The sequence below is a fragment of the Simochromis diagramma genome, unplaced genomic scaffold (genome assembly GCF_900408965.1).
Source record: "Simochromis diagramma unplaced genomic scaffold, fSimDia1.1 OVJJ01000091.1, whole genome shotgun sequence".
In the NCBI taxonomy this organism is placed as follows: domain Eukaryota; kingdom Metazoa; phylum Chordata; class Actinopteri; order Cichliformes; family Cichlidae; genus Simochromis; species Simochromis diagramma.
Window position 1 is genome coordinate 1,726,503 of NW_024386901.1, and position 235,498 is coordinate 1,962,000.

At 39.7% G+C, this 235,498-nt stretch overlaps 6 protein-coding genes and 2 long non-coding RNA genes across 24 annotated transcripts; 2 read left to right on the top strand and 6 right to left on the bottom strand.

The window, feature by feature from the left end:
• The first annotated feature begins 19,149 nt into the window (after positions 1-19,149).
• Positions 19,150-61,169, top strand: LOC120735391 (radixin). 4 transcript variants are annotated; one of them, XM_040034736.1, is made up of 15 exons: positions 19,150-19,266; positions 31,597-31,694; positions 46,521-46,604; positions 50,856-50,951; positions 51,274-51,396; positions 53,023-53,174; positions 53,386-53,469; positions 53,586-53,732; positions 54,603-54,699; positions 54,802-54,965; positions 55,767-55,897; positions 57,737-57,897; positions 58,138-58,230; positions 58,310-58,519; positions 60,498-61,169. In XM_040034736.1, the coding sequence occupies exons 2-15, from the start codon at positions 31,683-31,685 to the stop codon at positions 60,660-60,662; spliced, it is 1,719 nt and encodes a 572-aa protein (XP_039890670.1). In that variant the 5' UTR covers positions 19,150-19,266; positions 31,597-31,682; the 3' UTR covers positions 60,663-61,169. The 4 variants fall into 4 exon arrangements, with proteins under 4 accessions (XP_039890670.1, XP_039890672.1, XP_039890669.1 ...); XM_040034738.1 differs by having other exon boundaries at positions 19,157-19,261; XM_040034735.1 differs by lacking the exon at positions 19,150-19,266 and adding an exon at positions 19,273-19,491.
• A 1,319-nt stretch (positions 61,170-62,488) lies between these two features.
• Positions 62,489-88,723, bottom strand: LOC120735390 (probable ribonuclease ZC3H12C). 2 transcript variants are annotated; one of them, XM_040034732.1, is made up of 6 exons: positions 88,436-88,723; positions 70,598-71,423; positions 69,514-69,653; positions 69,126-69,360; positions 68,805-68,911; positions 62,489-68,644 (listed from the first exon to the last, which is right to left on the bottom strand). In XM_040034732.1, the coding sequence occupies exons 2-6, from the start codon at positions 71,308-71,310 to the stop codon at positions 67,125-67,127; spliced, it is 2,715 nt and encodes a 904-aa protein (XP_039890666.1). In that variant the 5' UTR covers positions 71,311-71,423; positions 88,436-88,723; the 3' UTR covers positions 62,489-67,124. The 2 variants fall into 2 exon arrangements, with proteins under 2 accessions (XP_039890666.1, XP_039890668.1); XM_040034734.1 differs by lacking the exon at positions 88,436-88,723 and adding an exon at positions 78,683-88,425.
• A 13,726-nt stretch (positions 88,724-102,449) lies between these two features.
• LOC120735396 lies at positions 102,450-107,911 on the bottom strand. The gene is made up of 2 exons (XR_005696241.1): positions 107,675-107,911; positions 102,450-102,530 (listed from the first exon to the last, which is right to left on the bottom strand). It is a non-coding gene; the product is annotated as an uncharacterized LOC120735396 (long non-coding RNA).
• Positions 107,912-109,665: 1,754 nt separating this feature from the next.
• il1rl1 (interleukin 1 receptor-like 1) lies at positions 109,666-128,705 on the bottom strand. 3 transcript variants are annotated; one of them, XM_040034747.1, is made up of 13 exons: positions 128,607-128,671; positions 127,868-127,997; positions 118,963-119,029; positions 118,318-118,567; positions 117,976-118,165; positions 116,152-116,302; positions 115,834-115,902; positions 114,769-114,895; positions 114,322-114,470; positions 114,076-114,213; positions 112,679-112,840; positions 112,318-112,463; positions 109,666-110,029 (listed from the first exon to the last, which is right to left on the bottom strand). In XM_040034747.1, exons 3-13 carry the CDS (start codon positions 119,024-119,026, stop codon positions 109,781-109,783), a joined length of 1,695 nt encoding a protein of 564 aa, XP_039890681.1. In that variant the 5' UTR covers positions 119,027-119,029; positions 127,868-127,997; positions 128,607-128,671; the 3' UTR covers positions 109,666-109,780. The 3 variants fall into 3 exon arrangements, with proteins under 3 accessions (XP_039890681.1, XP_039890680.1, XP_039890679.1); XM_040034746.1 differs by lacking the exon at positions 127,868-127,997 and having other exon boundaries at positions 128,607-128,705; XM_040034745.1 differs by having other exon boundaries at positions 127,868-128,700.
• Positions 128,706-129,466: 761 nt separating this feature from the next.
• On the top strand, positions 129,467-136,058 carry LOC120735395. 2 transcript variants are annotated; one of them, XR_005696240.1, is made up of 4 exons: positions 129,492-130,025; positions 130,462-130,497; positions 130,862-131,014; positions 132,081-136,058. It is a non-coding gene; the product is annotated as an uncharacterized LOC120735395 (long non-coding RNA). The 2 variants fall into 2 exon arrangements; XR_005696239.1 differs by lacking the exon at positions 132,081-136,058 and having other exon boundaries at positions 129,467-130,025; positions 130,862-131,096.
• On the bottom strand, positions 135,502-154,151 carry LOC120735394 (interleukin-1 receptor type 1). 3 transcript variants are annotated; one of them, XM_040034749.1, is made up of 12 exons: positions 153,741-154,151; positions 152,528-152,603; positions 147,270-147,483; positions 144,702-144,876; positions 143,135-143,309; positions 142,182-142,253; positions 141,698-141,824; positions 141,301-141,440; positions 141,051-141,197; positions 140,727-140,891; positions 136,018-136,206; positions 135,502-135,717 (listed from the first exon to the last, which is right to left on the bottom strand). In XM_040034749.1, the coding sequence occupies exons 2-12, from the start codon at positions 152,592-152,594 to the stop codon at positions 135,524-135,526; spliced, it is 1,665 nt and encodes a 554-aa protein (XP_039890683.1). In that variant the 5' UTR covers positions 152,595-152,603; positions 153,741-154,151; the 3' UTR covers positions 135,502-135,523. The 3 variants fall into 3 exon arrangements, with proteins under 3 accessions (XP_039890683.1, XP_039890684.1, XP_039890682.1); XM_040034750.1 differs by lacking the exon at positions 153,741-154,151 and having other exon boundaries at positions 140,727-140,885; positions 152,528-153,589; XM_040034748.1 differs by lacking the exon at positions 153,741-154,151 and having other exon boundaries at positions 152,528-153,588.
• A 1,543-nt stretch (positions 154,152-155,694) lies between these two features.
• Positions 155,695-185,621, bottom strand: LOC120735392 (interleukin-1 receptor-like 2). Of its 5 annotated transcripts, none has more exons than XM_040034741.1 (13): positions 185,280-185,620; positions 179,655-179,801; positions 169,370-169,447; positions 168,679-168,931; positions 167,969-168,161; positions 167,394-167,562; positions 165,680-165,742; positions 165,370-165,502; positions 165,069-165,223; positions 163,836-163,976; positions 162,652-162,819; positions 161,563-161,843; positions 155,695-156,758 (listed from the first exon to the last, which is right to left on the bottom strand). In XM_040034741.1, exons 3-13 carry the CDS (start codon positions 169,443-169,445, stop codon positions 156,471-156,473), a joined length of 1,920 nt encoding a protein of 639 aa, XP_039890675.1. In that variant the 5' UTR covers positions 169,446-169,447; positions 179,655-179,801; positions 185,280-185,620; the 3' UTR covers positions 155,695-156,470. The 5 variants fall into 5 exon arrangements, with proteins under 5 accessions (XP_039890675.1, XP_039890674.1, XP_039890673.1 ...); XM_040034740.1 differs by having other exon boundaries at positions 179,565-179,801; XM_040034739.1 differs by lacking the exon at positions 179,655-179,801 and having other exon boundaries at positions 185,280-185,619.
• Positions 185,622-209,001: 23,380 nt separating this feature from the next.
• Positions 209,002-230,322, bottom strand: LOC120735400 (interleukin-1 receptor type 2-like). 4 transcript variants are annotated; one of them, XM_040034766.1, is made up of 10 exons: positions 230,042-230,322; positions 224,468-224,614; positions 214,190-214,267; positions 213,553-213,805; positions 212,844-213,036; positions 212,269-212,437; positions 211,629-211,691; positions 211,226-211,358; positions 210,968-211,122; positions 209,002-210,019 (listed from the first exon to the last, which is right to left on the bottom strand). In XM_040034766.1, the coding sequence occupies exons 3-10, from the start codon at positions 214,263-214,265 to the stop codon at positions 209,988-209,990; spliced, it is 1,074 nt and encodes a 357-aa protein (XP_039890700.1). In that variant the 5' UTR covers positions 214,266-214,267; positions 224,468-224,614; positions 230,042-230,322; the 3' UTR covers positions 209,002-209,987. The 4 variants fall into 4 exon arrangements, with proteins under 4 accessions (XP_039890700.1, XP_039890699.1, XP_039890698.1 ...); XM_040034765.1 differs by having other exon boundaries at positions 224,378-224,614; positions 230,042-230,320; XM_040034764.1 differs by lacking the exon at positions 224,468-224,614 and having other exon boundaries at positions 230,042-230,318.
• Between the last annotated feature and the right edge of the window lie 5,176 nt (positions 230,323-235,498).

Sequence of the window (235,498 nt, forward strand, 5' to 3'; positions counted from 1 at the left end):
GTCCTGTAGGTCTACCACATTAACCCTGCGCTCCGTTTGGCTGTGCACATTCTTTTCCAAATATGTATTTTGAGACCAAAAAAGAATCTTGTTACAAAGTTATATTTAATTATATAATTGTAAAGTTTTGTAAATTTAAAGTCTTAATGCAATTTGCAGTTGATAACAGCAATGACAGCTACACAAACCTGAAGGCTTATCACTAAAGCACACAAAAAGAGTCACCATTCACCCCCTTTGACAGGTTTCTTTTGACATGGCTGCTTTTTCACTTGTTTTTAATCTAATCATAGTACCTATGAATGACTCAAGCAGAAAAAAGGTGCCAAACTCAAAGCATGAACCAGTGAGTTGCTAAAGCACATCATGTGTTTCCATTTCTTTTGCTGAAATGAAAAATGCCAAAGATAACACAATTTGACATAAAAGAGTATTTCTGCAACAACAAGATCATTCCCAAGGTGCTATTAGCTAAAAACCTGGCATGTCTCAGTGTGCTTTTCATGTGTGTCCTTAAAAATTGTGAGGAAAGTGGACATGTGCAGGATAAAAGAAGAAGCAGACCTTAAATAATATCTACAGTAGATTAAGAGTGACTGAAAGTCATGTCCTTAAGAAATAGGGAATAGTCCAGTAAAGACCTGATGCAAGAACTGAGAAATGCATCTGGTGCTTCAGTTGATCCATCTACTGTTCGCCAAAGCCTCATCAGTCTCAGTCTCAGTGGATGGGTGGCTTTCAGAAAGCCATAGTTCAGAAAGAGAAAGGGGGAGAAAAGGCTGGGGTGTGTTAAATTGCACAAGAACTGGACTGAAACTCAGTGGCAACAGGTCTGATGGAGTGGATGAAACAAAATTAGGAGTTTTTCATTCAAAACATTGTCAATATGGGATGACCACAGTTCAGGGGGATGGGAAGCTCATCTTGTAACCGGAAGGTTGCCGGTTCGATCCCCAGCCATGTCTGTCTTGGTCGTTGTGTTCTTGGGCAAGACACTTCACCTTCCGCCTACTGGTGATGGCCAGAGGGGGCGATGCCACGATATGGCAGCCTCGCTTCTGTCACTCTGCCCCAGGGCAGCTGTGGCTAGAACTGTAGCTTGCCTCCACTAGTGTGTGAATGTGAGAGTGAATGAATAATGGCGTTGTAAAGTGTTATATAAATGCAATCCATTATCATTATTATCAATATGTATGAAGAAGGTCAGGGGAGAGGTACAACAATGAGTGTTTTCAGCCATCTGTAAAACACAGCAGAGGCTCTGTTAAATCAGTCTTGCCTGAGGCGTGTGCTTAAAAGACAATAGCAATGCAACATGAGCGTGCTGTTCTTCTCCTTCAAACATGCAGTGTGCAAGAATATAAAAAGCAAACAGACAAACAGACAAGTGAGGGCACTTCTGCTATCTGTTGTAAGCCCCTCCCAACAAACCTCTCCTATGTACTACAACCATGCTGATTTCTCACAAAGACACATCTATCCCAGGTGAAAGTCCTCAGCAGACTGTGCAAAAGTCCTATGTGGACTGCTTTTTCTACCATTTTAGTCTCGTTGACCTGATCTGTGATTGCCCCCCCCTGTGACTGGCTGATTTTCTAAAGCCTTAAAAAACAAGCTCACTGGAAAGCTTGAAGTACAAGTCTGCTGATATGTGACTGTGGGCTTTTTTCCTGAACTGGATAGGTGAACATGATGGATGGATGGATGAATGCATGGATGGATGGATGGGTACAGCTGATGCCTTGAGGCAATTTGCACACAGTAATCAATATGAACAAATAAAAGGCAGAAGTAAAAAAAAAAGAGACAGTTTAATTTGAGGCAAATTATCCCTTCAGATCTATTGATGTGTGTATTCTCTAATATCTTTTATTAGAATGTCAGTCATATTAAAGTCTTATTTGACATGAGAATTACTTTTTCTCCCAAAATGAAACTTAAAGCAGTCAGTAGAGACAATGAAGATATGAATATTGTGCTTTGGCAGTGATGCTCTGTAGATTCCTCGATTTTGAGGATTTGGACATAAGTGAAGATCGACTGATTGTAGATATTTTTGCGCTTAATGAGAGGATTTAGTGGAGGCATCGCATGACAAGTTGTTTCCTAGTCTTGCAGCAGCCAGACACTTTGATAGGTCAGTGGCAAATATAAATATTTGATCCAGTTATGCAAATCATCTTGACCCAGGACCAGAATGCAGCTCACATGACTTGTTTTATATCCAGCACACGGAAGGAGCCAAATGAGGCCCCATTCAACTGCAACCATCGCTGCTGAACATCTGCCATCTTGGATCTAATAGAAGCACAGGCCGCATGCATCACCTCCCACTTCTCTCTCTTGACAAAAAATTGGATGCCGCGTTGTAAAAATGGAAAATAAGACAGAGCAGGTCAAGGCGAAAAAACAATTTCAGCGTTCTGTGAAATACATTCCTGATTAATCGGAGCACCTGTTGTGTTTGAGGAGAAGTCAGAATGGTAACTGAGGATAATTTCAAAGTAAGCAACACAAAATCAGAGCTAGAAGAGAAAGAGCAAGTGGAAAAGGGAAATCTGAGGTGTAAATGAAGACATAGAGCCAAAGAGCTGCCAAGATCAGAAAGTTCTACATTTACTTTGTTAAGAGCGTGATGAATTTGAGTCCTTTCATTGAGGTCTTAGGGTGAAATCACATCTTTGGACTGAAGTTAGAATTCTTTTTCCTTCTGGGGCAAAGTATCATCCTCCACTCTGAAAGTTATCCTCTCATAACACAACCACATTAAAATGAGAACATCATTATGGACTTCAGATGAAGATTCCTTTTCAAACTAGTGTTTTGATGTCAGCTCCTCAGCTGAAAGCGCTTCGTAATGAAGTGAAGGGGGAAGACAAAGGCAAACAGAGGGAACAGAGTAAACACTGTAACAGGCTTAATCGTGATCCTGATTAGATTCTGTTTTAAGAACAGAGCCAGAGAGGGAATCAAACCATCTGAAAGCAAATGTTGTTTTTGGCAGACGGAACAATGGTTATAGGTTTCCAAAGAGCGGTGAGAGAGGGGACTGTTTATTTCACACAACTTAAAGGAAAAAAGCTCAGATTTTTGTTGTATAGAACCTGGAAAACTTCAGCATTTGTGTTTGCATTTTTGTGCAAAGTGTGGTTCTTACTCTTGTAATATTTTGCAGTTATGCTTCATATATTTGCCCACATCATATTTCTGTTTTATGTGTTTTCATTGTGTAATGTTGCATGACTCAAAAGTGAAATATAAAGCAGAAACAACAAAGAAGCATCTGCTCCACTACCCCTGCTTTAAAGCACATGTCATGGTCTCTGAGTCTTGAGCCACTTGTTTACAGTTTCTGTTAGTGTTTCTTTTTGTTTAGTATGTTTGTGAAGTGAATAATGTTCATGTTTTGTTCCTTTTTCCATCCTTCTTGAAACGTAGTATTATATTTAACTCCTCCGAGGTTTTGTTTTTGGTAGCGCTTGTGTCATTCTGTTTGCAAACACGATAGCTCGGAAAATTTTGAATTAATTCTGATAAAACTTTTTAGGGGGTTAGAGTGGCGTCGTGTTGACAATCCATTCGAACTTGGTTCATGTCCACCAAGGTCAGCTTAGTGATTTATTGGTCAAAAACTGAAACTATGGTTCTTACAAGTGTGTTGTGACATTTATTATATTAATTTAACCTTTATTTAACCAGGTTAGTTCCACTGAGATCAAAGATCTCTTTGAAACATATGGGAAGTAGCATATAAAGATTTAAAATATCATGTCACCTCTGTGACCTCTGACCTCACCTTCAAGGGCAATAGATTGATCTAAAGGTCAAATTGATAATAATGCTATATAGAACTATTTAAAACTATGTTTTTTACTACCATTGTTTGTACTGATGACATGATAGGGACTAATATATGGGGATTCAAAATATCACCTTACTTTGTGCTCCTGACCTCTTGTTCAAAGTCAAATGAGTTCAAACTCTCATAAAATGTCTTTTATCTTTAAAACTTTGCTTAAAATTCTGCTGCCTTTGTTTTTATCGGTAGCATTTAGTACATGATACTGGTATATGGGGACTATATAAGAGTCACAATATAGTTTGCATCCAAATATCACTTTTACATTTCACAGGTGTTGTCCCCAAAGTTGACCCCAAAATGCATTATTTTTACTGCACTACAGACGTCCTAAAGTAGGTTTAAATAGATCAAAGAAAAGAAAACGAATATATACAAAAATAACGCTTTGTTCCCTTAAAAGTAAATACTGCCCTGAGATTGAGCTGGCTTGGCCGAGGTTTGTGCTCATCATCTTTCCTGGTATTGTTCATTATTACCTTCCCAGTGGCCTGTTTGTATTTTGGCTTACTTAAAGTCCGTCATTTTAGCTTTTCCTTGGATTGAGTTTCCATATTTCTTGGTTAGCTGATGTTTAGTATTAAGTTTCTGTTGCTAATCCACTCTGTATTTACAAGTTCTTTTTATATCATATTTTGCATTTGGTTCTCAATGGCTAAATTCCTAGTATTATTTGTCTTATTTTCTTTGTTTTGTTACTCTCAGATCATCCTTTAGTTGGTCCCTTTTGAGTTTCCATTCAGTTCCTCCATCTGTTCCATCTTTGTATTTCTGTGTCCCTGTCTTGTGCTCCTCTCTTTCCTATGTGTCACATTAATTCTGTTTCCCCTCATTCTGCTGTTTCGCGCTTCCTGTTTTATTTTGGTAAGGGTTGTGCTCTGTTTAATTTTTTGTGCCTAATATTTCCAGTCACGCGTCCCACCTGTTATCCCCTCATTATCTTATGAGTGCATTCATTGTCTCTGCGTTTGTTATTGCATCATCCTCCATAACTGCATGAACCCCAGCTCTTGATTCTGTATTTCCTGGCGATTTCTTATGTTTTGGTTTCCCTAGCTCCATTCCTGTATTTTGATCTAATCACCAAACCCTGTTTTGTGTTGGATTTCTGCCTCGTGTGCCCTGCATATGAGTCCGCAATAAACAGGTCACACAGCCCACTTATGACAGCAGAAGTGGAGTTATTCATGAGGAACTCATAAAAACTCCAACAGAACCAAAAAGCAACACACTCTGTCATCCAAGTCTCTGTTAGCAATGATTTGGCAACTGATTTAATCTGCCTCATCATCCATCCATCATCACTTTAAGCCTTTAGACATTTTGATTCATATAATGCTTGGGTTATGACCTAAAATATATATTGTGAAGTCACAGAATGCTGGAACATTAAGATTTAACCACCTAGATTTAATAAGGTCATTTCAGGTTCAAGTGAATGTCTTTTGAAGAAAAACCTCAAGGCGTCCCTAATATATCACAGTCACAAGATCATAACGCCTCTACTTGTTGCTGCTGCAAGCATGGAGGCATAAAAAAGCCCTCTGTAAAGCTGGATCCACATATTATTCATCAGAGTTAGTGGAAACTGGGAACAACCCCAGATTTCTTTTTAACATTGTAGCCAGGCTGACAATGACTCAGAGCTCTGCTCAGCTTTTTATTCCCTACTAGCGATGACTTAATAACCTTTTCTACAAATAAACTTTAAGAGAAGACAAGTTTTGAGATGAGAGGCTGGCAGCATGTGTTTACTTGATCAACATGTCTTTTAGATTGGAGTGCTCAGTGTTGTTTTAACCTGGATAACCACTTTCACATTAAATCTGATTGATCACTTTCATTAACAGTGAAACAGTTATCTTGATGCCTGCTCCCAGTAAGAAAATCACTTCCAATTCTCCCACTGAAAATGCTACGTCCACATGAACAGAGTCAACTTTTTGAGAGTCCTCTGATTAACCTCTGATTCAAAATCTGCAGCACGTCCTCGTGCTTCAGCCTGGTGCCTGACTCTATTTGTAAAATGCATGACAATGCTGTTGCAAACCAGCTGAGTTTGCTTTGTGATTTGTTTGAAAGGTTTCAGAGCAGAACATAGGCCAGAATCAGCCCTGCTTTAAGTCACCAGAGGTCTTTTGAAGGCCTCGCACAATTTGTCTCTTTATTTGTTCTGCTAGATCTCAGTGTTTCATTTGACAACATTTTATTACAGCAACTGGAGGTTATAATCAGGTTGAAAGGAATGACACTACGCTGCTCGAAGACTAGAGTAGAAGCACAATCATATACACCTTCCTTAAATTAACCCAGCCTAAGCAAAGTTACTGGCTCACAGCAATAGTGAAAACATGGAGGTGAGTTAAGTGCCTAAACCTAACAGGCGCAGATAGATTCCCTCCTGGTTCTCTATCATGGCTTAAAATTGGATTGCATGGGTTTTTGTTGTTTTTTTTTGCTTAAATGGAAAAATGACACAAAGTCTTTTTAAGGTAAATTGAGTGTTCATGATCATCATGTGTTCTTCCACAGCATGTCTTTATCCTGTCTTCCTTCTCTCACCCCAACCGGTCGCAGCAGATGGCCCCGCCCCTCCCTGAGCCTGGTTCTGCTGGAGGTTACTTCCTGTTAAAAGGGAGTTTTTCCTAATACAATAATACATACAGAGGAAAAACCCAACAATCATATATGATTGTTGGGTTTTTCCTCTGTATGTATTATTGTAGGGTCAACCTTAAAATATAAAGTGCCTTGAGGTGACTGTTGTGATTTGGCGCTATATAAATAAAATTGAATTGAATTGAATAGTTTAGATACTTCTGTTTAACCAAACAGCCAATCACAGGGCTCCAACTTAATGTATTAAGCCTTGTAGATACAGTGAAGAAAAACCTGATGGGGTTCCAACTGAGCACAAAACATGGATGAAGAAAAGTGAATACAGTAACTTTGAATGGCACGGTTGAGAGAGTGATCTAAGTGTTTCAGAAGCTACTACCTGGATTTCCCAACACAACTGGGGTTTACTGTGAATTATCCCAAAATATCATCACTGAACAACTGAACAACCCAGCGAGCAACAGCTCTCTGGGGGAAAATGCCTTGTTGATGTCAAAGGTCAGAGGAAAGTGGCCAGACTACGTGACAGCGAGTTCACTGTGCTCAGATGTTCTCCACAGTCAGCAGATCTCAGTTCCAGAGAGCACCTTTGGAATGCGGTGGGACGTGAGGTTCACCTGACGGATGTGCAGCTGACAAACTGGATGATGTTGTCATGATATTTATTAAAAATCTCTTAAAAAATATTTCCAGCATCTTGAATCCATGCCATGAAGGATTAAGCCAGCTCTGAAGATGAAAGGTCTACCAAGAAACTCCCATGGTCTAACTAATGACGAGTTTATCCCTGATTAATCATGGAACCTGCTGGATTTGAGGGAGAAGACAAACAACAACTGAGGAAAATTTCAAACAAAGTAAGCACAACAAAATCTGAGGAGGACGAATGACCGAGAGGAAAAAGAGGAAAAGAAAAAGGCACATGATGAATGGATGAAAGGAAAACTTATGCTCAACTCTGGCTCCTATAATTACTGTGGCAGCGACTGATGGTTTTAAATCACTGGAATTAAAATCAGGTTCTCTTTTTTTAGATCTATTTTTTTTAGTAGCGAATAGCTTTGGAAAAATACAAACAATGGCATGAAATCTGACCAGACTTTAGCAATCTCCACTCACAAATGCTCCCACAAAAAAATGCTATTTTAAAGCAACTCTAAACAAAAATACTGCTGTTTACATCTGCAGTCACAATTCTGAGGAGGTTTACCGGCAGTCTGAGCTCACAATCAAAGTGTTAAAGCGTGTGTTTACAAGAGTGAAATATCATCTTTCAAGCTGTGTATGGCTGTTTACATCTTAATACTGTGAGCATGAATATCCCTGTTCACAAAAGTCAACAAACACAATAATCGAATCAAAACGGGGGCACAACAGAGCTAAAACACGCTCATCGCCACTGACAACAGCATCATATCTACTCAGTTAAAATTTCCCTAGACAGCCACTAGTAATTTAACACATGATGTTATATATTTAACTTTAATAATTCCACATAGATGTTAAGAAGGTGAAAATTTTGCATTTGTCAGTTAGCACTGGGTAAGAGACTGTATTCTAGACACTTTACTGACCTACATCAGGGCAGTATGACGACATGTTTCTGCCTCTATCTAATATGCATATACAAAAACCCATTCACACTCATGGTTCAAGCAAAGTGCTGACTTTACTGGGAAACACACACACACAGCCCCAACTCGTCTGAAGATTCCCAGAAGAGAAGACGCTAACACTGCAATACCAAAATAGGTCAGAGATTCGGGGCAGCGGGGATGAGTAAAGTGTGAGAGCATGACAAGCTGTCAAAAATCAAAAATGGGGACGTGTTTCATCTGGACTTTTTTCTTAGTTACAGGTCATTCTGGGAAAATTATATTTTGACTGTGACTGTAAAACAAACTGAACTCACTGTCGGGTCTTCAGAGGGTAACTTCAGACAGCCTGGGTGCTATTAGTAATGCACTAATGTTACACTAACCATAGACTGTATATAAAAGATAGACGCAGCCAATTGGGGTGTCCGACACTGGTCAGTGAACTCTTGTATTGATACCTCGGGCAGAGAGTGAAGATTTTGGTGTTTGGAAGTGAGTGACTGAGCACTGCATACTGACAAAGCAGCAGCTAATCAGTTACAATGCATACTCTTCTTTGTTGTCCTGCTTTGACAGGATAACAAAGTAAATAATATGGACAAATATTATGATCATCTGAGGCCATGGACCCATTAGGAACGTGTTTCGTGGGATAGCAGATCAATGGAGATGAAGGACTGTTTTCTCGCAGGCTTCTATACAGTTCTTTTTGTAATTGGAGGGGTCGCCCCCTAGTGGCCATTGGAAGAAATGTTTAGGGTACTTCCAGAACGTTACAACCTAGGAGGCCATGCATCTTTTGTATATGTTTCAGGATACCTACTGAGTGCATTCCTTAGGCCTGCAATGGTTACACTCTTACCAAGATAAACAGCAAAGCAGAAACTTCCAGGTTAGCCAAATTAAAAAGAAAGAGAAAACTGAGGCCACATGCAAAAATAAAATATTGCCTGTAACTGTTTTCCTTTTTTAAAATTTTTTGTTACAGCGATCAAAGTTTGCTTGGTGATACATATGGGTATTACTGTTATCTACTGAAAGACAGGGTTTCCTCTCAAGCTTCTTCCTTAGTAGGGAAACTCTGAGTTACACCTCTCAAAAAGAGTCGTGTTGAATTATTTCTCCTCTTCTTTACTTGCTTATCTCCGTGTCTATCTCACTCCGCTGCTATGTGTTTCTCTTCTCTCCTGCTTCTTGTCACTGTGAGTTTTTATTTTATCCTCACTTTATCTTCAGTCTCACAGCCCACTACTCAGCCCCCTCACTCCTCTTCCCAGTTTCTGGCATGCACTCTTTGATGTTCTCATTCCTCCATATAAAGCAATGGAAACACTGAGGGTCTCGGGCTGATGATGACACATGCCACTTGTCACTGTGACTGGCTGCATGGGAAAGTGCTCCTCCGGAGAAAACTGAGACACTAACGTTGCTATACCAATATGTTGGCTCCATAGTGTAGCTCACAAAGTATACACTAGTAGTTTAAAACGTATGATGTTATCATTCTGCTGCAGAAACAGATCCACAATCCTGACAGCCTGCTGTAAAACAATGCCTTCATGGTTGGATTGCACTAATTTCATTCAGTTTGCAACATGCTGACTGCTGAGAAATACAGACCAAATATTTACTAAGTGAGTTTATGTCCTTATTGCACATTATAATCTGCATCTGTATGGGACAGTACTGGAGAGCAGCCACGTCAACGAGAACCAGCTCAGCACCTTTTGCTGCATTCAAAAAAATAAAAGCTCTCATTAGTTTTCAGATATGGATCAGATCTCACAGTCCTGATTAAGAGAAGATGCTAAATTCACTCATTAGATACACCGGTTCAACTGCCTGTTAATGCAAATATCTAATCAGCCATTCACATATTAGCTACTCAATGATCTGCTGGGATTTTCCTGCACAGCCGAGGGCAGCATTTCTCTGGATGTAGATGCCATCTTCACGCTTTTAACTGATAGGAAGGCAACAGAACTCAAACAACCCCCCAGCTACATGTAATGTTCAACATGTCGAACCTTGAAGCAGAAGCATCAGAAGCAGGAAAAACAGGAAAGATTAGACACTAGAACATCGGAAAAGTGTTGAGTCTGATGAGTCTGAATTTCTGCTTTAATAGTTGGATCACAGGGCCAGAGTTAGTAAACATGAAATCATGCATCTATCCTGCCTTTTGTCAGTGCAGATGTAATGGTGTGGGGGGCATTTTCTTGGCACACTTTGGCCCCATTAGCACCAACTGAGCATTGTTTAAACCTAGTTTTGAGCCTAATCTTAAAAGTAGAGAGGGTGTCTTTCCAGACTGAGAGCTGGTACCACAGAAGAGCGTCCTGAAAGCTGAAGGCGCTGTCTCCCATTCTACTAAAGATTGATCGATCTAATAATCAATAGTATTAAAGGTGTAACATTTGTTCAGTTTAGCCTATTTTTTTAGTGAAACTATAACATCTATTTTACAACTTTTCACAACGTTTAATGCAGGTTAAGAAGCTGAAAGAAGGTATGTGAGACATCTGTGTAGCAAATTTTTAAAAACCACTCTGTCTACAGGAAGGGCAGGGTCTGCTTTAATACACTTCATTTCAGCCTTATTTACCTATTTATAATAATTTCTTATATTATTGCTCATTTTTCTGTTTATAGTATAAATAGGTGCTGGTGGAAACTATGCTACTGTTGGGCACAGGAGAGGAAAAAGGTGTTTTCACAGGCAGAAAGGGAGAAAGAAAGTAGCAAAGCGTATGCAAGATTGAAGAAAAGAGGAAGACCACATGTAAAGAAGATGAAGAACATGCAGAGGGTTGGTGTGACAGAAGATGATGCAAGGGATAAGATGAGATGGAGGCAGGTGGTCGACCTCATGGTCTTATTATCTTTTGCTGTCAGTGTTCCAACAGTGGGTTTGTTTCCCTGAAGAGACACAACTGTCTCCCTCTCTTTTGCCTTTCTCTTTGAGTTTTACTATGTTGCCAATTAAGGCAGTTAACCCACACTGACTGCTCTGTCATTTTTCGTAGTCCCGGTGTTTCAACTCAACGGTAAATTTGCTGTTACTAGGCGATTCAGTTTAGAAAACTACAGTAATTATTCTTATTGCAGTTAAGCCCACAATTTGATTAATCCACCACTTTTCCAGCCAGAATCCCATTATTCCACCTGCATAATATTGCTTTTGGCATTCATCTTTACACTGCTGAAAACACTGAGTCACCTTGCTGGCAAAGTCAAACTCTGTGTTTAGTATCCAAGTCTATGTCGCCCGAGCTCGACACCCCAACTAACTTGAAGGTTGTGTATATCTGATGAGAGTGGAGGAAAAGTAAGAAAATACATTTATTTTCGTGGCCAGAACTTGAGTTATGTTTGAATCACAAATCGGGCTTCTTCTCGCAAATGCAAATTGGTCCTGTTGTGTTACTTAAATAAATCTACGGTAGTTAAATTGGTCAATTTTGTAAGATTAACATATTCTAATTCTTTGTCATAACTTCTTGAAGGCATGAATACTTCAGTGCAATTTTTGGCGGTAGGGCAGTGCTCCAACATGGTATCTCACCAGATGAGGAAATAAAAAACATTGGGTTTGGGAGGGGTTTCAGTGGCTAACTACCAGAACTCTTAGCTAGAGGTTTGCTTTTGTTGTGGGGCGTTTATTTACTTTCTCTTTTTGAAATTCTATTTTTTACTTTGTGATTGCTTAGATTTAAGATAAGAGGAGTGTAGGTTAAAATGCACCCTTTCACGACATTAAGCACATGTTGCAAAGTTATCTTGTTCCAATATTTAACAAACTTTTTCACTAGTGGTTTGTTATGGACACAATACCAAGTAAATACAGGGCCAGTACTGCTGATGCTGATACTTTTAACCTATAAAGGCAGCTGTAGGGAAGAGCAATGTGTCATGCTTTATGAGATGAAGCATCATCAATTTGCAGATTTTTATGACCACTAATTGACTTTTTACTTTCCACAATGCTGAGTTAGCATAATAAAAAGACACCTTTCAGTTTTTTTATGTATTTTGAAACCAGGAATTTAAACCTCCCTGTCTGTAAAGCACGATAACACGAATGTGTTATCGAGTATAAATAAAACAGATGTGACGGTGAACACAAAAGGCTCAGACTTTTTTCATGTTGTGCGTTTCAGGTGTATTTTGTCATTTTCAAAAAAATTAATTATTGCACACAGTTCAGTGGGCTACAAACTGAACTTAGAGGAACAAAGTACTGATGCTATGGCACTATATAGATCCAATATCAATTCCAGTGTTCATATTGATATTATTGATATTTAGATCGATCCGCACACATTTTCATTTATTTCCCACAGTCTACTTTTTTGCCACTAAGATAAGTCCTGCAAAAGTGATGACAACAGCTGAGTGCATTTGTTTAGGGTCCTGATGCTGCCGAACTCAGATACTGCTACTGTCCATCGGACAACTCTTAAAGTCAAACAATAAAACAAGCATGACACCCAGCTCGTTCACTGGGACACTATGGCCCTGAACGAGTTGTGCTATTTGGAGAGTCCTGGCAAAGTAGCCACATGTTTCAAGGCAACAGTGTTCAAACATGAGTGCATTTTAAATTATTGTATTTTGTTTTGTGTATTTATTCAGTTTTCACTTTCTATATTCAACATTTCTTCACTCATAATTGGTTACTTCTGCACACAAATTTAAATTAAATTCATATACATGAGATAAATTCCAATTTGTTCAGGTAAAAAAATCAGTCTTTCATGTACATACTGTAAAAACATTAATAATGGAGTTCCACAGGGCTCTGCACTAGTACCTATATACTTTTTACTTTAAACATGCATTCCCTGGGAGATATTATTAGGAAAAGAGCATAAATAATAAAAGATTCAAAAATACTTTGATTTTAGGTGGTAAACTGTAAGAAATGAGAAACATAAATGCCTGTATGATTAGAAATGTTCTACTCCTCAGTCCCCAGTAAAGAGAAAAATGGAAAATTAACATGAATTAGCCCTATAAACACTTTAGAAACACATTATATAATTTATTCATGGTGTTTTCGGTTTCTGTAAACTTTACCTGCTGCATAAATGCCAGAAAAATAAATCATGGTGAGAGAGCATTCAGTCCCATCAACTTACGAGGGCAAACCACCTCCATGTGTAAACACACTGGTTTGTTATACTGTACTCTTAGGTAACATAATGAGGACATGATGGAACTGTATGCTGTGTTGACTCTCATATCAAACAAGTCAAACCTGTGTTTGCTTTAAACTTCAAGGAATCAATAGTAAAGGAATGCCAAACGCAAACATAAAAAGTAAACTGCTCAGCACCATTTGTTTGATATTTCATAGGGCAAAAGGAGCCACACTAATACTGTATGTGACATCAGATGGTGATATGCTGCTCCCAAGTGGTCATGGGAAAATTCACTGGGCAGATTTCAAACCAGTGTTTCCTTCTGAAATGACTGAAAGAAGAATGTTTTAATGCAAAAGCACCTTATAGTGCTGTGAAAAAATATTCCTTATTTCTTGCTTTTTTACATCTATCATGCCATATGTGACAAATCTGAACTTGTTTAATGATCTAAAATTTTGCCTTTACTCAGGTATCTTTGCCTAATGTTAAAATTTGTTTGATGACCTGAAACAAATATGCAAAAGACTAAGAAATCAAGAAAGGACAAAGACTTTTTCACAGCACTGTGTGTAGTCCACTTTTACCGAAGTAATACATTTAATTTTCCAGCAAAATTAATATCCCAATAACTCTGGCCTGTGTTTAGTTCAAGAGTTTAAAATTAGGTCTCATTTGATAAGTCAGCTGTTGGAGACATTTGCCCTGACATTATTTTTTGTAATTTCTTTCATTTAGTATGTCAAACTCTATGAATATGCAAATTATCCACCTTCTCTCTTCTGATAATTGCTTTTGATTGCCACAAAAGTTACCGTGCTTCATTAAGGGTCAATGTCAATCCACAGCCTTGAAGGAAACAACGGCAGGAGAGGAAGGGTTCATAGTTTGAAAACCACAAAATACAGAACATAGAGTGAAAATAGAGTTTGAAGAGAGGAGGCTCCAGCCTGCAAAATGCACAGTCACACAGTTGTGGTGCCAACAAAGCTTGCCCTTTAGTGAACATTTCACATAGACTGTATCGCTCAGAGGGACATTGGGAATGACACCAGCTAACTAATCTTCCCACAGATCAGTCAATGTGGGGATTTATGTTGTTAAAAAAGGGGTGCCCAAAAGCTGGAATGAGTGAGATGCAAATCAAGAAATTCCTAACTTGTATGAGTTACAGCAGGTAGGAATTTGAAGCAATTCAACACATGTGCTAGCTGGATAATTTGGATTAATGATGAGAATACTCATCTCCACTATGTCTCCAGTACTAACGAGGACGAGAGTTGGTTATCAAATCAAGAGGATGCATGCATGCTAAGCTTGAGCTGCCTAAAGATAAAAGGGGTTAATCAACTAGCACTCCCTGCACTGCTCATAAGCTGTGTCTTTTGGCTGAATGGGACATAACTAAATTCCTATGTTCACCACAATGTATGCACCTACTAGCACTCGTTCCTAGCAGAGTTTTGGTGGGGAAAAGTGCATTGAGCACACCGGAAATTTGCACCAGTTCTTTCAGGAGTTAGAGAATGGTGAATGGACTGGTTCTTATATAAGGCCTTTCTGCTCTACCTGAGCACTCAAAGCACACGCCCATTCATACAAGCACTTTGTGATACAGTTAAGTGCTTTCTATTTAACATTCATGCTAATGGTGGTGTCAGAGACCATGGCATGCAGACTGGACTGAACCACCAACCTTTTGATCAGCTGATAACCTGCTCTACCTCCTGAGCCGCAACTGTTCCTGTACAGAAGAACTGCAAGAAATGGGCAAAGAATATAGGTAAGGACAGTGGCCGAAGTTTGTTTTAAGTCGACACTCTTCAGTAGTTTTTAAATGGGTTAGCTGTGAGAGGCTCCAATAGTTTAGGCTCATGTTCTTTCCTTACAAAGTCAGCAGTAAAGGTTCTGACCATGATGGAATATTCCAATACACTATAGAAGGCTTTGCCTAAAGAAATGAGCAGCTTAGCTTGCTTTGAGTGGGATGGTCAGACACTTTCACACCTAGAAAAGCAGTAAAAGATGATAAGTGTCCTCGGCTGTTGCCCAGGAAAAAGTTTTGCTCCAACAAGAATTAAGGTAAAATGTTTTGGCTTGGTCTGAAGCATTATAGTCACTGATCAAGCAGTAGGGAATGCTGAGTGGTAAGTTTCTGGATCATGGGAATTGCATGTGGAGATAGCAGAGGAGCAGGCACTGACTGAGTGAGGAAACATGCTTAGTTTGGGTACGGACCCTCTGCGCTGTGACTCTCTGAATCCTTGCAATTAGAGTCTTTTCAAAACACAATAATACTTGGGGGAAAAAATTAAATATTTGAAAGACACAGCTGATATTTTCGCCCTCATTGGGGTATTAAATGAACCAACAAAGACTGCTGGTGAGTGTGTAATCAGTGAAAGGCCTGTTCTAAAGTACACTGTACTTCAAACTTTGAAGCACATTTAACTTGTCTCTGAAGTGCTGATATGAATGATTGTGTTCTGTATGCGCAATCTTGTCTGTGTGATTGCATTTGTAAGATCCTGCTATATTCTATAGTCTTCCAGCCTTGTTAATCAGTCATGCTTTAAAAAGCCTTTCATAATCTCAGCGAGAGTTAAATATTTGAGCAGAAGTTTTACTTTGTTCTTTTAGATTAACCTTATTGAGCAGAGAGGCTCATGAATGGATCGGCACCTATGGATCTTACTGGGGGTTTTTTTCCCCCTGCAGGTAAATTTCCTGCACATTCTGCAGTAATCCTCACAAAGGAAAATTAGGCCCTTGAGTGAACCTCGTCTTGTAGGCTTAGTAATAAAAGTAAGAGGTTAATGCAGAAATGTAACACCACAGTTTTAACTCAGGATTTAAACGGGGTTACTAAGGAGGGAATTTATTAATTCATTTGATATTTTTGGGATTTTTTAGAGTTCGAGAGCGAAGAACACTTGGGTACATGAGGACAGGATTTTTGAAATTCCTGTCATTATATATTGTTCTGTGTTTGCAAACACCTAAACATTTGTATTAATAAGAATGCAGTAAGTTCTTCACTGCAAATAATATAATGTATACTAACCAAGGTCTGCTTTCCATGTGTGAATTCAATGCACATTTTTCATTTATTACTAATTATTTTTTCTTGTCTTTGTTTTTCCACAAGTGAGGCCAGTGTCCTTTTCTCCACTACCCCCCACCCCACACACACCCCACACACAAACACACACATGAATCTACAACTGACCTCTGAACTTCATGGTTAAGGTCATGGTTAAGGAAAGTGCCCACCTACACCCTCTAGTGGTTGCATCTTTACAGATTTTTTGCAAAAAATATGGGAAATTGTAGAACCTACAGGTTTACTCAAATTGTTTAATTAATTAATTTTTTTTTTTCTCTTGGTCTACTGATGCAACTAGATTGTGGCTCTCCATCTGAGCTTTATAAACAATCTTTATTTCTCTTCCACCTTTAAATGGAGATCCAGATTATATACATATAAACAAAGGTTTATGCTATATTAGCCTTCATCTGTTACCAAACACAGCAACAGGAGCACCCTTTAAAACAGATGTTTCCCTGGAGACTAACAACTTGTGCTCATAAACGTACGCAACCATCGGGTGTCAGTGTTGTACAATAAAAAAAATCTCAGTAGTCCCTTAAACTCTTGTCTCTTTAACAATTAAAACAAGAAAAGGACACCTAAATAACGATTGCACAATCAATGTGTTACATAAATGACATTTTAAATAATCAGTCAGGTAAATTATGTTTCCTTAAGTTGTGCGATTTATGTTAAATGCAGGCTGGGTGCTATATATGCATTAAATTTAAAACAAAAAAAAAGCAAAAAAGTAAAGGATTTCAAATTCTGAGTTAAAAACTGAACCATTCAGCCAACAAACTTTTAAACATGGCTAACAAAGAGATGAATCATAGACTGATTTTGAATAGAATAGAGCTGCATGTCAGATATTTATGAGAAGCCTATTGCAGTTTTGGATCGAAAGGTTTGATTATCTGTGTTCCAGACTCATTAGTTCAGTTTGCAGAAGACCTTAATTCACATGTTACTGGAAGAGAATCACACTGTGTCATGGAGCGCACTCATGAGATTACTGTAATCCCATTTAATGTACTACATTACTTCCTAAAACTGCCGAGTGAACAAAACAAAACCGTGGTGAGTGAAAGCGAGAGGACACGGCCTTGAAGAGGTGAGAACAAAAAAGAGGAACCATATGTGGGAGGAATGTGAGCGCCATCACAATGTTAAAAGTATTGAACCTCTAATGCAGAAGAACCAAAGACCATTTGTTCTTCTGTTCTCCCTTTATGACCACCCGTTTTTGACAGAGATGCTGAAATAGGCCAAAGATGCAAACTGATGAATCAGCCCCCCTAGAGATATGCAATTATAATCTGGCCTCCATATTCAAGCAGATTCTTTCACTTTCTCCTTGAGGCTGACATCTGACACAGCCGTGATAGCACACATACCTTTCAGTTACCCTGCATGCTGTATGCTGATATTTGACACCTGGACAAACTTACACATACTTAATGGGTGGATTATTCCCAAACGTTGCGTGAGTAAAATGTTTGGAAGATAAATTATAAACTTAATGAGCAAATCCGTCAGATCAGAGGCTCCTAATAGCAAAAATGTACACCAGTTCCAGAAAGCCATTAGTCAGGCTCTAATTGGATGTAAACAGCAATTGATATCTGCTGATATTATCCTTGTGTGGGTTTTTTTCTTTTCCTTATTACAACTTCAAGTTTAGGCAACCGAGAATGCCAGTGACTCACAGCTCAAAGATGACACATCTCTCCTCTTCATAACCACATGGACTGTTTCACAACACGGCTATTTTCATAAAGCTTTCATTTCCAGGCGGGGATGGATGAATGGTGAGCTTTTTCAGGAGATGCAGATGGGCGCTACCGCCTGCTGAGGTAGAAGGAAAACTCGACAGACAAGTGTCGACGATATTGTTCTACTTTCACTGAAGGCACGTATCTGTGAGGTCAAATGTTTCACGAGTGTCTGTGACACCACTGCAGCTCTGGAGTGAATCTGCTACTTCATATGGGTAATATAGGGACTAAACAACTAAGGAGGCATATGTGTTGTAAAGCAGTCCCACCGCCTGCCTTGTGCCTTCAGTCTTACTCCAACACATTCAGCATGAATCCAGCACTTATTTTTGACACTAAGGTCCGCCAGCAGTGTCCTGTTTCGTGTTTGATGTAAATTAATGCGTGCCCCTTGGTCATCCTCAACAGACTCCTTTCATGACCACACCTTAAAAATACCGCCTTAAAAACCAACCTATTAGACTGATTTATGTAGAAGATTTACATGAAAATGTAAAATTGCTGATCATTGGCCAACTGATGTGCCTTAAAGTGAGTTTTTCATCACTTTAGCTCACCAGCAAGGGTCAGCAGGGCACGCTGCAAAAATAAATAAATAAAAACCCAGGTGATGTAAGGAACCAGAACCACTATGTGCTGAATGCATGATACACTAGCCATTTCACTTTGCCATTACTCTGCCACTGTCTCAATGTGAAGCTGATTTCTAATGGATCTGGAGCACTGTGAAGGAGTTAGAGCTGCATGCTCTTCTTCTTTTCATGTTTCTAATTTAATGGCCATGCCTGCAAGATTTACACAAACACTGAGGGTTCCCAGTGCAAACTGTTAGCACATTTAAAAAAATAAATAAATAAAAAACGAGTCTACATTCGTTAAAGCTTTGACTGCTTTGGTGCTTTTAGCTGAATGTCTATACAAACACTTTTACAGTCACACACTTGCCACATTACATAGCAGCAGGGGGGCACTTCTCAAAATAAAATGTGACCCAACACATTTACCAGAAGGGTCTGTGAGGTAATAAAACGTCTCCTTTTTTGGAGGGTGGGGTGATAAGCTCCTGAACCCCAGTCCTACACCCCACAGCTGGGCTGCTCTGCAGAGTTTCAGTCGCACGGTGTGAGGAGGAGGGGTGGGTGAATCTGCAGGACTCTGCTCACCACGCCTCGGTACGGTGAGTTTGTCAGCCATATTGACTACCTCTTCTCCGGTCGTGGGAGACTGGCGGAGGAGTCTCCCTCCAATGAAGCCTGTATCACTATAGCTACACTCTCAGTACGCACCGTGTCCGGGAACGTGAAACGGTCTATTTTTAATCGCTGTGGATATATAAAGTACTGCTGCCTGCTGGAGGGGGTGACAGTTGGGACACATCCTCGAGCGCAGCTAGGCGTTAGAGGTGAGTTTGACCGTCTTCATCTCTGCCTGTCGTCCTTCTTTTCCTTTAAGCCGTCCAAATGAGAAGGGATTTATTTTCTTCTCTGGGCTGCAGAGCGGCAGCTGTGTCTTTATTTGAACACTCTGGGCCGCTGACGAGCGGCACAACTTATTTTCTAGCGCACTTTGACTGGCAGGTTAAAGGCGGCGTGCCCCCGGTTTGGCTTCACCTCAGTTTCTAACCGGCTTCGTGCACGTTTTAGGACGGGAGGACGGGTGAGTAAGCCCGTGTCGCTTTCCTCTGAAGGGCTCAGTGTCAGTCGGTGTTAGGCAACAGAAGAGGGTAGTCATGGCAATTAGTTGTCATGTCTACTTCGAGATTCAAGCGGAATATATATGTGAGCTTTCACGAGCTCCTGTGAGCGCTTCGATAATGATTTCAACAGCTACCCGGGAGAGCTTGAACGTGCCCGCCTTTGCTGTTGAAATTCAGGCGAGGTCCTGTTCATGTGCTGGAAGGGACTGATGCTCTGGTGGGGAAGAGAAAAAAAAAAGCTCGCAGCGGAAACAATGTTTCTTGCGCCGTTTGCAACTTTTGTGGTGCTGACAACGCGCCTTTCTTTCTGTAACAATGTCGAAAACAGCCGCTGCTGAAACACGATTAGCACATCGTTCACACTGAACTGTTAGCAGGTGCAGATACGGCATTCGGGGACTCGTGTCACCGCACTTTGAGATACTTGCGGTCGATTTAAATTCCGCTGTTTTAGCGCTGCCTCCAAGATTATACAGGCGATACTGTAACGTAAAAACAAATAACAACTTCGATTTAAGTCTGACTTTTTTTGTTTATCAGCAAGATGAGGATATGTTAACGTTGGCAACCTTGGCCTTAGTTTATCATTTTCAAGTTTAGGCGCTAAGCTTGAAGCACGCGGACCAGTATGGCTTTTGCACATAAATAACGGTTTTCAATTCAGTCACGGTAGCGCGCGCGCACACACACACACACATGCAGGACGCTAGCGGTCCATCTGGCACAAACAGATGCTCTGTCGGCGTCAGGCAAATTACGAGCTGCTGATAGGCACAGCGAGTGAATTTATTGGCCATTATTCCCATCGCTCAAATTCTCCTGTTGCTCTCGAGCCCGCCCACTCGTGGGACCGAATTACAACTCATTTGAGAAGGAGGCTCTCCGCACCATGACATCAGATACCCTTGACTGCTGGTTTTAGATTTCTCTCGGCTGCGCTATTTTTTTTTTTTGTAACCTATTGAATAATCCCACGGCACAAGGCCACAAAAAGAGAATGCTAATGCTTGTCCTGACCACACGTCCATATAGCTGTTAATTCCTGAGAAATGTTGCTGTAAGACCACTTAAATGCAGAAGAAGAAAGCTTTACAGCAGAAGTTATTAATGAAGGCTTGAAAGTACATGCTTACTCATTGGCTAATTAAAGAGACTTGTCATTACGATTAAACTTCGTATTTGTAAATAAACCCTCACTGTATCAAAAATGGTAACCGTGAGATAAATGTAAAGACACTAAAATAGCAATAACAGCAGTATCCCTCTGCTATTTTAAGAAAGAGAATAGGCCCTGGTTTTCTTTATTCTTAAAAAATTTAAACCAACTTGCACCAACCAAAAGAATGTTCATAATAAGACAATTTGCCAGCTGGAAGAATTTAGACAGAGTATTCACACACCAGCTGTCAATGTGAAACTCCTTTACTATGTTATGGCTATGGCTGTGTTCGTACTGAGTGCAGTTTTCCCTTATCAGCCTTGTTAATGAAAATTTAGACTTTTATGGTGTTTTGTTGCTATTTCCATTCTATCGTAGTCTATGTAAGCATTTTAAAAGTTTAGAGACAGTATTTACATTGTCTGTTTACATTTCTTCTGTTAATTATAGATGCCTGTCAAGTCTAGTTACATCTAAAACAAAGGAGAAATGTGCCAGAAACATCTATTATTGTCATTCGGTGCATTGTGAAGGTGCATTCATGCATGGGTAACAAGTTCAAATGGTCAGAGTTGAACCAGGAACATGCTTTGCATTGCAGCTGGAATTTAAGTTTAACACTAAGCAACAAAAGTAATGGTGAATCTTTAACTGTTCAAGTGGAAAAAGAGATCAAAAATATAAAACGCAGTGAGTTATTACTGTTGTTCTACTTTTTTCACAAACATAAAGCTGACAGCTTGCAACATCTTAAGTAATATGCCAGAAATATGCCTTTCTGTCTCATGTATGTTGGTGTAATTTGTCACATCAGTTGTTACGTTGGAGCATATGTAGTAGTATCAGCTGGGAACAGGGAGCCAATACTTTAGCTTCAGAGGCCTGTCGCAGACTGATGCTATCTAGTTTCTCTCATTTCTCCCTTATTTATTGTGCCTCAATATCATGTCCTCTCTTTCACTTTCTTTGCCTTTATCTGCTCTGTTTCCTGCACACTTTAAAGCTGGTTTAAGTAACTCAGTGCGTGAAGAATTCTGACACAGAGGTTACGGTTTTGGAGGGACAACAAATGCAAACGTCCTTCATGCACCTCTGTAAATAAAACGGGCTGGTTTCAAATTCAGCCATAGTCATTACACATGCATCTGGAGCTAGTCTTTGTTTTTGGCTGATTAGCGTGATCTTCTGCGGTTGGCTGTCGAGATTCAGCGTTATACTCCATCCCGTCCCCCAATCCTACCCATTCTCTGCCTCCCATTTCCTCCAACTGAGAGAGGGGAAAAAAAGTCAGCATGTAAGTTTGGAGCGCTTGGAGGTGATTCCAAAAAAGCTGCTGTTTGTGCCATAAATTTTATTATATTTGAGAAACTCATGAAAATTCACACCTTTTCAGTGGCTTGAAAGGAGTTTGTGTTAGCTCAGTTAGTTTCAGAGGTCACACCTGGGACAAGCCATTTGCGTTTTATCACAAAGTCTCCCCTCCTGACATTCACAGAGGGGTCAATTGGCTCTTTGGTGGTTTAAGTAAAGCTTTGTTTTCTAAGCAGTTGGTGCCGATTCCTGCTGTTGTAACAGCTGCTCAAAGTTATGAGTGTGTCAGCCCTGGCACTTAACAGTAGGACATTTTGTGGCTTCTGCAAACACACATGTAATGACAGAGATTTACCGTTGCAAGTATTTCACAGCAACAGTCGCCCTTTGTTTTTTTTATGTTTAAGCTATCACTATGTAAATTAACAGAATAAAGGAAACCGGTGATGTTGTCAAGAACTGTTGAAAATAATTGAACGAGATCCAGCTCCACATTTCTGAATGGGGTTTCATTACCTCCCCCCTCCCCCCACCACCACTTATTTTATTTTATTGCCATTTTTAAATGGCAAAGAAAGTCAGAACAGTACACCTCAACAATATGAACCACAGCCCAACTTAACATGATTAAATGGCAAAGGAGGGACAAGTAACAGAGGTCTGTAAAGGCGACTGGAAAATCTATAAAAGTCTGTAAAATTTTTTTGATATTAAGTTAGGGCTGTGCGATCTGACCAAAATCTCATATCCCGATATAAGAAGTCTATCGTCCCATAACGATATAAATCACAAAAATGTAACATTTTCTGTAAATTATGTGAATCTCAGGCAGCTCGACTTGCGGGAAGTGTTTCCAGCTGGAGTCGAGTGTTTTATCCGATGCATGAAACTATACATTTTTAGACATAAGTTGTAACGGCCGCCGTTTTCTTTGTTACACGGCGTGCTGCAGGGAAAAGCCTGTTCTAACGTTTGAGTCTAAGGTTTATTTTTTAGCACCTGGCGGCTCTTTTTTACTTCTCATCCGTAAATAATCTGCTCTTTCACGTGATTCATGTGAAAAATCTCAACAGGATCTTGAGCTTTATTGTGAAAGGTTTATGTGGAACATAAACAAGCAGACACGCGATGCTGTTACTGTCGTTGCTGCTAACGACAACGCATAAAAACAGGCGCTTGTCCGTCCCTAGTGTGGTTATATTAAATATAAGAGAAAGAGAGAACTTTAAGAAATTAATAACTACAGTGACCATCAAAACCATGAAAAAAATATTGCCGTAAACAGTTTATTTTGCGACACCACGAAACAAACGATAGCATAAAATGAAACGATAATGTTTTTATATCGTCATCCGATATATATCGTTATATCAAACAGCCCTATTAACAGTGTTGATATCAACTGGGAAAACGAGAGAGATGAAAGAAAGCAATGTTCATGTTGAGAGAGGTTTCTTTTTGCATGAATGGGGACCTGAAAGCTATATCTTTTTTTAAGTGACCCTGTGGTTTCACTAAATATATTACATCACTTTTTTCTAAACCTGTCTACACAGTGCAGACCTGTGTGTGCTATGGGTTTTTTCTTTTTTCGAACGACTGGCTTTATACTGTTTCACAGAACACAGACGTAAAACCACTTCAACTCTCTTAGCATTCAGTGTCTTCACCTATCTGCTGGCTGCAGGTATATGGGTCAAGTGAAGCTTTGAATTCTTACCGACTTTCTCTCTCTTTTTTTTTTTTTTTTTTTTTTCTTCCATCAATTCACTGTTGTAGTCCTTCCTCACTGTCTCTCACCCTCGATGTGAAATAGAAAGACACAGAGCAAGCAGAAGGTGTTACAGGGTTGGAAGAAAATTGCACAAGGTGACTCTGCTGATAAACTCATCCCAGGCTTTAGATTTTGCAGTCTACCTGCTTTAAATTTAAGTTTTCCAGCCAAGGGACTTGTGCTGATAATGGTTCAGTTTCTTCTGGTTCAGTCTAGCTGTTATTAAATTGTGGATGAAGTTATTTTAGATCTATGAGACACTTTCTCATCTTTCCTACCTACAGCTGAAAATAGTTTCAACAATGAATTTGTTGCATTGATTGTAATAGGGTTTCCAGTGAAAAAGCTGTTAAGGCCAGCAGGAGCGATGGAACTGTCTGAGTTATTTATGCATTTGTGGTGCTGATACTGATATCTGTTTTTAGGGTGCTTAAAAAAAATCCAACATCAATACAAATTGGTCAGTATTTATATATCAGTGCTTCCCACAAGTAGAGCTCGGTTGGATCTGGTTTGCACTGTATGTTAACAGCTGCCCGAGTTTGTTTGGTAGATAATTAATCTCACTGTTATTTAGAAAGTTCAGTTGCTGCTAGCCTGCTATCACCTGTACTTTCTATCTTGTGATTTCCATAGCTCTCTAGTTAAGTGGCTGTTCTGGTGTTAGTTTGTGCATATACACTACTTGCATATAGATAATTCATAGGTCCAATAAATATATAATTTCAGCATATCTGGTATGCTTAAGAACCAATATTGGAAGTAAGTAACATTTATTAAGAGCTTTACACAAAAAAAGTAAAATTAAAAACATTAAGTGCCATAATAGCCAAAAAAAAAGATAAAATAAGACACAATTAAGAAAAAGATTTCTAAAAGACAAACAAATTAATAATAATAATAACGATGATGATGATGATGATGATGATAATAATAATAATAATAATAATAATAATAATAATAATAATAATAATAATAATCCAATAAAATCAACACAAAGCCTGTTTTATTAAAAGTTTTTACTGCTTTTTAAAAGCACCCACAGAGTCAACTAGACGTAGTTGTGGCGGTAGACTCTTCCATTGCCTCGGTCCCACAGACTTAAAGGCTCATTCTCCCCAGTCTTTAGTTGTGTACAGCAAACAACTAACAGATTCTGAACCCGTGAACATGGTGAGGAGCAGTGTATATAATCTGGACCTTGACCGTGTCTTATTTCGTATGTTATTACAAGGATTTTAAAATGAATCGTAAACCTGTTGGGAGCCAGTGTAAAGAGTATGAATGCTAGTGATGTGGACTTGCTTTCTAGAAGATGTTACTAGCCTGGCCGCAGCATTTTGTATTGCTTGGAAGTGTGAAAGTAAAACTTTGTCCAAGCTGGTAAGCAGGCCATTACAGTAATCTAAATGAAAAAACAAAAACGATAAACATTATTTTCCATTTCAACTAAGGAGAACATAAGTCACAGTTTAGAAATGTTCTTTAAATGAAAGAAACAGGAATCGAGACAAAGATTTTATATGCAAGTCGAACCCCAAAGAAGAATCAAATATTACACTAAGATTCTGAATGCTGGACTTAGCCGTTGAACAAAAAACGTACGAGTCTGACTCATTTTAGGTTATAGTTCACAAGGAGCTATAATTATGGTCTCAGCATTGTTGGTGTTCAAAGCAAGGTAATTGCTAGCGAGCTTATACTAATCTGGGTTAAATAAGATGGACTAGGGTGGATAAAGCTGAATGTCATTGGCATCGAAATGATACGAAACGTAATTAAAAGATTTTAGATTTCCACATAATGACTGCGAGCTACACTAGAGTTTCCTCTGACTCCACCCTGCCTAACCATAGTTCACCATCTTTCAGTTCCTATCCCAAAAGTGGTAGAGATATATCCCTGGACAGGCAAGTGTACTCAGTTACATGTCCTACAGATAGTGCAGTATTGTAGATAATTATGAAATGACACAATTTCTTAATTACAAAAGATTTTTATTGGCACAAACTGGAAACCCTGATGTGTCTTTGATGGGCAAATATCAGCTGATATCAGGAAACCAATGTACACTACCAGTCAAAAGTTTGGACACACCTTCTTATATAATGATTTTCCTTTATTTTATTTACATTGTAGATTCTCACTGAAGGCATCAAAACTATGAATGAACACGTACGGAATTATGTAGTAAACAAAAAAAGAGTGAAACAACTCAAAACATGTTTTATATTTTAGATTATTCAAAATAGCCACCCTTTGCTTTGATCACTGCTTTGCACATTTTTGGCATTCTCTTGATGACCTTCATGAGGTCGTCACCTGAAATAGTTTTCAACACTCTTGAAGGAGTTCGCAGGGATGCTGAGCACTGGTTGGACCTTTTGCCTTCACTCTGCGGTCCATCTCATCCCAAACCATCTTGACTGGGTTTAGGTCAGGTGACTGTGGAGGTCAGGATATCTGGTGCAGAAATCCATCACTCTCCTTCTTGATCAAATAACCCTTGCACAGCCTGGAGGTGTGTTTGACATCTTTGTCCTGTTGAAAAATAAATGTTGGTCCAACTAAATGCAAACTGGATGGGATTGCATGTCGCTGCTGGATGCTGGGGTAGCCATGCTGGTTCCATGTGATATCAATTGTGAATAAATCCCCAACAGTGTCACCAGTAATGCACCCTCACCATTACACCTCCCCCTCCATGCTTCACGGTGACTATCTAAAAGACACGGTGGGTCGAACCAAAAATCTCAAATTTAGACTCATCAGACCAAAGATTTTCATCAGATGTCCATTCCTTGGGTCTTTTGGTCCAAACAAACTCTTCTGATTGTTGCTTTTCCTTAGTAGTGGTTTCTTAGCAGCTATCTGACCATACAGTAAAGGTCTGATTCACACCAGTCTCCTCTGAACAGTTGATGTAGAGATGCTACTGGAACTCTGTGTGACATTTATCTGGGCTCTACTCTGAGGTGCTGGGAACTTGTGTTTTCTGAGTCTGGTGACTCGGATGGATTTATCCTCAGCAGCAGAGGTGACTCTTGGTCGTCCTTTCTTGGGGCGATCCTCATGTGAGCCAGTTTCGCCATAGTATTTGATGGTTTTTGCGACTGCACTTGGGGACACATTCAACGTTTTTAGCAATTGTCTGGACTGACTGACCTTCAGTTCTTAAAGTCATGATGGACTGTTGTGTCTCTTTACTTATGAAATCTAAAATTTGTCAAACAGGGTTGTCAGCTGTGTACAAACCTGACTTCTGCACAATGCAATTGATGACCCCAACCCCATTAAGAAGGCAAGAAATTCCGCAAATAAACTCTGACATGGCACACCTGTGAAGTGAAACCATTTCAGGCGACTACACCATGAAGCTCACTGAGAGCACATTCAGAGTTTACAGTGCTGTCATCATGGCAAAGGGTGGCTACTTTCAGGAATCTAAAATATAAGACAGAGTGATTTATCAGTTTTTTTCTTTGCTGCATAATTCCATATATCTTTCTTCATATATTTGATGTCTTCGGTATGTATCTACAATGTAGAAAGTAGTAAAAATAAAGAAAAACCATTAAATGGGAAGGTGTGTCCAAACGTTTGAGTGGCAGTGTATCTGTGAGCCTCAGTTAGCCACACAGTCTTAGTGACTGACCAGCAAACCCACACATTGACCTCCTGTGACTAAAGATAAAATGTATATTTCCTGACCAGCTGGCGATTGATTGAATTTTATTTTATTTTAATGTTTTCAATGTTGAAATCTGTTGCAAAGATGGTGTCACTAGCAGACTTGTGCGGTCACTCCGTTTGTATCGATGACACCAACTTACAACTTACATGCAGACCATATCATCATCATTTGCTCTCTGACCTTTAATGAAACTTGAAAATGTGCAACGCAAACTGGAAATGGAAAGTAAAGTTGCAGTGGTAAGGCGCAACTTTTACTTTAAAGCTGGTAAGCAGATACAATTACCAGCTAGTTTCCATTTGGGATTTTGTGATACCGGGGGTCACCGACCTGTCTCTAGGCCTGTGTAATTGGGGTTTTAGGAGTCAATGTCAATGCTATCAATCACTTGCCAAACGTGGAATACTGAATTTTTCCTCAGGACTGAAAATGCCAGATTTTCACTTGGTGGCTTCTAGCATTGTGACTGAGCCTTTGTACTGGATGCTCTTTCAGTCTATTTACCTGCTAGAAGATGACCTCACTCAGCAGCATTGTGTGATAGAAACCTGAAACTGGTCCTGTCGGAATAGAGCTTTTTTTGTGATATGAAACTTTGGCTTGGGGGTGCGTTCAGTTGCTGTCACAACTGTCAGTAATAGTATTGTCCTAGTTGATGTGGTCAAACTACAGCTGCTGCTACTGCTGACAGTACAATCAATCTTTAGTAGTCTTAAATATGTTCCTGCCCTCTGAAGGTGCCAGTGTTTCAAACAGTAATATTAGTTTTGCTCACTCTTCTTCTAGAATAATGATTTAAAACATGATTCTGTCCTACATCTTCCTATTTTAACAAGTACTATTTCAAGCGGTAGTCTAGAGGTCACTCGTATTACAATCTTGGCTTAGTTGAGATGCTTCTGCACCTGAAGAAAGAAGCTCATCTGGCTTATAAAGCTCTCTTTGAACGAAAATGTATTCCGAGCCAGGTAGACCTTTAGGATTTGGGCCTCATAAGACGCTGATGTGATTATGGAAGGCTTGACTGAGACTGAGCAGTGCATTGATTTGCAGGTCATGTTGTACAGTTTTCTGACACATCAAAGGGACTTTTTAAAAGTGAGAATTTGTAAATTTACAATGCTCTCAGATGTGACTATAAAATTTTCAGTTTGCCTCAAGACTATTCAAATATGTAGAAATCCTTCTGCCAGCCTTCTAATAGGATGGAAATATGTAGGGCAGTTATTGACCACATTAAATGGATCTGCAGTGACTTCTGTAAAGTATTTAACTGAGGTTAGTTAGCAGTTCAATGTAGTTGTCCAAGTTAATTATTCTTTAAATAATTTTTACTGTTTTCTGTTCAATAGCCTAATCCTTTAAATGTGATTATTGTAAAGAATGTTTTATGCAGAGACATGTAAATTCTTGGCTGAAGTCCTCAAAATAATTTTCTTTTAGTCTTGGAGGCGTAGGTTTGTTTAAATTCACTCACTAATAGTTAGACAAACAAAGCATAGCAGAGGCTGACTGCACTGATAAGTCAATTTGAGAACACACACTTTGAAACCAATTTCTTTTAGATCTAAACACCATCTTTATGACATACTGAATGTTTTATTTGTCCCAGTTTACAAACCAAACCTAGTTTCCATCATTATTTCAAAAATAAAATGAAGAATTCTTCCATAATTCTTCTTGGATGGCTTCTTGTGGTCATATTAATGAGTGTAAACCTTTCCAGTAACTCTGAGATATTTAGAGAACCAAAATCTTTCACTTTGTTTTTCTTGTCAGACCGAGCCTAAGCCTGTGTCTGAGCCTGGTTTAATGCTATGTGCTGACACTTGTGGAAGGTCTATTTCTAGCCCCACACATCACAAAGATCTGGCACCTACGGGACACCTACTAACTGCTCTCCTTACATTCTAATCATTTTAGGTAACAAGATGTACTAGATAAACCCACACTGTCCAGAGAACATAACATTTCTCAGTAAGCAAGTTATGATTTGTCATAGAGATCATGCAAAGGGCTTTGTAAACCCCCACCACCACCACCCGTTTTGTCCCCACTTACTGGTTTGTTTCTGTTTCTTCTTTCTTTCCCTGATTTTCTCTATAACTAACCACTGTCCTCTACCTACTCTATGGTTCTCATTTGTTTTTTATGCTGAGTTTAGGACTGCTCCTCTGTTACAGCTTCATCTGAACACTGAGGAATTCTGCTGTAGTCAAAGGATCTCAGTAACATCTGTGTGTGTACAGTATGGTTGTTTGCTAAGTGTCGCTAGTTTAGTTTGTCCCTTTTTCATAACGTACTTGCAGTAAAACATGAAGTTAATAGTGGTTCAGTGATTTTTGTGATGTAATCTTATATCAAATGGCCAGTTTGTCCTGTTTTGACAGTGTGACCATGTCAGCAGTGTTCTGTTTGGAAAGGTTTGCATTTCCCCTTATTCCTTATTAACCTGCAGCAACTGATAAATCTGTTTTGTCAGGGCTATTTTCAGTCAGCGCACACATGGTTTAGAAAGAGATGTACGTAAAGGATTATTGAAGAGGCCTAATCCCACCTTTACAGGTAATATAACAGTTCAGTCACACAGTTATATTGTGTGACTGACTGCTTGTGTAATGAAACATCACATAGTCGGACACACAAAGTAAATATGTTACAATAAAGAATTGTAACATCAGATTAAACAGTAACAGATTGTTTGATAGACTGTTAGACAGCTATGTGCTATATAGTTGTCCAGATAACAGTTCAAATCAATATATAGGTCGTTAGGAAACTCCAGTGAAGACTGATCTGTACACAAGGTCTAAGTTTTAAAGTGGGGAAAAATAAATATGTGCAGTAGTGCATGCAGCACCGTAGCAGCAGAGATGGTAGTGAACTGACTACAGCTCGTTCGTCTGCAATGAAGTTTCCTAACCAGTAGGAATTCAGAGGAACACGGCGGTGTGGAAGGTAGCACTGATGCCTTACAGCAAGAAGGTTCTGGGTTTGAATCCAGAATCCAGTCTGGGCCTTTCTGTTGATACAGCCGTGCAGCACGTTACACTTAACTGATGACAGGATTTCTCATTCGGCAGCTTCCTCATAGCTCTCACACATCCTTGCTAAGAGGAGTTTACATGCCTGAGCATAATGAAAAGCACCTTGCGTACATCCAGGAAACTCACTTCAGTTGCTGACTTTTAGAGAGCAAAAAAATTCTTGAGTTGGAGAAAACCCCGTAGGAACAGGGAGCACATGCACACCCCACACAGAAAGGCCACCCTCAGAAGCCTGGGTATCTGAACCCAGAACTCTGTTGCTGCAAGGTGTATTGGTCGGGCTCTAGCATTGAGTGTGTGTCAGCAGTGTTTTTGTAGCCGCAGTATTAAAAATGACTAGGTATGTACATTTATAGTGAGGAGATGTGAATTCAGTTAGTTTATGTATGCACAGTGTGACTAAAATGTGGGAGGTTTATCTGTTACAGCAGATGCTGTGAAATCATCCATCCATCCGTTTATCCATCGTCTTCCACCTATCTAATTCAGGGTCGTGGGGGAGCTGGAGTGTATCCCAGCTCTCACAGGGCTGTGAAGTGTATATTAGAAAAATTACCACGTAAGGAAGTGGTTGGTATAGTGAAAGGAAACGCAGTGCAAACTGTTGTCAGCATGAACCCAATCAGCAGATCCTTTGTTTTTTATCTTTCTGTTTTCTAATCATAGCACTGTTCTGTCTTCAGCACAAATGTATAATTGTACTATAAGAGAACCAAGAAATATAGAAGAAACACACTACAGCAGAGCCCTGGGGCTACGTCTACCTTATGATGTTTTTTTTCTCTTATTTGTTGACATTTGCTTTCATTGTTGCTTTGTGTCTCAGGCGCTGGTGCCCCGGAGTGAGGCAGGAAGACGGAGGACGACTTCTTTCTGTTTCATCAGCAGCAGGGGACAGGAGAGCGGAGAAAGATGCCCAAACCGGTTAGTACCTACATCAGGAATGAATGGTTCACTTACTAGAGTCATGTCATAGTTACTCCCTGTATTGCTATTCTTAAGTCCTGCAAGGTTTTCCCAATCATCAGATTGCAGGGTTTTGGGGGAGTTGTTGCATCGATTTAGGTTTGTATCTTTTTTTTTTTTTTTTTAATTCTGTGCTATGGGCAAAGCAAGGATCTAATTGCTCATGTCAGCAGCATGTAAGGTTCCTGAAGGTTTGGATTTGCATTTTGCAAATGATTATAAAAGAAATGAATGACTTGAGGATGTTAGAAGATGGCAGCCCATTCAGTTAGCTCTAAATTTGCCCAGCTAATGCATTTGCTGGACAGTGGGTTTGTCTGGGTTGTTTCACACTTATGCACACTTCTGATTTCTGGGGCTAGGATAAAGACAATGCAAAATTTAGGTTTCCTGTATATGTGAACAACCTTGAAGTTTCAGGGGCTTTCACATATAAACACCAATTAGTTTGTTTGTTTTTATCACAGTGAGTCAATTTGTCTCTTACAAATATAACATTCAAGAAGATATTAACCACACAACCTGAGGATCATCATTTTATGTACAGTATCTGCTGAGCTCTTGGTTTTTCCTCCATTGAATACTCAGGCTAAAGCTTCTGTCAGAGAAAAATGGTTGGCTGTAAGCTCAGGATGGGTTTTGGGTTCTGGTTGGAAAACCGAAACCATTGTTCTTTTCCTTTTCCTCAAGTGTAGCTGGAGGCAGTAGTACTGGTGACATGAATTACATGAGTCTAGACTTTCTTTTCAGCTCTACTAGTCAGAAGTAATGCTTTGTAGGACAACACAGAGTTTTGGGATAACACACATGCATGCACAGAGGCACAACAGTCGTCCACTTTGTGGGATTGTCCTGTCTGTTGAGGGGGAAAAAACCCACAAAGAGGGCTTTCTCTGCTCTATTTTTAAACTGAAGGACACTGGGAGCTTTCATTTTGTTGTGACACAAACGTGTAGAGGCTGAGATTGCACTGCCGCTTAAATAACAGGATTATATTTTGATGGCTGTGATGTATTTTCTGTCTATTACTTTAATATTACTTTAGAAACGCAATGTAAACTCCTCAGCATGATATAAACAAAATTAAAGGCGGTGATTATGAAGAAATATAGAATTTTATTCCAGATTTAAATACTAACCAAGATCTAACAGAACCAGATGTTTAGTAAAAGTCAATTGTGGTTTTCCAGCCTTAGTTTGGTGAACCAGCTCAATGCATCGCTATAAACCTCAAGCAAATAATAATAATGGGTTCAAAGCAGATTACAGATGGAGCAGATAGTGATCATTAAAAACTAAAGCAAGGGCAGGAAGCTGGACGTTACGGGGCTTTTATGATCCTGCTGCACATACACGCTGGCTGCTTACACGGTTTTCTTGAGCCAGAGAGCGACAGGACTGAACCTTTGGCCCATCAATCTCGGTAATGGGGAATTAGGCCAGACACAATTCCTGGAAAGAGGAGATTGTGGGGGAGAAGCAGCAAGAGGATGGGAGGTGAAGCATGAGACACAAGGTAATAGAATAGAAAGATGAAGAGATGCAAAATGATGAAACGGCTCATAAGAAAAAGGATAAAAATGACAGAAGAGCAGAAGACGATAAAATGTTCCTGTCCATAAAGATGCCTTCGGAGGGTTTGTGATATGAAATAATTTGGGGTAGTGTTACAGGCTTTTACAACAAATTTGAATACTTACGTAAAGAGGTTAGCTCTGCGAAACAATCAGAGATGGTGCTGAGCCAGATCAGATGGGAATTGCTGGAGAAATTGTGTGGTGGGAGGATGGAGACAGCGCTATGGACAGATAGATGGGGGGAGGGGTGCAGGAGTGAAGGAGAAATTTGTAATGAAAGTGCAGATTATTGAAATTGACCATCGGGAGTGAAAACAAAGGGATAAAAGAGGATTTGGGAGAGGACTGAGTGATGGGCACTTTGTTCACCTCCAGTCTAGAAAAACGACACCCAAGCTACCCTTGAGGGGAACTCCCACTCTGGTTACATTACAATGCACTTTGACATTAAGCCTAGCGGTTGAATAGTAAACACATCAGCCCTTTCACTGCTTCATTTATGCATTCTGGTTTTCTGAAAATGCTTAAATGTCACTTTGGATTACAAGCTAAAGCTGAGTTCCCCCTGAAGGCATACCTATAACCATTGAGCACATAAGCTAGCCTGACTCCTTCAGCTCCAAGCTAATAAGCAACAAAAGAAGAAACTGTAGACAGGAAAAACGCATCAACAATTGAGGTGACCCGAAAGGTCTGCAAAGCATTTGTCTTGTTGGGGCACAAAGAAAGACCCTCAAAAGGCAAGACAGGCTATAAGCTAGCTAGCCCCAGGAAAGCCATTAAAAAGTGAGTTTGCACTAGATCGTAATCCTCCCTTAAGCAGTGTTTTAATGGCAAGTACACACCCCTAACCCAACATGGACGACCCCTGCTACTGACTGCTTCCTTCCTTCTTCTTTCATGTAGGTCAGAGGGGGTTGTACAAAACGAGTCTGTGTTAGGAAGCAGCCCAGAAATTGATTGCTGTAAAAACAGAGGGTGAATTCTTCAAAAACAGTGAAATGAAATTGAAATGAAATTCTTTTTTCTTTCCTCACATTTTCACATGTTGTACTGTGACTGAGAATTTTATATTCCCTCATCAGATAACCTTGATAATGAAACACAATACCACACCCTACCTTCACAATAATCTTGAGCTTGGATTTGGTTGGATCTTGACTATAAGGACACTTGAACTAAAGTAGGGCTGCCACAAATGATTATTTTGATAGGTGACTAGTCACCGATTATTTTTTCAATTGGTCGACTAATCAGATCATGCATCCATTGAACGTCAAACGTACAGCTTATTGCACCAGCATGCATCTGCTCTTATATAACTATCATTAGCTTACAGCGTTAAGTGTTTAAGGTATGTGCTAACTAAAAATAAAGACAAGATGATAGTTTATTAAATTTTAATGAAATTTGCAGATTGTTTCGGTGAAGTTTAATAAACTCCTTGCTATCTAAAATATAACAGGACACCGGAGTATATTCTCGAGCATCTCACACTTCTGATAATCAGCTGTCTGCTTGACGTTTATTCAGCTGTGTAAAAACTTTAACTTTGATCTCAGCCAAACCGATTTACTCAGGAACAAATAAAATACTGAAAAAAGCCAAACAATAACATTTGTAAGTTATCTAAGTGACTTATATATATTTAACCTGAGTAGCGAAAGACGGCGGTGGGTTCAAAAACGATTTGCCGGGAGTCCGGTGTTCTCACGGGCTCTAGTGAGCCTTGAACCCCGGCTAGCTATCGAGCTAGTGGGTAACAGACGTCTCCGAAAACGTCGGAGCGCTTTTGAAAATATGTGGTGTCTTGATAAACTAAGCAGATATTTGAGGTTTACACAGTTACATTCTCACCTGAAAATATGTTAAATGTTTATTTTGTGACCCAGAAAGAATAATAAGAGTAATATTAAAACTAACTAGCTGCCGCCATTGTTGGAAACTGAGCTGGGCCACGCTGTGAATTCTGGATAGGTTGGACCGGACACTGCTTCTTCTTCTTCGGGGTTTAACGGCAGCTGGCATCCTTGTACATGCAGTGCTGCCATCTTCTGTTTTAGTCCGTTATTACACTCTTAAATCCTACTACTTATTCCTGCGTCTTTTGGGATTTTACAAAGCTTCAAACGATGCGTCGACTACTAAATTAGCTGTCGACGATTTTGATAGTCGACGTAATTGTGACTAGTCGACTAATCGTGGCAGCCCTAGACTAAAGCAACATCTGAGATCAAGCTGAATGTGACCTTGCATAATGTAAGTTATTACTGTTCAAATCCCAAGAACTTTTATGCAGCTTTTAACAGAAATTGACAAACTTCTTATGTTCTGCAAAATCACTTTTCTGGTGATTGCCTAATGCTAAAACTGTTCTACATTTAGAGACATTAATCTTTGGCCGCCAATGCCAACTTCTATTTCTTGCAGTACATATAACCATCAGGAGTCTAGACAATGATGTAAGCTTGATTTGTTGGTGGTAGGGCTGTTCGATATAACGATATATATATCAGATGACGATATAAAAACGTCTATCATTTCATTTTACGCTATCGTTTGTTTCGTGGTGTCGCAAAATAAACTGTTTACGGCAATATTTTTTTCATGGTTTTGATGGTCACTGTAGTTTTTATTAATTTCTTAAAGTTCTCTTTCTCTTATATTTAATATAACCACACTAGGGACGGACAAGCGCCTGTTTTAATGCGTTGTCGTTAGCAACAATGACGGTAACAGCATCGCGTCCGCTTGTTTATGTTCCACATAAACCTTTCACAATAAAGCTCAAGATCCTGTTGAGATTTTTCACATGAATCACGTGAAAGAGCAGATTATTTAAAAAAAAAATAAAAAAAAGAGCCGCCAGGTGCTAAAAAATAAACCTTAGACTCAAACGTTAGAATAGGCTTTTCCCCGCAGCACACCGTGTAATAAATACTCACAAAGAAAACGGCGGCCGTTACAACTTATGTCTAAAAATGTATCGTTTCATGCATCTGTTAAAACATTCGACTCCAGCTACATGACACGCAGCTGGAAACACTTCACGCAAGTCGAGCTACCCGAGATTCACAGAATTTACAGAGATTGGAGATTGTTACATTTTTGTGATTTATATCGTTATCGGACGATAGAATTCCTTTATCGGGATATGAGATTTTGGTCATATCGCACAGCCCTAGTTGGTGGAGGCTTGCAGTCCCATGGCAGTAAATCAGTTAAAAAATGTCTACCCTTTGTTTTAATATACTGTGTGCATGTGTCATTATTTATGACACATGTTTGATTGTGTGCTGCCCACTTAAAATTAAAAAATGAATTAAAGGGAAAAGACTCCCTTTCGAGGTTGCCGGGTTTAGGTCTTGATCAGTTAGACTGTAGCCACTTTGACATTTCAGATGTTGGGAGCCTGGCTTGACTGTGATGTGCGTATCGTGTATCATTACAGTCGACATGTTTGTTTTACCCATCCTCATCTGCCGGGTCGAAGCCAAAAGTTTAGCTGCTCACAGAGGCCACACGCAAAGCCAGCGTTTGTAGAGAGACCCACTTCTCTCTACTCATTTCACTTGATGATCATTGTAATGAAAATATTTGAAGTTTCAGCGACATGTCTGCCTGGGTGAATGCAGAATGTGTTGTTTACTTGTTTGCTGTGTGTGTGTGTTTGTAGGAATGAGCAGGCATCAGGCCTTTTAATCTAGGGTGTGAGATGCAGCGGGGGATCGTACATTATTGATTTATTGCGGCGTTTTGCACATGTTGCCCCTCCTGGCGTTGGTGTCCCTGAGGGCCAGGGGCTTGTAGAGAGGGGGCAGTGAGCCCTCGCTGGAGGCTATAAATATTTTACACAGCCATTTTCATTTATATAATGGGAATTATCAAGTCACTAAATCTAATTAGAGGGAGGGTGTGAAGATCAGCACTACTTCCACCTCCTCTCCCCACCCTACATTCAGTCACTGCTTCAGTGCATTTACCAGCTATATTTTCAAAATTTGTAGATAAAACATTAACATTTTAATTGTAAACTTTTATTCATTGTGATCTACAACTTAGTGATTTGGAGAAATAATCGTATGATGTGATTTTAACCATCCAAACGATTCAGTTATATTTCAATGGAAGCTTGGTGTGGTGTAAAAACTGCAAGGTTCCATTCAGCAGTTTTATGTATGGACCTCTCTAATGTTGCTGGGACTGAATGGGAGGAAATCTCTGCAACCAGTTTCCAGAATCTGGAAAATCATTCGACAAAGCTGGATGCCATCATACTGATGGTCATCATTAGTGATGGACTGATATACAGTATCTGTATCGGCCAATACTGACGATGTTGACTGACACCAGTGGCAGGTAGTTTGTGTCACATTTATTGTGAGCTGGCAAAAAGTAAAAAAAAATAAATCTCAAAATTGATGCATCTAATGGTTTCAAATAACTTTCAGCTCATCCACAGACTGATGAGCTAACACTGTGGCGAGATGTATATCTGTCTATTTGCAATTCACAAGAATTACTACTACAATAGTAATACAATAATACTACTATAGTATTGATCAGAAATCCATCAAACTTACTTTACAGTAAATTCTCACTGCCTCTCCACTGATTAGTACTCAGATCTAACACTTTCGAAAACACATTCTCAATATTGATACATTTATTTATACATAAAATAATAAAGAACTTCATGATATAAGTGAAATACATTAGCTGGGGCCTTCCAATCCCCATTATGTTACCATTAGTAATATAGTTAACGCTCACTTTCACATGGTTTTGAACAATGTTAATTTGTCCCAGCTGTGACTGTTAGTGAGCCTCCTTCTCAGGGGTTAGTTTGTGCCGCACAGCCAACCAAATGAAGTTTACTGTAGGGCCAACCAATCAGGTTTTACAAAGAAACCAGTAAGAGGCGGGCAGTATAGCCTCAACATTTGACAGACTACATTTTAAGAAAATTTGCAGTTATATTTCTGACAGTGTAGGGAAAAAAATACTGAATGCTTTTATTGGCACTCAGCTTTCAGGCAGCAGCATTTATAAGTAAATGAAGGATTACTTTTCCATCCTTATTACTGATGGCATACTGCCTCATATAAAGTGTAAATCTAATGAAACAAGGTGCCTGCAGCTTTATTTTATTATAGTGATATAATGCTCTGTCAGTAGTATTGCAAGTGACACAGCACAAGTCAAATATAAGCACAAACTGTTAACTGGAAGGTTTTAAGTAGAAGCACAAAATAGCTGCTGAACACTGTTATATACTGCCTAAATTCATACTGGTTATCACAGAAGGTATGATATGGGATGACCCTATAAAGGATATATGTGATGGAAAAAATTGTATGTTGTGGCTCCACCACAAATTTTGTTTGTATTGGTAACCAATGGTAACCAAAGTATAATAATAATTTGAGGGAAAAGGAAGAAAAATCCACCTTTTTATTTTCTCGCTGTTTCCTGAGCTGGAGGAAAGTATTAGATTTGTGCTGCCCTTCACTTTTTATTCTTGCTTGGATGTATTGTTTTTTTTCTCTGCATAACTGCAGGCAAAGCGAGATCTTCCATGCTATCCTCTCCCACTTAAGACCACATCAGCCCTCATTACTGTGTAATTTCCCTGCGCTGATGTATGGATTTTTACTGTGAATCCATAATACCTGACTTTGAGAGCGAAAATACAAACAGCCATTTGAACAAACCCGAAGCAAAACACACTAGTCATTAATGTGCTGAATAAAAAGAGGTGTGGAAGAACAATGGGTCTAGGAAAGCAAAACGATGAATGGAAAACGGGTGAGGCAGAGGTGAGGAGATGAAGCTTGACAGAGGGCAGGTGTTAGATGAGATAAATGGAAAGATCATGCATGATGATGAAGCGCTGAAGGTGGCAGCATAGCCCCCGGTTGCCTTTTAAAGCCTCTGTTAACCAGCTTAGCTACCAACAGCTTTTAATTATGGCTGTCTGAGAGTGTTCCTCCCTCACACACACTAACAGTCAACAGGTGGGCTGTATTGCGTGGGCAGCCTGAGCCTGTACACACTAGCCTACTATTTAGCTGTCACTACTTGTTATGAATAACATGCAGGGACTGGAGGATGCTGGTAAACACTGGAGCTACAGGCACACAGGATCCATTTCTCCAGAGTCTCCTTAGATGGAATCTTATTACAAAAACTGATATAGTATATAGTGTTTCAGCTCATCTGCAGTGCAAATAAATATTTCTGCTCTCTGTAGCTCCACTCAACTTTATGGATCTTTCTCTTCATGGCTGTTTTCACACATGCCCTGCAGACCTTTACTTTTCTATATAGTACCTGACAGAGATGCCCCTGAGAAGACAGATGCCCCGTGTATCCAGATTGGACAATAAACTGTCTTTAACCTTCTTTAAAAAGCCACATGAACCCCATAGTTTTCTGTTCTTGCTCAACTCCTAAAGCTAGGAGATATACATTTTTTCGATAATATGATTTTTTTCAAGTGTTGTAACAGATTGCCGCTGTTACCTTATGCAGTTTTCTGTGTTCTTCTTTTCTTTTTTTCTTTTTTTTTGTTTGATGTTGTCTTTACTAAAGTATGTCCAAATAACAGGCACACAATTTTTATTTGGTACAAGCTAGTAGAGCTCAGTATTTGACTTTTCCTCCATGATGTTTGCATGTTAAAGCCTGGAGCCGTGTGACGACACACACATGCTTGTGTGCTTTGAAGCAGACAGTACATAGTGAGGAAGTATTAACAGAAGTTAAAACAAACAAAAACAAAAAAAAAAAAAGCAGAAATAACAAACATGGGAACAATTAGTTCGATTAGAGGATCTGAGTGTTGGTTTTGATTCAAGCCCTAGTGCAGGTAATTCTAAATTCGCAGCTGAATACCAAACAGACTATTTCTAGTAGTATCATGTGGACTCTATACTGGTCTGTGCTACATTAGAGAATTTCCATGTTTGGTCAATGTCACAACCTGATTCTCCAGGCAAAGTCCAGTGTTCATTTGTGGTAATGGTGTCTGGTCCCATATTAATGCCTGTCAGTCAAGATATCATAAAAAGCTGTCCCCAGAGACATGCTGATCATGTGGATGGAAGTCATAAGGTTAATATTGTTAACAGTCTACGTTAACATAAACAAATCCATGAGGTGTCATGTTGCAGTCAGGCATGATTTTCTACAAACAGCTACTTTTGTTGTCGACCAAGTGAAAGCAAAGGGATCTTCCTGTGCCATCACTCAAAGCGGTGCTTGTGAAATTTACTCATGAATTTTGTAAAGTTTACATTAATAATGTATTTATTTATCATAGCTATTTAACTTTAAACATGTTTGTGTCGTAACAAGTTCAAGCTGTGTTTCAACATGTTGTCTGACTACAACAAGCTATGTGACTGTTAGCGCACACACTTGTGTGTACTTAACGGGAGTCCTGTTTAGAATAGACTATAATGAGTTTATGACATAGACAGTAGAAAAACTGACACGCTGATTTAGGGCTGGGCGATATGACCCAAAATTCATATCTCGATATTTTTTAGCTGGATGGCGATATAAGATATATATCTCGATTTTTTTTTTTTTTTTTTTTTTTTTTTTAAAAGCCATAAGTTAAGAACAAAAAGAGTTCTTAGTCACACTGTGTCCCAGATGTCATACGGGCACTTTTATTTACATACAGCGTAGATGTACATGAAGAAATTACTCAAAAATAAATTATCAGCATTTATTAAATAATCATGGTCCATAAATAAAAGAAAACAATGTTGTTTTTGTGCATAACAAAAAGCTCACAATTGTGCAGTCAAAATGTAAACTAATAGACGCTGAGCATAATAACAAAGAGACAGATTTCTCAGCTGCACCACGTCTCTGAACAGGTGCCATTTGTGGTCCTTATACACACACAGTACGTATCACTCCGCGAGGCTCCTCCTCGGTAGCCGTAATCCTCCGACAATCCATCAAGCGGTGCAGCTCCGTAGCTTTTGAACACTTTGGAGTTCCATAAGCAAAGTCATATTAAAACATTTTTTGACAGATTGCTGAGCGCTGTGTACCACATAAAATCGGTTCGCGGTCAGTAAGCACAACCAGAATTCATACATAAGGCGCACTGTCGATTTTTGAGAAAATGAAAGGATTTTAGGCCGTGCAGCCCCTCCGGGCTGCATGTCGTTAGCGCGGTTAGCTCGCTAACACGTTGACGCCGTCCAGCCCCACGCACGGTAACTCGCTAACGGAGATTTTCCGCTTTCATCTTGTCATTGCCTGCAGGTGAAGCTATGGGGGAGGGGGAGTTGTGTTCAGTGAAGGAGAGGCGAGGCCGAGTAACGTTGTGTAGAGACAAAAGTGGACGAAAGAGAGGCAAACCTGCGGCTCCACAAGTATAATTATAACATAGACTATATCGATATAAACGATATTGTCACATCTTATATCTCGTATGAAAATATATCGATATTTTTAAAAAACTCGATATATCGCCCAGCTCTACGCTGATTGCATAAATCAAATTTTGATGCCATGACCTGAGCGTTGTTGTTGCTGCGTGTATGTGGAACAAAAAGATATTATGTGTTTCTCTAAGTTTTATCAGCTGGAGTGAGTCAACAGTAACAGAATAGACTGTGGTCAGTAAACGGCTGAGACCGCCTGCTTTTATCTGTTAACAGCTATCAGCAAGAAGACATGGCATGGTTCTTCATCAGTTTGTCCCACTCTCTCTCTGTCACACACAGACACACACAAATACAAATGTTAAAACAGCTCTTGCTCACATGCATACACACAAATCTACAGCTGGAGTCTCATGTACAATATAGTGAACACTTTATATAAAGAATTGTTTCAGGTATTTTTTTTTTTTTTTTTTTTTTTTTTTTGCAACTAAAAATGGCAAAACATACATCGTAGAGATTTCTCTACAAGTCAGCCTGTTAGAATGTGGTGGTGTTGGACTGTTTGTTGTTGTTTTGTTTTTTACTGTAACTTCATGTCTTTGGACTACTGGTCAGACACAACTTTAAAAAACAAACAAACATATTAGTCAGTGATAACTTGAAGTCGATATCTGCACAATGCATTTTCTGAACTAAAACATGTGGGAGAAATAACACAAACAATCATTTTAGCCTCGCTTGTTTAACGTCTGTTTAGCGTTTTCCTCTTTTACTGTTGCCTGTCTGTTGAACCGATGAGCTTTTCTTTCATCTCAAGAGAGGACGATCCTTTCTAGGCCACCCTGTCAAGTGTTAAAATCCCTCATTAGGACGCCCACATGGCTTTTTAGAAAATTACATTAAAATGTGCCACTGGGATGTTGCTGTGAGGTATTATCATGTGGAATACATGGTGTACAGTGTGTGCACGTCATATGCCCCATATGGCTGCACTCTCATACATACGCACAGATGTCAGTCTTGTTGTTAAACGCATGCACACACACACATATACACACCACCATATGGTAGTGTTCCCATGCTTTCCCCGCATCTACTGCACAAACACTGTTCCCTCTTCAGACTTCAAACACACTTCATTTTTCACAAGCACATTATCAATACATTAACATGAGTAATTATATTTAAAGTAACAGCTACACAGTAACGGTGTGAAAAGCTATTTGGGTCTGAATTCCTGTTTATCCAGTTTAATGACAGAAACTTGATCAAAAATGATTGTGGTGATCAATAATAGTTGAGTAAGGGTTTGGTGTTAAAACTGAGGCCCAGTCAGTGTAGCAAACATCCACAATCTTGTGCTGCGGTCAGCCCGACAAAAATGAGGTAGCTGGTTATGTGTTGCAGCTGTGTGCGTAGGAACAGCCCCCTAGGAGCTGTTGGGTAACGAGTCTCGTAAGATCAACCTTGGATGCAATGTCAGGCCAAGAACATTAAATGATGCCCTCATTTTCAAAATTACTTGAATTGGGACCTTTTTTTTTTTTTATTTCTTTCTGCATGTGATAGGAAATTCATTGACATTAAGAGTCAGTAACCCACGCCAAGTCTTTGTGTGTACTGCTTTCAAACTGGCACTTTCACAGTTTCTGATCCATCAGCAGTGTGGTTGGGACATAGTTCTGGCATGTGGACAAGGCTTACGGGAGTGTTAGCTGCTGTGACTGTGCAACATGCTGATGCAAAGGATTCTCCTGGTTTTGGTGGGAGTGTTGCCATCGACAAGAAAAGTAATTCAGTTGTTCAGATGCCAGAAGTGCACAGAGGCTATTGGGTTATTTATCATGCTTGTAGCTGAGACATTGTAGAGTCAGAAATGGAGTGTGTAAATAGTGAGTAATTAAATAAAAAAAATAAAAAAATAAATCCATACAGTGAAGCAGCTGCTCATTCTGTCCTACCTCCGTATGTTATGAGTATAGTCCGTACTGTCTTAGAGGAGTCGCCTAAAAAGTGTGGACTGCAGCTGAGTGGTATGTAGTTTAGCACAGTGTGGGGTTTTTTGTTTTTTACAAGAGAGGACCTCACTTTGGTGTGGAACTTATTGGGAATTTATTAGTATCTTTGCAGACAAAAAGATGCAACACATTACAGGACGAGAGGGAAAATATAGAGTATAATATACACACTTTATTGTGTGTGTGTGTGTGTGTGTGTGATAGAGGTTGGGTAGAGTGCTTTTGGTTTTATCTGCAGAACAATTTTGTGTGTGTGTGTGTGTGCCCACTGTCTGTCGTATATTTTTCAGGTCAGTAGAGCTGTCTGTGATTTCTTATGATTGATGCACTCAGTTCACCGTAGGCATCATCTCTTTGTCTTTGTGTGTCTCTAAATATTACACACACACACACACACACACACACACACACACACACACACACACACACACACACACACACACACCTTACTAGTTCCTTATGCAGCAATTTTGTACTTGAAGTGCATTTTATTGCTTTCGTTGTATTCATTTATACTTCAGAGCTGATGCAGGATTGACAGAACTATGACAATAAGAAAAACTCCATATGTCCACACTGGCAGATTACAGTAGGAGTTATTGGATAGCATAGTGAGCAAGCTAGATACAGTTACATTCTATTACATGTAGTTTCACAGGGGTTACTGCAAAGCAGACAGTTGTTAAGGTGGCTGCAGTGTTTGCATTTCTGGGAAGGTATAAGTTAAGCGATTGCATAGATTTCTTATAGTAGTATAAAACGGCATAAGACTGGTAGTTTTTACTGTATCATTGTTATTTCTCATCTCCTCTGTGCCTCTCTCACTCCCCTCTCACTTTCTGCCAGGGTTACTTGAGGACAGTGCCAGTTGGTGGTTGGTTTCACTGCAGAGAGGGTTTCATACTGCGGCACAGGGCATTATAATGTATTGCACCTCGAGTGGGAAGAGAGGAATAGATGCACACCAAGAGAAATGTGCGATTGCATATTTATGTACTGCATATGAGTATGAGTTCATTACTATTAAAAGTGTCTGGAAAGGATTACTGTAGGGCAGTGGTGTGGTTTTGAAGGCTGATCTGATCTCTGGATTTCTTAGTCTTTTAAAACATGTTACTGTGTTAAAATTTAAAATGAGGTGAAATTTCCTAAAATTCACGCAGAGACGGCGTGTTTTCCTGAGATATCTGTCTGGGCTTTTCTTATGAATAGCACTACATCATAACTCCTTGAGGAAGTGACGCATTCTCCAAATTATTATGGTTGTTTCTTGTGCAAACTTCCACTCTTCTATGCTGAAGCACAGATGTCCAGTGAACCCCAAAGATCCAGGAGAAATGGTTCTTATTTTAGTTTGAGTCATTGTAGTTTTCACTGAGTACCCCCCTTTTTTATTTTTATTTACATTACAGTTAAATCGGAAACCTAGTGACAGGTCTTGGTAAAAGTGGAGTGAAAACTTCCTCTATTCAGTTTACGGGAAGAAGGATAAGCAGCGTAAACAGGCTGCACCTAATATGGAAGCTGGCTGTGACTCTCTGTGTGTGTGTGTGTGTGTGTGTGTGTGTGTGTGTGTGTGTGTGTGTGTGTGTGTGTGTGGTCACTATGTGTTGGGAATATTTATAGAAGTCTGACAGGGACTCGCACACAGCTGCACAGGCAGTCCCACCGGCAGACTGTGGAGCCTCAGATCAGTCCAGTTTACTTTTTTCCAAGCTGCTTATATTTGCTTTCTTTCAATACAGTCTTTAGATTTTCACACGTTGTTAGGAACTTTCACATCCTGTTTTTAGCAGTTCTGCTTCCTCCACACATTTATTTATATATATATATATAGTTATTTTTTTTCATTTACACTTAGGGTTCCCTTTTTTCTAAATGTAATATATTAATTCCTATTACATTTCATTTAACCTGTTAAATGTGTTGCAGCTTCCTGTACACGCTTCCTTCTCCTTCCCAGTTATATAGCACTTGTGTTGGTTATTTAAAATCACAGATTCTGTAGAGTGACCTCTCGACAGTTTCTAGATCTCCTTTGCCACCTCTTATTTCAACTCAGTGATCTCAAATTAGAATTTACTGAAGGGGTTTTCCAACACTCTGCATTGCTGTCAGTGTCACAATGGTTACAAGGTGTGGATCATCTTTGACCAAATACAGTGGCCATCACTGCCTTTATGCTGCATCATGGTCGTCTGTGGGAAACATTCAAACCACATAAATCAGGTTTTACATTTTCTGCAGTATAAGTCTTCAGCTGACACTCGCAGAGCATGCTGGCAAGCTGCACAGCTATAGAAACCCAAATGAAGCTTCTGGTGCACGTTTTTTCTGCTGATGTTAATGCCAGAAGAGTTTTGGACCATTGCAGTTAAGTGTGCTTTTCTGCAATACACACTTCAGCACTTGGCAATGTCACTATGCAACTTCACGTGGTCTACCGCGTCATATCTGAGTTATTGTGGTTCCTAAACACTTCCACTTTGCAATAACACCACTTACAGTGGAATATCTGAAAGGGAGGAAATTTCACAAACTGACTTGCTGCAATGCTAGCGTCCTATTACAGTACCACACTCGAGCTCTGTGAGCTTCTAAAAACGACCCAATCTTTCAAAAATGTTCGTAAAGGCTGACTGCATGGCTAGATGCTCGAAAACTATATCCCTGAGGGTAACATCCCACTGAGTATGTCTGTCTTTTATGTATCGTCCGTGTTCAACAAGTAGAATTAAGTAAACCATTTACTGATCCATTACTTGTGTTTCACAGATCAATGTGCGCGTCACCACCATGGACGCTGAGCTGGAGTTTGCCATCCAGCCCAACACAACAGGCAAACAGCTCTTCGATCAGGTAAGAGTCGCATACTGTAAACACAAAGATGTAAGTGTCTTATTTTTAATTTATTCCGTTTTGATCTCAGATTGTGAGGACCAAATCTTCTTCTGCAGCTAGAAGGGTTCAAAATGACTTCTACTGTTAGAATAGACACTACAGGTATTTTAGACTATGTGACCGACTGAAAGACTCGTGGATTACTAATGAAATGCAACACTGAAACTAAGTGCTGGTGCGTGTACCAGGGCGTGCTTGGCTGGGTTCGGGTTGGTACTGGTTCTGTACAAAGAAAACATATAAAGCACTCTTTGTTCAAAAGAGGAGCTTTCAGGAGTCAGCAGATGGGTGGAAGTATTGTGTGGATGGTGTGCATAACTGTGTACGTGTGTACGCTGTCTGGGAAGTAAAAGGGCAGCTTTCAGTGTCGTTTCATGTCAGACTACAAAGGGTTGTTGGGGTTGTGGTGGAATACTGTGAAGACAAAATGCGAGAGAGACACATTTGTTTTCTGCTTTTGTTGTCGCTTTTGTTTTCATGTTCTGTACAGCATGAGGGGAGTAAGGCTGTGTGTTTGTAATAGATCTGTTTTAACAGCAGAAATCAGGACTTGTTGCAGTCTACAGCTGCAGATCATATCTGTAGTATTTGTGCAATATACACACCCAGTGAAACTGTGGTTTTGTTTTTGTATTTGTGTGTTCTGCTTCCTGCTGTGGATAGCTGAGCAACCACGTTCTGTTTCAGAGCTGTCTATGAACGTGCCTTTGACCTTTGGGTACCAGGATCCATAGAGAAATCAGACTCACTTAATGACTTGCTTCTGTGACTCGTAAACGGATTTTCCTAACATTTGTTATACAGTTATTTTTTTCTCATTCATATTCTGACACTGATCAGCTCATCTGATTGTTTGAAAGGATGATGACAGTTGGTGGTTGTAGCTGACTCGTGGAAACCACTGAGAAAGATGCCAGCTTCTGTTGACACTAAACATTTTAATCTTGCAGGAAATGCAGGTGTAAAACTGCGTGACGCTGGAATATTAACACATTAGTTAATTTTGTAGTTAACATGAATTGGCTCTTTTTTTTTTTTTTTGGTGACTTCACAAAGTCTCTGCATCCATTACTCTCTAATATCGCTTTTCTTTCTATGAAACGCACAGACGCACCAAATCTGAACGTTTCAGCTGCCTGTGCCTATGCATCGCCATAGCAACCAACTGTCAAATGCCCAGTGATTTGTGTGTGTGCGTGCACTTGTGCTGCATAGTACCGAATCTGCCAAAGGATGCTTGTTTACAGTCAGCGTACAGTGATATGTGTGTTCAGTGTGTTTGTGTTATATTCACGCTCATAAAAAGAATACCAAATATTCATTTGTTTGAGATTATTTTGGTTTTAAAAGCGACCGAAAGTAAGCAATAGACGGGATGCCTTGCAGCTTATAAATGAACAAGCCAGTGGGGATAAAGTATTGAATGATGAGATCTTGTAGCATGTGAGTGGCTTATATAGCATTGGTGTGGGATATTTTGGCAGGTTTCAGACATGTGAATGAAGACACTGATTCTTTGTTCTACAGGACTCAACAGAGACCAAACAATGACAGGTCTCCACAGGGCTACATTCAGTAGCCATACAGATGAGCTCCTTGTTGTCTGTGTGCCTTTCAACTCTAAAAAAGGAGGTAGCACCACCTTGTGGTGATTTTGAGCATTTCACTAGAGCTACTTGAGAAGGCTTCGAACCAACATCGGCTAATTCTTATTAGTACACACTTAAAAAAGCTTTAAAAATCAGTTATTTACCTGACCCGAATTCTTAATATCAGTGAAAATTCTACCCTTCACACATTATAGCACTTATTCAGCTAGAAATAGATACGATGGTGGATATTTGGAGAAATTATTGTGATTATGTTACATGAAAATACAAATCTTAATTGTTCCAAAATGAAGATAGCTCTTGTCTTTTCTCTTTGTTTTCCTCCCTTTATTATTTCAAGGCTTGTTATCGCCGTGTTGTCTGTTCTGGTAATTCCCATCATTAAGGGCAAAGCTGTTACGCAGGCAGCCAAGGTATTACAGGTGTATGGATTTAGCCAATGTGCAGTCAGAATTCCTAGAAAGAATTCTGCTAGTTTGATAAAATAGGTTTGTTCAGTCCAGAGATGCCCAACTTCTGCTGTAACTTTGCTATATGTAGGAAACTACCTTAATCTTTATTTGATGGATTTGTTTTGGTTATATTTCTAAACTTTTTTTTGTTTTGTTAATAAGAAGAAATATCCCAAAAGTTTGAAAATTACAGTGTTACAGTAACCAAAGTGTGGAAAAACAACTTTGCACAATAAAAAGAAAACCAAACCTCAACTGGTACTAAAAATGTTTTTTATTATTATTATTATTATTATTATTATTTTTTTTTTATTTATTTTTTATTTTTTTAAACTATTAAAAATGAGCCTTTTTGTGATCTTCAAAAAAAAAAAAAAAACAGGTTTAAAGTGGAAAATACTTTGTATCTGTTGCTGTGGCAGCAGAGCTGAAATGAATGTTAGACAAAGTGTTCAGCTGCTTGTTGTAAATGGTGCAGAGCGTGGTCTGGATCCACTAAATATCCACAGCCACAGTCATTCCACAGAGGAATCCAAACAGTGTGATGATTCAGACTGGATTGGACCCATAATGACGGCAAATTCCCTCATGAGGATATGAATGCATTCCAACATCTAAAAGGACATTACTTCATGTTAGACCACCTCTCAATTACAGCTAGTACAGTCCCTCCACATTTCAAATTAACATCCACAGGAAGTCCTGAAGCCACACTGTGGTCCAGGAGTGTGGCAACATCTCACTACAGTGCTCCATGAAGCACACCAGTCTACACACTGTAGTACTGTGCAGTATTATAGTCCTCGCTGCAGGCAGCAGAACTGTCAGAGGTGATCAGCTGATAAGGATTGTCTGTACCAACCTCGGTCATGGAGATGCTGACATGGTTGTCTTTTTGTAGGACTCAGATGTAGTTCTTTTTAAACCGTCCGTCATATAAAGTGTGATTGATATGCATAGCAACAACTGACGTGCTTCAGGAGCTATATTTCTTCTGCATCCTTTATAATCCTGTGATCCCTTAAATGCAGCGTGGCTATGTTACTTACAGTACAGGAAGTCACATGTCCAGAAGGCAAACGGAGGCAAAGGCAAATGACATGCAGCACAGTTTTTCCCTGTGCTGCATGTCCTGATTCATTCGCAGTGGTCCAGATTCGCATGAATGAAGTGAGGGCTTCATTGATAAAGAGGCTGCAGAGCTCACTATAAATGGCTCACTCAAACACACACACAGGATGATAAAAGGCCACAGCATGATGGAAAAGCTTTTCAGACAAACTAACCCAAACATGTAAGCCTGTGATGGGTGATGATCACACTCGCTTGTAAAACTGCCCGTGTGAGCAAATGTTTTTATCTAGCCTGAAAGTATGAGAGTCCTGCTCAGAGGTCCAGGCAGCTTGATCGCCTTTCCCCGTCTCTGCTACACTCATCATTCCTCCCCTCTCATCCTGAAGTCTCTTATCCACATAGCTGTCTCCTCGTACCGCAGTCCCACTGGAGGCCCGCTCTGTGTAGGCGTATGTGTGTGTGTTAGCAAATGTAATTGATTGTACCGTTACCATCGCAACGGTGTGGGTTTTTTTGTTTGTTTTTGTTTTTTTTGGATGGGCGTTTGTGGGGGCTTTCGCAGTTGTGCGTGCATGCGACATGGGTATTTAGCTTGTTTATGTCAGCATCTCTATTATTCTCTGTGCGTGAGAAAGAGTTAATTACATGGTAGAAGTGGCGTGGTATTGACTGTGTAAATCACCTTAACATCTGAGAGAGTGTCTACAATCCCCTCTGGGATCATCTGTGTCTCTTTCTCACGCTTCCTCTCTGTGTGTGTATGTGAGACAATAGTTTGTGAATGACAAACAGAGAACTGTGTTTGAGAACAGGGAGGAAAGACGAGGGAAAATATTCAGTTTCACTTTTTAATGATGCATCGATTTGGTAAGATTGCCGTCAGTACATGATACCAGTGAGATGACAGAGCACTTTTACTTTATCTGACGCAGTGCGTACAATTTGTGGTCTCAAATCCTGAAAGAACTGAAACTGCAAGTACAGACAACAGTCATACTGACTACAGGTGTCGGGGAAATTTTGAGACTTTTTGAAGAGGAAGTGGAAAACATAAGATATATTTGTGGTTTCAGGTGGTGAAAACTGTCGGTCTGAGGGAGGTCTGGTTCTTCGGCCTGCAGTACACAGACAGCAAAGGCTACGTGACGTGGCTCAAGCTCAATAAGAAGGTGAGAGGCCCTAAGAGAGGCTGCTCAAAACACAGGAAGAAATCCATCCCTCAGCGTAGCTTAAGCATGCTTATGTTTATATTCTTTGTAACAACTGAATTTATTCTCACATTAAGAAAACATTTTAATCTTATGACTCCTTGTAAATGGTAAACATTCATCATCCTGTTGTTAATACTTTATAAAACGACGTAGAGGATGGACCATGAACACTGAGATCTGTTTTTAATGTATTTTCAGTTTAGTTTTCTCAGGACTTTCATGTCACATGCACTTTGTAAAGGGCAGATGATGAAGGCTTGTGTTCGGGTGTTCCTTCCAGGTGACCCAGCAGGATGTCAAGAAGGAGAATCCGCTGCAGTTCAAGTTCAGAGCAAAGTTCTTCCCTGAGGATGTTTCTGAGGAGCTCATCCAGGAGATCACACAGAAACTTTTCTTCCTGCAGGTACTGTGAACTGCTCAGGCTGCCACGCTCATGTACGGGGTAAACCTGCATGAAAACTGAGCTGGATTTACAGCTGTAAAGAGCCTTTCTTATCTAAGACAATAATTACACCTTTTTTGAGCTGGTGTCATATAATGTGGCTATTGTGGTTAGTATAGCTCATGCTTACCGGTATATTTGCTTTCTACATCAATTATTGGCAGTAGATGGATCAACATATCAGCAAATAAGAGTATGTATGGTTGCCGCTGGCTTACATTTATTAAATATAACATTGAAAGGTGGTTTGATGACGAGCTGAAATACTTGGAATGTTTCAGATATGATTTCTTTGTTTTCCTGGAGTTTTAAATCATTATTTATTTCTCTATCTGCATTGCCAATGTCTGTCAGCTAAATGGGGGGTTTTGTTTTTGTTTTAATAACCATGTTTAATGTGCATCCCCCGCTGCTGAATAATATTGACAGAAACACTATTCTCTGAGTCCTGCTGTTTAGTGAAAATCCCTGTAATTCCTCTACATTCATTTAACTATAGCCCACCCACTGACTGTTGTCACCTCCAGTTTTCTGATATATGAGTAAAAGGCCTCAATTATACTCTGTTGTGGGCGCGGACAGCTGGAGACACCACGGGTGAGCAGTGATTCCCGTTATGCTTCTTTGAAGCGTCCTTGTAGTCCGCCACTTGAGGTGCACTTGCCTGCCAGTTTTTCGAGACTACACTTTACAATGCAACAAATGTTCATGCAGCCTAGGCAGTGTGCTTCCATCCAGGTGAAACAGGAATGATTACTCAGCTGTGATGTTTCCGTGTCCGCAACAGAGTCCTGTGTTCCATTTGCATCGTAAGTTGGAAGGCGGAACTGGGAAGTGACATTACTCCCAAGTTCAGCACATTCATTAGGAATGTCAGAAAAGCAACAATAAACAAGGTTTGTTTCAGTGCTTAGCAAAGGTAAAGGTAGAGCCATTAATGAGGCACATGCATGGATAGAACCTGGTCAGTGTTCTGCATATGGCTTATTTAATTTATTTATTTATTTTGGCTTATGTCTCAAACACACATATGTAGTAGTGCAGGTTACAAGTCACAAATGTTTTGGACTGTTAAGTTAGGGTTGGTGGGGGATCACCTAACTCAGAAACTCCTTCTTTGGACTTAAGATGGAATGCTTTGCATTGGCTTACATCTGCCAAAGATGATTTGGCTTGTAGCACCAAAACACAACAGCAGTCTGCTCAAGGCGCTTTATGTTGTAGGTTACAAACCCTACGAGACACCCTAACAATCAGATGACCCCATATGAACAAGCCCTTGGCAACAGCGGGAAGGAAAAACTCCCCTTTAACAGGACAAAACCTCCAGCAGAACCAGGCTCAGGGAGGCGTAGCCATCTGTTGGGGTTAAACAGAGAGGGACAAGACAGATGGGAGAAAGCCAGAGTGTGAAAGGAATTACTAATTAATGATATAAATGTATTTTAAAACAGCTTTGGACTGCATTACTATTTTAGTTCAACTCAGTTCTGCTGGAAAAACATAATTTTCTTTTTTACCCATGAATCATGGAGTCAGAAGATCTTGACGTTTGTGTGTTTTTGCTTATATGTGTCCTCTGAGCAGGTAAAGGAGGCCATTCTGAATGATGAGAACTACTGTCCTCCAGAGACAGCCGTGCTGCTGGCCTCGTATGCCGTTCAGGCCAAATACGGAGACTATAACAACGATATTCACAAGCCTGGCTACCTGGCATCTGACCGGCTACTGCCACAGAGGTAAAATCAGTAGACATAATATGCTACTCCACGTGGGTCTAATGAAGACCCACATTGAAATATCTGATTCCAGAGTCTCTCTTTGTTAAGAGTAAAAATGTGTACATTTTAGCATGATTAAAAGCCCAGGAGTGCTTGTTGTGTTATTGTTTTCACTGTTAACTCTTGCGTTGTGTCTCTTGTGTCCTTTTCTCCTCGGCGTGTCCTGTAGAGTTCTGGAGCAGCACAAGTTGACAAAGGAGCAGTGGGAGGACAGAATACAGACGTGGCACGAGGAGCACAGAAGCATGCTGAGGTGAGTGTATTGTGAAAGTTTCATGGTTATGGTTTCATATTATTTTGCATGGAAGGTTTCATTCACTGGCTCCTGCATGTTTCTCTGCTAACTGTTTTCTCCTATTGTGTGTGCAGGGAGGACGCGATGATGGAGTATCTGAAGATCGCCCAGGACTTGGAGATGTATGGCGTCAACTACTTTGAAATTAAAAACAAGAAGGGCACAGAGCTGTGGCTCGGGGTCGACGCCCTGGGACTCAACATCTACGAGCATGAAGACAAGTAATAAATCTACACATTTGCATGGATGTATACTTGTTGTGTTATTCGTGGATATCATCATTGTTTCTTGTGATCAGGGACTCAGCTCAGTATTTGTTTGACGAAATCATTCATGTAGCGGATGAAAACCAATACGTCATTTTAACCAAAGAAGGAGCTAAATGGAACAAAAAGAGACGTTTTGTTAGACAGCTGCTCTGTTTCATTTGGGGAAAAAGTGGAACAGAGATTGATGGCTGGCATACATACACTAATGCAGTTTAGAACAGCGGTCGCCAACCCCCGGGCCTCGGACCGGCACCGGTCCGTGAGTCGTTTGGTACCGGGCCGCGAGAGTTGAGGCTCAGGTGTGAAATGTATGATTTTCAGGGTTTTTATCGGTTTTCAGCGTTATTTTGTTATCGTTAACTCAGTTTTCCTGGGTCTTTTCACGTGTGTTATGAATAAATCTTCTTTTTTTTTCAGTACCGGTACTAGTTTTATTTTGTTGTATTTATCCGCGACACCTTAAAGGCCGGTCCGTGAAAATATTGTCGGGCATAAACCGGTCCGTGGCGCAAAAAAGGTTGGGGACCGCTGGTTTAGAACTTAATTACACAAGAAAACGTAATTCAGTCATTTGTTTAAATCGTTAAATCCACCTTCTAACACTTTTTTGATATTTAGTCCGAGTATGTAAATGAGGCCTGGGATGCACTGACATTATTTCCCTCTAATGGTTGTGAACAGTGGTACACAACTGATTGTTGAATCAAAACCAGGATTTTAATGGGCACCCATCGTCTGAAAGCCACTGTTGTTTTGAAGTTTTATGTTTACCAGCTCGTGCGTTTATCTTAAGTGGAGTAAAATCTCTCTCTGCTGCCTCAGGTTGTCACCAAAGATCGGTTTCCCCTGGAGCGAGATCAGAAACATTTCCTTCAATGACAAGAAGTTTGTCATCAAGCCCATTGACAAGAAGGCTCCAGTAAGTGCTGATGAATTCATACACGGTTTAATGTTTTGTTTCCCCCCCCACAGAAGAATAACATTTTTACTTACTAACCTTTCTTATGCCGGCTTCCTCCAGGACTTTGTGTTCTACGCCCCACGGTTGAGGATCAACAAGCGTATCCTGGCGTTGTGTATGGGAAACCACGAGCTGTACATGAGGAGGAGGAAGCCTGATACTATTGAGGTGCAGCAGATGAAGGCTCAGGCCAGGGAGGAGAAGCACCACAAGCAGATGGAGAGGTACGGCACAAAAAGACCTATTAATGGATTTAGTGCATGAAGTTTTATATTTAAATACATACCAGCAGTTTTAAATGGTAGTCATTTCCCACCAGTCTATCCTGTATTTCTCCTAGTACTGCACACTTTGTATGACAACTACATAAGTGACAGTACGCTAGTAACCCTTTCTGACCACTAGGGGGCAGTGCTGCTTTGAAGAAAAACATAAGGCTGAACTTTACTTTTTTCTGTTAACTGTAAATTTCCACATATTTCTATTTGGTAGCAGGTGATGTGGCAATTTTTATAAATGCCATCAATGTGTCCAGCATTGGTTTCACTTTGTGCTGAATTTTTGTGTGTGTAGGTAGATTTAATTTTACTTAACAAATTGGTAAAAGTGTCTTTTATTGACTACATAAGGGTTTTTTTGTTTTTTTTTGTTTTTTTGTTTTTTGTAAGTGATTCTAAAACATATTGTTTTATCATCTTCAGTCTGTGTGTGCCAATATTATGTGGTTGTTATGGATAAACAGGTAAATTTGGCATAATATTGCAAGAATGATGTAAGCTGAGTAGTCAGTTGATCTGAGTGTGCACGCAGTGCCTGAAAAAACATGTTTTTTTGTGTGTGTCAGCGGGTTCACATGAACAAAGGAACCACAGCTTTCTGTGGGAAACTGGGTTAAATGGTTAATTGATATGAAGCTGGAGACACGGCAGCAGGGAGCCAGACTCAACACAAACCTTTAAAACCTTCCTCTTGAGTTTTGTCGGTACACAATCATGTGACGTTTGCTTTCTTTGTGGTCTGGACAGGGCACAGCTGGAGAATGAGAAGAAAAAGCGAGAGCTTGCAGAGAAAGAGAAGGAGCGAATAGAGCGAGAGAAGGAAGAGCTGATCGAGAGGCTGAGGCAGATCGAAGAGCAAACTCAGAGAGCTCAGAAAGGTATGTCTCCACCCACTTCACTAGTGTGTGCGTGCGCGCGTGTGACAGTGGGGTGTACTACAAACGAAGCTCAAGGAAGTATTACGGCTGGGCTTTGTTTGCTTTAGCTGGCTCAGCAAAACCTAAGCCCCACTCGGAGATAACGGCTGTCATGGTGATGGTTATCAGCTTTCTCTGTTTAGCTCTCTGTCTCAGGCTCTGTGCACGCTCGCATTAAAGGGGGGCCTTTCACCTCCTACACTGATCACAGATGAAGATGGTAAAATGGTGATTAAAAAACTTTAGAGAACAGAAAACACTAAAATTCCAGACTGCTGCAGATCAGACAAAAGATCTGGTGATTTAGATCACAGAGAACTTAGATAACATAACGTAAAAAAGTGTATGCATTTAAACTATAAAGCTTGCTGACCCACAGTCAGAGGAGAGTTTGTTGGCACATCAAAGTGAAATTAATTTGATTGATTTAACAGGTACTCTTGGTGACAGTCTGATCAACTTTCTAAGCTGTGGTCTAGCAGCTGCAGTTCCAGCTGTGTAAAAGACACATAGTAGCAGATTAGAGTCGAGTATAATTATATTTGGACATTTCCTTAGTATTACGTCACAACAATGTGATTGGTCACTTGCAATGTTGAACCTGGAACAATATTTATTATGATGATGTGGGAACAACACCAACTCGACGATATCAGATCATCTGATGTAGCCAGGTAAAAACAAACCGACCGGTCACTCTCACTTCGTTCTGCACGTCCTCTGTTCGTCAGCCTGTGAGACGTAGATATTTCCTTTAGTCCTGGGAGTCATTACATGTTTGTAGCCACAAGTCTTTTATAGTGACATAATTTATATTTATTTATGTCATTTCACACATAACTTTAATTGTGGTTTCAGTACTGAACTGATAAGAGACATTTGGTAATAATGTTTTAATCGCTGAACAGGGAGCTGTTTTTCATTCCCTGGAGGTCAAATGCAGTTTCCCATCCTGAAGTGAGGGTTATTGTGAAGTGTATCTAATCTGATAATCTGCACACCTACCCACAAGTTTGCGTTACTTGGCTGATGTTTAACATTTGGGAACTGCTATCTAAGACGGATCAGCATCTGTGGTTCATCATCTTATTACTAATTTTCTGAATTTGCATAACATAGAAGCTGCAGTGCAGACCGCAGGCAGCAGCAGGCTGTACTGGCGCTGATCCCAGAAGATTAAGAACAATTCACACCTGGAGTGTTTTTAATCTAAGAAATGCTTGAAGCGTTGGATTCACCACTCTGTATCTGGACTGTACAGGTACAAATGTGGAAGTTTAAAAAATGAAAAATAAACATATTTTAAAGAACTCGTGACGTGACGTTTGAAAATATTGGTCTGCTGCAGTTCTTTAACTTGGATTTTTTTTTTTTTTACTGGGTAAACATAAAATGTTTTCGGTTCATCATTAAAAATACATGTTATTTAAAAAACTTTATATTTGTTGACGACTTTACATCCAGGGTTGCAAGTAAAGCTTAAAAGTAGATGTGAGAAACATTTTAGTTAACTCATGTTGACTTCAGTTTTTTTTTTTTTTTAAATAAATGGATTTCTGTATTAAGACTTTAGATGCCTGCATAAGCTGAGAGGTGACTCCATTTAAAACACTAAAACTAACCCTGGACCACATAAAAACGAAATAATCTGAGAGCAAAAAGGGGCTAAACTGACACGATCAAATCCACTCTGGAAACTGAACTGAATAGAAAACAAAAACTCTAAAAAAACAAATCTGAAACTGTGGTCACTGCATGTTAGCGATGCATATTGAGACGCTGATATGCGTGTGCTTGCAGAGCTGGAGGAGCAGACCCGCAGAGCGCTAGAGTTGGAGCAGGAGAGGAAGCGGGCGAAGGAAGAAGCAGAGCGGCTGGAGAGGGAGAGGCAGGTGGCGGAGGAGGCCAAGACAGCGCTGGCTCAGCAGGCCGCTGACCAGATGAAGACCCAGGAACAACTGGTACCTGCACACGCACGTGGATATTCATTCATTTATACTGGTGCTGTGGTGCAGGTGTAGATGCCACCAGATCTGTGAAAAACCACATAACAGTTTTTTGTTATAGATTCATGTTTGACCAGTTCAGTGATTATTCATCATTTTCCTCTTTTATTCACATTTAGAATTTTTTTTTTTTTTTTTTTTATAAATAAATACATAATGTAAAAAAAATTGTAACCATGTTATTATTTTCCACAGGCTGCTGAGTTAGCAGAATTCACTGCCAAAATTGCTCTGCTTGAGGACGCAAAGAGAAAAAAAGAAGAGGAAGCAACAGAATGGCAACACAAAGTAATGCCTGTGTTTGTGTGTCTGTGTGTTTGTGTGGTTGTCATTACTCTTTCTAAGTATGCATGTATCTTCTTTCCAGGCTCTGTCAGCACAAGAGGACCTGGAGAAGACCAGGGAAGAACTTAAGACGGCCATGACATCTCCACCGGCGCCAGAAAACGACGAGCAGGATGAAACGAACGCCGAGGCCAGTGCCGAGCTTCTCAGCGACGGCGTCACCAGCCACCGCAGCGAGGAGGAACGAATCACTGAGGCGCAGAAGAACGAACGTGTTAAGAAACAGCTACAGGTAGAAATGAGCCTGAGTTTCTGGGGGAGGGATTCTTCCAAAGGTACACACTCACTGGTTACCTTGTTAGGTCCCACTTGCTGGGCAACTGCTTTAATCCTGCACGGCAAAGATTAAACAAAGACCTCGAAAAATGCTCAGAGATTTCTGTCCATATCGACGAGACAGCATCACACAGTTGCCGCATGCATTAATGATGTGCGTCTCCTGTTCCACAACGTCCCAAAGGTGCCCAGTTGGATTGAGAGCAGCTGGTGACCATTTGATCTCAGATATCTTCTTGTCGTGGTCATTGTTAGTTTCCTGATCTTAGCTGACAGGAGTGTCACCCGGTGTGGTGTAGCCCATCTGCTTCAAGGTGTGAGTTGGCTGTGTTCAGAGATGCTCTTGTGCATACCTTGATTGTAACAAGAGGTTGTTTGAGTTACTGTTGCCTTTCTAGCAGTTTCCAGCAGCAGGCCATTGTCTGCAGGCATCAACAAGCTGTTTTCACCCAGAGAAAATGCCGCTCACTTGATATTTTCTTTTTTGCTTTTAAGAAGAGAAAATATTTTTCTGTAAACCCTAGAGATGGGTGTGTGGGGAAAATCCCAGTAGATCAGCAGTTTCTGAAAGGCAGACAGCCCACCAACAACCGTTTAATGTTCAAAGTCACTCAAAGTCCCTTTTCTCTCCCATTCTGATGCTCAGCTTAAATTTAGGCAGGTCATCTTGATCATGCCTAAATGCACTGAGTTGCTGAGATGTGGTTAGCTGATTAGCTATTTGCACGTAGTAGTTGAGTAGATGTACCTAATAAAGTGTCCATTGAGCTGTTTTAGATGCACACAACAAAAACTGTATGTGTGTGTGTTTTCTCTGCATTAATGAGAACTCCTTTCATCAAAAGCTGGCAGACACGTACACACTTGCTGCCAGTTTGCTACAACAGAAACACCACCTGAGAAAATGGGTTTCTGCAAGACTGGCACAGTCGAGTTTGTCTGTCAGTGTAAATGCAAAGCCTCTAATCCCACTTTTCAACGCAATCTGTGTATCTGGCATCATTTGCAACTTCAGGACTGTCACAAAGCTGAAAGGACTAAATAAATAATGCTTCTTTCAGTTTATTAGACAAAAGCCAAGAATCGTACAATTTGATGGTTTTTTTTTGTTGTTATTAATAAATTTCTGCAAAACTTTGAATGGACTTCTTTATTCAGTGTGGTGAACAAAGCGAGGAAGTACTGTGTATCAGTCGGTCGAGTCTTTGATGTTTCTCAACACATGCAATCATTGGAAAAACAAAGATTGCACTAATTTTCTGTCCTCATTGGCACTATCGTACAATCTGTACATCTTAAGGTGAAGCGTTGGTGGAAGGACTGCATCCTTTCTGAAACCACTGCTGCGTAGACACTGTGGCAAAGTTATTTTCCGGTAAAGCTGCTAAAAAGATCTGGGTCTGAATTTTGTAGTTTAATCCGCAGAAAGTAGCCTGTGCAGTGAAAAGCTCGTAAGTTTTCCTGCTGCACATTAGAATATACGACAGATTTGATTGCAGCTTCGGTTACAGCGGCGGTTTGTCTGAATCCAGAGCAGCTGTGAAAATACATTAACACTGCCTTTTATCTGCAAATCAGGTGGCGCATAAGCCAGCCTGGCAGGTTGTTTTCTTTTATCACTCAGATGTACCGATGTCCTGTTGAACGGCAGCTGTTAAAAGCTTTTCATCCTTATTATGATATGGGAGCAACCACAAGCTGCCGGCTGTCAGAATTCAGCATTTCTTGGCCGTTTGTTGATCTTTACAATAATGTGTCTTTGTGTTTCTGGTCTTTAAAACTTGACTGAATAAACAAAAGCCAAAATTCCCTGTATATATCAACTCCCTGTAGGAGTTGATATAAATTTAAGCAAATATTTCATTCGAGCAACGATGGAGTCGATCTTAAGTGAATTGTGTCTCACCACCTCCCTCCCTTTGTCTTCCGTCCAGGCTTTGAGTTCGGAGTTGGCGGAGGCTCGGGACGACACCAAGAAAACGCAGAACGACATGCTACATGCCGAGAACGTCAAAGCGGGCAGAGACAAGTACAAAACCCTACGGCAGATCCGCCAGGGCAACACCAAGCAGCGTATAGATGAGTTTGAGTCCATGTGAGCCAGAAACGTGGATGGACACGACACTGAAAAGAGACCGTTTGGTCTCATTGCCATGTCAACGCCTCACTCTCCTTGTAAAGCCCAAAACCTGCTGCCACTGCAGGATAGCTTACCTTTTCTCTACCCCGGAGAAAGATGGGATAGCGGGCTTCGTAGCTTCAACCTCGCCAAAGCTCTGCCTAGCAGCGGCTGGCCAGCCACATACTCAGCTTTCTGCTTTTTAGAGCTCTGCCCTCGCCTCGATGAAGCACACGTCTTTTAATCAATCTGGACAAATAGCAAGCAATGTGTCGTCTCCCTCTACATTACTAGCAATTTAAATGCTTGCATGTTTGATAATTAAACAATATCGCAACCTTTAGACAAAACGTGACTGTTCCGAAATGGTTTCTTTTATTCAACAAAATAAAATGATCATTTGTAGCTATAGCTTATTGATGTTGGGAGTTCGCTTTAATCTGTACCTTTATTTTGTCTTCAGCAGAACAATTTAAATTTTTTTTTTAAACTGCTTTACTCGTGTCATTTCTTTCCCTTTCACTGCTGTCATTTTGTTTTGGTACAGTTACGCTGTCGTCCACATTCAGCGGTTAACTTGTTCTTTAACAGCTTGCGTGCTCACAGAGAGCCGTTAGCAGGCAGATAAGCAAACTAGATTTGCTTGGCGTTCTCTTTCCATTGAGGCAGTTGTTTCAATATATATTTTGTCTCACAATAAAGAATGAATTTATATTTCCAATAATACACCTATGGTATGATCTTGGTCCTGACTCTTCCGTCAAACAGAATGAGTCTCAGATTTGCACCTTCAGTTGTTTAGGGTAATACTCAAGAACATTTAAATTTGCTGCTTAAAGCCGCTGTGTCATGTATGCCACTGAATTCAAAGGAACATGGCATCATACCGTCATGTGGAAAACTTATTAATTGGTGATCAGCAGGATGTGGCCTGAGCACCTCTATAGAAGCAGAAGTGTTGGGATTTCGCTGCTGTGGTGCATTTAACTGTGGTTTAACACAGTACCATAATTTTCCCATGAGTGGATGTCCCAGCAAAGTGAAAACCAAATATAGTTCATATTATATCACCATAAACACCTCATGCCAGCTGTCAAGCATGGTGGTGGAGGTGTCATGATTTGGGTTTGCTTTGCAGCTACAGGAGCTGAACACCTCGCAGGCATAGAGTCAGTCATGAATCATGAAGTCAAACTAGGTCATCAAGACAATGATCCAAAGCACACCAGCAAATCTGTAACAGAATGGCAAAAATATGAGTAAACTAATGCCTGCAAACCTCAATGGACTGAAGCTGTAAAGAAATCCTCCACAATATGACAGAAATTTATACAGAAAACAGATCAGTTATTGCTACTACAGGTGGTTTTACAGCTACTGAATCATGGAATTTACTTAATTTTTTCACGGGGTCGCAAAGTGGAAAGTTTCATTTTCATAACTTAATGGAAACATTTCACAGCACTTTTCATTGTTTCCTGCCACAGCTGATAGATCGTCAAAAAACAGGAAGAGTGATGCAAGTAAACACAACTGCAGTAGAGCAGTGATGTCACTTCTCTTGCTGTGTCCAAAATACCCAAAAGAAAAACTCTCTTCTAAAATCGGTGTGATAAGGTCCATCCAAAAGCGATCATGCAGGTTTCTGTGGCATCTGTGGTTCAGTGTAGGCACATTACATTTAATACAAATAAAAATGTTCATGAAGGAAAATTAAAAGACTCTTATTTCAAATCACACTATACCAAAATACAGCATGTACACAGACCAGGCAGGACGTGAAAGCTTTAAGTGAGGCTTTTATTGGTCACTTTTACATCACTCACAAGAACAGTCAACATGTCTCATTCAGCCACATTTTCCCTGATCCTGTAGGTATGTCACATTTGTTTTATGTGCTCTTGTTTTGGGTTTCAATCTCTAAAGCTTAATCGAGCACAACAAATGTTTGGTGAAACAGACTCTGGAATGGTGGTTTTATAGAATAAAAAGTTAAACTCATACAGGGGCGAAAAAGTGAAAGTACTGTACATTAAACCAAAAATCAAAAAAGTTGTTGTGAAGCACAATTTTAATCACCTTAATCAATATAGTGATGAGTGACAACATACAGCACTGGTCCACCAAATACAAACAAAACAGCTTCAATGTCAATTTTCCACGTCTCTGACACTCATCTGGAAGGATAGTTTCATTCTTCTATCAGATATTCCCGCATTTAGTGTTTTGATGATGGTGGTGGGAAGCATTGTTTAACATGCAGGTGGGGTTGGAATCAGGTGATCAGCTCATCAATGCCATCTGAACTGAAATGTTTTGTCACAGGATAAATATGACGCCCCAGAACAACTGACGCTTCCCTCCAAGGGGACAAATGCAACCCAGAAATTCCCTCCTCTCCTCCTTTTAGGTTTTCCTTTTAATTTGTTAACTCTATGTATGAATCAATACTGTGATTTACCACCATAATCCTGGATCACATTATAGAAAGAACCACTTTATTCCCTAGCAGAATATACAGTGAAACAGCAGCAATGGTCTAACACTTTTTTCCTTTTTAATTTTGGTTTAATAAAAGCACCACTAGCCCGAGAGATGAGCAACAAACAGCCTTTTCCTTGGCTGTGGTCCCTGAAGAGATGGCACTTACTTATTTCTGTAGCAGAAATGAAGCTGTATTAAAGCACACTAAAAATAAACATGTGAATAAACTGTGCTAAACAGGGACTGTCGGCATTTTACATTTTTTCTATTGATAAAACACCTAATAAAATACAAACACACATCATGATTTTAGTCAAATGAGCAACAAATGACAAGTTGCTCGTCATCAGTTAATACAAACCCCACATGCAAATTCAAAATGCAAATAAAGCGCATTCAGACTGAACAGGAGGCAAATCTGAGTTCACTACACACATACAAATCTCCTATTATTGCTTTGGTTGTCAGCCAATTGCTACTATCGTCTGTAGTTTGCAGGGAAAATGCTAACTACCACCTATGGCATAGAAAAACTGCAACCGAAGTTGGTGTGTTCCATGCTTACTGCTACCAACCTGCTACCAACCAAAGCAGTCGCAAGGAGGTTTTTGCCAGCCGGTGGTGGAATATTTATTATGCCCTGGCTTTAGCAATCCATTTGCATCCTCCTTCAGAAGCTACTTGCCAACTGGTCAAAGACTACTCATTGCTCCCACACAACCAGAAGTTGCAGACCAGTTCCAAGGACTGTGTGACCGTCCCTAGAGAGCCAAAATTGGGACTAATCATGGCTATAATTGATGGTAAAATTGTCTCCATGATTGTCATATATAGATGACCCTTTCAGAAATAACAGGGCAGCTTAAAGTACTTTATTACAGTAATGATAATCCAGGATATGCTAGTTGTCGAGTCCAGATTCAAAACACTAAGATGGTGCAAGAAAACGCTTGTGCTTTTCAATGGGGTTTTGCTACTCAATGCCTGACGTCACGGTGGCTAGGTCCATCTCTGATACTGTCTATCATTTCAGATCTTTTCCCCATGAACTGATATGAACCATCTTAGTTGTTGCAGAATTCTCCAACATAATTAAATCCAGGATTCTTGAGAGCCAGGTTCTTCTTTTTGATCACTGCTAGCTAAAGAGACAGAATATTAAATGGACATATGCATAAGACGGAAAAAAGAAGAGATTTAGCTGTAGTCATTCCAAATGTGGCCTGTATGTTGCTAGCTAAATTAGCACATTAGCTATTCTTAAATTTAAGTATATAATTCAAGACAGAAATTTGCTTCATGTTCAGTCGGAATTCACTTTTTCAAGCAACAGCTATGAAGAAATCCATTCACAGCATGATGTCAGGACATTATTTAACACACACTTACTAGGGATTTTTTTTTTTTTTTTGAGAAAAAAAAAATACACACATTTAGAAAAATACCTTTTTAAAAAGTTTGTAATAATAGAAAAATATGTATTTGTACACTGAATAAAGTTGTTAATATTTATCAGAATGTAAACACAATAACTTTAGAAGTTTGTTAAATTATACTGTAGGGTGTCTTAACCCATTTAGCAAACACTAGCACATAGTGCCAGACTAGCAGGGTTACCACAGACTTAGCCTTTAGCATCATAGCGGATAACAATGTAATGATAAGAGAAAAAATGTGTAAAAAAAACAACAAAAACCTGACAGACTGTTACTCACATTTGTTCATGCCTTGCATACAACTCTCCAGGGTTTGAGAATAAAGTTTTTTGATGTTAGAAAGCTCCACAGAAATAAAGAAATACATTTTCTGGAAAGTGTTTAAGAAACATTTGGAACATTCAAGCTAGCTACAGCGTTTGCTGCTCCCATGGAGTGTGATGCCAGGAAACTTTAATAACAGCCAATCACATCACAAAACAACTTTAACAAGCTCTTTCTGTTATAAAACTTTTAACCCTGATCACTTTTACTGTTTTATGAGCGTGTGCCAACTTAGCCTCTAGCTAACCAGTGTTAGAGGTTTCACCATTTCTGAGCTAGACTCCACCTTGCTTTCCGTTCACCAACAATACACACAACTATATCCAAAAAGTGCACTTGAGACTTTACTGCACCCGGAAACAGGGAACAAGAATCCCCCTTACATAAAAGCCGAACTATCACGGGCGACATATTTTGCCACATAAAAATATTCAACTGAAAATTTGTTCTCACATTTTCATATAAACAATGTTTATTTTAACCATATAGGATACAATTTGTATCAACTAAGAGAGGTGTCATCGGGCTACTTGAAATTAAGCTAACCAGGCGAGAGAGTTAGCTTTCCAAACAGTTCCTCAGGTAATAAAAATAACCTCACTGGCAGAGATAGTAAAAATAAATTATCATAATTTCATTCAAAAACACACAGCTCCAAGCAAGCTGCATTAAGAAGACACAACTTAAAAATAATTTTAAAACACTAAAAATATATTTTAAATCTCCCCCGCCCCTCGATTTTTGGGAGAAAACAGGCAATTCACAGAAGTCACCTTGGGCACTGCAAAATTATTATGAGTATAAATATATAAATAAAAAAAATATGGTTAAAAAACTAAGGATAACTGGAAACCTATACGAGCCCTGCTGGCATTTAAGGAGGTCTGTGATGGTCAGGATCAGTTGAAGTTATTAAAAACTATTTTTATTGTCTTTTTTTAACAGAACCACAGACTTTGAAACCAAACATGAATATCTCCTGAGAAAAAACCCTGCAAAGTAAAAAACTACCACGGTCCACCATGTAGTTCAGTGGTGATGTAGTGATTTTAAGGTTATGATTCTCACCCGGTGCCTGTTTTGTTTTTTTATTCAATGTCCCATAAACTAAAAAAACAAAAAACTGTGGATCTGTGCAGTTAACACAACTGTATGCAAAGCATTAGAGGCAGATAAACCCTCCACCACTGATAAACGAGACCCCGTGTCTCACATTCACACACATTAAGTATAATAAATTAACACATAATTTAAATTAAAACAATACCAACAATCTGTTCCCCATAAACATTTCCAGTTGCCACACTTTGAACCTGATTTAGCACACTGATATTGTTTAGCGATGGAAAGGAACAGCGCGTGATGAACCGTGAAGTCAGCTGACAGGGCTATCCTAACAGAGGAAATAACTCTCATTCAAAAGTGAACAACAGCTTGGGGTTTTCAAGTGGAGTTTTTGCTATCTTCTTTTGTGGGTGCTGGTTAAGTTTCACTTCCTTGTTGGGGGAAATCCACAAAATCTCGCAACAACTGATCTGCCACCTGTCAGCACAGAAAGAAAGCCGTTTGTTGGGCTTACTTGAGCGTCAACTATGGTCGGGCTGTATTTGCAATGTGGCAAATACGTGCGTGCCACGTTAATGCTGAAAATGTTAGAGCTACATACCCGATGTTGTCATCTCAGTGACTAAAAAAAATTAGAAACAGAGAAACAGCGCAAACGGCTATAATTATACCCTGATATGATTGCCAAAAGAAATGATCTCAAGAAAGCAAAAAAAAAAAAAAAAAAAGTGCAATAAAACTAAAATAATTTTAAAATTATATAAATAACTTAAATGTAACCAATAAATAAGTTTAAAATCAACAATACTGCCACCCTTGAAACACCTTAAAAGCTTCCCTAAATACAGTGCTGTTTTGACTCATAACCAAAAAAGATGAAACATGCAGATGCACCCCTACCTTTTCCTATGTTACGTTCAGAAGTAGCAGGCATATTTCTAGAAAAAAAGTATGGCAATTTTGGTATTTCTCTGTCTAATAATAATATTAAAAAGGCAGCGTGTTAACAGCTGAAGGAGTCTCGTATCTTGTGATTTTGGTTTCTGTATGCCCAACCTGACTTTTTTTATTAAGCTTAAAGAGGATATCTCCGCAAATACGAGTTTAGTTAAGATGAAAACTTCACTGTTTATTCAAGAGCTGTGCTGTGACTTCTCCATTAAAATGGCAGCTGCAAGCTCCTGAGCATCCGTCACATGTGGGTTCCTGGTCATTACCATCCTCACCAAATCTGGAGGGAAGATGCCGCACAAGTTAACAAACACCCTCTGCCTAAGGTCCTGGTATCGACCCAAGGCAGTTGGCTTTGCGTGCTGGGTTGCTGAGGGCATGTGGCTCTTGTGGGTAGGGACAGATGGAAGAGACTGCTGTGAAAGCGATGGAAGACCTGGTATTAAAAGGCCATGTGGTGATGAATGAACTTGCTGGCCCCAAGGAGAGTGTCCATGGACTTGTGGAAAACTCTTATAGGAAAACAGATCATAGTAAGGCTTAGGGGGTGGCTCATAATTAGGGTCCCAGTTCTGCTGGTGCTGAGGTTGTTGGGTTCGCACAGAGTAGTTTCTTCTAGAATGAACTGGTGAGCCTTCACACACTCTGTCCTGAAGCCCATGTTCCGGCCAAAGGGAGCCCACCATATTGTGGCCTCGAGGGAAGCTCTGAGACCGGGCGTGAGTAGTGGGTGTTTGGGGTGGATGTTGTGGATGAGGTGGTTCCCCTGGAAAATTGGTGAGCAGCTGAAGCTGTTGCTGGGGTTGGATGTAGACGGAAGCGGTGTTGACGTGATGTGGCGAAATGCGAGAGGCGACAGATGCTGGAGTATCTTCTATGCCAAAATCACGTTGTCGCCAAAGTCCTTGAGGATGGACATAGCCACGAGGAGAATGCTGGCTCAGACTAGGAGAAACACGGCTTGCCTGGTGGGGGTACTGGCCAGAGTAGTGATGATGATGGTGGTGGTGGTGGGGATGATGATGATGGCACTTGGGGCTATCATCTAACACGGGGTCAGGAGAGAAAGAATCTGAGCTGACACTGCTTTCACTGCTACAATCTGAAGCCAGTGAACTTGTGCCGAGCTCACCTGGAAAGAAGCATTCAGGAGTCTGTGGCACTACAAGACTGAGTCCCGAATAAGCCTTTACCACAGAGTTGTAGCCCACCACTGGAGAATTGCATCTGTAATAAGATTCAGCTTTGTTTGGTCCTGAAGCCCCGGCAATACCGGAGCTGCATCCAGTACTTCCAGCAGGGTGTTCCCATCTTTCCAGATGTCCCGATGAAGGCGGTCCCCCTGGAGCAGGATGTGCTACAATGTTATTGCTACAGCTGCCACTAAGACTGCTGTTTCTCCTCTGTTCCTCCACTTTGGAACTGACCTGAGTTTTGTCCTCTGAGAGCTCACTGAAGGAGCTCTGAAGGCTCCGATTTGGCTGTTTCTTTCCGGTATCCCGAATCAGCGGGGCCTCAGCCATTCCTTCTGATTGACCATTTTTTTGGCTCTTCGCCATCAGGGCATGTTCCAGCAGGCCTCTTGAAGCTACTGATGAAATTTTGGCACTGGCACGGAGTTCATCTGCCACAGCTCGCTGGGGCTGACTACCCCTTTCAGGGTGATAAAACTTGCACTTGTGGCCATATGTGCACTTTTTTCCTAATGGAAGAAAGAATATGAAGTTTTTTTGTCATTGTACTGGAATAAAAAGCATTTATTCTCGTACAATTTTTTTATCTAATTCCACTATGCAAGAGCAGACATCTTCTGAAGCATAGCTGATAAGCATTCATTTGATAAGAAACATTTTTTTTATTACCATAAGGACATGGCTGCTTTCTATGTTCAGGAATAACAGGCCTCTTTCTCAAGAAATTCTCAAGACTAGGTCCATGGCGTCCCAGCGGGTCATCAGGTGGCATGAATCTAAATATACAGTTAACAGACTGAAATTAGATGCAAATATTGAGTTCTTTCAAACACAGACATAAGTTGAAATTCTCCCTTTTTTTTTAACAACAAATTGGTTAGAGTAACACAAAGACAGCATGTTATTTAGTATGTTCAAAGGTGCAGGGAAACAATGACGTTAAAAGGAAATCCAACAGATTTGCTTCTTGTGCTGGTGCGATATGCTTACTTGTCATTTACAAACGAGTACATCAGCAGGCGCTCATCTATAAATTTCTTCCACTCTGGCTTCTCATTCGCTAAGTCACGGTAGTTGTCGTTTGAAACAATTATACCATCTGACTCGTAGGCCAGTTTGACGATGAATCTGTCATCGTAGCAAACCACACGACGTCCCTGAACGCGTCGCGATGGAGTGAAAACCAAGATCTTTTCTTTCTCCAGACGCCGCAGGATCTCTTGGTCTGAACAAGGAGAGGTGCAATAGTTAAATATAGAGAGAAAGACTAGAGTTAATGGATAATAGGAAATGCTTCCAAGAGCAGGATATTAAATCACATCCTTCACACTGTTGTTATTCTGGGACTTTCAACTGTGACAACGACTGCAATTTTTACCTGTGATAAGAGCATCAGGTCGCGACTGCTCCTTTCTCCAAGCAGGGACAAACACTGTGATGTCACGGTGGCCTCGCTCCAAGAACCAATCAACTGCTAGCTTGATACCTTGGCAGGAAAAAACTTCCTTGTTCCCATGACTACACAAACAGAAGGCAAGCATCAGCCACACAGCTAAGATTAAACTTTGCCTGTTTGCTTGTCATAGTCATACTGTCAGTACGGCAGGTTTTTCATGTTTTTTGAATTATAATCAAGTAACACAAAAAAAGCTTAGAAGTCAAACTCTTGAATTAGGCATCTGAATGTAGAGTATCCTCAGGTTGATATTGTTGATAAAGATGTGTTTTTGCATTTTACTAATGATTGTAACCATCTGAGGTTTAAGGTTGTAAATCCAACCCTCAGAGAAAGAACTGTTTTTTTAAATAGTTGTCTTCCCTGACTGCTAAGACTTTGAAAAACAATTTAGCAAAAACAAAAATTACATAATCGTATTACATCTTCCCACAATGAACAATTGTTTCACTTTGTGTCACTAATTACAAACCAGTGATACAAACTACAAAGGCATAGCATTAGTTCACACAGGCCACAATCTCAAGCTCAGCTAGAATTAGCTGATACCCTTCTATGCATCGAATTGGCAATATAAAGCACTGCAAGCCACTTTGCAACCCATCTGTATTCCAACTCGTTTCTTAGTAAATCTGATTAAATCAATCTTACACCTGTTTTCACCGATGTCTCCTCTATTGCATGCCGGAGTCTTGCTGCTTGTCTCAGTATGTATAGTATGTAACATGTAACTAACATTAATAGTTTTAAACTGATATCTTATTAAATGGTTTTGGTAAAAACTGGATTTACAAAAATTCAGAAAACTAAACAATGCATGTTTTCAACAAATAAGCATTTCTCTAAATGTGTGTTATATGGCTTTCAGCTTAGCTATATATGTTAGGCTCTTAAGCCAGATAATAGCTAATATAAAGTAATAAAGCTACACTCTTTGTGAGGTAAAGAGGTAGATACATGAAAGCAGAACAAAACCCTAGCATATTCCAAAGCTTCTCCTCCTCACCTCATGGCTACATTGCTTCCATCCACAACAACAGGTCGCAGGTTTTCTTTGTCTTCTAGCAGGTGGGACCGGCACAGTAGCCGAGAAGAATCCAGAGAGGAGTTGGAGGTGGAGGACAAAGAGGACGAGGGAGACTGTGAGACAGCTTGACCTCCTTGCTGATCCATCTCTATTTTGGTTCCCAGTTTAACCAGCTCTCCCAGTATATCATTGATAAGTGCGTCAGGGCCTAGTTTCCTCAGGACCAGCAACACTAGCTCTTCGGGGTAGCCTAGTTTGAGAGCGAACTCCACCTTCGTGCGGCAGTGTGTGATGGGGTCAGTCAGAGATGTTTCCGGGGGGTCTCCAGGAGATGTATTTGGTGCCAGGTCCAGCCTGACTGGCTGAAAGACTGAGGACTCCTCCCTTTGGTGTAGGTGAAGCTGATCGTGGTGCGGTGTTTTAGAGTCAGAACCAGACCCGGTCTGGAGCCTTTCATCTTCACTGTCAGAGATAGCACTCTCTTCAGAAAAGTTACTGCAACTGCTACTGCTGCTTGAATGAATGATAGAGCTAATGCCTCTGCTACCAGCAGTATTGCTGCTTTTAACAGTGACACCCGCTCCTAAATTCCCAGCCTGCCGTTCAGCACCTTCCACGTGTAGGTAGTCCAGATCCAGCCCTGGGCTGAGGATGTGGCCTGTCCCATCCTCCAGATGGTCCTTCAGGCCCATGAATCCTTCTCATACATCCAGCTCCACTACCTCCGTGACCTCCCAAACACCTGACTGACCCCACTGTTACTACTGATACTTAACTCACTTACTAACTAGTCCTGTGAGGGTACCTGGGAATTAAAACATAAAAAGGAACTGGTTAAATTGTCAGTATATACTCACTTGTCATGTGATACCATCACATGAGGACACAGGGCACTACACTGCATTTATGTTCAAATACAGAAACACTTGTGGTCAGTACTCCATTAACTTCTACATAAAAAACAATTGAAATGTCATAAACATTAAAAACCAAAAAATCTGTTTATCTAAAGTATGGCCCAATGATAATAAAAATTCTCCTCAGCAGCTGTAAGGGTATTTCATTCTGCTTCTTCCTCCCATCTCAAGCACACCTCTTCTTCATCAAAAGGGAAAAAAAAAAAAACGCAGGGCCCAAAGCAGCAACACCTCCTCTGCCCTGGGATGCGTCTTGACAGAGTCTGTCTGCTCCAATAGCTAATTTGCATATTAAGTTCTGACTGCAAGATTCAAATGAGAAGCTGCTGATGGTACACGCTTTATGATGCATAAAACATGCAGGCTGAAAACTATCTTTACCAACTTCTACTGATTTGCAATTTAACAGTAATGAGCTGTGTTGTCAAACAAATAACAGCTCTGGGACAAAACGCTAAACACCCGAGTACAGAGCAAGTGAGGGGAAGCCAGCACAGACGTAATAACTGTGCAGCACGGGCAATTTTCATCTGCTAAAGAACAGCAGCACTGTCAGAAACACTGTTGAATCATATCCAGCCCTGTACTTAAGGCATTTTTAATTCTTCAGTTTGATACTTTACGATTTAAAGCACCTCATTTTATATGTACAGAGTACAAAACTTGACTCTGTCATATGCAGGCATTCTTATTCTTATTGACATATGCATTTTATTTTGTGAAATACATTACTTTACATTTTGAAACAACAGCTCAGTGAGAAATAGGCCAATGATCTTGCCATATGAAACACTTCATTGCTGCTTCACATCAGTAATATAAATAAAATAAAATAAAATAAAAGCCTTTTTGAAGCTTTTTTGGCCAACAGGCAGATTCTCCGCTTACCTAATCAATGCATGCACTAGCTGTAACTTCTAAAATGGGATTGACATTGTTTGTCTCCTCATATTGTGGTGACTTCATACTCAAACATAGAAAAGCGCTTCTTCTTGATACATCATTTCAAAACAAATATGAGCAAAATTCATTCATATGCGTTTAGTGATTGCATTCACTAAAGAAAACCGAAATGAACGTGACGACGTGACGTTACAGTAATTACAAAGATCTGCAAAGTTTGTGGCAAGTCATCGGACACGTTTTGTGTGATAACTCAACAGAGTGCGTTAACTTTCTGTCTCACTGAGTAAGTGAGAAAACCCACTACAAACATGATTTTATTGCTAGCAGCCCTGTTTGGCACATCTGTGTCCTCAGAGTAAATGTAAGAATAAGCTGTCATACAGAATCAAACGCATTTTTAACTGCTTGGCACATTTTGCACATTCAAAATCTAAACGTGCAGCAAGAAAAGGTACAGCCAAAATTTACAAACATGAGCAGCCAACAGGAGATTAACTATAATTAAGAATAATTTATGAAAAAAGCCATGGATATATGTATGATAAATTAAATCCATTTTGACTGGACAAAGCTAATGTTAAGAGGCAGGAGGTGCTGGCCGTGACAGGAGTCAAAAAACACAACATTTTCCACTTATTTCAAATCTCCGGCCACTATCTAGGTGGGGCGTCCTATCAAAATCATACAAAGAGGGCTCTTTCTGACACAAACAAACGTTACTGTTACAGCTGTGTGAGCTACCATGACAAAGAAAAATTACAAACTGCCCATTAACACAAACACAGTACATGTTTTATGTTTTCCAGTTAGTTTACCGATCACCGAAAGCCCAGAAGAAATCCTCACAGTTGGACACAAACTACATTACATAAAGCTGTACTTCTATTTAAATCCACAAAATAAAATCTTAAGTAACGTTTATGAAATTCAGTCAGTGATACACCAGCTAACACTGCAGTCAGTGTTTGTGTTTATGTGGCCTTCCTGAATGTTTCTCAGTTCCATCTGTGGTAGCAAATGAGAGAAACCCCTAATGCTGCTCAGAGCCTCTGAGTGTGGCCTGCTGGTTGTGTGGGGGTGCACAGACTGGCTGAAACAAAGAGTGATCTGTAAATTGTTCAGTGACCACTTTAAAAAAAGAAATTAAATGTCTTTGTTTACTTCCAGTGTATTCACACAAAACATCCACTAAATTACCGATGCTTTTGGTTGCTATAACCTCATTTTGAGTTGACTTTAAATGTTGCTCATTTCCTCAGAAATATTATGTGTCTTTTTTTGTTTTGCCTGTCCCGTTTGGTTCCTTTGCCATCAGAATGATTGTCTAAAGGCAAAGAAAGATGCCCAACGGATTTACTTTACCAAATTGACCATCCCAGCCTTGCCATAATGGTCTATTTGATTCACCTTTTATTGTTTATTTTATTTATTTTTTATTTTCACTTGCTAGATATGGGACAGACTTGAATGAGGAAAAGAAAGGGGAGAAAGGAAGAGGGGGAAAAAACAGCAGAGAAGAGGGACGGGGATAAAGGGCAAAAAAACAAAAACCAACTAAATAAGCAGACAAAAAAATACATATATCAATCACCTGGATCACCTGTTGAGAAAGAAAAAAGAAAACAAGCAGAAGAAAACGAAAGCAATACAATAAACAACATCACGATGATATATGGGAATATAACAGTAAATACTAAATATTAAACATTATTGTGCAGCACATAAGATCGACAGCACACAGTGTGCTTTGAGGTAGGAGCCAAAAAGGGTGTAGTTTGTGTGTGTGAGCACCCGTGTGTACACCTGTGAGCATGGACGCGCTTGTTTTTAAAAGGTTCCTTCATGTAATGATCTGCTAGAGGGTGTGGGGAGAAATACTATATGTCTGGTTCCATATTTTTATTTAGCATACTAAATAAGCCTGGCATATTTTAAAGTTCAAAATAGTACCTTTATTTGATAGTGCTGGATATTTAATATTCTTAAATCACACTTACATCACCCTCACACAGCTAAACATGAACATTTGGAAAAAAAAAAGAAGAAATAAAGCTGTCCAGCGCTCAGAGCAAGCCACCAGCTAGCTGCTAGCAGCCTCGGTATGAGCAACGGAGGCAAGGGAAACATTATGGAGATGAGTGAAAAAGAGAAAAGTTATAAATATATAAAGATACTGAAAAATAGTGTAAGCACCTGACATTAGTTTTCTTAAGTAAATCTGCTGCACCAGCTTTTGTTTGGTAAGGTAAAATATGTTGGATAAAGGTGGTTTAAAGCAACTCTTTCATTTTTGCACATAGCATGTAGTTTTTAGATATTTAAGCAAGAAAAATATCCTCTAACTTACTCAAGTTATATCCAGTGAAGTTTAATATTTTACATTAAAAAATGCTGTTTGTTTGTTTGTATCAGCAGATCACAAAAATTGTACAACTGAACCAGCCAAGAAAAATAAAATCAACTATTTACGCTCGGCCTAGTTCCTGCCCTTCATAAACAGCAGGTTTGTACACCAGGTGGGTAGGGCTTCTTCAGCCCAAGCTGCATGCCAGAGATGACTATTTCATATAATATCCACTCTCACTGACATACAGATCCAAGAGTAGATAAAAATTCTGTGAATCAGAGCGTGAAGCCTCATGTTTGGTTCATATTGAACATGAACATCCACTGTTCTAGTAGAATATATATGAAGGAAAGCAAGAAAAAGCATTGTATACAAATTACCCGTTAACCTAGTTTAGTCTTGTTGGCTTCATGCATAAAAAAACAGACAGAGCCAAGATCCTTCTTTGAGGGTACCTCAAAGGTACAAAAAATTTATCTTCAAACAGAGGCATAGAAAAAGGAAGTGACAGTTGAAAACCAGTCATATGATGACTTGCCTCAACACCCCACCTGTAACTGGTATGATGTGGACAGAGTGGGCCTGCTTCAGTTTTTAGTGACAACGGTTCACATCACAAACAAATACCAACAACTGTGTGTTTGCATGTAAGGTTGTTTATCTGTGGAAATACCCACGGAGGGTACTTCCAGTGCATGAAACTGCCCTGAGATCTGTGAGAAGTGAACGGGAATGTTATTTACAAGTTTGGTGCATCTTCTTCAAATGTTGTTCTTCAAAGTACGATGTCAAAAAAAAAAAAAAAAAAAGATTTCTGTGAAAGAAAAATACTCTGTTATGCTGCTCTGGACAAATAATGCTGATTTTTTTTTTATGTGCTGACACAAGGTGAACAAATACTGTCTGGTAGCATTGGAAGACTTCAGTTCACTTCATGAAGCTGCTCCTCATACAAGACTGAACATTTATTTCAAAAGATACATTTTTTCACCAGTTGTTTGCAAATCACTTCAAAAGAGCTACTTCTGCACTCTGTATGCGCTCCTATTTATGGTTATAGTTTAAAGAAGAATTTCTCAGATCGCACGCTAAAGCACCGGAAAGCAGGGGCCTCTTAATGTCCCGACCCCCGACGTCTAAGCTGCACCGCCGCTGTTTTTCATCCTGAATGCCACAAGAGAGCCGGAATAATTTAGTCCAGCAAAAAAAAAAAAAAAAAAAAAAAAAAAACAGAAAAAAAACCAAAAGAGGCACAAAGGGGAAGAGAGCGAGAGTGAGTTTGTGTGTGTGTCGGGGGGGAAGAAGTGTGTCTGGCGTGCCGTCCTTCAACAATGCAGCTGCCACACAATCTGTCCTCCTGTGATGGGAGTATTGTTCTCTCGGCCCGAGCAGCATGCACAGACGGAGGCTGGGGCTTTTTCTTTTTTTTAAACCCATTCACCCCCCACACCAACACATCAACATGCAAAGCATGCCTGCTTATGCATCAGCCGCGCGGACTTCAGTCGCAGGATGCCAGACGGAATCTGAGGAGTCAGCAGAAATGTGAGAGTGACACAGCAAGTGTGAAAACCCACTCATAAGGCAGTCCGGTGACATGTGGTGTGATCTCTGCACTATATACGTGTGCCGTATGAAGGAGTGTGAATACACAAATGTATTTGCATGGAAGTTTTTGGGAAAACCAAGAGGAAAAAAAAAAACTCCAATAACTCACGAGGAATGCCATTAGCTGTTCCTTGTAGTATTTCTTATAATATTTCAGTTCCATTTTAATGTTACTTAATACTACACAAAGACCTGGATGACAATTAACCTATTATAGTTTGTGTTTCAAACATACTAAATACATAAATAAATATTATCGCTGGTGGATTTGTACAATATCTGAAAATGTCCAGTTAAACTTTGAAGCACTGAACAGCAGCATCAATTGCTTCATTTAGTTTTATAAGTGTTGATGCTGTGGGTGTGGATCATAAACCAAGAATGCAGTTCAAGAGTCCTGTACAGCAGCAAGAAGTGCTACAAAGGAGACTTGAGTACGTTGGAAGGTGTTTGTATATCTGTCAGTCTTTGGTAACATGACAGCGTCACCACAATGCAAGATGCAGTCGCGATAATTCACAGGTGTGCAGCCGACATGAAAATAAGAGTGGGTGTCTTCCAACAGCTTAGTGGTTTCAGAGCTGGCGTGATCCCTACACATGCTAAACTTTAGTTTTGAATGAACTTTCTGTTCACTGCTGTCTATCCGGAATAGCCCATCTTGAAGTACAGAAAACAAGCAATTGTCTCCTGGTTAAACGTGGACTTGGTTGCAGGGAGGAAACTCAGCCTATCAGATGACTGTATAGTGTTAATATACACGGAGAGAGTTTACATAGTTTTTATATTTAGTTACAGGGTGAGTTTTTTAGCTTCTGCCACCACACAGTGTCAAATCACCAACCTTTTTGTTCTTTTCAGTATGAAATATCAGAGACGGGTGAAAAAAAAAATGCAATTCCTGGTGAATACTGTTTTTGTTGAGCAGCCATATATTACAAGATGAGCTGCAGTGACAGATTAGCTTAAACCATTTAGCTGAGCATGCATAGCCGTTGATTAGTCTCCTAAAAAACTTAATTACATGCATCAAAATCTTGAAGAACTGTAACGATCCTTTAAGTCCCTTTGGATAAAATAAAGAAAGAAAGAGTCTCACAAACCGTCAGCTACCGTGAGTTTTAATTTTGAGTGTGTATTTTATTGGAAAGAATAACTTGTCTACCAAACTTCGGTGAGTCAGTGTTTCATCGAGGGGAAGCTGAGAGTCTTTTCATACTGAGCAGATGCTGCAGTCTGCACTTCGTTGACCTACCCTGCCCATCCTGACAGTGGTCTGTGCGTATCATTATATGTGTTGTGATCCCGGGTTAGCCCCCTTGGGTGTGGGGTGGAAGGATGAGCTCCCCTGAGGAAAGACCCCGACCAGTCCCTCAGGGCCACCGCATGGCTGCCATTTGCCGGCTGAGTACAGCAGTGACCCAGTCTGCCACGCCAGCGACCGGCTGGGAGGGGGACAAAGAGGGTGCGGAGAGTGGGGGTGGGGGTGCATATAGGATTGGGGGGAGTGGTGGTGGGGACAACAGATGCCTGCTGAAGCCACAGGGGACCTCCCTGAAAGCATCCTGTTCCTACACCCTCCCTGACTGCAACTGGTGGTGTCCAGATTCATCCTCATTGATACATATCACCACTGTCTGTCATGTGGCTTTTTCTGGTAGCGGGCAGCACTCGGTTTCACCTCTAAGCTGTGCAGAGTCTGATTCTGCCTCCCTCGCTGCTCAACTAAAGGCCATCATACGGAGACATTTAGTGGTCCAGACCCTGCTAACGTTCGTCAGCACATATGATAATCTATAATTTGTTTACATTAATTTAATTGAAGTGAAACCTAACCAATGACCCGTCGAGGGGGAAACCCAAGGAATCCCCCAAAGAGCCCTGATTTAAAACCACAAACGGCCTTGTCTTAATTTCACTTGTGAGCTCAGACTGCGATGCTTATGTATACGACAACCTTCCAGAGTGAACTGCGCTGTCCTAAAAATCACACTCAGTAACTAACAGGTATTATTAGTCTATAAATGTCCCCGTTTGAGCGTTACAGCAACAAAGACTGTGCAGCTTTAACTGTTGTAGTATTACAGCACGTCTGTTCACTGGTCACATATGTTTATCATTAGGTTATATGGTTACAGAGATTTCATGATAAAAAAAAGAGTGAAAAAAACCCATCAAAATACTGCAGATAATCCAGGATGAAGTATGACAGCAGTGTTATCAGCGTCTTTAACGGGCCAACGCGAATCCAAGCTAAACACACAAAAGTAAATTAGTAAGACTTACCGAACAGTTCCACGAGAAACGGCAAGGCAGTAAAGCACAGAAGAACCAAGAACTCCTACAAAGTGTCTCCTGACATGCTACTCTGGATCATATCAGCAACAAAGCACAAAGTGGGAAAGATTTTAAAAAAGAAAATGACCCAGTAAAGTGGTGAGGACTAAGCCCAGGAGTATGGCCCGATTTCCTTTTAATGGAAAAAAAGGAAGTTAAATGTCTTGTATCCACTAGAGAACTGGAGAAAGCTGCCAGTCCAAGTGGGGCTGAGCAAAAAATGAGTTTCCTGGTCGAGTCTGGCAGCAGTCTTAAGTGATCAACCATGAAGTTCTCCTTTTTTTTTTTCTTTTTGTTGTTGCAAAGCAGAGTGATGTGTCCTGAAGCTGCAGGGCTAGCAGTGTTACTGACAGCAGATGGAGTTTAAGGCACCTACCGTCCCCTCCTCACTGTGAGTCTGCCCACCAATACGAGCACAGAAATCTCCTCGCACAGCTCACTTTCCTCTCTTCACCAAATCTCCTTCTGTACACACGCCAATCACCCCCCTCTCCACCAATAAAAAAGGGACTGTGAGATGTAGTAGGGTAACTCCACCCCTTCCCAACCCCTCCCAAACCTCACAGACACACGCACACATCCCCAGACCATCCGCCGACCATCAGCCATGAATGGACGAGAAGGCATGAGTTGACAATAGAGGGGAGGGGGACACAAAGGAGGGCCCTCAGTGGGCAGCTGCACACGGACACACCATCCTTAGAGCTATTACACCCAGACACACACGCACATGCACTCACAAACACACACACACAAAAACAGATACACAACAAGAAAGAATGAGTAAAAAAAAAAAAGAAAGAAAGAAAAAACAGCACCCAGAATGGAGCCCTGCGTAACACCTGGCTCGGTGGAGACGGCTGTTGCCTTCTACATCTTTGTTTCATGGTGGGAGGACTGGCTTGACTCAGACAATGACACAATTATGTTAAAAGTAGTGTGTGCTTCCCAAAATGGGTGTCAGGAGTGTGATCGCCTACGAGTGCGTATGCATCTCTCTTATGGAAAGTTAGCAGGTGGGGAAGGAAGCTGCAGTGAGCAAAAGACACCAAACTAACGCAGTAAAAAAACAAAAACAAAAAACCCCCAGCCATTACAATCAGGAGGAATTTTTCCGTCTCAAAGGAGGTCGGGCTGGACTTGAACAGCTCAAGTTAACCAGTCATTTCAAATTTAGATAGAAAAAAATTTATGATTTTATTTTTCCAGAGAATAATAAAAACATATTTTAAAACATCCCGTGAACAAACGTAATCTTTAACAATTTCTGTGTGAGGTTTGCAAACACCTAAGGGGAAGATTGTGCTCCACGTTCCTGAGCAGATTAAATTCCTTTAATCTAAATGTAGATGTCAGCGAGGGAATGTTGATTGACATATAAATGACAGACTATATACTAGAGTCAAAATCTGAAAAGTTAAGCCAACCGGAGGTATCCTTAATGACCAGCAGGGGGCGACTGCTTTAGTTGCAAAAAGACTTCCAATTGCGTAGAAGTCTAGGTTAGAAAAAAGACCCCTCAGCTCCTTTCATCAGCGACCATGGTTCAAACATTCCTGATCATTTTATGGGCTCAAGTGCTATTTTCACATCACACTTTTTACACATGCACATCATCTATACACATCTGGCTAGCAAAAAGCAAAAGATCTCAGTTAGGTCCTGGGAGTAGACAGGATTTCATCCGATATAAAAACCTCTGCCAAATCAAACATGGTGGAGCTACCTGCTGTGGCAAGCCCTTGTAAATAAGGGAGCAGCTGAAAGTAGCTTTGTTGTTGAGATTTGAGACGTTTCATAATCGAATTTCTGAAATTCTTTGATAAAAAAATCTCAATACCAAATCTCAGGTCTTTAAATTCAAATTGAACCTCACGTAGTGGAGCTTTGACCTTTAATGGCTCTTTGATCAAATCTGTCTTGTCTCGTGTAGAGTCATATGTGGCATGTTTCCATTTGAAATGCAGTCAATATTGCCAGCGGACGACAGTCAGGAAGATGTTCCAGCTAAGCCCACACAGTCTCAGTGGAAAGTCATTTATGTGGCGTGCCACTCATAAAGCTACACTAACAAGACACTCTGTTAGGTGCATACTACTAGTCCCAGGTTTGATCGTATTTTGCTTTGAGAACTTCATAAATTTTTCATGACTCTGCAAATTGAATTCTTGTCAAATGTGTGTGGGAATGTGGGAAATATAGAAGTGCGCTACTGAATTGCAATCTGATGTGTACGTCTGTGTTCTTAGTTGTTGTTTTTGTCTGATCGGGGACTAAAAATGAAAAGTAGCCCTTTGGCTAATTTTGTGGATGCGCAGCAGCCACCTGCTGTTCAAACCGTCTGTTTTTGTGGGGCAGCCAATTAGAAGAAAGCTGGCTCAAAGGGTGGGGCGTTAATACTGAAGGGCTTCAACCTCTACACCGGGAATGTCAAATTTCATATTAGGGGTCAAATACAGTCCACCTTGATCTTCAAGGCGCTGGACCACTGAACTTCCCACTTCTATCAGTGTGAAGAAGTTTAACCACATATTAAATCTTTGACACAGCTTAATATAAGAAAAGGAAGTGCAACTCCAACAGTATGTCCTAGATTTTCCACATAATATAAGAAATTTTCAATATGACGTTTTTAAGAGATGTGAAAAATTACAGAAAAAATTACAGTAGCTCATTGCGCAGATTGTCCCGTAACTATAAAACAGAAAGTTTCCATTAATTCACAGAAAATGTTGTTATTTGGAGACCCATTGTGAAAAAATTGTCTATAGTCAACAGTGAAAAAACTGGAACTTTTCTGTTATTTAATTTTTTGTCTTGCTTAATTACTGTGGTGCAATATGAATGATCATGTCTCTGTAAGCAGAAAATGCTGAAAAATGTAACTAAAATATGTTAAAAAAGTCCAAAACTTTATGCCCTCCTTCACATTTTCCAAAGTGTCCAATGCAACAGATTCAAGTCTTTGCCTGGCCAACACCAATTCTGGACCCCGGACCTTATGTTCGACACCCACGCTCCACCAATACAAGATAAATAAAGATTACATTGAACTTTACTTTATTAGAGCCCAAAAGTAAAAATGAATAAGTCTCCTTTCATTTTCTTAATTCTCTTAATAAATAAAATAACGACAATTATTACAAAGACAATGCTTTCCCGTAGCTGTTTCTAGTTCGTCTGTCTTCCCCCATCTCACATACTTCTTCCCAACACCATCCACAACGTGCATCCCCCTCATTCTTTGTCTCAACTTCTCCAAGTGACCCTTATTTTTTGTTTTACTTTTCGGTTGGCCAGTTAATCTTCTGTCTTTTGTCTTCCAAAAACAAAAAGAGAAAAAATATATAAGGCCCCCTTTGCTTGCTTAGGAAAAACCCATGGTAAACAACTTTACATGTGGTAAACACGGTTCTTAATCCAGGAAAATTACTTTAAATTACTTAACATGAAAAGCAGCCAAACCTGGCTCACCTGGAAAGTCCAGGCCATGCAAAACTGTTGGCCTGCTCCCATTGTTGTCTAAAGCCTCAGAATTTATCCCTCAGGGTTGAGCACTCGCTATGTTTTTACAGTAGGCATCACTGGTTCTTTAAATGCAAATCTGACCACATCAAGCAGTAATACCTGTTCTGTGTACGCCCATGACAAACACAGGCAGCATAATGGTGTCACTCCCTCTACAGGGAAGACTTTAAAAAGATGTAGGTGCAGAGTTTATGAAAGTTTCAAACAAAGAACCCTCTGAGTCATCACAGGCGTTAACTCTGAATCTGTCCCTTAAATAATTTTTTTTAATTTTATTTTTTAAATGTGTGTCAGTTAGACTGATTTTTTTTCTTTGACTGATTTGAGTTGGAGTCATCACCGATGATGACTGAAACCTCAGATGGATAAAGGTGTGTTATGTGCTGGCATCTACATATCTGGTAGTTATAGTGTGAAATGTGGACTTCTTCTGCTAAAGAAATGCTTCATTGTATTATCCATTGTCTACGCCGTTGGTTCCCTTATGGTGTGAATTGTTACTGTTACTGTCTACTGTGTACACGCTTTGAACACACTCATTTCCTCAAAAAACAAAAAAACTCTGTCAAAGAGAGCCCCAGTCCCTTTGCATGGTTCCTGGATGATGGGAAATTCAAAGGCCCTGAATGACAGCAAGGATCGTATGCGGCGTTAGCCATCATGATTCACCAGCACAGATGATTGGCGATGACCTTTAGAAGAGAGAAAAAGTATCACAAAGGCAACTTGTCTTAAAGTACAGCTAGTCTGGGGATGTCAACAGCCCCTACGCCGAGAAATCTCTGCGTTATTGTAACTTTAAGCGCCTTGGAGTCAACTGTTGTTGTGATTTGGAGCTATAAAATAAAACTAAATTGAAATCTGAGATTTATCCTCCCACATCTTTAAGGGAAAATAATAATTCAACCAATCCAGAGGCTACTGATATGTGCCGCCCTCCAAAAGAACATTCCCTGACAGGATTAACTTTATGCCTAAACTGGATCATAGCTTAGGCGCTTGCAAACATCCTAGATGTTTGCAAGGGGGAAAAGAGGCCAAGCATACGTAAAGAAAGAAACCTCCACAGATGACAATGGTTTAATTGTTTTAAACAAGGTTTCACTTCAGCAAAGTTTTTTGTCTGTTATTGCTTCTGTGTTCCCTGCAACAAGTGCCAAGCTTAAAAACCAAGAGCAGAGGAGACCGGCTGTTCCACCCATTTCTGAAACAAGTGACAGTTCACACAGCTACAGCATGTAGGTGTGGCTCTGCAAAGCTCTGTTTAGACACTTGGGGACAGTTGGCGAACTCTAACCTTCACAGAAAACTAAAGAAGCATTTTTAAAAAACACAACAAACATCCCTTCAGATAAAAAGATGCTGCATCTGAACAAAAGGCAACACAACTTTGACCTGGATTATGTGAAACTGTTTGAGAAGGGAATTTAAGTCTGATATGCGCCAGCAAAAACAACCGACTCAAACGGGCTAAGAGAAAAGCAATCAAAAGCAGAACTTTGTGTGACTATTTACTGCAGATATGAATACACCGTGACTACACATTTTGGTTTTTCCCTTTTAAACCTTTGCACACAAAATGTTTGAAAGTGACTGCACAGATTTACTTAAAAGGATGCATCTTTTCAATATGGCACACTTTTCTCACATAAGTCTTTGCAATTCACCATAAAGAAAAACGTCCGATTAAATTATCTGAAACTTTTTTTACTTGGAAAAACAAACTGCTTAGTTTCAAGTGACAAAAGCATAGCTAAGTATACCATATATCTGTGTATGCTGATTGGATGACTCACATGTCGGGGGGTTAGTAATTAGTAAAGTAAAGAAGGGCTCCTAACTTAACCAGCAGTATCATGTCTTTTAATTCCACAGTCTGATTTGTTCAATTATCACGTCACAGTTATTTGATTATCAGACTGATTTTCCTCTCTCTCTCTATCATCCACCCCCACTCCCCGCTCCCCTATGACTTGCAGTGACTCCTTAATTGGGGCTCAGCTGACAGTTTTTCCCCTCGGGGGAGCAGGCGCCATGTGGACCATCTGCTTCAAGTCGCAGGATGAACAGGTGTCCTGCTCCCGGCCGCCTGCCTGCACCTTACCAACCCTGTCGAAGTGTAGCACGGCACAACACTGTGCCGTGCTACACTGCCATGTAGTAGCCGCCGCTGTGTACACAAGATAAATCCGAGTAGTTTTGTTTGACCTGAGCAGCATTTCTGCCTCAGACAAAGGAGGAAGCATATGGAAGCGCTACCTAATCTGACATAAAGATCACAGCCATGACAGTAAAGCCTGTTACTGCACGTCTGAGTCAGAGTTGTTTGGTTGATGCATCTGTTCTTAAAAGCATTTTGAAAATTGGGGTTTTGTGTTTTAATAAGCGATTTCTATATTGTGTCCATAATCCAGAAAATCCATATTTTTATGTTGTTCGTCTATATTCTACCGAGCTTTGGAACAGGATCTCACTCATGTGTGATAGTGGGTCACTACAAAGTGGTTCCTCTACAAAGGATTTCTATGGTTAGTTTGCACTGAGTCTTGTTGAGTTTAAAATTCAGATAAGGAAATACAGACAAGAAGAGAACATATCAACTCTACACTGAAAACCACCATGTAAAACAGCGCAACTGGATGATATAACTATGGGTTAATACATGTCCCAACCTATATCTGGATGAATAACAACAACCGGTGATTGAATCAATATCAAAAGTGGCCTGCATTTCACAGGTACACATTTCCGATCTAATTCACCTAATTCTGTACCATCATATCCCACACCTTTACTATTTAAAACTACTTTTTTGTAAGACTAGGACTGTATTAAAACACATTTTACTCCTTTTTTTTTTTTTTAGCATTCTGCAGTATCGAATGAGTTCCAACAGGAAAATTAAAACTTCAACCTGGGTAAATTTAAACTTGAAACTTTTAGAGTTGTCTGTTATAATCTTTGATGCTGCACCAAACATGCTGGTCTGTGTCGTGTGCGTTTCACTTCAGAGTTCTGGAGCTCTGATTGCAGATTACTTTAAATAACCTTTAACCTGTCTACACCACCCTGAGTACCTCCATTAAAAGATTATTTTAATGTCCTTGAACAGTGAATATCCAGTTGAGTCCTTTTTACTCTAAAATCAATGATCTAAGTAATCAAAACAAATAAGGACAGAGCAAAAAGGATAGAAATAAGTGTGGGTGTAAAGGTAATCCATGCTGAGGGCTGAGTAAGTGCCAGGAGCAGGGTCTGCAGCAGATCTTCAAACAGTACACTGGATAAACACTGATCCAGGCTGCAAGGATTACTCCAGCCCTTTAACAAGGCCTGAGGGGTGGAAACAGGCAGTGGAAGAGGTAGTCCAGCTGGTATCAATGACACACACGCGCGCACACACACACAATACTATGCTAACAGGCTCTACACATGCTGCTACCTATGAAGAGGGAAGTCAAACAAACCAGTGTGTGTCGGGTGTGTGTGTCGGGTTTGTGTGTGTGTGTGTGGTGGTGGTGGTGGTGGTGGTGGTGGGGGGGGGGGGTATGGGATGGGGTCACTCAGGACTTTGAAAGAACAATAGGTCGGCCTTCAGGCCAGTGCCCTCTGGGTCACTTAAGGAGGCAGCATGAAAACATGTTAGTGCGCACACACACCACCTGCTGTTTCCTGCAGGCTTGTATTTGGTGTAATGGAGATGGAGTGATTCTGCAGCCACACATTACTGAGATTTACCACATAGCTGAGGCCAATAAAACCTCCATGGCAACTTGGCTAGCATCTTTGGAATTGTAGTTTTAAAAAGCACATTAGGGCCGTAACTGAGGATAATTTTCACTGTTGGTTTGTCAGAAAGCGGTTAAAGACTGAAACATACACTGGCAATATATTACTGCATCAGATTGAACTGTTTGCTGGGAAATTACAAACCAAATTATAATGGCACACAACACACGACTTGGCTACCAGCAAAGCTCGCCAGGACTCGACAGAGAAATATCAGCAACTGACACTGATACAGGTCCTTTTTGCCTGCAGGATAATATCAGTCAAACAGTCGACAGCGGTGACCTGTCAGTGCACCCCTGTTTCTAAAGAACTGAAAAGCGATAAGAGTGCTACAACATCCATATTTCTGTATTGCCAATTACCTGTGGCAATTTTCAAGCTGCTACCTGCAAACCTACTTCAGTGTTCCAAGTCTTTTGATGTTTATGGTAATGCTAGCGGGATTTTGAGGAGTTCTTTTTCACTTTTTTCGAGCACTCTGTGAGAATTAGAAGAAAAAATATGGGAATGATCTGAAGCAAAACAAATTTCTTAATGCTACATAAAGTGAATCAGGCACATGTACACGGTGTTTCACACATAAATTCACAGCTCTGTGATTAAGTCATGATGGATCGTCCCCACAGGGCCTGGCCTATTGAGCACCGTTGTATGTGTATGTGTCTACAGGGCGCTTTAGCAAATAATCAAATTTACATATATGCCTGCACATCCTTGCATGTGTGTGTGTGTATGCGGGGTCATGTGTCTGACTATGTGCAGGTGTGCGAAAGTGTGTGTGTGTGTTTGACATCAGGGCGAGTGCCGGGTCAGAAGGGTCACAGAGAAACAAAAGCATGGAGCAGCTCCAGCAGCTGCCGGGCCAAACGTCATCCACAGAGACCTCTGGCCTTACCATCACCCTTTCTTTTCAATGGGAGCGTGCCGTGGTCCTACTTCTGCTAACACATGCATATTTACACACACACAGACACACACATGCTCTGCCTGGCGGGCCACAGTCATGTCTGGAGCTCAGTGCAGCAGGCGAAGGAGGTAAAAGGTCATTTGGGGACATATGCAGAGGATGTATGGGTGCAAATCAAGTGTAAATCTCTGTGGCTGGAAAAAGTGAAGACATCACTGAAGTGCAAAAAAAATGACGTTTCTCTAAAAGTCACACGAGTCTGCCTCCAAAAATTAGCCAGTCTTCATAATTCAGCATCAGCTATGCTTAACGGTTTGATGTAAAACTCTCTATAGTCTATTCCCCCCTTCATAAAATCATCTCATGCACAGTAATTATATTTTTTTAAAAACTACAACACAAGCAGCTTATTCAAATCACTGAGCTACATCTCTTTACTTGTGGTGTTGGTGCCTTCTGGAGCATTTTTAACTGCAATACTTGAAAAAGTTATGGTCTGCTGTGTGGTACATCCCACTCATGAAGTTTGTGCTTCAGTTGCAGTTTATGGCTGACATTATTAGCTGATAATGTCTAAAGATGGCCATTTGTCGCAAAACACAGCACTCACCAGAACCTAATAATTCAGGCTTCCTTCCTTCCTTCCTTCATTCGTTTATTAACGTTTGCTGTGCCCATCTGCAGTGTATGGTGCAAATGCCCAACATGATTATACCTCAAATCAACAACTACAAGACTCTTAAAATTATGTCACAAATTGTGTAGAAAATCCATGACCTCTTCACAACCATTTGCCTTTGTGCCACTGTGTCACAGATCAGTTTTTCCTGTTCCTGCTCAATTCATCAAGCTCCCAGCTTAGATGACATGTTTGAGCACAAAGGGCTTAGTGAGAAAGTGAGTGGCAGTGTGTTTGTATGTGTTCACGAACAAGGAAACTGAATATACTTAATGAGGAATTATTTTAGTAAGTAAATTTTATCCCAACATTAGCTAATTATATTGTATACTGCACTTATGTCTGCAGACTATAAGCTGCACTGAGCATGAGTTCATTCAGCACTATCACTTTAAAGAAATATTTATTTGTTTTTTAAAGAAAAACCCAACATAGAATAACTATACACCTGTCCCATATATCTATTAACGATCTTTGGACATGTCTGTGATGCTACACCGACTTCATATTGATTTTACTAAAGTTAAAATATTTCCTGTGCATACTGTATTCTTGGTTCCAGTTTTTATAATGTTTTACTTTACTGATATCTTCTCTTTTCCCTAAATGTAAACTGTGCCGAGAATCAGTAAGGAATCTTCTGGTGCATTTTTGTTCAGGCAGTGTGAAAAGATTCATATATGATCCTTATTATATGTAGTATTTCATGATATAGTATTTCATTTCTTATGCATGTCGTTAATGATGACTATTCATTACTGTATATCTTGTTGAAAACAAAATAATGTCCACTTACTTTATCGTAGCATCCTCCCGTGTTGAATTCATTCTCCATCACATGTTACGACAAGTGCCCTTGTAAAAACTCTCATGGTAGTGCAAAGTTTGCATGCTGACGCTGCTGCTCTCGGGATCTCGTGGTTGTCAGAGAGGAAATCTACAGAACAGCCGAGCAGTGAGCGTTTCCTTGTGACTGCCTGAGAGTCTCCACCTAGCGGCCATGATCTGCATCTGCATGAAATCTGTTTCTTGCACTTTGCTCCAGAGACGATATTGCTACGCCTCACAGTCTATTGTGAAAGCATATTCACAAAATATGTCACTTTATGCTCCAGTTTGTGCATTGAATGATTTCACACTATTTGCACATCAAAGCCTACTTAAGTCTATTCTTAGTGACAATGTGTTGTACTTTTCAGTGATGATCTCAATATTAAGTGCTTAAAATTTTGAACTGCTTTGTTATTACATGTAAAGTGTGTTCTTGGAAAAAAATGGGCAAAATGTTAGAATTTCTTCTTTAATTTACCACAGACAAAAAGAAAAACAACACTCCTTACAGGGATAGTCTATGAAGGAGTTTCAGACAGACTTGACTTCAACCATTATTTGGAAAACCTTTCAATACCTAAATTCTGGAAACATGACTACGTTTCCCCCCTAATACTATAGGTACTAAAGGCAGCACATATATTGCATACAAGCAATTTTTGAAATGGAAAGCTAAAAAAATTTAATTGAACTGTCTAATATTGTAAGATAAAGACACGACAATATTAAACAAAACACAAAAACAAAACAAAAAAACAATCCCCCAAAAATATAAAACTGAAAAAGGAAAAAAAAAGAAAGAAAGAAAAAAAAAGCAAAACCCAACGATCGAATGTGACCAAGCACTTGGCAACAGTGGGAAGAAAAAACTGGTTTAAAAGGAAACTTCCAGCAGAACCATGCTCAGGTTGGGGCAGCCATCTGCCAGGACTGGTTGAGGTTTTGCGTAACTGTAATTTGAATTAAATGCCAATTTAAGCTAATTTTTGAGATTAGGGGTAAAATAGAGCACCTGGTGTAAAGCAAATGCAACATAATAAAGCCAGACTTCACACAGTACACTGACGTGCTAACCTTCTTTCACGAAGTTTAGGTTCGTTACCATGTTGCCCAGATTCAAAATCAGAGATCTATGTGATTTCTTTGAGTAGTTGCTCATAAAAGGTACTTTCTGAGTCTGAGATTACCCACCCTGTGCTTACTGAGTCTGTGAAATTGCTGAGTTCTGTTTTTAGAGCATCTCATTGTCTGCATACATTCTCGTATTGCTCTTGCAGAGCCTCTCATTTTCGTTTTTGGTTTATTCACTTCTTTTTGCAGGATGTTGTTGTGCTGTGTAATGTTCTTTTTTTTTTTTTTAATTTTCAGCTTGGGGAGCAGAAGTTAAAATCCTGAGGCTGTCGATCTCTGCTCTAAGTTCACTATTCTGCTGATGCAAAGTCTGTTCCTTAACAAGCTTTGACCGCAGCCCCTCAAGCTGTGAAAGCACAGAAAAAGTCTCCTACCAGCCAAGATACCAATACAGAGTATTATAATTTGCCTTAACAGCCTTTAGATCGTATAATCCATCCATTTTCATGAACAGTATCAATTTCTTTAGACACATTGTTATTTTCTTCTTTCTTTCTTTCTTTCTTTCAGTTTATTATGGTATAGTTTGCCTCCAATCTTCATCAAGAACAACCTGTTTGGAGACATCAGCATGCCTTTTATAAAGCCTTCTGCTGCATGCCTGCAGGACTTTTTCTTCATTTTCCAGTGCGCTTAAAGCTTTTCTAATTTCTATACGATTATTTCGCTCACGTATTTGAGCTTTCAATTTCTCATTTTCTGTTTTCAGTTTTCTCATACATGTTATGAAAGCCTTGTTTTGAGAGGTTAAAATTGCAATGTTTAGGGGGGGGGTTTTTATGAGAGAGAAGACAAATATGCACCAATTATAAGTTTTCAAAATTTATTATCAAAACTGTTAGAATTTCAAATTATTTTTACATGGCGCCATTAACCTCCTCTCTCTGGCTCAGAGACAAAAGGAAGTGGAAACGTATTCCTTTGAACAGATTCTGTGATGTTTAAATGCTCAAAGCAAAATACAGGAACAATAAGATGAAGAATTCCACAACAGTCACTGGTACTAAGTAAGGAGATGCGTCCTAATGCAGAGTATCTGTGTTTAGAAGAATAAAACACAAGGTATCTAAAGTTTGAGGTTAGTTTAATTTAATCTCTTCATTTAAAACAGAAGACTTCATTATTGAATCCACCATTTAGACAATCAAGTCCATATAACTGAAGTGAATACAATCTTTATTTTGAACAAGTTAAAAAAGTATAACAACAAAAACTGAGAAAAAGAGACAAACAAAAAAGGAAAACAAAAGGAAAACAAATCAATAATAATTAATTATAAATGTCTTACATGTTCAAAAAGGAGTAGGAAGAAGCATAAGGTTATTTAATCCCACCCTCTTTCCACTACTTAGCAACTATCAGCCTACACTTTTTCTTCCTGTTTATGTGCTGTTTATCATAAATTGTTTATTGCAATTTGTTACATGTATTATTTATTTATTTATTTATTTTATAACCTCAGTAACACATCAAAAGATATACAAAACTTGAAACTTTTTTATGTGTATGACTTATATGAGACTTCTAGCTTATTTTATCATCTATTATCACACCAAGAAACTTGTGTTCAAGAACTCTTTCAATTTCCACACCATTGATACAAATCTGCACTTGTGAGTTCCCTTGGGAATTTGTAAATAAGACGATATATCTATATCTATATCTATTTATCTATATATATCTATATCTATCTATCTATCTATCTATCTATCTATCTATCTATCTATCTATCTATCTATCTATCTATCTATCTATCTATCTATCTATCTCTCTCTCTCTCTCTCTCTCTCTATATCTATATATATATATATATATATATATATATATAAAATGCTAATTACTTAAAACAAGTAATCGGATGTTTTCAGTCTCCCCTTTCCTTTTAAGGAACCTTACTTTGTGACAAATATTCTGTCAAGAAGGCAGATGAACACACAGTAACAATAATATTTGTCTCCCTCTACAGGACAAAAACATGTATAACATGTACATGTTAATAACATGGACAAGGACAAAGCAGAAGAAATCATTTACAATCTTTGTAATATTTGTATTATATTAGCATTTGCATTAAATAAGAAAATACAAAACAGAATTAAAGCTGCAAGCAGCGTTATGAGGGCCCTCGCACCCCGGCACGTCGAGCCATGCCCAACACCTACAACCAGCACGTCCGATCTGATAGATGGAATTCATGCATTTAACCACCAGCTAACAATTCATCTCATTCAATCATGATTATAGTCGTCCCACTAGGTGGCGCTCTAACCATTACTGACAAATGGCATAACAAACATTTCCGAGCTCGAGTCTCATCATGCCTGCGACCGGAGAGATTGGACATTGTGTTTTTGAGTGACAGCAGATTACTGCTTTTTGGCGAGTGATTGAAACTCCACGTGCCGCCATGACCACCCCGTTTCCCTGAACGCTTCGCAATTTAACATCACAAAGGTCTTTAGATTCCACACAGAAGATATCGCGTCAATCTGACGAAATCCCTTGGAGGAGTTCGTCAAAGAACGGTGCCTGAAAAGAGGGGAAAATGTCGCCAAAATTACACATTAATTTTAAACTGGCTGACTTCCTGTTGGATTTGGGATATTGCTCCAAGAGACTTTTTTCTACATCTTGATATCTTACATAAGCTTGCCAGGTTTCAGACTCATAGATAAAACACAGACCAGGGGCTGATGTTTTGAAATATTGTAGGGGGCGCTCTGGAGCCATTTTGCGCTATTCAAGGAAAGTGATCACATAACAACAAAGCCTTCATCACATTGAAGGTGTGGGCCAAATTTCAAGACTTTTTAAACTTTCCAAGCCCCTCAAAAGCCACTTCATTTTTCATGGTGGTCTGTATCCCTGAAGACGTCTGTGTCTGTCATGCTTAATAAAATTACATTTATTCATTATATTAAACCAAACAACAGAAAGTTTAATGCTCCTAAAATTTTGGAACTGAAACTGATATGTAAAACCAACTAGTGTCTCCACCTAACAGCCACAGAATTAAACAGGATTGTAGATTACTGGAAAATTATTTTTGACAGAATGAATTAAGGCTATAGTGGGAATATCAAACACTAGGTTTAAAAAAAAACAAACCTCCTATTTGGCATAACTTGTTCTGGCTTATCTCACATGGTGATGAAATCCTTTAAAAGTTGGACTCAAAAGTTGTTGTTTTTTTTCCACAGAATAATCAGAGAACAGATCAAACTAATGGTTGTTTCTGTTCCTCTCCACCAGAAACATTAAACTGGTGCAGTTGGTTGGTTTTCATGAAATGACCCATCTATCGCCTGGATATTCTACTGTAAAATGTGACAGATTTGAACTCTGATGAACCCAACTGCTATCTGTCATTCAGTTTATTAATAAAACCCACGTAGCCGGTCATTGGACTGAAAGTTTATTGAACACTAAAATTACCATGTTTTACAATCCAGGAAGAGAAATATCAACGTAAAATATGCTGTACAGACTTTTACAGTCATTCACCAAGAGCAATTGAATGGCCTCACCGCTTAGAGCCTCACTCCTTTAAGGTATTATGTGTGTTCTGTCTTAAATCTTATATCACTGAGTAATATTATGCTGTACGTCTCTGACTAAAGTTAAATGCCATTAAAAACCATCTCTCAAGATTTTCAGTACAAGAATAAAAAGAAAAAGGTCTATTTGTTCCGGGTGTTATCCAAGTATTTAAACCCACCATTCATTCTCTAAATTAATAATTCTGTTGGCTCAGGTTGGAATTAAGAGATACAGATTAGAGCAGCTAGATGAATGCTTACTGGCTAGTGGGTAGTTTGCTTGGTACATTGGATCCACAACTGTCCAAATGTACGTGTTTGGTTAAAAACGGTATCAGTCCAGTATTCCTATGCCGTTTCCAACAACATAGAAATAATTCCCTGCAAATTAAATTGGGGGGGGGGAAAAATATCTTATGAGTTATAAAACATGTTTGTTCAACTGAGAAATCCCTGAAAGTTAGCGAAATTTAAAATAATAAAATAGTAATAATTTAGCCTAGAGAAATTTTAATTTGTGTCTGCACCTACAGACTTAAGACAGGAAGGTTCATACTCATGTTTTATCATCTGGTTTACTTCATTAAAAAAGCAAAAATGCGAGGGAAGGCGATAACTGGATAAGATGTCATCCTCTTTCTCCTCAGCTAAATCAACTGAACTGAAGTCAGAGCTCTAACACATGAAATGTGTAAAACATGTTCATTTTTTCCTGATTTCATCACAATTACTTATTGTTAGCAGATTAAACATGCGACCCTACTACCTACAGACAGCTGACACCGAGCTGGCTAAAACACAGCAGCAATAAGCTAATGCTATATTAGCTAATGTTAGACTCAATTGTCCTAAAAATCACATTTTCCCTCCAATAAACAATTTGATTACACTCTCACATTGTATGAGAGTTTATTCGCTAAGAGTCTGAATTTAACAAAGTTAGCTCCACTTCAAAGTGTCACTAACAAGGGCAGCACTTATTGACAGAGAAGTTCAGGATATCTTGAACAACACTGCAGTATCATTTTCAGACAGAAATGAGCTTCAGTGACTCATCGACTCATATTGGACTCAACCACAAAGTTTTGCGTTTTCCTCCATAGATGTCGATACATATTGCTACTGCTGAGCTAAACAGCGGACTGACAGCACACACTCACTACAGATAAATGGAAGCCACCTTAGTTGGGATTGTGTATTTGGACTGGGAGGGGTACGAAAACAGAAATGGGTTGAATGCAGTCTGCTATGTACTGACATCTAGTGTTGAGATTTTGCACACTGTTACTTTAATCTTGATTAATATTCACAATAAAAATATTAATCAAACATTTTGAAGTCTGTATGTGTTTCATAGTGTCTAACTGTCCTGGTACATTTAAACCTAACAATTACTACATGATGGAAACACGTCATGTTATCTCTTTTAATAAAGTTTGTGTATGTATACACAGGTCATGCTGATATTGAACAAAAAACACAAAGATCAGATGTTAATCAGATTTATTTGCTCTCTTTCCTTCTTAAACATGTTTTTAATGTTAGTTATGATTCAGAATTGGTGACTGACCCTTTCTCACTGTCCCTCTTCCCTTCTGTTTTTCTTTTCCTTCATCTTTCTTTCTCCCTTTCCTATCCCTCAGTCATGTCTGTCCCGTCTGTAACAACTGAAAATAAAATAAAATAAACAATAACAACAAAGGTTGATCAAATGGACCAATACGGCAAGGCTGTGATGATCCATTTAGCAAAGTAAATCCATTGGGTATCCTTCTTGGTCTTCAGACAATTCTGACAGCTAAAGAACTAAATGGGACAGGCAAACAAGTATGACATCAGGAAATAAAGACACAATAGATATAACCTCGTTAAATGAAATTAGTGTACACCAGGCCAAAGCAATGGTTTTGACTGGAACAGTGTTAACCCCCTGGGTTTGATGTCATTAATCAAATAAAATTTAAAATAAGTAATGTATTAAATGTTTGAACAGAAATATTTAAATCTTTATTTAGTTCACTAATTCCAATTTTAAATAACTGACACATTTAATTATTTAATGGTGTATTTAATTCATTTATGTATTTAATTTGGTCACTCCTTGCCCCCTAATATTAATATTAGTTGTAAATAAGAAAACACACGAAGACAAAAAAGTACCCCAAATTGGATTTAAGTCATATTTCACCGATATCTTTTCCTTGGGACCCAGTTTTTAAACACCTGAAACCTTTGACTCAGATATAATGTGTTGTGAGACACGTGTGGCTCCTGAGCCACTGTCTGTGAATCACAGCATTCGGTAATGTCCATGACCCACACATTGGATTCCAACTCACTGTTCATCTAAGACCTGAAGTCAGGATAGCTAATAATTTATTGACAGCTCCATTACATGTGTGTGTCACAGGTCGTCTCTAGAAACCCGACATAACCACAGTTAATGCCTTTTATACAGTGGGGCAAAAAAGTATTTAGTCAGCCACTGATTGTGCAAGTTCCCCCACTTAAAATGATGACAGAGGTCAGTAATTTGCACCAGAGGTACACTTCAACTGTGAGAGACAGAATGTGAAAAAAAAATCCATGAATTCACATGGTAGGATTTGTAAAGAATTTATTCGTAAATTAGGGTGGAAAATAAGTATTTGGTCACCTCAAACATGGAAAATCTCTGGCTCTCACAGACCTGTAACGTCTTCTGTAAGAAGCTTTTCTGTCCCCCACTCGTTACCTGTATGAATGGCACCTGTTTGAACTCATCATCTGTATAAAAGACACCTGTCCACAGCCTCAAACAGTCAGACTCCAAACTCCGCCATGGCCAAGACCAAAGAGCTTTCGAAGGACACCAGGAAAAGTATTGTAGACCTGCACCAGACTGGGAAGAGTGAATCTACAATAGGCAAGCAGCTTGGTGTGAAAAAAATCAACTGTGGGAGCAATCATCAGAAAATGGAAGACATACAAGACCACTGATAATCTCCCACGATCTGGGGCTCCACGCAAGATCTCATCCCGTGGGGTCAAAATGATCATGAGAACGGTGAGCAAAGATCCCAGAACCACACGGGGGGACCTGGTGAATGACCTGCAGAGAGCTGGGACCAAAGTAACAAAGGTCACCATCAGTAACACACTACAACGGCAGGGAATCAAATCCCGCAGTGCCAGACGTGTTCCGCTGCTGAAGCCAGTGCATGTCCAGGCCCGTCTGAAGTTTGCCAGAGAGCACATGGATGATACAGGAGGATTGGGAGAATGTCATGTGGTCAGATGAAACCAAAGTAGAACTTTTTGGTATAAACTCAACTCGTCGTGTTTGGAGGACGAAGAATACTGAGTTGCATCCCAAGAACACCATACCTACTGTGAAGCATGGGGGTGGAAACATCATGCTATGGGGCTGTTTTTCTGCCAAGGGGACAGGACGACTGATCCGTGTTAAGGACAGAATGAATGGGGCCATGTATCGTGAGATTTTGAGCCAAAACCTCCTTCCATCAGTGAGAACTTTGAAGATGAAACGAGGCTTGGTCTTCCAAAATGACAATGATCCAAAACACCCCGGCCGGGCAACAAAGGAGTGGCTCCGTAAGAAGCATTTGAAAGTCCTGGAGTGGCCTAGCCAGTCTCCAGACCTCAACCCCATAGAAAATCTGTGGCGGGAGTTGAAAGTCCGTGTTGCTCGGCGACAGCCCCAAAACATCACTGCTCTCGAGAAGATCTGCATGGAGGAATGGGCCAAAATACCAGCTACTGTGTGTGCAAACCTGGTAAAGACCTATAGTAAACGTTTGACCTCTGTTATTGCCAACAAAGGTTATGTTACAAAGTATTGAGTTGTATTTTTGTTATTGACCAAATACTTATTTTCCACCCTGATTTACGAATAAATTCTTTACAAATCCTACCATGTGGATTCATGGATTTTTTTTTTCACATTCTGTCTCTCACAGTTGAAGTGTACCTCTGGTGCAAATTACTGACCTCTGTCATCATTTTAGGTGGGGGAACTTGCACAATCGGTGGCTGACTAAATACTTTTTTGCCCCACTGTACATTCATCATTTGCTAGAGGGCATTGAAAACTGAATAACCTGGCGCAAATTTGTTCACGTTTGCTACCTCACGGTCCGATTTTGAGTGCACATGCATTGGCACCATCTCCTTCCAGGTAACAAATTAACAAAATCCAGGGAATTAAACCATTCACATGGGTTGTTGATTGGCAGAGCTAACTCGAAAAAAAAAATTACTCTAAATTTTGCGTTATGGATAGCTTTTTTTCTCTAAAGAGTGATACATGTGCCAGAAATGGCTGCCCCTGCTTCCTCCTCTGGATGCTTCTGAATTGAAGATTCACTTGTCCTCCTCCAAAAGGTCCAGGTGGTGGTACCAAATGAGAAGGAGGGGAAGAGGGACTGTAGGAGAGTTAATATCAATAAAAGCTGAACAGGAGCTAAGAGCATGAACTATGAGAGGCTGAAAACAGAGCAGGAACTATGAACTAGGGGACTCAGAGCTAAGAGGGAAGTGGCAAATAACGTGAACTGTGACACTATGAACTATGGCGCACACTGGAATGTTGTTTGTCTGTGTTTTATTGTGTTATGGTGTGATGATATCTGTGCATTCCTGGATTATCCCTTTGTGTTACACATTTCACTGTTTTTTCCTTTGCTACCTAACCTGGCCTGTCTCCCCAATGTGATGTTTGTGTATTTTATGTATGGTCAGCAAGGTCTGTCGTCTCAGTTGTGGGCAATTCATCTCATCTCATCTCATCATTATCTGTCCTCCAGGGAGTTAATTATGGTTAATTAGGTTAATTATGATCAGTGTTGGGACTAACGCGTTATTAATGTAAAGCCAGAAAAGCAGAAAAAAAAGCAAAGCTTAAGCTCATCCTGCACAAGCTAATCTCTACAACCTTTAAAAAGGCAAACCTGCCGTGCACATATCAAGACCCAAGTCACATCGTCACTTGGCTCTTGGACTATGTATGGGCAGAACTGGAGGATGAAGAGATTTATATTACACCCAAAACTTTTAAAACTATTGACAAAAAACTTCTGAAAGACCTCTGCAACACCATGGGCTTTATAGAACGTGTTATAGTTTCAATGGAATTACAAGAAAGTGAAACTCCAAAATGCATTTTGGCTAGTTTAAAAGATCGTCTGGGAAAACCAAAAGCGAAGCGTTCTGCCATTGTCAGGTTCTTTTGCGCACTGGGCAGAGCCATCGCCAAGCCATTCAGACCAAATACTTAGTCACCAACTTTTTTTAATCTTGAAAGAAAGAAATGATCCAGTCTTTCAAGATCAATACACAATTCACACAATTCCTGTATTCCATCTAAATTTTCAGCTCTCCTCTGCCCTCTGTCCCCTTCTCTCCAAACACCTCTCCATCAATTACTTTCTCCCCTCCCTTCTTCATCCCTTTTCTTTTTTCACCTTCACCCCCCAACCAGTCCCGGCAGTTGACTGCCCCTCCTGAGCCTGGTTCTGCGGGAGGTTTCTGCCTGTTTAAAGGCAGTTTTTCCTCCCCACTGTCGCCTAGTGCTTGCTCAGAGGGGATCGTTGGGGTTTTCTCTACCCTGTCTTTTTCCTTCTTTCTATCCCTTCTTTTTCTGCCTTCTACCTTTCCTTTACCCTCTTCTCCCCCCCCCCCCCCCCCCTTTTCATTTCCTCCATCATCTCTCTACCCTGTGTTTTAAAAAGTGAACACAGGGTAGGGAGATGGGGGGGACAATAAACATAATTTGTTAAATTTAACATGTGTCAGATCAGTGTCTTCATTCAAGAATAATTCATCTTAATTATATCACTTTAAGCATATTTGCACTGCACAAGACACTTACAAATGTGGATTGCACAACACTGGACATTATATTTCTTCATTTCCATTTAATACTTGTACAGCTGCTTTTATTGTGTGTATATATATATTTATATTTCTTCATACATTCTTATATATTTCTATACTGTGTATTGTGTATTTTGTTGTACAGTTATTTTATTTTCAACTTTAATTTATATATTTTATCTTATTCTTTCCCATTTAAATTTACCCTTCATTCTAATTTGTGTTGTACAGTTATTTCATTTTTAACTTTAATTTTTATATTTTATTTTATTTTATTCCTTCCTAGTTAAATTTACCCTTTTTAATTTTCATATTTATTTCCTATCTTATTCATAGCCTTTTCTTTTTTCTTTAGGTCACGAGCAGTTGTGTAAGCATTTCACTGCATATCGTACTGTGTATGACTGTGTATGTGACAAATAAAATTTGAATTTGATTTGAATTTGATTTAAAAACAAGAAATGGGTAATAGTGTATTTTTGTGTATAATATTCATACTTTACTCATTGTATCCAAATCCCAGAAGGAAGAAGAAGACAAATTTTAAAAAAATAAACAAAAATAAAACAAAAATATATTTCTCTTTCTTCCCAGGTCAGTTTTGGTTTTAAATCCTGATTTGTATCAACTACCAGTTAACCCATATTAGTTCCTTTCATGTTAAGTTTCTTTTAGTTGTTCCAACTCTCTGATCAATATAAGTCCACTTAGTTCCAAAGCAATGGCACTTTTGCACAGCACTGCATGTATGGCATCAAGATATAATTGAAACCCACTGACCCTGGGAGTTGTCTGGCTTTTTAATGGATGGTTTTAACACCATTCAATGAATCTGCAAGTTACATCGGGTGCAGACATTCATGTTCCCTCCATTATTCATCATCATCTTTGTCACTAGTTTGCTTGCACTTATTTTTATTCATTAAATTAATCAAAAAACTACACTAACCAACTAATCTAAAACTAAGAAACACTAAAATATTACCTTAAATTTGAAAACCGGCTAAAACAAATATCCCCATTCAAAAATGTCAGTCGACAATCGCATTGGCTTAATGAGTGATGATGTCACAAGGACGCCTTTAGAATCTTAGATCAAGCAGCAATTTTTAGTCGGTTTGTTCGCAGCAGTTGTTTTCTCAGCCTTCAAATGTTCGACCAGAGAAACATTTGAAACATTTACAGAACAAAATTAAACAAACTGAAGAAGAGAAGCTTCAACTAGAGGAGAAGAGCAGACAATGGAATAGAAGCAGAAAATAAAACCTTGGAAGAAAGAAAAGACCAACAAACTAAGAATATGCAACACCAGCAGAGGCGTAATTTCCAGGGGGGGTTAGGGGCGTTATGACCCCCCCCCCCAATAATCAGACCCAACCAATATAATCCCCCCTAATAAAATTATTTATTATCTTGCATTATCTTGTTAATTTTCTTTACTCACTTCAGGTTTTACCAAAAAAATAGTTGCATGTTTATATGGGGCGCCGTTTGTAAAGTGAAACATGCTGAAATTAACGGCAACATTTTTCCACATTTAGCTCAAAACAAGTCATTATATAACAAAATTTAGTAAAATATTTGTAACTTTTCATATTTAAAACAGAATTTTAAATGTTAAATCTAAATGTTAAATATTCAATCTAAATGTTAAATGTTAAATCTAAATATTATATTTAAATCTAAATGTTAAATGTTAAATCTAAATATTATATTTAAATCTAAATCTAAATGTTAAATCTAAATGTTAAATCTAAATGTTAAATGTTAAATCTAAATCTAAATGTTAAATCTAAATGTTAAATGTTAAATCTAAATCTAAATGTTAAATCTAAATGTTAAATGTTAAATCTAAATATTATATTTAAATCTAAATCTAAATGTTAAATCTAAATGCTAAATGTTAAATGTTAAATCTAAATGTTTAGGCTAACATGCAAATTTATTGCACGGATCAGCGGAAATACCAAAATAAAAGCTTTCCGAAAACCTCCGGTGCAAAAGTGTGCCGGTAGTGGTCAGACACGTTCTCACTCCCAAAGCGTAATAATTTTCGCTAGGTGACAAATTGTCAACATTTTATGCTTTCGGGTACCCAACACTTTCCTAAATTACGGCATCGGAAAAAGGAGAGCACATGAGAACCGTTTGGACTCAATCTACACATGTTCGTTCATTTTCTAAAAATCGATTTGGAAAACACTATTTTACGTCATTTAACTGCTAGTAAAGGTTAGGAATAAGGTTATAGTTAGGGATAAGGTTAGGTTTAGGGCTGGAACACATGGCTGAAACGTCTATTATGGCGGAACCGTCATTCCACTGGAATTCAGCCATAACCCGACCATGAGAAAGCACGTCTGGCGATTTAGCTGAAAACATCGGAAGATCCGTTTTGTCGGCCATCCAAAGGTTTAGCAGTAGTGCACTCTTAGCAGCTGCAGTCTTCACTTCACAATCGCTGCAGCACATGTCCAGCAAAATCGCTGGACATGCTCGTAGGCAAGAAGTGAAGCAGCACATGGCGGGGAGAAGTGAGGAGGAGAACAGACACAATTTTGCACCGGAGGTTTTCGGGAAGCTTTTATTTTGGTATTTCCGTTGATCCGTACAATAAATTTGCATATTAGCCTAAATATTTAGGTTTAACATTTAGATTTAGATTTAACATTTAACATTTAGATTTAAATATAACATTTAGATTTAACATTTAACATTTAGATTTTAAATATAATATTTAGATTTAACATTTAACATTTAGATTTAACTTTTAACATTTAGATTTAACATTTAACATTTAGATTTAACATTTAACATTTAGATTTAAATATAATATTTAGATTTAATATTTAACATTTAGATTTAATATTTAACATTTGATGAAAAGTTACAAATATTTTACTAAATGTTGTAAAAGATTACTCGAAAAAATATGTTTTTGTAAGGTTTTGAGCTAAATGTGGAAAAATGTTGCCGTTAATTTCAGCATGTTTCACTTTACAAACGGCGCCCCATATGTTTAATCATCTGGGAATTCACCCAGATTTATTTATTTAGACAGAGATCTTGACACCCCCCCCCCCCCCCCCCCCGATGTTCAGCACAAAGTTACGCTGATGAACACCAGCCTGACATAAACATTATTAATGAAATTATATGTGGTTTTGAAAAAGTTCACTAATATTAAACATTTAGCAACAGCAACGTAGTCACAATGTGACTTACATGACTTCTGTGGTTTGCATGCAGCAGTCACCTTTTATGATTCTATTGTGCCCCCCCCATCCCTTTACCCTGTGTTCTTAAAAGTGAACACAGGGTAAAGCTCTTCATATTTCTGGCCACCAGATGTCACCAGAGAGGACTGCGAAAAGCTTCGAGTAATGCCGGGGCAAGCCGTGTGTGAATTATTAACGGACCCAAGATGCAGACTGCTTAAGTTGTGAGTGAGCTTTATTAACAAAAAGGTGAAACAAACAAGGACGAGGTGGACGAAAACCAAAACCTAAGAGTAAACTAAACTGTAGTGATGGCCCGCTTGAAGCTGAAGCTCCGGTGCGTGTGTCAAAAAAATCAACACACTGCTTCAGAAGCACTGTATCGAAGCTTGATTCGTTTGGCCAGAGTCACGTGATCGGTGACGTCCGAAGCTTCATTTAGAGCCTAACTGCTTCGGTGTCTGATTCAATGGTTTATAAGGAAGCGAATCATTCACGGGATTTGTGGAGTGTTTTGATGGTGACAGCGAACCACTGATCATTCCACTAAGAGATTTGGAGCCAGCGAGGAATAAAGGAGGTTCTGTTGTGTGGGAGAATTTTGAGTTGATTTTTGTCAATCGGGTGGGTTTTCCAGCTTTGTGTTCTGGCCGTTTTCTATGGAGTGCCAGGACTGCCATAATGCATTAATTAAATACACCATTAAATAATTAATTAAATGTGGCAATAATTAATTAAATAAATAGTTATGACACATGTAATTAATTAATTATTGACACATGTAATTAATTATTTATGTTTTTCACATTTTAATTAATTATTGACACATTTAATTAATTATTGACACATTTAATTAATTAATTATTGACACATTTAATTAATTGTTTATGTATTTCACATTTTAATTAATTATTGACACATTTAATTAATTATTGACACATTTAATTAATTATTTACACATTTAATTAATTATTTACACATTTAATTAATTATTTAATGATATATTTATTTATTTCATTTTGGCAGTCCTGGCGCCTGGCTCTCATCATGAAATAATTTTATCTGTCAGCCTCACCCATCAAACTCAGGGGGCGGGGTTAACGCTGATCGAGTCAAAACCATTGCTTTGGCCTGGTGGCCATTGTTTCTAGCACACAACAACCGGCATGTGGAAGCTAACAGAACTGAACTTTGAAAAACCCTGTTTGTGTGTCACCAAATACTGTTTTAATATTTTTTTAGCCGAGAATGTAGTGGTTTAATCTTCATGTGTCTGGTCGGTTTGTCAAGATACAGCCTCTTTGCAAAAGTGCTTCGATGATTTTGGAGATGTCTGCCCAGTCTCACGGCAAAGCGTGGGATAGACCCGCTCGCCTCGCAAGCAATCCCACCGACAAAGCGCAGGCCCCGGTACACAGCTGTGGTAACCCCCGCTGACTTCTTTTACTGAGGTTATATTTATCGGTGTTTTATTTCCTGATGTTCTTATGTGTCCTACGTGTTTCAGTCGCCAATTCTGAATTATAACTAACATTAAAAACATGTTTAAGGGGGAGAGAGAGCAAATAAATCTGTTTAACATCTGATCTTTGGGTTTTTGTTCAGTAATCAGCGTGACCTGTGTATAAACGCGTAAAAGAGATAACGTTGGTGTTTCTGTCATGTAGTAACTGCTGGCTTTAACTGTACAAAGGTTGTTCGACACTATGAAACACATACAGACTTCATGATGTTCGGCTAATATTTTTATTGCGAATATTAATCATGAGGGTAAACGGCCCTGTACACCACGGAGCGAGGTCAGCATATCCACGATATCCACGATATCCTCAGCTCCATGAGTTAACACAAAGTTTCCCAGCTGACTATCTAACTGCCAACTATTCCAGAGACGTGAAAATATACAGCATAAAGAAAAGTGTAAGAGACTCAGCAGCAGATTAGAATAACAGTTATACATTTAATAAATCACCAAATGAATCCAAGAAATGAGCAAACCTGTTCCGACAATTTGAGTTTGTATTCCCTCAGCTGCAGACTCGCTGCTGTTTAAATGTTTGAAAAGGAAGATTAGATATAAAAAACGTCAAACATAGACTCAGTCTGCCTTCACATTTGATATGAGGCCAGCACGTATAGTGGCTGTGTCCTGTTTTAAGATCATACATGTAAAATTGTTGTCTGACCTCCGTCGATCCAGCCGCTCAGAGTCCGTGGTTACCATGGTTACTGCATAAGCAGCTATAATGTTAACAGCTGGCACTGAGGAAACCTACACCAGCATGGGTGTTTATGTTTTTCATTGCAAAAGAACTGTCTGAATGGTTAACTGAAGTTAACTTGGATAAATTATAGTTAAGGAGTTTCACAGATAACGCCTACATGTGTTAGACTGAACTATCATCTAAATATCATCTGTTTTTTAATAGTTATTCAACTGTATTCTAAGCACCAGCTGTCTGTTAGAATGTGATTTTTTTCTCTCTCTGTTGGCAGAGGTATAAAAATGCGCAGGAAAATCTGACGTGCATGGCAAACTTCACAGACGATATTTAGGGAGGAATAAACACACATCAAACATAAATGAACCATTTGCCTGTCTCCATAATTGAGAGCATTTTCTCTTCTTATGTCAACACTCTCTTTTTTTTTCTTTTTTTTTTTTTTTTTGCTTTTTCGGTCATGTTATGTTTACCTGTCAAAGGCTTGTCACAAACTATGAAACACATGGTGCAGACTTCTGGATGTTAGAAGAAAACTAATGCTGCTCATGAAGGAGACTAAAGGCAGGAAGGTGTCCTTTAAAACTAAACATGTTAATAGGACCTCCCTATTTATATCATAGTTTATGATATAGCACATGTATTTCAGTAATAGCCTGCTGATTTCAGTGTAGTGGTGAACAGTCGCACAGCTCACGCAGTGAACCATTAAACGTCTGTGAAACTATGCAGTTATGAAACGTAACTTTAACCTCAGCCAAACCGATTTGCTCAGTTGTAAATAAAACAGCGAAGTAAACGTGACCCGACAGACAGAACCTGAGTGAATGAAGTCCAGCGTTTAACCACTGAGAGCTAAAACTCAGCTGAGGTTTCAAAGCTGTGTGCCGGTGATTGGACATCAGCCGCTGATGAAGCTGCTTCGCCTATAAAGTGCTCTGTAAGGAAACAAGCTCCAGCAGCTCTGCGCTCGGGGAAAACACTATATTTACTTATCTTGTGCAGGAAAAAGGCGCTGACATTGCTTTATATCGAGTACCGGCTGCCCAGTTAAACTGTGACTATCACCAGGTAACGTAGGCGTGTTTCTTGAATTAGCAGCAGGTGTTAAACAGCTGACAGATGAGGAGGAGGATGCATGCAGGTAAACTGAGGGTCTGTTGAGCTGATCGCTGGTTTCGTGAGAAAAATGTCAGCTCGTTATTTATGTTACAGAAGCACAGAGACACAAGACCAGGCGGAAAGAGACGACCGTTCGGTGAAAATGAGAATCTGCAAATGCAACATGTGGAACACGGAGAGTGGAATATATAAACAAACCGGTTAACGTAACCCCCTGGGTGCACTCTGCATGCTAATTGTTAGCAGAGCTAGTGAAATCTCTGAAAACATCTGAGCACTTTTGCAAACATGTTCTATGTTGACAACCTGACCAGACATACGTCGCGACATTCGCGGCTAAAACACTGTTAAAAGTGTAGCTGGTGACAGAAAAACGGGGTATTTTAAAACTACACCACCACCATTGCTGCCTGTGATTTGATCTGCATTCTGGGATACCTGGCTGCCCCAAGTCTACACAAGCAATCGATTATCTAGGATCGACCTGTTTTGACTTACTTTGCATGGCAACCAATCAAATGTTAGAGAAGCTGCATGGGCAGCGTTAACCCCGCCCACTGAGTTTGATGGGTGAGGCTGACAGATAAAATTATTTCATGATGAGAGCCAGGCGCCATGACTGCCAAAATGAAATAAATAAATATATCATTAAATAATTAATTAAATGTGTCAATAATTAATTAAATGTGTCAATAATTAATTAAAATGTGAAATACATAAATAATTAATTAAATGTGTCAATAATTAATTAATCAAATGTGTCAATAATTAATTAAAATGTGAAATACATAAATAATTAATTAAATGTGTCAATAATTAATTAATCAAATGTGTCAATAATTAATTAAAATGTGAAATACATAAATAATTAATTAAATGTGTCAATAATTAATTAATCAAATGTGTCAATAATTAATTAAAATGTGAAATACATAAATAATTAATTAAATGTGTCAATAATTAATTAATTACATGTGTCATAACTATTTATTTAATTAATTAATTCCAATTTTAATTAATTATTGCCACATTTAATTAATTATTTAATGGTGTATTTAATTAATGCATTATGGCAGTCCTGGCACTCCATAGTTTGCTTTTGTTTTGTGCGTGTTTATTATATCTGACAACGGGAAAAAGATAAAATGTCAAAAATCTGCTTCCATAATATAAATATCATTAAATAACTTTAGAAAAACTTCCACTTGACTCTTTACATGTAATGTTGTAAAAATATATATTTTATTGTTTAATTAATCTGAAAATGTTAGTCTGCCAAATGTGCAGCAATTGAATTTCTTTATTCTCTTTAGCTGATAGTTTGTGGGGCCCAGGTAGACTGTATAACTGCATCTCTACCAGTTTCTCTGCACTCCAGCCTCCTCTGTGCCATGTGAAGGGATTTTCCTTAAGGCAGGAGAAATTATCTCCACGAGAAGGAACAGGTTCGGCCATCGCACACTAGAACAAATTCTCTTCTTAAATAAAAATGAGAAAGGGTTACCTTAAATGCATCATGTTTTTAATTTGCAAGTTCATAAGCATTTTCCTTTTCCATTTCACAATCAATTCTACCCCCAGGTCAAAAATATGTCTGGGAAAATTTCCCTAATATAATATTATTTATAAATACACCTGTCTAGCGATTAATTGCATAAGTGCATGGAGGCAGGACCTCAGAGCAGAAGCATACTCCATAATGTGTTTTACATTATTATATGTATATATTATATGTAACGTGGTATTTTTCAATTATTGTATTTACCAACATCAAGAAGTCACAAGCAAAGAAAGACCACACAATGGTGCATATTTAAACAAGGAGAGTTTACTGGTCAAACAAATAAAACACATTTTTTTAACCACCAAAAAATACACGTTCAAAGCAACACAACGGCGGCCCAATATCAGACAAAACTCCACTCTGTAGAGTGGGCAATCGTAATGAAGCAGTTGGTTTTATTTTGTGGATTCAAGCTGCTCTTCGTATTTTTGGCCACCAGATGTCACCAGAGAGGACTGTGTTGAAAAGCTTCGAGTAATGAACCGTTTTTCAATACAAGCTTCAGTGCTTCGGAAAGCTTCATTTGGCCATCACTACTAAACTGGGAAAAGCTAAGCAAAAACAAACCTGAAACCTTGAGACGTGAAACAGAGATGCGGGGAGAATGCACAAGAAAATGGAGGGGAACAACACAGACAAACCAGCAACTACTACGACAGAAGACACGACTAAAATACACTCAGAGAAACACAGGGACATTACACACAGGTGGGGGACACAGCTGGGAGTGATTAACGTGACGAGACCAGGGAGGCAAACTGAAAACACTCACATAAGACGCAGACCTTCACAATAAAACAGGAAACACATACACGTAATGACACAACACACAAACTTAACACAGACTGAGGGACACAGAACATAGGAACATGAAACGTGAAAAGGGAGAGTACAAGAAACCCAGAATAAACAAAACCACAGAATAATAATAAACCAAAACATAAACACGGATTCACAGACTCCAGACCATGACAAATGGCTTCTTGGGACTTATAAAAGATAAATCCTGATCATCCTTTTCTTACATTTCCCAATATACAGGGAGTGCAGAATTATTAGGCAAATGAGTATTTTGTCCACATCATCCTCTTCATGCATGTTGTCTTACTCCAAGCTGTATAGGCTCGAAAGCCTACTACCAATTAAGCATATTAGGTGATGTGCATCTCTGTAATGAGAAGGGGTGTGGTCTAATGACATCAACACCCTATATCAGGTGTGCATAATTATTAGGCAACGTCCTTTCCTTTGGCAAAATGGGTCAAAAGAAGGACTTGACAGGCTCAGAAAAGTCAAAAATAGTGAGATATCTTGCAGAGGGATGCAGCAGTCTCAAAATTGCAAAGCTTTTGAAGCGTGATCATCGAACAATCAAGCGATTCATTCAAAATAGTCAACAGGGTCGCAAGAAGCGTGTGGAAAAACCAAGGCGCAAAATAACTGCCCATGAACTGAGAAAAGTCAAGCGTGCAGCTGCCAAGATGCCACTTGCCACCAGTTTGGCCATATTTCAGAGCTGCAACATCACTGGAGTGCCCAAAAGCACAAGGTGTGCAATACTCAGAGACATGGCCAAGGTAAGAAAGGCTGAAAGACGACCACCACTGAACAAGACACACAAGCTGAAACGTCAAGACTGGGCCAAGAAATATCTCAAGACTGGTTTTTCTAAGGTTTTATGGACTGATGAAATGAGAGTGAGTCTTGATGGGCCAGATGGATGGGCCCGTGGCTGGATTGGTAAAGGGCAGAGAGCTCCAGTCCGACTCAGACGCCAGCAAGGTGGAGGTGGAGTACTGGTTTGGGCTGGTATCATCAAAGATGAGCTTGTGGGGCCTTTTCGGGTTGAGGATGGAGTCAAGCTCAACTCCCAGTCCTACTGGCAGTTTCTGGAAGACACCTTCTTCAAGCAGTGGTACAGGAAGAAGTCTGCATCCTTCAAGAAAAACATGATTTTCATGCAGGACAATGCTCCATCACACGCGTCCAAGTACTCCACAGCGTGGCTGGCAAGAAAGGGTATAAAAGAAGAAAAACTAATGACATGGCCACCTTGTTCACCTGATCTGAACCCCATTGAGAACCTGTGGTCCATCATCAAATGTGAGATTTACAAGGAGGGAAAACAGTACACCTCTCTGAACAGTGTCTGGGAGGCTGTGGTTGCTGCTGCACGCAATGTTGATGGTGAACAGATCAAAACACTGACAGAATCCATGGATGGCAGGCTTTTGAGTGTCCTTGCAAAGAAAGGTGGCTATATTGGTCGCTGATTTGTTTTTGTTTTGTTTTTGAATGTCAGAAATGTATATTTGTGAATGTGGAGATGTTATATTGGTTTCACTGGTAAAAATAAATAATTGAAATGGGTATACATTTGTTTTTTGTTAAGTTGCCTAATAATTATGCACAGTAATAGTCACCTGCACACACAGATATCCCCCTAAAATAGCTAAAACTAAAAACAAACTAAAAACTACTTCCAAAAACATTCAGCTTTGATATTAATGAGTTTTTTGGGTTCATTGAGAACATGGTTGTTGTTCAATAATAAAATTATTCCTCAAAAATACAACTTTCCTAATAATTCTGCACTCCCTGTATGTACAAAACATTAAACAAAACGTGTTGAAAGATGTATTAGATAATAGTAGACTGTGCACATTTTTTGACAGGTGTGGCAGGCATCAGGTATCTCACTCTCTTCCAGAAGCGAGAGTTCCATGCTGCAGCGCCTCCAGAGCCCTCTGGCCACTTCAAAGGGGCACTCTTACGAATCAGGTGCTGCAAGCCCGGGGGAAGGTGTGTGTATTGCTGTGGCCCCGTGTCTCCTAGCTGGATCAAAATCACACTCAGTTCCCTCTGGACCAATGCATGGTGGAGCCCCACCTGGTAAATGATCAACAACACTTTAGTCACCCTTTCACTGTACACTTAGTATTTTTATTTACATAAATGCTATCTAGTAGTGCTGCACATTGAAAAAATAGAATAAACTTAAGTATAAAAATATGATGCCATGATACACATATAAGTAGAATCATTTGTTTTCACAACAATCAATCTATTCCTTATTAACACAGCAACAGATGCCTCAAGGCGCTTTATATTCTAAGGTAAAGATCCTATGACAATAGAGAGAAAACCACAACAATCAGAAAATTTCCTATGAGCAAGGATTTTGTGATAGTGGGAAGGAAAAACTTCTTTTTAGCAGGAAGAAACTGCTAGCAGAACCAGGATTAAGGAAGCGCAGCCATTTGGGGGTTAGGGGAGATAGGAGAAAAAACACGGTGTGACAAGAGCCAGATTAATAAGAACTGATGATTAAATGCAGAGCAGTGTATGAACACACAGAGAGTGAAAAAGGGGTAGTTATATGGACAAAATTGTTTTTCTTATATTTTTATGGCTCAGTAAAATAACCTCAATTAAACCTGCAGGTTAACTAATTTGTGTATGTGATCGAGCTTCATGGATACATAAAGCTGGGTATCGTCTGCATAATAAGGAAAACGTATGCTATGCTTTCTAATAATGCTGCCTAAGGGAAGCATGTATAATGTAAATAGAAATGGTCCTAGTACAGAACCCTGTGTAACTCCATAATTAACCTTAGTGTGTGAAGAAGCCTCCCTATTTGCATGAATAAATTAAGATATGATATGTCACTTACCTTTGCTAGTGTCAAGGTAAGTGACGCCTGATAACTGCAATGCCTTTTCTAAACTTCTTAACATGTCACCCACATTATGTTAATAAAAAGGTTCAAACCAGCAATTAAATTAGTAAAAACTAACCATAAATTAATGGAACTGAAAGGAAAAATTCAAAATGAAATTCAAAATATTCAATTGTGCACCAACTATTCAACTATGTGTAACTGCTATTACTGCTTGTTTGCTTACTTACACCAAAATAAAGTTGATGGTCATCGTGTATAAAGCCATATGGAGTGGATGTATTGAACTTGTAGCACATGGCCCTGGTCCCCAAGTGGTACTTATTTAGCTGCATCTCAGTTTCATTTTTCCCCTCTCTCCTCCATCTCTCCTTTTTATCTGATCATTAAAAAAATTTCAAATGTCTGTTTCTTCAAATAGTGTCTTTGTGGAGAAATATAGTATAACAGCCACACATTGTCCCGTTTACCATTATGTTTATTTATTTCCAATATTTCAGTCTGTGTGACATGTCTAATAGCCAGGCATCCTTAATTGGCCGAACCTTACTGAATGCATACATAGATGCAAATGTTTGCATGGACACTTTATCTCTGTATCTGACAAAGTTTGCAAGGACCAAAAAGTTGTAATTGAATAAAAATGTAATGGTAACAGTGTGTGGAGGTTGTGCTACATTTCTCCACAAGGATTTTTTTCCCCCTATGTGCACTTGTTTCCTTAGATTTGCTGTAAAAATATTGTACTTTTCCCACCGACGGTATTGTACTAGAGTACCAGTATCTTACATCATGCAATACCAATAAATTAGAGTACAGGAATATAACTTATTATATTTACTTGACTACTTTACTTTCACTTTATTTAAGTGCTGTACCATATTCTGCTTCTACTCCACTATATTTTGGATGCAAATATTACAGTTTGGATTCCACTTGTAGGTATTTTTTACAATGATAAAAGAATCTGAAGTGTAATTCCACACAATAGGTATATACTATAAGTATTTAAAATATATTGTGCAGTTATATTGATTATACACCCTGTGCACCATTAAGCTAATTAAGTAGAAGTATAACTTTTCAATACTTTTTTCCACACTGCAAAACAGTTATCCAACACAAAATTATACTTGTGCAACACAACTTTTCATTTAATAAATCTGAAATGGGACACAGGGCTGCACAGGATTCTGAAAACTTTTGTCATTAGCCAGCTCAAAATGGGAAATGCTGGATAAGCGTATTTATGTGAGTCTCTTGGTATGCAAACCTGCCAGGTTTCTGTGGGCCAGAGAATTCTGATGTGTGGATTGTGACAGCATAAAAGATGAACATAGCTACCTCGACCCCACTCACTGGTTTGTGAAGTCCAATTTTAAAGCCTTTGGATGAGCACTTTGGGTGCTTTACAAGTCCTTGAATAATGATTTGTCAATCACAGGTCATTAGGCCAATGAGCATACTCCCAGGCAGTCCCTGTCTCAGTTCTCACCTGCCAGTCAAACCCTCCCATCACTGAGGTTTGGGGTGAGGCAGGCCATCGCTCTGCCGTCATGGAGCCTGATCCCAGATCTGGTGTGAGAATGACCATGAGCCTCCTGCTCTGATTCATGCATTTCTCCACCAACTCCAGACGGTCTGTTGTGGTACAACAAAAAGAAAAAAACAACGACAACAAAAAAAAAACAGGTACATGATGGCTCTTTAAATTAGGCAGCACAACACTGGTATCCCTTTAACACTTAAGCTGGGCTACAAAGAACACTGCAGACAATAAAATACCTGAATCACAAATACAAAATATATTGGTTGTTGATGTCCAAAATTACAATTAAAGCACATAAAACACTGACCTTCCCCTGGTATGTCATCCCTCCCGTGGATAAAGAGCCGATATCCGCACTTATCCTCGAGGACAGAGGGCAAAGTCTGCGTGATAAACTGAGAGAGTGTGTCCTCAGTGATCTTGTCCATTGGTGTCTGGTAGACCACATATGCGTCATATAAACTTGTGTCTGGGAAACAAACAAACAAATCATTGGAAATTGATGTGTACTTGACAAGGTTTTCTCAGTTTTTTTTTTATTAATGTTTCTTCCTTATCAGCTCATTGTGATGTAAAGTGACCCTGTCACCACAATAAGTCATTTGTGTTTGAACAGTTGTGGTCAGAAGTTACAAACACTCATCATTGACATGAATGTGTAATTTTTAACTTCTTTGAATCTTTCTTTTTCCAGGGTGGAACAATTGTACAGCATACATCTTTAATGAGTTAAAACATACAAAAAAAACCCCAACAACAATTGGGAGGACAGGTTTCAATTCATCCCACAAATGCAGAGTCAAGATTATGCATACAGGCTCAAATATATGATAATACTACCACTAATATTTGGTAAGATGCCCCTTGACCAGATGCTTTTAGCAGCCCCCAAAAAGTTTCTGACTCAATTCTGGACGGATGTTTGACCACCCTACTTGGCAGAACTGGTAGGTTTAAATTTGTGATATCATCTCGCTTTTGGGCGTCACTCACAAATTTTCAATATGGTTGAGGTCAGGCTTTGGGAAGGCCAATGTAGAAACTTAATATTCGCCTGGTTTAACCTTTCCAAAACCAGTTTTGAGACTGTGGAATATGCACACATGATAAATGGCTGCTAAAAACTGTGTATATATTATTGCTCCAACTGCACTTTATGGACCCCTGTGTTGCTGTAATATGTGAATTGCCACAGTGTGGGATTAATAGAGTCTATGTCATGCCATCTCAAAGCTTTCTCCAAAAGGCATTTGGCTTACTTGTTCACCATAGCCAAAGTGAACCAACATTTTTTATATGTTGTTTGAACCTTCAGAAGGAACCAAAACACTTCAGGTTTATTTATTTGTTATTCAATTTGGTTACTCTTACATTTTTCTTATATTTCTAATTTGTCATATTGAAAACCACTGGATACCACTATTTTGTAGCAAACAAGCTGATGAATATTTTAGGAAGTAACTTTTGTTTTGACATAATATTTCAGGGTCTATAACCACAACATCTTCCTCTCTTAAGTCTTGGATGTGTTAAACTGGTGCAGTTTTCCTTAAAGTATAGCACTGAAGCCAGGGAGCAGGAGTAGCAGCTAAACTGGCTCGGTCTATCCTCTGAAACTGACTAATTAGCATTGTACTTCATTCCTTTACTGTTGGTACAAAACTAAGATAATAAAGCCCCCAAGAAAAATATTTACTCTCTTACCTTTATTGCTACTGCTTAGTGGGAAGTAGGGTCTGAAGAACAGGGCTAAGTCAATGGCAAAGTATTTGACCAAAACAGCGACAAAAACACCAACGAATAACATGCATACTCCTCCAATGGCAAGTGGAATTATGGATTCTAGGAAACACAAAATTACAGTGTAAAATAACATTTCCATGCTTCGCTAAAAGTCAACAGACATTTTTGTTAGCAAGGCTAAAAACAATCAATGGCCCTGTGACTGACCTTTCTGCTTAAGAGTTAAAGTGGCATTCTTTGTTACGTAATAGCCCTCGCCAAAACACTTAAACTTCTGTTGAAAATCCTTAGCAGACACTTTTTTAATGGTGAGGATTGCAGTGGCAATGGTATTCTTTGAAGGTTCCTCGGTTGCTCTAACAAAGAAGATAAGAGTTTGTTTTGTTAAAGAAGACAACGGGTCAAAGACAAAGTTCAGCAGAAAGGTTCACTGCAGACAAATGAGAGGAAATACATAACAGTTACTATTTAACATATTTTCAACAGATCTTTGAGGTTCTCTTAAGTGTGACTCTTAAACAATAGCACTTAAAGAGGTCATGTTAACTTATTCTGTAAAACACCTTAGAAGCACCTTAAACTACATGTTGAAATCCACTCAAAGGATTAGCAAAACATTAAGTGTACATTGTGTAAAGTATAAAAGAGGCTTACATTTTGGTAGTTTGACTATAACCATCCCTGTTTTTGAAAGGAATTCCATTGATGTACCAGCTGGCATTACAGTCATGTTTCACATTAGTCCCACACAAAACTGAGCAATTCAGCTTAATCTCCGAGCCTGGAAGGAAAGAAGGAAGGGAAGAAGGAGGGAAAGAAGGAAGGATGAAGAAAGAAAGAGGACGGGTTAACCCACTGGAATACAGGGTAAGATGCACGACAAAGGCGCACATTCCTGAATGCACAGTCAGTAAAACTGGGCCATTATTCTTTCCAGAGTTTTTATATATTCCATGTGACCAGCTATGGAGTAGTAATAGGATGCCTTGAAAATCTTTCCCGATGGCCACTCGTATAACACCTCCACCAGTTTATCAAACCCCAGCCAATCGGTACCAAACATCAGGGGGTGCAACACAGCCGTAATTCTATGTTTATTCCTGTATTTAGTTTCCACTGGCACTATAGGATGCCTGTAAGCCCTGATTGCAGCAACACTCCCTTAAACGGAAGGTGGCAAACTTGCAAGCCTGCACCATTGCCTTAAATGCATCCAGGAAAGTCTACAGGTCATCCACCTCTGTCATTTTAAATAAGTCCACCTCAGAGAGTGGAGGTGACAGTGCTGGAGAAACCGCCACTCCTTCCTGGGTCACCGGGTACATTGGGCACCAGTGTGGCAGTTGCTCCTGCCACTGTGAGCTCTCCCCAGGAAGGGCAGAGGGCTGCATTTTACAAACAATTTTATTCACACAAAGCGTTACACACAATCTTTCTCTCTTTCTGTTTTTGGCTTTGTCTTGTTTCTGGCCCCCACACCTACTGCCAGAGGAGAGGTTAATTAGACAGATGTGCTACCCTCATCATCAGGCACTGGTCCCCAAAAACACACTGCTCCACCTCCCCCTTCTTAAGTGATGAGTCAGTCACTCCCTGTAAGGATGCAACTTTAGTCCTGCTAAGTGCTAACTGAGTAACTTTCAGAGGATCACTGTTATTAACCAAGTATTTGCAGTGTTATGACAGCAACATGTTGACATGAAGATGAGATTTTATTACCTTCATCAGCAAACTGCTCCTGCGACTCATCCGCTGGGGTCAAAATTTCTAGGTAGTGCACAGCTTTTTCTGCGAGCAACCAAAAAGAGTGAGACATTTTTCATCCTCTAATAGGACATTTGGTATGCTATAATATGGGTATTGTTTTGAAAAATCAGGAAAACCTGTGACATACATACAAATCTTTAGCTCTGGCTCATTATTAAACATGTTAAATGTACACGCCATTACAATTTCACTTATAAAGTCAAGTTTATGTTGGTGTCGCAATGTGTTGTGTTGGTATCCAGAACTAAACACCAAAGAATGCAGTTTCACCTAGAAGTATAAGTTCCCTGGAACCTGACGTACTGTACACCTTATTATTGTATGCCCAGGTACAAATACAGGTGTAGAGGCCCTCGTGGTCTTTGGTAGCATTATGCACTCTCAATTTGACTTCATGCTGATCTTCAATAAGAGTATAGTCCTGCACCGAGAAGGGCACAAATAGGGAAAGCAACACATTTTACTTCAATGAACATGGTCTGTTTTGTAAATCATCACAATGGCCCTGTCAGTTACATCATTGTGGCTTAGTTTGTAATTGTTGTATTGTAAAAGTTTAGAGGTTTTTAAAGTAGCTCCCTTTTTATTAACTTGCAATCAGGTTCTTGCTATAGCAATGAAACCAACACTTTTATCTTACATAAAAATGTACACTGGTATTAACATGGACAATGTTTAAAAAGTTAAATAAAATTCCTTTGTTCAGAAGTCAAGCAACATTTTAATGTCATCAACTTCCAGGGCCAGTGGAATCATCTTTTGCCCCACTGGTTTCACTGGTTAGTACTGGTACTTATTACCATCAGCAGTCAGTTCTGGCACCTCTCAGCTTTGCAGCTTGATGCTGGTTGGCAACTAGCTCTTGCACCTTTTTAGCAAAGTATCCAGAGTCATAAACCAGGCAGGGTCATACCATCAATTAATCCAATGGCCTTGATCCAAAAACGATTACCGAAAAGTCAGAAAAATCCCCCCCAAAAAAACGTGTATTCAGAATGGCCAAGCACCAAATCATTCAGCGTAACAAACAACTGGCAAACACACACCTTTATAGGGAGTTTGTACGTGTTTTGGAGTTTGCAAGTGTTTTGGAGTTTGTACGTGCTTTGTCTCTATGGCCCACCGTAAACCCCCCCCTAAACAAGCTCCGAGTGAGCAACGACGTAATGGGAAATTCACAGAGAAACTCGTGGATTCTTCAACTGACACACCTCCACCAGAGCACACCTCCGCCTATGCCACTCCTGCTATACAGGTGAAAATAGAGCAACAGGACCGCTAGTCTTTGATTTTATTTATTTTCTGCTGTGTTTTACTTGCATCTATTTGAAAGACTGAGTGTAAAAACAAAAAATATTTTATTTCATGTGCTGGAATGTGCAGAAAATAGGTTTAAATGTTAAACTAATTTCTTCAAGTCAGAGAATGGTGCATATAATTTAATTTTTGCTTGATGCATGAAGTTAAAAGCTTAAAACTAATAAAACAAGTTTTAAAAAGAGACTTTTCCATTTGATTACATTTTGTATGATGGATTAAACAGAAAAAGTAGAATTGGGTTGAAAGCTCTATCGCTTTATCACCTATTCAGGTTGTAAATCGTGTTTTTAAAAAGTAACTAAGTAACTAAGTAATTAATTACTTTTGAAAATAAGTAATCAGTAAAGTAACGGGATTACTTTTTTGGGGAAGTAATCAGTAATTAGTTACTGATTACTTTTTTCAAGTAACTTGACCAACACTGGTTCAAGTGCAGTTATTTTCCTCTGAGTTTTGATTCTGTCCCTAGTTAGCTAACATAAACTAAAGTATCAACTTCTATACTGACATAAGATGACATGAATCATCACACTGAACATGATTTTTAAAACTTTATTTCTTAAATCCAGCTTCACAGCCACACATCTATGTCCGTTTTTGAAAGCAGGGCTCCATGATGTCACTTAGCCTTTATATGTGTAGTGTTTCATGTATCCTTATTTAAAATGGCAGAGGTGGATGACCTGTAGATTTTCCTGGATGCATTTAAGGCAATGGTGCAGGTTTGCAAGTTTGCCAAACAAACAGGAAGCTGACCTGGGCTTTTTGGCCTACCTTGTACCAGGTGATGTTTCCTTTGAATGCACTACATGTGCTTTGGACTGGGTCTGGACATGGGACCTTTTTGCTCTGGTCAGAGTTTTTGATTTCTCCGTAGTTTAACATCTTGCTTCCTCTGTAACTTGCATTGAACACTTCAATTTTCACAGGGTGGTTAAAACATTGTCCTGAAGACTTGATTTCCCTAAAAGTGAATCAATGAGTGGGAAGCACATTAACAAAAAAAGAGACAACAAAAGAAGAAAATTGTTTTAGAGTTCAAGAAAACCCAGACCATCACTAATGTTAGATGCTAGATAGAAATTTTGTAACATATTTCGTAGAGATGATTCTTACCAAGCAGCGTAATCTCCAGAATCAGAAATGTTGAGGTTTAAGAGGAACAGTGCTTCGCCTTGGTAATGCACCCTGGCTTTCTTATCAGAGGAAATATTCTGAATTTGGGTGCTATATTTGTACCATGTAAAATTTTTATTGTTGAAGTTTGGGTCTAAAATAAAAGGTACATAAAAAAGAGACTCCCCTTCAAGCACTGTAATGCTCTCCTCATTCATGATCTCACATTGTGATTTGCCAGAATCTGAAACTGAGGGAGAAGCAGATAGAGGTGATGATAAGTGCAAATGCAAATGTGAAAGGTGTGTTGCAGATGCTACAATGCTGTACGATGAAATGAAAATGTTTATGAAATGTTCCTTTTCTTTTTTGCCTTAATGTTTTTCAATGATTTTTATGGCCTTTCTGTCTTGCCATACATTTTTACCTTCTACATTTTGGCTTTGATATTTTGCTGACCCATCAATGATAACTTTTGATATAACTTTTTCTACAACTTGCTCAAAATTGTCATGATATGTATTTCACATCAGCGGCCTTTTGAGCCTGATTAATACTGGGTGTGCTGCTTCACCATGGTTTCATTGTAAGGTGTAAGATGTGCGGTTTAGCACATGCAGATGAATCGTGTACTGTATACACCACCTGATTTCCATTCTGATATGGATGTCACCACTGCAACAAGAAAGAGAAGCTGGAAAGCATCCATTAGCTGAGAGAGAGAGAGAGAGAGACAAAGGACATCCAAAGCCAAACCACACTGTTCTGAATCATGTGATATATTTCATATTTAATTACACTAACTTGACTTGCTTTACTCATACACTGTCAGCCCTGCACATAAGCTTTTACCATGGCCTCAACAGCTTAAAGTGCTTCTCCCTGTCTGTTCCACAAATAATGTGACAGTTCAGTGATTCTTGAGATAAGGGACAAAACATGTCTGGCAGATAAAACCCAATTTTGTTGTTAAAAATATGCATACAAGTGTTAACTTGTAAATCATTTCCTGATAACATTTACATTTACAATAATTGATTACACAGCGGTGGAGAGTAGACTTTATCAAAGTAGATGTCTTTCTGAAAGCGCTGTAACTAAGTTTAAGAATATAATCCACCCACTGTTATCATCTTCAATGCCCTGTACCAACATGGAGCAGAGCAGCTATCTGAACGCTACCCCAACAGAGGTCGATTATCTTGTTAATAATTTCACCTCCTCACTCACTGCGTACGACTCTGGATACTGTAGCTCCTGTGAAAACTAAGGTCTCTAATCAGAAGTACCTGACTCCGTGGTATAATTTTCAAACACGTAGCCTAAAGCAGATGACTCGTAATCTGGAGAGGAAATGGCGTGTCACAAATTTAGAGGATCATCATTTAGCCTGGAGAAATAGTTTGCTGCTTTATAAGAAAGCCCTCCGCAAAGCCAGAACATCGTACTATTCATCACTGATTGAAGTAAATAAGAACAACCCCAGGTTTCTCTTCAGCACTGTAGCCAGGCTGACAAAAAGTCAGAGCTCTTTTGAGCCAACAATCCCTTTAACATTAACTAGTAATGACTTCATGAACTTCTTCACAAATAAAATTTTTATCATTAGAGAAAAAATTACCAATAATCATCCCACAGATGTAATATTATCTACAGCTACTCTTAGTACCATTGATGTTAAGTTAGACTCTTTTTCTCCAATTGATCTTTCTGAGTTAACTTCAATAATTACTTCCTCCAAACCATCAACGTGTCTTTTAGACCCCATTCCTACAAAACTGCTCAAAGAAGTCCTGCCATTAATTAATGCTTCGATCTTAAATATGATCAACCTATCTCTAATGATCGGCTATGTACCACAGGCCTTCAAGCTGGCTGTAGTTAAACCTTTACTCAAAAAGCCATCTCTAGACCCAGCAGTCTTAGCTAATTATAGGCCAATCTCCAACCTTCCTTTCATATCAAAAATCCTTGAAAGAGTAGTTGTCAAACAGCTAACAGATCATCTGCAGAGGAATGGCTTATTTGAAGAGTTTCAGTCAGGTTTCAGAGCTCATCACAGCACAGAAACAGCTTTAGTGAAGGTTACAAATGATCTTCTTATGGCCTCTGACAGTGGACTCATCTCTGTGCTTGTCCTGCTAGACCTTAGTGCAGCGTTCGATACTGTTGACCATAATATCCTATTAGAGCGATTAGAACATGCTGTAGGTATTACAGGTACTGCACTGCAGTGCTTTGTACAGTGGGGCAAAAAAGTATTTAGTCAGCCACCGATTGTGCAAGTTCCCCCACTTAAAATGATGACAGAGGTCAGTAATTTGCACCAGAGGTACACTTCAACTGTGAGAGACAGAATGTGAAAAAAAAATCCATGAATTCACATGGTAGGATTTGTAAAGAATTTATTCGTAAATCAGGGTGGAAAATAAGTATTTGGTCACCTCAAACAAGGAAAATCTCTGGCTCTCACAGACCTGTAACGTCTTCTGTAAGAAGCTTTTCTGTCCCCCACTCGTTACCTGTATGAATGGCACCTGTTTGAACTCATCATCTGTATAAAAGACACCTGTCCACAGCCTCAAACAGTCAGGCTCCAAACTCTGCCATGGCCAAGACCAAAGAGCTTTCGAAGGACACCAGGAAAAGTATTGTAGACCTGCACCAGACTGGGAAGAGTGAATCTATAATAGGCAAGCAGCTTGGTGTGAAAAAATCAACTGTGGGAGCAATCATCAGAAAATGGAAGACATACAAGACCACTGATAATCTCCCTCGATCTGGGGCTCCACGCAAGATCTCATCCCGTGGGGTCAAAATGATCATGAGAACGGTGAGCAAAGATCCCAGAACCACACGGGGGGACCTGGTGAATGACCTGCAGAGAGCTGGGACCAAAGTAACAAAGGTCACCATCAGTAACACACTACAACGGCAGGGAATCAAATCCCGCAGTGCCAGACGTGTTCCGCTGCTGAAGCCAGTGCATGTCCAGGCCCGTCTGAAGTTTGCCAGAGAGCACATGGATGATACAGCAGAGGATTGGGAGAATGTCATGTGGTCAGATGAAACCAAAGTAGAACTTTTTGGTATAAACTCAACTCGTCGTGTTTGGAGGAAGAAGAATACTGAGTTGCATCCCAAGAACACCATACCTACTGTGAAGCATGGGGGTGGAAACATCATGCTATGGGGCTGTTTTTCTGCCAAGGGGACAGGACGACTGATCCGTGTTAAGGACAGAATGAATGGGGCCATGTATCGTGAGATTTTGAGCCAAAACCTCCTTCCATCAGTGAGAACTTTGAAGATGAAACGAGGCTGGGTCTTCCAACATGACAATGATCCAAAACACACCGCCCGGGCAACAAAGGCGGGAGTTGAAAGTCCGTGTTGCTCGGCAACAGCCCCAAAACATCACTGCTCTCGAGAAGATCTGCATGGAGGAATGGGCCAAAATACCAGCTACTGTGTGTGCAAACCTGGTAAAGACCTATAGTAAACGTTTGACCTCTGTTATTGCCAACAAAGGTTATGTTACAAAGTATTGAGTTGTATTTTTGTTATTGACCAAATACTTATTTTCCACCCTGATTTACGAATAAATTCTTTACAAATCCTACCATGTGGATTCATGGATTTTTTTTTTTTTCACATTCTGTCTCTCACAGTTGAAGTGTACCTCTGGTGCAAATTACTGACCTCTGTCATCATTTTAGGTGGGGGAACTTGCACAATCGGTGGCTGACTAAATACTTTTTTGCCCCACTGTATTAAACAAATATGTAAGACTGCTTTCTTCCATCTGCGCAACATCTCTAAAGTTAGAAATATCCTGTCTCAGAGTGACGCTGAAAAACTAGTTCATGCATTTATTACTTCCAGGCTGGACGACTGTAATTCATTATTATCAGGATGTCCAAAAAACTCACTGAAAAGCCTTCAGCTAATCCAAAATGCTGCAGCAAGAGTGCTGACAGGGACTAGAAAGAGAGAGCATATTTCTCCTGTATTGGCTTCCCTTCATTGGCTTCCTGTTAAATCCAGAATTGAATTCAAAATCCTGCTCCTCACATACAAGGTCTTAAATAATCAGGCCCCATCTTATCTTAATGACCTTGTAGTACCATATCACCCTATTAGAGCACTTCGCTCTTGCTCTGCAGGCTTACTTGTTGTTCCTAGAGTATTTAAAAGTAGAATGGGAGGGAGAGCCTTCAGTTTTCAGGCCCCTCTTCTGTGGAACCAGCTTCCAGTTTGGATTCAGGAGACAGACACTATCTCTACTTTTAAGATTAGGCTTAAAACTTTCCTTTTTGCTAAAGCATATAGTTAGGGCTGGACCAGGTGACCCTGAATCCTCCCTTAGTTATGCTGCAATAGACGTAGGCTGCCGGGGGATTCCCATGATGCATTGAGTTTTTCCTTTCCAGTCACCTTTCTCACTCACTATGTATTAATAGACCTCTCTGCATTGAATTATATCTGTTATTAACCTCTGTCTCTCTTCCACAGCATGTCTTTTATCCTGTCTTCCTTCTCTCACCCCAACCGGTTGCAGCAGATGGCCCCGCCCCTCCCTGAGCCTGGTTCTGCCAGAGGTTTCTTCCTGTTAAAAGGGAGTTTTTCCTTCCCACTGTTGCCAAAGTGCTTGCTCATAGGGGGTCATATGATTGTTGGGTTTTTCTCTGTATCTATGAAGCGCCTTGAGGCGACTTTTGTTGTGATTTGGCGCTATATAAATAAAATTGAATTGAATTGAATTGAATTAACCCAACTGCCTAAAAGACAAACTGTAACAGGGCGGCCCTTAGCGGCTGGAAACTAGTGATGTGACGTTCTGTATCGAGGCTTCGAAGCTTGTGTCGAGTAATTGAGGGGCGTTTCCGCGATGCGCGTATCGAGGCTTGCTTCATTTATGGGAGGAGCTGAAAATGATGACGTCCGAAGCCTCGCTGCCCGGCTGTACCACGTGACTGGTTCATGAAGTGGTTCGAACTTTGCCGCGAGATATGACAGCGATATAAACCCCTCAGACTTCATTCAAAAATGTGGGTGTTTGATGGAGAGTTGCGGTTAGTGAGAGTTTGGAGACAGTTTGGAGGTTTATGAGAGAAAGTCAGGAGAGAATGGAGCCAGCTAAGAAGAGGAGGATGTCCTCCCCTGTGTGGGAACATTTTGATCTTATTCCTCCCAACAAGGTATGTAAATTTCTACAGAAGATGTATTTTCATAATACTGATGGTGCAATACAATTTATGTTAAGCTGTCTTTACTTTTGTATAAGGTGAAGTGTTTGCTATGTGCCAGGGAGCTGGGATATAACAACAACACCTCATCCATGCTTAGGCACTACAGAGCTTTGCATGAGAATAAGGGGAACACCGATTGTGGAGCAAGACCAGGTGAGCTATCAAATGCCATGATAATATAGCATGCAGTAATGTTACTAAATGATATAACAATATTATACAACTGTAATAAGTTACGTGTGTGATATTTATATCTGTGCTTTGTCTTTATTGTCTTTCCTCAGGAGAACAATCTCAAATAGATGAAGACCTGGTTAGCATGGTGATTGAGGACTCCCAGCCATTTAGCATTGTGGAGGACAAAGGATTCAAAAGATTTGTTAAACCATTAAATCCTAGCTATGTTCTCCCCACTAAAAAGGTCATAAAAGCAGTGAAAATTTAGTTTTTACAGAATAAAATGTGAACAGGCAGGACTGAGGCTCAAAGCCTCAGTGTGTAGCTGTCCATACCTCAAGGTTACAAAAGCACAGCCACTGTCCACACCCCAACCACACCTCACCTCACAGTAAATGATCATTTCCATTTTAAGCATTTCCAAATAATCATTTTCCATACTGGCAGTATAAATATACACAGTATACTGCCATCACTACAATATAGATGTTTTACACACTCCTTTTGTTGTTGACATTTACAGGCTGTGTGCAAAAGGCCACACTTCAAATTCTTGCCAACTAATATTTTTACATCCAGTAGATGTCCTACTAGAGCAAATGAAGCTTCAAGAAGCTTTGCGCTGGGGTGAACCAATTGGATGAAAAGCTTCAATGCTTCATGAAGTTTCATCTGCCCATCACTATCCCCGGGAATCCAGACACCATTTAAAGGTTCCAGGAGAGACCATTGGTAAAGAGAGTGTGGTGAATCTTTTTGTGCTGGGGTTTCTGGGTTTTTATAATATTGGGTTTGGTGTAACATTAAAGTGTGAAATATTTATTAATATGTAAATGTGAAAATGTATTTATTTATTCTTATCCACCACATTCCTTGATGAGGAGCAGCTGTGCAGGATCTGAAATAAGGCTACCAACTGATTTTAAAATTCCCAATAAATAGTCAATAAATATTTAAACTTCTTGTGTGCAAATCCATGCTTAAAGTGCAATGCTAAATAAAGTGCTTGATAAGGTGCTTTTAATAAAGTGAAAGGTGTGCTCTAAAGTGCTATACAGATAATATAATATAAATAAATGCAGTAAGGGAGTCCTCTTCCTTAAAAAAACCAAGGCAATTTTTTATATGATTTTGCATTTTTTATACATATTTATTTATTTTAAATGGTACAACACATTACCAGTACCTTAAAAATCCATTGTCCAGAAGCAGGTGTGATAATATTAAAATACAGAAAAAAAAATTAAAAGTAATGTAAAATTAAACATCATGGCTCTCGTCACTAAGTATTTAATTCAATACCTAATATCAAAATATGCAATTGAAAATTTATTTTTACATATTTTTTAAGTGATTAAAATCGTGTCCAGAGTTTTTGTCAACACCATCAGATTTTTTTAAAAGTACAAAAAAATCAGGAATTATTGTGGGTAGCTTACACTCTGAGGACCCCTTTATCACTTCCTGTTTGATACACATGCCATGAGGTCACTGCTGTGATAATTTTTTTTTAATTTTAATGTCATTTATTGCATACCTTTCTGATAAAACTCTTTGTCACAACCATAGTGTGTCACCACCAAAGTCGATGTAATCCAAGATTTAATTATTTTTTTTGTAAAAAGAGCTTAATTTAGGTAGATTGTAGAAGCCATAAGCAACTGATGAAAAACAAGATGGCTTCTGTCAGATAAACATGTGTTATGAGACAAAGTCGGGTATTTTGTCAACACCATCAGGATTTTTGTCTGACGGTGTTGACCCTTTTCCTAATGGTGTTGACAAATGCCACAAACGTGTGCTATTCACCATTTATATTAAGTTATTTTTTTACTAATATTTCAGATATATTACCTCCTGTGTATTTTACTGATATTTCTGCTTCACAGATGTGTCAAATATTATCAAATTTGTCTTATCTTGAATCTCATTGTTTATGTTTACATTATTAATCCTGTAGGAAAATGCTTAGTCCTCTGCATTTAACCCATTCACTCAGTGATGCAGTGGGCAGCTACAAATCATGTGGCGTCTACTGAGCTAGCTGTGCCTCGAGAGTTGGTCTTTAAGTGATGATGTATGAATCCTGCTTCCGGGCCCAAACTACTCTGTGTTTATTAAGCCTGTTGTGCTGTTAAAATGTTTTAATGCTTTTTATCTTGTTCTATTACATCAGAACAAGCCCCTAAAAGAGCCCGTTCTCACTCCCGAGGCGTAATATGCTGACGATTTGTCACCTAGCGTAAAATGTTACGCTTTGGGAGTGAGAACGTGTTGCCTAAAAACAGTCAGTGATCACTGTCAGCCTAACCATCGGGAACCCTCACGTTAACTTTTATCAAGTGGTAAAAAGTTAGCATTCATCCTCCAGCTTCACTGTGTTTATATTATGCTAACATAGCTGTGTCACTAGCGATCATGTAGCACATCACTATATACCAGCTAGCCCAACTTCAGTAACCTGACAATAGTCACTGCTGTTCAGTTTTCTGTCTCTATTTATGTTGGAAGTGGTAGCAGAGCTGGTTTATCATGTTCAGGTGGAAACAAGCAATCTAACTTTAACTCTGTTAAATTTCATATATTCTGTTTTCATGGATGCCTGGATGTTACACCTGGTAGAGCAGCCACACTGATCATTTTATTAAAGATGAAAGAATTTAGACAGATTGTAACTCTCAGTGATGCCGCAGAGTTCCTTTGACTTTGGGATCTGCAGCGGAGTTTGGACCTGGAAACGATTAATGACATCAGACTTAAAGACCGGATAGCATCTCTATTGCTTAATACATAATTGTGTTGTGAATATTCATCCTTAATCTGTAAAAAAGCATAAGGTTCAGAAAAGTTATAGTAATTACAAAATGGTACATTTCAGGCTACAATAGCACAGGGGAAGCTGTCAGTAGAGGAATGAAAGAGAAGGAACAGGGATGATCAAAAAAGAAGGAGAGAAAAAATTAACAGCCAGCCTGAGTTGAAGAAAGAGTTTCTCATAAAGGAAAGGGAAAGATGGAGAAATAGAGTGAAAAAGAGAAAAATAAAGAACATCAGTGATCTGAAAGAAAGAGAAAAAAGTCAGAAGAGAAGGTTTTGGAAACAAGCGCACAGACAAAAGGAGAGAAAGTCCAGCAGGGTCTAAACACACAACCACAGAACTTTAGGATTCAAGGAGTAGTAGGCAGCTTGCTGGTGAACTATTAAGATGTAGAACTTGACATGTGCAAAAACAGAATTGTTATGTGTCTTGTGATATTACAAAGGTTGCTAAGGTCATTTTGAAAGAAATAATATCTTGTTTTCTACTAGTGTGTCAACACCGTCAGATTTGTGTCACCACCGTCAGCACCTTGTCAACTCCATAATATGGAGTTTTTGTTTATTTTTCTCTTTTGGAGAACCATAAATTTTCCTCCCTCATGATCTTCCAATAAAAATACGTAATTTTCTCAATGTGTAATTTGCATTCTGCTTAATATGATTGTTTCTTATAGAGATTAAATACAAGCTTCTGAAAATATGTATGACTGTAACTCTAATAATAAAAAGCCAAAACAATCTTACTTTTAAACCTGGTATAATTACTTTGAAAACATATGTGCATAAACAATAGAATAGAGAAGCTGCTAATAGTCAAAGTAGCTGAAACAACTTAATTTAAAATATATATTTTTGCATTTCTTTGTGTCTGACGGTGTTGACAAAAACCTTGCACTTCTCCAGCAAAAACATAAATTATTAAAAAATGTTACACCTGGGAGATTGTACCAAAACATGGTGAGACAGCCAAAACCTTGTGTAACAATTATATGTAAATATGTTTTTAAAAAATCAAAAAATATATTTTAGAAAATTAAAACCTGTTTTGTCCCTAATCTCAGGAATCACTGAGTTATGAAATCAGTTAAAATGCTGCTCTCTCATCACTGGTTGTTCAAAAGAACAGAATGCTGTGTGTTTTGTTTTTCTCAGGCTTGCATGTTTCCTTTGGTTTTGAGCCAGCTGGTTGCTGGAGAAAGCTATCAACTTAGAAGCCTTTCAGTGGACCGATAACACAGGAACTTGTCAGAAGAAGTTTCAGATGAAATTGATGACTGATTGCAGAATATGACACTGATTACCTGTGAAGATTGTTATCAAATAATTCCTGGTTATCGAACTTAATCATATTGTCATTAAAGGACTTTTTGCACGGTGCAACACTTCTCACAATGTCCTTGACAGACTCAGTGGCTGAATAAGAAATAACAGCTAAAAAAACAGCAAAAGGACAAAGTGAACACAAGTCACATGGTGTTACAGTGCCAACGGTATAACAATCTGTCAAGAGTTTCTAGTTGTAGCATCTCTGACATGTTTTTAAAACATTTCTGACATGTTTTAAAACATGTCTGAGAGCAACAGGGACACAGCACATTCATCTTCAGTAGAGAGCCTGTTCACATAGAATTGCTACAAATGTTCACCAATATTTGTAACTGCTCAGTCGAGTTGCACTTTGAATCATATCTTCTAAACAGGAAGTTTCTAATTTTGCAGCTTGAGCTCATATCAAATCAAAGTGTTAAAATCCTGAATAAGTCTTATAATAATTCTTGAATAATTCAAATTGAATACTGATTCGATCCACTATGAGTTTAAAGAATTGCTAGCTTTAACTGTTCTGTTTTCCAGATGCTGTGGAAATAACTATGGAAGAGATCTGAGAAGATCTGTAAACAGATCTGTAAAGCCTTTATAAAGTTTATAACCTTAGTTCTTCTTTCTGTCACTTAACTTGGAGTATACCTATTTAGAACCTTAGCATATCCTAAAGCAAGGAAGTTAAAATTGTTAGTAGTAATGAAAGTGTTTGCTTACCTCACAAAAGTGTGTGTGCTGGCCGCTGGAGTGTAATCAGCTTGATGCTGCCGGTGTGGTTGTTTCTCTCTCTCTCACTCTCTCTCTCATGCACACATGCTTCGTCACCAGCCTGTTTCCTGTCTCTCATGTTGGACCCGCCCGGGGTCCATGCTTACATAACAGTCACAACAACAGCAGTGCGACTGTTACTTCAACAGGCAGACTTGAAAAACTACACATTCACCTGAACAAAACAACCACTTGTTAATGCTGACGGGGTGTAGATGTAACATAGAAATCTATATCACTAAAAGCCACTCGGTAGAGCAAAATTAGAAATGAACACCCATGTTTAGGCACATTTTCTTGTTTATGTTATTTAAATGTGTTTCAGCCATAAGAGAATTTGCTACAAATCTTTAAGATAAAGATAAGCAGAAGAGAATGGATGGATGACAGATGTTCATATCATTTATGTACATTTTCAGCAGTGTACCTGTGTAATATATCTGTATTGTGAGAGCTTGTTTATACAGATCTGAACAGACGTGCCTGATGATCCTCCTTATGACTTTATAATTAAGGTAATCTGAGCCTGTGACATTTCATATTAAAACTGGCAAGATCAGTAAGTTAGATTCTGACTTAGTAATGTTAGGGTCACATGCTTGAGCCCCCATTTGGTGGATTGTCTTGTAATGCCTGCTTGCAATAGTTTTATTATTAGTTCAGGTATAGCAGATAAAGTGGCACTGAAATGTGAGCTTGGTGTTCTCTAATATACAGTTTCTACTATTTCTTGTAGGTGAAAAATTACATGTGAAGTTCATTATCACATCAGAGACACTTTTCACACTGTGATCCAGCATGACAGAATTCATTTTACAACAGGATCACAAGCCCATACACGCACCTTAAAGTGAGACCCGCTCAAACACCAAGGAATGCTTGGCTTATCCCATTCTGGGAATTATAATCACATTTTTCCATGACTGGAAACTACGCGGAATGGGCAAATATGCCCTTTCAAGTAAGCACTGCATGTGGGTGTTTCCAGTTAGGGGATTCCCTGAACAGATGTGACGTTCACCACTTCCAGTCAATAAACCCTCCCCACTGATCAAAGTTCTGGCCTGGAGTACACTGAAAAAAGGGACTGGCCATCTCTTGGATTTATGTAAGCATCTTGCATGTATTTAACACAATTGCCTCATGTTTTAAAGTTAAATGTAACTATATAGTGTAAAAACTACATGATATGCAGAAAGGGTGTATTAAATTGTTCATATCATGTTCAGGTGAAGTAAGTCAATAAGATAGCAACGTTAAATCTCGTGAAACCACGCGTGATTTCATCTCGCGGGCTTTGGATCGTGGTTTAAAAAAAGGCATCCATACCATCTCAGTCAAGTCCAGCAGCCAACTCTATGTTTTTTGGTATGTCTTGATTTTTTGAATTAATATTTATTTAAATGTAGTTAAACGTCTAGAGTGTCATCATGTAATATGCTAAAAAAGAGCCGTTAACTTATTTGCTGTTTTATCTGTTGTCAAAGAATTGGCACTTTTTCATCTGAATTTGTCTTTGGCACAAGAGCCGTAATATCACATTAAACCTAATTACAAGGCGCTCATAACATAATCTGGTTTTCTGTGTGAATAGATTTGCCAACTGACTCTTCAGTTACATTGTGTATTTACTGCACCGTGGTGTTAGTGAGATTTTGGACATTGAACAGCTTTAGCTAATATCATCAGCGGCATTATGCTATCTTACATCCCTACCCCTCCTGCCCTCACCTGCTGTCCTTTTCTTTTTGTTTGGTTTTTTTGCTGCACATTGAGAGACGACCTCTATTCTGCATTTCACCAGGAGTCAGCTGATGGATTGTGGGTTCAAGGTGTTATGGTGAGAAAGTATATTCTATTTTCGCTTAAGGTTTCTGTAACTTAATTATAATAGGGTTTTTATAGTTATTAGGTGTATGCATACTCAAATAGACCACCCTATTAATACAACTGAGAAATCCAAAATCTGCCATATAGGTTTAACTTATACCAGTATGTATTGTCAGAAAGGTGATTACTGGACTCACACTTGAACTAAAATGAGGTTTTAACTTGTGGGTTGTTGGGTTGCAAATCAGAAACAAACATCTTTGGATTTTTTTTAATCCCATAAGATCTGGAAACAGTTTTTATTCAACAAAACATTACTGATTAACCAAGCACAGTGCCTGCTGTTATTTCAAAATTATTTTATGTCATTTCAGATAAAATGAAGCATTCCAGTGCATCCCAACCATGCCTTTACAGTCAAGGTTTCTGACGGAGCTGAGTTTCTCTCTGACAGTCTGCTGAAAGTGTTTGCAAAGTGATCGGGGGAACAGGGCACAAAGCTAAAGGATGTAGCTGCCATGATGACAGTAAGAACTTTAAAATTCTTTAACTACAAAGCGTATATGTATTGCATTAGGTCAGTAAAAGATTTTTATGCTGCATCCATTGGTAGTATATACACTGGCTGGGTTGTTATCAGGAAAATGATATTTGCGGATTAATTTACAGTGAATTAAAAATGAATTGTTGGTCAGAAAAACTAAATCTGAAAATAATAACATTTGCAGCCTCAAAAGCACAGAAATCATAAAAAACCTTTTTTGATTTTAATTCTTACATAGCATTATTTATCAAGAACAGCTACAGATAGAACATTACTCCAGATGTTCTATCAGCTCCAGATATTCTATCAGTCAGTCAGTAGCTGACATCATATATTTTAATTCTCATATAATATTGCAGATGAGCTATATCAGACATAGCAATTTCCCTTTGGGATCAATAAAGTCATTCTTCTTATAGCACAACTTAGTATGAATTAGTGGCAACCCATGTATCTGTGACCTGCATTCTGCCATAATCAGTGTTGGGGAGTAACGGAATACATGTACCGCCGTTATGTATTTAAAATACAAGATATGAGTAACTGTATTCCGTTACTCACTACGGCAGCCGTAATGCTCTGACAATCCATCAAGCAGTGCGGCTTACCAAAGTTGTACTAAAACATCTTTTAACAGATTTCTGCACGCCAAAATCGGTTCGAGGTCAGTAAGCACAACCAGAATTCATACATAAGGCACAATCTCGATTTTTGAGAAAATTAAAGGATTTTAAGTGTGCCTTATGGTGTGGGAAATACGTTATACAGAAGAAAATAATATATCGTGATATATATCGTTACCGCACATGCTTCAAATTATATCGCAATATGAATTTTAGGCCATATCGCCCAGCCCTAGTTGGCATCATCTTCCATTTGAGTTATTGCATGCTTTGGTGTTTTTGTGTTTTGTCTTTGTGTTCTGCAGCTCTTCTCCAGCTGCCAGCTATTTAGAGTTGAGTACAGAGAGTAGTTGATTGGTAATGATTTGAGCCCTTCTCAGTAAAGGTGGAGAGAAAACAGGAAGGATGTTCTTTGTTTTTCTGTAGGACACAGTTGGAAAAGGGAAGCCGGCTGAAATTGGAGACTCCAGTGAGATAAGTGAACATTTTAAAGGAAAATAGTTTTAACCTGATCTGGAGGGTTTTGCTCTTAAAATAATCAGTGACATCAGGAAGTTGATTCACTTTAATTAGAATTTATGTGGATTTGTTGTGATAAAGAGACTGGATTGGAAACTGTTGGTGTGCTGGACCTGCGTGTTACGCGAGTTTAACGGGGAAAAAGCTGTAATTAGGAGGTAACCAAAGAGAGGAAATTGTTCAAGACTTGAAGAGGAACAGCTTGATTGTTGAAGTCCCTGATGGGGAATCCCACTCCCTAAGAACACAAAGTTTGTTAATGTGGGTGGAAAGCCTTTCTCAGGAACATGCGAGATTGATGCACTATATTATCTTGGGTTCCAGCAGTACAGATGCAGTACAGATTCATCTACAGATGAATGAGAGAATCATTTATGAGTAATGCTTGTGCATAACTGACTAATTTCTTTCTCACCAGTCTTTACTCAATATTTAGCACCAAGTTATAATATGTTTGCATATAATTTAAAGTTCAGCCCGCACAGCAGCTCTGAAGCTGAAGCCAGATTTGGATGCTTTGAGCTAAATATCACTATGATAATGATAACATATATACAAGCTCATAATACGCTGAAGTTAAGCAGATTTACATCGTTCAAGTGTGTTGATATGCTGTTGAGAAACATTTTTCAGATGAGTGACCCGTTAGTGAACTCGCTAGGTTTTGCTGTTTTCAGGCAATCAGATTTAAGGCATGGAAATGGGTTCGGTGATAGCCAAAAGTAGAACCCCTCCAATATATAGATCATATATAGACAAGCAGTGGTAACATGATTTGATCTGTCATTTCGTGCCTTTTATAGCTGTCAGTGCTCAGAAAATTCTGAGAAAATCTGTTTTGTCAGGAATAAAGTCTAGGTGACAGCCAACACAAACAGAAAGAGACCGACGACTCCCGCTGCATAAAACCGCAAACACAGGATGCTGGCCGTACACGGAGATCAAATGACCAAGATAAGTAAAAGAGGGGATTTTTTTTATACACTGAAAACAAATTGCACAAAGTGCACAGAAAGTATCAGTTAGGATTAGTCTGAAACTAATCAAAAACTGTTAAATATGCCACTGATTTCTAAGTCATGAAATTTAATTTTATGGTTTGTCTTTAAGTCTTTGACAGTATAGTATAAAATCTTTATAATAGTTTTAGAGATGCTTTTACATTTCTGAATGTTTAATTTTTCATTTATCTTTTTCTGCATGTATACAGTGAAGGTAACATCTTATGCGTATTGTACTTATTTAAGAGGAGATTGGATCAGTGTCAAACCTGCAAACTTTTACTGTGTTTAAATTGCATATATCTGGATATATTTGTGTTTCGATAAATCTAAATTACAAACCTGGCCCTCTTCACACACAAACTTATTTTTATTATTATTATTATTATTATTATTATTATTATTATCTGGTTCCCCTAGCACCATCTGGCCTTTGGAAGGGACACAGCACTGTTAACAAGAAAAAGCGCAGCATTATGGTTATTTTGTGTATTTAGATGGTGTCTTTCCGTTAAACGGAGGATCTTGGAAGGTTCCAAAACATCAGCTGGCTAATATTAGCGCACTGTTTTTAGGGGAGTTTTCCATTTAGAGGTTTTTCCACTTCAAGATCATGATATCTTGTGTTTAAGGTGTATTGCCCTTAAAATGACTTGATTCAGTTATGACTGGTTTCCTGTTCTTCAGCATACAAAGCACTAAATCATAATACAAAACAGCAACACCTTTTTAAAGAGATGTTTCAAATGCTAACAGCCTTCTTACATGGACATGTTTGCGTTTATATTCAAACCTGGCTGAAAATTGTAAATATTTTTACCTGTATAGTTAAATATCTTCTACATTACTGAAATTAATTTACTATTAGGTGACCATGAAGAATGGAGGGATTTTTTAAAACCATTCTTCTAGCAAAAGTGGCAATAAAACACTATAAACAAAACTGTGGTGAAATGTTCCTCATCTGTGTTGTATAGATTAAAAATACTGCCAAAGTTATTAAGGCTGAGCTAATTTTTAAATGCTTTATACTCACCGTTTAATCATATTTGTAGTGGCTGTCCCTGAACATGAGACTGCACCTCTTCTGTTTAAATAAACTGGATCTTGCGCTCACTCTTTATTATCAAGCTTTACCTTGCTAATGTGCTAAAGGAGTAATTAGCACATTACTCCTTTAGAGTGCTGTATAATTACAGTTATACAGCACTCTAATTCACACATATTGTCCAAGATGGCCAATAAGAGGAAACTTATCACAGAAGACTCTAGTTGCTAATGCTAGCTGTGTTTCCACAGAAAGCAAAGCTGTTACTTGATCTGACAGCAGTGAAGCATCTTGTCTAGTGCACTAATATTCTATCAGTCTCCCATTAAAGACTGGACTTTATACACAATGAACATGCAAAATCAGTCAGAAAAAGCTGCTGGACTCTTGGCTTGACAAGCTCCAGCTATCGTTCATGGGACACAGACATGCCCATAAAACAGAGACACGCTACTGTTTCCATTGAGATCCCAGGCAAGTGCAGCTTTCAACAATTATACCCAATAGCATCCAGAATATTCTAGTGATGTAGGGATGAATGCAAACAGACGACGCGCATCATGACAGAGCACTGTTTGACACGAAAGTAGAGATATCGCTTCCTCTTGCTATGTTTTAATTAATGTCTAATTTTGAATTTGACTAGGTGCTTGTCTTGATGGAATGCCACTGCCTCAAACTATTCTACTGAATAAGTTTTAAGCTTTTCTTCTGAGTAAACTGATGTGATGAAGAGACACAATCAGTAAGCCATACTTGGAAGGGAAACTTGGAAAAAAAGAATACAAAATATATAATACTTAAACATTTATACTCAGGCACAAATACTTAAATAACAGAATATAAATATGTATCATTCAAAAATGTATCATTCAGTATAAAAATAAGCAATGCTGTCAACATAAAAAATAATTATCCTTTCAAATATGTACACATATGTATGTACACAGCCCTTCTATAAAGGAAAGGTGCAATTTTAAAAGTTGCTAGCATGCCTGATGATATATTATAAGTGCATAAAAAATACAATTCAAATGTAGAAAAAATGTATTGCTATCACTTATGAAGGAAGTAACAGCAAACATGCACCAATAGAAAAGTCCAGCAGATGCCTCCATCCTTGTTGCACATGTTGTGAAATTCATTGTGCAGAGGAATGTATGGGCTTGCTTATTGTAGTCCTAGTGAGTCTTAAAAATACAGGTGACGACAGCTGTAAGCACGTAAAGTTTCCATTTGTCAAGTGTTCCAAGAAACAGGCCTGATGGATGAATCCCATCAATAAAACTTTAAGATATTGTTTAGACAATAGTTTGGAGCCTTCTTGTAGGTACTGGGGGCATGTGGTACCTGAGGTTTATCCAAAAGTTTCTCTTTGAGTATAATTCTGTGAATTTGTGTGTCGCAAGAAAATCTTTCTTCCACTTCAGGGCTCCTTGTTTCCTCTTGATATAACGCAGAGACTCTGGCAAGTGACTGTAATCCACTGGACCATCTGGCAAAAAAGAAAAACATTTTAAATATAAATGAAAATAAACACGTTTAATAAGCTGACATTTTAATTTTTATTAAACGAAGTCCTGACCGAGTGCAACAAGTCCAGAGATGAACACACTTTATTCCTTATCAAAATGTACTAAGTTAGCTTAGCATAAAAGCTGGAAGTAAATCTCTGTTTGTGATGCCTGCAAAGAATTGTGCATGACTAAATAGGGCATGAATGCTGAGCTATATAACCCGTGACTTAACAGAATTCATGTGGCTAGAGGTTTTTGAAAAATGAGGAATCATTTACCAATTTCCACCAGAATAACTCTGGGATCATTCTTCGTCAAAGCATCATGAAGGCCAACTTTCTGCTCATACCACACTTGGCTTTGATTGTCACATATGCAAGTGCTTTCCTCCGTTTTCCCCTCAGGTGATAAGATGATAAGCAGTCTGCGGCACTGGTGCATCGCAGCAGCTGTTGCATCATGTATTGCTGTAAGAGATTCATGGCCAGACACAAAACTGCAGGTTAAAACTCTTTGTCTGCAAACTGAAAACAGCCCATTTCCACAGCACAAACTATAATTTTGGGCAGAACTGTGACTTCTTCCAGGCACTCATTTCTTCTTCTTTTTTTAACTTACCAGTTTAGTCTGCATTAATAAAATTAAAGAACCTTGTAAGTGCCTTGAGGCAGCTGTTATTGTGATTTGGCACTATATACATAAAAACTGAATTGAATTGCAATGTATCACCAATACAAACATAAAGGAAATAAACTAGACCAATAAGAACACAAAAAGAAAAGGGAAAAACAGAAATACAGAGGATAGCTAGACATCAGCTCAAGAAAGTATTAAGTCTGTTTTTAACTGTACTGTACTGTGTTCCAGTAATTTAGTAAACATGGCTTTTATCCAATTTCTCCCATGTATTATACTAGGAGTTTAACCAAGAAGCTCTTATTTTCTTTTCAAGCTTCTCTTTCTTTTTTTCTTTTTTTTGCAACTATAAACAGAATTCTTACAGATACAGTTGTGGTCAAAGGTTTAGATACACTCATCATGAGAATGAATGCGATAGCAATGCCGCCACCATGCTACACAGCTGTTACAGTGTTCTTTGGTTCAACAGCCTTTACTTTATCTTCCAGGTCATGGCAGGCTTGAGTCCTGGTGGTTCCTCTGAAGTTTTTCCTAACTAATGTTCTCTGATCTGAGGACAACATTATTTGGTCATCCTCCAGATAGTGGCAAAGCAGTGGCGCATCCAAAAAACTTGTACTTATTTGCAGTGTTGGGACTAACGCGTTATTAAGTAACGCGTTACAGTAACTACGTTATTATTGTGGTAACGAACACGGTAACTAGTTATTATGCCAAAACCAGGAACGCGTTACTCGTTACTTCGTGTGGTGGCTATCGCGGAGTTTCGACAGATTCAGTAACATTAGCAAGTGGTGGAGGCCAGCAGGAGGATGAAGGAAAAGGGAGGCAGAAGGAAAAGGGACCCGAGGCGGCCGCCGGTCCAAGTGTGAACTGAACTTCAGGTAAGAAGTTATGACCTGCAGTCTCTCTGGGTCAGATATGAACCACCTTTAGGTGGAGTTTATTTTCGTTATTCTGACTTTTTCCGTACTGCGTGCTAGCTAGCATGACGGAGTTTCTATACAGCTGGGTGGGTACTATGTTACTGATGTTGAACTTTATTTTGTTCATAAGTTATTAGAGTTGCCAACCGTCCCGCCTGGTATTCAGAGAAAATATTACGCGTTTCTTATTGAGGTGAAAAGGGAACAGTTTGTCCCGTAATTCAGATACAATGAAAAAGGCACCAAGCTGGAGTTATTCTGTGTCTTTGCTGCACAGCTGCTTCTTCTTCTCTCATTCTCCCCCCTCCCTCTCCTGTTTCTTCTTCAATCATGAAAACTGATCAGTGATCAGCTGATCGTCTTTCTTGTTTGTTTATCGTCCACTTTGCGCCGAAAGAGGAAACCAGCGGATGTCGCGCTAAACAACAGCAGCACGTTTAAGCTTGATCAGCTGTTGTTAGAATTTATTTAATATTAATTTCTAGTATCAGCTGATGTTTGCTGGAGCCACAGCTGCAAAAAAGCTGCTGGTCATGATATGGTTTGGTTATGTGGTGAGAGGGAAACATGAAGATGAAACCAGGAGATGTCCTTACTGAATCATCAGAGCTGTGATGGAGAAACAGGTTTACCTTTTAGGTGACATGAATGAGTTGAAGGGAAGTTATGAACTGTTTCTGAGAGACAAATAACACCAGGATCCTTTTTTAGGTAGCTGACAGCTGGTAACTGTGCAGGTGCGGATCTAGCAAAGTGTTGCCAGGGGGGCAGGTAGGGCATTAACAGGGAAAGGGGGGCACAAAGAAATACTTTTCTTTCTTATTCTCATTTAAAATGTCTAGCTTTTAAAAAATAATTATCTGAATCTTACAACAAACGATTGATAGATTGATGCATATATACCATCAAAACAGTGTACATCACTGTCACAACAGTGTTTATTTTCATTCAAAGGCTTTATGATTTTTGTTATAATGGTGGGCCGGTATCTAGTCAAAATGCCCGGGCCAATTTTCTGTCCCAGTCCAGCCCTGTAAGCAGCTCATCTGCAGTCTGGTGTTGCCTACATCTTCCTATTCAGAAGGCAGAATTTCCGAGTTCTGAGTACAATCGAAAGCACCACGACTGCAGTTTTTGTGCTGGATGTAAAAGGCGCAAATGACGCTGTGACGTAGGCTAGAATCATGGCAGCAGTCAATGACGGTCCAGGCGTGGGACTTCTCTCGTGGAAATATGCACATTATCTTTTCCTTTCTATTGGTAGGTGGCACAGTGCACTTGTGGCAAGTAAGCAAGCTAGAAGACTGGCAAAGTTATGGAAGCAACACATTAACAAGAGAATTCTGAGTAAAACCAAAGTTACTTTCCCTAGTAACTAGTTACATTGAAAGTAACGAGTAACTTGAAGTAACTGAGTTACTTTTGAGAGAAGTAACTAGTAATGTAACTAAGTTACTATTTTAAAGTAACTTACCCAACACTGCTTATTTGTAGTTAGAGTTCTGAACTGAGGGTCTTGGAACCTGCTGTTGTTTAACAATAACTCCAGACCTTCCCTTCCCAATTGTAAATCTACAATAGGGATGCCATGATTAGTCGACTAGTCACGATTACGTCGACTATTGAACTTGTCGACGACTAATTTAATAGTCGACGCGTCGCTTGAAGCTTTGTAAAATCCCAAAAGACGCAGGAATAAGTAGTAGGATTTAAGAGTGTAATAACGGACTGAAACAGAAGATGGCAGCACTGCATGTACAAGGATGCCAGCTGCCGTTAAACCCCGAAGAAGAAGAAGCTGTGTCCCAGAATTCATAGCGCGGCCCAGCGCAGAAGTCAACAATGGCGGCCGCTAGTTAGTTTTAATATTACTCTTATTATTCTTTTTGGGTCACAAAATAAACGTTTAACATATTTTCAGGTGAGAATGTAGCTGTGTAAACCTCAAATATCTGCTCAGTTTATCAAGACACCACATATTTTCAAAAGTGCTCCGACGTTTTTGGAGACGTCTGTTACCCACTAGCTCGTTAGCTAGCCGGGGTTCAAGGCTCACTAGAGCCGGTGAGAACACCGGACTCCCGTCAAATCGTTTTCAAACCCACCACCGTCTTTCGCTACTCAGGTTAAACATGTAATATAAGTCACTTAGATAATTTAAATATGTTATTGTTTGGCTTTTTTCAGTATTTTATTTGTTCCTGAGTAAATCGGTTTGGCTGAGAGTAAAGTTATAGTTTTTACACAGCTGAGTAAACCTCAAGCAGACAGCTGATCATCAGAAGTGTGAGATGCTCAGAATATTCTCCGGTGTCCCGTTATATTTTAGATAGCAAGGAGCAGATGGCTGAGTTTATTAAACTTCACTGAAACAACCTGCAGATTTCATTAAAATTTAATAAACTATCATCTTGTCTTTATTTTTAGTTAGCACATACCTTAAACACTTAAAGCTATAAGCTAATGATAGTTATATAAGAGCAGATGCATGCTGGTGCAATAAGCTGTACGTTTTACGTCCAATGGATGCATGATCCATTAATCGGTGACTAGTCGACTATCAAAATAATCGTTTGTGGCAGCCCTAATCTACAATTGTCCTTCTTAGATCTTCACTGAGACCTGAGTATTGGTCAATCTAATGAGTGCTGTCAAACAAATCCTTTTCATGCTGGCAAAGAGAAATATTGACTGACTACAACATCAGTTGTAATCGCTGATGACTTTAGTAGCACAAAGATAATAGGCCTTGGTCTTGTCAAGTTAACAGATAGTGTAGAAGCGGGGGTCTCGAACTCCAGACCTTGAGGGCCGGTGTCCTTCAGGTTTTAGATGTGTCCTTGATCCAACACAGCTGATTTAAATGGGTAAATTACTCCCTCAACATGTCTGAAGTTCTCCAGAGGCCTGGTAACGAACTAGTCATTTGATTCAGGTGTGTTGACCCAGGGTGAGATCTAAAACCTGCAGGACACCGGCCCTCGAGGCCTGGAGTTTGAGACCCCTGTTGTAGAGGCTTCAGCACCACTTATTAGAGGTTTAAGTGAGTGTATGTATATATTTGACTCTTTGAGTCTGTGTGCATTAGAGAAAATCAAAATGAAAATCAAGTAACCAGTTCTTGTTTTATAAAGTCATTAAAAACGTTAATTTAACCACATTTAAAATGCAACTAGTTCTACTTGTCTTTTACCTGAAAGCATCATAGCAACTGATTTAGATTTGTTGGTTATGTATTTGATGTCTTAATTTAATAAAAACTGTGAACAGCAGTTTGTGACAATAAACAGCTCAAAGCCTTTGTATGTTTTCCCGTCTTTTGGGGGTTGGAGAATGACCTTAACAACCTCAAGAATTACACTACATCTAGAAAGACAAGTCTTTCTACCTCTGTTTACATATTATGGATATCTGCTTCTTACCTTCACCAGGACAGTCATCCCGTCCTCTGATAAACAGAGAGTAGCCATATTGTTCCTCCAGCTTCTCAGGCAGGATCTTCATGGCAAACCTCGCGCCCTCATCTGAACTCATGGCATTGGAATGGATGAAACTCACGTAGGCATCATAGAGCTTCCCATCTGGAACTGACAGAATCTAAATGATTGTTTATGTTCATTTTATAAAGTTTGATCCTTTTAAAATGTGAATCAACATCCAGCTTTCACAGCTTTCAGTACTGTGTTAGTTGTATCTCGTCAGATGATGCCACACAAAAACTTAAGTTCAACTGATAATGGCCTTACCTTGTTGTTTGGGAAAATGTGCCAACAGATCCCTGTAAGCCAATATCAGGTTTACTTTAAAGAAGAAGAAGCACGCAGCCAAGGCTAGAACAGCCAGAGATGCAGAAAGGCAAACAGCCCAACTCATGTGGAAAGAACTGCGGTCAGCTGGAGAGAGGAAGGAGACAAACGTAGGGCAAGTGTCTCAGACGACTATAATTCTTGAACACACACACATTTATATGTATATGTCTATATATATCTTTATTACCTTCTTTAAGCTTCACCACACTGACTTGTTCTCCCGCTAGGCTTTCTAAATGGCACTCGAACTCAAAATTCAGGAACTTGCGATGAACTTTAGCGATGGACAGAATGACCAGTTCGTATACTTTGCCTTCTCTATGAATACTAAAGGGTACAGAAACAATCAGTCAGTCAGAATGAATCATGGAATCAAAGAATAATATGAAAATGTTAGGTGTTAAATTTTTTGTGCTGCTACAGTTGCAACATTTACAGTCTATTACTCAGAAAAGAAGTTCTGCCTCCAAGTGACATTTAATGTCTGACACATTGTGTTGTTTTGATTTAATCTCGATGCAGTATAATGCAGTGTTTTGTATTCACCCTATTAATAGCCCCATCCGTGGTAATGTAAAACTCACGTTTTCCGGGACACACTAATCTCCTCGAGGTCCTCAGCGTAATCCTTACCAACAGTCCAGTGCAGTGAAGACTCGTTATCCTCACTGTAGCCTATGAATGCTAAACACTGCAGCTCCACTCTCAAACCTGGTGGGCAGTGAGATTAAAAAACAAAGAAACTGTCAGTCTATATTTCCCGTTTTGATCAAACAAAAATATATATCGTTAGCTCAAATGAAATTTAACGTCACGGAAACTTTTCAAAAGGCTTCTGACTAATTCTGTTCAGTCGCTAGATGACAAAGCACCATTGCAAAGGTTTTAAACGACTTTATTGTCATCTTGACTTGAAAAACAACTGTTTGTCAAGTATTTATCATAAAGATCATACAGTCAATAAATGGATAATGGTGTAAATGACTTCATGATATTTAAAGGTGTTTATAATATTTTTCCATAGCACTAACATTCACTCTAATGCATTTTATTTAGTGTTTCACTTGCCTAGTTCAACTGTAATCTCTTGCTTGTCAGGGGTCACCAGCTGTGGCTCTACAAAAACTTTTTCTGGGAGGTCTGCAAGAAAGAAAGAAGGAAGGAAAAATAAAGAAAGTGGGACAATATACATTTAGCTCCATAAGCATTTGTATATATTGCCTCTGTACACCATCACAGGCTAATTTAAATCAGACAAACCAGATGTGATTGAAGTGCAGATGTTTAGCTTTAATTCAAGAGGTTTAACCGAGGTTTTGCATGAACTCTTTAGGAATTACACTCGTTTTTATCCATAATCCCCCATTTTCAGACGCTCAAAAGTATGGGAGATGAGGCCTGTTGCCTCGTCATTCCATGATAAACAAAGTTAATTAAAGAGATCTGGATCTGAGTCCAATAGCTAAACTTGTATTTCAGCATTTCACTGGAACTTCTTGTGAAATTCACTGAGACGTTGATGCAAATTAAGGAAATGAATCTGGCCCCAGAAGACCAAACAAACCTACTAGAGTCCATGATTTAAGAAAAAAAAAGGCTAAACAACATTTACCACAGTTGTAAACACTCAAGGAAATATGGTGTCGTTATCAGAGTCTAGAATATACAATCAAGAGATGCCTTTATGAATGTAAATACAGATGGTTTACCAGATGGTGAAAACCACTGTTCACACTCAAAAACAAGAAGAGCCTGCATGTTCTGAGAAAACATCTTTGGACATATTTAACTTACAACAGCATGAGGAGAAGAGAAAAATAATGAAAATGGAGAGATACAACTCGTATGCCAAAGCATCCAATGATTTTTTTTATTTTTTGTTAAACCCCCTGAATTAAGTCTTCAAGTCTATGATTAAACAAAACAAAATAATAATAATAATTATGTACAGCCAGAGTAATATATTAAAAAATGACACCAGAATAATTAAGGATTCAATATGAGAGCTCTACAGTACTTACCATCTTTAACAGTCAACAGGATGCTGCGTGAAGCAGTATAATTCCTGCCATCCAAGTTAATGTCTATCAGGCAGGTATATTTCCCATTGTCCTCCTCTGAGGCTTGAGGAAGCCTCATGTTGCCTTTCATATCAACAGAGATGGGTTTCCCTTGCCGCTGAATGAGCTGGCAATCCTGCAGACAGAAACCAATCCTGTAGTTAGTTTTCACAGTGCCATATTTTTGAGAGGCATTTTTGAGCCTCAAGACAAGAAAGAAGAGCCAGAAATAAAGGAAAACATGAATAAAAAGCAAAAAACTGGCATAGTGATCTCAAAATGTGTTGATCGCAAGTTTCCAGGTAACAAAATGCATAGTACTACATTGTTGCTGGCCTGGGTGGCAACCAGTCTTATCTGCCAGGGGGGCAGATCTGGCACACATTTTTCCCTGATATCTACAGAAGGGGGCAGTGCTGCATTTATGGAAGTTGTAAAACAGAAGCCTGGGATTTGGCCCACGTAAGCACTTTAGGTGGAGCGATTGTATATAAACTAGCCTAGTTTATATCTGCTGTTTCCACTGATAGTTTATCAGCAATTGTTTCTGTCCACTCTTCATGATATTATATTCCATAAAATGGGATTATACACCAATAGCATAGCATTATGACCACTGACAGGTGAAATGAATAAAACTGATTTATTAGCACCTGTTACTGGCTGGGATATCTTAGACAGCAAGTGAATATTTTGCCCTCAAAGTTGATGTGTTAGAAGCAGGAAAAATGGGCACGCGTAAGGATTTGAGCCGAGTTTGACAAGTGCCAAATTGTGTTGGCCACACAGCTGGGTGAGAGCCTCTCCAAAACTGGAGTGTGATCCAAGCCAACAGACGAGCTACTGTAGCTCAAAATGCTGAAAGAGTTGATGTCGGTTCTGATAGAAAGGTGTCAGAATACATAGTGGATCACAGTTTGCTTTGGGTAACGTTCTGCTGGGAAACCATCCATGAGGATGTAACTTTGACATGTACCACCTAACTAAGCACCGCTGCAGACCATGTATGACCTCCCATAGAAACAGTATTCCCTGATGGCTGTGGAATCTTGCAGCAGGATAATGCACCCTGCCACAAAGCAAAAAATGGTTTACAAATGGTTTGAGCAGCACAACAATGAGTTTGGAATCTTGACTTGGCCTCTAAATTCTCCAGATCTCAATTTAATCAACATCTGTGGGATGTGTTGGACAAAGAAGCCTGATCCATGGAGTCTCCACCTCCCAACTTATAGGAATTATAGGATCTGTTGCTTAGATACCACAGCACACTTTCCGGGGTTTTGTGGAGTCCACGTCTCGAGGGGTAATGTCTGTTTTGACAGTAAAAGGGGGACCAGGTGGTCATAATGTTATGCCTGATTGGTGTATATGGAGGGCAGAGACCAGACCGCCAGTACGTTCTTCAGCCAGCTTTTTTAGGTGCAAAATAATATTGATGAGCAACAGTTTTCTTTGTACTCAAATCAGGTCCTAATAAGGCAAACATGTCAATGCAGTAAAACAAGTGTATTAGGCCTCTTTATACCTTCATCCATCGTACATTCACCACGCTATTCAGGCCGAAGATTTCTTTCTGTTTACAAGGAAGACTGTCGCTCACTCCTTTTGTGATGGAAATGCTCTCAACGGTATAAGGACACTCTCCACTAGACACTGACACCCAAAACTTTAGCCTCCGTAATAATACTCCGGACTGATTCCTGAAAAGAAGCAAAAAAGAATTGTAAAGCCAACAGCAAGAAATATCCCTGTACTTTTTGTTTATCCTAAATGGTTACAGACAATATGACTAAAATCTGAATTGATGTTTCAGTTATGCCTCTATTCCACTGATAAGCTGAAGTTATATATCTGTTCAGCACTAATTAGATATAAGATAAAAAAAATAACATCCATTAGGAATATAAATTAGCACACACACGTACAGAGACTGCCTGAAGGCTGGAACTGAGGAGATTTGATATCCCTCCTCTCATATACAGTGGGGCAAAAAAGTATTTAGTCAGCCACCGATTGTGCAAGTTCCCCCACTTAAAATGATGACAGAGGTCAGTAATTTGCACCAGAGGTACACTTCAACTGTGAGAGACAGAATGTGAAAAAAAAAAAATCCATGAATCCACATGGTAGGATTTGTAAAGAATTTATTCGTAAATCAGGGTGGAAAATAAGTATTTGGTCAATAACAAAAATACAACTCAATACTTTGTAACATAACCTTTGTTGGCAATAACAGAGGTTATTGGTCAAACGTTTACTATAGGTCTTTACCAGGTTTGCACACACAGTAGCTGGTATTTTGGCCCATTCCTCCATGCAGATCTTCTCGAGAGCAGTGATGTTTTGGGGCTGTCGCCGAGCAACACGGACTTTCAACTCCCGCCACAGATTTTCTATGGGGTTGAGGTCTGGAGACTGGCTAGGCCACTCCAGGACTTTCAAATGCTTCTTACGGAGCCACTCCTTTGTTGCCCGGGCGGTGTGTTTTGGATCATTGTCATGTTGGAAGACCCAGCCTCGTTTCATCTTCAAAGTTCTCACTGATGGAAGGAGGTTTTGGCTCAAAATCTCACGATACATGGCCCCATTCATTCTGTCCTTAACACGGATCAGTCGTCCTGTCCCCTTGGCAGAAAAACAGCCCCATAGCATGATGTTTCCACCCCCATGCTTCACAGTAGGTATGGTGTTCTTGGGATGCAACTCAGTATTCTTCTTCCTCCAAACACGACGAGTTGAGTTTATACCAAAAAGTTCTACTTTGGTTTCATCTGACCACATGACATTCTCCCAATCCTCTGCTGTATCATCCATGTGCTCTCTGGCAAACTTCAGACGGGCCTGGACATGCACTGGCTTCAGCAGCGGAACACGTCTGGCACTGCGGGATTTGATTCCCTGCCGTTGTAGTGTGTTACTGATGGTGACCTTTGTTACTTTGGTCCCAGCTCTCTGCAGGTCATTCACCAGGTCCCCCCGTGTGGTTCTGGGATCTTTGCTCACCGTTCTCATGATCATTTTGACCCCACGGGATGAGATCTTACGTGGAGCCCCAGATCGAGGGAGATTATCAGTGGTCTTGTATGTCTTCCATTTTCTGATGATTGCTCCCACAGTTGATTTTTTTCACACCAAGCTGCTTGCCTATTGTAGATTCACTCTTCCCAGTCTGGTGCAGGTCTACAATACTTTTCCTGGTGTCCTTCGAAAGCTCTTTGGTCTTGGCCATGGCGGAGTTTGGAGTCTGACTGTTTGAGGCTGTGGACAGGTGTCTTTTATACAGATGATGAGTTCAAACAGGTGCCATTCATACAGGTAACGAGTGGGGGACAGAAAAGCTTCTTACAGAAGACGTTACAGGTCTGTGAGAGCCAGAGCTTTTCCTTGTTTGAGGTGACCAAATACTTATTTTCCACCCTAATTTATGAATAAATTTTTTACAAATCCTACCATGTGAATTCATAGATTTTTTTTTCACATTCTGTCTCTCACAGTTGAAGTGTACCTCTGGTGCAAATTACTGACCTCTGTCATCATTTTAAGTGGGGGAACTTGCACAATCGGTGGCTGACTAAATACTTTTTTGCCCCACTGTATATTTGGATATTTATCCAGTTGCTCATTTGCTCTTAATGGTTTGATCATTTCCTGGATAAATAACACATTCATTTTTAGAAATGGCCAATCCCGTCTCCCTGTTGTATAGGAGGCTCCATATGCTCCCAGTACAACCTTCACACAGTCTCCTAAAAGTGCAACATCAAAGATTTACAGATGTTAAAATCCAGTTAGTAGGTTAGTTGGCATATCTTATAAAACAGGTCGCAAAAGGTTGATTTTGTTCATCTGGACGTAGCGTTTTCATTGGAGACTTCTGAAGAAGTCACTTTGGATGAGTGACAAAGGGTTTCCAGTACAACAGAGCTTGATCATAGCCTGCATACAACTGTTAGGTTTTACAGCATTTTATTATAAAGTAGCTTGTGTTTGTCTGTGCATGTGTGTTAAAGCACATTTATAAATATACTAGAAGCATGGAACTGCAGGGATCAGGAGAACTCATGCAAGAGAAGTCATACAGATATTTTTATACCTTATCTGACAGGTGTAAGATCCATTGTGGGACATCTGGACAGGTAGAAACCAAAGTAACCTGTCCCTCACTTCCACTCCAGTGGGCAGGCTCAGATTGTCTTTACTCTCCCCTCTGCTCCAGATCACGACGTCATGAGCCTCTGCTGTGTAGCAATTCAGCAAAAAGAAATGGCCAGCACTCACATGGAAGGTATCTATCTCCCCACGGTGGTCTGTAGGTGACAGTGCAACAGGAGAACAACTATTTGTCATTTAATGTAAGATGTTAAAAAAATATATCAATCTACAAGGAAGACATGTTACTCCAAAAGAAGAACAGATAGAACAGAATAGGACTAAGTAAGTAAAGTAAGTAACATTTTATTTATATAGCACCTTTCTAGACAAAAGATCACAAAGTGCTTTACACAGAGATAACAAGGTATAAAACAAAAACAGACAAAAAGTTAACGAAATGCAATTCTAAAAAGATGTGTTTTTAGTTGTTTTTAAAAGAGACTACCGAGTCACATGTGAGTACTTCAAGGATTTGGTCAAAAGCCTTGCTGCAGCGTTCTGAACAACCTGCAGACGTTCCAGGGAGTTTTTGCTTAGACATGTAAGCAGTGAATTACAGTAGTCCAAACGTGATGAAATGAATGCATGAATAATAATCTCCAGTTTAGTACGAGATACAATAGGACTTAATTTGGCAATGTTTCTTAAGTAATAAAAGCAAGACCAAATCAGAGATTTGACATGGACATCCAATGTGAGAGCCGGGTCAAAGGTTACCCCTAGATGATTTCACAAATGTCGAAAGGGGACCAGCATTCATTATCATAGGTACAAGTCAGGAGCCACATGCAAGGACTTCAGTGTGTCCTTCATTAAGTTGGAGAAAGTTGTCATCCAGCCAACCTTTAATGGATTCTAAGCACTCATTCAGAATCTGCAGCATAGATAGATCTTGGGGCTTAAAAGCAATGCATAGCTGGCGTCGGGTCCAACATCAGCAAAACAAAACATTTTCCTGCATCGTTTTGCATCAAAATGTCACTGGAGACTCTAAGAAGGGCTGTTTCAGTAGAATGAGGTCTACGAAAGCCAGACTGAAATTTGTCAAGAATATCGTGTTTGTCCAAAACTGCTGTAAGCTGCTTAGCCACAACCTTTTCTAAAATCGTAGCAGTTAGTGGTAATTTTGAGATTGGCTTGTAACTGCTGGGTTTTTTTTTAGATGGGATGTTACAGCACAGGGACTTTACCAGTGAAGTGTTAATTGTGGTGAGCACACAGGGATCGATAGACTGGAAGACATTTTTGAGTAACGATGCAGGTAAACTGTCAAATGAACAGGAGGATACTTTCTTTGAATTAACTAACTTTTCCAGCTCGGCTAGTGAAACCGATAAAAAGCTGTCTCAAATAACAGGCCGAGCTGGAGTAAGAAATGCTGATGGGGAAAAATGTTTTCTTACATTACTAAAAAAAAAATCTATTAAGAAAGAAAGAAATTTTTCACAATCTTCATTTGAAGAAATTGGGGGCAGCAGGTGGAGCAGGAGTAATAATACCAGTAATGGTGTCAAATAATACCTTAGGATTACCTCTGCTCTGGGTAACAAATTTAATTCTCCTCAGAATAAATGTGTGAAAACATCAATGCCCATTGCGATTTAACCCATCTTGTCACTCGCCGTAGAGTTTCTGTTTACAACTGTTTGTTCTTTTCTGTTCTTCTTTTCATTTATGGCATGTCAAGGACACAACCAATGTTAGGTCATTCATAAAGATAAATAACAACAACAAGGCAGGGAAATACCTCCAGCTAGTGTCGGACCAAAATGCTGACACTGAAGTTTCAAAAGTTGAAAACTCATGGGTGACCTGATGGTGGCCCATCTTTCATACTGTTTAGAGAAGATATTTTTAGGACAAACACCCCTTGGTGGACCTAGCTAGCTGTTAGCCAACTTCCAAACTTCCATGAAAAGACATTTGTGTTCTTTTCCAAGCTGTGAATGCCATGTCCAAAGTAGAACAACATCAATATGGATTCCTGGAAATGGGTGTCTTGCTACAGTCAAAGAGCAAACATTTCGTAACAATGACTAATGCAACTTGTTAACTTCTAATATTGCAGGTTATCAACCACTGAGAAGGGCTATGCACGTCCATGCAGGTGTGCAAAGATATGTCATGACCACCACTTCATTATTGAATTTAATAGTAACTGTTTGGCATCTGTAAACAGAACTAGGGATGCTTTCCCGTTTTTCTTCCCCGTCTGTTAATAACATAAGATAAGATAAACCAGTATTTGTCCCACACATGGGAAATTTGTTGGGTCACGGCAGAAAGGGGACAGTACAAAGTTACAAGCACCAAAAATTAAGAAAACAATAGAATATAATACTTTATAAATAGAATAAAATAGTATGTTGCATCGAAAATTTACACTTTGTAGTATTGCACCTAAGGGAGACAAGGAGAAGGCTATCATGGTGTATTGGATGTATATGAAATTCTATGATAATCGTATTTTGTGCCACTTTTGTGCTGAGCAAACAGTATGAGATATGCAGCAACCTGTGGTAAGTGGTTAAATGTTTGCTCTGACACAGAGCAGTTGCTGCACAAACTGTACCAAATCATTTCTACCTTTTTCTTGAGTTTTTAATTATCTAAGTTTTACTTAGTCAAATGGATGTTGCAGATATGTGCAAAGTTATTTTTATCAAGTTATATTCTGACTGGTCTGAAGAGTCAGCACTTTTAGAGCTATCTAAAATACTTTGCTATTCACAATGTCAGAGATGCATGACGTTTGTGGTTAACAAGATTGTTACTGTGGTAGAAAATACCCACGTGTTTTAACATATTTAGTCTTCAGGCACAGTTGAGGAGCCACAACGAAGTTTTGGCGGATGGGCTGAGAACACGATACCTGAAAACGAGGTTATCAGCCCAATGTGATGATGTATTTTTTATTATTAAAAATCACACAATCAGACAGGCCCTTATTACATATTACCATAGGCTCCCTCCTGTTTATGGTAATGTGCAGGAGCTTTCTGAAGCTTTTCATACAGACAGCTAGAACGACATTTCACGGAATTAAAATAAACATCAAAACATATCAAATTTGTTTAGAAATTTTACACACTATGTTCACACTTCTTGCCACAGCTTGTGTGTATTCAGCTATGGACAGTAGGCAAACTGGATTTTTCACGAATGTGCAGTTGTTCTAAATTGGTGCTTTTTACATTAAATGTTTAAGCGTTTAGTGTTAATAGAAACCGCTGCTAATGTTTGCATTTTCGCTTGTTTAATGACAAAAAGGTTATGGGATTTTAAAAACTGTAGGCAATTTATGTTCTGCCTTTTCCACTATTGCTCAAGATTGCATCCTGGCCACAGATTATTCAAACAGTGAGGAAGAGTCTTGTTTGCCACTTCCTGTCAAAGCTGTAAATCTGTCATCAGTGGAACACCTCATACAGCATTAACTGATGAGACATAACCCTCATCGGGTTTTTTTTAGACCTCAACATCATCAGTTTTTTAACCCTAATCCTAAACCTGTTATACTGTACTTCACATTACTGTGAACATTAAATTGCACTTTTGCACATTTCTTTTTTTCGTTTTAATTTATCAAAAAAATTATAAAATGATTTTATGTTTCAGGGTTTAAAGGATTAACAAGATATAAACACTGTTTTCAGCTCATTATGCCAGTTTACTGTAAGAAGAAGAAGAAATTTGTATTACACAGTCTAACTGTTAGTGAAGTTGTAAGGCTGCGTCAGTGAACCTTGTGAAATTCAGGTAATTCTAAAGCATTTGTTCGTCACAGCTAGTCGAACCCAGCTGACAAAAGTGCAACGTGCAGCCGTATCTTAGCAACGCTTAGTAATTTTAGCAGATAGCTGTTAATGTTTGTCTTACACTAATACTTCTTATCTGTGTACAGCTTACCTCCATGTAATAATATGGAGGTAAGTCATGTCAGCTAGCCTGTATCAAAGTATTCAGGTATAACAGAATATTTAGAGTAGTACTTTTAAAAAGATTATTACTCTGCTTATTACAGTCAACTGTTTTATTATTGGCGCCACGCTTGGCGAGGGATCCTTGGCTCTGCTGGAGCATTTTATAAAACCTTGTCCTTTATGTTCAGCCTGACGTGCACAGGTGCTGCAACTTTAATGCTGACGTCTTTTAGCTAAGACGCTTCCTGGAGATTCACACATCAAAGTCTGAGTATAAATGTTTGGTCTCCTTGACCTATATAATCATCAAAAACCCCACAGACCTTTCAGTTGTTGTTTTTTTGACGTTATCGTCTATCAGAATCACTTCATTGTCGTGAGAGGAATGTTGAGGGGTATGCTTTTTTTACTCATCAAACCACAGTTTATCTTTTTCTGTCGTGATTGTCTGTCTTGATAGCAAAACCTACCCAGGCAACCTATCAGTTGAATAGAGATTTTATCATACTGCCGTATGCATTCTGTGCAGTCCCCTACCACAGATGTATGAATAGATAAATCCACTACAAGGAACACTGAAGAATCAGCTTTTATTCCAGTATCTATTCTGATCATTGATTTATGATTAATTTATGGTAACATTTGAGTTAGGATACATATATACAATATGTGTGTGTATATATATATATATATATATATATATATATATATATATATATATATACATACATACACACATATACACATACATACATACATATAAATGTATTTGGCAAAGCTATAGGACAGTTTGCCCTGTCTGTTAAGGAAAATCTTAACAGACAGTTTAACTGGTTTCTAAACCAGTTAAACTGGTTATAAACCATGACAGCTAACCCCATAACATTGGCATAAAGCAGACAGAGCTTGTCACTCAGCTGAAACTAAGTGTTCAGAAGAAGTTGGAGAATTATGTGTGTATATATGTGTATACACACACACACACACACACACACACACACACACACACATACATACATACATACATACATACATACATACATACATACATACATACATACATACATTTATATGTATGTATGTATTTGGCAAAGCTATAGGACAGTTTGCCCTGTCTGTTAAGGAAAATCTTAACAGACAGTTTAACTGGTTTCTAAACCAGTTAAACTGGTTATAAACCATGACAGCTAACCCCATGACATTGGCATAAAGCAGACGGAGCTTGTCACTCAGCTGAAACTAAGTGTTCAGAAGAAGTTGGAGAATCAGTACTTACCACGCGCCACAACAAATGACAGAGACAGCAGAACAGTCACCAAGCAGACCCAACCTGCCGCTGCCATAGTTCTTATCTGAGGGAATCAACAGACTGCATTTCAGTAAAGTCCGGTGTGATTTTCTTGAGAACACGAGCCATCCTGTCAGGCGAGCGTAGTCTTTGCAGTGTATACAAGTTTCTTGACATACTTCCTGGGGAGCACAGCTTCCCTTAAAGGGAAGTGAAAGATGGAGTGTTCTCAGCTCTCACAAGGAAGTCAGAGCCAAAACACTCCCAGTAAAGTCCCAGGAAGTTCCACTGATTGGTGTTTCTTTGTCAAAGGTTGAGAAAAAAAATTCTCTTTGTCATTTGCAGTAACTCTCTGCTGATGTAAATCATTCATGCATCTTTGTTACGTCATCGAAAAGTAATAATTCATATATGAATTGCACTGCATTATACTCATTTTGGTCATTAACATAAAATGGATCGGAGTCAGGTTATATATAAGGGAATTTATGGGCAAGTTCATCTGCAGCACATATTTCTTTAAAAATACTTCATATTAATAGAAAATCAAAATTTCCCAAAATATAATGCCAATTTTGGGCTTTCTGGGCTTTGAAAAACAATGATGACATTCCTGTAAAATTGTCATAATAATAAACTTTGTAGCAATTTTTGAAATGAGTAAGCCTTATATCTCACAACTGCTGTGATAAATACTTAAAGTAAGGGTTTACCCTGAATGGTCTTCAGTCGTCACTTGATATATGTTTTACATGGCAATTTTTGTCAGCATCGTATATTATTTCACAGTTTACTCAGATATCCCTCTTTAAGTTTGCATTATTGTAAAGTGTTAACCTTCCAAAGCTCAGTGAAGCAAGTGAAAATCACAGTCGCTGAGTATTTAAACTTCAGTGTCTGTGAAGGTTCTCAGTCATCCAGGTCATCATAGTCAAAGGAGCTTGCAAAGAAAAGCATCTGGACTTCTTTAAGTTTAAGTTAAACTTCAGTGCCTTAAATAAATAGATGTCAAGACCAAAATTGAAAATCTGCTGCCAATATATTTTGTGTAAAAGCAATCAAAAGAAATATTGCTGAACAGAAAGACAAAGATAAAATCAACGGAGTGAAACCACGTCAATGTGAAACTAGTACTATAAAATTCAAAGAAGCCTACACCAAGTATTTAAAAAAGATGTAATAAAGCTTAATCGAAACTCACCTGTGACGTATATGAAGTTACTACAAAAATAGAAAGAACTATCTGAACAAGTACAGCTGTAGTTTTAATTATAATATTGACTTTCTACTCTGAATTATGAGACAGAAAGTCTGCCTGTCACTTACAGTACAGTGAACTTGCAGTGACTTGCTGGATTTTCCATCCTCCTACTCCTCCTCCTGTATTTGCATTATTTTATATTGTTCCACTACCCCGGTATGAAATTTCCTCTCAACTGAAAAAAAGTACAACTTGCTTTGCAGTACAGGTGCGGCACAGTTATTCAACCACAGCTAAGTAGCACTTGACAGATATAGGTCGAGTTGTTGGTGGTTAAGATTTGAAACTGACAGTTGTTTTCATGTAATAATGTAATGGCATTTAACTAACTAGCAGTGTACATTTCCTGGAAATATTCCATTAAGACAGCTGCATAATACTATTTATTTAAAAAGTACTTCCTTCTAAAAAACAGAAAGTTTATTTAGTTAAACTCAAAGCCAATATTTCGTATTCTTTTTCTTAGTGTGACACTGTTTTAAGGATGAATAAAAACGAGGGAATTGTTAGTTGTTCAAAGAGCGATAAAACAAACATGGATGCGGCTGCAAATCCGTTATCGGAAAAAGCTGTGAAACTTCCCAGAAACTGTGTTGGAGCTTGAATCAGAGCAGTGTTTTCAGATTATTACATTTACAATGCACAGTTTGATTTTTCGTCAATCTGTGAAAATCGTCAGCCAGATTTTCAAAACAAAAATGTAAACGTTCCCTAGGATCCACTCTCTCAAACCTCAAAGCTCTTTGTGGCGTTTTTCAACATATTGGATTTTATCCAAACTTTAAAAAAAATATTCCTACAATGTCACAATTTCTTCTCCAGTTTCAAAGAATTTTACAGACAGTCATCACAAGACTATTTTCACTAATGACGAAATGGCAATCACAGTTTTCTCAACATGCAATAGTGTTAAAAATGCCGTTTTCTGCTCTTTCCCTTGACGTCTCGAATGACTTGTAAATCATGAGTCACTGTTAAGTTCAAAATAATCTGATGGTTGTGGAAATGTAATGATGACTTCTAAGATTTACAAAAATGTTTGATTTTCAAAGCATCATTAAAACAAAAATCAACAAATGTTTGTTTTTTAAAAATTCCTATATTCGACGTTGTTGTAAAATCCAACTTGGTATCTGTTTCACTCTCGTCTGTTTCCTTCTCTTTTTGTCTATGACCAGTGAGATCCAGTTACACGTCTGGGCATGATGAAAGGGAACGAATGACTACGCCCACGAGACTTGGAACCAGACACGACAGGGTTGAACTACAGTGGCGCTTCCCAGTCGTGACTGACCTGAGACGCAAGTTGAGAGCAGTGCAGGGACTGAAAGCTAAAGGAAGAAATTAACATGAGCCAGTGTTTGATAGTGACCGACTGAGTGTTTATATTATGCTTGCTCTTTAAACTAACCAGAAGTTGGTTGGTGAATGAACCCAAACTAATATTCTAAATGATCTGTAACCAAATTAAAGGCACTTCAAATCCTAAGTGTGTGTATAAATGTACCCAATAATCTCTTTAGCCCCTTTGTTTGATTTACCTGCTACAGTTAGGTAGATTAGACGCATGATACTTAACCGGTCTTGCTATTTGAAATGTTCAGCCTTTTTTAACATAGCATCCATGCACAGCTGCCAGATGGCAACCTTTTTTTTTTATTTTCCATTTTTATTTTCACAAATATGGAGCTCCTTTATGACACTCATGTACACTGACAAACATGTTACATGGTTTAAGCAAAGATTTAAGATTTGGGGGGGGGGGGTAATTTTATAGTTAAGTAAAATCAGTGTAGCAGAAATGTGAAGTAAATTGACAAAAAAAAACCACGCTATAATACTAGACCCAGTGTCTTTGTGGTGTATGTTTCTTGAGGAGGAATGGAAAAGAGTAAAAACTGAAAATAATCTTTTTATTTGCAAAATAGTCACACTTTAAAACAAAATTCAAATAGAAAACAGTATTTACAATTTCCCAGAATCATAAGTAAAAAAAAAAAATCATTGATTAAAAATGTTAGCGCATACATTTTAACCTAGATTCTTATGCAGCCTCATTTCATGATGTTGTTTTTACAAATAATATACATAAATTAAAAAAAAGCATCATGAATATACTTTTCTGGTTGTTCCTCTTTACAGTTTTTACATGTTAATTTATATATTTTTTCTACATATTTACAAGTTTAATCATACATATGTACATTTCCTGATATGCCTATCGCCCAGTGTCAGCTGGGATGTTGAGGATTGTGGTAATAAAATAACTGTACGACCATTCAAGCTATTTTCATCTGCATTATTTTTCAGGCCCCTTCTGTTACTGATTGTCAGCAGTTCACAGACAAACTGTGGACAATTCAGACACTGCACTGATCTGTCCATGACCAGCTGTCATCTTTAGCCAATACTTTCCACATTTCTTACACTTTTTTATACTCATTGCAATGTGTTACTTGAAAAGTTCCACAGAAGGTAAAGGTGACATCTCTGCTGAGAGAACATTTGGAGTTGCCTGTGCTGTAAACTTGACTCAGGGTCTTGGTGTCACTGCTTCTGATAACAGTGCCCACGATCTACCTGTGAGTGAGTAAATGCAACTTCCACATTTACATTAGAAACCAGGTACTCTCTGGTTCAATATCTGACAAACACAGATCGCCATCAGAATTACAGAAAGGCTATTGTTTCAGGATACACTACCCTCTTGCCCCGGACAGGCATGTGATACCTCAGTTCCTTCCAAAACCTAGAGGAAGGGGAGAGGGATGTTGACAGCTGTGAGTCTGTTCCAGTTTTTTCTGCATCAGCTCCACTCATGCACGTCTTCCACCTTTGCCTCGTCCTCTGGTTCTTCCACCAACACACAGCACCCTGCTTCTTCCTCAGATGACGCACTGACTCTGGAAATAGAGCCAGTTGTGCTGGCGTGATCTCTTCCAGCTCAACCAGAACCACCTGCAAAGCAGAGCTTAGATTAGACTCTGTGGAATGATTTAATACACATTAGGCAAAAGGGTATCTTTCTGTTTAAAGTTGTAGTTAGAATCAGATACAGGAAATAAACTCTGGGGTCTGAACTTCACATTAATCGGTAATTCTGCATTTACTTCTTACATTTATCATTATTATTTAATATTTTTTGATTTTGGGATAGAAGTACAGTCAGTACTTATGAAATGCCCATCAGTCCTCCTGTTACACTCATGTTTGACATCACAAAATTTAGCACAGAAATAAATTTCTCAACTGCCTCTTTAGCTGATCAGTTAGCTTGATATAGGTGAGAATGGAAATCCATACTAAAAAGATCTGATCAAGATCGGAGCCATATGAATTTGATTTGGGCATCTGCATCTAGCTCACACATCACAAAATATTATGATGTTGTAATATTTTTCCCTTATACTTATCTATCTGTATGAAATACAGACTTATACAAAATTCACGTTTTTACATGAATAATTATGTGTTGTTGTCATTTTAGCCCATTCCTTGTGGTTTTAGGGAACACAAAGACCTCATAATGTCTGTCATACACTACAGGTCAAAAGTTTTAGAACACCCCAGTTTTTCCAAGTATTTATTGCAATTCATTACATTGAGGTCCAATGAATAGCTTGAACTGGTGCAAGGGAAGGGCTGAACTGTCAGAGGCTTAAAAAAAAAAAAAAGGTAAGGTTAACCAAAACTGAAATATAATGTGCATATCAGAATTATACAAAAATCGTGTCGCCTTTTTCAGGGGACACAATATATTTTAACAATTTAAAGCTGTTTTGCAGCAATTGAGATTAATCAAGCTTGATCAAGCTTGATCAAGCTGAAGCTAGTGCAACTGATCAAGCTAGTGCAACTAATTCCTACAGGTGTTCCAGTTTTTCTGGATTACTTACAACCCCCTCTGTCTGCATAAAAGCAATGTTGGAACACACTGTGGTACCAAACCCTTGTGAGCATCTGTGAACAGTATTGTACTGCAGATAGTGGTGTGTTGCTACAAAAATGGCGAGAAAAAAAGGCAATTAACAATGGAAGAGAGACAGACCAGCATAACACTTAAAAATGTAGGTCTTTCCTACTGAGAAATTACAAAGAAAGGTTTCAGTGAATAAAGTTTCCTTCACCATCAAAAGGCACTCAGAAACTGGGGCAAATGCTGACAGGAAGAGGTCTGGCAGATGAAACGCCGCAAATGAATCAGAGGACAAGTTTCTGAGAGCTAACATCTTGTGTGATAGGTGGCTCACAGGACAACAGCTTCAAGCACAGCTCAATAGTGGCCATAGTAAGTAATTTCAATTGAAGAGTTTGAGCTTCAGGGTTGACTGGATGAGTTGCAGCAAGAAAGCCTTTGCTTTCTTGCTGCCGGGCCGGGCCTCGGGGCCTTGGGTCCTGGTTTGTGTGTCGCCGGGGTTGTGGGCGGGTGGGTGCATGGGGGCCCATCCCTGGCGCGGGGTGCCGCCGGTGCGTCGAGCCGCCTGGGGGGCTCTTCAACTGGTGGGGGAGATTGTCACACCTTGCAGGAGCTTTCCTCTCCTCAGGAACTCTCTGCAGGAGGGGGAGACACAGGAGAGGTGGAGGAAGATCTCAGCCCGGGCGTCTATTGTCTCATGTAGTCTGGAAGATGAATGGATGGTGGGGTGGGTGCAGTTTTCTCTGTGGTGGGGTTGGGTGGACTGTCCCGGGCTCTGTGGGGCCGGGGGGCGCTGCTGCGCTGGGCCCCGGTCTGGATGGGCCTGGGCCCCCTTTCCCTGGCGGGTCGCGGAGTATGGGAGTGCCTACTGGGGTCAGCGGGGGAGCTGGCCCCAGGGAGGGGTCACCTGCCCCTCCCTTCCTTCCCTCCCCATCTCCAGCTGCCTCCCTCTTCCCGCTCCACCACAACCACCCACACATGTAGGGCCTTGGAGTAGGGGTATGTCACCAGGGTGCAGAGGAGGCTACCCCCCCCTGTCCCCTTCTGGCTGCCTCTGCCTCAATTTTATCCCACAACTTAGACATTCACATTACTCACACTCTCATTACGCATACATATAGGATCTTGGGGGTGGGCACGATACACGGAGTCAGAATTACCATCAGGGTGTACACCTCACCCCTGGCGTCGTTGCCCACCTCTCAATTTTGAATACACGTAGACATTGAGGGCTAGCAGGAGGGACTATGCGCTTACCTGCTGCTCTCTGGCAGGTAGCTCCATGCCCTCCTGGGTTTTAATTGCACCTTAGAACACACATGCATCAACACTACAATGAGCGGGTGGAGGGAGGTTTGGAGTCTTCTCTCACCCCCGTTCTCTGCGGCCTGCTGGAGCGGGGGGGCTAGGAGGAGGAGTTGGCCGTCCGACTGCGGTCTGGAGTGTGGGGCCTCCCTGCTGCTGTGGAGTCGGGGCGGTCTGCCTCTCCCCACCGCAGGGAAAAGGGTAACACCACCTGGGTCTGGGTGCAGTTCCCCCCTCCAGGGGCAAGGGTACCTAGACCCGGTTCGTAGAGTACGCTTGGGGAGTGTGACCGTGTGTACAGCGTCTCTTTATGTCTGTCTCCATGTTGGTTGAGTGTGGAGTGAGTGCATATGAGAGCATGAGGGTGGGAATGGATGTTTGTGTCTGTGTGTGCCTGTATGTCTGTGTCTATATGTCAGGTTGGGTATCAGACGCCACCTCTCTGGGGACATCTCAGGCCCTCCAAGGTTTGGAGGCCTATCTCCACCCACCACCACTTCCCCCTGCCAGTGGCGGACTCCCTCAGGTGTCGGTGCGTTGGTGGTTCTTTGTGTCTGGGGGTGGGCGTCCGGGTACACACCGGCTCACTCCTTGGCGGCCGCTTATCGGGGCCTGGAGCCTGGGGCTCGCTCGGGCCACTTCGGAGGTGGGGTGCCCCCGGCCTCTCGGCCTGGGGCTCGGTCACTCAGGCACAGCTGGCTGCCGGCGGAGCTCACGGGCGCGTCACTGCAACTCCCCCTGGCTTCTGCTCCGCGGCTGCTGAGTGAGCCCTCATCTGGGACTCTCCTCAGCTCTTACTGGGACAGTGGCGCGGCTGCCCCTCTGTTGGTCTTCCTTGGTCTCTTGTGTTCTGGGGGCCTCTGGATGTCTGGAGTTTTGATCTCCTCCATACCTGCTTCATGCCCTGGAGGACGGGGCTGTGGCTCCCCACACTCCCTAGCAGATCGTTACATGGAGAAACCTTTGGAATGCAAGCATGCTGATCCACACAGGTATGCACACAGGTGTACACACGGGTATTCACAGACGCGGACTACAGCTTTCTTGACTGCTGCCTCAAAGCACATTGTGCGCTGTCTATCTTGCGTGCTGCACAATATCGTTTATTATTTAGTATCTACTGATATCTACTGCTAGCTAGTTTATTGTGATGGTGCCGTTTTTTTTTTATTTATTATGTTGCTCTTTGTTGTTTGCTTTCTCTTCTGTTTTTTTTCTCCATACAGGTGACCCAGGAGTTTTGTTCTTTTTTTTTTTTTTTTTTTTTTTTTTTTCTTCTTCTTTCTTCCCCCCCTTCTCACCGTCTCTTCTCCCATTTGGTTTTCTTTCTCTCCCTCTCTTTCTTTCATTCTTTCTCCCTGTCCTATCCTCCAGTCATGTCTGTCCCGTTTGTAGCAACTGAAAATAAAATAAATTCATAATTATAATAAAGGTCAATCAAATGGACCAATATGGCAAGGCCATGACGATCCACTTGGTAAAATAAATCCGCTTGGCATCTTTCTTGGCCTTAAGACAACAATTCTGATGGCTATAGATCCAAACGGGACAAAAAAAAAAAAAAAAAAAAAAAAAGAAAGCCTTTGCTATGACGTCAGAATAAGACAAAGAGGCTTGCCTGGGCCATGAAACACCACCATTGGACTACTGAAGACTGGAAGAAGGCATTATGGACTGGTGAATCAAAATTTGAAATCTTCACGCACATCGAATTGGCGAAAGGATGATTCCAAAGTGTGTGGTATCAACTGTGAAACATGGAGGGGCAAGTGTGAAGGTCTGGGGCTGTTTTGCCAAATTCATGGTCGGTGACTTGTACAGAGTGAGAGGCCCTCTTAACCAAAATGATTACCACACCATTGTGGAGTGCTATGCAATACCCTCTGGTATGCACGTAGTAGGGCAGGGGTTTATTCTACAGGAAGATAATGACCCAAAACACAAGTCCAAGCTATGCCAGAACTGCCTTGGGGAAAAAGAACGAAATGATAAGTTTGAAAACATGGAGCAGACAGCACAGTCTCCAGACTTAAACCCCATTGAGCTGGTTTGGGATGAACTGGACACAAGAGTGAAAGCAAAGCAACCTACAAGTGAACTGAACTGCAACAGATATGGGAAGAACTTTGTGAAGAATATTTGATTTTTATTGTAGAAAGAACGCCACGGGTGTGTTCAGCTATCATCTACCAAAGGTGGCAACTTTGATGAGTCAAAAGTTTTGGTCTATAAATTGATTCCATGCTTTTTTTTTTTTATTGCTTATTTTTTACTATGCTTTTATTTCAGAGTGCATGAAACATTAAACAGCATCATTTTCAATAAAAAAAACTGGAAAAATTGGTGTGTTCAAAAACTTTTTACCGGTAGTGTACATAAGAATGGACCTAATATGTACCTGTGTGCCAATTTTTGCTCAGCTCCTGATCGTGTAGGAGTTCATGTTTAATAGCAAGATATGCAATTGCCTCTGTTTGACATTAGTCTGATGTCTGGCAGTTTTTTCAGAGACGTGCCTCTGAAGAGTGTCTATTTCCTCACCTTGAGGGAGCCCTCGATCAGCACTCGGTGCATTGCTGCCACACACTCCAGCTGCTGCCTTGTGTCTTTACAGACTTTATCACCAACATCAGAGCTTGTAATGCTAAAGCTGTCACTGGCATTTCTTTGACTTTCATCGCCGCATTCACCGCTCTTAGAAATGTTGTTATTATTACTGCTGGTGCTGCTTGTATGTCTTTTGGTGGTAAAAGAGGAAGCAGTGTAGAGAAGGAGGACACGGCGGCTGGCTTGTATGTTTTCTTCAACAGAGTCCACCATAGCTGCAGGAGGGAACAAATAATGAAAACACACGGTTAGAAAATAGGAGCTAAATAAGTGAACTTAAACTTAGCTATATGCAGCTCTAACAGTTATATTTAGAAGTTTATTCCTTTTTAAACTGAAAAGAAGTAAATGCAACCATCGCAGCAGACAGCCAAATTGCCTTTCTTCACAAGCTAATGCAATGCTACTTTTTAACTGCATGAACAAAAAATAAATAATTCGGCTTTGCCACATATTTTCTACTTAGGAAGTCACAGCAACAGGCAAAATATTTGAAAATGAAACAAGCTGATGTGTACAACACTGGGGAATTTGTCTGTGTTTGTGCATTTCTAGCTAGCAGTTATTGTTGACCGCCCTGAAAAGGCAAGACAAGATCACCACAAAACAACTTATATAAATTCTTTCTCATATATACCCTATCTCATGCAGTTTCATAAAGGAAGAAAGTGAAGACAAAAAGAGGCTAGCTTTTACCACCTACAGCCCATGGTATTTACTTAAAAATACACCATGACCAGCTAAACGAAATGCAAACAGAAGCTTTTTGGATAGTCTTTCAAGATTTTAAGCTTGCTACGTGTAAAGCAGCCTAATAATATTTAAGATCTTAAAAGTGATCTGCCAATAATGGGTGGGATAAAAAAAATCACAAATTAATTTAAAGAAAAGCATGAAATTGTTGTTATTATTTTTTATAATACTAAATGCCAGTCCTTCTTCAAACAGTGCAAGTTAGGCTCTGTGGTTTAAAAAATGGCTCTGGGCCACATGTCTTCGTACTGTTTGCTGTGGGTAAATTACCTTGCCCAGGCAGGCAGTCACGGCCTGCTATGAAGAGTTTGTAGTCACAGGCCCTTTCCAACACATGAGGCAGTGTTTGAAGGGCAAATGTTTCCACATCCTTGCTGAATCCGAGGTCACAGGGCTGTGGGTATGCCACATAGGCATCGTAAAGCTTCCCATCCAAGTCTAACACAAGAAAAGGAAAAGTTTATGACATGCATAGTTTTGACTAAAACCCTCAAAATTTGATCTTTCAATTAAATATTTAGAGCTGTCATCTATAAACTCAGTTATTCTAATTATTGCTGTGTTCATGCTTTGCAACAAGAAGTTCGATTTATATTGTCAGACAGTGTGCTACCAAGCAGGCAGGGACAGGTACATTGCATGTAATTTATTGCAAAATGACCCCAAGACACCAAGCCATCGGGAAACCGGCAGATACGCCTGGAGTTCACCGAGCATGTGCAGCTATCCTGCATTGTTTCTTAGACTGGAAGCAAATTGGAGACATTATGTCAAACATGTGTAAAAACATTTAAATTCACTGAATAAATTCAGCATGAAACAATTTGTTCAAGCAACAGTGTAACAAATAAATAAATAAAGTTACCAATATGCTAATTGATGATGACAGCAAACAGTAGCTACGTTAAAGCTAACGTTCAACGTAGCTACTGCATTTGCACTTTCTTTTTGAGGTGTTACCACATCAAACTACGTGCTACTTCTGTGTTTTGCTATCTGCATATACGATTTCACATATGTCAAACTGTGTGGGTAACGCTGTTTTCCTTCTTGTTCGGGTTTTCAAACAGTACTTTTCTTACTGATTCAGCCATGGATGCTTTCTGAAGTCTTAAGAATCATCGACTTTTAGCAAAAGCAGTCCAGTGTTTGCTGTCCCTTTCTTTCATAATCAGCAAATGACATTTGATGAGAAGCAGAGTAAGCAGTCCTGTGGTTAGCTTGTTTCCTTTGTTTGTTCTCGCTGCTGACACATGCAGAGTTTATGACTCTGTAGGTTGTCGTGAATATGTGGGTACTGTGTGTGAAGTAAAGGTGCAAGCTGAAAACATTGCTTGGGGTATTTCCATTGTTAAGTACTGTACTGTTAGATGACATTATTGTTGCTATTGTTTTCTGTTTATAATACGTAAATCAATTGCACATTAATAACTACAAAGCTGCTGAGAACTTACCTTTATTTTTGTAGAAGACTGGAAATGCTCTCCTGAACCACAGCACTATTTCAATCTTAAAAAGGTAGTATAGGGTGACGGTGATGATAAACAGAACCATCATACCACCAAGCACAGATCCGATAGCTATGCCACTTGGATCTGTGGAGATGAACAGCAAACATACCAGACATAAAATTTTAGATTATATATTTGCTGCTGATGCACTGGCTCCAAATTCATTATGGCTTCAAATGTCTAAAAAATTACTTTTCAGTCAAATTAACATTTATATCAGATTTAACTGGTATAAAAACAGCATAACATAGCAGTGTAAAAATGTAACTGTTTTTCAGCTACTTTCTCTTGTAATGTTCATATTTTCACCAGCATCTTTGAAAGCATGAAATTTTGCCTCTGGTTTAATTATGTATATTGAGTAGATTGAGCAGGCTGAACAGCTCCCTCTGCTGGTCATAGTTCTAATAATGCCTCCGAGAACTACAATTCATGCATGTTTGTAACAATTTCTAATCCTCTACAAATAATACTTTAGATATAGACTCCTTTGTTATTTTGTTTGTTTGTCTGAATATTAGATGCTATGCTGGAGTAAGACTTTATTTACCTTGAACATGGCTCTGTTGTCATGATAATAAATGTTTCTTACATGAGCCTCGTTTGCTCTTTGAGGCCTCGCCAAATCCTGGGTTTTTACTGTTATACAGGTGGTTTCTTAGTGAGGTACATCACCATGATGACTTATTAAAATATGTAAAATTGTGAAAATATTTATCAAAGCTTGTTATTTGATTGACCTCAAAAGATTTTCAGATTTTCATTTTGCTGTGCGTTTGACTAAAGCGGTGCAGGTTTCATACTAAGTTATTAACAGGTCCAAGTCATAACAATTACTGTATATGAACAGTTCATTCAGCTATTTATTCAGCTGTGGGACCCTAACAGCAATTTGACTGCATTGCTATTATGAACCGTGTTCATTAAGTAGAAAGTTTGCTAATGTGTTTGGTTTAGCTGGTGGTTTAACACCTATCAAGAGGCAAAACATTTACATTGAAGGCAACATTTTCTGTATTGTAATTAACTAATTCTTATTCATGTATAAGATAATCACTTAAATGAAAAGATTACTTGATTAAGTAATTGTGAGTGGTATTCTGAAATGTAAAGCTTTGATTGCTCAAGGTTAGAGACAAACTAAAATATCATGTTTAGGGGAGACTCTGTTTTTACCTTCTGGTTGCAGACTGAAATATCTTTCAGGAAAGCCCCTGTCACTGTACGCACGGCAGGTGTAGTTGACGTAGAAGTCCTCCTCCCTTAGCTCAGAAAATATCAGCCAGGTCTCTAACCACGCACCTTTACTGGAGCCATTTTGGGGCAGCAAACTGTCGAGGACAATGAGATGAAACAGTTAAAAGGTGATGTGACAAAATGCCTGTTAAGGCAGGAGTCTCAAAAGACATCAACTCTGAACATTGGTTCACTGATAAAGCAGATCAATTAAATAGATTTAGAGTAAAAAGGTACTGACCGCTGTTCTAACATGTGTACACGGTGAGAGGTGTTAGTCTCAAAGAATCCATCTTTGTCCAACCAATAAATATCAACGAAAGGCTTCCCAACACCCGGCACAAACACCAGGCACCTTTTACTGAAGTTGTACCCTGAAAACATGCGCAAACAGTGACTCAGTATAAACATGAAACTGTATATTTAGCATTTACTCTCCCTGCAGAAGTCTGTGACTTTCAACGCAATATGTTGGCCTAAATGAAGCCTGAGATACATAAATATGAAATCAACAGAACACCACATTTCTCAGAAGATCTTAGAGGACTTACCGCTCTGTGCTTTGATTACATCATTGGAGGGTTCATGCACTTGTGGAACCAAAGAGTAATCCCCTGAAACAGAGAACATCAAATACTGTGTAGCTTACAGTAGAGGTTGAATAATCACAAAGATATAATGGAAATTGAATCATATTTCTCTTTCACAGTTTTACAGTAAGCAAACCTAAGAAACCATTATTACTAACACAACTGATGTTTCTTTTTCTGTTATTATTTTTATTGTTAAAATGAAGCGATTATGCTTTTTTCACCGGATTTTTGTCAGTTTACAGTAGTGTCAAGATAGTCTTTGAGGCCTTTGGGCTGGGATGTGTTGGGCAACCGTGATTCTGTCCTTCCAACTGCGCTCAGTATAGAAGTCACGATACCTCAGCTCGCTTGCAAGTGTTTGGGAGCTGTTCTGTTCTGTTTGTGTTTGAGGGCGTTACTGTATATGCCTGACTAACTGAAGTGGATATCACGGTCAGTTAGCAGTCAAACATAAACCTTGCTTGAATAACAGAACAAAGACACAGCTGCCCTTCTCAGCTGTGTGGGGGCTCCTGACGAGGTCTTTATCTTGTGTAGCCCACGGCAAACACAGTTTTTGTTTTGTATTTCCCCGTCTTGTGCCACATGCTTGTTCAAGATATAACATAACAATTTTCACTAAGTGAATCTGTGAATCATAATTTGAGGTATCTAGGTGCTAACCTATAAGCTACATGAGGCTTAGCAGGGGATAATTATGACACAGTCAAACCCAAGTAAATGAAAACCAAGTTGAGTGCTCGGAAATACCAGCTTTATGACTGAAGAGCATTGTGCACATCTATACAGTTACTTATTGTATCATCACTGTTATTTGATAATTCATCTTTACATATGGACAAAAAAAAAAAAAAATCACTGTTGTCTTCTTCCTCTTTTTTCAGCTGCTCCCTTCATGGGGCGCCACAGCAGATCATCTGCCTCTATCTCGCCCTATCCCTATTGCCCCTTTCTGTCACACCCACCCTCCACATGCCCTCCTTCACTACATCCATGAATCTTCTCTGTGTTCTACCTCTTTTCCTCCTTCCTGGACGCTCATCCTCAGCATTATATGTCTAACATAGCCCCTTTCCCTCCTCTGCATGCGTCCAAACCATCCCAGCCTTGCCTCTTTACATTTATCTCCAAACTGTTAACATTAGCAGCCTCTCTGATATGTTCAATGCTAATCTTAATCATTTTTGTCACACCCAGTATAAACCTATATAGATCTTCAAATCCCCCAGCTCGGCCTCCTGTCTCTTTATCATTGCCACCATCTCCAAACCGCCATTATCATTATCTTCCCTCCAGTCAATACTTCCATTGCTCTAGGTTGTCTTCCACCTGCTCCCTGCTCTCACTACAGGTCTGCAAACATCATAATTCACATCATCATAATCCTGTCTGACCTCATCTTCAGCCTGTCCATCACTATCGCAAACAGCATGATCAATCCCTGGTCCCACCCCCACCTTAAACACCTTCTATCACTTCGAATGCGCCCTGCACCACTGTCTCACCACCTCCCTCACATACTTCTTCACCATTCCTGACTAAGTCATTCAGAGCCAAAGTTCCTCTCCTAGCATACAAAAGTACGTCATCTGGACCAAGTGCCCTTCCACACTTCATCCTCTTCATAGCCCCCTCACTTCATTTCAGTGTTTCTCTTAATCTACAATCTCACCTTTGACCTCTGCGCTAATAGTCTCTGACACAGATCCTTTGATGCCACCCAGGGTGAATGTCAGAGTACAGGTATAGGTGCCTTTGTGTTGAAGGTCCACACTGGTAATTTTCAGTCTGGTGCCCCAATAGTAAAAGCTGTCTTTCCCATCCTCTATGGGGTCACAACCCTAGAGGGAGAAACACATAAGTCTTTTTTCAAATTAACAATGCATGAAGAAAAATGTTAACTATTTAAATTGGAGAACAGTTTACAGCCACTGGGATAGTTTTGATGCTCCTAATCTGTTCAGATAGACATTTAAAGAGTTCCATGATTTTTAATATTATTAAACTGTTTGTTTCCCTTCCACAAAATTAAAGGGCACGCACACAAACACACCGAGACTGGGATCTGCTGTCAGTCAAATTGCAATTTTTAAACACTCGTATCTCCCCAGAGTTTCAATACATTCCTGGTATTGATAGAAGTTGGAATAGTGGTAGTAAATAGTTGAGGCTGCAGCTACTGTGCAGTCTCTCCATTAAAACCATTAGGTTTCATGCAGCACTCAACAAGAATTCTGGAGAACTCACTCTGTACCACTTGATGGAGGAAGAGATGTTGTAGCTGTTCAGCTTATTCATTTCGTTCTTCAGAGGGCAGCTCAGATTGTCAGTGACTCCTTTTGTAAGTGGCTGATAAGTTTTCCTCGGCCTTCCACATTCTCCTGTAGGTCTTTCATCCACCACCAGTCGGCTGGCCTGCCTGTAGCAGTGGGAAGGAGTCCTGTTGGGAAATTAAGCAGAAATATTATAAATGAATAGATAATTGGGCACACTCGCCCTGGCAGTGAGGGTCATTGTTTGACCTTCTTCACAGTCAAAAATCAAACAATATTAATATTAAATTTGTTGGAATTGTAAGGGATCTTGATCTTAGATTTTGAAAATCTAAATCTAATTCTGTGTTGGGGATAGATAATATTGCAGCAGTGCCGCTGCACGGGAGGCGGTCGCACCTGAGCGGAATCCGGTTGTTGTTGTTGGAGTGTGTGGCTGCAAGCTGCAAAGCTGCAGCCCGTGTGTGAACGGCAATCAGAATAAAAGTGTTTGAAAGTACTGAGATGTGGGCGGTTTCGTCATTCTCCTATTATAATTTCCAATACAGTAAAAGCCATAAACCACTCTGTGTTCACTGTGATTACTGATAGATCATGGAGGCAGTTCGATGAGTTGTGTAAGGTGTAAATTAATACTGTGTTCTATTCATTTCTAATATTTCTACTTCTACTAGTGCTTCCTACCTCAGTATGGTCACATAATCCCCACTGTCATTCATGGTTACATTGAGAATCCACAGAGTCTCCTCGTGCACCAGGATGTGACCAGTCTGACTGCTGATTTCTTGGCCTGACACCGAGTTGTACCACGTGATGTTGTACGGGACAGTTTTGAAATCAAAGACGTCTGGGGACACCAGTGTGCTTCTCAGCATAGCCACATCTCCAGGAACAGAGAAAACCCTCTCAAACTGGAGTTTGTAGTCAGTACAGTTCTCTGCAACATACATGTAAGTGTGGAATAGAGAAAAATAGTTATTTAACCTTTTATTGCTGAGAAATCAAACATTTCAAAGTCAAATATAATGTTGTTATTTGTTTGAAATTAATTGAATTGAACTGAACTGAGATGTGACATATTTCCTGCTCGATGTGTTTTTACTTGAACTTTCCCAAGCAGAGTTAAAAATCAGTGTTGTTGTAATTCTATCCCTGGCCACAAGAGGGCAATAAAATACTTCAGATCATGCTAGTGACTCAAACTGCAGCTTGGCAAAATCATGACATATGATAAATTTACAGAAACATTTAAAAATTTGTTAATGTGTTCTCTCTCTGTGTGTGTGTGTGTGTGTGTGTGTGTGTGTGTGTGTGTGTGTGTGTGTGTGTGTGTGTGTGTGTGTGTGTGTGTGTGTAGCAGTGTTACTCAGCTCACCCTGTTCAAATCCGCTACAGATTCCACACAAACCAAGGAAAAACACAAGGCTTGCCAGTGTTGAACTTGAACCCATGGCTGAAAAACAAAGATACAGAACATTTAGAAGTGAACATGCTAAGAGTCACAGCAAAAACCTGAAATGGAAATCAGCTGACCTAGTGCCAGGTCTTCCTGCGTCTTTAAATTACATCCAGAGAATGTGAAAAGCCCAAGAGCCTTTAAAATCCAGCAAAAACCAGAGAAACTGAAAGAGCTAACTGTACACTGCCTGATATTTTCTCTCTCCTGCTCACTTCTCCTTTCTCATGCCATCTAGCTCCTTCTCTTGATCGTGAATGACTAGCGCTCTGGTATTTGAGGAGCTGCGTGTGTAAGCCAAAATGCTGCGTAATGCTTTATGACTGGAAGCAGACCCAGAATTCCTGATAACAGTCCAGTGTTAAGTGTTGCTCCCTTGGCCAGCCTCTACATTTTTGCATGGAATGTATTAACCCCTCAGGAGGAACTGAATTAAAACTGGTGAATTTGTATGAGTGTCGGACGACATCAGATTTGTTGCTATGCAAATCATACCCCCAGACAGTAAAGTGTCAAGTGGGACTAAGTAAATGCACAACCCAAGCCTCCATTAGTTCGCCAAAAACACATAAAATAAAGTTTACTAAGATAAACAAAGATAGTCGCCATTCTTCCGAGGTTTCTTTACAATTATCCACTTCTAGAACAGTTTGGTTGCCCAAACTTTTTAACGAGCACAAAAGTGATCGTTTGCCAAAAACTGATTTCCAGTGTTGCCGTGTGTGTGTTTTTTTGTTTGTTTGTTTTGATGTGTAATGTCTTTACTTATATTGGTAAGTAGATTTTAGTGAACAGGGTTTACGGGGTTATATATAAAATTTTAAAATGACCTGTTTTTTAAGTATCTTTATGACTCTGCGTTATTGTACCAACATTAAAACCAATCCAGTCCCCTTTTGGCCACTAAAAATATCTTTATGGAACTATTGTTATATAGTTGCAATTTCTGCTATCCTCTTAGTCACTTTGTCAAAAACTGACTGCGGCTTCTAGCTTGTGATACCAATGTTGTTTTGTGGCTCGAGATGACTTATTTTATATTATTGAGGGATACATTTGATATGCTTCGCTGTTTAAAGGCCAAAAGTTTATTCATGGCAGTTTAAATACTTGTAATTACTTTTTGGCAAATGCCAGAAATCAGTTTTTGGCAGACGATCACTTTTTGGCACATCGGTAGCCTACGCCCACTTACACACACATGCAGCGTAATGATTGTTTACGCAGGCAAGCTTGACCTTCAAAATAAAAGCACCATAATTTGAACTAAATAAAATAACAAATAACAAATTCCACTTTAATATGGTCATTGGTTTACTGAAACCCACAATTGCTCCTATCGCATCCACCGTGATGAGTGCGAGTGTGATTATGACTGTTAAAGTGTTGTACGAATATGAATGTGAATGTGGCTAGTAGTAAAAAAGTGCGCGCTGAGACCGATTTGATTTAACTGCATGCGTCAGTAGTTTTAATGTGGTTGTTTACACATAGTGAGGTAACCTGGTAACCTCGACAGATTGCGGCTGTTTGGCCCGTTGTTTTGGCACTGAACATTTGATCTAGTTTTAAACAACATGTAAGCAGGGACTGTGTTTACAAGCAGATAAACCAGAGTTTGTCTTCAAAAGGTGCAAAATGTGGGCCTGTACAGGGCAGGGGTGCCACCAAGGGGGTCGCTGGGCAACCCCCAAAATTTGCTGCCCCGCCTTAGTGCCTCCGGGCAAGACTGCCCTATGTTGGTAATAATGTAATAAGGTTGCAAAAAAGCTGGTGCAAATCCCTGGACAGATCACTGGTGCATCTCAGGGCATAACATAACATAGAGACAGGCAACAGTTCACACTCTTGCCTGATCTAATATTTATGATTCTAATTCTTATATGATTGTAATATTTATTTGTCTTTCCTGACCAAGTTTGCTCTTAACCCTGGAGAACCAATGGGGCCAGAGCCGACCCCATTGGCTTACTAGGGAAACCATGGGGTCAAATTTGACCCCATGGTTTCTCCAGGGTTAAAGGATAACTCCATTCTGGGAGAGCCGATGCTTCTGCTCGGCTCTGCTGAGAATCATTAAAACAATGGTTGAGACTTCCAATCAATCAATCAATCAATCAATCAATCAAAACAGATTATTATGGATTTTAAAATCTTATTTGGTTTTGATATGTACCTATTCTTAGTGATATCAGCTGATATCGACAATTAACCAGGCAGAACATTCATTTTGCTCTTTGTCATACTTTTTCAAGTAAACTATATTTGCCGACAGCATATTAAAACTGGAAATTCTGGTTTTATGGTGTGTCACCCCTGTATGGCCACCTCTATGAAAACATTCTGGAGGCGACAGGGACACAGACAGAAGGGCAGGGTGTGGTCGAGTGAGAGCGAGGACGAATGTAAAGAAGGTGCAGTGCTTGTTACAACCACGGCAGTGAATCAGAGAAGTAAAATGTTACGGTCCCAGCAGTTACTTTTTCAAGCAGAAATAAACACGCCCACACCTCCCAACAAGCCAGAGGGATGGTCTTGCTTCACCAGCTTTTGTGTGAAAGTAACCGTAACTTAGTTCCCATGTGTAAAAACAGTGGATTGAAGGGACCTTTTAGTTCCCTGAATCAGCTCCTGTGACTGAAAGTTCCAGAGAATCTGAGTTGAAGCCCAGCATATGACATTTTCTAATAAAGAAGCAATAAAATTTAAAATCTTCCCAGGAATTCAGTACCAGCTTTAAGTGCCGTTAGAAGCAACATCTGGGTTTTTTCACACCTGAGCACCTTGTTTCTTCTGGCTGACATCAGTTCATGAGTTTGCATAAATGTGCATGGTTTTCTCATCAATTCAGTGTGGTTTAGGCATATGTCTGGGCAATTATTAAAACCAATAGAAGACCAGAGAAAATGGCATTTAACTTAGAATTACATATTACCAGCCTTTCACTGAACTAGTACTGGTATTACACAATCAGTCCAGTCATGAGTCCAGTCATCAGGTTCAGTTACAATTAAAGTACACGACTAAAGCAGAAGGCAGACATGAGTGTACTGAGTAAGGAGTGACTTACTCGGTACATTTTCTACATGGATCTGAATTAAACATGCTGATTTACTGAGTGATTAACAGCTTAACAGATCCATTCATGTTTGATCCAAAATGACTGTTACTGCTGGTTTTAACTTCCTATTGAATTATTTGCATGGATGTGGTTGGAAAGCGCCAGAGGAAAAAACAAAACAAAACATTGCTTTCCTAAATATGGTACAGAAACCTGTCATTAACAGCACACAAGCAGTTAAAATAAAATCTCAATTGTTTCATAAATTCCCCTCACCCCCACCGACTTCATCCACCCATCTTCTGAAACTCTGTATGAATAGTAGTTTAGCATACATGCTTGAACTGGTTGAAACAGCAGCTGTAATACTCTGTATGAGGTCACGTTCAGATGAGATTTAATGACAGATTTTTTTTCTAACATTGTGTGACTTCACACCCGCAGAGTCTGTAGCTGCAGATAGTGTGGAAACTTCACACAAAACAAGTGCAGTGCTTTCCTGTGTTGAAAAGGTGATAAAATATAGAAAAAAATAAAAGGAAATATAAATTTAAAAAATGACAGATATTAAACAAATGTGTGTGCCAGTCCCGGCTTTCATGATATTGTCCCCCCCTCCCATCAGTAGTAATTTAAAAACGTTTATAATGCTTTAACAGCTTTGGGGCAGAAACTGTTTTTAGTGTATATGACCATGATTTCATTGCATTGTCTACCCGATGTTTCGCAATGGTCCGATAATGAATCTATCAGCACATCTTGAGTCGTTTGCAATTTTAAGTAAAAAGAAATAAATTGGTACATAATATCACAAATCGGTATGGTAAGTTTTGACAATCTGCACCAAGGCAAGCAAAGGCTTTTAGAAGAACACAGTAGCAACGAAATGTGTGCAGCTGCTGTGGGAAGAAGGAAAGGAAATGATCTAAACCTCAAAATTCTCACCTGTGTATCACGATACAGGAAGAGCTACTGCTGATGGGAAAACTATAATGAATGGGAGATTACTTGTGGTTAAAGAGGGCTCCAGTGAACGCTGTGAACATGTCTTAACACTGAGTGGTGTTTGTTTAGTTTTGTTTCATCAAAATGTTTCACACCTTTCTGGGAAAAATGTAACCAGTATGCAGTGTGACACCACAGATAAAAACAAGCCAGTGCCTTCAATAAGTGTTATCCTGGGTTCACAGGCCAACCGTCAAAGGCAATATTGGTTGGTATCGAGACTTGGCTAATATTAGTGCTTTTATTGTTGGCTTGTGTTTTTTTTACACTGCATGCAAACCACACAGGATCTCGATTACACGTGCACTTTTCAAGTGGTTGTTGTTTGTTTTGAGCAGAAGCTCTTCTGAAGAAATCTCGTTTCTAAGAAGAAAAGGTTCACAACATTTTGACTGTGAGAAACAGGCATGCAAAAGCAGGCTCCATCTATCTAAAGCTTATATTCACTCAGTTTTTGTTCATAAAAGCAAAACAAATAATGGAAAATAAGCACGGCTTAAAATAAAGTTGGCTAAGTGGTCTTTAGATTTAAACAAAAAATATTTTCAAGGTATAAAAGGAGAGCTTTAATTCATTTTAGACCCAATATCTGTGTCTGCTTCCAGTGCATAGTTTAGCTATTTAGACAAGTTCAGGCAGAGAGGGGCGAGCGTGGGAAGAAGTGAACTGGTTCATCGGGTCACGCTGCAGACATGAGGCTGAAGAAGACAGAAACGAGTGAGTCACCGGAGGTGTAAACCAGCGGGCAGGTCAGGGATCCCAGAGGTTGGCTGCGCAGTGGATTCAGACTGAGCTCTTGTTTACCAAAAGTCAGATGACGCTTAACTTTTTCTTTCTTACTGTACTTTTGAATGACTCAGAGCCACACATGCACTCTTTGTGAAATGGTGGTGTACCACCTTAACTCCAAATAGATTTATAGTTGTGTAATATTACACTTTTCAGCACCTTATCTTGGTACCACTTTCACACATTACTGGAAACATCCTTAACTGCAGACAATGGCTAATCAGTGCAGCTCAAAATATTGCTTCCTGGCAGGAAAGAAGCAGGTTTCCCAGCCAAGATCTGCCTATTTTGAGCACTATTTGGGTTTTTGGAAGAGAAATTCTCTATCATTTTTGTCATTGGCAGTGTTGCAAGATCTACAGTTCATGCACTATTACAGCTACAGTCAATAATAAACTTCAAGCAGACACCTTATGCTCTTTATTTAGCTTTTTTCCCCTCATAAATACTCTGTAATAACTGTGGAAGCTCACATTAAATATAGTTCTCAGTAAAACAAAAGTAGAGATAAACTCTTTTTCAGTCTTTGGTCTACTTTAAGATCTTCAAGATCAGGTAGAAAGGGATCATCTATAATAGCTCATAACTGTTTAATATTCACTGGGAGCTATTTGACTGTTATTCAGAGATCACACTCCATCTACAAAGGGCCACACAGCTATGACAGACTTGTGACATGCTAGCTTCACCATGCGCAGTTCACAGCAGACCTCCCATATGATGTAGCCTTCACAGATGCCAATGACAGTATTTATACTTTTGTGTATCGTGCACCTCCATTACTTTGTATTGTCACTGCCAAAAGGCTATATAGTGAAGTTTTCTCTTCAATTCGATCTATTCTCGTTCAGTCAATTTAACACAGGACCATGAATCCGGCGTGAGGCACACAAATCTGCCTTTGATCACAGTGTATCCACTCGCCTGCTGTTCAGACCTTTTGTTTGCAAGGGGTAGCCAATCAGAGCAAAATGACTTAAAGGGACAGGAGCTAAAACACCAATACTAAGCAGTTGTACCAAGACCCACTATAAGATAAATGACTATTCTGAATAATGTTATTATTATTATTGAACTCTAATGAAAGTTTTGGATGAATTAATCAGAAAGCATTTTGAATCTAAACCTCCCCGATTAAGTTTCAGTCAAGGCACAAAACAAGAAAGTGATGCAGTTTTTCCAGAGCAAGCAGCACTAAAGATGTCTGCTTCTGGGAACAGATGGTGGAAGGAGTGAATGGCTGATGACAATATCGTTATCATAGTGTTGATAACCACTTTAGGGAAGGGCGCAAGAGGAGCAAGGCTGCTGGAAATCATTTCGTATCTTAAGATATCTTAAAGCAATAATCTACAGTTTATAAAATCTGCTAATCATCTTCAGCACGACCTTTTCTGTTTGCATTCATTGGACAAAGTCAAGCTGTATGTTGTAAACCACAGCAGTGTTATTGAAAATGCTTGCATGGCAGAAAACTTACAGAAGCTGTTGGGAAATGGGCCTCGCTAACGGACCAAATTTGTGCAATGTTTAAATTTCGCTACAGCAAACTGACAGAGAGGAACAAGCGTCTGTTTTCTGTTTACATTTGGTTAAATGTTCATTTGGTCTACAGATCTGTTCAGTCATGTGAACTTTGTCCATCTGTTTATAGGACAGCGATTGCCACATACACTGAAGAGCGGTCACAGGTGCAAGGTACTGATAACACGAACATCTCAGGAAAAGACAGACACTTTACGTGCATGCGTAGCTCAGGATTTTACTTTCAATTCCATGTTATGTTGGAATTAAATTAGTTTGTCAGCAGGTTTGGTGTAGCAGCTTAAAACTGCACGAGCCTGAAACAACAAGTGCTTTCTGTAGGGCAGTCAAATATTTAAAATCAAGGATGATGTGGACACAAACAGCAGTGAGCTCAGCAGTGATTGGCTTTAAACAGAGGTTGCAAACTTTGTATGCGTCACCATAAACATACAGATTCCGGTTGTGATTCAGATAAACGTGCAACAGCAACAAAATGTTCTTTCGACTGCTGTTAACAAACAGCTCGCAGCTGTAGGAGACGAACTCTGGACTTCAGGAAGGGAAATATCACAATACTCAAGCACTGCTCAGGGTTCATCTTTTTGACTGACCGATCAGTCGAAACCAACATTAAGTTGCTAAAGTTTGTCCTTAAAAAAATTCTAAGCAGTATTTTAACTCATTTAAATGTTCATCTTTACTCAATTTCAGTTTGCTCTTCCTCCAATTTGCCCTTAACCTCATTTAACCCCATCTTGTGAATAGTTTGAGCAGCGCAGAAATGCTTTGGGGAAACGTGGCAAATGTCAACTTTTTAACATTTCCATGTTCCTAGAATGATGAAAAAGTCCTTAGCTAAGCTAAAACAACAAACTTTTTTTTATTTTAAGGGGAAGAGGATGTGATTTCAATGGAGAATTGAAACCCAGATCTTCAATGAATCGCATCAACCAGCAATAAAAGTAACAACTTGCTCACAAGACTGACACACCCTGTAGGTCAGTCATAAAGATGACTTATTTATCTTTGAGCACACAGCCTAGCATTTGCAAATAACACCTAAGACTTTTGGATTATTTTCCTTTGTATAGCTGTTGTGGATTTGTTAAAATATGCAGAGGAGGAGAATCTGTGCGCCTGTTCTTGCACCTCCAAGTTTCTACCTTCTGTTGCTGCTTTTAAATCCAATAAATAGTGTTTGCATTCTCAAGCGCCACCTGAATTTCATGGTTTGCATAGCCTTTCCTAACCAAATATCTGTATTTTTATATTTATTAAGTATTTAGATTTTTATTTGCACCCAGAGAATTTTCTGCACTCTAATTCAGGATGCTCACGCCTCTTGATTGTTAAGCATCAGATCAGACTATTTTCACAAGCTGAAAGGAAACACGCTGTCCTTAAGAACACTTTGAATCTTGTTCTCATGTTTGCTAAACCAAGTTATTTTTAACCATGTCTGAGAAATTCTGTTTTAAATTAAAGATGCGGTATGAGGGAGCCTTCCCGGAAATGTGAGGATGACCATCCCTGCTGGCCTGATAAGAGACGAACAATGTGGGAATTTTCTAATATAAATGACATTTCAGCCCTTAAGAGCGCAAAGGGAGACGTCTCAGAAATAGTGATGGAATGGTTTTCTAAAACTAGCCTGCAGAAACCGTGCCATCCTTGAACAAGGGTTAATGGCTTAAGTTTAAGACATGGAGCTTGTGGGAGGTTATCAAAATACATGACTCATTTAGCTCTGAAAAAGGGAAAGCAACGGGAGTTACCCTTCCTTCAGTCGAGCCTGAGAACATGAATAGTGTGACTGTGTTTTTTCACATTGTGGAAACAATATTGCAGGTAGTGTGAAATGGTAATTTGTTTGTGCTTTTTGGTTTGAGGTGAAATCCTCTGTGAGAAGGCTGCTCTCGTTTTTTTCTATTGTGGCTCTGTTATTTTTCCTCTAAGCTATCTACCTTAAACATGCAAGAGAACATAATGTAGAAGGGTCTAAATGTCCAAGTAAACACAGTTTCTAATAGCAGCAGTAACATACAGCTGTGAATGAGCCAAGTCGTCTAAACTCGAACAAACTGCAGGCTTGGGAATGCAGATGAATGCTCCAGAATTACAAGATTTGGTTCAGGGATTATACTGCGTATCCACATGAGAAGCTGAAGCCTACAAGTGTTTTGTTTTTTTTCCCTTTGCTGTCAAATCACTGTGTACACTCCCTGCGATCCCTGCCTTAAGCAAGCTGTGCCTGCTTCAATTTCCTCTTTTCTCCTCCTTATACCAATATTTGACAATTTGCTTAATTTCCTCCTGCATCAGTCTAGCCTATCCCTCATCACCCTGCTCTTTCAACACAGAAATATTCATAGGCTATTGTTTATGAAAATATCCCAACCAGACACCCTCTCATACATCTGCAGGTGGATTGTTCACAGTTCAAGCTTGGTGTTTAAGCTGCTGTTTATAGAGCTGAACCAAGTGTATTGACTAATCCCCATATGCATCATTTATAATGCTAAAGAATAAATCCAGTGTCCTCTTTCTTAGCAGGAGAGTCAATGTACAGTTGATGTAAACATGGGGCAATAACCTGTTTTAACACAACAGAAAAATGACTGAAGTCCCACACAACTTTTTCTTATTTTCTAGCCAAACCACTGTGCATATGTTACATCTGCAGCAGCCTGAGCATTTGCTCTTGGATTAAAACAAATAACAGTTATAAATAACTGTCCAAACTCCCGAGGGAGGTAGAAAGGTCTAAAGGGGAAGGACAGAAGCTGAAATATCCGCGCAACATGACAAACAAATGCCTCTCTGTGTAACTCTTGAACTGATTTGACGATATGCATTTCAATACATTATTAAATCAGAAAAACCTTCCCTAAATCAAATCTCTCATTCCTGTCATCAAAGCCTTCATTGGGTATATTTGTGCAGGGTACTGATAACACACAAAACAAACAGCACTGTGGCTACAGGAACCTGTTATCAGGGTGCAGCGACAGCAAAGTGTTCACATAAGATCATTTTACCTTTCTTGAAAATACATGAAAATACATGAATCGATAAATTTGAAATTTAAAGACCTTAATGTCATGTCATCATTATACAATATTCTGTAAACTTTCTAGGCATTTTAGGACAGAATATTCCTGATGAGTCTGTTGGTCTGGAATTACTCAGCTGCATGGCATTGCAGGATGTGAAAAAGCACATACAATGTTGACAAAGTTCAGTCACGGTAATGCAGGAAGAACTCCTACATAAGCTTTGGAGATGACAAACTGCGAGAAAACCGCACAGTACAACCCACACTGAACAACCACCCAGAATGCACCTAAATGAATCACTCCTTTAATGTGAGGTTTTTGATTTGGCATGAAAATCGTCCCTTTTTCTTCTCATCATCTGTCAGTTTTATACAAGAAAAAAGGTGTCAGTATTGCTATTCCTGCTCTATGAGATCTATCCATCGCTCAAAAATCAAACATTTGTGTTGGCTGCAGTGGGCATCTTTACTATAGTGTGAAAGGAAGTGTGCCTCCTTTGTGGTAAACATTACAAACGCACTTTTTCGAAAAAGTAAACAGGCGAATGGTAGACCTCATATTTCTAAGAATTCGAGCACCGAGGCCACATTCAGTGGCAGAGTTTGCCCCAAAAAAGTCAGAAATTATTAAGAACATAAACAGCTTAGGAACAAGTAAGTGGTAAATATTGACTCACCTAGGAAAAAGAGACACCGAGGCACAACACAGGCGAAGGAAGGATGAGACAGTTTACTCGACACGGCAGACCTAAGAGAGGAAATCTCACCTCTGACCCTTGCATGCAGAGAGGAATCTCAAACGTGCTGCCCAGCCGGTGACTCAACAGCTTTGTTCCACCTCCACAGGACGACGCACAGACACAGAGGAGGAAGAGTGTGTTTGGATTGCACCTCTCAGCTCTCTGTTCTCCTTCCTTTGCATTTCAACACAGCGTTAAATCAGCTAAACCTTCCCGAAATCAAATCCCTCACTGCTATGTTAACTAAAAATAACTTATTCTGGTTCACTAACTGTTAACCAGAAAAAACGCCCATAACATAAACACGGATGTTAAATATAAACAATATATTTAGTTGGTCATATTGTCTACAAGAGCATAAGCACATTTATATTTGTTGTTAAATATGACTGAAAACTCACTTTTCATTCATAGGATATTTAACTGTTGCAAGATTTCAGCAAGAAATGTGAAATCTTTGTGTTGTTTTTTTCCGCAAAAGAAAAAAAGTCTTTGCTTTCAAAGAAATGTCTATAATGTAATGAATTAACAGAAGAACTAAATTCACCCTAAGCATGTTTAAAACGCTTCATTTTACTTTGGTGGAAAAGAAAATACACGCTATTATAGTTCTAATTGAAAAGATTAAGCCAGAAGAAGCAGAAAGCAGAAAAACTGTATATCCTTACTGTCAGATTTAATGAGGACGAGACCCCAAAGCAGGACTACAAACAAAAAGCGAAAAAGCAGGGAGCCAGAAAATCAAACACACAAGACACAGTTCTGGGATCAGCTCGGCATTGAGGCAAGCATGGGGAAGATGGCAGTTCGTACGGCCGGCCAGGTGGCCAATCGTGGAGATAAAGCAACTCTGTGGGCTGCCTGAGAGACCAGTGACTGAAACCCTCTAATGGTTTGACTGGTGACAGGCATTGGTGATGGGACACATCAGGCAGATGGACAACATGCCAGCAGTGGAGGTTCAGTGAGAGACTGTGTTGAAGGAGGAGAGGGGACTCCTCTAGAGGCTTGTGTGGAAGCCAGCGATGACTGAGACAGAAATACGCTGAAAGATGGATGGGAGCCCAGGAGCTGAGATGGAGCAATCACATGTCGCAAGCAGGTGGTTGACAACAAGAAGGCTGATGCTGACAACAAAGGAGACCCTGGTGTAGGCTTGGGGGTAGGAACAATGTAGGAACTCCACAGAAGGCTCAGCAGGTATCTGCATTTAAGACAGAGACCCTTATACTCAGGCTGTTTGTTTGGAACTCTTGGATTCAGGATTGTGCTCACACACTTGCAGAGACGAATCAATGGACTCAAGCTGAGACGCAGGTGGAGAGGGACCCTTGGACTCGGCATGTTAACAGCAGTCAGGGTGCCATTGCCTGTCCTCTAAAGGTCTGTGTATCCCTTCATGGATATGTCCCAGATTATCACTGACCCACCGCCAAACCGGTCATGCTGGATGATGTTACAGCAAGCAAAACCTTCTTCTCCACAGCTTCTCCAGACACTTTAGTGTCTGTCATATGTGCTGAGGGTGATCCTGCTCTCATCTGTGAAAAGCACTGAGCATCACTGGTGAACTAACCAATTCTGGTATTCTATGGAAGATGCCATTGTTTCACTGTTGCCCCTCTAATGCACCTGTTATTAATTTAACACCAAAGCAGCTGAAATTAATTAACACCCCCCTCTGCCACTTAACGGACAAGATCAATATCGCAGAGGTTTAATTGCCTTGATGCTGAGTGCAACACAATGCAAAGGAGGAAAGACATCAGTAATGATCACAGAGAAGCAACTGTTTCAGCCCGTCAATATTAGACGGGTTATAAGGCCATTTCCAAACAATATGAAGTCCATCATTATGCAGTGAAAAGATAATTCAGAAATGGAAAACATTCAAGACAACTGCCAATCTTCCCAAGGAGTAGACATCCCAGCAGATTCATCCCAAGATGCTCAGAGAAACTGTAAAAAACACCCAAATAACAACCCCCTGTCTAAATCAGAGACAAACAGTATCCCACAGCTGTTTATGTTTTTAAACCCATTTTGCACAGAGAGGCATTTTTTGAAAAATGTATTGATAGCAATGTTGAATATTATTACACAGGAAAAAAAAACTACACGTAAAATAATCACACCGTGACGCCTCTGCCTTTGTAAATGGAGGGACAGTAACTGCGTGTTTATATGTAAGCGTGTAAAACCTGCAGATAGTCAGATTAACAGTATTTTGTCTCTATCTGCCATTCTGCAATTCATCTCATGTAAACAATAACGTGGTGCACAGCGTGACATGAAAAAAGGCACATACCTTTGACGCTGCGTGACGAACTCTGTATTCCTCGTCCACGCGGAAACGCAAAAAAGGAGGAAAATCTCAGTTTCAGCTGATTCAAAACGCCGTTTACGTGTGGATGAAACAGCTGCGTTTTCAAAAATACCCGTGTAGGTGCGGACGTAGCGTAAAAGAGTTAGTAGTTTATTTTATTACTACCTGTAATTTATTGCAGTTTACTTGTATTTGCTTAATTGTTTACTAAATGTTTGAGGTGTGAAATAAACCGCAATGGAGCAAAATATGGGTGTGTGTGGTTGGAGGATGTGTTTGTGCATGCATGCATGTGCGTGGGGGGGGCACGAACATTTTTCATGTAAAACAAAGGGGGGCCCAGCAAAAGAAGTTTGGGAACTGCTGCATTAAAGCATTAATAAGGCAACCACGTGTTTGTGAATGTCAAAGCACACAAACCACAGGAAGGCATCCTTAAAACATGCTTCAGCATATCTGTGTATTCGGCACTTGACTCAGATAACCTAGAATCCGGACATACTGGGTCCTAACTAGAGCCCATTCAAAAAGTTGAGATGAGGTAGTCCATCAAAGCAACAAATGATAAGGGGGAAAAAATTCCTCCAGAAATTCAATTAAAGTCTCTTGAGTCAAGCCCAAAGCAATTATACAGAGGTGTGAAGCCACACCCGGGCTTCCCCAGTGGATAAAGGAATCCCCATGAGCCACAGCCATTCGTCAAGATATGAGTCAAGCCCTACATCGAGTACAATCCCTGAGTAAATGTCACATTTTCAAACAGGATGTGCTGCGAGAAATGTGTACCAGTTTAAAGCTACAATTCAGCAGTGAGACATATCCCGAGCTCACGCAGCAAATGTTCTCTTTTCCCTTTAAGTGAGTAACCTGAAGGTTTTTTCCCTTTTTCTCTGCCTACTCACTGTGTAGACTGTTGGTGACTTGTGATATTGTATTTACAATTTTCAGGTATCTGTACTTTACTTGAGTATTTCTTTTTCTGGCAACCTTTTGCTTTTACTCACTACATTTACATAAATATCAGTACCTCAGCGCCTAGCTAGTGTTACAGAAGAAATAAAAGAAATAACGCTTTTTAACCATTTGTGTGCAGTTTGTCTCACAGTCTAGCTAAAGGTTCAGCTGTTGTATTTCAGATGGAGAGAGAAGAAAGAGAGCTAACGTCACTCAGAGATAGAGAAAGATAAGAAAGACAGGACAGGAGAGGAGAGGAAGGAGAGAGGTTAGATGTAAAGGTAGGGGCTGCTAAGTGATATTTCATAAACTGGAAATTTCAAATGTTTTTAAATCAGATATTGGGTCTGTACATGAGACATTATATTTTTTCATATGTGAAACGTGCTGCAAAACAAACTGAAGTAGACGAACTATGTTATTTAAAGGTTGCATGACAATCCTCTACAGCAGGGGTAGGCAACTCCAGGCCTCGAGTGCCGGTGTCGGTGCCGAGTGGATCAAGGACATCTAAAACCTGCAGGACACCGGCCCTCGAGGCCTGGAGTTCCCCATCCCTGCTCTACAGGTTAGTGCAGGATAAACAGGTTAGTTTGCAGTTGTGGACATCCACAGAGGGCAGCAGGTCAGTTGATTACAGCCTGCACACTAAGAAAATCTACTGGAGCTCTCAATAGAAATTATTGTGACTTATGATTCTTTTCCCCACACTGAGCCATTAAAACCAATTTAAGATTTCACCACATCCCACCAGCAGTGTTGGGAAAGTTACTTTTAAAATGTATTCCATTACAGATTACAGAATACATGCCCCAAAATGTATTCTGTAACGTATTCCGTTACGTCACTCAATGAGAGTAACGTATTCTGAATACTTTGGATTGGAGCCCCGGCTTGGACAGTCTCAGTCGTTGTGTCCTTGGGCAAGACACTTCACCCGTTGCCTACTGGTGGTGGTCAGAGGGCCCGGTGGCGCCAGTGTTCGGCAGCCTCGCCTCTGTCAGTGCGCCCCAGGGTGGCTGTGGCTACAGTGTAGCTGCCATCACCAGTGTGTGAATGTGTGTGTGAATGGGTGGATGACTGGATATGTAAAGCGCTTTGGGGTCCTTAGGGACTAGTAAAGCGCTATATAAATACAGGCCATTTACTTAATATCATGCTTTTTACAACTACGTGAATGTACTATTGCTGTGATTTATTACTGTTACTGAAGGTCCGCGGCTCCGAACCATAGTAAAGGGACCTCTGGTGTTGGGCTCGTAGCCGAAAATAGCTTTACTTTGTTGTCTGGGTCAAGTTTGCTAGCGAGAGACAGAGAGAGGCGTTGAAAGGCTGCTCCAACGGAACTTATTGTTTCGGAGGAAAACATGAACACAGCGTACAGTCCAGTCGTAATAGCTTACTTACAACTGGGCTCACTCTTCTTGGCTGCAGTGGTTATTATTATATTTACATGCTTCCAGCTCCCGTTTCTGCTACGATAACTACTTTTCCACTCTCCTTTTTCTCCCTCCTCGCGCTCACAGACACATAACGGGTATGGCAGTCCATTCTCCCTGCAGCACGGACTACACTGCCCATGAGGCTACATTCTTTAGGGCGCCTGTAGCATGCTGCCTGTTAGCTTAGCACAACAACAACAACGAAAAGGCGCTCTCTCACCCAGGAAACACACAGTCACAGAGAGAGAGAGCGTCACCCTGTAACCATGGCAACCGTAACTCTGCCGCCTGGAACAACAGAACGTAGCTGTCAAACAAAACCCAAACAGTCCTGACCCGCCACAATATGAAACAGGAAAATTCTGCTGTGTAATCCATTTATTTCAACAAAGTAACTGTATTCTAAATACGTAACGGCGGTACATGTATTCCGTTACTCCCCAACACTGACCATTGTACTCCCATCCTTTATCTAGCCGCTGGTCTGCCATGTTTAAATGACACCGGTTAAGAGGGAGCATGCCAACTGCATTTGTGAGCGTGTTTGTGGGCGTGTGCTTGTGAGAAGAAAGTAGCTTAAATAAATATCACGTGTTTTTTCTTTATTTCTGAGTCCTCCTCTGTTGGTTTACTTCAGGCTCCAGTGAGCAATGCGTTTGTAAAATATCTGGGCACATGTACGTAAAAGCATTAAAAGTAGGAAAATCTTTTGAATTTGTCTCTTGAAGGAACAGAAAAAATGTGTTAAAGTCTGTCTGGCGCTTACGTCACCGACAGGACTTCGTACCAAATCTGTTTTGGTCAACATGACACTGATCTAGAAATGAGACTGTGTTGAGTGCCACACATGCAGAAGCATCATGGATGATTAGAGTTCAGAGGTTTTGATGTTATGGTGTTAGATACCATTGTTTAACACAGGAAACTCACCAGACTGCTGTTATGTCAGTCCTTCTGTCAAGGCAACCGCCTCCTTAGTTTACGTGAAAGTCTTGTAAAAACATCTTAAGGTGGAAACAAAAAAATCTCATCTTAGACGTGTCCTTCGCAGCTCATACTTCCTCTTTCTGTGAGGACTTAAGCACATGTGGCAATTTCCTTTTTGGGAGATATTTTGAAAGCCAAATGATGTCCTAACATGTTGGGCAATCTTTGGGAGGAGAGCGTGCTGTTCGGGTGATTCACACATACACTGATCTCTTCCACGCCAATTACTGTGGAGCACCTTTTTAGTTCTTGTTAAAACAATCTTTATTTTAAGTGCAGTTGTTGTTGTTGTGTTGTGTGTGATTTTTTTTTCCGTTTTCTGTCACATTAAGTGGTTCCAGCAGCCTGAGTGCGTCTGTCTCCCACATTTCTGCGCGTTATGACGGTCACACTGAGCCCTCTTGTGGCTGCACGGGGAGTCAGCCTGACACAACGTCGAGCTTTAGCCGTGAAATGTGTTTCAACTGATGCTAAACTTTGATTTTAATGGTCCTGCTGCACTTTGAGCGCTTTTTTAGCCTGTTTCTGGGGAGAGGATGAATCGAGAACTTTCTGTGTGGACTGCGTGTTTCTCTCTGTGTCTGTGTGCTTTCCCCTGTTACAGTACAAAGTCAGTCAGGCAGTTAGATGTTGGTGTGGCGGTGTTTGATTGTCTATATCTGCCCTTTACTGGATGTATGTGAAACAGGGCAAACAAGGATGTGGTTTTAAAATTAGGTGACTGTTTCCATGGCCTTGTTTTTATAGGCCTCTGTGGTACTCAGAACCACAGAACTGTTTAAAGCTTCTTGTGCTCTGCAGATGAATCACATTTATTCTCTGGAAATTCACACTGTAGAAAATTAGGCACTCTTACATTTGTGGAATAGGGACACTGCCTGCACCGTACACAAGGGCTCGTTATGGAAGCCTTTTTCTGCCAATGAAAAAATACTAGGCATCAAAATGTCAAATTAGGGATCTCAAAATTTCAATTTACTAGCTAAAACTTAGGGGTTAAGTAAAAATTGTGAGACACCTAACAAGGAATTGTGAGCTAATAACCCCAAATATTATGATTGGAATTTTTTTAAAATGGTGAAAACAAGTTTCCATAGATCCCACTCGAAAACCTTTTCCTGTGAAATGTTTGGGTCTGTTTGCCCACTGCTCTGTGTCACATCCTGCCAAACGATGACGGGTTTGCAGGGTCTCTCATGTGGAGGATGATGTGGACAGCAGGACAGATATTACATCAGAGTCAGCTCACCTTCGTAATAGAATAGAATAAACCTTTATTATCCCACAAATAAGAAAATTTGGTGGTTACACAGAGGGATATAAAATATAGATGCAAGACACAAAGTGGTCCTATACACATAAGCAACTGAAGTTCGTATGCATGTACAGTGAACAAACAAGCTGATGAGTAAGATAACCAAAAATTTGTTAAACTGTGTTACAGAGTCTGACAGCTGCTGGTAAGAATGACCTGCGGTAGCGCTCCTTCCTACACCGTGGGTGTAAACGTCTACTGTCGAACGAGCTGCTCAGTGCTCGTACAGTCTCATGCAGGGGGTGGGAGGGACTGTCCATGATGGATGTTAGCTTAGACAACATCCTCTCCTCCCCAACCTGCTCAGTGGACTTCATTAACCCAGCAAATGTCCAAGTGTTCAGTGATAATTTTCATAACACATGTAACGATGGCCCTGTAATATCAGTTCCTTTTCAGGTGTGACTACACATATAAGAAAGATTGTCTCACTACCACCTATAAAAACCTTAACTTATAGCAACAAAGCATCATGACTGGTACATTGCACTAAGTCAAACATTCAGGTCACCTTGGAGGTTTTCTCAAACCACTTTCTTTTAGGATAGCTAGGTTTGCCGTTTAAATGTGTAGATATAAAGGTTTGTAAATTAACACAACACTCGTCTACTGAACAACATGCTCAGAATATTTATTGCATATATATATGTGTATATACAGTGGACACTGATTGCAGTAGTAATATCTTGTGCAGTACAACACAACAGCTCTATTACATTTTTCCCACGTTACAAAGAAAACATTGTTTATATTTGGTTAATTCATCCCAGTAAATCCCCACTGCAAACTACAACCTCAATAATTAACATAAAATTATTCATTTGCTGATTAGCAGTCATTACAAGTGGATTTTACAGGCAAACCTGATAAAGATGGAGTACTTTGCTGATGCATCAGTTTGGTTACTGTGCGTTACAGTCAGGCACCAGTTACAACGGTGATGTTTGAATCTGTGGAGATGAACAACCAAGAGAATTAAATGTCAAAAAAGCGAGTGAACCTTAAAAATGTTACATTTGATTTACTTTTCAACAGTTTTCCCTTTAGTTTATTTTATTTTTCAGTTTCATAAAAAAGATCATCATTCAAAGCTGGCACAATTCCCTTAATGAAAATGTTGCATCTGGTGTAATTATTGATATTAAATAGATGTTTAAATTATGCTAACATTTTTCCTGTTTTATTATCACTTTGAACGAAGACTTGCAGTCTAATTCAGGTTGGTCCTTTCAAAGCGTGCCGACTGCAGTGATGAAATAAACTAAATAAATAAAAAGCTTAAACAATAATCACAACTCTTTGTAACAGTTTATAAATATCTTCTACAGATAATGTTTTGGATATAGACTTCTTTAATATTTTGTAGTTAAAAGTTCGTTGTGCTGAGACCTGTGATTAGTCTGACTGGGAGTTTATTTACCTTGAACATCTGTTGTCATGGTAATAAAGTTATCCCATGTGAAATAATATAAAACTAGTCAACATGAATAAAAGAAGTTAATAGAAATGCTTTGGTGGATTAAATGTTAATAATTTTTTCACTGACTGGATGTTATTCAAAAAGTTTTTTTCATTGTGCTCGTTCACACTTTGAGGACTGTTACACAAAGCATGGTTTGAGTTTAGTGAGGTAACTTCACTAAGCTCAAATCCAGGTTTTTCACTGTTACGAAGGTTCGCTTCTTACTGGAGTACATCGCCATGGTAACTTGCACTGCAGTCCTAAGCTGCTCTGAAGCTCTGTTTGGTATAAGAGAAATCACCACCTACTGACCAGTCAGTTTGACTTCTTTCTTTTTCATATTTTAGAGAAAAGATTACTTGATTAACTGATTGGGAGAAAATACACTAGTCCTCAAGGTTAGTAAGCAACATTAGGTGAGATATAATGTTTTTACCTTCTGGTTGCAGACTGAAATATCTTTCAGGAAAGCCCCTGTCACTGTACGCACGGCAGGTGTAGTTTATGTTGAAGTCCTCCTCCTTCAGCTCAGAAAATATCAGCCAGGTCTCTAACCACGCACCTTTACTGGAGCCATCTTGGGGCAGCAAACTGTTGAGGACAATGAGATGAGATGGTCCTAAAATTCCCAAAAGTCTCAACGTTCTCAAAAGTAAGCAAATAAAACAAATTGATGGAGATTTAAAGTACTGACCCCTGTTCTAACATGTGGACACGGTGAGAGGTGTTAGTCTCAAAGAATCCATCTTTGTTCAACCAATAAATATCAACAAAAGGCTTCCCAACACCCGGCACAAACACCAGGCACCTTTTACTGAAGTTGTACCCTGAACACATGCACAAACAGTAACTCAGTGTATATATTAAACTCTATTTCTTTAAACTCTATCAACCAAAAAATGTATTTATTGAAACATTTTTATATTCATTGCTATGTTCATCCTAAATTATGGTCTCTCCCTGCACTATGGAAAGAATGAAAGCAGAAGTCTTTGACTTTCAACACAATATGTTGTCCTAAATGAAGCCTGACATTCATAAATATTAAATCAACAGAACACCACATTTCTCAGAATATCATAGATTAGAAGACTTACCTCTCTGTGCTTTGATTACATCATTTGAGGGTTCATGCACTTGTGGAACCAAAGAGTAATCCCCTGAAATAGAGACCATCAAATACTGCGTACAGTAGTCTACAGTAGAGGTTGGACAATCACAAAGATGTGTTGGAAAGGAATGATATTTTCCACTATGTAGTTTACAGTTAGCAAACCTAAGCCATCACAAGATCACTGACCACCTGGACCCCTATAAACAGACTCCCTTCTAGATGTCTGGATGGTGGGTTTTAGGGAGGTCTTGGGCTCTCTCATGTTGGGCTAAGGAGGTTTAATGCACGTGATTGCAGAAACACTGAGTCCTGGGGGAAATGCTCTGACCCTGGTAAAGATGTGTTTATTAGTTCAGCTAACATTTGGTTCATACTACTCGAAATATTCAGTACAAGTTTCAAAAGGGCTATTTACTCATGGTATGCTTCTTAGCTAATGACTTGCCATTGGCAAGTTGTTGATTTGCTATTTTGTCTTGGTAAACCAATTTGCCCACTGCTATGTTGCATAGAAAAAAAACAATTTGAAACATGTTTACTGTGTCGTCACTGTTATTAGAAAAATCCCCTTTACATATGGACAAAGAAACTGCTGAAGTCATTTTCTGTTTCTACAATCTCACCTTTGACCTCTGCGCTAATAGTCTCTGATACAGATCCTTTGATGCCACCCAGGGTGAATGTCAGAGTACAGGTATAGGTGCCTTTGTGTTGAAGGTCCACACTGGTAATTTTCAGTCTGGTGCCCCAATAGTAAAAAGCTGTCTTTCCCATCCTCTATGGGGTCACAACCCTAGAGGGAGAAACACATAAGTCTTTTTTCAAATAACAATGCATGAAGAAAAATGTTAACTATTTAAATTGGAGAACAGTTTACAGCCACTGGGATAGTTTTGATGCTCCTAATCTGTTCAGATAGACATTTAAAGAGTTCCATGATTTTTAATATTATTAAACTGTTTGTTTCCCTTCCACAAAATTAAAGGGCACGCACACAAACACACCGAGACTGGGAATCTGCTGTCAGTCAAATGGCAATTTTAAACACTCGTATCTCCCCAGAGTTTCAATACATTTCCTGGTATTGATAGAAGTTGGAATAGTGGTAGTAAATAGTTGAGGCTGCAGCTACTGTGCCGTCTCTTCCATTAAAACCATTAGGTTTTCATGCAGCACTCAACAAGAATTCTTGGAGAACTCACTCTGTACCACTTGATGGAGGAAGAGATGTTGTAGCTGTTCAGCCTTATTCATTTCGTTCTTCAGAGGGCAGCTCAGTATGTCAGTGACTCCTTTTGTAAGTGGCTGATAAGCGTTCCTCGCCTTCCACATTCTCCTGTAGGTCTTTCATCCACCACCAGTCGGCTGGCCTGCCTGTAGCAGTGGGAAGGAGTCCTGTTGGAAATTAAGCAGAAATATTATAAATGAATAGATAATTGGGAACACGCGCCCTGGCAGTGAGGGTCATTGTTTGACCTTCTTCACAGTCAAAAATCAAACAATATTAATATTAATTTGTTGGCAATTGTAAGGGATCTGATCTTAGATTTTGAAAATCTAAATCTAATTCTGTGTTGGGGATAGATATATTGCAGCAGTGCCGCTGCACGGGAGGCGGTCGCACCTGAGCGGAATCCGGGTTGTTGTGGTTGGAGGTGTGGCTGCAGCTGCAAAGTGCAGCCCGTGTGTGAACGGCAATCAGAATAAAAGTGTTTGAAAGTACTGAGATGTGGGCGGTTTCGTCATTCTCCTATTATAATTTCCAATACAGTAAAAGCCATAAACCACTCTGTGTTCACTGTGATTACTGATAGATCATGGAGGCAGTTCGATGAGTTGTGTAAGGTGTAAATTAATACTGTGTTCTATTCATTTCTAAGATTTCTACTTCCTACTAGTGCTTCCTACCTCAGTAGGTCACACTAATCCCCCTGTCATTCATGGTTACATTGAGAATCCACAGAGTCTCCTCGTGCACCAGGATGTGACCAGTCTGACTGCTGATTTCTTGGCCTGACACCGAAGTTGTACCACGTGATGTTGTACGGGACAGTTTGAAATCAAAGACGTCTGGGGACAACAGTGTGCTTTCGAGCAGAGGCCAGCCACATCGCCGGAACAGAGAAAACCCTCTCAAACTGGAGTTTGTAGTCCGTAACAGTTCGCTGCAACTACAAGTAGTGTGGAAATAGAGAAAAATAGTTATTTACCTTTTTGTGCTGAGAAATCAGAACATTTCAAAGTGCAATAATAAATGTTGTTATGTGGGTTGAAATTAATTGAAATTGAACTGAACTGAGAATGTGACATAGTGTCCTGCTCGATGGTTTTTTTACTTGAACTTTCCAAGCAGAGTTAAAATCAGTGTTGTTGTAATTCTATCCCTGGCCACAAGAGGGCAATAAAAACTTCAGATCATGCTAGTGCTCAAACTGCAGCTTGGCAAAATCATGACATATGATAAATTTACAGAAACATTTAAAAATTTGTTAATGTGTTCTCTCTCTGTGTGTGTGGTGTGTGTATGTGTGTGTGTGTGTGTGTGTGTGTGTGTGTGTGTGTGTGTGTGTGTACAGTGTTACCAGCTCACCCTGTTCAAATCCGCTACAGATTCCACACAAACCAAGGAAAAACACAAGGCTTGCCAGTGTTGAACTTGAACCCATGGCTGAAAAACAAAGATACAGAACATTTAGAAGTGAACATGCTAAGAGTCACAGCAAAAACCTGAAATGGAAATCAGCTGACCTAGTGCCAGGTCTTCCTGCGTCTTTAAATTACATCCAGAGAATGTGAAAAGCCCAAGAGCCTTTAAAATCCAGCAAAAACCAGAGAAACTGAAAGAGCTAACTGTACACTGCCTGATATTTTCTCTCTCCTGCTCACTTCTCCTTTCTCACGCCATCTAGCTCCTTCTCTTGATCGTGAATGACTAGCGCTCTGGTATTTGAGGAGCTGCGTGTGTAAGCCAAAATGCTGCGTAATGCTTTATGACTGGAAGCAGACCCAGAATTCCTGATAACAGTCCAGTGTTAAGTGTTGCTCCCTTGGCCAGCCTCTACATTTTTTGCAGGGAATGTATTAACCCCTCAGGGGAACTGAATTAAAACTGGTGAATTTGTATGAGTGTCGGACGACATCAGATTTGTTTGCTATGCAAAATCATAACCCCCAGACAGTAAAGTGTCAAGTGGGACTAAGTAAATGCACAACCCAAGCCTCCATTAGTTCGCCAAAAACCATAAATAAAGTTTACTAAGATAAACAAAGATAGTCGCCATTCTTCCGATGTTTCTTTACAATTATCCACTCTAGAACAGTTGGTTGCCCAAACTTTTTAAACGAGCACAAAAGTGATCGTTTGCCAAAACTGATTTCCAGTGTTGCCGTGTGTGTGTTTTTTTGTTGTTTGTTTTGAATGTGTAATGTCTTTACTTATATTGGTAAGTAGATTTTAGTGAACAGGTTTACGGGGTTATATATACAATTTTAAAATGACCTGTTTTTTAAGTATCTTTATGACTCTGCGTTATTGTACCAACATTAAAACCATCCAGTCCCCTTTTGGCCACTAAAAAATATCTTTATGGAACTATTGTTATATAGTTGCAATTTCGGCTATCCTCTTTAGTCACTTTGTCAAAAACTGACTGCGGCTTCTAGCTTGTGATACCAATGTTGTTTTGTGCTCGAGATGACTTATTTTATATTATGAGGGATACATTTGATATGCTTCGCTGTTTAAAGGCCAAAAGTTTATTCATGGCAGTTTAAATACTTGTAATTACTTTTGGCAAATGCCAGAAATCAGTTTTTGGCAGACGATCACTTTTTGGCACATCGGTAGCCTACGCCCACTTACACACACATGCAGCGTAATGATTGTTTACGCAGGCAAGCTTGACCTTCAAAATAAAAGCACATAATTTGAACTAAATAAAATAACAAATAACAAATTCCACTTTAATATGGTCATTGGTTTACTGAAACCCCAATTGCTCCTATCGCATCCACCGTGATGAGTGCGAGTGTGATTATGACTGTTAAAGTGTTGTACGAATATGAATGTGAATGTGGCTAGTAGTAAAAAGTGCGCGCTGAGACCGATTTGATTTAACTGCATGCGTCAGTAGTTTTTAATGTGGTTGTTTACACATAGTGAGGTAACCTGGTAACCTCGACAGATTGCGGCTGTTTGGCCCGTTGTTTTGGCACTGAACATTTGATCTAGTTTAAAACAACATGTAAGCAGGGACTGTGGTTTACAAGCAGATAAACCAGAGTTTGTCTTCAAAGGTGCAAAATGTGGGCCTGTACAGGGCAGGGGTGCCACCAAGGGGGTCGCTGGGCAACCCCCAAAATTTGCCTGCCCCGCCTTAGTGCCTCCGGGCAAGACTGCCACTATGTTGGTAATAATGTAATAAGGTTGCAAAAGAGCTGGTGCAAATCCCTGGACAGATCACTGGTGCATCTCAGGGCATAACATAACATAGAGACAGGCAACAGTTCACACTCTTGCCTGATCTAATATTTATGATCTAATTCTTATATGATTGTAATATTTATTTGTCTTTCCTGACCAAGTTTGCTCTTAACCCTGGAGAACCAATGGGGCCAGAGCCGACCCCATTGGCTTACTAGGGAAACCATGGGGTCAAATTTGACCCCATGGTTTCTCCAGGGTTAAAGGATAACTCCATTCTGGGAGAGCCGATGCTTCTGCTCGGCTCTGCTGAGAATCATTAAAACAATGGTTGAGACTTCCAATCAATCAATCAATCAATCAATCAAAAAGATTATTATGGATTTTAAAATCTTATTTGGTTTTGATATGTACCTATTCTTAGTGATATCAGCTGATATCGACAATTAACCAGGCAGAACATTCATTTTGCTCTTTGTCATACTTTTTCAAGTAAACTATATTTGCCGACAGCATATTAAAACTGGAAATTCTGGTTTTATGGTGTGTCACCCCTGTATGGCCACCTCTATGAAAACATTCTGGAGGCGACAGGGACACAGACAGAAGGGCAGGGTGTGGTCGAGTGAGAGCGAGGACGAATGTAAAGAAGGTGCAGTGCTTGTTACAACCACGGCAGTGAATCAGAGAAGTAAAATGTTACGGTCCCAGCAGTTACTTTTTCAAGCAGAAATAAACGCCCACACCTCCCAACAAGCCAGAGGGATGGTCTTGCTTCACCAGCTTTTGTGTGAAAGTAACCGTAACTTAGTTCCCATGTGTAAAAACAGTGGATTGAAGGGACCTTTTAGTTCCCTGAATCAGCTCCTGTGACTGAAAGTTCCAGAGAATCTGAGTTGAAGCCCAGCATATGACATTTTCTAATAAAGAAGCAATAAAATTTAAAATCTTCCCAGGAATTCAGTACCAGCTTTAAGTGCCGTTAGAAGCAACATCTGGGTTTTTTCACACCTGAGCACCTTGTTTCTTCTGGCTGACATCAGTTCATGAGTTTGCATAAATGTGCATGGTTTTCTCATCAATTCAGTGTGGTTTAGGCATATGTCTGGGCAATTATTAAAACCAATAGAAGACCAGAGAAAATGGCATTTAACTTAGAATTACATATTACCAGCCTTTCACTGAACTAGTACTGGTATTACACAATCAGTCCAGTCATGAGTCCAGTCATCAGGTTCAGTTACAATTAAAGTACACGACTAAAGCAGAAGGCAGACATGAGTGTACTGAGTAAGGAGTGACTTACTCGGTACATTTTCTACATGGATCTGAATTAAACATGCTGATTTACTGAGTGATTAACAGCTTAACAGATCCATTCATGTTTGATCCAAAATGACTGTTACTGCTGGTTTTAACTTCCTATTGAATTATTTGCATGGATGTGGTTGGAAAGCGCCAGAGGAAAAAACAAAACAAAACATTGCTTTCCTAAATATGGTACAGAAACCTGTCATTAACAGCACACAAGCAGTTAAAATAAAATCTCAATTGTTTCATAAATTCCCCTCACCCCCACCGACTTCATCCACCCATCTTCTGAAACTCTGTATGAATAGTAGTTAGCATACATGCTTGAACTGGTTGAAAACAGCAGCTGTAAGACTCTGTATGAGGTCACGTTCAGATGAGATTTAATGACAGATTTTTTTTCTAACATTGTGTGACTTCACACCCGCAGAGTCTGTAGCTGCAGATAGTGTGGAAACTTCACACAAACAAGTGCAGTGCTTTCCTGTGTTGAAAAGGTGATAAAATAAGAAAAAAAATAAAAGGAAATATAAATTTAAAGAAATTGACAGATATTAAACAAATGTGTGTGCCAGTCCCCGGCTTTCATGATATTGTCCCCCCCTCCCATCAGTAGTAATTTAAAAACGTTTATAATGCTTAAACAGCTTTGGGGCAGAAACTGTTTTTAGTGTATATGACCATGATTTCATTGCATTGTCTACCCGATGTTTTCGCAATGGTCCGATAATGAATCTATCAGCACATCTTGAGTCGTTTGCAATTTTAAGTAAAAAGAAATAAATTGGTACATAATATCACAAATCGGTTATGGTAAGTTTTGACAATCTGCACCAAGGCAAGCAAGGCTTTTAGAAGAACACAGTAGCAACGAAATGTGTGCAGCTGCTGTGGGAGAAGGAAGGAAATGATCAAACCTCAAAATTCTCACCTGTGTATCACGATACAGGAAGAGCTACTGCTGATGGGAAAAACTATAATGAATGGGAGATTACTTGTGGTTAAAGAGGGCTCCAGTGAAAGTTTGTTAACATGTCCTTAACACTGAGTGGTGTTTGGTTAGTTTTGTTTCATCAAAATGTAATCACACCTTTCTGGGAAAAATTTAACCAGTATGGCAGTGTGACACCACAGATAAAAACAAGCCATTGCCCTTCAATAAGTGTTATCCCTGGGTTCACAGGGCCACCCGTCAAAGGCAATATTGGTTGGTATCGAGACTTGGCGTAATATTAGTGCTTTATTGTTTGGCCTTTTTTTTGTTTTTTTTTACACTGCATCGAAACCACACAGGATCTCGATTACAACGGCATTTTCAAGTGGTTGTTGTTTGTTTTGAGCAGAAGCTCTTCTGAAGAAATCTCGTTTCTAAGAAGAAAAGGTTCACAACATTTTGACTGTGAGAAACAGGCATGCAAAAGCAGGCTCCATCTATCTAAAGCTTATATTCACTCAGTTTTTGTTCATAAAAGCAAAACAAATAATGGAAAATAAGCACGGCTTAAAATAAAGTTGGCTAAGTGGTCTTTAGATTTAAACAAAAAATATTTTCAAGGTATAAAAGGAGAGCTTTAATTCATTTTAGACCCAATATCTGTGTCTGCTTCCAGTGCATAGTTTAGCTATTTAGACAAGTTCAGGCAGAGAGGGGCGAGCGTGGGAAGAAGTGAACTGGTTCATCGGGTCACGCTGCAGACATGAGGCTGAAGAAGACAGAAACGAGTGAGTCACCGGAGGTGTAAACCAGCGGGCAGGTCAGGGATCCCAGAGGTTGGCTGCGCAGTGGATTCAGACTGAGCTCTTGTTTACCAAAAGTCAGATGACGCTTAACTTTTTCTTTCTTAACTGTACTTTGAATGACTCAGAGGCCACACATGGCACTCTTTGTTGAAATGGTGTGTACCACCTTAACTCCAAATAGATTTATAGTTGTGTAATAATTACACTTTCAGCACCTTATCTTGGTACCACTTTCACACATTACTGGAAACATCCTTAACTGCAGACAATGGCTAATCAGTGCAGCTCAAAATATTGCTTCCTGGCAGGAAAGAAGCAGGTTTCCCAAGCCAAGATCTGCCTATTTTGAGCACTATTTGGTTTTTGGAAGAGAAATTCTCTATCATTTTGTCATTGGCAGTGTTGCAAGATCTACAGTTCATTGCACTATTACAGCGACAGTCAATAATAAACTTCAAGCAGACACCTTATGCTCTTTATTTTGCTTTTTTCCCCTCATAAATACGCTGTAATAACTGTGGAAGCTCACATTAAATATTTTTCTCAGTAAAACAAAAGTAGAGATAAACTCTTTTCAGTCTTGGTCTACTTTAAGATCTTCAAGATCAGGTAGAAAGGGATCATCTATAATAGCTCATAACTGTTTAATATTCACTGGGAGCTATTTGACTGTTATTCAGAGATCACACTCCATCTACAAAGGGCCAAACAGCTATGACAGACTTGTGACATGCTAGCTTCACCATGCGCAGTTCACAGCAGACCTCCCATATGATGTAGCCTTCACAGATGCCAATGACAGTATTTATACTTTTGTGTATCGTGCACCTCCATTACTTTGTATTGTCACTGCCAAAAGGCTATATAGTGAAGTTTTCTCTTCAATTCGATCTATTCCTCGTTCAGTCAATTTAACACAGGACCATGAATCCGGCGTGAGGCACACAAATCTGCCTTTGATCACAGTGTATCCACTCGCCTGCTGTTCAGACCTTTGTTTTGCAAGGGGTAGCCAATCAGAGCAAAAATGACTTAAAGGGACAGGAGCTAAAACACCAATACTAAGCAGTTGTACCAAGACCCACTATAGATAAATGACTATTCTGAATAATGTTATTATTATTATTGAACTCTAATGAAAGTTTTGGATGAATTAATCAGAAAGCATTTTGAATCTAAACCTCCCCGATTAAGTTTCAGTCAAGGCACAAAACAAGAAAGTGATGCAGTTTTTCCAGAGCAAGCAGCACTAAAGATGTTCTGCTTCTGGGAACAGATGGTGGAAGGAGTGAATGGCTGATGACAATATCGTTATCATAGTGTTGATAACCACTTTAGGGAAGGGCGCAAGAGGAGCAAGGCTGCTGGAAATCATTTCGTATCTTAAGATATCTTAAAGCAATAATCTACAGTTTATAAAATCTGCTAATCATCTTCAGGCACGACCTTTCTGTTTGCATTCATTGGACAAAGTCAAGCTGTATGTTGTAAACCACAAGCAGTGTTATTGAAAATGCTTGCATGGCAGAAAACTTACAGAAGCTGTTGGGAAATGGGCCTCGCTAACGGACCAAATTTGTGCAATGTTTAAATTTCGCTACAGCAAACTGACAGAGAGGAACAAGCGTCTGTTTTCTGTTTACATTTGGTTAAATGTTCATTTGGTCTACAGATCTGTTCAGTCATGTGAACTTTGTCCATCTGTTTATAGGACAGCGATTGCCACATACACTGAAGAGCGGTCACAGGTGCAAGGTACTGATAACACGAACATCTCAGGAAAAGACAGACACTTTACGTGCATGCGTAGCTCAGGATTTTACTTTCAATTCCATGTTATGTGGAATTAAATTAGTTTGTCAGCAGGTTTGGTGTAGCAGCTTAAAACTGCACGAGCCTGAAACAAAGTGCTTTCTGTAGGGCAGTCAAATATTTAAAATCAAGGATGATGTGGACACAAACAGCAGTGAGCTCAGCAGTGATTGGCTTTAAACAGAGGTTGCAAACTTTTATGCGTCACCATAAACATACAGATTCCGGTTGTGATTCAGATAAACGTGCAACAGCAACAAAATGTTCTTTCGACTGCTGTTAACAAACAGCTCGCAGCTGTAGGAGACGAACTCTGGACTTCAGGAAGGGAACTATCACAATACTCAAGCACTGCTCAGGTTCATCTTTTTGACTGACCGATCAGTCGAAACCAACATTAAGTTGCTAAAGTTTGTCCTTAAAAAAATTCTAGCAGTATTTTAACTCATTTAATGTTCATCTTTACTCATTTCAGTTTTGCTCTTCCTCCAATTTGCCCTTAACCCTCATTAACCCATCTTGTGATAGGTTTGAGCAGCGCAGAAATGCTTGGGGGAAACGTGGCAAATGTCAACTTTTTTAACATTTCCATGTTCCTAGAATGATGAAAAAGTCCTTAGCTAAGCTAAAACAACAAACTTTTTTTATTTTAAGGGGAAGAGGATGTGATTTCAATGGAGAATTGAAACCCAGATCTTCAATGATCGCATCAACCAGCAATAAAGTAACAACTTGCTCACAAGACTGACACACCCCTGTAGGTCAGTCATAAAGATGACTTATTTATCTTGAGCACACAGCCTAGCATGTGCAAATAACACCTAAGACTTTTGGATTATTTCCTTTGTAGAGCGTTTGTGGATTTGTTAAAATATGCAGAGGAGGAGAATCTGTGCGCCTGTTCTTGCACCTCCAAGTTTCTACCTTCTGTTGCTGCTTTTAAATCCAATAAATAGTGTTTGCATTCTCAAGCGCCACCTGAATTTCATGGTTTGCATAGCCTTTCCTAACCAAATATCTGTATTTTTATATTTATTAAGTATTTAGATTTTTATTTGCACCCAGAGAATTTTCTGCACTCTAATTCAGGATGCTCACGCCTCTTGATTGTTAAGCATCAGATCAGACTATTTTCACAAGCTGAAAGGAAACACGCTGTCCTTAAGAACACTTTGAATCTTGTTCTCATGTTTGCTAAACCAAGTTATTTTTAACCATGTCTGAGAAATTCTGTTTTAAATTAAAGATGCGGTATGAGGGAGCCTTCCCGGAAATGTGAGGATGACCATCCCTGCTGGCCTGAAAGAGACGAACAATGTGGGAATTTTCTAATATAAATGACATTTCAGCCCTTAAGAGCGCAAAGGGAGACGTCTCAGAAATAGTGATGGAATGGTTTTCTAAAACTAGCCTGCAGAAACCGTGCCATCCTTGAACAAGGGTTAATGGCTTAAGTTTAAGACATGGAGCTTGTGGGAGGTTATCAAAATACATGACTCATTTAGCTCTGAAAAAGGGAAAGCAACGGGAGTTACCCTTCCTTCAGCGAGCCTGAGAACATGAATAGTGTGACTGTGTTTTTTCACATTGTGGAAACAATATTGCAGGTAGTGTGAAATGGTAATTTGTTTGTGCTTTTTGGTTTGAGGTGAAATCCTCTGTGAGAAGGCTGCTCTCGTTTTTTTCTATTGTGGCTCTGTTATTTTTCCTCTAAGCTATCTACCTTAAACATGCAAGAGAACATAATGTAGAAGGGTCTAAATGTCCAAGTAAACACAGTTTCTAATAGCAGCAGTAACATACAGCTGTGAATGAGCCAAGTCGTCTAAACTCGAACAAACTGCAGGCTTGGGAATGCAGATGAATGCTCCAGAATTACAAGATTTGGTTCAGGGATTATACTGCGTATCCACATGAGAAGCTGAAGCCTACAAGTGTTTTGTTTTTTTCCCTTTGCTGTCAAATCACTGTGTACACTCCCTGCGATCCCTGCCTTAAGCAAGCTGTGCCTGCTTCAATTTCCTCTTTTCTCCTCCTTATACCAATATTTGACAATTTGCTTAATTTCCTCCTGCATCAGTCTAGCCTATCCCTCATCACCCTGCTCTTTCAACACAGAAATATTCATAGGCTATTGTTTATGAAAATCCCAACCAGACACCCTCTCATACATCTGCAGGTGGATTGTTCACAGTTCAAGCTTGGTGTTTAAGCTGCTGTTTATAGAGCTGAACCAAGTGTATTGACTAATCCCCATATGCATCATTTATAATGCTAAAAATCCAGTGTCCTCTTTCTTAGCAGGAGAGTCAATGTACAGTTGATGTAAACATGGGGCAATAACCTGTTTTAACACAACAGAAAAATGACTGAAGTCCCACACAACTTTTTCTTATTTTCTAGCCAAACCACTGTGCATATGTTACATCTGCAGCAGCCTGAGCATTTGCTCTTGGATTAAACAAATAACAGTTATAAATAACTGTCCAAACTCCCGAGGGAGGTAGAAAGGTCTAAAGGGGAAGGACAGAAGCTGAAATATCCGCGCAACATGACAAACAAATGCCTCTCTGTGTAACTCTTGAACTGATTTGACGATATGCATTTCAATACATTATTAAATCAGAAAAACCTTCCCTAAATCAAATCTCTCATTCCTGTCATCAAAGCCTTCATTGGGTATATTTGTGCAGGGTACTGATAACACACAAAACAACAGCACTGTGGCTACAGGAACCTGTTATCAGGGTGCAGCGACAGCAAAGTGTTCACATAAGATCATTTTACCTTTCTTGAAAATACATGAAAATACATGAATCGATAAATTTGAAATTTAAAGACCTTAATGTCATGTCATCATTATACAATATTCTGTAAACTTTCTAGGCATTTTAGGACAGAATATTCCTGATGAGTCTGTTGGTCTGGAATTACTCAGCTGCATGGCATTGCAGGATGTGAAAAAGCACATACAATGTTGACAAAGTTCAGTCACGGTAATGCAGGAAGAACTCCTACATAAGCTTTGGAGATGACAAACTGCGAGAAAACCGCACAGTACAACCCACACTGAACAACCACCCAGAATGCACCTAAATGAATCACTCCTTTAATGTGAGGTTTTTTGATTGGCATGAAAATCGTCCCTTTTTCTTCTCATCATCGGTCATTTTATACAAGAAAAAGGTGTCAGTATTGCTATTCCTGCTCTATGAGATCTATCCATCGCTCAAAAATCAAACATTTGTGTTGGCTGCAGTTGGCATCTTTACTATAGTGTGAAGGAAGTGTGCCTCCTTTGTGGTAACATTACAAACGCACTTTGCGAAAAGTAAACAGGCGAATGGTAGACCTCATATTTCTAAGAATTCGAGCACCGAGGCCACAATTCAGTGGCAGAGTTTGCCCCAAAAAAGTCAGAAATTATTAAGAACATAAACAGCTTAGAACAAGTAGTGGTAAATATTGACTCACCTAGGAAGAAAGAGACACCGATGCACAACACAGGCGAAGGAAGGATGAGACAGTTTACTCGACACGGCAGACCTAAGAAGAGGAAATCTCACCTCTGACCCGTGCATGCAGAGAGGAAAATCTCAAACGTGCTGCCCAGCCCGGTGACTCAACAGCTTTGTTCCACCTCCACAGGACGACGCACAGACACAGAGGAGGAAGAGTGTGTTTGGATTGCACCTCTCAGCTCTCTGTTCTCCTTCCTTTGCATTTCAACACAGCGTTAAATCAGCTAAACCCCCGAAATCAAATCCCTCACTGCTATGTTAACTAAAAATAACTTATTCTGGTTCACTAACTGTTAACCAGAAAAAACGCCCATAACATAAACACGGATGTTAAATATAAACAATAATTTAGTTGGTCATATTGTCTACAAGAGCATAAGCACATTTATATTTGTTGTTAAATATGACTGAAAACTCACTTTTCATTCATAGGATATTTAACTGTTGCAAGATTTCAGCAAGAAATGTGAAATCTTTGTGTTGTTTTTTTCCGCAAAAGAAAAAAAGTCTTTGCTTTCAAAGAAATGTCTATAATGTAATGAATTAACAGAAGAACTAAATTCACCCTAAGCATGTTTAAAACGCTTCATTTTACTTTGGTGGAAAAGAAAACACGCTATTATAGTTCTAATTGAAAAGATTAAGCCAGAAGAAGCAGAAAGCAGAAAAACTGTATATCCTTACTGTCAGATTTAATGAGGACGAGACCCCAAAGCAGGACTACAAACAAAAAGCGAAAAAGCAGGGAGCCAGAAAATCAAACACACAAGACACAGTTCTGGGATCAGCTCGGCATTGAGGCAAGCATGGGGAAGATGGCAGTTCGTACGGCCGGCCAGGTGGCCAATCGTGGAGATAAAGCAACTCTGTGGGCTGCCTGAGAGACCAGTGACTGAAACCCTCTAATGGTTTGACTGGTGACAGGCATTGGTGATGGGACACATCAGGCAGATGGACAACATGCCAGCAGTGGAGGTTCAGTGAGAGACTGTGTTGAAGGAGGAGAGGGGACTCCTCTAGAGGCTTGTGTGGAAGCCAGCGATGACTGAGACAGAAATACGCTGAAAGATGGATGGGAGCCCAGGAGCTGAGATGGAGCAATCACATGTCGCAAGCAGGTGGTTGACAACAAGAAGGCTGATGCTGACAACAAAGGAGACCCTGGTGTAGGCTTGGGGGTAGGAACAATGTAGGAACTCCACAGAAGGCTCAGCAGGTATCTGCATTTAAGACAGAGACCCTATACTCAGGCTGTTTGTTTGGAACTCTTGGATTCAGGATTGTGCTCACACACTTGCAGAGACGAATCAATGGACTCAAGCTGAGACGCAGGTGGAGAGGGACCCTTGGACTCGGCATGTTAACAGCAGTCAGGGTGCCATTGCCTGTCCTCTAAAGGTCTGTGTATCCCTTCATGGATATGTCCCAGATTATCACTGACCCCACCGCCAAACCGGTCATGCTGGATGATGTTACAGCAAGCAAAACCTTCTTCTCCACAGCTTCTCCAGACACTTTAGTGTCTGTCATATGTGCTGAGGGTGATCCTGCTCTCATCTGTGAAAAGCACTGAGCATCACTGGTGAACTAACCAATTCTGGTATTCTATGGAAGATGCCATTGTTTCACTGTTGCCCCTCTAATGCACCTGTTATTAATTTAACACCAAAGCAGCTGAAATTAATTAACACCCCCCCTGCCACTTAACGGACAAGATCAATATCGCAGAGGTTTAATTGCCTTGATGCTGAGTGCAACACAATGCAAAGGAGGAAAGACATCAGTAATGATCACAGAGAAGCAACTGTTTCAGCCCGTCAATATTAGACGGGTTATAAGGCCATTTCCAAACAATATGAAGTCCATCATTATGCAGTGAAAAGATAATTCAGAAATGGAAAACATTCAAGACAACTGCCATCTTCCCAAGGAGTAGACATCCCAGCAGATTCATCCCAAGATGCTCAGAGAAACTGTAAAAACACCCAAATAACAACCCCCTGTCTAAATCAGACAACAAACAGTATCCCACAGCTGTTTATGTTTTTAAACCCATTTTGCACAGAGAGGCATTTTTTGAAAAATGTATTGATAGCAATGTTGAATATTATTACACAGGAAAAAAAAACTACACGTAAAATAATCACACCGTGACGCCTCTGCCTTTGTAAATGGAGGGACAGTAACTGCGTGTTTATATGTAAGCGTGTAAAACCTGCAGATAGTCAGATTAACAGTATTTTGTCTCTATCTGCCATTCTGCAATTCATCTCATGTAAACAATAACGTGGTGCACAGCGTGACATGAAAAAAGGCACATACCTTTGACGCTGCGTGACGAACTCTGTATTCCTCGTCCACGCGGAAACGCAAAAAAGGAGGAAAATCTCAGTTTCAGCTGATTTCAAAACGCCGTTTACGTGTGGAATGAAACAGCTGCGTTTTCAAAAATACCCGTGTAGGTGCGGACGTAGCGTAAAAGAGTTAGTATGTTTATTTTATTACTACCTGTAATTTATTGCAGTTTACTGTATTTGCTTAATTGTTTACTAAATGTTTGAGGTGTGGAAATAAACCGCAATGGAGCAAAATATGGGTGTGTGTGGTTGGAGGATGTGTTTGTGCATGCATGCATGTGCGTGGGGGGGGCACGAACATTTTTCATGTAAAACAAAGGGGGGCCCAGCAAAAAGAAGTTTGGGAACTGCTGCATTAAAGCATTAATAAGGCAACCACGTGTTTGTGAATGTCAAAGCACACCAAAACCACAGGAAGGCATCCTTAAACATGCTTCAGCATATCTGTGTATTCGGCACTTGACTCAGATAACCTAGAATCCGGACATACTGGGTCCTAACTAGAGCCCATTCAAAAAGTTGAGATGAGGTAGTCCATCAAAGCAACAAATGAATAAGGGGGAAAAAATTCCTCCAGAAATTCAATTAAAGTCTCTTGAGTCAAGCCCAAAGCAATTATACAGAGGTGTGAAGCCACACCCGGGCTTCCCCAGTGGATAAGGAATCCCCATGAGCCACAGCCATTCGTCAAGATATGAGTCAAGCCCTACATCGAGTACAATCCCTGAGTAAATGTCACTTTCAAACAGGATGTGCTGCGAGAAATGTGTACCAGTTTAAAGCTACAATTCAGCAGTGAGACATATCCCGAGCTCACGCAGCAATGTTCTCTTTCCCTTTAAGTGAGTAACCTGAAGGTTTTTTCCCTTTTTCCTCTGCCTACTCACTGTGTAGACTGTTGGTGACTTGTGATATTGTATTTACAATTTTCAGGTATCTGTACTTTACTTGAGTATTTCTTTTTCTGGCAACCTTTTGCTTTTACTCACTACATTTACATAAATATCAGTACCTCAGCGCCCTAGCTAGCGTTACAGAAGAAATAAAAGAAATAACGCTTTTTAACCATTTGTGTGCAGTTTGTCTCACAGTCTAGCTAAAGGTTCAGCTGTTGTATTTCAGATGGAGAGAGAAGAAAGAGAGCTAACGTCACTCAGAGATAGAGAAAGATAAGAAAGACAGGGACAGGAGAGGAGAGGAAGGAGAGAGGTTAGATGTAAAGGTAGGGGCTGCTAAGTGATATTTCATAAACTGGAAATTTCAAATGTTTTAAATCAGATATTGGGTCTGTACATGAGACATTATATTTTTTCATATGTGAAACGTGCTGCAAAACAAACTGAAGTAGACGAACTATGTTATTTAAAGGTTGCATGACAATCCTCTACAGCAGGGTAGGCAACTCCAGGCCTCGAGTGCCGGTGTCGGTGCCGAGTGGATCAAGGACATCTAAAACCTGCAGGACACCGGCCCTCGAGGCCTGGAGTTCCCCATCCTGCTCTACAGGTTAGTGCAGGATAAACAGGTTAGTTTGCAGTTGTGGACATCCACAGAGGGCAGCAGGTCAGTTGATTACAGCCTGCACACTAAGAAAATCTACTGGAGCTCTCAATAGAAATTATTGTGACTTATGATTCTTTTCCCCACACTGAGCCATTAAAACCAATTTAAGATTTCACCACATCCCACCAGCAGTGTTGGGAAAGTTACTTTTAAAATGTATTCCATTACAGATTACAGAATACATGCCCCAAAATGTATTCTGTAACGTATTCCGTTACGTCACTCAATGAGAGTAACGTATTCTGAATACTTTGGATTGGAGCCCCGGCTTGGACAGTCTCAGTCGTTGTGTCCTTGGGCAAGACACTTCACCCGTTGCCTACTGGTGGTGGTCAGAGGGCCCGGTGGCGCCAGTGTTCGGCAGCCTCGCCTCTGTCAGTGCGCCCCAGGGTGGCTGTGGCTACAGTGTAGCTGCCATCACCAGTGTGTGAATGTGTGTGTGAATGGGTGGATGACTGGATATGTAAAGCGCTTTGGGGTCCTTAGGGACTAGTAAAGCGCTATATAAATACAGGCCATTTACTTAATATCATGCTTTTTACAACTACGTGAATGTACTATTGCTGTGATTTATTACTGTTACTGAAGGTCCGCGGCTCCGAACCATAGTAAAGGGACCTCTGGTGTTGGGCTCGTAGCCGAAAATAGCTTTACTTTGTTGTCTGGGTCAAGTTTGCTAGCGAGAGACAGAGAGAGGCGTTGAAAGGCTGCTCCAACGGAACTTATTGTTTCGGAGGAAAACATGAACACAGCGTACAGTCCAGTCGTAATAGCTTACTTACAACTGGGCTCACTCTTCTTGGCTGCAGTGGTTATTATTATATTTACATGCTTCCAGCTCCCGTTTCTGCTACGATAACTACTTTTCCACTCTCCTTTTTCTCCCTCCTCGCGCTCACAGACACATAACGGGTATGGCAGTCCATTCTCCCTGCAGCACGGACTACACTGCCCATGAGGCTACATTCTTTAGGGCGCCTGTAGCATGCTGCCTGTTAGCTTAGCACAACAACAACAACGAAAAGGCGCTCTCTCACCCAGGAAACACACAGTCACAGAGAGAGAGAGCGTCACCCTGTAACCATGGCAACCGTAACTCTGCCGCCTGGAACAACAGAACGTAGCTGTCAAACAAACCCAAACAGTCCTGACCCGCCACAATATGAAACAGGAAAATTCTGCTGTGTAATCCATTTATTTCAACAAAGTAACTGTATTCTAAATACGTAACGGCGGTACATGTATTCCGTTACTCCCCAACACTGACCATTGTACTCCCATCCTTTATCTAGCCGCTGGTCTGCCATGTTTAAATGACACCGGTTAAGAGGGAGCATGCCAACTGCATTTGTGAGCGTGTTTGTGGGCGTGTGCTTGTGAGAAGAAAGTAGCTTAAATAAATATCACGTGTTTTTTCTTTATTTCTGAGTCCTCCTCTGTTGGTTTACTTCAGGCTCCAGTGAGCAATGCGTTTGTAAAATATCTGGGCACATGTACGTAAAAGCATTAAAAGTAGGAAAATCTTTTGAATTTGTCTCTTGAAGGAACAGAAAAAATGTGTTAAAGTCTGTCTGGCGCTTACGTCACCGACAGGACTTCGTACCAAATCTGTTTTGGTCAACATGACACTGATCTAGAAATGAGACTGTGTTGAGTGCCACACATGCAGAAGCATCATGGATGATTAGAGTTCAGAGGTTTTGATGTTATGGTGTTAGATACCATTGTTTAACACAGGAAACTCACCAGACTGCTGTTATGTCAGTCCTTCTGTCAAGGCAACCGCCTCCTTAGTTTACGTGAAAGTCTTGTAAAAACATCTTAAGGTGGAAACAAAAAAATCTCATCTTAGACGTGTCCTTCGCAGCTCATACTTCCTCTTTCTGTGAGGACTTAAGCACATGTGGCAATTTCCTTTTTGGGAGATATTTTGAAAGCCAAATGATGTCCTAACATGTTGGGCAATCTTTGGGAGGAGAGCGTGCTGTTCGGGTGATTCACACATACACTGATCTCTTCCACGCCAATTACTGTGGAGCACCTTTTTAGTTCTTGTTAAAACAATCTTTATTTTAAGTGCAGTTGTTGTTGTTGTGTTGTGTGTGATTTTTTTTCCGTTTTCTGTCACATTAAGTGGTTCCAGCAGCCTGAGTGCGTCTGTCTCCCACATTTCTGCGCGTTATGACGGTCACACTGAGCCCTCTTGTGGCTGCACGGGGAGTCAGCCTGACACAACGTCGAGCTTTAGCCGTGAAATGTGTTTCAACTGATGCTAAACTTTAATTTTAATGGTCCTGCTGCACTTTGAGCGCTTTTTTAGCCTGTTTCTGGGGAGAGGATGAATCGAGAACTTTCTGTGTGGACTGCGTGTTTCTCTCTGTGTCTGTGTGCTTTCCCCTGTTACAGTACAAAGTCAGTCAGGCAGTTAGATGTTGGTGTGGCGGTGTTTGATTGTCTATATCTGCCCTTTACTGGATGTATGTGAAACAGGGCAAACAAGGATGTGGTTTTAAAATTAGGTGACTGTTTCCATGGCCTTGTTTTTATAGGCCTCTGTGGTACTCAGAACCACAGAACTGTTTAAAGCTTCTTGTGCTCTGCAGATGAATCACATTTATTCTCTGGAAATTCACACTGTAGAAAATTAGGCACTCTTACATTTGTGGAATAGGGACACTGCCTGCACCGTACACAAGGGCTCGTTATGGAAGCCTTTTTCTGCCAATGAAAAAATACTAGGCATCAAAATGTCAAATTAGGGATCTCAAAATTTCAATTTACTAGCTAAAACTTAGGGGTTAAGTAAAAATTGTGAGACACCTAACAAGGAATTGTGAGCTAATAACCCCAAATATTATGATTGGAATTTTTTTAAAATGGTGAAAACAAGTTTCCATAGATCCCACTCGAAAACCTTTTCCTGTGAAATGTTTGGGTCTGTTTGCCCACTGCTCTGTGTCACATCCTGCCAAACGATGACGGGTTTGCAGGGTCTCTCATGTGGAGGATGATGTGGACAGCAGGACAGATATTACATCAGAGTCAGCTCACCTTCGTAATAGAATAGAATAAACCTTTATTATCCCACAAATAAGAAAATTTGGTGGTTACACAGAGGGATATAAAATATAGATGCAAGACACAAAGTGGTCCTATACACATAAGCAACTGAAGTTCGTATGCATGTACAGTGAACAAACAAGCTGATGAGTAAGATAACCAAAAATTTGTTAAACTGTGTTACAGAGTCTGACAGCTGCTGGTAAGAATGACCTGCGGTAGCGCTCCTTCCTACACCGTGGGTGTAAACGTCTACTGTCGAACGAGCTGCTCAGTGCTCGTACAGTCTCATGCAGGGGGTGGGAGGGACTGTCCATGATGGATGTTAGCTTAGACAACATCCTCTCCTCCCCAACCTGCTCAGTGGACTTCATTAACCCAGCAAATGTCCAAGTGTTCAGTGATAATTTTCATAACACATGTAACGATGGCCCTGTAATATCAGTTCCTTTTCAGGTGTGACTACACATATAAGAAAGATTGTCTCACTACCACCTATAAAAACCTTAACTTATAGCAACAAAGCATCATGACTGGTACATTGCACTAAGTCAAACATTCAGGTCACCTTGGAGGTTTTCTCAAACCACTTTCTTTTAGGATAGCTAGGTTTGCCGTTTAAATGTGTAGATATAAAGGTTTGTAAATTAACACAACACTCGTCTACTGAACAACATGCTCAGAATATTTATTGCATATATATGTGTATATACAGTGGACACTGATTGCAGTAGTAATATCTTGTGCAGTACAACACAACAGCTCTATTACATTTTTCCCACGTTACAAAGAAAACATTGTTTATATTTGGTTAATTCATCCCAGTAAATCCCCACTGCAAACTACAACCTCAATAATTAACATAAAATTATTCATTTGCTGATTAGCAGTCATTACAAGTGGATTTTACAGGCAAACCTGATAAAGATGGAGTACTTTGCTGATGCATCAGTTTGGTTACTGTGCGTTACAGTCAGGCACCAGTTACAACGGTGATGTTTGAATCTGTGGAGATGAACAACCAAGAGAATTAAATGTCAAAAAAGCGAGTGAACCTTAAAAATGTTACATTTGATTTACTTTTCAACAGTTTTCCCTTTAGTTTATTTTATTTTTCAGTTTCATAAAAAAGATCATCATTCAAAGCTGGCACAATTCCCTTAATGAAAATGTTGCATCTGGTGTAATTATTGATATTAAATAGATGTTTAAATTATGCTAACATTTTTCCTGTTTTATTATCACTTTGAACGAAGACTTGCAGTCTAATTCAGGTTGGTCCTTTCAAAGCGTGCCGACTGCAGTGATGAAATAAACTAAATAAATAAAAAGCTTAAACAATAATCACAACTCTTTGTAACAGTTTATAAATATCTTCTACAGATAATGTTTTGGATATAGACTTCTTTAATATTTTGTAGTTAAAAGTTCGTTGTGCTGAGACCTGTGATTAGTCTGACTGGGAGTTTATTTACCTTGAACATCTGTTGTCATGGTAATAAAGTTATCCCATGTGAAATAATATAAAACTAGTCAACATGAATAAAAGAAGTTAATAGAAATGCTTTGGTGGATTAAATGTTAATAATTTTTTCACTGACTGGATGTTATTCAAAAAGTTTTTTTCATTGTGCTCGTTCACACTTTGAGGACTGTTACACAAAGCATGGTTTGAGTTTAGTGAGGTAACTTCACTAAGCTCAAATCCAGGTTTTTCACTGTTACGAAGGTTCGCTTCTTACTGGAGTACATCGCCATGGTAACTTGCACTGCAGTCCTAAGCTGCTCTGAAGCTCTGTTTGGTATAAGAGAAATCACCACCTACTGACCAGTCAGTTTGACTTCTTTCTTTTTCATATTTTAGAGAAAAGATTACTTGATTAACTGATTGGGAGAAAATACACTAGTCCTCAAGGTTAGTAAGCAACATTAGGTGAGATATAATGTTTTTACCTTCTGGTTGCAGACTGAAATATCTTTCAGGAAAGCCCCTGTCACTGTACGCACGGCAGGTGTAGTTTATGTTGAAGTCCTCCTCCTTCAGCTCAGAAAATATCAGCCAGGTCTCTAACCACGCACCTTTACTGGAGCCATCTTGGGGCAGCAAACTGTTGAGGACAATGAGATGAGATGGTCCTAAAATTCCCAAAAGTCTCAACGTTCTCAAAAGTAAGCAAATAAAACAAATTGATGGAGATTTAAAGTACTGACCCCTGTTCTAACATGTGGACACGGTGAGAGGTGTTAGTCTCAAAGAATCCATCTTTGTTCAACCAATAAATATCAACAAAAGGCTTCCCAACACCCGGCACAAACACCAGGCACCTTTTACTGAAGTTGTACCCTGAACACATGCACAAACAGTAACTCAGTGTATATATTAAACTCTATTTCTTTAAACTCTATCAACCAAAAAATGTATTTATTGAAACATTTTTATATTCATTGCTATGTTCATCCTAAATTATGGTCTCTCCCTGCACTATGGAAAGAATGAAAGCAGAAGTCTTTGACTTTCAACACAATATGTTGTCCTAAATGAAGCCTGACATTCATAAATATTAAATCAACAGAACACCACATTTCTCAGAATATCATAGATTAGAAGACTTACCTCTCTGTGCTTTGATTACATCATTTGAGGGTTCATGCACTTGTGGAACCAAAGAGTAATCCCCTGAAATAGAGACCATCAAATACTGCGTACAGTAGTCTACAGTAGAGGTTGGACAATCACAAAGATGTGTTGGAAAGGAATGATATTTTCCACTATGTAGTTTACAGTTAGCAAACCTAAGCCATCACAAGATCACTGACCACCTGGACCCCTATAAACAGACTCCCTTCTAGATGTCTGGATGGTGGGTTTTAGGGAGGTCTTGGGCTCTCTCATGTTGGGCTAAGGAGGTTTAATGCACGTGATTGCAGAAACACTGAGTCCTGGGGGAAATGCTCTGACCCTGGTAAAGATGTGTTTATTAGTTCAGCTAACATTTTGGTTCATACTACTCGAAATATTCAGTACAAGTTTCAAAAGGGATATTTACTCATGGTATGCTTCTTAGCTAATGACTTGCCATTGGCAAGTTGTTGATTTGCTATTTTGTCTTGTAAACCAATTTGCCCAATGCTATGTTGCATAGAAAAAAAACAATTTGAACAATGTTTACTGTGTCGTCACTGTTATTAGAAAAATCCCCTTTACATATGGACAAAGAAACTGCTGAAGTCATTTTCTGTTTCTACAATCTCACCTTTGACCTCTGCGCTAATAGTCTCTGATACAGATCCTTTGATGCCACCCAGGGTGAATGTCAGAGTACAGGTATAGGTGCCTTTGTGTTGAAGGTCCACACTGGTAATTTTCAGTCTGGTGCCCCAATAGTAAAAGCTGTCTTTCCCATCCTCTATGGGGTCACAACCCTAGAGGGAGAAACACATAAGTCTTTTTTCAAATTAACAATGCATGAAGAAAAATGTTAACTATTTAAATTGGAGAACAGTTTACAGCCACTGGGATAGTTTTGATGCTCCTAATCTGTTCAGATAGACATTTAAAGAGTTCCATGATTTTTAATATTATTAAACTGTTTGTTTCCCTTCCACAAAATTAAAGGGCACGCACACAAACACACCGAGACTGGGATCTGCTGTCAGTCAAATTGCAATTTTTAAACACTCGTATCTCCCCAGAGTTTCAATACATTCCTGGTATTGATAGAAGTTGGAATAGTGGTAGTAAATAGTTGAGGCTGCAGCTACTGTGCAGTCTCTCCATTAAAACCATTAGGTTTCATGCAGCACTCAACAAGAATTCTGGAGAACTCACTCTGTACCACTTGATGGAGGAAGAGATGTTGTAGCTGTTCAGCTTATTCATTTCGTTCTTCAGAGGGCAGCTCAGATTGTCAGTGACTCCTTTTGTAAGTGGCTGATAAGCTTTCCTCGGCCTTCCACATTCTCCTGTAGGTCTTTCATCCACCACCAGTCGGCTGGCCTGCCTGTAGCAGTGGGAAGGAGTCCTGTTGGAAATTAAGCAGAAATATTATAAATGAATAGATAATTGGGAACACTCGCCCTGGCAGTGAGGGTCATTGTTTGACCTTCTTCACAGTCAAAAATCAAACAATATTAATATTAAATTTGTTGGAATTGTAAGGGATCTTGATCTTAGATTTTGAAAATCTAAATCTAATTCTGTGTTGGGGATAGATAATATTGCAGCAGTGCCGCTGCACGGGAGGCGGTCGCACCTGAGCGGAATCCGGTTGTTGTTGTTGGAGTGTGTGGCTGCAAGCTGCAAAGCTGCAGCCCGTGTGTGAACGGCAATCAGAATAAAAGTGTTTGAAAGTACTGAGATGTGGGCGGTTTCGTCATTCTCCTATTATAATTTCCAATACAGTAAAAGCCATAAACCACTCTGTGTTCACTGTGATTACTGATAGATCATGGAGGCAGTTCGATGAGTTGTGTAAGGTGTAAATTAATACTGTGTTCTATTCATTTCTAATATTTCTACTTCTACTAGTGCTTCCTACCTCAGTATGGTCACATAATCCCCACTGTCATTCATGGTTACATTGAGAATCCACAGAGTCTCCTCGTGCACCAGGATGTGACCAGTCTGACTGCTGATTTCTTGGCCTGACACCGAGTTGTACCACGTGATGTTGTACGGGACAGTTTTGAAATCAAAGACGTCTGGGGACACCAGTGTGCTTCTCAGCATAGCCACATCTCCAGGAACAGAGAAAACCCTCTCAAACTGGAGTTTGTAGTCAGTACAGTTCTCTGCAACATACATGTAAGTGTGGAATAGAGAAAAATAGTTATTTAACCTTTTATTGCTGAGAAATCAAACATTTCAAAGTCAAATATAATGTTGTTATTTGTTTGAAATTAATTGAATTGAACTGAACTGAGATGTGACATATTTCCTGCTCGATGTGTTTTTACTTGAACTTTCCCAAGCAGAGTTAAAAATCAGTGTTGTTGTAATTCTATCCCTGGCCACAAGAGGGCAATAAAATACTTCAGATCATGCTAGTGGCTCAAACTGCAGCTTGGCAAAATCATAACATATGATAAATTTACAGAAACATTTAAAAATTTGTTAATGTGTTCTGTGTGTGTGTGTGTGTGTGTGTGTGTGTGTAGCAGTGTTACTCAGCTCACCCTGTTCAAATCCGCTACAGATTCCACACAAACCAAGGAAAAACACAAGGCTTGCCAGTGTTGAACTTGAACCCATGGCTGAAAAACAAAGATACAGAACATTTAGAAGTGAACATGCTAAGAGTCACAGCAAAAACCTGAAATGGAAATCAGCTGACCTAGTGCCAGGTCTTCCTGCGTCTTTAAATTACATCCAGAGAATGTGAAAAGCCCAAGAGCCTTTAAAATCCAGCAAAAACCAGAGAAACTGAAAGAGCTAACTGTACACTGCCTGATATTTTCTCTCTCCTGCTCACTTCTCCTTTCTCACGCCATCTAGCTCCTTCTCTTGATCGTGAATGACTAGCGCTCTGGTATTTGAGGAGCTGCGTGTGTAAGCCAAAATGCTGCGTAATGCTTTATGACTGGAAGCAGACCCAGAATTCCTGATAACAGTCCAGTGTTAAGTGTTGCTCCCTTGGCCAGCCTCTACATTTTTGCATGGAATGTATTAACCCCTCAGGAGGAACTGAATTAAAACTGGTGAATTTGTATGAGTGTCGGACGACATCAGATTTGTTGCTATGCAAATCATACCCCCAGACAGTAAAGTGTCAAGTGGGACTAAGTAAATGCACAACCCAAGCCTCCATTAGTTCGCCAAAAACACATAAAATAAAGTTTACTAAGATAAACAAAGATAGTCGCCATTCTTCCGAGGTTTCTTTACAATTATCCACTTCTAGAACAGTTTGGTTGCCCAAACTTTTTAACGAGCACAAAAGTGATCGTTTGCCAAAAACTGATTTCCAGTGTTGCCGTGTGTGTGTTTTTTTGTTTGTTTGTTTTGATGTGTAATGTCTTTACTTATATTGGTAAGTAGATTTTAGTGAACAGGGTTTACGGGGTTATATATAAAATTTTAAAATGACCTGTTTTTTAAGTATCTTTATGACTCTGCGTTATTGTACCAACATTAAAACCAATCCAGTCCCCTTTTGGCCACTAAAAATATCTTTATGGAACTATTGTTATATAGTTGCAATTTCTGCTATCCTCTTAGTCACTTTGTCAAAAACTGACTGCGGCTTCTAGCTTGTGATACCAATGTTGTTTTGTGGCTCGAGATGACTTATTTTATATTATTGAGGGATACATTTGATATGCTTCGCTGTTTAAAGGCCAAAAGTTTATTCATGGCAGTTTAAATACTTGTAATTACTTTTTGGCAAATGCCAGAAATCAGTTTTTGGCAGACGATCACTTTTTGGCACATCGGTAGCCTACGCCCACTTACACACACATGCAGCGTAATGATTGTTTACGCAGGCAAGCTTGACCTTCAAAATAAAAGCACCATAATTTGAACTAAATAAAATAACAAATAACAAATTCCACTTTAATATGGTCATTGGTTTACTGAAACCCACAATTGCTCCTATCGCATCCACCGTGATGAGTGCGAGTGTGATTATGACTGTTAAAGTGTTGTACGAATATGAATGTGAATGTGGCTAGTAGTAAAAAAGTGCGCGCTGAGACCGATTTGATTTAACTGCATGCGTCAGTAGTTTTAATGTGGTTGTTTACACATAGTGAGGTAACCTGGTAACCTCGACAGATTGCGGCTGTTTGGCCCGTTGTTTTGGCACTGAACATTTGATCTAGTTTTAAACAACATGTAAGCAGGGACTGTGTTTACAAGCAGATAAACCAGAGTTTGTCTTCAAAAGGTGCAAAATGTGGGCCTGTACAGGGCAGGGGTGCCACCAAGGGGGTCGCTGGGCAACCCCCAAAATTTGCTGCCCCGCCTTAGTGCCTCCGGGCAAGACTGCCCTATGTTGGTAATAATGTAATAAGGTTGCAAAAGAGCTGGTGCAAATCCCTGGACAGATCACTGGTGCATCTCAGGGCATAACATAACATAGAGACAGGCAACAGTTCACACTCTTGCCTGATCTAATATTTATGATTCTAATTCTTATATGATTGTAATATTTATTTGTCTTTCCTGACCAAGTTTGCTCTTAACCCTGGAGAACCAATGGGGCCAGAGCCGACCCCATTGGCTTACTAGGGAAACCATGGGGTCAAATTTGACCCCATGGTTTCTCCAGGGTTAAAGGATAACTCCATTCTGGGAGAGCCGATGCTTCTGCTCGGCTCTGCTGAGAATCATTAAAACAATGGTTGAGACTTCCAATCAATCAATCAATCAATCAAAACAGATTATTATGGATTTTAAAATCTTATTTGGTTTTGATATGTACCTATTCTTAGTGATATCAGCTGATATCGACAATTAACCAGGCAGAACATTCATTTTGCTCTTTGTCATACTTTTTCAAGTAAACTATATTTGCCGACAGCATATTAAAACTGGAAATTCTGGTTTTATGGTGTGTCACCCCTGTATGGCCACCTCTATGAAAACATTCTGGAGGCGACAGGGACACAGACAGAAGGGCAGGGTGTGGTCGAGTGAGAGCGAGGACGAATGTAAAGAAGGTGCAGTGCTTGTTACAACCACGGCAGTGAATCAGAGAAGTAAAATGTTACGGTCCCAGCAGTTACTTTTTCAAGCAGAAATAAACACGCCCACACCTCCCAACAAGCCAGAGGGATGGTCTTGCTTCACCAGCTTTTGTGTGAAAGTAACCGTAACTTAGTTCCCATGTGTAAAAACAGTGGATTGAAGGGACCTTTTAGTTCCCTGAATCAGCTCCTGTGACTGAAAGTTCCAGAGAATCTGAGTTGAAGCCCAGCATATGACATTTTCTAATAAAGAAGCAATAAAATTTAAAATCTTCCCAGGAATTCAGTACCAGCTTTAAGTGCCGTTAGAAGCAACATCTGGGTTTTTTCACACCTGAGCACCTTGTTTCTTCTGGCTGACATCAGTTCATGAGTTTGCATAAATGTGCATGGTTTTCTCATCAATTCAGTGTGGTTTAGGCATATGTCTGGGCAATTATTAAAACCAATAGAAGACCAGAGAAAATGGCATTTAACTTAGAATTACATATTACCAGCCTTTCACTGAACTAGTACTGGTATTACACAATCAGTCCAGTCATGAGTCCAGTCATCAGGTTCAGTTACAATTAAAGTACACGACTAAAGCAGAAGGCAGACATGAGTGTACTGAGTAAGGAGTGACTTACTCGGTACATTTTCTACATGGATCTGAATTAAACATGCTGATTTACTGAGTGATTAACAGCTTAACAGATCCATTCATGTTTGATCCAAAATGACTGTTACTGCTGGTTTTAACTTCCTATTGAATTATTTGCATGGATGTGGTTGGAAAGCGCCAGAGGAAAAAACAAAACAAAACATTGCTTTCCTAAATATGGTACAGAAACCTGTCATTAACAGCACACAAGCAGTTAAAATAAAATCTCAATTGTTTCATAAATTCCCCTCACCCCCACCGACTTCATCCACCCATCTTCTGAAACTCTGTATGAATAGTAGTTTAGCATACATGCTTGAACTGGTTGAAACAGCAGCTGTAATACTCTGTATGAGGTCACGTTCAGATGAGATTTAATGACAGATTTTTTTTCTAACATTGTGTGACTTCACACCCGCAGAGTCTGTAGCTGCAGATAGTGTGGAAACTTCACACAAAACAAGTGCAGTGCTTTCCTGTGTTGAAAAGGTGATAAAATATAGAAAAAAATAAAAGGAAATATAAATTTAAAAAATGACAGATATTAAACAAATGTGTGTGCCAGTCCCGGCTTTCATGATATTGTCCCCCCCTCCCATCAGTAGTAATTTAAAAACGTTTATAATGCTTTAACAGCTTTGGGGCAGAAACTGTTTTTAGTGTATATGACCATGATTTCATTGCATTGTCTACCCGATGTTTCGCAATGGTCCGATAATGAATCTATCAGCACATCTTGAGTCGTTTGCAATTTTAAGTAAAAAGAAATAAATTGGTACATAATATCACAAATCGGTATGGTAAGTTTTGACAATCTGCACCAAGGCAAGCAAAAGCTTTTAGAAGAACACAGTAGCAACGAAATGTGTGCAGCTGCTGTGGGAAGAAGGAAAGGAAATGATCTAAACCTCAAAATTCTCACCTGTGTATCACGATACAGGAAGAGCTACTGCTGATGGGAAAACTATAATGAATGGGAGATTACTTGTGGTTAAAGAGGGCTCCAGTGAACGCTGTGAACGTGTCTTAACACTGAGTGGTGTTTGTTTAGTTTTGTTTCATCAAAATGTTTCACACCTTTCTGGGAAAAATGTAACCAGTATGCAGTGTGACACCACAGATAAAAACAAGCCAGTGCCTTCAATAAGTGTTATCCTGGGTTCACAGGCCAACCGTCAAAGGCAATATTGGTTGGTATCGAGACTTGGCTAATATTAGTGCTTTTATTGTTGGCTTGTGTTTTTTTTTACACTGCATGCAAACCACACAGGATCTCGATTACACGTGCACTTTTCAAGTGGTTGTTGTTTGTTTTGAGCAGAAGCTCTTCTGAAGAAATCTCGTTTCTAAGAAGAAAAGGTTCACAACATTTTGACTGTGAGAAACAGGCATGCAAAAGCAGGCTCCATCTATCTAAAGCTTATATTCACTCAGTTTTTGTTCATAAAAGCAAAACAAATAATGGAAAATAAGCACGGCTTAAAATAAAGTTGGCTAAGTGGTCTTTAGATTTAAACAAAAAATATTTTCAAGGTATAAAAGGAGAGCTTTAATTCATTTTAGACCCAATATCTGTGTCTGCTTCCAGTGCATAGTTTAGCTATTTAGACAAGTTCAGGCAGAGAGGGGCGAGCGTGGGAAGAAGTGAACTGGTTCATCGGGTCACGCTGCAGACATGAGGCTGAAGAAGACAGAAACGAGTGAGTCACCGGAGGTGTAAACCAGCGGGCAGGTCAGGGATCCCAGAGGTTGGCTGCGCAGTGGATTCAGACTGAGCTCTTGTTTACCAAAAGTCAGATGACGCTTAACTTTTTCTTTCTTACTGTACTTTTGAATGACTCAGAGCCACACATGCACTCTTTGTGAAATGGTGGTGTACCACCTTAACTCCAAATAGATTTATAGTTGTGTAATATTACACTTTTCAGCACCTTATCTTGGTACCACTTTCACACATTACTGGAAACATCCTTAACTGCAGACAATGGCTAATCAGTGCAGCTCAAAATATTGCTTCCTGGCAGGAAAGAAGCAGGTTTCCCAGCCAAGATCTGCCTATTTTGAGCACTATTTGGGTTTTTGGAAGAGAAATTCTCTATCATTTTTGTCATTGGCAGTGTTGCAAGATCTACAGTTCATGCACTATTACAGCTACAGTCAATAATAAACTTCAAGCAGACACCTTATGCTCTTTATTTTGCTTTTTTCCCTCATAAATACTCTGTAATAACTGTGGAAGCTCACATTAAATATAGTTCTCAGTAAAACAAAAGTAGAGATAAACTCTTTTTCAGTCTTTGGTCTACTTTAAGATCTTCAAGATCAGGTAGAAAGGGATCATCTATAATAGCTCATAACTGTTTAATATTCGCTGGGAGCTATTTGACTGTTATTCAGAGATCACACTCCATCTACAAAGGGCCACACAGCTATGACAGACTTGTGACATGCTAGCTTCACCATGCGCAGTTCACAGCAGACCTCCCATATGATGTAGCCTTCACAGATGCCAATGACAGTATTTATACTTTTGTGTATCGTGCACCTCCATTACTTTGTATTGTCACTGCCAAAAGGCTATATAGTGAAGTTTTCTCTTCAATTCGATCTATTCTCGTTCAGTCAATTTAACACAGGACCATGAATCCGGCGTGAGGCACACAAATCTGCCTTTGATCACAGTGTATCCACTCGCCTGCTGTTCAGACCTTTTGTTTGCAAGGGGTAGCCAATCAGAGCAAAAATGACTTAAAGGGACAGGAGCTAAAACACCAATACTAAGCAGTTGTACCAAGACCCACTATAAGATAAATGACTATTCTGAATAATGTTATTATTATTATTGAACTCTAATGAAAGTTTTGGATGAATTAATCAGAAAGCATTTTGAATCTAAACCTCCCCGATTAAGTTTCAGTCAAGGCACAAAACAAGAAAGTGATGCAGTTTTTCCAGAGCAAGCAGCACTAAAGATGTCTGCTTCTGGGAACAGATGGTGGAAGGAGTAAATGGCTGATGACAATATCGTTATCATAGTGTTGATAACCACTTTAGGGAAGGGCGCAAGAGGAGCAAGGCTGCTGGAAATCATTTCGTATCTTAAGATATCTTAAAGCAATAATCTACAGTTTATAAAATCTGCTAATCATCTTCAGCACGACCTTTTCTGTTTGCATTCATTGGACAAAGTCAAGCTGTATGTTGTAAACCACAGCAGTGTTATTGAAAATGCTTGCATGGCAGAAAACTTACAGAAGCTGTTGGGAAATGGGCCTCGCTAACGGACCAAATTTGTGCAATGTTTAAATTTCGCTACAGCAAACTGACAGAGAGGAACAAGCGTCTGTTTTCTGTTTACATTTGGTTAAATGTTCATTTGGTCTACAGATCTGTTCAGTCATGTGAACTTTGTCCATCTGTTTATAGGACAGCGATTGCCACATACACTGAAGAGCGGTCACAGGTGCAAGGTACTGATAACACGAACATCTCAGGAAAAGACAGACACTTTACGTGCATGCGTAGCTCAGGATTTTACTTTCAATTCCATGTTATGTTGGAATTAAATTAGTTTGTCAGCAGGTTTGGTGTAGCAGCTTAAAACTGCACGAGCCTGAAACAACAAGTGCTTTCTGTAGGGCAGTCAAATATTTAAAATCAAGGATGATGTGGACACAAACAGCAGTGAGCTCAGCAGTGATTGGCTTTAAACAGAGGTTGCAAACTTTGTATGCGTCACCATAAACATACAGATTCCGGTTGTGATTCAGATAAACGTGCAACAGCAACAAAATGTTCTTTCGACTGCTGTTAACAAACAGCTCGCAGCTGTAGGAGACGAACTCTGGACTTCAGGAAGGGAAATATCACAATACTCAAGCACTGCTCAGGGTTCATCTTTTTGACTGACCGATCAGTCGAAACCAACATTAAGTTGCTAAAGTTTGTCCTTAAAAAAATTCTAAGCAGTATTTTAACTCATTTAAATGTTCATCTTTACTCAATTTCAGTTTGCTCTTCCTCCAATTTGCCCTTAACCTCATTTAACCCCATCTTGTGAATAGTTTGAGCAGCGCAGAAATGCTTTGGGGAAACGTGGCAAATGTCAACTTTTTAACATTTCCATGTTCCTAGAATGATGAAAAAGTCCTTAGCTAAGCTAAAACAACAAACTTTTTTTTATTTTAAGGGGAAGAGGATGTGATTTCAATGGAGAATTGAAACCCAGATCTTCAATGAATCGCATCAACCAGCAATAAAAGTAACAACTTGCTCACAAGACTGACACACCCTGTAGGTCAGTCATAAAGATGACTTATTTATCTTTGAGCACACAGCCTAGCATTTGCAAATAACACCTAAGACTTTTGGATTATTTTCCTTTGTATAGTTGTTGTGGATTTGTTAAAATATGCAGAGGAGGAGAATCTGTGCGCCTGTTCTTGCACCTCCAAGTTTCTACCTTCTGTTACTGCTTTTAAATCCAATAAATAGTGTTTGCATTCTCAAGCGCCACCTGAATTTCATGGTTTGCATAGCCTTTCCTAACCAAATATCTGTATTTTTATATTTATTAAGTATTTAGATTTTTATTTGCACCCAGAGAATTTTCTGCACTCTAATTCAGGATGCTCACGCCTCTTGATTGTTAAGCATCAGATCAGACTATTTTCACAAGCTGAAAGGAAACACGCTGTCCTTAAGAACACTTTGAATCTTGTTCTCATGTTTGCTAAACCAAGTTATTTTTAACCATGTCTGAGAAATTCTGTTTTAAATTAAAGATGCGGTATGAGGGAGCCTTCCCGGAAATGTGAGGATGACCATCCCTGCTGGCCTGATAAGAGACGAACAATGTGGGAATTTTCTAATATAAATGACATTTCAGCCCTTAAGAGCGCAAAGGGAGACGTCTCAGAAATAGTGATGGAATGGTTTTCTAAAACTAGCTTGCAGAAACCGTGCCATCCTTGAACAAGGGTTAATGGCTTAAGTTTAAGACATGGAGCTTGTGGGAGGTTATCAAAATACATGACTCATTTAGCTCTGAAAAAGGGAAAGCAACGGGAGTTACCCTTCCTTCAGCCGAGCCTGAGAACATGAATAGTGTGACTGTGTTTTTTCACATTGTGGAAACAATACTGCAGGTAGTGTGAAATGGTAATTTGTTTGTGCTTTTTGGTTTGAGGTGAAATCCTCTGTGAGAAGGCTGCTCTCGTTTTTTTCTATTGTGGCTCTGTTATTTTTCCTCTAAGCTATCTACCTTAAACATGCAAGAGAACATAATGTAGAAGGGTCTAAATGTCCAAGTAAACACAGTTTCTAATAGCAGCAGTAACATACAGCTGTGAATGAGCCAAGTCGTCTAAACTCGAACAAACTGCAGGCTTGGGAATGCAGATGAATGCTCCAGAATTACAAGATTTGGTTCAGGGATTATACTGCGTATCCACATGAGAAGCTGAAGCCTACAAGTGTTTTGTTTTTTTCCCTTTGCTGTCAAATCACTGTGTACACTCCCTGCGATCCCTGCCTTAAGCAAGCTGTGCCTGCTTCAATTTCCTCTTTTCTCCTCCTTATACTAATATTTGACAATTTGCTTCATTTCCTCCTGCATCAGTCTAGCCTATCCCTCATCACCCTGCTCTTTCAACACAGAAATATTCATAGGCTATTGTTTATGAAAATATCCCAACCAGACACCCTCTCATACATCTGCAGGTGGATTGTTCACAGTTCAAGCTTGGTGTTTAAGCTGCTGTTTATAGAGCTGAACCAAGTGTATTGACTAATCCCCATATGCATCATTTATAATGCTAAAGAATGAATCCAGTGTCCTCTTTCTTAGCAGGAGAGTCAATGTACAGTTGATGTAAACATGGGGCAATAACCTGTTTTAACACAACAGAAAAATGACTGAAGTCCCACACAACTTTTTCTTATTTTCTAGCCAAACCACTGTGCATATGTGACATCTGCAGCAGCCATCTACATTTGCTCTTGGATTAAAACAAATAACAGTTATAAATAACTGTCCAAACTCCCGAGGGAGGTAGAAAGGTCTAAAGGGGAAGGACAGAAGCTGAAATATCCGCGCAACATGACAAACAAATGCCTCTCTGTGTAACTCTTGAACTGATTTGACGATATGCATTTCAATACATTATTAAATCAGAAAAACCTTCCCTAAATCAAATCTCTCATTCCTGTCATCAAAGCCTTCATTGGGTATATTTGTGCAGGGTACTGATAACACACAAAACAAACAGCACTGTGGCTACAGGAACCTGTTATCAGGGTGCAGCGACAGCAAAGTGTTCACATAAGATCATTTTACCTTTCTTGAAAATACATGAAAATACATGAATCGATAAATTTGAAATTTAAAGACCTTAATGTCATGTCATCATTATATAATATTCTGTAAACTTTCTAGGCATTTTAGGACAGAATATTCCTGATGAGTCTGTTGGTCTGGAATTACTCAGCTGCATGGCATTGCAGGATGTGAAAAAGCACATACAATGTTGACAAAGTTCAGTCACGGTAATGCAGGAAGAACTCCTACATAAGCTTTGGAGATGACAAACTGCGAGAAAACCGCACAGTACAACCCACACTGAACAACCACCCAGAATGCACCTAAATGAATCACTCCTTTAATGTGAGGTTTTTGATTTGGCATGAAAATCGTCCCTTTTTCTTCTCATCATCTGTCAGTTTTATACAAGAAAAAAGGTGTCAGTATTGCTATTCCTGCTCTATGAGATCTATCCATCGCTCAAAAATCAAACATTTGTGTTGGCTGCAGTGGGCATCTTTACTATAGTGTGAAAGGAAGTGTGCCTCCTTTGTGGTAAACATTACAAACGCACTTTTTCGAAAAAGTAAACAGGCGAATGGTAGACCTCATATTTCTAAGAATTCGAGCACCGAGGCCACATTCAGTGGCAGAGTTTGCCCCAAAAAAGTCAGAAATTATTAAGAACATAAACAGCTTAGGAACAAGTAAGTGGTAAATATTGACTCACCTAGGAAAAAGAGACACCGAGGCACAACACAGGCGAAGGAAGGATGAGACAGTTTACTCGACACGGCAGACCTAAGAGAGGAAATCTCACCTCTGACCCTTGCATGCAGAGAGGAATCTCAAACGTGCTGCCCAGCCGGTGACTCAACAGCTTTGTTCCACCTCCACAGGACGACGCACAGACACAGAGGAGGAAGAGTGTGTTTGGATTGCACCTCTCAGCTCTCTGTTCTCCTTCCTTTGCATTTCAACACAGCGTTAAATCAGCTAAACCTTCCCGAAATCAAATCCCTCACTGCTATGTTAACTAAAAATAACTTATTCTGGTTCACTAACTGTTAACCAGAAAAAACGCCCATAACATAAACACGGATGTTAAATATAAACAATATATTTAGTTGGTCATATTGTCTACAAGAGCATAAGCACATTTATATTTGTTGTTAAATATGACTGAAAACTCACTTTTCATTCATAGGATATTTAACTGTTGCAAGATTTCAGCAAGAAATGTGAAATCTTTGTGTTGTTTTTTTTCCGCAAAAGAAAAAAAGTCTTTGCTTTCAAAGAAATGTCTATAATGTAATGAATTAACAGAAGAACTAAATTCACCCTAAGCATGTTTAAAACGCTTCATTTTACTTTGGTGGAAAAGAAAATACACGCTATTATAGTTCTAATTGAAAAGATTAAGCCAGAAGAAGCAGAAAGCAGAAAAACTGTATATCCTTACTGTCAGATTTAATGAGGACGAGACCCCAAAGCAGGACTACAAACAAAAAGCGAAAAAGCAGGGAGCCAGAAAATCAAACACACAAGACACAGTTCTGGGATCAGCTCGGCATTGAGGCAAGCATGGGGAAGATGGCGGTTCGTACGGCCGGCCAGGTGGCCAATCGTGGAGATAAAGCAACTCTGTGGGCTGCCTGAGAGACCAGTGACTGAAACCCTCTAATGGTTTGACTGGTGACAGGCATTGGTGATGGGACACATCAGGCAGATGGACAACATGCCAGCAGTGGAGGTTCAGTGAGAGACTGTGTTGAAGGAGGAGAGGGGACTCCTCTAGAGGCTTGTGTGGAAGCCAGCGATGACTGAGACAGAAATACGCTGAAAGATGGATGGGAGCCCAGGAGCTGAGATGGAGCAATCACATGTCGCAAGCAGGTGGTTGACAACAAGAAGGCTGATGCTGACAACAAAGGAGACCCTGGTGTAGGCTTGGGGGTAGGAACAATGTAGGAACTCCACAGAAGGCTCAGCAGGTATCTGCATTTAAGACAGAGACCCATACTCAGGCTGTTTGTTTGGAACTCTTGGATTCAGGATTGTGCTCACACACTTGCAGAGACGAATCAATGGACTCAAGCTGAGACGCAGGTGGAGAGGGACCCTTGGACTCGGCATGTTAACAGCAGTCAGGGTGCCATTGCCTGTCCTCTAAAGGTCTGTGCATCCCTTCATGGATATGTCCCAGATTATCACTGACCCACCGCCAAACCGGTCATGCTGGATGATGTTACAGCAAGCAAAACCTTCTTCTCCACAGCTTCTCCAGACACTTTAGTGTCTGTCATATGTGCTGAGGGTGATCCTGCTCTCATCTGTGAAAAGCACTGAGCATCACTGGTGAACTAACCAATTCTGGTATTCTATGGAAGATGCCATTGTTTCACTGTTGCCCCTCTAATGCACCTGTTATTAATTTAACACCAAAGCAGCTGAAATTAATTAACACCCCCCTCTGCCACTTAACGGACAAGATCAATATCGCAGAGGTTTAATTGCCTTGATGCTGAGTGCAACACAATGCAAAGGAGGAAAGACATCAGTAATGATCACAGAGAAGCAACTGTTTCAGCCCGTCAATATTAGACGGGTTATAAGGCCATTTCCAAACAATATGAAGTCCATCATTATGCAGTGAAAAGATAATTCAGAAATGGAAAACATTCAAGACAACTGCCAATCTTCCCAAGGAGTAGACGTCCCAGCAGATTCATCCCAAGATGCTCAGAGAAACTGTAAAAAACACCCAAATAACAACCCCCTGTCTAAATCAGAGACAAACAGTATCCCACAGCTGTTTATGTTTTTAAACCCATTTTGCACAGAGAGGCATTTTTTGAAAAATGTATTGATAGCAATGTTGAATATTATTACACAGGGAAAAAAAACTACACGTAAAATAATCACACCGTGACGCCTCTGCCTTTGTAAATGGAGGGACAGTAACTGCGTGTTTATATGTAAGCGTGTAAAACCTGCAGATAGTCAGATCAACAGTATTTTGTCTCTATCTGCCATTCTGCAATTCATCTCATGTAAACAATAACGTGGTGCACAGCGTGACATGAAAAAAGGCACATACCTTTGACGCTGCGTGACGAACTCTGTATTCCTCGTCCACGCGGAAACGCAAAAAAGGAGGAAAATCTCAGTTTCAGCTGATTCGAAACGCCGTTTACGTGTGGATGAAACAGCTGCGTTTTCAAAAATACCCGTGTAGGTGCGGACGTAGCGTAAAAGAGTTAGTGGTTTATTTTATTACTACCTGTAATTTATTGCAGTTTACTTGTATTTGCTTAATTGTTTACTAAATGTTTGAGGTGTGAAATAAACCGCAATGGAGCAAAATATGGGTGTGTGTGGTTGGAGGATGTGTTTGTGCATGCATGCGTGTGCGTGGGGGGGGGGGGCGCGAACATTTTTCATGTAAAACAAAGGGGAGGCCCAGCATAAGAAGTTTGGGAACCGCTGCATTAAAGCATTAATAAGGCAACCACGTGTTTGTGAATGTCAAAGCACACAAACCACAGGAAGGCATCCTTAAAACATGCTTCAGCATATCTGTGTATTCGGCACTTGACTCAGATAACCTAGAATCCGGACATACTGGGTCCTAACTAGAGCCCATTCAAAAAGTTGAGATGAGGTAGTCCATCAAAGCAACAAATGATAAGGGGGGAAAAATTCCTCCAGAAATTCAATTAAAGTCTCTTGAGTCAAGCCCAAAGCAATTATACAGAGGTGTGAAGCCACACCCGGGCTTCCCCAGTGGATAAAGGAATCCCCATGAGCCACAGCCATTCGTCAAGATATGAGTCAAGCCCTACATCGAGTACAATCCCTGAGTAAATGTCACATTTTCAAACAGGATGTGCTGCGAGAAATGTGTACCAGTTTAAAGCTACAATTCAGGAGTGAGACATATCCCGAGCTCACGCAGCAAATGTTCTCTTTTCCCTTTAAGTGAGTAACCTGAAGGTTTTTTCCCTTTTTCTCTGCCTACTCACTGTGTAGACTGTTGGTGACTTGTGATATTGTATTTACAATTTTCAGGTATCTGTACTTTACTTGAGTATTTCTTTTTCTGGCAACCTTTTGCTTTTACTCACTACATTTACATAAATATCAGTACCTCAGCGCCTAGCTAGCGTTACAGAAGAAATAAAAGAAATAACGCTTTTTAACCATTTGTGTGCAGTTTGTCTCACAGTCTAGCTAAAGGTTCAGCTGTTGTATTTCAGATGGAGAGAGAAGAAAGAGAGCTAACGTCACTCAGAGATAGAGAAAGATAAGAAAGACAGGACAGGAGAGGAGAGGAAGGAGAGAGGTTAGATGTAAAGGTAGGGGCTGCTAAGTGATATTTCATAAACTGGAAATTTCAAATGTTTTTAAATCAGATATTGGGTCTGTACATGAGACATTATATTTTTTCATATGTGAAACGTGCTGCAAAACAAACTGAAGTAGACGAACTATGTTATTTAAAGGTTGCATGACAATCCTCTACAGCAGGGGTAGGCAACTCCAGGCCTCGAGTGCCGGTGTCGGTGCCGAGTGGATCAAGGACATCTAAAACCTGCAGGACACCGGCCCTCGAGGCCTGGAGTTCCCCACCCCTGCTCTACAGGTTAGTGCAGGATAAACAGGTTAGTTTGCAGTTGTGGACATCCACAGAGGGCAGCAGGTCAGTTGATTACAGCCTGCACACTAAGAAAATCTACTGGAGCTCTCAATAGAAATTATTGTGACTTATGATCTTTTCCCCACACTGAGCCATTAAAACCAATTAAGATTTCACCACCACATCCCACCGCAGTGTTGGAAGTTACTTTTAAAATGTTTCCATTCACATCATCCCCAAATGTTTCTGTAATCCGTTAGTCACTCAATGAGAGTAACTTTTGAATACTTTGGATTGAGCCCCGCTTGGACAGTCTCAGTCGTTGTGTCTTGGGCAAGACATTCACATGCCTATGTGGTGGTCAAAGGGCCCGGTGGCGCAGTGTTCGGCAGCTCGCCTCTGTATGCGCCCCAGGGTGGCGTGGCTACATGAGCTTCACACACAGTGTGTGATGTGTGTTGGGGGTGGAGACTGTATATGTAACTTTGGGTCCTTATGGGAAGTAAAGGCTTATTAATACAGGCCATTTACTTAATATCGTGCTTTTTACAACTACGTGAATGTACTATTGCTGTGATTTATTACTGTTACTGAAGGTCCGCGGCTCCGAACCATAGTAAAGGGACCTCTGGTGTTGGGCTCGTAGCTGAAAAGAGCTTTACTTTGTTGTCTGGGTCAACTTTGCTAGCGAGAGACAGAGAGAGGCGTTGAAAGGCTGCTCCAACGGAACTTATTGTTTCGGAGGAAAACATGAACACAGCTTACAGTCTAGTCGTAATAGCTTACTTACAACTGGGCTCACTCTTCTTGGCTGCAGTGGTTATTATATTTACATGCTTCCAGCTCCCGTTTCTGCTACGATAACTACTTTTCCACTCTCCTTTTTCTCCCTCCTCGCGCTCACAGACACATAATGGGTATGGCAGTCCATTCTCCCTGCAGCACGGACTACACTGCCCATGAGGCTACATTCTTTAGGGCGCCTGTAGCATGCTGCCTGTTAGCTTAGCACAACAACAACAAAAACAACGAAAAGGCGCTCTCTCACCCAGGAAACACACAGTCACAGAGAGAGAGAGCGTCACCCTGTAACCATGGCAACCGTAACTCTGCCGCCTGGAACAACAGAACGTAGCTGTCAAACAAAACCCAAACAGTCCTGACCCGCCACAATATGAAACAGGAAAATTCTGCTGTGTAATCCATTTATTTCAACAAAGTAACTGTATTCTAAATACGTAACGGCGGTACATGTATTCCGTTACTCCCCAACACTGACCATTGTACTCCCATCCTTTATCCAGCCGCTGGTCTGCCATGTTTAAATGACACCGGTTAAGAGGGAGCATGCCAACTGCATTTGTGAGCGTGTTTGTGGGCGTGTGCTTGTGAGAAGAAAGTAGCTTAAATAAATATCACGTGTTTTTTCTTTATTTCTGAGTCCTCTGTTGGTTTACTTTAGGCTCCAGTGAGCAATGCTTTTGTAAAATATCTGGGCACATGTACGTAAAAGCATTAAAAGTAGGAAAATCATTTGAATTTGTCTCTTGAAGGAACAGAAAAAATGTGTTAAAGTCTGTCTGGCGCTTACGTCACCGACAGGACTTCGTACCAAATCTGTTTTGGTCAACATGACACTGATCTAGAAATGAGACTGTGTTGAGTGCCACACATGCAGAAGCATCATGGATGATTAGAGTTCAGAGGTTTTGATGTTATGGTGTTAGATACCATTGTTTAACACAGGAAACTCACCAGACTGCTGTTATGTCAGTCCTTCTGTCAAGGCAACCGCCTCCTTAGTTTACGTGAAAGTCTTGTAAAAACATCTTAAGGTGGAAACAAAAAAATCTCATCTTAGACGTGTCCTTCGCAGCTCATACTTCCTCTTTCTGTGAGGACTTAAGCACATGTGGCAATTTCCTTTTTGGGAGATATTTTGAAAGCCAAATGATGTCCTAACATGTTGGGCAATCTTTGGGAGGAGAGCGTGCTGTTCGGGTGATTCACACATACACTGATCTCTTCCACGCCAATTACTGTGGAGCACCTTTTTAGTTCTTGTTAAAACAATCTTTATTTTAAGTGCAGTTGTTGTTGTTGTGTTGTGTGTGATTTTTTTTTTTCCGTTTTCTGTCACATTAAGTGGTTCCAGCAGCCTGAGTGCGTCTGTCTCCCACATTTCTGCGCGTTATGACGGTCACACTGAGCCCTCTTGTGGCTGCACGGGGAGTCAGCCTGACACAACGTCGAGCTTTAGCCGTGAAATGTGTTTCAACTGATGCTAAACTTTAATTTTAATGGTCCTGCTGCACTTTGAGCGCTTTTTTAGCCTGTTTCTGGGGAGAGGATGAATCGAGAACTTTCTGTGTGGACTGCGTGTTTCTCTCTGTGTCTGTGTGCTTTCCCCTGTTACAGTACAAAGTCAGTCAGGCAGTTAGATGTTGGTGTGGCGGTGTTTGATTGTCTATATCTGCCCTTTACTGGATGTATGTGAAACAGGGCAAACAAGGATGTGGTTTTAAAATTAGGTGACTGTTTCCATGGCCTTGTTTTTATAGGCCTCTGTGGTACTCAGAACCACAGAACTGTTTAAAGCTTCTTGTGCTCTGCAGATGAATCACATTTATTCTCTGGAAATTCACACTGTAGAAAATTAGGCACTCTTACATTTGTGGAATAGGGACACTGCCTGCACCGTACACAAGGGCTCGTTATGGAAGCCTTTTTCTGCCAATGAAAAAATACTAGGCATCAAAATGTCAAATTAGGGATCTCAAAATTTCAATTTACTAGCTAAAACTTAGGGGTTAAGTAAAAATTGTGAGACACCTAACAAGGAATTGTGAGCTAATAACCCCAAATATTATGATTGGAATTTTTTTAAAATGGTGAAAACAAGTTTCCATAGATCCCACTCGAAAACCTTTTCCTGTGAAATGTTTGGGTCTGTTTGCCCACTGCTCTGTGTCACATCCTGCCAAACGATGACGGGTTTGCAGGGTCTCTCATGTGGAGGATGATGTGGACAGCAGGACAGATATTACATCAGAGTCAGCTCACCTTCGTAATAGAATAGAATAAACCTTTATTATCCCACAAATAAGAAAATTTGGTGGTTACACAGAGGGATATAAAATATAGATGCAAGACACAAAGTGGTCCTATACACATAAGCAACTGAAGTTCGTATGCATGTACAGTGAACAAACAAGCTGATGAGTAAGATAACCAAAAATTTGTTAAACTGTGTTACAGAGTCTGACAGCTGCTGGTAAGAATGACCTGCGGTAGCGCTCCTTCCTACACCGTGGGTGTAAACGTCTACTGTCGAACGAGCTGCTCAGTGCTCGTACAGTCTCATGCAGGGGGTGGGAGGGGCTGTCCATGATGGATGTTAGCTTAGACAACATCCTCTCCTCCCCAACCTGCTCAGTGGACTTCATTAACCCAGCAAATGTCCAAGTGTTCAGTGATAATTTTCATAACACATGTAACGATGGCCCTGTAATATCAATTCCTTTTCAGGTGTGACTACACATATAAGAAAGATTGTCTCACTACCACCTATAAAAACCTTAACTTATAGCAACAAAGCATCATGACTGGTACATTGCACTAAGTCAAACATTCAGGTCACCTTGGAGGTTTTCTCAAACCACTTTCTTTTAGGATAGCTAGGTTTGCCGTTTAAATGTGTAGATATAAAGGTTTGTAAATTAACACAACACTCGTCTACTGAACAACATGCTCAGAATATTTATTGCATATATATATGTGTATATACAGTGGACACTGATTGCAGTAGTAATATCTTGTGCAGTACAACACAACAGCTCTATTACATTTTTCCCATGTTACAAAGAAAACATTGTTTATATTTGGTTAATTCATCCCAGTAAATCCCCACTGCAAACTACAACCTCAATAATTAACATAAAATTATTCATTTGCTGATTAGCAGTCATTACAAGTGGATTTTACAGGCAAACCTGATAAAGATGGAGTACTTTGCTGATGCATCAGTTTGGTTACTGTGCGTTACAGTCAGGCACCAGTTACAACGGTGATGTTTGAATCTGTGGAGATGAACAACCAAGAGAATTAAATGTCAAAAAAGCGAGTGAACCTTAAAAATGTTACATTTGATTTACTTTTCAACAGTTTTCCCTTTAGTTTATTTTATTTTTCAGTTTCATAAAAAAGATCATCATTCAAAGCTGGCACAATTCCCTTAATGAAAATGTTGCATCTGGTGTAATTATTGATATTAAATAGATGTTTAAATTATGCTAACATTTTTCCTGTCTTATTATCACTTTGAACGAAGACTTGCAGTCCAATTCAGGTTGGTCCTTTCAAAGCGTGCCGACTGCAGTGATGAAATAAACTAAATAAATAAAAAGCTTAAACAATAATCACAACTCTTTGTAACAGTTTATAAATATCTTCTACAGATAATGTTTTGGATATAGACTTCTTTAATATTTTGTAGTTAAAAGTTCGTTGTGCTGAGACCTGTGATTAGTCTGACTGGGAGTTTATTTACCTTGAACATCTGTTGTCATGGTAATAAAGTTATCCCATGTGAAATAATATAAAACTAGTCAACATGAATAAAAGAAGTTAATAGAAATGCTTTGGTGGATTAAATGTTAATAATTTTTTCACTGACTGGATGTTATTCAAAAAGGTTTTTTCATTGTGCTCGTTCACACTTTGAGGACTGTTACACAAAGCATGGTTTGAGTTTAGTGAGGTAACTTCACTAAGCTAAGCTGTGTAAAATCCCCAGGCAGCAGCACCCCTGTACCCCTGAGGACAGGGGCAAACAAAGGTTTTCTGCTTTGCATGCTTTGGTTTGGTGCCCATTCCAAAACACAAAGCAAAGCGCTGTACAGTAAAACTCTGCAGGCAGACTGTGCATCAACTGCACACAGTGAGAGGTATTTGTTTAATTCATTCCAGTGAATCCCCCCAGAAAACTATAACATCAATAACAAACATAAAGTTATTCATTCGCTGATTAGTAGCCTTTAGCAGTGGATTTTATGGACAACCCTAAGAAAGACGTGGCGCTGCTCCTGAATATCACACGGAAATAATGTATAAAAAGACAATTTGATGTAAAAGCTAAAGTTTAAAAGGAGGTCTCTGATGAGGGAGCGTGCACAGCGTCAGAGCTAGAAGGTGCTGCTCTGCCGAGCCAGAAAGTAATCCCTGTTCTTTTTCCTTCTAGGTTTGAAGAGGACGTAGAGAAACACAGAGACCACTGTGAGGAATGAGATCACAGCCCCTGCAGCCACAACCACCCATGTAAAGGTGGAGTCTGTAGACAGAGAGGCAAAGGTAGATTAGTGTCTTTACATATCAAGGTTTAGTTGTCCTGTCTTTGGTTTGTTGAGGTGATCTCAACAGACAAAAAAATATATATATATAACTTAACACTTCTCGTCTTCCTCCTTTGTTCTGTGTGACACATTTTAACTCGCACTTCTCATCTTCTTCTGTTATTGCGTCAACAATTAGCCTCAACTCAATCTGGCAGCCTTTGGACACCCTGGTAACCCTGGAAACATCGAGACAAGCAGCCGTCTGTGTGAACGAGGCCTGTCACATCAGGAGTAAATAGCAGAGTTAGAGCTGTTAGCACCACCGGAATGGTAGTGGATTAAGACAGACATTTAAGCTTGGTGACATGTTTTAATACCAGTGGATCAAATATTCATAACAACCTCTCAGCAAAGTGTTATTCAAGCAGTCTGAGAGGAAGTGTCAGGACACCAGCACATGAGTTTGGGGTTATTCTGTATTTTATAAAGTAAGGTTAAAGCATTGGTCACATCCTATCCCATTGTGGAGCACAGTATTTAATGTAAACTCGCAATATCATTATTATCATTATAATTTTAAGATGTATAAAGCAGCACATTAATAATTATCCAGCTGAACTTACCTGTGTTTGATAAAGAGGACTGGGAATGCTAGTCTGAATCACAGCACACCATATAGTAGACAATGAAAGTGATAATAAGGACAACCATCACACCACCGAGTACAGATCCAATCACAACGATGATGTTTGAATCTGTGGAGATGAACAACCAAGATAATTAAATGTCAAAACAGTGACTGAACCTTAAAAATATAATGAAGTTAAATAAATAAAAAGCCTAAATAATATCATAACTCTTATACAGTCGCATTTCTGTCACTTTAACTAATTCTAATTAAATTGCCTCCAATTTAATCTGTCATTCATGCATGTTTGTAACAATTCATAAATATCTTATACAGATAATGTTTTAGATATAGACTCCTTTAATATTTTGTAGTTAAAAGTTTAAATATTAAATGCTGATGTGCTGAGACCTGTGATTAGTCCGACTGGGAGTTTATTTACCTTGAACATCTGTTGTCATGGTAATAAAGTTATCCCATGTGAAATCGTATAAAACTAGTCTACATGAATGAAAGAAGTTAATAGCTTAGTGAGGTAACTTCACTAAGCTCAAATCCAGGTTTTCACTGTTACAAAGGTGGTTCACTTCTTACTGGGGTAGATCGTCATGGTAACAGTCCTAAGCTGCTCTGAAGCTCTGTTTGGTATAAGAGAAATCACCACCTACTGACCAGTCAGTTTGACTTCTTTCTTTTTCATATTTTAGAGAAAAGATTACTTGATTAACTGATTGGGAGAAAATACACTAGTCCTCAAGGTTAGTAAGCAACATTAGGTGAGATATAATGTTTTTACCTTCTGGTTGCAGACTGAAATATCTTTCAGGAAAGCCCCTGTCACTGTACGCACGGCAGGTGTAGTTTATGTTGAAGTCCTCCTCCTTCAGCTCAGAAAATATCAGCCAGGTCTCTAACCACGCACCTTTACTGGAGCCATCTTGGGGCAGCAAACTGTTGAGGACAATGAGATGAGATGGTCCTAAAATTCCCAAAAGTCTCAACGTTCTCAAAAGTAAGCAAATAAAACAAATTGATGGAGATTTAAAGTACTGACCGCTGTTCTAACATGTGGACACGGTGAGAGGTGTTAGTCTCAAAGAATCCATCTTTGTTCAACCAATAAAGATAAGCGGAAGGCTTCCAGACACCCGGCACAAACACCAGGCACCTTTTACTGAAGTTGTACCCTGAACACATGCACAAACAGTAACTCAGTGTATATATTAAACTCTATTTCTTTAAACTCTATCA

What these genes read in the sequence shown, in the direction of transcription:
- LOC120735391 (XM_040034736.1), top strand. An exon ending in GAGCACAGAAGCATGCTGAG is followed by an intron (nt 53,470 to 53,585) that starts GTGAGTGTATTG and finishes TTGTGTGTGCAG; the next exon opens with GGAGGACGCGATGATGGAGT. An exon ending in ATCTACGAGCATGAAGACAA is followed by an intron (nt 53,733 to 54,602) that starts GTAATAAATCTA and finishes CTGCTGCCTCAG; the next exon opens with GTTGTCACCAAAGATCGGTT.
- LOC120735390 (XM_040034732.1), bottom strand. Translation starts at nt 71,310, where the DNA reads ATGGGCCTGAAGGACCATCTGGAGGATGGGACAGGCCACATCCTCAGC. An exon ending in GGAAGCAATGTAGCCATGAG is followed by an intron (nt 69,654 to 70,597) that starts GTGAGGAGGAGA and finishes CTGTTTGTGTAG; the next exon opens with TCATGGGAACAAGGAAGTTT. An exon ending in TACTCGTTTGTAAATGACAA is followed by an intron (nt 68,912 to 69,125) that starts GTAAGCATATCG and finishes CTGTATATTTAG; the next exon opens with ATTCATGCCACCTGATGACC.
- il1rl1 (XM_040034746.1), bottom strand. Translation starts at nt 119,026, where the DNA reads ATGGATGCTTTCCAGCTTCTCTTTCTTGTTGCAGTGGTGACATCCATA. An exon ending in ACTAAGCAGTAGCAATAAAG is followed by an intron (nt 112,841 to 114,075) that starts GTAAGAGAGTAA and finishes TTTGTTTCCCAG; the next exon opens with ACACAAGTTTATATGACGCA. An exon ending in TGGGAGGGTTTGACTGGCAG is followed by an intron (nt 110,030 to 112,317) that starts GTGAGAACTGAG and finishes ATCATTTACCAG; the next exon opens with GTGGGGCTCCACCATGCATT.
- LOC120735394 (XM_040034749.1), bottom strand. Translation starts at nt 152,594, where the DNA reads ATGGCAGCGGCAGGTTGGGTCTGCTTGGTGACTGTTCTGCTGTCTCTG. An exon ending in TGAATGTACGATGGATGAAG is followed by an intron (nt 143,310 to 144,701) that starts GTATAAAGAGGC and finishes TTCTGTCTGCAG; the next exon opens with GATTGCCAGCTCATTCAGCG. An exon ending in ACATTTTCCCAAACAACAAG is followed by an intron (nt 140,892 to 141,050) that starts GTAAGGCCATTA and finishes AGATTCTGTCAG; the next exon opens with TTCCAGATGGGAAGCTCTAT.
- LOC120735392 (XM_040034741.1), bottom strand. Translation starts at nt 169,445, where the DNA reads ATGGGTTCAAGTTCAACACTGGCAAGCCTTGTGTTTTTCCTTGGTTTG. An exon ending in AGTCTTCTACAAAAATAAAG is followed by an intron (nt 162,820 to 163,835) that starts GTAAGTTCTCAG and finishes TTCTTGTGTTAG; the next exon opens with ACTTGGATGGGAAGCTTTAC. An exon ending in TGATCGAGGGCTCCCTCAAG is followed by an intron (nt 156,759 to 161,562) that starts GTGAGGAAATAG and finishes TCTGCTTTGCAG; the next exon opens with GTGGTTCTGGTTGAGCTGGA.
- LOC120735400 (XM_040034766.1), bottom strand. Translation starts at nt 214,265, where the DNA reads ATGGGTTCAAGTTCAACACTGGCAAGCCTTGTGTTTTTCCTTGGTTTG. An exon ending in TGTAATCAAAGCACAGAGAG is followed by an intron (nt 211,359 to 211,628) that starts GTAAGTCTTCTA and finishes GCATGTGTTCAG; the next exon opens with GGTACAACTTCAGTAAAAGG. An exon ending in TTTCAGTCTGCAACCAGAAG is followed by an intron (nt 210,020 to 210,967) that starts GTAAAAACATTA and finishes TCATCTCCACAG; the next exon opens with ATTCAAACATCACCGTTGTA.